The 288,358-nt window shown below is 45.3% G+C and overlaps 1 long non-coding RNA gene and 2 other non-coding genes across 3 annotated transcripts; 2 read left to right on the top strand and 1 right to left on the bottom strand.

Moving 5' to 3' along the window:
- Nucleotides 1–10,784: 10,784 nt before the first annotated feature.
- Nucleotides 10,785–10,856, bottom strand: TRNAG-UCC (transfer RNA glycine (anticodon UCC)). The gene has a single exon. It is a non-coding gene; the product is annotated as a tRNA-Gly (tRNA).
- Nucleotides 10,857–13,841: 2,985 nt separating this feature from the next.
- TRNAE-UUC (transfer RNA glutamic acid (anticodon UUC)) lies at nt 13,842–13,913 on the top strand. Its single transcript has one exon. It is a non-coding gene; the product is annotated as a tRNA-Glu (tRNA).
- A 32,872-nt stretch (nt 13,914–46,785) lies between these two features.
- Nucleotides 46,786–184,570, top strand: LOC137522579 (uncharacterized). The gene is made up of 3 exons (XR_011022343.1): nt 46,786–46,906; nt 131,271–131,323; nt 181,177–184,570. It is a non-coding gene; the product is annotated as an uncharacterized lncRNA (long non-coding RNA).
- The last annotated feature ends 103,788 nt before the right edge of the window (nt 184,571–288,358 follow it).

The following is a 288,358-nucleotide window of genomic DNA, read 5'->3' as shown; positions in this document are numbered from 1 at the left end:
TCACATACACAGACACACTCACATACACACAGCACCCTGACACACACAAACACACTCACATACACACAGACACACTCACATAGACACAGCACACTGACACACACACAGACACACTCACATACACACAGACAGACTCACATACACACTCACATACACACAGCACCCTGACACACACACACAGACACACTCACAGACACCCTCACATAGACACAGCACTTTGACACACACAGACACACTCACATACACACAGATACACTCACTCACATACACACTCACATACACAGACACACTCACATACACACAGCACCCTGACACACACAAACACACTCACATACACACAGACACACTCACATAGACACAGCACCCTGACACACACAGACACACTCACATACACAGACACACTCACATAGACGCAGTACCCTGACACACACAGACACACTCACATACACACAGACACACTCACATACACACAGATACACTCACATACACACTCACATACACAGACACACTCACATACACACAGCACAGTGACACACACAGACACACTCACATACATACAGAGAGACACTCACATACACACAGACACACTCGCATACACACATACACACTCACATAGACGCAGTACCCTGACACACACAGACACACTCACAGACACACAGACACACAGCACCCTGACACACACAAAAACACTCACATACACACAGACACACTCACATAGACACATCACTCTGACACACACACACAGACACACTCACAGACACACTCACATAGACACAGCACTTTGACACGCACAGACACACTCACATACACACAGATACACTCACTCACATACACACTCACATACACAGACACACTCACATACACACAGCACCCTGACACACACAAACACACTCACATACACACAGACACACTCACATACACACTCACATACACACAGCACCCTGACACACACACACAGACACACTCACAGACACCCTCACATAGACACAGCACTTTGACACACACAGACACACTCACATACACACAGATACACTCACTCACATACACACTTACATACACAGACACACTCACATACACACAGCACCCTGACACACACAAACACACTCACATACACACAGACACACTCACAGACACACTCACATAGACACAGCACCCTGACACACACAGACACACTCACATACACACAGACACACTCACATACACACTCACATACACACAGCACCCTGACACACACACACACAGACACACTCACAGACACCCTCACATAGACACAGCACCCTGACACACACAGACACACTCACATACACACAGATACACTCATTTACATACACACTCACATACACAGGCACACTCACATACACACAGCACCCTGACACACACAAACACACACACAGACACACTCACATACACACAGCACCCTGACACACACAGACACACTCACATACACACAGACACACTCACATACACACTCACATACACACAGCACCCTGACACACACACACAGACATACACACAGACACACTCACAGACGCACTCACATAGACACAGAACCCTGACACACACAGACACACTCACATACACACAGATACACTCACTCACATACACACTCACATACACAGACACACTCACATACACACTGCACCCTGACACACACAGACACACTCACATACACACAGACACACTCACATAGACACAGCACCCTGACACACACAGACACACTCACATACACACAGACACACTCACACAGCACCCTGACACACACACACAGACATACACACAGACACACTCACAGACGCACTCACATAGACACAGCACCCTGACACACACAAACACACTCACATACACGCAGATACACTCACTCACATACACAGACACACTCACATACACACTGCACCCTGACACACACAGACACCACACTTTCTCACAACTCACAGCAGTGTGACAGCAGGACATAGTAAGAAAGTATGCCCCCAGGTCCTAGTGCCCTCTGCCGCACAAAAAGCAACAGCCTGCGGAAAATATTTTTTATCGCGTCTGCCCGCTCCTTGCTGCATATGGGCGGGCAGTGGGCTCCAGAGCCGCGCGCCCCCTCTCAGGCTTCTTCCTCTCCGGGCCCTCCTGCACTTGCCAGCCTTGCAGGTGCGGTAGTTCCGCCCCTGAAGTGCACTAGTCATGATCCATAGTTACTCTACCTTTGTTGAGCCCTTCACTTAGCTTGGGCTTTGCTTGGCCACCAAATAATACATTACAATCCTAAATACTTGGGACTGCAAATGGTAATCCACCCTGCTTCTGTTTGGATCCACGGGATGTTTCTGTCTCAGTGTGTTACCAGGTTTGTAAAAGACAGAGATTTGATGTTCTCCTAAATGTCTCTGACATGCTAGCTTTGAACTGTATGCTTTGTGATATCTGACTGTCTCATATGTTCTTTGATCCAGTGTTTCCTTTTACCATTATTTTTCTTTTTGTTTATTTTGTTGTTGTTTTTTTGTTGTTTTTTTTTGCAAAGGCCCAGTCTGAGAAGCCACAATTACTCTCAAATACGTGCATCCGATTACTCATGAATGTCTAGGCTGTCTATACTCCAGAGTATTAGCAACAGATTAAAGCATGCAATTCAGTTCCATACAAAAGAGACCTTAAAGAGACTCTGTAACAAATTTTTCAGCCTTAGTTCTTCTATCCTATAAGTTCCTATGCCTGTTCTAATCTGCTCTGGCGTACTGCAGTCTTTCCTAACTGCACTGTCTCTGTAATAAATCAATGTATCTTTCCTCTGTCCTGTTTGTCGGGCTAAAAGGCTTGATTGTGTGGAATGTGCAGGGCTGCTTGTGATTGGTAGAAGCGATACACACCCTCTGCAGGCCCCCTGCACACTCTGAATGACTCACACACTATGCTTAGCTGAGCCTATTAGAAGCTGGTTAGTTTGTTTGTAAACACTGCGTAAAACTGTTAAATACAAGCCAGGATTGCAGCAGAGAGTGGCAGAAACAGCACAGAGGGGCACAGGAGAAAATAATGAATAGAATGGTATGCTTTTTATTGTAAGAATATTAGAGTACAGATTCTCTTTAATATAGCAGAATTGTGCACTACACAAAAAGTGTAGTGCAATCAATAATGCATTACATGAGGGAACATTAGACATTGCTTTCTATACAATGCATGATGTATTTGCAAATAGCAGACTTGCACTGCAGCACAATGCATGGAGAGTGAATTAGCCCTTAATAACTGCACTGGATATTTTCGGATGCTAGCATAAAGGAAAAAGTTTATTTTTAAAAAAAATTGCAAAATTACTTCTTGCTCATGAAGTCATTGTTAGCATTGCTGTTTTGATTCCTCGTGAAATTCTCCATGAATATCAACTGTTAGGTTTTGAAACTGTCAAACCAAACAATGATGTGTCCATGGAAATTCAGAGTGCTATTCCATACAGCAGAAGAATGGCAGATCACTTAGTCCAATTAATAACTAGCATGTGGGAAACACAAGAAGCAGAACAATAAAACACGCAGTAATATGTAAAAGTACCTTGTATTAACTGTTGCAGACTGCCCCACGCCAATTGGCGTGAACGCGGCGGCTTCCCCAGGACTGCCTAACACCAATTAGATTAAAGCCCTGGGGGCGGAGATTTCAGGGAATCCCGATTGAGTGACGGACTTTCACTCCGTCATCAGTCTCGCAGCAGCGATCGCCGCTGGGAGACTGTTATACGGCGAAACCACTATCTATTTACATTGTACAGCGCTGCAATTTACGGCAGCGCTGTACTGGGAAGAGCCGTGTCACTTGGCTGTCCCCCGGAGAAGCACAAGAGCGATCGGCTCTCATAAGCTGATGTCTATGACAGCCGACCGCTGTCATTGGCTGGCGGGTGGAGGGAGGACTGGGAAAAAAATAAAAATAAAATAGACAAATTTATTAAAAAGAAACAAATAATAAAAAAAAATAAACAAACAGGACAGCAGTGATCAGAACCCACCAACAGAAAGCTCTGTTGGTGGGTAGAAAAGTTGGGGGGGGGGGGGGTGGAATCACTTGTGTGCTTATGGCTCTGCAGCGAGTCCTTAAAGCTGCAGTGGCCTGAATTGCAAAAAATAGCCTGGTCACTAGGGGAGTGTAAGCCTATGGTCCTGAACACCCCACGTACCAGGAAGAGATGCCTGGATAGTGCTGATGCTGCCCTGCTGCCCCAAGCACTGGGGGGAGATGCCTGGATCATGCTGATGCTGCCCAAGTACCAGGGGGGAGATGCATGGATTGCGCTGCTTCTGGATAGGTGCCTGGACATCTGGATAGGTGAGATAATCACCCTGTAATGTTTAGTTAGTGTTACTGGTGGGGTAAGTAAGGGTTAGTGCAGTGTAGTAACTGGTGGGGGCATCAGGGGTTAGTATATTGTGGTGTAGCTCAATGTTACTGGCGAGGCATCAGGGGTTAGTGTAGGCTACTTAGTCTAGATAGTGGTCGCAGCAAGGGTTAGTGTAGCTGGGCAGTGAAGCTTAGACAGAGACAGCTTGGGGAAAAAATGTCTACAAGATGCCCCTGCACTATAGATGCATCAGGTTTAAAAAATATTTTTTTCCTGGTTTTTGTCCTCTAAACCTGGGTGCGTCTTATAGTCCGAAAAATACGGTAGTCCTTCTGAAGTCGTCACGGCTTGTACAATCCAGACTCTACCAACCTCACAGGTTCTCCCAGTTCTGATCTGGCAACTGTATTCCTCCACCACCACTCAGTGTGCAGAAATCTGTGTCACAGGATCCCTTCTTCACACTCAGCAATCAACATGTAGGCCAGTCTGATGGATTTAGGCCTGAAAATCATTTCCACACCAGCCACTCCCCAGCTCCCAGAAGCCTCTGCTCTCTCCCTTTCTCTTTCAGAATTCTCTGCTGTCTTATGCCCTCCAAAGTCAGTAGTATATAACATAATAACAGCACATTATATGGTGCTACATTTGTTTTGTCAAAATGGCTATGTGTAGATATGCATTGGCTCACTGTTTACATAGGTGCTCAAGCTCAAACTCAAACATCCACTTTTAGTATGGTACTGAAATTAAACTGTGCACCATCAGGGCTCACCCATGCCTGTAGATGTGCAGAGCCAACAATGCTCTGTTTTGCTGGCAGTGTTGTGTGTAGAGATGGCCCGAACCGTTCGCCGGAGAACGGCTCCTGGAGAACTTCCGTGGTTCGCGATTGCGTAGAACCGCAAACTTTTTCAGAAGTTCGGTTCGCCCCCATAGTGCATCATGAGGGTCAACTTTGATCCTCTACATGACAGTCAGCAGGCACATTGTAAACAATTAGGCTACACTCCCTCCTGGATCCCCTACCCCCCTTATAAAAGGCAGGCAGAGTCAGGCATTGGACTCACTCGTGTGCCTACAGTAATTAGAGAAGGGATAGCTGCTGCAGACTCTCATAGGGAAATCTTAGTTAGGCTCTTGTAGGCGTGTTAGCTTGCTCCTTGCTGACTCTTATTTCTGAAAAAAGCACCCCTCAACAGCTCTTTTGAGAGCTAATCTTGTTCTTGTGATCTATTTTTTGTGTGTGTGTGTGTCCCACTGACACTTGTGTTGCATAGACAGCCTTGGTAATTCCTACTGTGTGTGCCACTGCCAGGCCCAGCACATTCAGTGACTACCTGTGTGTGTGACAGGTGCACATTGTAATACCCATCACTGCATATACCTACTACCTGTTGTTCACTTCAGTGCACCCACCTACCTACGTGAGCGCACGCAGTGTCACTGTGCCTGTTCGGTACCTGTCTGTGTGTGACAGGTGCACATTATAATACCCATCACTGCATACTACCTGACATTCACTGTTGTTCTATCATTGAGCTACCACAGCCCGGTGACCATATGGTCTTGAAAACCGCCACGGTTGATACAGTATATACACATGCAAGATGTTTTAAAGCACTGGGCTTGAAAACCGCCACGGCCTGCACTCTGGCCATGGTGCGCACCAGTCCAGCACGGCCGTCACTACACAAACAGCTGTTTGCGGTGCGTTACACAGTGAGTTTGGTGTGTCAGTGTGAAGCAGTACTCTAATTACACTCCCTGATTGATGTATACACATGCAAGATGTTTGAAAGCACTTTAGGCCTGCAATTTAGCATTCAATGTGATTTCTGCCCTTAAAACGCTGCTTTGCGTCAAATTCAGATTTCCCCCCGGGACTTTTGGCATCTATCCCACTCCGCCATGCCCCCCTCCAGGTGTTAGACCCCTTGAAACATCTTTTCCATCACTTTTCTGGCCAGCATAAGTGTGTATAGTTTTCAAAGTTCGTGCGAACTGGACTTTTGCGGAAGTTCGCAAACCAAAAATCTGAGGTTTGGGCCATCTCTAGTTGTGTGCATCCACTGCATCCGCTGGGTTCAAGGCGGTTTGAAATTAGTTTCTTTTAGATTTTATGAATTGACAATGAAATGGTAAGCACCCTACAACCAAGCAGCACCTGACTTAGGTAGGGCTGCAGGGACTGGCTTATCAGTCAATTAAAAGCACACACTGTATAAGTGCACTCCATCAAAAACATGGCAGTAACTGAAAACAAACCTCGTTATCTCTTATATAAAACATCTTGGCCCATATGCAATTCACTTTTTCACCTGAGTTTTCATCTAGGAGATAATTTTTCATCTTTGATTTAAAGTAACTTTCCAGCACTATCCAACTAAAAAATGGCCAAAAAGTAGATTAAAAAGTACTATCAAAATTATTTTAAGCATTTTCTTGCTTTCTGGTGGCTTAAAATGCATTTTATTGACAAGTTTAAAAATATCACCAAGGAGAAAACTCAGGAGAAAAGGTTAATTGCATATGGGCCCTTGAGAGCTAGCTTATTTTAAGATGTGACTGCTGTTGGTGCCCCAAGTGGTAGAGGTGGAATGCTTCACCACCTGCAGCTGTATCCCCCAAAGGCCTAGGGCAACCTCCAGGTAAGCTGGCTCCTAGGATACTTGTTCCTAAATTTGGCTAATTTGAGAGACAATTTATAATCCTGAGCCGCTTCCATGCTGTAGAAACTGGTATGATAATTCTAAAGCCACCCACACATATTAGATGAAATCTGCCCGAGGTAAGCATCAACAATTCAGATATAGGCAGTCACTCCTAACCCCTTCCAGATCTTCTGTCCCTCAGTTGTCTGTGTTGGATCTTTACAGTCACTTTGTAATTTCCCGAGCAAGGGCTAAGCACCTAAATGTGATTTTCCAAAGCACAAAAAAGATGAAATGTTGTTATGGTGACACCTCCATTTTTATGTCACTATTTATATGTCATAGGGGACCTGTAGATGACTTATTTGCTCAGTTCAAATGACTGGACTATTGAACTTAAGGCATCTTGCAGACTGCCTATAGAGACAATGATGAAAATCCCATCAAACACATTCAAATGTGTTTATTTTGCTGAATGAAGCTATTTCAAAGTGCTGCTGTTGAGAAAGATTGGAATAACTTTCCGTAATATTCTTAAGATGTGAGAATACTTGAACAGTGGAACACAGGAAGATGTGACAGCTGCCACCATCATCTCAGCAGATTGCAGTGTACTTTTTGTCTTATCTTCTATTGTTTTGTTTCTTTATTCTTGGTATGTTTTCTTGTGTCTCAACTCACATTTTGTGCTTCCCAAGTATGATTAGTCTTCTATTTTCGGTTCTCAAATATTTGATTGCTACTTTGCATTTATTATTACAGATATTTTGTACTGCTTTATTCTTTTTTATCTTTTATGAATGGATTGTCCCACTTTTAGGCAGTATTGAGTGGTCTTTCCTTTTTGTCTAAAAGTAAATCTGATCTTTATATACTGTATTTGCACAATTGTTGTTCTCTGAGGACACGATTTGAATCCTTTCAGTGTGCGTATCCTAATTTCCTTCTCACCCCTATCGATGGTAAAAGTCATTGATGGGGTGGCTCTTCAGCCTCAGGCTCCTGAACAGGGATGCTTATCCGGATCCGGGTACCCGGGTAAACCCGGATATCCGACCATTTTTCCGCTATCCGGTCGGATCCGAATTCCGGATACCTGGGGCTGGATCCGGATAACTCTATGCGGGTATCTGGCCGCATAATCCAGATGCCCGCGGATATCCGAAGGATATCCGGATCCGGGTACTGTAACAAGGGAGATGATGGCATTGAGCCAATCAGAGGGCTCCCAGCCAATTAGAGGGCTCCCAGCAGAAACCCTAGCAACCAATCACAGAGGGGAACTCTGGCCAGCCCCACCTGATCTCATTGAGCCAATCAGAGGCCTCCCAGCCTAAGCCCTGGCACCCAATCACAGAAGGGAACTCTGGCCAGCCCCCCTGTGTAATAAGGTGGGCTGGCATGATGAGACAGATCGTCCTTGCTTGTGTGGCTGGCTGGTCACTGACAGACTTGCTCCAGTGCTGTTGGCTTAGCAAGTGCTGCCTGTATACAGCGATAAACCTAAAGCTTTGAGTGCTAAACACCTTCACTACACTATTGTTCTATTATTTTTTTAGCTAGCTAGTGTAATTGTTTGATTTCATTCACTCAGTTAGGTTAGGTCCTGTCTGTGTCTGTGTGTGCTGTGCAGGCCAGCAGGACAGTATAGGTTAGGGAATAGGGTTACTGTGTTATTGTATTATATAGTTAGTTAGTACTGCAGTTAGTTGTTAGAGAGAGTAGTACTGTGTTAGCTTACTATAGATTACTGCAGTGCTGCTGTGCTGAGCATTGTCAGTGTGACAGTTAGACAGATAGTGTGCACTGTCTGTCCTCTACTCTGCGGTCTGTCACTCCGTGCTGATTTGATTTAAAGTCCAACCCCGATTTCATCAAAGTAAAAGTACCCCACATCATCTGGTGACATCATCATCACGTATAAGGTGTACTATGTCTGCTGGCACCTGCAGCCGGGGAGGGGCAGCAAGGGCAAGAGGACAGGGAGCAACATTATGGCCACCCTCAGAAGGTCTGCCGTGTCAGTGTCGACCCCAGCGGGCAGCCTACCCTCAGTCAGCGAGCTTTTCAATCCAGGCGCCACGATTGAACTCGGGGCTGTTAGCCGCAAGGAGTTTGAGGAGGATGTTCTGGGTTTTGAGGGGGGGGGGGTATGATGTTGATGATGGGATGAAGGACCGTGACTGCCATCCACAGGATGGGGGTGTCAGCTTTGACTCTGAGGAGGAGGATGCGTCGGTGGGTTTGGCAAGGAGGATCAGCATTGCAGACAGTGGCTGTGGAATGCAGGACCCACCACATCCTTCTGCCGCTACCACCAGCCGCACCACACAACCCCCAACCGCCACAGGGAGAATAGCCGCAGCATCCCACTCAGGCCGCAGGGGAATTTTCACCTCCCCAATCTGGCGGTTTTTCACTCTGCCCTCATTGGACAGCAAGTTTGCCATATGCAATGTGTGCAAACTACAGATGAGCAGAGGTTGTGACCCCTACAAGTATAGCACCTCCAGCTTCATCACCGATCTGGCCAAAAAACATGTTGTTGAGCATGAGGAGTTCAAGAGGCTGAAGCAAGCTGGCGCTGGCTCCCACTGCCACGGTGCCACAGGCCACTGCTGCTGATACCACCACCTATATTCAACCCAAAACACAACTGCGGTGTCATTTTTTGGAGGCGTCTGGGCTGAAAACTGTCATGTCACAGTTGTGCGATTGGACTTTGGACACAATGTGGGCTGCACGGCCGCTGTCTGGAACCTAGTCCTGATGTTAATTGACAGCTTTTTTTTTTTTCATTTTATGTCCACCAAATAATAAATTAGTGTTTCCCTTTAAAAAAAACATGATGCTACATGCATCATGTACCCTAAAACCCCTTTTTAAAGCTATTTAAAGGGCACTTCAGTTTTTTCTATCCGGATACCCGAATAGGTACCCGTGGGTATTTTGGTCGGATATCCGAATTCACTCGGATATCCGCAAGGTCGGATCCGGATATCCGACTCGGATCCGGGTATCTGGGTACCCGGATCCGGGCGGGTTTTAAAAAGTACTACCCGAGCAACCCTGCTCCTGAACAGAGAGCTCTGATGTTGTTCATGGGATCTGTTGGAGCCTGTCTCCCATAGTCACTTTGGCATTCATATTCCCCATCCTGTCTAGGTGGTCCTTTAATCTCATAACTTCTCCAACCTCTTATACTGTTTCCTGCTGTTGCCAACACTTGGCACTTCAACATCTATCACCACTTGCTGTTGCAGGTACTCAGTGGGGTAGCTAAGGAGCTGTGGGCCCCGATGCAAGTTTTACATTGAGCCCCACAAGCACTCTATACATAGAGTCGGACCCCCCTCACCTGGGAGCCCCCTTCCGCGCTCCACCTCCAGCTCATTTCTTTTTAAATCAATCCAGCAGCGAGCGGTGAGCGGGGAACTCACTCACTTCCTTGAAGTACCCAAGGAAACATTGCAGGAAGTGACGAGGCGAGTGGGGATGGTCACCGCTTTCCGCGGAATTGTATTTTCCGCAATTTCGGCCGGAAATTGGTCTTTCTGTTACGTTTGGTCTGAGCGGAATTGCTTTTTCAATCCGGCAGAATACCAAAATTGCCTGTGAAATTCCGCCAGTATCCGTTGATGGTTTTAAACTGAAAATTCAGTTCAAAGGCATCAAGTCCTAGAGAGTAGAGATGATCTCCGTTCCGGCTGAAAAATCAATCAATCTCTCTCGTGGGGGGATGCCCTAACTGTTCATGGATCTTGTCTTCCAGGGATTTGTAGGCTGTCATAAGCAAGCTCACATGCATTGGCCAGGAATCGAACCCAGGTCAACTGCTTGGAAGGCAGCTATACTCACCACTATACCACCAACGCTACATGCTGAAGCCAGCCTAGCATGTACCATTGCGATATACCCAAGAGAAAAATGAGCTTGCTTATTTGCCTAATTTGCTAGATGAAAGCAGTGGGACACATGGTGATACTGCTTACAGGCTTAAATTCAAGACTTTAGAAAGATCATGTGCCCCCCTGGATGATGCTGGTGTAACACACACAGCAAAGGACAGCAATTTGAAGTCTGGAAGATTCCAGGGCAAGGGTGGGAAGGATGAAAAGCTAGGTGGCCATGCAACCCTTCCTGCTAACCTAAAGCTTACTTGTGTCTTACAACACATTGGCTTAAGACTTTACCAAATCCAATGCTCCAATATGGGGAAGCTTCTCTGTTTGCGTTTTTTTTGGTTTTTTTTAAGTGTGGTGTCACAGTTCACCCATCTCTTCAACTACAAGAAAGGCCCAGGAGTAGTCTTAGCTACCCTAATATCTATGTTACGGCAGGCCCCTTATTACACTTTCTCTTACAGTGCTATGGAAACCGTTTTGCCCATGCGATAAAGCGAGGTGCAAAAATGAAATCATAAAAAACACAGTATTACTCCTGCGCACTCAAAAACAATTTAATACCATCAATTAAATAACAATAAAAATCATACCACACACGAGTAGCTCCACTAAAATCACAACCACACTGTCACTCACATCCAGACAAATCTGCAGGTATGCAGAGATCTTACACACCTCTCACACTGAAAAGTCCTGCAGGATCCTGCTAATTAGCCTGATGGTTCAGAGCAGCAGTTTGAGGATGCAAAAATATGTGAGCAAACACTTCAGTGGCAGATTAAGGATCCAATAAAAAATTCCAATAAAAAGTTCCACAATAAAACAATATATTCTCCGGATCAATGCCAGTGGTATATATTATCCTCTTAGTGATGTAAAGCATAACACAGCATTGCAATAAGGCTGCATACTCACGACTCCTGTTATGAGTAGTGGTAATGATTTTTATCAGACTTTGGCAGCTTCTAATGAGTCCTGTTACTTGGTAGGTATATCCAGTATAGCTGAACAGTCCGTTAAAGGAGGAGTCGGACTTGCACTCCTGGGAATGAGCAGCTGCGGCCGTCAGCTCTCACTCTATGACAGGATCTGGATGTTATATTCAGCGGACACTGTAACCAGCCCCGTAGTCCAGAAGTGATGGTATCGTGACGTCACATACACTGTATCTAATCACGCTGACATGTTTCGAGAGGATTCGCCTCTCTTCCTCAGAGCATCGTGATTGGCTATACTGATCTGTTCTTATGCTGTCTGCTAGGGGCTGGTGACTCCTCCCTCCTCCATTCAATTCAGCATTAATTAACATTAATTAAAAGCAAAAAGTTCAATATCCTGGTTTAACCCCTTTGGTGCAAGGGAATTTAATGTAAAGATCCAATAAGACTCTCTGCGAGACATTTCTTTAATATAATCTTCACCTCTCCAGTTGTGCGGCACATGTTCAATTGCATAAAACTTGATCAAGTTCAAACGTCCACTTTTGCATTCCCTGCAGTGTTTGCTTAATGGATATTTGTCACTTCCTTTGCTCATATTTTTTGTATGCTCAGAAATTCTTTCACATAGCATTCGCTTTGTTCTACCCAAATACTGTTTCAAACATCCACATTCCACAACATATATTACTCCTCTACTATTGCAATTCATGTTTCCTCTAATTTCATATGTCTCTCCTGTCACTGTTGATCTAAAAGTAGTGATTGGTAATATTTTCTGAGTACTCCTGCATGGCACACAAAATGAGCACCTTTTAAACCTGCCATCTTTTCCCAGGGGGGCATTTTTAATAGGAATCGTGAGGGCTATAATACTCTTAAAGGGAAGGTTCAGGGAGGGTGCCTAAAAAATAAAAATCAATTTCCACTTACCTGGGGCTTCCTCCAGTCCGTGGCAGGCAAGAGGTGCCCTCGCTGCCGCTCCGCAGGCTCCCGGTGGTCTCCGGTGGCCGACCCGACCTGGCCAGGCCGGCTGCCAGGTCGGGCTCTTCTGCGCTCCAAGGCCCGGCACTTCTGCGTCCCATGCCGGCGCGCTGACGTCATCGGACGTCCGCCGGGCTGTACTGCGCAGGCGCAGTAGTTCCTGCACAGTACAGCCCGGCGGACTCCTGATGACGTCAGCGCGCCGGCATGTGACAGAGAAGTGCCGGGCCTTGGAGCGCAGAACAGCCCGACCTGGCAGCCGGCCTGGCCAGGTCGGGTCGGCCACCGGAGACCACCGGGAGCCTGCCGAGCGGCGGCGAGGGCACCTCCTGCCTGCCACGGGCTGGAGGAAGCCCCAGGTAAGTGGAAATTGATTTTTATTTTTAGGCACCCTCCCTGAACCTTCCCTTTAAGATTCGGGGCTTTCTTAAAAATAACTTTTGGTTTCTCAGGCAGTATGGCAGTTAAAGTTTTGTCATTCTGTAAGACATGCCAATATTTATTTATTATTCTCCTCACATTGCTTGCCTGTTGTGTATATTGCAAACTTATGCAAACTGGAAAATCTGCAGATTCTTTTACTCTTGGTTCCAGCAGCTAGGCTCTATTCATTTCCCCCACTTCATCCCTTATCTTTTCAAGCTCTTCTTTATTATAATTCCTCTCAAGGAAATCATGCCTAGCAGAGGATGGATTCAATGCATCGACCTCTGGGTTATGGGCCCAGCACACTTCTGCTGCACCACTCTGCTTACGTTTGTAGTTAACCTTAAAGGGTTAACCTACAAGGGTTAAAAAGAAGGGTACAACATTAGTTGAACTAGTTAAACTACTATCTATGTTACAGTGAGACCCTAATGACACTATCTCTTAAGGGGCTATGGCCACCGATTGGCCCATGTGGTAAAGCAAGGTGTAAAAACCAAAGTACACCTAGCAGAGGATGGTTTCGATCCATCGACCTTTGGGTTGTGGGCTCATTTTTCTCTTGAGTATATCACAATGGTACACGCTAGGCTGGCTTCAGCATGTAGCATTGGTGGTATAGTGGTGAGCATAGCTGCCTTTCAAGCAGTTGACCTGGGTTCGATTCCTGGCCTATGCATGTGAGCATGCTTTTGACAGCCTAAAAATCCCTGGAAGACAAGATCCATGAACAGTTAGGGCATTCCCCCTCCTGAGAGAGAGAGAGATTAATTCTGCGGAATTTGGAAACATTCCGACGGTATGTAGCAGTTATGGAATTTTGCGTCTGCAGAATTCTGCAATTCCGGCGGAATGGAAATTGCACTTTCCGATCATCCCTAGCGGCCAGCGGTGAAATGCAAGGAGCAAGGTGCCCGCTGCTCCCCTTCCTGGCTGCTTCCCCTCCTTTGAGGGGAGGAGCAGGCAGTAGGCAATCTAGATCTCTCTCTGTTTCTGTGACTGTGTAGAGGGAGATCCATTTTTGCATTGTCTGCCACTACTCCTCCATGTATCCGGGCTCTGTGAAGTTCCATCCGACAAGTCCGGACTTTCCGTTCAGTTTTTTAAAACAGATCCCCCAGATCGCCCACAGATCCGTTTTTTGAATTGTGTGAAAACTGCTACTATTTTTAACATTGGAATCCATGGCTACGGTTTTGATCTGGGTCCAAAACCGGAGCCACAGCCACTGATACGTTTTTACAACCAGTGTGAACCGGCCCTTAATGTTGTATCTCTCTGAGGAGAGGTTCAAGAGGGTTTCTTGCCTTTGCCCCAGAACATACAGGTAGGTTGACTAACTTTCCCTAAAGCGCCCTTAGAGTGAAGCAATAATGTTGGAAATTGGAATGTGAGCTCTGTTGAGAGACATTTAGTCATGTAAATTTTAATGTGCTCTATGGAAGATGTGCCAGTGCTATATAAACATATACCAATAATAATGTGTCAGACAATTACAGCTACACCAGACAGCTATTTAGTTTAATGACTGATTCCCTTTATATGATCTTTAAATCCAAAACTCAATGGGGATATTTATTAGTTGTACTATACAGGAGGAAATGTAAAACAGCAGCTGCTGGGACAGCTTAAAGAGAATCTGTATTGTTAAAATTGCACAAAAGTAAACATACCAGTGCGTTAGGGGACATCTCCTATTACCCTCTGTCACAATTTCGCCGCTCCTCGCCGCCTTAAAAGTGGTTAAAAACAGTTTTAAAAAGTTTGTTTATAAACAAGCAAAATGGCCACCAAAACAGGAAGTAGGTTGATGTACAGTATGTCCACACATAGAAAATACATCCATACACAAGCAGGCTGTATACAGCCATCCTTTTGAATCTCAAGAGATCATTTGTGTGTTTCTTTCCCCCTGCAGCTATCTTCCACTGAAGTGTCAGGCTATTTCTTCCTGCAGAGTGCAGACAGCTGTACCTGTATGTAATTCCTCATTATGTGAAAGCCCTGCCAGCTCAGAGGAGGATTTATCCAGCTTGTAAAAGATAATAGAACAGAGAGAAGCTGCACTAATCTAAATATCACACAGGCAGTGTGCAGAGAGGGGCCTGGATGGGGGAGTTCATAGCAGAACCACAACACTGAAGAACTTGGCAGCCTTCCAGACACAGGCCTGACAAGTCTGACAAGAGAGAGATAAGTTGATTTATTACAGAGATGGTGATAGTAGAACGTGCTGCAGTAAGCCAGAACACATTAGAATAGCTTTTGGAACTTGTAGGATGATAAAAAACAGGATGCAATTTTTGTTACGGAGTCTCTTTAAGAGACAAACTTACCATAAAACTACAGCTTGATTCATAGATGTCCTCCTCTGCTGCTCAGAAATAGAACTGGGGGGATTTAACAAGATCCTGCAAAGTAGCTTTGTCATTTATTCAACATCACAGTGCAGTTTGATAATAAATCTCCTACTTTATCAGTGATAGCTTGGCACTACAATGACAGATATTGTGAAACCTTTCTTTCTTTAATATAATTAGAGATGGCCCAAACGGTTGGGCCGCAAACTTATTTGCACGAACTTCGGTGGTTCGCATTCACGGTGAACCTCAAACTATATGCGAGTTCGACCCGCCCCCTATACTACATCATTAGGGTCAACTTCGACCCTCTACATCACAGTCAGCAGACACAGGGTAGCCAATCAGGTTACACTCCCTCCCAGGCAGTGTCAGCCTTTTCACTCACTCGTGTGCAGGGCCGGATTTGTACTTTTTACCGCCCAAGGCCAACTATACCATCTTTATGGTTGCTATCTCTGTGTGCCCCAATGAGAATTCTCCTTACTTTCCATCATTGGTGTCACAGACAATAAATATTTTAGTAATACGTGTATAGATTAGTTATGTTTTCTTTAAGAACTTTTATGTTATGTTTGCCATCTCATTAATGATGGACCCATTGTGTCACCATGAGAGTTAGACTGATGTGTACCTGCAGGATAGAGCTTACAGGTCTTGCAGGGACGACACAAGTACAGGACAGACTCGCAGGGCCGTGCCGAGGCATAGGCTGGAGAGGCTCCAGCCTCAGGGCGCAGTGTAGGAGGGGGCGCACAATTCATTCAGTTGTAATTCCTAATTGTGTATGAAGCAGAAAGAAATAAGAAAAGGGGATACATAGCAGTGACTGCAAGCCAGATAACTAGAGATTATGGTCTTAGGGGAGTTGGGGGCCCTGGGGCACCTCCTAGTCTAATAGCAATCAGTGTGTGATGGCTGGGGTGGGAGGGATGTAGGGGCGCACTTTGATGTCTCAGCCTTGGGTGCTGGAGGACCTTGTCCCGGCTCTGTTCAAAGGATAAAGCTGTCTTTGTAGATAGAGATGGCTACATAAAACAGCTTTACTGCACCTCACTGAGCCGCCCCTAAATTTCTGGTGCCCTAGGCCATGGCCTATGTGGCCTTGCCAGAAATCCGGCCCTGCTCGTGTGGCTGCAGTAATTAGAACAGGGAGAGAACCTGCTGACATAGGGAAATCTTAGTTAGGCTCTTGTGTTTGGCTTGTTAGGTTGCTCCTTCTTGCTGATACTTATTGCTAAAAAGCACTCCTCATCCTCAACAGCTCTTTTGAGAGCTAATGTTGTTCTTGTGATCTATTTTTGTGTGTGTGTGTGTCCCACAGGCACTTGTGTTGCATATACAGCCCTGTCAGTCAGTCACAGCTGCTGGACCTTGGCCCCTTGGAAATTCCTACTGTGAGACTGCCAGGCCCAGCACATTCAGTGACTACCTATGTGTGTGACAGCTGCACATTTGTAATACCAATCACTGCATACCCACCTGTTCAGCGCACCTACCTACCTACGTGAGTGCACACAGTGTTATATACCAGTCGGTCACTGCACCTGTTCATGGTACCTGTGTGTGTGACAGCTGCACATTTGTAATACCAATCACTGCATACTGACCTGTTCAGTGCACCTACCTACGTGAACGCACGGAGTGTTATATACCAGTCAGTCACTGCACCTGTTCACGGTACCTGTGTGTGTGTGACAGCTGCACATTTGTAATACCAATTACTGCATACCCACCTGTTCAATTGCACCTACCTACCTACGTGAGCGCTGCAGTGTTATGTACCAGCCAGTCGCTGCACCTTTTCATGGTACCTGTGTGTGTGACAGCTGCACATTTATAATACCAATCACTGCATACCTACCTGTTCAGTGCACCTATCTACGTGAGCACAGTGTTATATACCACCAGTCACTGCACTTGTTCACGGTACCTGTGTGAATGACAGCTGCACATTGTATTGATACCAGTCACTGCATACCTGTGTGACTGCACATTATATTAGTCAAGTCAATGCATACCTTTCACTTCATCCCCCCAATATGGGCAAAACAGGCAGAGGCAGGCCACCCGGCAGGTCTGTTCGAGGTCGTGCTGTTGTGATTTCGTGCGGCCCTGGACCCAAGTACAGTGTTCAGAAGGCGCATGCCATCAAACCCTAAGATTGTCAGGACGTAGTTGACTATTTAACACAGAACACGTCATCTTCCTCAGCTTCCGCACGGAACCATGACATATCTTCCTCCTCCTGTTCTGATTCTGGCACCCCACTTAACACTCAGTCGGCTGCCACCACCAAAGTGCCATCACCCCAGGGCTCAGTGGTGTGGAAATTTTTGTGTGTGTCTGCCTCAGATGAGAGCAACGCCATCTGTACTTTCTGCCACCAAAAATTGAGCCGTGGAAAGACCAAGACACGCGTCGGGACAACTTCCTTACGAAGGCACATGATGACAAAGCACAAACTGCAATGGGATGACCACCTGAGGAAAAGCAGCACACAAAAGCAAAGCCACACACTGCAGTGAAAGATACCAGGCCGCAATTATTTCTCAAAAAAGGTGATACCCAAATTGTACCGTGATGTTGAAAGGCAAGTGGTGTCTTCTCTGGCACACAGCATTGGGTCAAGGGTCCATCTGACCATGTGGTCTGCAAAGCATCGTCAGGCCTGCCCGAAGACTGAGTCAGTCCTCACACACAGCATCTCTGCAAGCACGCTGTGTGACTGCCTGCCCCAAGACTAAATCGCTCCCCACTAGAGATGTCGCGAACCTCCAATTTTCGGTTTGCGTACACCGTTCGCGAACTTCCGCGGAAGGTTCGGTTCGCGTAAAAGTACGTGAACCGCAATAGACTTCAATGGGGAGGCGAACTTTGCAAAATAGAAAAAATTATGCTGGCCACAAAAGTGATAGAAAGTATGTTTCAAGGGGTCTAACACCTGGAGGGGGCATGGCGGAGTGGAATACATGCCCAAAGTCCCGGGGAAAAATCTGGATTTTACGCAAAGCAGCGTTTTAACCTCCTTGGCGGTAACCCCAGCACACTGATCGCCGCCGCCCCGCGCACGATCGCCGCTATCCGTCGCTCCACACGCCCCCCCCCCCCCCCCAGACCCCGTGCGCTGCCTGGCCAATCAGTGCCCGGCAGCGCCGAGGGGTGGCCCGGGACTCCCAATGACGTCCCGACGTCAGTGACGTCAGTGACGTCATCCCGCCCCGTCGCCATGGCGACGGGGGAAGCCCTCCAGGAAATCCCGTTCTTTGAACGGGATTTCCTGATCGGAGATCGCCGAAGGCGATCGAAGAGGGCGGGGGGATGCCGCTGAGCAGCGGCTATCATGTAGCGAGCCCTGGGCTCGCTACATGATATAGGAAAAAAAATTTTTTTTTAAAACTGCTGCGCTCCCTCCTGGCGGATTTTTTTATACCGCCAGGAGGGTTAAAGGCAGAAATCACATTGAATGCTAAATTGCAGGCCTAAAGTGCTTTCAAACATCTTGCATGCATTTGAATTGTTAAACATCTTGCATGCATCAATCAGGGAGTGTAGTTAAAGTACTGCTTCACACTGACACACCAAACTCACTGTGTAACGCATTGCAAACAGCTGTTTGCGTAGTGATGGCCGTGCTGGACTGGTGCGCAACATGGCCAGAGTGCAGGCCGTGGCAGTTTTCCAGCCCATATGGTCGCCGGGCTGTAGTAGCTCAATGATAGAACAACAGTGACTGTCAAGCTGATCAAATTTGTTCTGTCCACAATGAAGCAACGACCTTATTATCTTCTTGTATGTAGGTAGGCATAGGTAGGAGTTCCAGTATAGGTAGGTAGGCATAGGTAGATGTCCCAGTAGTTAGCTAGGCATAGGTAGGAGACCCAGTATAGGCAGGTAGGCATAGGTAAGAGTCCCAGTATAGGTAGGTAGGCATCGGTAGGTGCCTCAGTAGTAAGCTAGGCATAGGTAGGAGACCCAGTATAGGTAGGTAGGCATAGGTAGGAGTCCCAGTATAGTTAGGTAGGTGCCTCAGTAGTTAGCTAGGCATAGGTAGGAGACCCAGTATAGGTAGGTAAGCATAGGTAGGAGTCCCAGTATAGGTAGGTAGGCATAGATAGGTGCCTCAGTAGTTAGCTAGGCATAGGCACGAGACCCAGTATAGGTAGGTAAGCATAGGTAGGAGTCCCAGTATAGGTAGGTAGGTGCCTCAGTAGTTAGCTAGGCATAGGTAGGAGACCCAGTATAGGTAGGTAGGTGCCTCAGTAGTTAGCTAGGCATAGGTAGGAGACCCAGTATAGGTAGGTAAGCATAGGTAGGTGTCCCAGCAGTTAGCTAGGCATAGGTAGGAGTTCCAGTATAGGTAGGTAGGCATCGGTAGGTGCCTCAGTAGTTAGCTAGGCATAGGTAGGAGACCCAGTATAGGTAGGTAGGCATAGGTAGGAGTCCCAGTATAGGTAGGTAGGTGCCTCAGTAGTTAGCTAGGCATAGGTAGGAGACCCAGCATAGGTAGGTAAGCATAGGTAGGAGTCCCAGTATAGGTAGGTAGGCATAGATAGGTGCCTCAGTAGTTAGCTAGGCATAGGCACGAGACCCAGTATAGGTAGGTAAGCATAGGTAGGAGTCCCAGTATAGGTAGGTAGGTGCCTCAGTAGTTAGCTAGGCATAGGTAGGAGACCCAGTATAGGTAGGTAGGTGCCTCAGTAGTTAGCTAGGCATAGGTAGGAGACCCAGTATAGGTAGGTAAGCATAGGTAGGTGTCCCAGCAGTTAGCTAGGCATAGGTAGGAGTTCCAGTATAGGTAGGTAGGCATCGGTAGGTGCCTCAGTAGTTAGCTAGGCATAGGTAGGAGACCCAGTATAGGTAGGTAGGCATAGGTAGGTGTCCCAGTAGTTAGCTAGGCATAGGTAGGAGACCAAGTATAGGTAGGTAGGCATAGGTAGGAGTCCCAGTATAGGTAGGTAGGTGCCTCAGTAGTTAGCTAGGCATAGGTAGGAGACCCAGTATGGGTAGGTAAGCATAGGTAGGAGTCCCAGTATAGGTAGGTAGGCATAGATAGGTGCCTCAGTAGTTAGCTAGGCATAGGCACGAGACCCAGTATAGGTAGGTAAGCATAGGTAGGAGTCCCAGTATAGGTAGGTAGGTGCCTCAGTAGTTAGCTAGGCATAGGTAGGAGACCCAGTATAGGTAGGTAGGTGCCTCAGTAGTTAGCTAGGCATAGGTAGGAGACCCAGTATAGGTAGGTAAGCATAGGTAGGTGTCCCAGCAGTTAGCTAGGCATAGGTAGGAGTTCCAGTATAGGTAGGTAGGCATAGGTACGTCCCCTAGTATAGGTAGGTAGGTGTCCCCGTATAGGTAAGTAGGTGTCCCAGTAGTTAGGTAGGCATAGGTAGGTGTCCCAGTATAGATAGTTAGGCAGGACCTGGCTGGCACAGTAATAACAATTACCAAGGTCCAGCTGCAACAGATAGGGCTGTATAATGTCAGTGTCAGTGAGCAACACACAAAAAATAAGCACATCAGGAAAACATTAGAGCTCTCAAAAGAGCTGTTGAGGGGTGCTATTTTAGCAATAACAATCAGCCAGGAGCAAGCCAAGAACCTAACTAATCTTTCTCTAGGAGAAAAAATCTGCAGCAGCTCTCCCTAGCCTGTCTATTTGCAGCAGGCACACGAGTGAGTGTCATGGCCAGTGAGCCTGCCTTATGAAAGGGGGGTGGGGCTCCAGGGCTTAGTGTAGCCTGAATGGCTACAATGTGCCTGCTGACTGTGATGCAGAGGGTCAAAATTGACCCTCGTAGTGCATTATGGGGCGAAACGAACTTCCGCAAAAGTTTGCATGGTCCAGGCAAACGCGAACCCCCAAAGTTCGCCTGGAACCGTTCGCAGGCGAACCGTTCACGACATCTCTACTCCCCACACAGCATCTCTGCCTGCAGGCCGCTTGACTGCCTTCTCCACCACCACCAACAGGGTCCAGGACTCCAGTCGGATTCCTGAATTTTTAAGGTGTTAGCAGCGGCCGCTCTAATAATTTTTCTGGTGCGTGTACATGCCTGCCTAACTTTTCTGGCTGCACTGCAGCTGCAACAACAAAACAAAAGGCATGTACATGTGTCAATTCCCCTTCGTGATCATTATCTTGCCGCGGTAAAGGGGCTTGCGTATCACAGTGAAGCAATGACCGCGGCTATATGAGTGTCTCGGGGGGGGGGGGGGGGGGAGCACACCCAAGATAATAAGGATGTTGCTTCATTGTGGACTGACCAAATTCGATCAGCTGGACAGTCACTGTTCTGTCATTGAGCTACCTCAGCCCGGCGACCATATGGGCTGGAAAGCCGCCATCACCTGCACTCCCGTCATGGTGCGCACCAGCCCAGGACGGCCGTCACTACACAAACAGCTGTGTGCGGTGTGTTACACAGTGAGTTTGGTCTGCAAGTGTGAAGCAGTACACTAATTACACTACCGGATTGATGTATACACATGCAAGATGTTTTAAAGCACTTTAGGCCTCCAATTTAGCATGCAATGTGGTTTCTGCTCTTAAAACACTGCTGTGCGTCAAATCCATTTTTTTCCACGCGACTTTTGGCGTGTATCCCACTCCCCCATGCAAGAACTCAGATGTTAGACCCCTTGAAATCTCTTTTCCATCACTTTTGTGGCCAGCATAAATGTTTCTAGTTTTCAAAGTTCGCCTCCCCATTGAAGTCTATTGTGGTTCGAAAAGTATGCGCGAACCAAACTTTTTGCGGAGGTTCGCGTTCGAGTTTTGCGAACCTAAAATCGGAGGTTCGAGCCATCTCTAAATATAATACCAAGTATTTGTCTTTGCTTTTTTTTTTTCTTTAATAGAATCTGAATCACACACCTGAAACAAGCATGTGGTTAGTGTAGTGGGAATGTCTTGTAGTGTCCTGTAGTTAGAGCACATGATCTGCATACTAGGTGTAAAGATACCCATACACTGGCAGGGTGACTTACACTTACAACGCTAAATAGCGTTATAAGTGTTAAAAAATGCAGGGGGGCTAGTGTTAGGCAGCGGGGTCGGAGGGGGAGAGTGTTAGGCAGCGGGACACTGGTGTTAGGCAGCGGGACACTGGTGTTAGGCAGCGGGACACTGGAGAGAGTAGGATTAGGTGGCGGGAGGATGTGTGCATAGGCATACATTACCTTGTCCCGGCCGGCGATCGCTCCTTCACTTCTTCAGTTAGTTTACTGCAGTCCTGCATCCAGCCAATCCCCATGCGGGCACTGAAGCAGTAACCAGAATGAAACAGGACTGATGGGAGGAAATCAATCAGACACCGACACAGTAATTTAGCAAAAGAAAATTAGTTTTATTAATACAAAAACAAACAATGAAGTTGGTAAATGTAAATGGAATCTCAACCAATGAAAAATACCAGAGTGTTTACAACACCATTCAGTTAGACACCTGGGGCCATATGCAATTCACTTTTTCACCTGAGTTTTCTCCTAGGAGATAAGTTTTCATCTTTGATTTAAAATAACTTTCCAGCACTTTTCAACTGAAAAATACCAAAAAGTGGGTGAAAAAGTACTATCAAAATTAGTTTGAGTATCTTCTTGCTTTCTGGTAGCTTAAAAGGCATTTTATTGACAAATTTAAAATTATCACCTAGGAGAACACTCAGGTGAAATAGTGAATTGCATATGGGCCTTGGTTCTTTATAATAGGCAACTCTGGCTGTCCCAGGAAGAGATCCCCAACTCAATCATCCCAACACACCGGCACCTTTTCGGTAAGTATCTATAACTGGACAATTCTATAGTATATACATATAGATATATATATGACCTAGATTACCCTCTAATCAAATATTATTACTTGCTGTGACTATATATTTTAAGCCTCACTACAGAGAGTCAATTTCCTAGAAAACATTCACGGAAACCCCATCTGACACTTTAATTTTGGAACCCTAATATTTTCTTTGCTGATCAGCAAAACTCTATAATGGTCCACCTCCCTAGTGACTAAAGTATATTCCCATATTAACCTAGTGGGGTGTTTCCCCTTTTAATTCATACTTGGCCACTGACAAAGGTCCGAACGTGGCGTAAATAGACTCCTCAAATAAATAACTGGTTAGGTGTTTTCACAGATTAGCCAATTAATAGATTAATGAATTCATATATTAGACAAGAAAAAAATATTAATAAATATCCACAAATTAATAAATTAGTGTATTAATAAATAAATAGTGTAATTAATAAATTAGGAAGTTGCTAAAGTAAGAAATAGAAAGAATTACGGTTATAAATAGATAAATTAGTTAATAGATAGAATAGGAAAAAGTTAATAAATAAATAAATTATCTCTGTCTTCCTTTTAAAATAATTAACAGTTATGTTTTCATTTTTCTTTAGGTGAATTCTTCCAACCAAAATCCCTGAGGATGAGGAAGACAAGAAAAAAAAACAAAAAACAAAAAATTGGCAAAAATGAAAAATGAGTTCGACTGGTGAGCAAAATAAAAACAAAAATAGTTTATTTTCTAAACAACAAAGAAAAACTTCCTTGGTTCACTCATGAATTTTCCTCTTTCACAGGGTGATCCAGATACCACCAGCACAGTCTTTCAAAAGGTAATTAACCAATAACTTCCATTTAAACTGGTAATTCCCTTGTATTAATCTTCTTCTTTTCTTTCAGGCTTCTGGAGCATCTGCAGCACCAACCGAACTCTAGGTAAGCATCCTTTCCTCCCAAAACAACTCCCGGCCTCTAATAAATAAGCAGTTCATGTCTTAATCATATCTTAATATCTGTATAAATTAGGCGGCAGAGGCCTTACAGTATATATGAATATCAGGACACAGCATTCAGGGTATTATCTCTCAAGTGACCATACAGGATGGCTTTAGCAGGCGGTAAGTACAGTCCATATGCTTAAAGGGAACCTGTACTAAGTAAAATTATTTTAAATAAACATATGAGGTAACTTCAAAGGAACATTACATAGTTAGCTTACCATCAGTTCCTTTCAGAAGCACACCATTTTCTTCTGACAATGATCCCTTCCAGTTCTGACAACATTTTGTCAGACTCCTCACACAGCGCAACAAGCTGCTTTTCACCAATGATGACCTCTTCACCTCGTTCGCTCTCCTTTTGCTTCTCCTCCTACTCTGACAGCATGCTGTAAGTGTAAACATACAGTACACACATGCTGCTCCTCTAATCTCTGCGCCTGATGCAAATGTTTCACCTTGCTTCATGAGAGAGCTGGCCCTGACAGTGATAGAGCAGCAACTCAGTAAAGTTGCGTACTCACTGCCCAATGGCTCCTGCGACGTCCTCTTGATGACAGTCGTCAGAGACACCGTCTCCTGTCGGCGGGTTAAAGCACGAGTTCACGCGATGTACACGGTGGCGCGAGCAAGACTTCAGCAATCATGGTACTTTACGCAGGGTCGCCAGGGATCTTAAAGATCCGATCCGTCGTGTCGATCCGTCGTCATCGGCGTGACGCTAGGTGACATTTGCAATTGTGCGCTAGAGATGGCGTGAACGGTTCGCGGGCGAACTTCCGTGGTTCGCGATCGCAGAGAACCGCAAACTTTTTCGGAGTTCGGTCCGCCCCGATACTACATCAACTTTGACCCTCTACAGCACATCACAGTCAGCAGGCACATTGTAGCCAATCAGGCTACACTCCCTCCTGGAGCCCCACCCCCCCTTATAAAAGGCAGGCAGTGTCAGGCATTGGACTCACTCGTGGTGCCTGCTGTAATTAGAGAAGGGAGAGCTGCTGCAGAGAGAGCTATAGGGAAAGCTTAGTTAGCCTTTTGTAGACTTGTTAGCTTGCTCCTTGCTGATTCTTATTGCTAAAAACGCACCCCTCAACAGCTCTTTTGAGAGCTAATCTTGTTCTTGTAATCTTTTTTTTTTTGTGTGTGGCCCAATTGCATTATATACAACCCTGTCAGTCAGTCGCAGTTGGCCTTTGGCCCCTTGGTGGTAATTCCTATTGTACCACTGCCAGGCCCAGCACATTCAGTGACTACCTGTGTGTGTGAAAGGCAGCTGCACATTTGTAATCCCAATCACTGCACCTGTTCACTGTTCAGTGCACCTACCTACCTACCTACGTAAGCGCACGCATTGTTAATACCACCAGTCATTACACCTGTCCACGGTACCTGTGTGTGTGTGTGACAGCTGCACATTTTTAATCCCAATTTCTGCACCTGTTCACTGTTCAGTGCACCTATCTTCCTACCTACCTACGTGAGCGCACGCATTGTTAATACCACCAGTCATTGCACCTGTTCACGGTACCTGTGTGTGTGTGTGTGTGTGTGTGTGTGTGTGTATGTGTGTGTGTGAGAGAGCTGCACATTTGTAAACCCAATCACTGCACCTGTTCACTGTTCAGTGCACCTACCGACCTACCTACCTACCAACATGAGGGCACGCATTGTTAATACCACCAGTCATTGCACCTGTCCACAGTACCTGTGTGTGTGTGTGCGTGACAGCTGCACATTTGTAATCCCAATCACTGCACCTGTTCACTGTTCAGTGCACCTACCTACCTACCTACCTATGTGAGCACACGCATTGTTAATACCACCAGTCATTGCACCTGTTTACGGTACCTGTGTGTGTGTGTGACAGCTGCACAATTGTAATCCCAATCACTGCATCTGTTCACTGTTCAGTGCACTTACCTACCTACGTGAGTGCACGCATTGTTAATACCACCAGTCATTGCACCTGTTTACGGTACCTGTGTGTGTGCGTGACAGCTGCACCTTTGTAATCCCAATCACTGCACCTGTTCACTGTTCAGTGCACCTACCTACCTACGTGAGCGCATGCATTGTTAATACCACCAGTCATTGCATCTGTTCATGGTACCTGTGTGTGTGACAGCTGCACATTTGTAATCCCAATCACTGCACACTGCACCATATGGACAAAACAACAGGCAGAGGCAGACCCAGAGGCAGGCCACTTGGCAGGCCTGTTCGAGGTCGTGCTGACGTGATTTCATGCGGCCCTAGACCAAAGTACAGTGCTCAGAAGAAGGCACGTGCCATCAACTCCCAAAATTGTCAGGACGTGGTTGACTATTTAACACAGAACACCTCATCTTCCACAGCCACCAGCGCTACTCCAAGTACCACATCCGCTACATTTGACACTTTGCAGGAATTATTTGGTGGGGAAATCACTGATTCACAGCCATTATTGTTACAACAAGATTAAGGCGCTAAGCAAGTTACACCACCTCATATGTCTGAGTTAGGCGACACTATGGACGTAACGTGTGAGGAGGAGGAGGATGAAGTACCTGCTGTTGGTGCAGTTTTGGAGGTGTTTGATACAAGCGAAGCTGGGGAGGATGATTATGATGATACAGATGCCACATGGGTTACCAATAGAGGAGATGAACAGGGGAACAGTTCAGAGGGGGAGTCAGAGAGGAGTAGGAGGAGACGAGTTGATGAAAGAAGCAGGGGGAGCTCATCATCAGAAACAGCTGGCGGCAGTGTCCGGCATCATGTATCCCCAACAGCCAGCCAACATGCCCTTCAATATCAGCTGCTGACGCTATCATAGTGCCCACACCCCAGGGTGGCTCAGCGGTGAGGACATTTTTTAATGTGTATGCCAAAGATCAGAGCAATGCCATCTGTACTCTCTACCACCAAAAACTGAGCCGTGGAAAGGCCAACACCTACGCAGGGACAACTGCCTTACGAAGGCACATGCAAAAAAGGCACAAACTGCAATGGGAAGACCACCTGAGCAAAAGCAGCACACAAAAGCAAAGCCACTCTCCTTCTCCTCTTCCTCCTTCAGGTGCATCATCCTCAGCCACTTTCTCCCTTGCACCTTCACAATCACAGCCAACCTCCTCCACTCTACCTCTCACCTTGAACGGCTCCTGCTCCTCTGCCCACAGCAGCAGCCAGGTGTCCGTGAGGGAAATCTTTGAGCAGAAGAAGTCAATGTCTGCCTGTCACCCCTTGCCCGGCGTCTGACAGCTGGCTTGGCGGAACTGTTATCCCACCAGCTGTTACCATACCAACTGGTGGACTTTGAGGCCTTCTGTAAAATTATTTCTCAAAAACGGTGATACCCAAACTGTAGCGGGAAGTAGAAAGGCAAGTGGTGTAATCTCTGGCACACAGCGTTGGGTCAAGGGTCTATATGACCACGGATGCCTGGTCTGCCAAGCACGGTCAGGGCAGGTACATTACTTACACAGCCCATTGGGTCAACCTGGTGACAGATTGCAAGTAGGGAGTGCGTGGCTGTGCAGCGGACCAACTTGTGACACCTCCACGGCTTGCAGGCAGGCCAACTGCTACCTCCTCTCCTTTTCCTCCTACTCCTCTTGCTACATCCTATTTGCTGTCGTCGTCCTCCTCCTCCTCCTTCACTGAGTGGCAGCACAACTCTACTGGTGCTGTGAACTCCTCTCCAGCTACACAGCCCCAGCTCCCCAGAGCCTACACTGCATGGGAGATACGACGGTGTCACGCCATTTTAGACATGTCTTGCCTCAAAGCGGAGAGTCACACTGGAGCAGCTCTCCTGGCTGCTCTTAACAAAGAGGTGGAGCAATGGCTGACCCCGCACCAGCTGGAGATCAGCAACGTGGTGTGTGACAACGGCAGAAATCTCCTTTCCGCGTTGAATTTGGGAAAGCTGACACATGTACCCTGCATGGCACATGTGCTGAATCTGGTCGTGCAAAGATTTGGCTCAAAGTACCCAGGCTTAGAGGACGTCCTGAAGCAGGCCAGGAAGTTGTGTGTGCATTTCAGGCGCTCTTACACGGCCATGGCACGGTTTGTGGACATTCAGCGGAGAAACAACTTGCCGGTGAGAAGCCTGATTTGCGATAGCCCGACTCGCTGGAATTCCACCCTGCTCATGTTCTCTCGCCTGCTAGACCAGGAGAAAGCCTTCACCAAGTACTTGTATAATTACAGTAGAAGGACACAATCTGGGAAGATGGGGATGTTGTGGCCCAACAACTGGACACTAATGCGAAATGCATGCAGGACCATGAAGCCGTTTGAGGAGGTGACCAACCTGGTGAGTCGCGCTGAAGGCACCATCAGCGACTTGATCCCCTACGCTTACTTCCTGGAGCGTGCCGTGCGCCGAGTGGTGGATGAAGCTGTGGAGGAGCGTGAACAGGAACAGTTACGGCAGGAGGAGTCGTGGGAGCGATTTTCATGCGAACCAGATTTTTTCTCGACACCTGTGGCAGCACAGAGGGCAGGGACGGATCTAGACCAAGTAGCACCTGGGGCAAGGTCAAGTTTTGGCGCCTAAAGGTCAGGTTTTGGCGCCTAAACTGCCATTCATTTTGCCGCCTTTTTAAGAATTCAACAAACTGCACCTGGGGCAAGAGACCCGCCTGCCCCCCCCCCCCCCCTAGATCCGTCCCTGACAGAGGGGGGGAGGAGGAGGAAGAAGGGAGAAGGTACGATAGTGTCACGCCATCTTCTTAGACATGTCTTGCCTCAAAGTGGAGAGTAACACTGGACCAGCTCTCTTGGCTGCTCTGCACAAACAGGTGGATCAGTGGCTGACCCCACACCAACTGGAGATTGGCAACATGGTGTTTGACAACGGCAACAATCTTATTTTGGCTTTGAATTTGGGAAAGTTGACACATGTACCCTACATGGCACATGTGCTCAATCTCGTAATCCAGAGATTTGTGTGTAAGTACCCAGGTATACAGGACGTCCTAAAGCAGGCCAGGAAGTTGTGTGGGCATTTCAGGCGGTCTTACACGGCCAAGACACGCTTGGCCCATATTCAGCGAAGAAACAACTTGCCGGTGAGGCACTTGATTTGCAATAGCCCGACTCGCTGGAATTCGACCCTCCTGATGTTCGACCGCCTGCTACAACAGGAGAAAGTCATCAAACAGTATCTCTACAACTACAGTCAAAGGACACAGTCTGGGGAGATGGGGATGTTCTGGCCGAAGTACTGGACACTCATGCAAAATGCCTGCAGGCTCATGCGGCCGTTTGAGGAGGTGACAAACATGGTGAGTCGCAGTGAAGGCGCCATCAGCGACTTGATCCCTTATGCCTTCTTCCTGGAGAGTGCCGTGCAAAAAGTGGTGGATCAAGCTGTGGATGAGCGTGAACAGGAACAGTTACAGGAGGAAGCGTTGTGGGATCAATTCCCTTCAGAGCCAGATGTTTCCTCAACACCTGCGGCAGCACAGAGGGGGGAGGAGGAGGAAGAGTCGTGTGGGGAAGAGGAGTCAGATGATGAGGAAGGTGTTTTTTTTTTTAGGAGGAGGAGACAGCAGAAGAACAACCGCAGCAGGTGTCACAGGGGGCTTGTGCTGCTCAACGCTCTCGTGGTATTTTTCGTGGCTGGGGGGAGGAGGAGAACTTACCTGACATCACTGAGGTAAAGCAAGAGGAGATGGATAGTACGTCTGGATCCAGTGATTTGTGCAGATGGCATCTTTCATGCTGTCCAGCCGGTTGAGGGACCCCCGTATAAAAAAACTCAAGGGGGATGAGCTGTACTGGGTGGCCACACTACTAGACCCTCGGTATAGGCACAAAGTGGCGGATATGTTACCAACTCACCTGAAGGCAGAAAGGCTGCACATGCAGAACAAGCTGGCAACTATGCTTTACAGTGTGTTTAAGGGTGATGTCACAGCACAACGGAAGAAAGGTACCACTGCCAGTAAACCTTCTCCTCCCAAGTCCACACAGGCAAGGACAGGACGCTCTAGTGATCTCATGGTGATGTCGGACATGCAGACATTCTTTAGTCCAATGCCTCGCCTTAGACCTTCCGGATCCACCCTCCACCAACGCCTCGCCCGGCAGGTAGCCGACTACCTGGCCTTAAGTGTGGAAGTAGACACTGTGAGCATGAACCCCTGGACTACTGGGTGCGCAGGCTTGACCTGTGGCTAGAGCTGTCACAATTTGCCATCCAACTTCTGTCTGGCCCTGCCTCAAGCGTCCTGTCAGAAAGGACCTTCAGCACAGCTGGAGACATTGTCACTGAGAAGAGAAGTCGCCTAGGTCACAAAAGTGTTCAGTACCTCACCTTTATCAAAATGAATGAGGCATGGATCCTGGAGGGTTACTGCCCGCCCGAAGACTGAGTCAGTCCCTACACACAGCATCTCTGCCTGCACGCCATGTGACTGGCTGCCTGCCCCAAGACTAAGTCGGTTCCCACACAGCATCTCTGCCTGCAGGCTTCTTGGCTGCCACCACCAACAGGGTCCACCAGGACTCCAGGCAGATTCCTGAATTTTTAAGGCAGCTGGTAGCAGCGGCCGATATAATAATTTTTCTGGTGCGTGTACATGCCTGCCTAATTTTTCTGGCTGCACTGCAGCTGCAACAACAAAACAAAAGGCATGTACATGTGTCAATTCCCCTTCGTGATCGTTACTTTGCCGCGGCGAAGGGGCTTCCGTATCACAATGAAGCAATGACCACCGGCTATATGAGTGTGTTGGGGTTGGGGGTCACACCTGACCCAAGAAAATAAATAATAAGGTCGTTGCTTCGTTGTGGACAGACCAAATTCGATCATCTGGACACTCAGTCACTGTTGTTCTGTCATTCAGCTACCTCAGCATGACTATATGGGCTTGAAAACCGTTATCGCCTGCAATCTGGCCATGGTGCGCACCAGTCCAGCACGGCAGTCACTACACAAACAGCTGTTTGCGGTGCGTTACACAATGAGTTTGGTGTGTCAGTGTGAAGCAGTACACTAATTACACTCCCTGATTGATGTATACACGTGCAAGATGTTTTAAGGCACTTTAGGCCTCCAATTTAGCAATAAAATGTGATTTCTGCCCTTAAAACGCTGATGTGCGTCAAATCCTGATTTTTTTCCGGGGAAGTTTGGTGTGTATCCCACTCCGCCATGCCACCTCCAGGTGTTAGACCCCTTGAAACATCTTTTCCATCACTTTTGTGGCCAGCATAAATGTTTCTAGTTTTCAAAGTTCACCTCCCCATTGAAGTCTATTGCGGTTCACGGAAGTTGGCATGTTTGTGAACTTTTGCGGAAGTTCGCGGTGTGCGAACCGAAAATTGGAGGTTCGGGCCATCTCTATCCGCGCCTGTACCCGGCCACCTCATGACGTTGTTTGACAATCACCAGTCGTTGGGAAAATGTCGGGAAAATCGCCAGGTGGGTACGAGGCTTAAGAGAGACTTGAAGCTGCGTAAAATGTAAAAGTCCATACCCACGGCAATATTTTTTTTTAGGGATTTTGGCTGACCATTGTTTTCTCACAATATTGCATAACCATCATTTAATGAAAATCCGGTAAATGATGGTTAAAGACAGCCAACATACCACGATGGTTGTTAGTTTTGACAGATCATATTGCAAATGATTGTTCAGATTTTCGTTAAAGTCAGTGGACTTTAACGAAAATGTTCACATTTGTTTAAACGATTGTTTGCTTCCCATAATTTGTTTTCTGTGATCTGCAATGCTGGTGATTCGTCTTTTGGTGGGTACTTAGCTTAAAGAGGAACTGTGACCAAGAATTTAAATTAATTTAAGAAGTCTTTAGCTTTTCTCCCATAGATCATCAGGGGGATAGTATAGCTGAAATTGTGGTGAAACCCTTCCTAGAGTGTGATGTCAGGGCGTAAGTCCTGACAGTTTCCTGTTTGTGAGCCTTGTTGCATTGTGGAAAATAAGCAACCAGCATCTCCCTCATATGCATATGTATATCTATAAAAAAAAAAAAACCTTTTAGCCTATTGCAATGTTAGTAGGTGGCAGTTGGTACTGTGTTGTTTTTTCATGCCTGACAGTAGTAAGGATGATTATGTGCAGGCCGCTTGTGGATCAAACAATATGAACAAATTGCATGGCGAATATCAATAATTTATTGATCTCTCTTCTATTTCTTAACTTTTCACTTTGCAATGTATTGATTTATTTTTTTTACCTTGTCGCTTAAGTTTCTCTTTAAGTCTATGCTTCTGCAAGTTGCTGCTGATGTGGCACAGTAAATTAGCAGCTGCATTGATTAACATTTGCAGCTGGAGGTCTGTAGATGTCTCAAGGCTACATTCTACCCATGTGTCATAGCTCTTATCATGCAAGCTGTGAATATGTGCAGCTTTGCTAGCAAACTATCAAAGGCAGCTAAAGAGGAAGTCAGATATGTGTTGGAATGTATTACTCCCACTTCGCCAGCCTCCTTCTGTATGTATCTCTCCTTAAGGGCCCCTCACAACTACCACATATGTCCAACAAGGCTATCAAAGCTTCTTTTATATGACCCAGTTATGAAAATGATGTTATTTGCTCAGGTGTAATTCCAAACAGGATGTTTCCTTTTTACATTTGAGAAGTGCAGCCCATGTATATTTAAACTTATGGGGAAGCATATGATCAGTCTGATTAGGTGAAAGATTTGTAAGGCCCTGCTTCGCTCTCACTGCAGCCAGGTCCTCCTTCCTCACCTGTCTACAAAGCTATAAAGAGTGTGTATGTCATGCTTGGTTCAAGAATTGTCAGTCAATGATATTTTAGGGCTCTTCGGTGTGCTGTGATCACAATTTTCATTTGTTTTTGAGTGCAAGGTTTCACCACAATTACAGTTGTGATCGGCGGGCGTGATTATGATTCCCGACATGTTATGTTTTTCAGGAAGTATTTATTATGGGAGACAGCATAGCAAATCCCATAGCACTGCTGCTTGATAGAGGGAGGAATTGACAGTATATCCCCATTGTATACTAGAGCTTGTCAATGAGATAGCAAATAATTCTGGCTTGCGTGTAAATTTCACACAAATTCTATGCAGCTTAAAGTCAGACCAATCAGAATACTGTCCTGTTGATTTTGATTGGTCCAAGTTCAAACTGTGTGCAATGGGCATTAAATTCACATACAAGCTAGAATTATTTGCATCTCATTGACCAGCCCTGTGTAGACACCTGTTCCAGTGGCAGCTGTCAAACATGGGATTCCTATGGCATTCCTGCATTTTGGGAAGATACCTTTTTTTCCCCCTCAGGAGAGAAGCAGCAGCCTGCTATATGTCACAGCTGCTTTACTAGAAAAATGTATTCAATGCCCCAAAATACACTACTTTCCATACAGTATGTGTATATAACATTTTTTTTTCTATATGACCAGCCAGTCAGGCCCCGTTCACACTGACAATCGCAAGTGATAAATGTAAAAAATCACTGTACATTTTTGTGATTTTTGAGTGATGGCGATTTGCTTTTTAAATACACTGCATTTGCAATCACTCTAAAATCATTAAAAAAATGCTGCATGTAGCGTGTGTACAGTGGCCGACGATTGATATTGCTTGAGCATCGGGAGTCGTTAAGGATCCATTCTTTAACGACCCCTGATGTATGAGCATTACCAATCGCAATGATATCTTCACTCCTCGGAAACTCATTAAAGCCACTCTGACGTCCACCGATCGTTTCCCCTCAGCCACCCTCCATAGCCATAGAACACTCCAACACATCGCTAGCATCAAGGGGAACTGAAGAGAGAGGTATATGGAGGCTGCCATGTTTATTTCCTTTTAAGCAATACCAGTTGCCTGGCAGTCCTGCTGATCCTCTGCCTCTAATACTATTAGCCATAGCCCCTGAACAAGCATGCAGCAGATCAGGTGTTGCAGACTTTAAAGTCAGATTGTAACGATTGTTGTCAGCAAGGACAGATTTTCTGATTATTGGTGATCTGCAGTATCACCAATAATACAGATGATATACCTGATTATATGGTGATCTGCAGAATCACCAATAATGCAAGTATAGCAAGACACAGGACAACCAGGTGTGAGATAAGTGTTTGGTGCAACAGTAAATATAGATAGAGATACCCACTTTCCCAGAGGAGCTGGTAACGAGGGGTATCTCTACAGAACACTGGAATCAGTACTCCAGCAGGCTGGAGACTCAGATGAAGTAGTGATCGGTTCACCCGAGGAGCGGATGATGTACAGTAGACAGAAGCTGCCTATCACCCGAGGAGCGGGTGATTCAGACTGTACTATAGCTGTCAACCTGAGGAGCAGGTGATTAAGACTGTACTGCAGCTATCAACCTGAGGAGCAGGTGATTAGGACTGTACTGCAGCTATCAACCTGAGGAGCAGGTGATTACTAAACTGAGAGTCCTTCACGAGCACTAAGCTCACTGGTGAGGGCAGGAGAGTCAGACAAGCAGGATCGGCAACAAACGGACAGATACGGTACAAAGACAGAAGACAGAATCAGAGTAAGGTACAAGCTAAATCGGCAACAAGATCAGATAGGCATAGACACAGAATCAATAGGCAGAAGAGTAGTCAAGGTAAGCAGAGGGTCATAAAAAATAATACAATTCAATCAGTACTTTAAGCTATCAACAGAATCTGGCTAAGTGTGGATCCCCAGGTCCTGCTGGTCCTAGCACACTTTGGGATCTGACTATATCATCCAGATACACTAGCACAAACTTTCCCAGAACTTCCCTAAAGACTTAATTGATCAACTCTTGGAAGACGGCAGGGGATAACAATTCTTTACTGTGATCTTATTTAACCCCCGATAGTCAATACAAGGTCGAAGCCCACCGTCCTTTTTCAGTACAAAAAAGAACCCAGCCCCTGCTGGTGACCGGGAAGGACGGATAAAACCCTTGGCCAAGTTTTCCTTATTCCTGCATCGCCAACTTCTCTGGCCCCGACAGATTATAAAGATGACCTCTAGGGGGCATACAACCCGATCTCAACTCTATGGGACAGTCGAAGCTCCGGTGTGGTGGCAGTTTCTCTGCTGATTTGGGACAAAACACGTCAGAAAATTCTGCACTGGCACCCCTTTCAGCTGAACTTTGGTGGCAACAAACAGCAACTTTCTCCAAACAATGATGATGACAATGGGCTGACCAGCTCTGTAGCTGACCTGAAGCCCAGTCGATCTGAGGGGAGTGTAGTTGCAACCAGGGCATACCGAGGATTATGGTAGAGGTTGTCATCTGCAGGACAAAAAACTGTAGTTTCTCCTTATATAGAACCCCTATTTCACACAACAACAAGGGAGTCCGGGAAAAAGGCTTTCTACACTGTAACGGAGAGTCATCTACCGCTGTGATCAGAATCTGACGGTCTAATGGGAGTAAGGGAATCCCCAATTTTTTGACAAAGTCATAATCTATAAAATTGGCTGCGGAACCTGAGTCTACGAATGCCTCTGTGGGCATGGCCCGACCCTCCCAGGTAATGGAGCAAGGGAGGAGCAAGCGGTTATTATTTAGAGGTACCAGCGGCTCGCCTAGGGCATTACCTCTGACTACACCTCGGCGGCAGCGTTTCCCGACTTTTTAGGACAATTCTGGACAATGTGACCCTTCTCAGCACAATATAGACAGAGTCTTTCTGACCTTCTGCGATTCTTTTCCACTTGCGTTAACCTAGAATGACCGACTTGCATCGGTTCGTCCTGTGGTGACGAGGGTGGAGGAGAGGCGTAGGAAATAGATCTTACAGCGTTGTTTCCACGGGTTAGTTTTTGATAGCGAAGACGGCGATCAACCCGCACTGCTAATGAAATTGCCTCGTCTAGGGATTTAGGCTCAGGATGCCCTAACCTCAGATCGGAAACTGCATCGGACAATCCTGACAGGAAACAGTCTAATAACGCATAAGTTCCCCATCTAGCTGATACAGCCCACCTCCTAAACTCTGCGGCATAAACATCCACCGGATTACGACCCTGCCTGAGAGTCTTTAATTTCCTCTCAGCCGTGATAGCAATATCCGGATCATCGTAAATAACGGCCATGGCTTTAAAAAACTCCTGAACTGAGGATATAGCCTCATGCTCTGCGTGCAGACTATATGCCCATGTTTGTGAATCTCCTGACAAAAGGGTCTTTATAAACGTTACCCTCTGGTTCTCAGATCCTGACAGATTAGGCCTCAACTCAAAATAGGATAGCACACGATTTCTAAAATTCTGAAAGTCAGATCTATGTCCAAAAAACTTTTCGGGTACGGACATGCGCTGGTCCATGACTGAAGGGGATTGCACTGCATCAGTAGTCATTTGAAGTATCTGAACTGTCCCAGACAGTTGAGTGATCTGAATCTGTTGGGTATTGATCACCCCGGCAAGATTGTTTACCGCGGTGGTCAGGGCTTCAACGTGACTATGCAGTGCATCCATAATGTTTGGTCTGCTGTTCTGTAACGATTGGTGTCAGCAAGGACAGATTTTCTGATTATTGGTGATCTGCAGTATCACCAATAATACAGATGCTACACCTGATTATATGGTGATCTGCAGAATCATCAATAATGCGAGTATAGCAAGACACAGGACAACCAGGTGTGAGATAAGTGTTTGGTGCAACAGTAAATATAGATAGAGATACCCACTTTTCCAGAGGAGCTGGTAACGAGGGGTATCTCTACAGAACACTGGAATCAGTACTCCAGCAGGCTGGAGACTCAGATGAAGTAGTGATCGGTTCACCCGAGGCGCGGATGATGCACAGTAGACAGAAGGTACCTATCACCCGAGGAGCGGGTGATTCAGACTGTACTATAGCTGTCAACCTGAGGAGCAGGTGATTAAGACTGTACTGCAGCTATCAACCTGAGGAGCAGGTGATTAAGACTGTACTGCAGCTATCAACCTGAGGAGCAGGTGATTAAGACTGTACTGCAGCCATCAACCTGAGGAGCAGGTGATTACTAAACTGAGAGTCCCTCACCAGCACTAAGCTCACTGGTGAGGGCAGGAGAGTCAGACAAGCAGGATCGGCAACACACGGACAGATACGGTACAGAGACAGAAGACAGAATCAGAGTAAGGTACAAGCTGAGTCGGCAACAAGATCAGATAGGCATAGACACAGAATCAATAGGCAGAAGTGTAGTCAAGGCAAGCAGAGGGTCATAACAAATAATACAATTCAATTAGTACTTTAAGCTATCAACAGAATCTGGCTAAGTGTGGATCCCCAGCTCCTGCTGGTTCTAGCACACTTTGTCTGCTGTTGCAAATGCTACGTATTAGCACTCAGACCTTAGTCAGATCCCAAAGAGCAACTGACAGGCAGGTCCTATATATACTAAGAGCGCTCCGCAGCGCCGCCCCAGTCACTTAGTCAATCTGGAACACTGACTGGCTGATGAGCTGACTCCCCTTCAACTTGCATAAAGGTCCTGTCGCCTGGCGCGCGTGCGCGTAGCCCTCAGTCTATGTGCAACCGAGGGAACAGGCAAAACTCCAACATGTAACTGCACAGTGGAGGCCGCCGGCTGAGACGCGGATACAGCCGCCATGCCGCTCACCACGGTGGCGGCCTCTCCGCTATCTATTACACAGATCTGACAAGACTAGCTGCATGCTTGTTTCTAATGTTATTCAGATACTACTGCAGAGAAATAGACCAGCAGGGCTGCCAGGCAACTGGTATTGATTAAAAGGAAATAAATCTGGCAGCGTCCGTATACCTCTTACTTCAGTTCCCCTTTCAAGGCTGTGGATAAGTCTGTATAGCATTATTTTCTGAACTGTCACTCGAGGGATCGTTTCCTGATCACAGATGGACAACCATTCTCACATGTGTGTGTTCTTGGCTTAGTAGCTATACTGACATTTAGTTAAAGAGGCACTGTAATGACATATAGTAAAATGCAGTAAATTATATAGGACACCAACTTTTACAGTAATTGTCCTGGTTCCAGCATCAGAAACACTCCCTATATCCACTGTATATAATGCTGTATATTAGTATGTAGCCCTACCCGGTGATGTACTTAGCCTAGGCTGTTTAGCTATGCAGAACTCACCCCCCCCCCTTTCCCCAGCCTCCTGGAAGAACTGGTATATTTTCTACTGGGTTTAGATCTCTCAATAAACAAACACTCCGCAGAGGTTACCTGGCTGGACTAAATATGTTGCCATCTATGATATATTTCAGAATGTAAAATAGGGAGAGGAAACATTTTACAATGGGCAAACACTGGCTAAATAATTTATAATTTAATATAGTAAAAATAAATAAATAATGTATTCATGAAATTATGTTCATTAATGTTTCTCTTTAACATCCTGATAGACGTTTGGTTTTTTTGCCAACCCGAGCAAATTGTTTGCCATTTATCTAGTTTCTTGTATATGCTGACAGTCATACATTCCATTTCACAGATGTCTCTCCCCCCACTATTAACCATTCATGGACTGACAGCACTGTTCCCCAACCCCAACATTTGGGGATTAGTAGCAGAGCTGCGCTTAGTGAACATCTTATTTCTCTCTTCCTTTATTTAACAACCTCCTCATATCTCCTCCGCACAAACATCTAGTCCAAAGGTAGTACCAGCCCAGGCAATGTCTGAGGTATTTTTATACATACATCTCCAAAATGCAGCAACACCTGCGTGTTCCCAGGAGATTTGCTATAAAGAAACTTCTCTTTTCTGTTCACATCTCCAGAATTCAATATTTTCCTTATTCAATCCTTTCATCTGTGCATCACATTTTGGTGTCAAATAACATCTGGATATGACTTTATATCACTTAAAAAGGCACCATAGTGTCATATACTGTAGAGTGCAGTAAATTAAACAGGAAACCCACTTTTATGTTAATTTTCCTGTTTTCATAATCAGAAACACCTCCTATATTTCCCCCCCCCCTCCCCCCCCACACACACACACCTACACTTCTGCCCCAGAGCATTCTGCAAGACCAAGTGTATTTTGAATTGGCTTCAGAACTCTCAGTAAATAAACCTTCCGCAGAGATTCACCCAACAGGACTAAAGATTTGAATTTCATAATAGAAATTAGGGAGAGAAAGGGTGAGAAAAGATTGTATTCATTTATAAATTTAAATAATTTATGGTTTGATATTGTAATAAAAATCAGCATTTTTATTAATTATGTTATTTTCGCTATAGTTGCTCTGTAATATTTTGGCAAATACTAACTTCACCTTCTTCTTTTTTTTTTTTTTTTTAGTCTCTCAGCATCTGCTAAGCAAATCATTTTCTCCCAGGATGCACAGCAAGATCCAGCAGCCAATGAGAATAGATCCCACCACAGGCAGATATAATTGAGGGCAGAGGGAGGGTTTTTTTTTTTCACGCCATCTTGCATTCTCTATGTGATAGCAGGTAGAGAGACAGATAGGGAAAGAAGTGTATGCGTGTTGTACCAAGGTAGAACTGCAATCTATAGGGTGTATTGTAGAAGTGTGTGTAGTTATATTACTTACACAAGCTTGTTAGCTATCCAAAATGTATCACCAGCTACTTAAAAAAACAATCAGGTATAAGATTTATTCAGTGCAAATTTACATAAGTTAAAACTGTGTGGACAGCAAGTTACTTGTAGTCCTCCAGAGTCCAGCTTGTTTGTTGCTACATGTACAGCACCTAGTACTGAGCAAAGAACTGTCAGCTACAGCATTTCTTCAGTGCTCTGTAACTTAAAGGAATACTGTAAAATGACAATGTACAAATAATGTCTAAGTAGCTGTGTAAACATTTTTTCATGTTAAATATCAGAGGCAAAAGCTTTAATTAACTGTGTGTAGGGTATAGCTCTATTGGGACAATTCATTCGCATAGGGGTATCTGTTTCAATGCACAGCCAGTGTTGTTTTTTGCATATCAGACTACAGAGTATTTTTCCCTGAAAGCCAAAACAAATATATGAAAAGCTGTGCAGTCACAGACAATTACACGTTTAAAACAAGTTACATTTCCTCTGCTCTCTTGCAAACGGCTCAGAAACATGCAGCTTCTTCTGAGTGCTCTCTGACACACAGTTACACAGAGTTATCTACACAGTGAGGGAAACTCCCCTCCCTTTATTAACTCTCCCATCAGAAATGAGCAGACAGTGCTGTCAGTTCAGAGTGAAAGGAATTTGTTACAGTAAACAAAAGAGATAAGCAAATTAAATGTATACATCATTATTTATCAGCACTTCAGCAACTCTCTCAAACTCAGGTTAAAGAACAAGCGACACCCATGCTAACCTAAAAATAAAAAACACATATATAAGTGGATAAATACTACTTCTACTTACATAACAGATGTATTGGGCTATCCATGTAATGATTCCTGCGAATTTTATAAAGGAAAAGCAGAAAATCCTCTTCTAGGCAGTGGCCATCTTGCCAAGCTAATGCTGGCATCATATCCTCCCTGACTCTTGTTTTCCCCCTCCCTTCTCTTGCTCATTGTGTATTCATTAGCTGCCCTCCTCCCAGAGTCTTCAGACATTCCGACTGAGGTGTATACTAACAACTGCACTGTCTATTTTTTTATTTACACATCCAATCACTGAGTCACCTCAGCCTTATCTTGTAAACACAAGTAATCAGAGGGTGTTTCTGATAAGCAGCTAGATAGGGAAATAAATGGAAGATGAGGAATATATTATAGATAAAAATAACTCCCAGCATTAAACTCTTTGGCACTGTTTGGCACTAGGGCCAGTGCTCCTAAAGTATGTGATAACTACAAACCATAACAGCAGAAAAAGTTTTGCAAGTTTTGAATGCAGGATTAGCATTTTTATCACTTAAAACACTCAGACCAGTTGCTGTTGAAATTTGATTTTTATGGTGACAATACCGCTTTAAAAAACACGTTAATCGATAGTATCCCTTTAAGTAGTAGTGTGTGATCCACTAGGTAGGTACTGTACTATTTCTGTAAAGTCACATTGTTCCTGAAAGTACGACCGAGGTGACATGTGACATAATGAGATGGACATGTGTATGTACAGTGCAAAGCACATAAATGACTATTGCTGTGTTCTTTTTTTTCCTTTTTATGTCTGAAAAAGTTAAAAATCAGGTATACAAGTGATAGTTTCTGTCTGGGTTGGGACCGGGTCGGACTACAGTGTGACACTCACGGATAAGTAATTACATCTATCAAACACTTTGCTGTCAGTAAATGGCTTCTGATAGCAGGAAAGAGATAAAAAGTGTCAATAGTTCATAGATTTGCGCTCTGGCATACTTCAGTAAATTCTGTATGGCATTGGTAATATCTACATATTGTCAGTATTCTCTACTTGTCTTTGGTAATATGTGCTTTACCTTGCATGGTTCTTTTTCATAAGAAATGGGGCGTAGCTTGGGAGTGTGGCCTGAGCTGGGGGTGGAGTTTAGGGCGCCAGAACCTCTGTGCCTATAGGCTCCCGAGTTGTAAATCCGGCCCTGGCAGTGCATGATGAAGCAGTTTCCAGTGGGAGGAGTGGTAAGCAGGAGAACACTGCTCTCATCCAAAAAAAATCTGGCACTTCATATCTCTTGGCGACACATTGGGAGGCTGTACACATGCCTCATTTGAAAACTCTAATCCTTTAGCATGTATGTACAAGGACAAGTCTGATGTAACATAATGGCAAATCTAGACATTATGAAAACCACTTCAAAAGCAAGAAATTCAGCTCAGAACTTTTTCCAGGGTCTTCAAAGTTCCCTCTATATAATATTCCCCTGACTGAAACCTGCCATCGTTCTGTTTCAAATATTACCTTTTTGGAAAAATCTCAACTAGCTTCTTCATATATCTCTGGGGTTGGTAGTTAAAGTGAATTTCCCCACCAAGAACCCAGACAGCAGTAAAATCCTAAAAGTTCTTTATACATTTTCCACATGAACCTAAAACAAACTGACCTGAGATGCTGCACTCCATCTTCAAAAGTTTGGGAGACACAGAAGAACTCTGGTGGCACTCTGTAGATTACAATTACTGTATTCACCATGATTTTATTCTTAACTACTTTTTCCACGGATACAGTATATCTACATCATCTATAACTTCATCTAAACCACGAGGATGAAGATATACTGTGGGTTGCAAAAGTATTTGGCCCCCTTGAAGTTTTCCACATTTTGTCATATTACTGCCACAAACATGCATCAATTTTATTGGAATTCCACATGAAAGACCAGCACAAAGTGGTGTACACATGAGAAGTGGAACGAAAATCATACATGATTCCAAACATTTTTTACAAATAAATAACTGCAAAGTGGTGTGTGCATAATTATTCAGCCCCCTTTGATCAGCGTGCAGGCAGTTGCCTATAGACATTGCCTGATGAGTGCTAATAACTAAATAGAGTGCACCTGTGTGTAATCTAATGTCAGTACAAATACAGCTGCTCTGTGAGGGCCTCAGAGGTTGTCTAAGAGAATATTGGGAGCAACAACACCGTGAAGTCCAAAGAACACACAAGACAGGTCAGGGATCAAGTTATTCAGAAATTTAAAGCAGGCTTAGGCTACAAAAAGATTTTCAAAGCCTTGAACATCCCACGGAGCACTGTTCAAGCGATCATTCAGAAATGGAAGGAGTATGGCACAACTGTAAACCTACCAAGACAAGGCCATCCACCTAAACTCACAGGCCGAACAAGGACAGCGCTGATCATAAATACAGTCAAGAGGCCCATGGTGACTCTGGACGACCTGAAGAGATCTACAGCTCAGGTGGGAGACTCTGTCCATAGAACAACTATTAACTAGCAAACTTGGAAGAAAAACTTTTGGAGTCTGCAAAAGACTTGAGACTGGGGCGGAGGTTCACCTTCCAGCAAGACAATGACCCTAGACATAAAGCCAGGGAAACAATGGAATGGTTTAAAACAAAACATATCTATGTGTTAGAATGGCCCAGTCAAAGTCCAGATCTAAATCCAATCGAGAATCTGTGGCAAGATCTGAAAACTGCTGTTCACAAACGCTGTCCATCTAATCTGACTGAGCTAGAGCTGTTTTGCAAAGAAGAATGGGCAAGGATTTTAGTCTCTAGATGTGCAAAGCTGGTAGAGACATACCCTAAAAGACTGGCAGCTGTAATTGCAGCAAAAGGTGGTTCTACAAAGTATTGACTTAGGGGGCCAAATAATTACGCACACCCCACTTTGCAGTTATTTATTTGTAAAAAATGTTTGGAATGATGTATGATTTTCGATCCACTTCTCACATGTACACCACTTTGTATTGGTCTTCCACGTGGAATTCCAATAAAATTGATGCATGTTTGTGGCAGTAATGTGACAAAATGTGGAAAACTTCAAGGTGGCCGAATACTTTTACAACCCACTGTATGGTATCCCCCTTACAGCACAGCTGTGCACAATCAGGTGCTCTCCTGTGAACGCCCTGGGACTTTCAGCTGCATTACTTATTAGTAAAAGGGAACATTTTCCCTTTCAAACTGTTAGAGACCTTCCCATGGATGAATGATCACTGCAGTAGCCAACTGCAGTGATCGTTCATCTCTTCCCCTCCCTGTCCAGATCGTTAAAAAACTCAACTGCAAGGAGCCTTTGTCACCTTGCCTGGTTCCTGCGATCATCCTGCAGCCGGACCCTCCCTTTACCACTCTGCACTCAACCCTGTGATGCCGAATATCTGGGTCCTGGCTTGATGACGTCATCAAGCCTGGACCCAGATGTTCGGCATCACAGGGCTGAGTGCAGAGCAGTGAACAGAGGCTCCGATTGCAGGATGATTGCAGCAACCAGGCAAGGTGAGGCTCCTTGCAGGGGCATATTTTAGCAATCTGGGCACAGAGGGGCCTGCATGGTGATGGGGGGGGGACATCTGGCTTTACATACTGGGGGGTGAGGGGACATGGGGGAGTGGAACGTCACTGGGGGATAGCTGTTAAACTGGGGGGGTCCAAGAATGGGGGCTCATCCTGGGGACTATGGAGTAGTCCTGGGGGCAAATCTGGTTTTAATAAGAAAGAGCTAATACTGGGGACACATCTGGCTATAATGAGGGTCATTAATCTTAGGGGAGCATCTGTCTATCTATACTGGGGGGTGGCAAATACAGCTGACACATCTGGCTATTCTGGTGGGTTGATATTGGGACCACATCTGGCTATACTGGGGGGACTGATACTGGGGACACATCTGGCTATCTATACTTGGGGAACGCTATACTGGTGGCATGGTTTTTTATCTACTGTAGCACATTTATTTTTAAACTGGAATTGGTAAAAAATTAGAAATAATGCAGTCTCTCAATTTTTTTTCCTCTTTTTCCCATTAAAATGCATAGAAAACAACATTTTTCTTGGGACAAAATATCCCCCAATGAAAGTTTAGTTTGTCTTGATAAAAACAATATATACTGTAGATCATTTAGGTGTTGTGAGCAGGGCTAAAGTTATTGCTGATTAACCACTTCGGAATCCCAACGGAATACCAACAAATCGCCGCACATGCCCGTCGCAAGCAACTGCCGTCACTGCCGCAAGTCGGGATCCAGGGCCACCCACTCTGGCATCTCTATGACGGCAGAATTCCTGTAAGTCGGTTAGGAGCCGTTTTCATTGGCTCCTGACCCTGTCTTCAATGTAAGCCAATGGGAGCGACTTACATTGAAAGACAGGGCTAGGAGCCAATGAAATCGGCTCCTGAACCGCTCACATGGCTCTGTCATCATAGAGACAGGCAGAACCAGTGAGCTATGGCGACAAACGGCGGGGATTAAGTGGCAAGATCGGCGGGAGCGACGGAAACGGCAGATGCATGCAGCGGCGGCTGATTGAAATCTACACCTTGCCAGCCAGGTGACCACCAAAACAGGGCGTAGATTTAAATTTAGCTGGGTCCTTAAGTAGTTAAATAGGGACATAGCTAACACGTCAAAACTGCTCTGGCCCATAAGGGGAAAACAAGGTCTGGGTGCAAATTGGTTAATTACTAGTAAACTGCTTCAGATGGGATTGGAGACGTTATTTTTTTTAGGACTTCTGGTTAAATGTCTTTAGCATTCTCTCCTTCAGTAATAGAATCCACAGTGTTAAGTTGTGAACACAAGGCTGCAAACTCCAGGAGCAATTTACCATGCCTGCAGCTCACAAAAGGAAAAAGAAGGGATGAGCAGACAGTAACGTTCCTGAATATATATGGGTCAAAGCTTCTCTTTGCTCTTACAAGTCTCAACAAATAACCTCACAAAGCCTTCAGTCAAACAGGTGTCAATAAACCTTGGGCCTCCTTTCCACTCACAGCCTTGCTGCAGTTGCAAAACGACTGCAATCTCTGGAAAAGACTGCAGTTAATATTGTTTCCTGAGCCGTAAATCACCAGTCAGACAATTACTGTGACTATTTTACTGAGAAGGGAAGCAGGTTTATATAGGGAAACGCTTTTACTACACAGAAAACTGTAATGAAGTTACTAAACGGCGGCTGTAGAAAATACATCTGCTTTTATGTTAGATACTTAGGCCTGAGACCCACTAGCGATAGCAAATTGCAAATGCTAAGCGTTTGCAACTTGTTAATCATCTTCAATGTGATTTTCGTTGCCATTTGAAGAAATGCGATTATTGTCCTGCTGATGGGCCTGTACACACTAAAAATCGTCAATGGCAAACGCACTGCGATTGTGTTCTTTAATCTAAATTCTACTTTCCATTTTTGTGCATTTGTGATGCATTTGCGATTTTGCTGAGGCTATCTTTTCCTGGTTTCCTTATTGTTCACCTAAAAAACACAACAAAAATTGCATGCACTGCGTTCTTCCTGCGTTTAAAAAACGCTGTAGGCACGGTGATTTTCTAAAATCGCATCGCACCACTGTGTAGAGCACCTCATGATTTGCTTTATTTTCATGAAAGCTTTGCAATTGAAAAACCTAGCCAGTGTGTACAGGTCCTTACCTTCAATCGCAATCACTTTGAAAATGATGCAGGTAGTGTTTTAGGGATTTCGTGTAATCACCCTCATAAGGTTCCACTGTCCTGGCACTTTGCAAATCACCAGCGATTATCGCATGCTAGTGGGTTCCGGCCCTTGGTAAAGAGCTGTCCAGTCCACTCCTGCCAGAGTTTAACCTGTATTCCCCCCAGACAGACACAAATTCAACTGTGATTTTTGCAAGTGGGATTTCTACATTGAGAAAATTCCTTCAGTCATTCTTCAACACATAGAGAAAAAAAAAAAACTCAAATAGGAGGATCCCCTGAGGCACAGAGTTTTTAACTTCACCAATCCTGCTGGCCTGATGTCTGCATCTGCAGCCAATGTTCTAGCATAGAGTGTGTCATGTGCTAAAATCCACCCCTCCTTTCCCTCTGCTGCCTTTTCAGAAGACAGAAAAAAAAAATCTCCAGTTCATGTAAGGTCTACAGCTCTGAGAGATGCACAGTCTCCGTCTCCTGCAGACCTTGGTGTTTTCATCTGCCTCTCTATGTCTGAAAAACAGGAATGTCTGTGCCATGCTACCTGGATGGAAGCCCTGCCACCTCCTGTAAGTGCACCCTTTATTATATACCTTATATCAGTAACAGGAAAGCGATAAAGGCTAGATTTATTGGCTTATTAGAATCTGATCTCAGGTTAAGCGCAGTTAGCTAAAAACACACCATTGTGCCAACTCATCTTATGTACAAGAGGACAATGTCAATGAATCCGTATGGAATGATTAGCGTATTAACCTCTTAGCTGCCAAGCTGACCTGTTATACATTAAAGAAAATAAACTCTCACCAGCATAATCAAAAAGCTTCATTTTTCATATATGATGATGTGATGTGAATATACTGGGGGTGCGTAAATGAGGAGTAGGAATATTGCTGAAGCTGTAATCAGTCAATGGATGAAATTACTCACTGGTGTTGCCTTTTTTTTCCATATGCTTGCTTAGAATGACAAAGAGTATTTCTGTCTGATCTGCTATATCTGCATGTCTTCATGTTTAGCTTAATCACTTCCATGAGGTTTGTTGAAACGTGAATAATCTGTTGTGTCTCCTGGTCTCTCTGTTCACGTAAAATACTTTCCACATTTTTTACAGCCAAACAGAATTGCTCATTTTCTACTCTGAGCTAAGCAGCAGCATAGCCGCTCACAGTGTACATTACAACAGCTCTTAATGAATGAAGTTGCAAATACACCAGTGGGCTGTGAGCGTAGCACAGGGCAGGACTGGGATCTGCCCTAGTGCTGGTCACACATGTGTACATTTCAATGCAATCTCCTTAAACTATTGACTTGAAAACAATCGCAACAGCATCTAAAATGATTGAATGCTTTAAAATAATCTGTTCAGTTTGATTCGATTTAATGCATCCCATTTGATAAAAAGATCCCAGTTGTTCATTAGTTCTTAATTTGTCAGTTTTATTTTTTCAGTATTTTTCCAAAGATAAGATCCTTTTCAGATGTGGATGTGAAATGCCACTGATCACAAATGAAATGTATGTGGTTATCATAAGAAGCACTATTGTCTAGACTCAGCTTGCAGTCCTGGGTCCCTGGTTTGAATCGCAGCCAGGGCACTATCTGCACGGAGTTTGTATGTTCTCCATGTGTCTGCATGTGTTTCCTCCGGGCACTCTGGTTTTCTCTCACATCTCAAAAACATACAGATAATTTTATTGGCTTCCCCTTAAATTTGCCCTAGACTAGGATACATACATTAGAGTGTAAGCCCCTCTGTTGGACAGTTTAATGTCAAGACAAAGATGTTGGTGCTATATAAATACTAAATAATAATAATAAAATGTTATTTTTATGTGGAAGACCTGAATCTGCATATCTAGAACCAGTTTTGTTACTAGTGCAGCAGTTATTATAGACACTAAGCGTATTACTAAAACTTTCTTTATATAAGATTTATGTACCTCCTTTCTTCTTGGTAAGTAACTGTTATTATAGGCCTCTGTTACAAGTCAGAACAGTTAAATTGTAATTTTTTTTACTTCAGAAATCTAATAGGTAGTAGTAATCGTATTAGTCAAGAAAACTTAAAAAGAAAAATGTCCCTACACCTAATGGGTACCTGAAGAGCAACTGGTGACAGTTTCTAGCTTTAATGACTGGGGCCAAGGTCAATGATGAGCTGAGCATAGGTGATTTTTAATAACTTTTTTTCAATATGAGGATTACACTGTTTTACATTATAAATGGAAATCACTTCCTCAGAGGTAAATGACTAAAAATAAACTTTACGACTGTTGCTTCCCTATAGCAATAACAAGGCATAAATAAGATAACCTCACTGGGGCATACGCCACATTACATATGTGGAGCAAACCTATTCAAAACATTATGAAATGCAGGGAGTGGCTATATTGAGCAATAGTTGAAATAATCATATAGAAAGAATGTATTATTAAAAGCAGACTTATTGCCTGCATGGTGTAGTATGTTCATATTGTGCTTTATGATGTCAAGCTTGCATGCAATGTGTATGTTGTGTAATTTCATATATAGTGTTCACATCATGCACTTGAAAACACACAGCTGTGTATATATATATATATATATATATATACATATTGCACACACCTCTACATCTGGGCTTGCGGACTAGAGAATATTGCTATATTACTGTTTATGCAGTGCCAGCAAGGGGAGAGGATACTTCCATCCATATAGTCTAGCTCCCTCCTCTTTTTCTTTGTCTGTTTAGTGTTACCGTCTGCCATCCCCCACCCCCCTTCCATCACCCAGAATGTTGGAGACACCTGAATGCCGACAGAGTGATCCGCAGAGGTTCAGACTGTCTGGAATTCAGCCATGCACCCAGACTTCATGTTCAGCCATAAAGCAGACAGCACTTTGTATACTGCTGGCTGTGAATCAGTTCAAGCTCATTACATGCGAAAATGAGTTGGCGATTTATTTGATTAATCTTAATAGATTTATATTTCCCAGATGTTTGAGTAACTGCAAGCATGTAATAGTTTTCAGACTGATGTGCATTTTCTGTGCCAGCCCATTGTGTCTGCTAAGCCAGCATCACTTGTTGTCAACTTTTGTTCTTTATGATGCTTTTGTGACTTTGTGATGCAGGTAGCTGTACGCAACGTCGCTAGGCTATTAACTTAAGAGACTTTCCAATATTCCTTTTCACTACTATAAACCACTATAAAAACATTATAACTAAGATATATATTTGTTCTTTATTGCATATTTAGTTGTAGTTTTGCCTTCCATAAAGAAGTCCCAAGAAATAAGATTCTAGCAGCTGCTAACTGGAAGCCTTTACTGTGTCAGGATGAATGCGCAATCCTTTCATCCCTTGTCTTTTGTAAGTTCCCCCCTTTATCGGATGATTACATCCACTGCGTTATAAAGAACCTCTGAAAATTATAGATGCTTGAGGATAGCACAACAAGTCAAACTAGAGCCAGATGACATTTTCTCAGTGCTGTGATCTCATTACCCTATGCCTGCTAGGTGGAATATAGAATCCAGACAGACAAGGAGAGGATTTTACAGAAGAGAATATCAATGATGAAAGAAGAAAGTACAGAGCTCCCAGTGTTCCAACAATGCATAACTGTTACCCGGAATGAGGCCTTCATGCTGCTGCTGACCTATTTTTTTTTATATGTTCAGTAGTTCCTCTCTTCCGAAATGTCATCAATATGCCGTTGTTTGCAAATAAGGCTAATGGTAGGACAGCAATGTGGCCAACAGGGCATCCAGACCAAAATCAGAACTGATATTTATTTTTTTAGAAACTTCCCCAAAACCTCAAAGTCTATACTATAGAGTTTCATATTAAATTGGAATTCTCAATATCAAATGCTTCTGACTATAATCTAAACAGCATGCTTGAATTTCTCACCCATTACTATAATATACAGTAAGTTAAGACTATACCATGAAATGCTGATATTACTCATTGCATACCTTTCCTAAACTATAAAGCTGTTCTTGTTTATCACCAATTGTGTAGAACAATGGTTCCCTGCAGTGCCAATGGAAAGCACTTGAATTATCATAACACATAAGTGTCTGGCTCAACATGTGTTGAGCTCTGTATTTATAGTTTTCTGTGGTAATTTTTGTTCGGTTTGTCCCTTGGGAATATATAGAGTTGAAATCAAAATTCCTTACTTTGAAGAACATCCAGTCGGGTAATATTTGTCCATAGAATCATTACTAAACAGTTGAGCATTCAATGTAAGAACCCAAGTTAACGGATTCTTTCCACACAAATGTACTAAGGATTTTTCATTAGTTTGCATATATGCTTTATGCTTGATGGCATTGGCTATCCGTACTGAGAGCAGATGATGAGTAAACCCATTCTGAGACGAGTGACCATCACCCAGAGCATTAGCAACCACTTACCGCTGCATTAAAGCTCTGAAAATTTTCATTCAATAGGCGGGAAAGTCTTTATCATAAGAATTGGCATAAAAATTAGGTCAACCTTTCTGAACGTGGCTTTTGATTTAGAGAAATGAAATTCAGGGTGACGTACTAGCCAGGAGAAATACACTCATGCCTTGTGGACTTGCCTGTCTTCATGGACACCTCAAGAAATATAAGACATTCTCTTAGCTTGTTTCTCCAATGACCATGATAAATAGTCCAGTAATCTGTCCAAACTGCATCACTAAGTTTCTCTTGTAAAACAATCTTCCAAAAATAATTCACGAAATAATATTTGCTTGTACCTCAAGTATATTTCAAATGAATCATGACGTCATTCAGTCACACAGAGAGCGGCCCCAGTTCTACCTGTCAGACAACAGAGCTCAATTTTATGCATCTAATGAAGCAGCTACTGTATATTCCTGCGTATAAGACTACTTTTTAACCCTTGAAAATCTTCTGAAAAGTTGGGGGTCGTCTTATACGCTGGGTGTCATTGATGCCAGGTGATACGCCCTATCCTGTTACCGCCTCTCAGATCTCCCTGCTGAGGGAGCGCAATCTATTCTTCCATACCGCTCTGATAAACAGGTAGATAAGGAGAGCTGACCAGTCTACTTAAGGAGAGTTGACCAATGCAACAAGTCAATTGACTATATACTGTTATATACTGGGTAACATATACAGTACAGCACCAGTATCTGTTCATACACAGCACCAGTATACGATTTTTTTATTTTTATTTTAATTCGGTGTGTGTTGGAAGAGGGGTAGTCTTATATGGCGAGTATATCCCAAACTCTATATTTTAACTGGAAAAGTTGGGGAGTCGTCTTATACACCCAGTCATCTTATACGCTGGAATATACGGTATTTGTCTTTCATAGGTCATAGAGAAAGAAATATCTCCTCACTAATGGAGCACTGCAGTGCAGACTAGCGTATGTCACCAAAAGGGTTATATATTGACAGTGCTACGGACTCACTACCATTGTCACCAATGTCTGAATGATCTGTATGTGCTACTGTAAGTACAATTTATTTGCAACATAGTTCATGTTTTTTGGGACTCCATTATCTCTCTTTTGATTTGGCTTAAAAAGTCTAAGCAAGGTAATCTTAGTCTGTCTCTGGATGACGTACAATCTAACAAACAGAGTTGGGATCCCCTATAGAAAATATGTTTTAAAAAAAAAAGCTGGATTTGTGAAATGATTTTACCACCAGATACAGCAAGAATAAAAATCTAGTGGTTATCTTAAATAATAGTTTTAATGGAGTCTCTTAGTGGAACCCAATAGTATTACTGATTATAGATTTTCAGGCAAATGCTAATCTGCCATTAAAGACCTGCATAGTGTACACATGCCCTATGATCAGATTGCTGTGAAGAAATAAGTGTAAAGGTGGCCATACACTTCTAGATTTGCAGCAGATTTGACCATCAGATAGATGTCTGTCAGATGCCTGTCAAGTCGACTCTGACAGGAATCTATCTGATGTGTGCCACACACTATGAACAGATTTTCAGTAGGTTTCATTCTGAAATCTATTGGAAATCGATCTAAATGCATTATTGGACCATTAGATCCAATGCAACTCTATAGGCCATCAATCTGCTGCCAGCAGTAGATCGACCTAGATTTTCCATCCTGTCAGATTGATCAAATTGATCGAAATCAATTGAAATTGGCCGCAAAACAATCAATGGATAGATTTGATAGAATCGATTTCCGGTCGATGGCTGAAATTGACCAGTGTGTGGGCCCCTTTACAACTAATTACTTCCTCACTTGACAAGCCCTCATACATAAGGCTCCTGACATGCTCAAGATTGGAAATACCCCACTTTGTGTCTACTCCTGTCATTCTTAGTTCTGTGCTGTGATTGGTTCCTTCCACACAGTACCTGACCGGAACTTGAGTTCACTTGTACAACACCTGAGTGGTAACCTCCCTGTGAAGTCCCAAGCCCCACCCTGCTCATAGAACTGATGCAAATCACTTCTGCTGAGTATGAGGAGAACACATTGCTGTGGAGGGCTACACTCACACTCCAGATGTTCAGGTGATTTGTAAAAACTCTTTAACTATTACTGTATGCTTGGAGAGGACATGGTATGTGAAGAAGTGTTCAGAAGAGTGGACTTGGAGTTCACATCAGACTAGAATACTCAATAAATATCAAGGTTTAAAATAGAAGTGTCTAGGGATGTAGGCTGTATGTACTGGCGGTCTTTCTATGCTAAGTTGTCTGGTTTAACTGCAGTATACCTTTTTCCACTTCTACTTTCACACTGTCTTGTTTGCCATCACTATAATCCAATTCTGGGAACCTATCCCTCAAGATGTCTTTTCCAATTCCATCCCTCGTATCTCTCTATGATGAGCTTGTTTTCTTGCTTAGCCAGAAATATGCATGCCAATTCCATTTCAATATTCAAACTTCAAGTCTGAAAATTAAGCTAACCTTCACAAACCTGGTTAGCATTAGTGTTATGTGTCTATGCCCAATTCAATTTTTGCCTTTCATTACTGTTTCCAACCAATCAAATTGTATTTTACTTTTCAAATGGTATTCATGTGTTACAGGCTAAATGTTTTACAAAATACAGTATAGATCCCTTTGCTGATGTTCATACAGTTGAGTAATAAGCATTGCTGAACATCTTGGTGTGGCCTTAATTACCATAACTGCATGGGGTTGTATGTCCAGATGTTTTTTGCAATGCCCCAGTGATGTTAGCAGGCACTATAGACTTCGGTGGGACAAGAAGCAGCAGACTTTGCTAACTGATGTGCATAATTTGACATCACTTACACAGTTGGACTTGAATTTAACAATTTATTATTAGGATTTAGAAAACAATTGTTAACAGGAAGTAAGAAAGAACTAAACTTTAAAGGATTTTGCAGTACAAAGTAGACTAACTAGATTGAATTTAGATTGAATTTCTGTTCTCTATAGCGCCACCTAAAGCCTGGAGGGAGCATTGATGCTTGGTGCAAACATGAAATTAAATAATTTGTCCCTGATGCTTGCAGGTGCAGACGAGGTGGGGGGCAGGTACTGGGGGTTGAATCTTGAAATATAAATTGGGGTTGAATCTTTAAGAATTTTGACTTTTATTTTCTAACTCATCGAGTAAATTAAAATTCTGGATATCTTCAGAACAGGAAGTGAGTGGAATGTACCTTAGTAGGAGGTATAGCCAACAATAAAACCTGACAGAGGTGCAAACTCTGCTTTGCTCTATTTAGAATGTTAATACAACGCAAAAATTATTTTTAAAAAAAACAACTTCCTGCAAAATGTCCAGTGTGGTATACAGCTACCCCGGACAGCCAATCAGATTACGGTTTTATCTGCTTTGTGCAGTCAGAATAATCAATGAATTTTATTTTATTATCCATCATTGTTTCCTTTATTAATGATAAAATGGTTAATTTTACCATGTACATACCATGTATTTGTTTAATGGTCACCATCATGGAATATAGCATACTGTGTATAACATAACATATGATTGTATTCACTCTCTATAGACTACTATACAGTAGTGTTGTATCGGTAGAATTTGTCTCAGTGAGAACACTGTATGGGTATATTATGCACATCTTAAGCTGGCTGGCCATACACTTATAGATTTTCCCCCAATGTTCCAAAGCAATCGATTCCTTTCTAAAAGCAATTGATTCAGAAGAAATTGATTCCTACCATCCATTGTGCATCAATTTTCAATAGATTCCAGCAGGAAATCTATTGAAAATCGATTGAACTGCTGAGTTACACTGTTCGATGCAGTGGAAAGCTATAGGCCATCGATCTGCCAATGCTCTTGCCCCGCCTCCTCTCTGCAAGGAATTGAATGAGAAAATTGATGAGTGTATGGGCACTTTAAGTCTCAAGGAACTGACAGCACAGGCCTGGGTAATTTGTGTATCTTATCCAGCTCCTTCCAAACGCCTTCATTTAATGGTTTTGTGAATTTTCATGTATAAACTTTTTCTCATATTTGAACTTTTCCTTTTAAATATTTGATATTAAAATGTTTGGCTGCAATTTATGTGGGTATTTAGATGGATGTATTAACATCTTTTGTTTTTTGTCTATAGGCATATGGTATTACCTTCATGGTAAACCTAGGGCAGCGTGTACACATCACAGATAGTATTTCTAAGAGCCATGTACCAAAATGATAGGCTGAGAGAAATGGAGAAATACCTGTTAAACAGAACAGGTACACTTTAAAGCTAAACTAGGGCACTGGAACCAAAGGTTCTTCAAATTAGTGCTTAACCTCCTGAGCGATAATCCCGAGCTGAGCTCGGGGTATGTCGCGCAGGAGGATTTCTCAGGCCCCGCTGGGCCGATTTGCATAATTTTTTTTTTGTTACACGCAGCTAGCACTTTGCTAGCTGCGTGTAACTTCCGATCGCCGCCGCTCGCCGCCGATCCGCCGCTACCCGCCGTTCCGCGCAGCCCCCCCCCCTCCCCAACCCCTTGCGCAGCCTGGCCAATCAGTGCCAGGCAGCGCTGAGGGGTGGATCGGAACTCCCTATGACGTCACGACGTCCATGACGTCGGTGACGTCATCCCGCCCCGTCGCCATGGCGACCAGGGAAGCCCAGCAGGAAATCCCGTTCTGAACGGGATTTCCTGCTTACTCTGATCGCCGAAGGCGATCGGAGTGGGTGGGGGGATGCCGCTGCGCTGCGGCTATCATGTAGCGAGCCCTGGGCTCGCTACATGATTTAAAAAATAAAAAAAATTAAAAAATAGTGCTGCGCCACCTCTTGGGCGATATAATTGTATCGCCCAGAGGGTTAAGATAAAAATAGCTCTGCTGTTTGTGGATTTTTGTACAATTTTAACCCAGTTGAGTCTCTTGAAGTATATCCTTAAAAGGGTAGTTCCTCTTTTGTTGGGTAATAACTCAGTTTGGCTCTATATATGGCAAGGATTGTGGGTAACATTGTTTTAGCTTAATTACTTTGGGCATATACAATCTGTCCATTTTGTAGCATATCAGTCAATACTCTATACTGGAAGAAAGCAAAGATTGCCAATAAGAGGCAAACGATCACAACCTGCATGCAAATATTATTCAAAATATATACAGCTTGGAATGGGGCCAATCAAATTCGCCATGCAGTGTCCAATTTTACAATTTGTGTTAAAGCAAATCTGAAGTGAAAATAAACTTATGAGATAATGAATTGTATGTGTAGACATGGAGAGAGAGGACAGAGCCAGCACTGCAGTTAGGGTTCTTTAATTGGTAAAAGTTAAGCACTCACAGTTGTATGGTAGCCAGGTGTCAGAGCAGGTTGAGTGGGCGCCAGGTCTGAGGTTCCCTGCGGACGACCGTTTCGCGCTGCACGCGCTTGTTCACCGCTGTGGGAAGGTTGGGGGCGGGCTGCCTCAACGCGGGTTACATACCCGCGCCACGGCGGCACTTCCGCCTTCATCTGCTAGCCACGCCCCCATTACTGTGTCATGCCATGACGCTCACTCGTCCTGCGGACAGGACGGAAAGCGTCCATGTTCCCCAGCAACAGAGTGTACGCCCACAGGCACGCCCAGCCGCGTCACCCGGTGTCCAGCCAACCAGTCCCGGGATGCGCATAGATGGCTGCCGTTGGTAAACAACAGAACATGTGCGCGTAGTGTAAAGTGCGTACTGTATTAGAGGCACATATATGAACAAAGTGGCGCGAGGCTGGAAAGGCACGGGCAGCGGAGACAGGGGCAGGAGCGCCTGCAAGCGCAACACGGAGTGTCTGGGTGAGAGAGCATAACATAAAAACAAATACCAAAAGGTATATGTACAGTAAGGAACAGGCCCTTAAAGAGAGGAGAGAGAGAGGCGAAAAGGGAGGCAGAGCAGTATAGCAAACCGCTAACCAATCGTTGAGGGAGGAAGAACGTGCAAAGAGGGAAGGGAAAGAAAAGGGGAGAAGAGGAAGGAGCCAGCAAAATATGGTAGAGGGCAGAACCAAGGGACAGGATTCCGCAGGTGTATCGAAGTCAGGGCACAAGTGGAGATCAGAGACAAGAATTCATTTTAAGTCATTTCTCCAGGAAGCACGCCAACTCATTTTTATCGTTCAGTCCAAGAGGGCCAAGGGCATTGGTTTGTATAATCCACCGAGCTTCATGTTGTAGTAGGGTTCGCTCCCTGTCCCCTCCTCGGTGTGTAAAGGATATACTTTCTAGGGCAAAGAACCTGAGGCAATGGGCGTTCCTCCCATGGTACTGGGCCATATGAGTTACTAATCTAGTAGATTTGTCCTTGGATTTGAGTGAACGGAAATGTTCCTTTATCCTTGTCTGCATTTCCCGAGTGGTTTGGCCGATATAGTATCTATTGCAGGGGCACAACAGGCAATACACTACAAATTTGGTCCTACATGACAGAACATCTTTAATTTTTATCGGGGTCCCTCCTAACATCGGTATTTCATGTTTCAGGATTTGATCACAAATGCCACACGTCCCACAACGATAATTGCCTGGCCGTTTAAGGGTGTTCAGCCAATTACTCGAGTTGGGTTTCCTGTACTCACTGCTGGTCAGCATATCGCCCAAAGTGGGGGCCTTTCTGAACGTTACCAGAGGGGGTGCGCTGGTTACCCCTGTCAAGTACGGATCTCCCTGTAGGACGTGCCAGTTTTTACAAATAATTCCTTTGATAGTTGTTGCCATTGGTGAATAATCAAAGGCAAACACTTGTCTGGTGTTGGTGTTAGGACCCTCTTTTTGTGCAGAGTGTTGGCGTCGTCTCCTGATCAAGTCACTTCTGGGTTTAGAGAGGGCCCTATTGCTCGCCTCTTCCAACAATTTCGGGTCATAGCCTCTGTGCTGTAGACGTGCCTTGAGCTCCTCTGCCTGTTTCAGATATTGGGAGACTTCACTGTTGTTTCTGCGGAGACGCAAAAATTGTCCGTAGGGTATAGACTTCATCACCCAGGGGGGATGAAAGCTCTTTCTGTGCAGAATTGAGTTGGTAGCTGTGCTTTTTCGATAGCCTCTAGTTATCAATCTATCATTCTGAACCACAAGTTCCAGGTCAAGGAAGCTAATACGGCATGGATGTATTTCCGCCGTAAACTTCATGTTGATCTGGTTGTCGTTCAGATAGTCGACAAAGAGGGAGAAGTCCTGCTCAGTACTTGACCAGAACACCAGGACGTCGTCCACGTACCTCGACCATCTCCGCAGACACCCACGGTACGGATTGGCATCGCCATGCACGCAAATCTCCTCCCAGCGAGCCAGGAAGAGATTCGCGTATGTGCAAGCCACCGCCGTTCCCATGGCGGTGCCTGACACCTGCTTGTACCACTTCTCTCTAAATAGGAAGGAGTTGTGGGTAAGCACGAATCGCAGGCAGTCGCAGATGTAGTCGCAATGTCCATCCGAACGTGTACCACGCTTGAGGAATGACTCGACCGCCGCGATACCGTCCTCATGTGGTATCCTGCTGTACAGGCTGACCACATCAATCGTGGCCAGCCTGTCGCCCGCGCACCAGTCGAGGTCATCGATCCCGTCGAGTACGTCGATCGTGTCGGCGAGGTGCGACGGCACCATCGACAGCAGCGGCCTGAGGAGATGGTCGAGGTATTTTGACAGTCTCTCGGTAATCGACCCGATACCGGAGACGATCGGACGTCCCGGTGGTCTGGTCCTGGATTTGTGTATTTTTGGTAACATGTACCATACTGGAAATCTCGGGTGCTCCGGTAATAGCTGTTCCCCCATTTTCTTGGTTAGGAAACCTGCCTCTACCCCCCTGCGGAGTAGGGATCGCAGAGCAGATACATATCTCCACGTCGGATTACTGTCCAGTGGTTGGTATACTGTTACATCCAGGAGTTGGCTCATTGCCTCCTCTTCGTACTGTGTTCTAGTCATGAGAACAAGGTTACCCCCCTTATCTGCCTGCTTGAGGATCAAGTCTTCCCTTGCTCTCAGCCATTTCAAGGCAGAAAGTTCTCCTTGAGTGAGATTACTGGCCTCCTCTTGATAGACCAAAGATTTGGTTTCTTTCAGGACAATTCTGTAGAAGCTATCAATGCTAGAGCCTGGAGTGGTTGGGAAGGGTGCGATAGATCTACAGGGTCTAAAGGGCACATGGTCATCTGGTGGGGGGATAGGATCTATAATTGGGTTCTCATTTTCCTCTAATAGGTCCAATAAGGTCCTAAGAGTGCAGTCCTCAGCATTTGGGATATCCCTCTCACAACTGGGAGCAATGAAGCCCAGTGGGCCAATTCTCGTCTTGATGCTGTCCTGAAGGCTTTCTTTACGTGTGAAAAAGTGCCTGATGTTCAGCTGTCTCACTCCCTTATATAGATCAATCTCAAATTGGACAGGGTCAAACTTTCTGGTGAGTGAGAAGTTTAATCCTTTTTGTAGCAAACTCATGCAATCTTCCGTGACTTCAATACCCGCAATGTTGACTATTTCCACTCCTAGGGCATCCTTTATTCCTGTGTCCTCTGCCTCTTGCCCCTGCGTCTCGCCCTCCAGGAGCGACCATCCCTCCAGGAGACTTGTTTCTGGGGTCTTCCTGTGATGTTTCCGCCCTCCCCTACGCGGTCTGCGTCTAAAGGGACCGATACACATGACTGTGCGTTTTCTCCAAAGGTTTGTACGACCCCAGATGTGGATGGTTTGCTTGGTTTAGGTGTAGGCTTGATGGGCTTTTTCTTATTGCTGTCGTCACCACTGGTGTCGGAGGCAGAGTCGGTGGTCCAGTAACCCTTGGGCTTCCTGTTTTTGCGCGACTGCCCTATATTGCGTGTGGTGTTCCACGTAAAGATTTTTCCAGTCGCGAAGTCACTCTTGTCCCTAAGCAATTTGCGTAGCTTTCTCTCCTTAATCTCGTTCTGCACCGGTACCAGCTTATCGCTGATCGTTTTCAAACTTTTCTGCAGATCGTCAGGAGGTAGTATAGATCCGAGCTGTGCTTTGATATTTGCAATCTCCTCGGTTACTGAGTTATGCTCTCTTTCTGTCCTGGCTAGGACGATAGCTTGGAGCCTTCTGGCGTGATTGACATGTTCCTCCTCCCACTCCTCCACAAATTGCCTGTCCTCCCTGTACTCCGAGGGTTCTCGGTAGTGCCTGAATCCTCGGGCTGCGATCTTGTCGTCTTCGTATCTCTGCAGTGTGGCTGCCGTCCAAAAAAGTTTCACCTCTCTCTCTCTCTCCCTCCAGAGCTTCAGCTCCAGAACCCTGGCGCCCACTGATTTGTTATGGGAGGTAGTGGCAGAACTAAGGTTGGAGAAAAAGCCTTCCAAGTCTGCTCTCCCTTCTGCTATGACATCTAAGCCTTCAGCCCCAGAGGCCGCCGTTTCTGGACTCGCCTCTTCTGTAAGCATCACGGGGGTGCTCGGAGTAGATACAATGTCGATGCAAGCAAGGAAAGAAAAGTTCCAGCACTCAGCGGGAGATGCAACAGGAGGCCGGGCTGGGCTATACTATAAGACAGACTGTGTGGGTGAAGGTCCCTCTAAACTGCGTGCTCCGGCAGAAAAAAAGCAATGAACTTGTAAACATGGAGAGAGAGGACAGAGCCAGCACTGCAGTTAGGGTTCTTTAATTGGTAAAAGTTAAGCACTCACAGTTGTATGGTAGCCAGGTGTCAGAGCAGGTTGAGTGGGCGCCAGGTCTGAGGTTCCCTGCGGACGACCGTTTCGCGCTGCACGCGCTTGTTCACCGCTGTGGGAAGGTTGGGGGCGGGCTGCCTCAACGCGGGTTACATACCCGCGCCACGGCGGCACTTCCGCCTTCATCTGCTAGCCACGCCCCCATTACTGTGTCATGCCATGACGCTCACTCGTCCTGCGGACAGGACGGAAAGCGTCCATGTTCCCCAGCAACAGAGTGTACGCCCACAGGCACGCCCAGCCGCGTCACCCGGTGTCCAGCCAACCAGTCCCGGGATGCGCATAGATGGCTGCCGTTGGTAAACAACAGAACATGTGCGCGTAGTGTAAAGTGCGTACTGTATTAGAGGCACATATATGAACAAAGTGGCGCGAGGCTGGAAAGGCACGGGCAGCGGAGACAGGGGCAGGAGCGCCTGCAAGCGCAACACGGAGTGTCTGGGTGAGAGAGCATAACATAAAAACAAATACCAAAAGGTATATGTACAGTAAGGAACAGGCCCTTAAAGAGAGGAGAGAGAGAGGCGAAAAGGGAGGCAGAGCAGTATAGCAAACCGCTAACCAATCGTTGAGGGAGGAAGAACGTGCAAAGAGGGAAGGGAAAGAAAAGGGGAGAAGAGGAAGGAGCCAGCAAAATATGGTAGAGGGCAGAACCAAGGGACAGGATTCCGCAGGTGTATCGAAGTCAGGGCACAAGTGGAGATCAGAGACAAGAATTCATTTTAAGTCATTTCTCCAGGAAGCACGCCAACTCATTTTTATCGTTCAGTCCAAGAGGGCCAAGGGCATTGGTTTGTATAATCCACCGAGCTTCATGTTGTAGTAGGGTTCGCTCCCTGTCCCCTCCTCGGTGTGTAAAGGATATACTTTCTAGGGCAAAGAACCTGAGGCAATGGGCGTTCCTCCCATGGTACTGGGCCATATGAGTTACTAATCTAGTAGATTTGTCCTTGGATTTGAGTGAACGGAAATGTTCCTTTATCCTTGTCTGCATTTCCCGAGTGGTTTGGCCGATATAGTATCTATTGCAGGGGCACAACAGGCAATACACTACAAATTTGGTCCTACATGACAGAACATCTTTAATTTTTATCGGGGTCCCTCCTAACATCGGTATTTCATGTTTCAGGATTTGATCACAAATGCCACACGTCCCACAACGATAATTGCCTGGCCGTTTAAGGGTGTTCAGCCAATTACTCGAGTTGGGTTTCCTGTACTCACTGCTGGTCAGCATATCGCCCAAAGTGGGGGCCTTTCTGAACGTTACCAGAGGGGGTGCGCTGGTTACCCCTGTCAAGTACGGATCTCCCTGTAGGACGTGCCAGTTTTTACAAATAATTCCTTTGATAGTTGTTGCCATTGGTGAATAATCAAAGGCAAACACTTGTCTGGTGTTGGTGTTAGGACCCTCTTTTTGTGCAGAGTGTTGGCGTCGTCTCCTGATCAAGTCACTTCTGGGTTTAGAGAGGGCCCTATTGCTCGCCTCTTCCAACAATTTCGGGTCATAGCCTCTGTGCTGTAGACGTGCCTTGAGCTCCTCTGCCTGTTTCAGATATTGGGAGACTTCACTGTTGTTTCTGCGGAGACGCAAAAATTGTCCGTAGGGTATAGACTTCATCACCCAGGGGGGATGAAAGCTCTTTCTGTGCAGAATTGAGTTGGTAGCTGTGCTTTTTCGATAGCCTCTAGTTATCAATCTATCATTCTGAACCACAAGTTCCAGGTCAAGGAAGCTAATACGGCATGGATGTATTTCCGCCGTAAACTTCATGTTGATCTGGTTGTCGTTCAGATAGTCGACAAAGAGGGAGAAGTCCTGCTCAGTACTTGACCAGAACACCAGGACGTCGTCCACGTACCTCGACCATCTCCGCAGACACCCACGGTACGGATTGGCATCGCCATGCACGCAAATCTCCTCCCAGCGAGCCAGGAAGAGATTCGCGTATGTGCAAGCCACCGCCGTTCCCATGGCGGTGCCTGACACCTGCTGGTACCACTTCTCTCTAAATAGGAAGGAGTTGTGGGTAAGCACGAATCGCAGGCAGTCGCAGATGTAGTCGCAATGTCCATCCGAACGTGTACCACGCTTGAGGAATGACTCGACCGCCGCGATACCGTCCTCATGTGGTATCCTGCTGTACAGGCTGACCACATCAATCGTGGCCAGCCTGTCGCCCGCGCACCAGTCGAGGTCATCGATCCCGTCGAGTACGTCGATCGTGTCGGCGAGGTGCTTCCTGGAGAAATGACTTAAAATGAATTCTTGTCTCTGATCTCCACTTGTGCCCTGACTTCGATACACCTGCGGAATCCTGTCCCTTGGTTCTGCCCTCTACCATATTTTGCTGGCTCCTTCCTCTTCTCCCCTTTTCTTTCCCTTCCCTCTTTGCACGTTCTTCCTCCCTCAACGATTGGTTAGCGGTTTGCTATACTGCTCTGCCTCCCTTTTCGCCTCTCTCTCTCCTCTCTTTAAGGGCCTGTTCCTTACTGTACATATACCTTTTGGTATTTGTTTTTATGTTATGCTCTCTCACCCAGACACTCCGTGTTGCGCTTGCAGGCGCTCCTGCCCCTGTCTCCGCTGCCCGTGCCTTTCCAGCCTCGCGCCACTTTGTTCATATATGTGCCTCTAATACAGTACGCACTTTACACTACGCGCACATGTTCTGTTGTTTACCAACGGCAGCCATCTATGCGCATCCCGGGACTGGTTGGCTGGACACCGGGTGACGCGGCTGGGCGTGCCTGTGGGCGTACACTCTGTTGCTGGGGAACATGGACGCTTTCCGTCCTGTCCGCAGGACGAGTGAGCGTCATGGCATGACACAGTAATGGGGGCGTGGCTAGCAGATGAAGGCGGAAGTGCCGCCGTGGCGCGGGTATGTAACCCGCGTTGAGGCAGCCCGCCCCCAACCTTCCCACAGCGGTGAACAAGCGCGTGCAGCGCGAAACGGTCGTCCGCAGGGAACCTCAGACCTGGCGCCCACTCAACCTGCTCTGACACCTGGCTACCATACAACTGTGAGTGCTTAACTTTTACCAATTAAAGAACCCTAACTGCAGTGCTGGCTCTGTCCTCTCTCTCCATGTTTACAAGTTCATTGCTTTTTTTCTGCCGGAGCACGCAGTTTAGAGGGACCTTCACCCACACAGTCTGTCTTATAGTATAGCCCAGCCCGGCCTCCTGTTGCATCTCCCGCTGAGTGCTGGAACTTTTCTTTCCTTGCTTGCATCGACATTGTATCTACTCCGAGCACCCCCGTGATGCTTACAGAAGAGGCGAGTCCAGAAACGGCGGCCTCTGGGGCTGAAGGCTTAGATGTCATAGCAGAAGGGAGAGCAGACTTGGAAGGCTTTTTCTCCAACCTTAGTTCTGCCACTACCTCCCATAACAAATCAGTGGGCGCCAGGGTTCTGGAGCTGAAGCTCTGGAGGGAGAGAGAGAGAGAGGTGAAACTTTTTTGGACGGCAGCCACACTGCAGAGATACGAAGACGACAAGATCGCAGCCCGAGGATTCAGGCACTACCGAGAACCCTCGGAGTACAGGGAGGACAGGCAATTTGTGGAGGAGTGGGAGGAGGAACATGTCAATCACGCCAGAAGGCTCCAAGCTATCGTCCTAGCCAGGACAGAAAGAGAGCATAACTCAGTAACCGAGGAGATTGCAAATATCAAAGCACAGCTCGGATCTATACTACCTCCTGACGATCTGCAGAAAAGTTTGAAAACGATCAGCGATAAGCTGGTACCGGTGCAGAACGAGATTAAGGAGAGAAAGCTACGCAAATTGCTTAGGGACAAGAGTGACTTCGCGACTGGAAAAATCTTTACGTGGAACACCACACGCAATATAGGGCAGTCGCGCAAAAACAGGAAGCCCAAGGGTTACTGGACCACCGACTCTGCCTCCGACACCAGTGGTGACGACAGCAATAAGAAAAAGCCCATCAAGCCTACACCTAAACCAAGCAAACCATCCACATCTGGGGTCGTACAAACCTTTGGAGAAAACGCACAGTCATGTGTATCGGTCCCTTTAGACGCAGACCGCGTAGGGGAGGGCGGAAACATCACAGGAAGACCCCAGAAACAAGTCTCCTGGAGGGATGGTCGCTCCTGGAGGGCGAGACGCAGGGGCAAGAGGCAGAGGACACAGGAATAAAGGATGCCCTAGGACTGGAAATAGTCAACATTGCGGGTATTGAAGTCACGGAAGATTGCATGAGTTTGCTACAAAAAGGATTAAACTTCTCACTCACCAGAAAGTTTGACCCTGTCCAATTTGAGATTGATCTATATAAGGGAGTGAGACAGCTGAACATCAGGCACTTTTTCACACGTAAAGAAAGCCTTCAGGACAGCATCAAGACGAGAATTGGCCCACTGGGCTTCATTGCTCCCAGTTGTGAGAGGGATATCCCAAATGCTGAGGACTGCACTCTTAGGACCTTATTGGACCTATTAGAGGAAAATGAGAACCCAATTATAGATCCTATCCCCCCACCAGATGACCATGTGCCCTTTAGACCCTGTAGATCTATCGCACCCTTCCCAACCACTCCAGGCTCTAGCATTGATAGCTTCTACAGAATTGTCCTGAAAGAAACCAAATCTTTGGTCTATCAAGAGGAGGCCAGTAATCTCACTCAAGGAGAACTTTCTGCCTTGAAATGGCTGAGAGCAAGGGAAGACTTGATCCTCAAGCAGGCAGATAAGGGGGGTAACCTTGTTCTCATGACTAGAACACAGTACGAAGAGGAGGCAATGAGCCAACTCCTGGATGTAACAGTATACCAACCACTGGACAGTAATCCGACGTGGAGATATGTATCTGCTCTGCGATCCCTACTCCGCAGGGGGGTAGAGGCAGGTTTCCTAACCAAGAAAATGGGGGAACAGCTATTACCGGAGCACCCGAGATTTCCAGTATGGTACATGTTACCAAAAATACACAAATCCAGGACCAGACCACCGGGACGTCCGATCGTCTCCGGTATCGGGTCGATTACCGAGAGACTGTCAAAATACCTCGACCATCTCCTCAGGCCGCTGCTGTCGATGGTGCCGTCGCACCTCGCCGACACGATCGACGTACTCGACGGGATCGATGACCTCGACTGGTGCGCGGGCGACAGGCTGGCCACGATTGATGTGGTCAGCCTGTACAGCAGGATACCACATGAGGACGGTATCGCGGCGGTCGAGTCATTCCTCAAGCGTGGTACACGTTCGGATGGACATTGCGACTACATCTGCGACTGCCTGCGATTCGTGCTTACCCACAACTCCTTCCTATTTAGAGAGAAGTGGTACCAGCAGGTGTCAGGCACCGCCATGGGAACGGCGGTGGCTTGCACATACGCGAATCTCTTCCTGGCTCGCTGGGAGGAGATTTGCGTGCATGGCGATGCCAATCCGTACCGTGGGTGTCTGCGGAGATGGTCGAGGTACGTGGACGACGTCCTGGTGTTCTGGTCAAGTACTGAGCAGGACTTCTCCCTCTTTGTCGACTATCTGAACGACAACCAGATCAACATGAAGTTTACGGCGGAAATACATCCATGCCGTATTAGCTTCCTTGACCTGGAACTTGTGGTTCAGAATGATAGATTGATAACTAGAGGCTATCGAAAAAGCACAGCTACCAACTCAATTCTGCACAGAAAGAGCTTTCATCCCCCCTGGGTGATGAAGTCTATACCCTACGGACAATTTTTGCGTCTCCGCAGAAACAACAGTGAAGTCTCCCAATATCTGAAACAGGCAGAGGAGCTCAAGGCACGTCTACAGCACAGAGGCTATGACCCGAAATTGTTGGAAGAGGCGAGCAATAGGGCCCTCTCTAAACCCAGAAGTGACTTGATCAGGAGACGACGCCAACACTCTGCACAAAAAGAGGGTCCTAACACCAACACCAGACAAGTGTTTGCCTTTGATTATTCACCAATGGCAACAACTATCAAAGGAATTATTTGTAAAAACTGGCACGTCCTACAGGGAGATCCGTACTTGACAGGGGTAACCAGCGCACCCCCTCTGGTAACGTTCAGAAAGGCCCCCACTTTGGGCGATATGCTGACCAGCAGTGAGTACAGGAAACCCAACTCGAGTAATTGGCTGAACACCCTTAAACGGCCAGGCAATTATCGTTGTGGGACGTGTGGCATTTGTGATCAAATCCTGAAACATGAAATACCGATGTTAGGAGGGACCCCGATAAAAATTAAAGATGTTCTGTCATGTAGGACCAAATTTGTAGTGTATTGCCTGTTGTGCCCCTGCAATAGATACTATATCGGCCAAACCACTCGGGAAATGCAGACAAGGATAAAGGAACATTTCCGTTCACTCAAATCCAAGGACAAATCTACTAGATTAGTAACTCATATGGCCCAGTACCATGGGAGGAACGCCCATTGCCTCAGGTTCTTTGCCCTAGAAAGTATATCCTTTACACACCGAGGAGGGGACAGGGAGCGAACCCTACTACAACATGAAGCTCGGTGGATTATACAAACCAATGCCCTTGGCCCTCTTGGACTGAACGATAAAAATGAGTTGGCGTGCTTCCTGGAGAAATGACTTAAAATGAATTCTTGTCTCTGATCTCCACTTGTGCCCTGACTTCGATACACCTGCGGAATCCTGTCCCTTGGTTCTGCCCTCTACCATATTTTGCTGGCTCCTTCCTCTTCTCCCCTTTTCTTTCCCTTCCCTCTTTGCACGTTCTTCCTCCCTCAACGATTGGTTAGCGGTTTGCTATACTGCTCTGCCTCCCTTTTCGCCTCTCTCTCTCCTCTCTTTAAGGGCCTGTTCCTTACTGTACATATACCTTTTGGTATTTGTTTTTATGTTATGCTCTCTCACCCAGACACTCCGTGTTGCGCTTGCAGGCGCTCCTGCCCCTGTCTCCGCTGCCCGTGCCTTTCCAGCCTCGCGCCACTTTGTTCATATATGTGCCTCTAATACAGTACGCACTTTACACTACGCGCACATGTTCTGTTGTTTACCAACGGCAGCCATCTATGCGCATCCCGGGACTGGTTGGCTGGACACCGGGTGACGCGGCTGGGCGTGCCTGTGGGCGTACACTCTGTTGCTGGGGAACATGGACGCTTTCCGTCCTGTCCGCAGGACGAGTGAGCGTCATGGCATGACACAGTAATGGGGGCGTGGCTAGCAGATGAAGGCGGAAGTGCCGCCGTGGCGCGGGTATGTAACCCGCGTTGAGGCAGCCCGCCCCCAACCTTCCCACAGCGGTGAACAAGCGCGTGCAGCGCGAAACGGTCGTCCGCAGGGAACCTCAGACCTGGCGCCCACTCAACCTGCTCTGACACCTGGCTACCATACAACTGTGAGTGCTTAACTTTTACCAATTAAAGAACCCTAACTGCAGTGCTGGCTCTGTCCTCTCTCTCCATGTTTACAAGTTCATTGCTTTTTTTCTGCCGGAGCACGCAGTTTAGAGGGACCTTCACCCACACAGTCTGTCTTATAGTATAGCCCAGCCCGGCCTCCTGTTGCATCTCCCGCTGAGTGCTGGAACTTTTCTTTCCTTGCTTGCATCGAAATTGTATGTGTAGTACAGCTAAGAAATAGAACATTGGTAGCAAAGAATAGAGTCTCATATGGTTTTCCAGTATACGAAGAGTTAAAAAAAAGTCAGCTGTTATCTATGTAAAAGAGCTTCTCTGAGCTATTTGAATCACTGGGTCAAATGCAGTCCTGTTTTCTGAAGGACTTAAACAGCCAAGAAATTGGGAGAGACAGCTTGAGATAAGATTTTGCTGCAGGAATGTTAAATGGGTCATTATTCTGCTTTTTTTTACAGCTTAATATACAGAGTGTGCTTTAAAACTGCAACTGTGACAATATGATGCAATGTTATATAAAAATACTGAAAATAAAAATACGAGACTCTATTCTTTGCTACTAATGTTCTATTCATTATTCGTACTACACATACAATTAATTATATCATACGTTTTTTTCGCTTCAGATTTGCTTTAAATTTGTCAGAAGCATTTGCATCTCATTGCCCATCTGTGGTAGAAAGGAATATCAAAGTATGCTGCAAATTCATGGATTAGTGCAGGTGTTGAAAATGAGTGAGAAAGCCTCTTGCTCTGTGCAGCTATATACACCAATCTAGGTGCAGAGCTTTTGGAATAAAGTAGTGAGGTGTACTAGTTTATATATGTTAAGTAATAAGAGGAGCTAAAAACATGAACTTGATTCAGATCGCTAAGCAGTCCGGGATTGAGAGAATAATAGAGAACTTGTTCCTTTGCTGTATTACATGAATGAAATGAGTTTGGTAAAGTTTATTTCCAAATGGCCATAAAAGATTAAAAGGAAGTCTTTCTGCTGGCTCAGCAGTGTTGCTCCACGCTGTCTGTGTGAGGGAGACGTTTGCTCTTTTATTCGCAACCACTCGTTTTTTTCTTTGTGTGCCTGTCTTGTGTGAGAGGAAACAAAGATTTTGGAGTCTCCTTGAAGGATAAGTGCTAACATTTTTTTCCGTAGCAGACTGTTTTATTTCATAAGGTGTTCTCAGTGCACATTTGTCCTCCTCTCTTATTGCCCACAATGGCAGCTTCTGTCATTTTTTTCTCATTGCTTTGATAGGCAACCTTGTTAAGGCCTAAGTTCAGGAACAGTGTTATAGGCATTTAAATAGCAGCTGTAGTGAATATGCCATCATGAATAACATTTTTGTTTACAATTTTCATTATAGATTATTCACTTAATGTTAGCCCATTGTAAAATCTTTCCTCTCCCTGATTTACATTCTGAAAATGTTCACATCTTTAGTCCAGTTAGGTGATTTGTGTGGAAGGTTCCTTACTGAGAGTTCTATGGACAGAGGGAGGTATTGCTTGCGTGGCAGTTGGAAAAAGCCGTTATTTCCCCACAATGCAATGAGGTTCACAGACAGCAAACTGTCAGGACCTTGGTCATGACATCACACCTATGGGAGTGGTTTCATCACAATATCAGCCATTTAGACCCCCTGATGATCTATTTGAGAAAAGGTAAAGATTTCTCATGGAAAAAGAGGTATTAGCCACTGATTGGAATAGAGTACAATCCTTTGTTAAAGTTCCTCTTTTATATAACAATGTTTTACATAAATGATGCATAGAAAGTTTAGCAAAAAATTGCAATTTTGCAAAATACATTAGGAAGATACCCTCTGAATGAATTCTCAGATTTTTCCTTTCTTTAGAAATTACCAGTTGCCTGTTCACTTCCTCCAGCCCCCCCCCCCCCCCGCCCTTTCCTTTCAGTCTGTCTGAAGCCCTGATAGGCTGTGAATAAGCAGGGAGGCGTGGCTTCACTTGACAGCACAATCACAGTACTGGGGTTTCTGTTTGCACCAGCAGTGATTTCGAGGAAAGTACATCCATTCATTTTAATCTCTCAGTGATTATATAACCTCCTCTGAGTTTTCATCTACAGTAATATCCCAAACTGCCATACTCTTTATTGCACTGTCCAGAAACCTGGCTTTCCGGTACATGCTCCCCCCATCTCCCATAGGCATCTGCTACAGGAGAGGATAAGTGACTGTCCAGACCATTCTATCACCCCCTTCCATAAATCACTGTCAGGCAATGGATGTTGCTTCATTGACTTGAGAAGCAGCACCTCACCTCTGGAAGAGAAGAGGAGACCCAGGAAAAGCCAGGTGAACATTAAAATGAAAGTGTTTACAAGTACTTATTATTAATTACAAATAGTACTACTATGTATGAGGACTTGTTCTAGGAGATCCGCTCTGTAGTTGAGTTCAAAGCAGGCACCCAAATACACAAGACATTAAAAGTGAGGTGGCATATTTGTCAGTAGATATGTAGATCAGCAGTACACTGATGAGTCATCATTGCCCTCTCTCCTCCTGTAAGAAAACTCCCCATGTAAGACTGATACTACAGCACAATTCTGTGCCTTTCCTTCTCTGGCCTCACAGTTAGTGTTGTAGGCAATATAGGTGTATACCAGCTGTGTGTATATAAACAGGCCTTTTTTACATACATACATCCGAATCAAATGGTATTCCTTTACTATAACTATTTACATATTAGATTTCTGCAAAGTGTCACAAAGTCACTGAAAAATTATGACAAACCAGTGGATTCATGATCATTAGTTGATCATTGTGGGCTTAGTACCAGGTTGTGGTTACATCACTTTTAAAATCTCAGTCAGCGTGGTAAAGTCAGCTGTCAGCATGCTTCTTGCTTGCCATTCTGTGCTGCCTCTTCTCAGCAACTCTGACTGCAGAGGGGGGATCAGTATGGTGATATTGTCTTGCTGAATGGCCAAGGGTTTGTTAAATTGGAAATGGGCGGTCGCGGGGAGTACATAATTATAGTGTCTGCAGAGATATTCAGATGGATGGACATGAGAATCTCTGTCCTGCACAATCACAGGCTCAGCCATAGATTACCGGCATCCAGGGGATTTTACACAGCAGGGTGCCCCAGTAAACTCAAATACAATCAATATATAAAAAGCCAGAAGCCTAGGGAGGGAGGTGGGCTGTGTCCCTGTCTGTATTTCCAAGCTGAACGGTTCAGTTTGCCTTTAATCTACCCTTGTAGTGTGGCCATTTTATCAGGAAGGAATACATATTCAGGACGTTTGATGGATTGTCTGCAATATATAAAACCATTCTTTCTGCCTGACTGGAAAACAATACAACACGATCTCTGTCCACTAAAAACAGCTGGAGGGTGCTCCTCCTTAGTGTTCAGACTAGATCACTGTATGTGCAAGCCATCTGTCATCCAGCCTGTCCAATAGTACAGGTTGTCGTTTTTGACCTACTTATGTAATAACTTTTCACAGACAGACTAGTAACTTGTGAACACAGCTATTGCTTGTAGAACTGCTAATATTAATTGGGCAAGTGAGACATTATCTATGTATCTACGCCCCAATTATGCCTTCTTCACACATTCTGCCTGTAATCTGTCTTCTATGCATTCTGCATTATTTTAATAGAAAAATTCAAATCTTCCCACCCTCAAAACACATACACAAGCAATGTTCTGTTTGCCTTCTTAAAACAGAAGGTATTTGCAATAATTCAGCTCTAAGTGTGCAACTGAGGCTTCCCATGATGCATCACTCCTGAATACGCAAATCATCTCTTTATGCCCTTGACGCCAGTATGCACAACCAGAACCGTTGGGGTATAGCAAGCCTGTAGCTTATACATTTTACAGAGCCGCATCAATCCAACATGCAGACAGCCTGTTTTGGACTTTGTGGTCCTCAGTGCATGGCAAGGATTGATGTGGCTCTATGGAATAGGGCCTGGATCAGTGCTACAATGTACTTGTAATGATCCGCTCAGCTGCCTGCACAGGCAGGCACCTTTTTGACCACTGTTCAGGTCTGCATTCTGCAGGTCTCTGGAAAAGAGACCTTTTGTCAGTTTTGCAGCTTGCTGCTGCTGAGGAATTTGCATACGTTTGTCATGGAAATTGCCTAGCCACATCCTTTGTAGGCTGGCTCTATATATACTATGTGATTCCACAGTACTTCGCTGGTCATAAGGGTTTGTCCTGTGAAACACTCCTGGAGTGTCAGCCATCCTTATTGTTTAAAGATTAGCTTCGAGTAATTCCTGGGACTGCACTAGGCATCCTTGCTAGAGCAATCAGGATTGTATTATTTGTATTGCCTGTTCTGTCTGTCTGTGGGGTGCTAACCAGAGCAGCGGTTGTTACTGGTAGGCCCTTCTGTTCATCTGTCTGTTGTACTTGGATCGCACTTGCTCTGGCGGAAAGAGCAGTGGATCCAGCTCGCTCTGTTTCTATACTTGGATCACACTCGCTCTGGCGGAAAGAGCAGTGGATCCTGCTAAGCTCTCTTGCTATGCTCAGATCGCACTAGCCTCTAGCGGTAGTGGCTGTGGATCCTTCTGATCTGCTTCTTGGAGTATAGCTGGAGCAGCGGTTGCTACCAGCTATCTCATCACCCTGTTTCGATACTTTGATCGCACTCGCTCTGGCGGTAAGAGCAGTGGATCCTGCTAGCTCTGTTACTTTACCTGGATCTCACTCGCTCTGGCGGAAAGAGCAGTGGATCTTTCCTATCCTGTTTCCTGTTCACCTGTCTGTCTTGTCTGAGACGAACGCTTGCTGTAGCCTCGGTGAGGTAACCGTTAAGCAAGCGCTCGCGTTCTCTGTTTCATGTTTGGGTGGTGGGGGTTAGTTAGGCGTGCTTGTCTCTGTTGTGCTTAACACGTGGAGACCGCGCAGTAAACGCGTTCGCTGTTGCGAATGAGTGCGGTATTCGTGTTTAGTTAGCGTTTGTTATTTTCCTTATCTTCTCATTGTATGGTTTGCTGTGCCTTTGCTACTCTCGTCCCCTGTCTTGTTTAAACCTTGTGTCACCTCTGGCAATCGCCTCTCTTGCGATTGCGTTCCTACTTTGTTTCTGCTGTTGTGTGTGCACCGTCGCGGGTTGGCGACTAGATTGGTGCACATACATACATTCTGTCCCTGTGCTCATTCTCATTCGCAATCGCTTTCCTTGCGATTGCGTTCTCACTTGGTTTCCTCTGTTGTGTGTCCACCGTCGCAGGTTGGCGGCTAGATTGGTGGACATACATACATTGCTCATCTGTGCTTATTCGGTCTTGTGTCGCTGTTAGCAATCGCCATCTCTTGCGATTGCCTTCTCACTTGATCTTCATGGTTGTGTGTTCATCGTCGCAGGGTGGCGACTAGATTGGTGGACACACATACCCTCTGTCGTTTTGATCTCTCTCTTTCAGGGTTATCTTGCCCTGCGTTTCTTCCCTTCGTACAATTTCTGTCTGGCGTCAGTGGCAGGGCAGAGGAGCTGTTCCTCTGCACTCCACAGCTCCATCTGCTGACAGGAATCTCCCTCTACAGGTGCGTTGCACTTTTTGCTGGGTTCCCTCAAATTATACGCTTGTGGAGGATTTCTGCAGTGTCAACACACGTCCTGTGCGCTGACCACGGAGAGAATTCCACAATCGTTACAGTACTGTTCCACATTGTACAATTCTACAACGTACTTTTGTACACAAAAAGAGGGGTTCACCTGACACTCAGCAAACAGGGGTTAAGTAATCCACTGCACCTTTAATTCAGCACTCAATCACATACTCTGTCTTGACAGCACTGATGGCTTAAGGGTTCAGCATAAAGCGTGCAATCGGTGATTGGCAGGAAACACACTGACACTTATTGATACAAAAAGGCAGTCTGTGCACCACTTCTATGGTTGCTTTATTCCCTATATTGACTACATACAAATGTAAACATGTCCAAATAGTGACAATACAATAAGATAAGCCAAACCTTAGTCTGGAGTTCGTGCTGGGACAGATAAGGGATGGTGACCAGGGGGTGATGGGACAGCACTCTTATCTGTCCCAGCACGAACTCTAGACTAAGGTTTGGCTTATCTTATTGTATTGTTACTATCTGGACATGTCTACATCTGTATGTGGTTAATATAGGGAATAAAGCAACCATAGAAGTGGTGCACGGACTGCCGTTTTGTACCTACAATGTACTTTGACCAGTCACTTCAGCCTATTGGCCATGTCATAAGAAGGCAGTGGGACATCCGCTGGAGGGGAGAATTGTACAGTCATGATCTTTCAGTCTTGCCTAGTGGAGGTTCCTAGCCATAGGGCACATAGCAGCAGCAGGGCCGGATTTACCATAAGTCACTGTATGGATGTGCCTATAGGTCCCTGATGATGGAAAGGCAGCTCACCCCCTCCCCCCCGAGTTACCTATGATGGGCAACAGAACTAAGAAAGAAATGACAGCTGGCCCAGCCAGCACACTTGTGCTGCGCTTCGGGTGTTTGTAGGTTCATGGAGGGCGAGGTCTAGGGTGCCAGGACATCTGTGCTTATAGGCTCCTGTGTTGTAAATCCGGGCCTGTATAGCAGTCAGCCTAGTGTTTTAGGTAACATTCTGTATTTGAAGCAGTGAGGTGAGGTTAGTGGAATGGAGGGTAGTCTGTTACACCTGTCCTCTGCTACACATTCCAGGCCAGCTCACACAGAAGCACATTAATTATGTGCTGGCTCTGCTGAAGACACGTGTCTCCGTACCTACATCTGTTTCTTTCCCTCCACACAGACTGTGAGCCAGTGACTGAGCTGAACAGCTGCTGCAGACCGGCCAGGACAATTCCCAGGACGCACGCTGCTCAGGGAATGCTCACAGATTCTCTCTCAGTCTACTCGGCTCCTCCTCCTACCAGAGAATCCTCACTGGTGATTGGCTGTCAGTGTCTGGCCAGCCAATCCAAGAAGAGAGGAGCGAGATCTGTCTGCATGGTTATTCAGCAAGGAGCATGGGCTAATTTTTCCAGCAGATAAATGGGCCCCCCACCTGGAGGGGGCATGGCGGAGTGGCATAGAACGTGATTGCGTGGCATCCGGTGGGCAAGCTCTGAACGTGAACTAGTCCTATGACTAGGTCCTCTTTCACACTTTCGTCATTGTTTGTAAGTGTTATTTATAAATATCTGCAAATTAAATCTCTTAATGATCTGCATGCAATTTATTTTCAAACTGGTTATTCTAAATAGAAGATGAAAAATGATCTCTTAGGAGAAAACTTAGGAGAAAAGGTTAATTGCTTATGGGACAGTGTGCTTTTCTAGGCACTATATAAAATATTGGTGCTTTTTATGTATTAGTGCAAATATTACTAACAATACTGATCCATAGTTATCCAATGAACCCCTTTAGGCCGCGTTACGTACGAAAAGGGCGTCGGGAAAAAAGGGCGCGTGGTATAAACGATAAATGGAAAATATCGTTTATAGAAATATTGTGTAGAATTTCGTTTATAAATAGTGTTTTAAGAATTTATAAATCACTAAATAATGTGTATGAGATCGGCAATTCTTAAAACGTTAATCTTCCCTATTTGTAAAGTGAAACTTATACTTACGTTTATTAAAAACCCTCCCTGTACCTATCCCTAACCCCTAGACCCCCTGTTGGTGCCTAAACCTAAGACCCCCCTGTTGGTGCCTAAACCTAAGACCCCCCAGTTGGTGCCTAAATCTAAGACCCCCCAGTTGGTGCCTAAACCTAAGACCCCCCTGTTGGTGCCTAAACCTAAGACCCCCCTGTTGGTGCCTAAACCTAAGACCCCCCTGTTGGTGCCTAAACCTAAGACCCCCCAGTTGGTGCCTAAACCTAAGACCCCCCAGTTGGTGCCTAAACCTAAGACCCCCCTGTTGGTGCCTAAACCTAAGACCCCCCAGTTGGTGCCTAAACCTAAGACCCCCCTGTTGGTGCCTAAACCTAAAACCCCCTATGGATAATAATGTTTTACAGACATTAATAAATAAAAAATGTAAAGAAAAAAATGTAAATTATTTTTTGGGGTGGATAATAATGTTTTAGAAATGTTTTAGAAATAGTGATTTAGTATCTTCATAAACGTTATTCGTCACGGGCTCATTTTGTAAACTTAAATCATCACAAACATAGTTATAAATCCTTAAAAATCTCCGGGCGCCGTTATAAATCCTTAAAAATCTCCGGCGCCTTTTTTTCCCTGTTCAGCGCCCATTAAACGATATTTATAATGGAAGTGAATGGGGCGCCCTTTTTGTCCACTTGTCTCATGCGCCCAAATCTACTGCTTCCCTTTAGGCCTGCTATGGATTCCTTTTCTCTTTTCAGATAATTATTTTTGCACAGTTGTTTATTAGCGATATCAGTTTTTGTTGGAAATGACGTCTTCAGGAAGCCTCATATCTCATTCATATCGGCCTCAATGACATCTTTCTTCTAAACTTATTATACATTCAGGAACATGAAATCAGCTACACATTTTCAATTCTAATTGGACTTGTGTGGATGGGATGAGAAGGAAAATAAGTGAGCTCTTTGTCTCCATCAATCTTTCCTTTGTTTTTCTTTTCGGTTGTGCTCATACTTAATGCAAATCATTGGGGAATTAGAACGCTCAAATAAAACCAAAACATTTTGAATCAAACATGATAAAGGACAATTCACAAAACACATTTTGAATATTTTAGTGCTAAAAAGGCCACTGGACAATGGGCCACTGTAAACCAATGAAAAAGCTATTTCATAGCTGACAGCAGGATTACCGTTCATATCGTTTGTGGATGTATATGAACTAGAAGAGAAAGACTTCTCATCGCGCAATATAAGAGTGGCAACTGGAAATTTCAGAAAATAGTTATGTTTTTATTTAAGCTGTCACATCATTTTGTCTGCTTAACATTCAGAGTTTGTTAATTAATGGACAAACAGGATGAAAAGGCACCCAAATAATAATAAAATTAATTAAAATCTATAAATAAGGTTTGAGATGGCTTACCTCAATGAAGACAAAGTCATATATAAATGAAGTAGTAGCAGTAGAGTGCTGTACCGTGTTAGCCATCAGTAAAAGCAAGAAGTTTTGAATCAGGATGATACCATTTATTGGCTAACTTAAAATAATAAGAGTAAGCATAAGAATAAGAGCAAGCCTGCTGTGAGAAAGCGTAGAGGAGCCGCCGCCATGAGCCAGTGGCAGGCGGCTCCTTCCGCGCATAAAGTACCTGCACACGGAGAGGCAGCCGCCTCCTCTCGGTATGAGGCGGCTGTCTCCGTGCAGGGCTCAGCGGAGCGCGGAGAAACCGCTGCGTTGGACGCGGCGGTAAGCACATAACCCGCTGCGGAGACACTGCAGAGCGGGGCTGCTGTGGCTGGGACTCGTAGTCCCTCTAGTGTTAGAGTGACGCGCGCGCGCGCACTCAGGCAGGGATTTTATGGCAGCCAGAAAGGAGTCAGCTGACCAGGCTGGTCAGCTGACTCTGGCTCCACTCATCATTGGCCCAGCACTTAGGGAGGTGCTGGGGGGATACCTGTGTATATATACCACAGGTTGTTCACTTGCCTATTGTCTGGCGTTGCGATCACATATGTGGGAGCACCCAGATCCGTAGTCAGATCCGCAAGTGTGCCGGGACCAGCTGGAGCTGTAATCCTACACTTAGCTAGATTCTGTTGATAGCTAAAGTACTAGTTTGATTGTGATTATCTGTTATGACTTTTTGCCTGCCTGACTATCCTCCTGAACTCTGACTTTGTACCTCAATATTTCTGATTCTCTGTTGCCAAACCCCGGCTCGTCCTTAGACTCTGTTTCTGCCTCCTGATCTTGTACCTCGATATTTCTGATACCCTGTGGCCGAACCCTGCCTGTACCTAGACTCCGCCTCTGCCTTCTGAATCTGTACTTCATCTGTCCGTGTGTGTACGACCTAGCTTGTCCGACCTCGAGAACCGACCTTACCCTTGGAGGCGGTTCCTCGTCCTGTCAGTGACATCTCCTCCTGAGTGTCACTTTCAGACAATCCTTCCTACTGTCAGTCTGACTCCTCCCGTCTTGGAGAGCTCAGGTCTGCGGAAGGAATCTGTGCAGTACTCCTTGCTGCACTGAGGCCTAGGCCTCTAAGTGTTACTGTTACACTAAACACTACACTCTACTCAGGTGAACAGAGGTTAGCTAGTATATCGGATTATCGGTGATACTGCAGATCACTTATAATCTGGTATACATCTGTATTCCCAGTGATACTGCAGATCACCGGTAATCAGATCCTCTCTCCGCTTCACCGATCGTTACAGAACGCCAGACCAATTAACAGATGGACGCACGCGCTGACCCTCTGACTGTGCTTGCCACTTCGGTGGATACTATCCATCAAGCACTGGGCCAGCACAAAGCTTTAATTGATGCCCTAACAGGCTCTGTGCAAACCCTTCAGACGTCAGTTGATTCGGTGCGATCCCCTCGTAGTGATGACATACATATGCCCGTACCAGACAAATTTTCCGGCCACAAGTCTGACTTCCGGAATTTTAAGAGTAGAGTGTTGTCATATTTCGAATTGAGACCCCGATCCTCGGGGACTGAGACCCAACGGGTCGTTTTTATTAAAACCTTGTTAACTGGTGATTCCCAGTCCTGGGCGTACAACCTGCCTCCCACAGATACAGCTCTGACCTTGGTAGAGGAATTTTTTAAGGCCATGGCAGTGATATACGACGACCCTGACCTTGCGGCAACCTCTGAGTGGAAGCTCAAACTTTTGCGGCAAGGCAGAGGCTCGGTCGAGGATTACGCGGCAGAATTTCGTAGGTGGTCAGTTACCGCCAGATTTGACACCTATGCCCTGATGGATTACTTCCTGTCTGGGTTGTCGGAGGAGGTCTCCGACCTAATGCTAACCTTACCCGAGCCCCAGACAGTCGATGAGGCCATCTCATCGGCAATTCGAGTCGACCGTCGGCTACGCCATCAGAGGCAGACTCGGGGCAGTCACCGTGTCAGGGTGACATCTTATGCGGCATCATCCGCTGCACCCTCAGTAACGACATCTCCGCCTGTCTCTTCCTTTCCGGCCTTACCTCCACCCGAGCCAATGCAGATTGGTCGATCAAAACTGACCCAGGTGGAGCGAAGGCGGAGAATAGCTGAACAATTGTGCCTGTACTGTGCAGAAGCGGGGCATAGAGTGTGAAACTGCCCTAACAAGCCGGGAAACGAGTCTGCCTAGGAGTAGTGGGGGGTGACACCCTAGGCACACCTTTCTCACCCCAAAAAGAGAAAAAATTGCTTCTCCCCTGTACGATTACATGGGAGAATAAGTCTGTAGCCACTAAGGCTTTTATTGATTCTGGCTCAGCGGCTAATTTTATGAACCTTGAATTTGCTCAGGAGTTGGGTATTCCCCTCACTCCAGTAAGTCCCCCCATTCAGGTCACAGCAGTAGACGATTCACCTCTCCAACGGGATCGTCCCCTGTCACAGACTCCGCAGGTGAAAGTCACGTTAGGGGTACTGCATGGGGAACAACTACAGTTTTTTGTATTGTGTATGTCAACCTCCACTATCATGGACTTGTAACCATGCCGTGGTTACAAGTCCATTCTTCACACATAGACTGGGCTACGGGTCAGGTAACCAGATGGTCCGATCATTGTCACCAACAGTGTTTAGGGAAGGTGACATTGGGTCGGACCAAGATTTGTGTGGAGGGGGTTCCCAAAGAGTATTCTGAGTTCTCCGATGTATTTTGTCCTAAATCTGCTGATCAATTACCTCCTCATCGCCCCTTCGATTGCCCCATTGATCTCCGTGCTGGTTGTATGCCTCCTAGGGGTCACCTGTACAACTTGTCCGGTCCAGAGAAGATGGCTATGCAGGAATACATTCGTGATAACTTGGCCAAGGGGTTCATCCGGCCCTCCCGGTCGCCGGCTGGGGCCGGTTTCTTTTTCGTTAAGAAGAAAGACGGGGGTCTCCGACCTTGTATTGATTATCGGGGCCTCAATAAAATCACGGTAAAAAATCGCTATCCGTTACCCTTGATAGATGATCTATTTACGCAGGTCACAGCCGCAAAAATCTTCTCTAAGTTGGATCTGAGGGGGGCATACAATCTAATCCGCATTAGAGAGGGCGATGAGTGGAAGACGGCCTTCAACACACCCGACGGGCATTACGAGTACCTAGTGATGCCCTTCGGGTTGTGCAATGCGCCAGCCGTCTTCCAAGAATTAATCAATGAGGTATTCCGGGAGGTATTGGGTAGATTCGTGTTGGTATACCTTGATGATATACTAATCTATTCCAATAACCTCTCCGAGCACAGGGTCCACGTGAAGTTTGTTTTGAACAAATTAAGACAAAATAGGCTCTATGCTAAGGTGGAAAAGTGTATTTTCGAGGTGACCACTGTCACGTTCCTAGGGTACGTAATTTCCACCTCGGGCCTTTCAATGGATCCTGTCAAGGTCACAGCTGTGTTGGAGTGGCCACAGCCGGTGGGGTTAAAAGCCCTACAAAGATTTTTAGGTTTTGCGAACTATTACAGGAGGTTCATTAAGGAGTACTCTACGTTAGTTGCCCTCCTTACCAGTCTGACGAAAAAAGGGGCGGATACCAACCACTGGTCCCCTGAAGCCATGGCAGCATTTTCTCGTCTTAAGAAATTATTTTGCTCAGCACCAATTTTGAGGCATGTGGACACGTCTTTTCCCTTTATCGTGGAGGTTGATGCCTCAGAAGTTGGGGTGGGGGCTTTGTTGTCTCAACGATCAGGCTTGCAGGGCAGATTACACCCGTGCGCTTACTTTTCCCTTAGATTCTCACCTGCAGAAAGAAATTACGATATAGATAACCGGGAACTTCTGGCCATTAAATTGGTGTTTGAGGAATGGCGCCACTGGTTAGAGGGGGCAGAACACACGATCACAGTTTACACCGAACACAAGAACTTGGAATACATCGAGGGGGCGAAGAGGCTAAGTCCCCGTCAGGCCCGATGGTCTTTATTTTTTACAAGGTTTAGGTTTATAATCACGTACACCCCAGGCAGCAAAAACATCAAGGCAGATGCCCTCTCCAGGTGTTTTGAAACAGAAACAGCACAGCCACCCGCTCCTGAGTCCATCATCCCGCGGGAACTAGGAACTGGCCGAGTTGTTCATCATTCACGTCTTCCGGCTGCATGGCATTCCGGAAGACATTGTGTCGGATAGGGGAGTCCAATTTGTGTCTGGATTCTGGAGGGCATTTTGCCACCAAATGGGCATGAAATTGTCTTTTTCGTCTGGCTACCACCCACAGACCAATGGGCAGACGGAACGTATCAACCAGTCTTTGGAGCAATTCCTAAGATGTTACGTTGCGGAGGCACAGAGTGACTGGGTAAAATTTTTGCCCTTCGCGGAATTCGCACAAAATAATTTAAAGAATTCCTCATCTGGGTTCTCGCCATTCCAGATTGTGACAGGGAGGTCACCCAAATTCTCCCCTTTTCCAGTTGTCTCTTCTCCATTTCCTGCACTGGAGGATTGGCAGAGGTCACTCAGGGACAATTGGGGAATTGTTAAGGGGAATTTGCAGAAGGCGTTCCAGAGTCAGAAGGGTCAAGCAGACAAGAGACGATCCGTGGAATGGAAGTTTCAGCCAGGGGATTTAGTCTGGGTGTCCACACGTCACTTGACCCTGAAGCAGCCTTCTGCCAAACTGGGTCCCAGGTTTGTGGGTCCATTCCCAGTGACCAAAAGAGTCAATAACGTGACTTACGCCATTGATCTTCCTGCCAGCATGCGGGGCGTAAGGTCGTTTCATGTGTCCCTACTCAAACCTGCGGTCCAGGTGGGTCCCACTCCTCCTCCTCCTGTGTTGGTAGATGATCAACCTGAATACGAGGTGGAAAAGATTTTAGATTCACGCATTGTGCAAAACTCGGTACAATATCTGGTACATTGGAAAGGGTATGGCATTGAGGAGAGACAATGGGTACCAGGGACTCGAATGCATGCCGATGAATTAAAGAGGGAGTTTCACACTTTGCACCCAGGAAAACCTGGAGGGAGCTGTCCGGAGTCCACTCCTTGGGGGGGGGGGGTACTGTGAGAAAGCGTAGAGGAGCCACCGCCATGAGCCAGCGGCAGGCGGCTCCTTCCACGCATAGTGAGCCTGCACACGGAGAGGCAGCCGCCTCCTCTCGGTATGAGGCGGCTGTCTCCGTGCAGGGCTCAGCGCATACCCCCGCTGCGGAGACACCGCAGAGCGGGGCTGCTGTGGCTGGGAATCGTAGTCCCTCTAGTGTTAGAGTGACGTGCGCGCACTCAGGCAGGGATTTTATGGCAGCCAGAAAGGAGTCAGCTGACCAGGCTGGTCAGCTGACTCTGGCTCCACTCATCATTGGCCCAGCACTTAGGGAGGTGCTGGGGGGATACCTGTGAATATATACCACAGGTTGTTCACTTGCCTATTGTCTGGCGTTGCGATCACATATGTGGGAGCACCCAGATCCGTAGTCAGATCCGCAAGTGTGCCGGGACCAGCTGGAGCTGTAATCCTACACTTAGCTAGATTCTGTTGATAGCTAAAGTACTAGTTTGATTGTGATTATCTGTTATGACTTTTTGCCTGCCTGACTATCCTCCTGAACTCTGACCTTGTACCTCGATATTTCTGATACTCTGTTGCCAAACCCCGGCTCGTCCTTAGACTCTGTTTCTGCCTCCTGATCTTGTACCTCGATATTTCTGATACCCTGTTGCCGAACCCTGCCTGTACCTAGACTCCGCCTCTGCCTTCTGAATCTGTACTTCATCTGTCCGTGTGTGTACGACCTGGCTTGTCCGACCTCGAGAACCGACCTTACCCTTGGAGGCGGTTCCTCGTCCTGTCAGTGACATCTCCTCCTGAGTGTCACTTTCAGACAATCCTTCCTACTGTCAGTCTGACTCCTCCCGTCTTGGAGAGCTCAGGTCTGCGGAAGGAATCTGTGCAGTACTCCTTGCTGCACTGAGGCCTAGGCCTCTAAGTGTTACTGTTACACTAAACACTACACTCTACTCAGGTGAACAGAGGTTAGCTAGTATATCGGATTATCGGTGATACTGCAGATCACTTATAATCTGGTATACATCTGTATTCCCAGTGATACTGCAGATCACCGGTAATCAGATCCTCTCTGCGCTTCACCGATCGTTACACCTGCTTACTCTTATTCTTTTAAGTTAGCCAATAAATGGTATCACCCTGATTCAAAACTTCTTGCTTATATATAAATGAATAATCTTTAATAGCACCGGCAACGCGTTTTGTGGGTCTCCACCCACTTCCTCAAGCCAAATCAAGTGTCACGCTATGTTCAGAGCCAGGAATAGAGCACCTTTCACATTTGTTGATACATGGAGTTGTTTTACATAGTTGTTTTTATATAGGTGTTTTACAAAGCTGTTATTATATTTTTGTGAACTTGTGGCTCTATGTAGGACATTGAAGTGCTGAGAGCCGTCAGTGGAAGATACCGAGGTGCCTGGTTTTCTGAGGCCTGTTAAAAGCTACAGAACTAAAAGCCACAGAACTTTTTTTGCACATCTTTCCACATTCTACACACTACCCACCATTAGCACTAGTCCCCAAAACTAACAAGCAGGTAATCTGGGGAAGGACACTTATAGACAGCACAGGATAAAAACAAATGAAATATAAAAGATTCTTGGTCTAAGTTTGAATAACTTAACACCACAGCACTATCCCAAAAGGCAGGGTCCCACCTGTTAAAGCAAACTGGAGGCTGGGGTGATCTCTCCTGGGGAAACAATTGGTTGATTTACTAAATATGTTAAAGTGAAAATGTGGTGATTCAAAGGTGAAAAATCTAGATACTTCCCTAAGAAATCGGAAGCCTCTGGTTTCTCCTATATCCTCCTGGAGAGCACAATTGCTGCCCGGAACCCTCCTGAACATTGCGACCACGCTCCTCTTCATGCACGAGCATTGCCATGCTGCACCTGCGCAAGTATGGCTGAGCCTGCACAATTGCGCAGCACAGTAATACAGTACTTGTGCATGAAGAGGAGGGCAGACACGTACCAAAAATTTGGCAATCCACGCGTTGCAATGGTGGGGGCCAGGAGGGCGTGGGCAGCTTCTGCAGGATCTAGAGGCTTCCCTCTTCTTTGGTAAGTATCTAGTTTTTTTTATTATATTTCCCTCGGGAACACTTTAAATAGAACACAAAGAAAAAATTGGGACAACCCTTCTCCCCCATCCATGATATTGTGAGGTGTTGTCACGTCATACATACACACCCAACTGGGGGATATAAAAAAATCATTAACTGTCACCATTATCAATAGGGATATAGGTGGCTGGGCTGGATATCAAGCAGGTTTGGTGTGGGCAGATTGTAGTTTGCCTTATTATTTATCCTCATACATTCATGAATCCCCAACATCTTCTGAAGAACTTTACTGAGTACATAGTCATGTCTCAAATTGTCCTTCAGAAGGACTCACAATCTAATATCTTCCATAGTCATAGTCTAATGTTATGGATTGACTGCAGGAAAGCCATGCAAACACAGAGAGAACTGTGGTGTAGATAAGGAGCTTTGGGCCCCAGTGTAAGTTTTACATTCCCCCCCCCCCCCCCCCCCCAGCATTTTATACATAAAAATTTGAATGGCACGATAAAACATGCCAAGGACATCCACACGATGAGAGGTGTAAGCAGAGGAGAGGAACTGTTTGTTAATAATTACTACTCATTTAAAGCATAAATAGAAGTGACCATTAGTAGCACAGGGCCATTGTTTGCAGAGCTAATACTGTGATTGAGGGAGAACCCCTCTGTATTTCCTATTGCTACACTATTGAGGGAGAACATAAACCCTCCATATAGATAGAAAGCTAGCTGACATTTGGATCTGCGATCTGAAGTTGTACCACTAAAAAAAGAGCATGCTATCCTCTATGCTTTAGTGATGAAGGCTATGATTGTTTTGTTTCCCTTCGTAACTACTTATCTCTGTGAAACCTGATTCTCTGCATTATTTAATCTGAAATCAAATTGGAGAAACCACCTTGATGAGTAGGTAGCATGCAAATAACATTGTCAGTAACTGTACCATGATTACATGTTTTGATTGCACAAAAAGAGAGTCGAAAAAAAACTTACTAATTGTAGTTAGCTTGAGAATGTGTAATGTTCGATTTCTACATGAACACGCTTAACAGCTTTAAGATTTTCTTTTAGCTGTTTTAGTACTAGCATATATAAACTAAAACAAAATTAAACAATATGGGTACCTTATGTTTGGAGTTAAGGCATACCTGGGATACTATTTGGGTCAAAAATATAGTAAAAGCCAGCTACTGTACTGACATCATTTGAAGTCATCCTGGAACCTAATGTAACAAGTTATGATCATTTTGACAAGGTTGCCATTTTGGGATAGGGACATGCTGAACCTTCCATTTAAAGTATGTAAGTAAAAAAAGAAGCCCTACTGTATTAAATATATTAATGGCCATCTCTCCTTTTGTGCAAATGTATTCTGATTACCTATCTCTGTGATAATGGGCACTGAAACAAAAACAAAATTCAAGTTTTGTGAATTCCAGAAGTAGCATATATCACTGGAGCAGTGGTTGAGGACGAATCCCACAGTGGGAAATCTCCAAATATGGTGATCAATGTCAGAAGCAAGATTTTGAAGAGATTTTCTCCTGTCATGCCTCCATGAGAGGAAGAGAGGCAAAGTGTACACATTTTATATATTCTGGATTTTTTTAAAGGGGGAGGCTCCTAATCTACAACTACAATCTGAAATATAGAAGTCTTGTAGTAGTCGGGTAGTCTTGCCATTGTGAAAATTTGCAATGGCATTTTGTGAAACGGATAGCACTATTTTTTTCATAATGAAATTGCTTTAAGAAAAAGTGGCATTACAACCATCTGTTGTCAGTTACGCCATATACATAAGAGTGGCCAGATTCCCATTGGTGGGAGTACCTGCACATTTTTATGTGAGGGGATAAATGTGGATAAAAAGGGTAGATTCATGAAGTAAAAAGCTTCCACATTTAATAAGAAGTGCATGAACGGAAAACAAATGTTATATAAAGTGCCATTTACACATATTACAGATATTTCACGTACAGTCCTAATTTGTTGATATGATTATATTGTTTTAGAATATATAAAAATAGAACATTATTATACCATTACTGTATAGCTCTCTCTATAAACATGTGAGATGCCACACTAATTATATGCCATCAATGAGACAAACTAAGTAAAGAATAACATGCAGTATATACATACTAGTATAAATATGAATGCTTTTCATGAGCCAAGTGTAATATTATCCCTCCTTCACAGTGTGACATAGCCCTTTGACATGGCCATTGATCTCTATGTGATAATTTACTACCAGTCTAGAGTATGTGGTGTGCAATGCTAAACAGAATTCCTCAGAGAAAAGTGAGCCTTATGTGCACTAGTAAATGGGTTGAATTTCACAATTACAGGTTAATCTATCTGCTTACAGAGACTCTGTAACAAAATTTTCAGCCTTATTTCTTCTATCCTATAAGTTCCTATACATGTTCTAATGTGGTCTGGATTACTGCAGTCTTTTCTAGTTGAACAGTGGCTGTATTATCTCTGTTATATAATCTAATCTTCTTTTCTCTGACGGCTTTGTCAGGCTCAGGCACTCAGGCAGGAATGTGCTACTCTGATTGTGATAGGATAGAAGCCATACACACCCTCTCCAGGCCCCCTGCAGGCTCTGTATGAGTCACAGACTTAGCTCCTCTCAGCCTATCACATGCCATGTCTTTTGTTTGTAAACACTGCCTAAAACTGTCAAATACAAGCCAGGATTGCAGCAGGGAGTGGCCAAAACAGCACAGAGGGGCCCCGGAGAACATAATAAATAGAATGGTATGCTTTTTATTGTAAGAATTTTAGAGTACAGATTCTCTTTAAAGATAGTACCGTCAAGTGACATCAGAGGTGAGTCAAATAGCCTGATTACATTTGCACACATTTTTGTGTTTTCACGAAAGTCAAAATGCATAGAAATCCATAGAATGGGTTGCTTAGGATGATAATAGACTATCTTAGGGCTTGTAACTGAAACAAAAGCCTTTCAGCTATCTTGAATGTAAAGGTAGGTACACAGGCTAGATGACACTAGGCCGATGTGGGTGTTAAGGACTGAGAATCTAGCATGTGTACAGAAGGACCACCCCTACCCATCCCCACCTTACCTAAAGATCTGGCATGGTTCTCTAGTGACAAGGAAACTCTATCAACCAGCTTGGGCAATGTCCTCTTATTCTCCTCTGTCATAGTTTGTACTTTTATGTAAGCTGATTTTACCCACTATTAAATGTTCAGCACTGTGTTGGTTGGAATGTTATAAATAAGTGGTAATAATGTTAATAAATAGAAAGGTAGAATGGCAGATTAAGCAACTTTGTAAATAAAATGTATTGCCTATTCTTCATTATGCCTGTAAAGGGTCTTGACTTTCCCACTGTGCCCTATGAAGAATGATCAGACATAGTTTGCTACATCAAAGGAACACAGGAATGATGCAGTGCTGTGCTTTTGTGAGCACTTCATAGCTAAACGTAGTCAGTTCTAGACTGCCCCCCATGGAATACAAAAAAAGGTGATGGTTTCCAGTAGGGAGATATGAATACTTCAACAGCTTCTATACACTTAAAGCAAATTAAGTGATAAGATAAGAACTATTTATGAACTGAACTATTTCTAAGCCCTATCTTACACTATCCAATTTCCTACAAAGTTGGAGTTACGCTTTAAAAAGTGAATAGCAAGACACAGTCCTTCTTTAAGAAGGTAATAGCTTGGAGCTAAAGTAGAGCTTAATAATTCAAAGTTCTTAAAGATACATTTTCCTTGGGAAGTACATCCAATTTAGAGGCCAAGAAGGTACAACAAGGCTGATTACCTTTCTCTAATGCGGAAGTTCTCACATCACTGCTGGAATTCAGCTTTTGATGAATTGCTTTATTTGCAACATGCACTTGTTTTCAGACCCCTGTACAAAGAAATATTTTTATAGCTTGCATCTGAACTACTGGACAAAATAAATATAGTAATTATTTTCTACATTCGCTAATGCTTTACTAGTCCTTTGTAGGCCCTTAGGGGCAGAGCTTACTCTCATCTGCATAAAAGCTCTCTGCTTAGCTTATGTCAGATAAATCACTTGAAAAGTGCATGTCTAGAAGCTGCAGACATCCTGCAGGCGAGGCCGAATTTATCATTTCTGTGCCCCGAGGCCAAGTATGTTGTTGCTCCCCTTTCATGTGCAGAAGCACCGCTACCATTCCATGTGCAGCCCCCTCTTTTATGTGTACCAACCCTGTACTGTAGCCCCTCTCTTTCATGAACAGTTCACTTGGCATTGGTTTCCCTTGTGTTGCTCCCCATTTTCAGCCTCCTCTTTCATATGTAGCAATCCCTCTTTCATGTTCAGGTGCCCCATTGGGCTGCTGCCACCCAAGGCTCAGGCCCTCGTGGCCTTTTCAGAAATCAGGACATGCTTGCAGAACAGACTTCCAAAGCTGGAAGCTGCACTCTTCTCAGAAAGTTCAGCCCATGCCCTGCTCCCACGTACAGTTTGAACAGAATGGGGATGCTTAGCGCTTGTACCCGCTATACACATTCTTTAGTGTATGCTTTTTCCATTTCATTTTCCTATTGAAGGCCCATGTTGTGCTTCTAGGTTATGCTTTCCATTCATGCTAAATCCACAAATGCACTGCACCTTTCTTTTTGGTGCTTTCAATATAGCTATGTGTATCGTTATGTGTTCTTCTGCAATTTAATAACCCATAATCTCTTGTAAATTCCTTTGAAGTACCTCAAAACTGTACAAAAACACAAACGCAAAACAATACACATAAATGCATAGAGAATGCATGACAAACCACACTGAAACCCATTGCAGTTTTCTGTAAAAAAAAAATAAAAAAAACTCTTTATACATGTGTGTTGATTTGATATTCCTTACCTGTTCACCAACCAGAACATTGATTGGAACTATACATTTTTAAAGGACCACTGTCACGAAAAAGTAGGCAGTTAAAATCTGACCGAACCGAGGTTTTGGGACAGTCTATTTCCTCATGGGGGATTCTCAGGGTTTTCTTGGTTTTCAACAGCATTTCCTGAACAGCAGTTGCAAAGTATAACTAACAAAATAGTGTGCAAGTGAGTAGGGAGGCTGGCTGGTATTTTACTATTTTGGCAGTTAAACTGCTGTTCAGGAAATGCTGTTGAAAACAAAGAAAACCCTGGAAATCCCCCATGAAGAGATGGACTGATCCAAAACTTGTCAGTTCTGTCCGATTTTAACGGCCTACTCTTTTTGCGATAGTGGTCCTTTAAGATCTTGCCCTTGAGTTGCATTCTCTATAGGCCTTGCCCTTATTTTTTTTAAATCACTTTTGTTTTGTTTTCTTTTTAGCTACAAGCATGTTGTTTCCTACAAGGAGGTATTCCAGCACTCTGTTTGCTAAACTATCAAATGGTATATTTAGCTTTGTGGCTGCAGTAGGACTTAAAGACTATTTGGCTTGTAAGGAAGTAATTTTATCCAGAAAGTATTATCACGAGAATGGTAAATGTCATTTAACCGACAGCTGAGCAGTGTTCAGCCAGTATCTGTCGCACTGGGGTTATTTAAGGCGAAACATATTTCCTTCTACTTCTTGCGCTTTTTGGTTTCATATCTCAACCACAGTAAAGTGTGTGTGGATCTCTTGTCCACATGTAACTTTTCATCATGGGAGGCCGTGCATGTGTTGGCCAGATTTCCTTCTTTACATCACATATTTCATTGTTGTCTTTTTATAGCACAGACTGCAAACTTTACAGTATTTACATTGTATCACAGATGTCCTATAACAAAGCACATCAGTTTCACTCAGTGTAATGTTTTGTGTCTGCTCTTTAATTTTAAACATTGTTGTTGAGGTTTGGAGTACAGCAGGTAGTGAAAAAAGCTGAGTGTGATCATCCTCTGTCTGGAATATAGTGTGATTAAATTCTGGGATGATTCATAACCACTGAAATTTACCAGTGGACATAAGTGAATTAACGGTTTTTTAACTTTTACTGTTTTCATAAAAGATGGAAAGTTTGCACAAAAATGTATTTTGACTTTTTGGGCAGGCAAAATTGGGAGAGTGAAAATCTCTAAACCAGGACAAACAAAGTAGCCTCCAGCGTAACTCAATCAGCGATCTAAATTTCAATAATGCTGACAGTCCTTTAGACTCTATACATCACTTAAGTTGAACCTTTTGACAATGTGAAGTGCCTTGCTTAAAAGAAGTTTCAGACAAACTGAGAATGAGTTACAAAGTACGGTAATCTCTCAAATCTAGGAAGTCTAGCTAACTGCCGTGAGAGCCACCATGTCCATATCAAGAAAAAAGCATGATATTTTGGGCTATGACCCTTTTTCAACCTTATGCAGCTAATGTAGTACTACATTAGCTGCATAAGCTTGAAAAGGTGCACTTAGCCTGAAACAGCAGGCTGTTGCTGATACAGCTTTTTTTGTACGGGCCTTTATGTTTGTAATAAAAAATTGCCACTTTAACAGTGGTGCACACCATTTTGAACTGTGCATTGTTATAGTGTGGGGATACTTTCAAGTCCTTGGTAACTTGTGATGGGGGAAGCATAGATTTAGCTCTTCACTAGGGAGTACAGAAGGAGAATGTATGGTCATCAGTTCACTAAATAAATCTAAACCATAGATGGATTATATAATAGGAACAAAGTATTAAGCACAAGCACAACTCTACATTTGAAATTCAGATTTTTTTTAGTGCCTTAAAAGTCTTGATTTGAATTTTTTTGAGCTGTGGTATTGGCATCCAACGTAGCTGACTAAACCAATCCCGTAGAGAGTAGTGGGACAAAATTTCACTACAGTGATGCCATATTATGATCTTCTGTTAGAGGATGCTTTTGATTGCAGATGTTGCTGCTAAAGAAGTTTCCCTAACTTGGTTTGGAGATCAAATTGTTAAGTGATAGAAATAGGCAAATATGTTGAACTAGGGGAAATTAGCAAGGGGGAACATCTCTTTTCTCAAAGATAGATAGATAGGTAGATAGATAGATAGATATATAGATAGATAGGTAGATAGATAGATAGATACATAGATAGATACATAGATAGATCTTAGTATCTCTGTTCAGAGTTCTTTTTTTAAATCTTACACATTGATAAAGCATCAACGCTTGGACAGTTTCCATTCGGTTTGAGATCTAAGCTCTACTAATAAATGGTAAACTAAGGTCATACTGAGGTCAAAGTGATGTCTAATTGAGGACAGACTGATCAACTGATGGTGAGCTGATGTCTAACTGAACTTGAACTCATCTTAAACTGAAGACTTGAAGTCAAAACTCCACTTGCACTGGCCTGTAACCTGAGATGATCTATAGTGAGATCAATAGACATTTCTGTTTTGTCAGTCAAATTTGCACTTCCTCTAATTGTGCTAATGTGCTCTATGCCTAGGCCAAAGCAGGAAATGCAAGTTCAAGAGTAATGTTATGAAAGCATCAACTCCCCCATCTCTGTCAATTGTTCAGTCAACAGAATTTGAATCTGTCTGTCCCTCAGGATCACTACCCACTGTAGCTATAGGGAGAAAACTCAGCAAAATACAGATGCATTTATTCATTTATTTTATTATGCATTACAATGATCATTTTAGTTTCATTGACCCATTTATAGACTATATGCTCATATAATTAAAGCGGACCTGAACCCAGAACTTCTCTAAAAGATATTCAGCTGCATAATAACCTTTAAACAAAAACATGTTTTTATTACAACTGATACAAATCCTCCAATAAATCTGCAGTGTGTCTTCTTCCTGCTTTCATGGAAGCAGACATAGGGTTAACAACCTGTGTTGCCGAGGCAGCCAGCTGAGATATCAAATTACACTTGCAATTAATCTCAGATGAGGGGGAAATGGACAGGCTAAACTCTCTAAAAACATACAGGTGGCATTTCTATATATTTTCCTTCTGTCCTGTGCAAGAATTCAGGTCCACTTTAACTAGCATGTGTTACCATATTATATTTTTTAACAAAGCACCAACATATTACACAGTGCTATACAATAACTAGTATGCACTAAATCACAGGTGAAGAAGAAACAGAGTCTTGTTGGAGCTTACAGTCAATGAAGCAGTGACAAATAATGTACAAAGGTAGAGAATAGAACTCCACTTAAAGAACATTTAGTAGTTGTGCTCTTGTTCTATAGGTTCCTGCAGTGAGAGAGGGGTATGGAGGCTGCCTTCTGTATTCCCTTTCAAAGAATGCCAGTTGCTTGGTTATCTTACTGATGCTTTTGGCTGCAGTAGTGTCTGATCCATACGCTTGAAACAAGCATGCAGCTAATATGGTCAGACTTTAATGAGAGCACCTGATGTTCATACTTGTTCTGGATCTGTGGCTGAAAATATAAGAGGCACAGAATCGGCAGGGCATCCTAGTAATTGGCATGGTTTAAAAGGAAATAAACCTGGCTTCCTTAAAATCGATCTCATTGCCGGGTTACTTTAAGCTTGGTACCCAGGGACAACCCTCTCTCTAAGCACACCAACCTTCTTTCTTATAGTACCACACAGCAGCAATTTGGCATCATGAATACAAGCTAGTAACGTACAGCTTTTCAAATCACTGTAATAAACTGCATTGTCAACAGTAAAAGGAATAATCTGACTCATATGAAGTAGCTCACTAGATTCAGCATTTGGATTTGGTTAAGAACAGCGAGACACAGGATCAGAAGAGACAATGCTTTCCATTATTCTGCAGAACTACAATTGCCAGTCAGGGAGAGCCACCATTACATCAGCCGTCCTTGTTTGCATGTATTCAATTCACACTTTTATCATACTAAATCAGTTTGCTTGCCTTGCATACTATTCTGCATTGTACTAAGGATGGTGATCATATTTTCCACCGTAAAATGCTTTTCTGGGGTTTCTTTCTCTGCCCAGCAATGGTCAAAGTGATAAAACTTCTCCAGGATCAGCTCATATATAATTTTTAAAACATGAATAAGGAAAATAGGAGCAGAGATGTGTAAGTGTGAATAAGCTTATTCTCAGTGTCTTAGATGCAGGGAGGAGTCTTTGAGCTCATATAAACTGCAAAGGGCAGGTAAAACTTTATATAAATGTTGTTCCTGCTCAATAATGATTAACCGCAGTTAATTGAAATCTACACCCTGTTTGTGGCTGCTGATTCCTGCCAGCTGTAGATTTCAATTCACGCTACCGGTGATTGTGCAGCTCACTCATTGCCACAGGCCCTTGCTCTGCCGTCACTATGACGGCAGAGCTCTGTGAGCCGGTCAGCAGCTGACTTCATAGTCAACCTCATAAGGTAGCTCCTCACAAGATAACATAACACTTTGTCATAGCATAAGTAATAATATAGTGGGCATGTAGCTCTACCCTATAAAGTCACACTCACTACAATCTCCAAAGGGAATTGGAAGTAAGTGAGTGCAAAGTGCCTGATGGATGCACAGTGCATGGGTTTCCTGAGAGAACAAGAGGTTCAGGAGACTCCTTTACTGGTTCATTACACTTTCAGGGAATCGTTCATATCCGGCTGGTGAAGGAATGCTTAGTGTTCACTCAATGGCACAGAATTTACTAAGATCAGTCAGATATAATGCAGTTAAGATAGTGAGCCATTTTGAGGGACAAATAGCTAAGTGTAAAAACTTCCAGTCTGTATAAATGTGCAAAGTAGATCAATACATTAGATATTCCACAATACTTCTGGACAGTTTACTTTTACATCTGTCTGTAGTTTATTTCTGCAGAGCTTGCTGGAAGGTCAACCTAGTTTAGGTCTATAAATAGAGGATGACTATTAGAAACATATGTCCAGAAATGATAATACTCTTCTCCAGTATATGATGGAGAAAGAAGTTAGGTTTTCTTCCAATAATGGAAATGCACCTTTATTATTGATCAAGCCTTGTTATTTATGATATAATATTTATGATGTCAATAATTCCTGGATGAAATTATGTAATAATAATTTTAAGTGTAATTGCAATCAAAATTAGCTTTATCATTTCATATTCAGTGTGGATAATGTAGGGATCAATAGGACACATTTTTAATTATGTGTAACCTTTAAAGCACACCTGAACTGAGAGGGTTAGGCTCGGTTCACATTAGCTTTTGCCAATGGAACCAGCCGTACAGTTCCGTTGTCCGTTCCGCTGAACGGATAACAAAATGCAGCAGGACCCAATTTTCCAGACCGTTTTGCTCAGCGGAACGGGAACGGAAGGTTTTGCAGCTGCATAGGAACAAATAGAAAACTGACAGTTTACAGCACACTGGCTGTAAAAACAGACAGTTTTTACCTGATCCTGATGGCCGGATCCGTACGGCCGGCTCCGCAAAAAATGTAGATGTGAACCGGGCCTAAGGGTTGGTTCACACAATTGTCTGCAGAGCTTTTGCTCAGAACGATTCAAATGCTGGTTTTTAAACGCCAGCGTTTAACCACTAGCTTTTGAAGGCTTTTGGAAAGCTTTCAAAGCTAGCGGTTTAAGTCCCTGCACTGATTTCCTCGCATTTATCGCCTCTGAAAGCTGCATGTTTCTTTAGAGACGAGATGTGTTTCCGACTGACGTCTGACTGGATTAGTCACATGCTTGTTTACCATAAGTAACGAGATGTGTTTCTGACTGACGTCTGACTGGATTAGTCACATGCTTGTTTACCATAAGTTGTATGATTCAGACACTACTGCAGCCAAAGAGATCAGCAGAACTGCCAGACAGCTGGTATAGGAACTAAATATGGCAGCCTACATATTCCATATAGTAATTTAAATAGAATTCCCCTCCCTTCCTGATATTAGAGAACTAGTTGGCAGTGAAAGAAATGTTCTGTAAAAATGAAAGAAATATACTGTTGGTATACAGAAACACAGTCAGCATTAAAAACTTCACAATTGTCACCTGGGGTACTAAAATAAAGTGTTTTCTTCTTCTGTTTTGTTGTGTTCATTGGAGAGACTCTATGCCAATTGACTCCGTAACTGTGACCACATAAGCCATAAACTTAATGTAAATGAAAACCTTTTCACAACTGAAACAAAGTGAAGTTCTACTTTTTCTTAAAAATGTGCCTTAAACATGCATTTGTGCTGCACAATGTTTTTGTAATTTGATGTTATCTGTATAATGTTACATTTCCATCACACTGAATTGTCAAAGCTGACGTTGCACATTTTCAAGCCAGGAATTAGTGTTTGATTTGCAGTAGTTTAACCTTCCCAGGTGTTTACCGCCTCATGCATTAGCTGCTCAGAGCAGGGACAGTTGTTGGTTATTTTCCACACATTCCCTGACACTGGCAGCAGGATTTACTCTCCCAGTCTGGAGTAGCTGTGAACGTTTAGGCAATTAAAAACATACTGGTAAGCAAGTTGCTTTAATGTTTACCATTGATCCTAGCAACATGTAGAGCTGAATTGAAGAGTATTCTTTTTTTTCCAAACAAAAAAAATAGTCACTTAAAAGCTCTGCCTGGTGTAGTGTTGATCGAACAGTGCTCGGCACTGTTCGTTATTCCCCGAACATTCGCCTGTTCGGGTTCGGGTCGAGCACAGCCGAGCACCGCATGGTGCTCAGCCGCGCTGTTCGGTCTCCTCCCCTTGCTTATTGGTGCCTTGCAGGCAGCCAATAAGCGGCAACGATGCTTTTTCCACAGCTATGGTTACACAGCCTAGCTGGTTGTGACCATAGCTGTGATTGGCCCAGCGGGTCACGTGGTTGGGTATATAAATACCCGAACGCGCGGCTGGCTCTGCCATTCGCATTGGAGTTTAGCTTGGGGTAGGTAGGAGAGCTAGCAGTTAGGTGCCAGCACTGGCAGCCAGGCCAGCCACAGTGCCCCAGCCTCACCACCACTGCAAGCAGCAGCCACAGTGCCCCTGCCTCACCCACTGCCAGCAGCAGCCACAGAGCCCCTGCCTCACCACTGCCAGCAGCAGCCACAGAGTCCCTGCCTCACCACTGCCAGCGGCCCAGCAGCAGCCACAAAGCCCCTGCCTCAACCACTGCCAGCAGCAGCCACAGAGCCCCTGCCTCACTACTGTCAGCAGCAGCCACAGAGCCCCTGCCTCACCACTGCCAGGCATTGGCATTTGGCAGCAGCCACAGTGCCCCAGCCTCACCACTGGCAGCAGCCACAGTGCCCCTGCTTCACCACTGTCAGCAGCAGCCACAGAGCCCCTGCCTCACCACTGCCAGTGGCCCAGCAGCAGCCACAGAGCCCCTGCCTCACCACTGCCTGGCATTGGCATTTGGCAGCAGCCACAGTGCCCCAGCCTCACCACTGGCAGCAGTGCCCCTGCCTCACCACTGCCAGCCCACTGCCAGCAGCCACTGTGCTTTCAGTACTTTCAGTGCCAGCTGGGAACAGTTGTGCCCATAAAAAACACAGTTTATTGCATTTTAGAGCCTAAGATCTATGTGTATTTCCAACCCATTTTTCATAAGTTTCCTTCATTTTGCACGTTTTTTTTAGGCCTGCAAAGCAGGCATGCTTGGGTCCCCATTGACTTCAATTAGGTTTGGTGTTCGGCCGAATATCCCGAACATCTGGACCATGTTTGGCTGAGCCGACCCGAGCCCGAATAACTGGGTGTTCGACTTCGATCAACACTAGTCTGGTGTTTCAAATTACTTAATGTTGCATCTAGCAGTAATATTCAGTAACCTGCTGGAAGGTCAAGGATTTACTGTTTATATTGTTCCAAACCTCTCTACTAAAATCAGTGGACAATGTATAAAATGGACAAACATTTGAATTTTATTTTGAAAAAATGTGTATGTTTACCTTTTCAGTATAATTGACTACATACCTTTACTTTGTCTTTGTACAGTTCCATTGTTCAAATAGTCGCACTTCCTGTCTGTAGACTTGTACCCAACAGTCTACAGGCAGGAAATGGGAATATCTAAGGAATGGGACATCAAAGAAAAAAAGTAAAGGTGTCTATGTTAGCTTATTATGCTTCAGAAGAGAACACAGAAATACCTTTAATAAAATAGACACACTTATTTTTTATACAACAAACATAAATGCTGCCTTATATGCTGCCTTCTGGCACAAACTCCCCTTTTTTTTTATCAAACTTTATACACTGTCAATGTAAAAGTTAGCTGCTCTGTTGTGCTCTCTTGCATTTGTAGTCTGGTGCTTTCCTAACAAGCTGATTGACTGAGTAGCTTATATGGTGATTTAGAAGCTGTCATCAATCAGACAGATGAGCCGAAGCAGTTGATATGCAGGTATTCAGTGCTTCATGGAGAAAAATGAAACCATTCATTAATTTTCCACTGAATTCATATACGTCAAGCAGTCAATTTGTAAGGAGCGAGGAGTACAAACATTTCAGATTTGTGCTTGGGACCCCTGTCCTTTCTCCCAGAAGGGTTAAGTGTAGGACTGGTGCATTATGGGTAGCCCCCTGGTGAAAGAAGGGATAGACAAGGAATAAGGTAACACCCTGCAGGGTTTCTGTCTGGCAAAGAAAGGCCTGTTTATTCTATGTTTTAATGCCTAGGCTTGACCTGTGACCTTCTTGTCTTTGTGCAGCCAGGTGCAGGTTTCAGCAGAGGTTCATGCACTGTTAACTGCGTAGTTTCCAGAACACTCTTCACTGTCTGAAATACGCTGGTGTTTTGCAGTTATTGAATTTCATACTTGGAGGATTGTCTTTCTGTGCAAAATATCACTTGTTTCCCTGTATCATACATCTGCATATTCCATTTTCATGTTACATTATGGACCCGATTCACAAAGCGGTGCTAACAGTTAGCACGCTGGTGAAAAGCCCTTTATCATGCCTAAACTCAGTTTAGGCATGATAAGTTTAGGCATAATAAGTTTAGGTGTGATAAGTTTAAGCGTGATAAGTTTAAGCGCCAACTGGGTTAGCACCGCAGTGCACAGCTGATCAAAAGTTTTGCACTAGCAAAGTCTGGTGCACTTCACATAAAGTTTAATGGCGCTGCTTTGCGTGCGGGACTTTGCAAGCAATCTAAACTTATCTAAACTTATCATGCCTAAACTTATCACGCCTAAACTGGCTTTTCACCAGCGTGGTGCAATGGTTATCATGCCTAAAGTCTCTAACTGGGTTAGCACCGCTTTGTGAATCGAGCCCCATGTCTTTATATTAGGAAAAACTATTGCATTGTTTATGTGTCATGAAACTGCTGCACAGGCAGATTATACAACAATGTACTGTATCAGATTCTAAAAGAGAAAAATGACCTGAGATATATACATATGGATTATTCATAGTACAGCAGCAATATTCACAGAAAGCTCAATGTCTATAGACATTACAAAGTAAGAAAACAAACATGGTCTATATAATAATACAGGCAATGGTAAACACTGATAATATTGAAATTGATATTCCCACAGCCCTTGTGTAAAAATGTATCATTCCTCAGATTAAAACGTCCTATGCTCTCTGTCACTTTTATTCAGCTATTATTCACATCTGACTGAGAATTAAAATTCATAAGGAATCTGGATGATGTAAAGAAAAACAGCACAATATTTTTCTTTAATATCTTTCAGTATTTTTCTTTGGGGTCTACAGTGGCGTAGCAATATGGGGAGCAAAGGTTGCGACCGAACTGGGGCCCCTGGACCAGGGGGGCCCATTAGGGGCCCTCCTTCATCCATCTTATTAGCTTTACATTGGTGCCGTGCTAGTAATGAACAACTCTATGGGCCTGATTCACAAAGCGGTGCTAACAGTTAGCACGCTGGTGAAAAGCCCTTTATCATGCCTAAACTCAGTTTAGGCATGATAAGTTTAGGTGTGATAAGTTTAAGCACCAACTGGGTTAGCACCGCAGTGCACAGCTGATCAAAAGTTTTGCGCTAGCAAAGTCTAGTGCACTTTGCATAGAGTTTAATGGTGCTGCTTTGCGTGCGGGACTTTGTGCGCGATCTAAACTTATCTAAACTTATCATGCCTAAACTTATCATGCCTAAACTTATCACGCCTAAACTTATCACGCCTAAACTGGCTTTTCACCAGCGTGGTGCAATGGTTATCATGCCTAAAGTCTCTAACTGGGTTAGCACCGCTTTGTGAATATATATATATAATATATATATATAATATATATATATATCAGCCAGTCGTCAGAATAATTATTTCTGCAGAAATATCCGCTTTCTGCTGAGCAGTGAGCATCATGTTTATGGCCACTTGCACTTAAGTCTGCAGTTATCATATGTATGAGAGGCGATCAGCCCGTTCAACACTTTATAGATTGGCGAGTAGCGTTTGCCAAGTCGAGAGCACTATTGGCATCTATGGTTAACAGGGATGATTGCATCTATGGTGAGCAGGGATGATTGTTTCAAACAATTTGTTCATCGTCAGTTTGTGGGCAATTGCCAAATGTAAAAATGGAGATACACTGCAACAATACAGTACAAGTCAATTGCGACCATTTTTGTTGGTGCACAGATGTTCACTAAATACAATCGAGTAAATGGAGCTGCAGATTGCCGTTTTAGGGTACTTAAAGCACGTGATAAAAGCATTTTTAAAAAATAATGGATTGACTCTTTATTAAAAAAAAAGCAATAGTGAAGCAAATAAAGAAATGGCAATCTACAACAGAGATATAAATATTGCAGTAACTTCAAGCTGCATGCTGAAATCTTATCATTCCCAGGGACATTTTGCTGACATTTCCCTCCCAATCTGTTTTCAGTGCTTCTAAACTGCCCCAAATGAACACAAAAAAGTCCTGTGCTTGCGATTTTGGGAATCACAAACGCTCCAGTGGAAGTTGGCACATCTGTTAACATTAGCTGAGCGTTTTTGGAAATCGCTAGTGTTTTCAAGTGCTCCCTAAATGCTCAGAACAGCGCTGTTATGGGTTCCAGCCCTCAGGGAGGCATAAGAACCCACTGGGCTAATTAACTCCCTCATTTCTGCACAAAAATGTCTCACATTTCAGTGGAGTTATCTCAGAAGCAGACAACTAATTATATATATGAGATGCAGCATTTGGGAAATGTCTTACCAGCCAGACGACTTGTCCAGCCAGTCATGTGATTCAGATGCTAATAGCACAGCCTGTGACTCTTGTTGTGTTGCCTTCTCTGTCTCACCATTATCCTATAAGTGCTAACATAGTGCACATGACTGTACAGGAAATGAGGGCTGTGTTTTACTAACTTTAGGTGAATACGCAGCGTTGCAATCATTTTTAAATTGTTATTACCGTAAACATTTTTTATTTACAATATATAAATGTATGTATTGTAAATTTGTATTGGCTGTATATCTCGATGCATGTAATCATTGTTCATTGAAATCATTGTATTTACTAATAGGGGCGATATTTATATTTGCAGGCAGTGTGGGTAACTTTTTGCTGGAAGTTTTGCAAACTACCTAACACCTCTTAAAGGGGCACTACAGGGAAAAACTGTAAAATGTAAACTATGTGCAAACATACAAATAAGAAGTACATTTTTTTCCAGAGTAAAATGAGCCATAAATTACTTTTCTCCTATGTTGCCGTCACTTACAGTAGGTAGTAGAAATCTGACAGAAGCGACAGGTTTTTGACTAGTCCATCTCTTTATAGGGGATTCCCAGGGATATATTTATTTTCAAAAGCACATAGTGAATGGCAGTTGCTCTGTCCAACTGCCAAAAAACTGGGCCAGCATCATTGTTTAAATCCTTTTTCGGGAATATCTTCATAAAGAATAAAAGCCTTGCTAAGAATCCCCTATGAAGAGATGGACTAGTCCAAAACCTGTCACTTCTGTCAGATTTCTACTGCCTACTGTAAGTAACAGCATTATAGGAGAAAAGTAATTTATGGCTCATTTTACTCTGGAAAAAATGTACTTCTTATTTGTATATGTTTGCACATATTTCAAATTTTACAGTTTTTCGCTGTAGTGCACCTTTAAGGAGTTTGCGTAACTGACGTTATACACTGCATGCAGGGTAATGGGTGGTGTGCAAATAGAGTAATGTTTATCATAGCAGCAGTGCGCACATTTTATGTATAACGTGTGTTGTGTGTATAACGTACAGTACATAGCTTGGTAATATTTACATGCGGTTTCTGTGCCCATAATTTTACTAGGCATTATAATAGAATATACCCCGTTGTTTCTTACAACTGATTGTAGTTCAAATTAATATAAGACTATTAGGGAAAGTAGGACAGTTTAACTATGTATTAGTATCTCACTCAAGTTCAGCCTTATTTTTTATTATACTAATTTAATAATTAGTAATGTAAAATCTAATTGTTCTCAAATGCCCCTAAATACCTGTATATTTCTGAAAATCACAATGGGCATGTGACTACTGCTGCAAGCTTTTTCCTTAATGACTAGCAGGCTCTCATTTGTAGAGTTTGGAAGCCTGCCATTCAAACTCTGCTGCCAGGAAATTGCTGACCACCCTACACCTTTCCTTTGATTGGATTGGAAATGAGCGGCATCTCAACCTTGTCCCCCTCCTGTACTGTTACTGAGAGGAGTGGAGTGCTGCATATAGAGGTGATCATTATTAATGTAGTACCAATGAAGAGTGAATGGAGTAGCTGAATGAGGTCCACTGGTGAGCCCCTCTTTTCCAAGGGCTTTGGTGTGGTCACAACTTCTGCATATTCTATTACTACACCATTGATCATAATTTAAAGAGAACCTGAGTCGAAGCTCAAATTCAGAAACAAATACAACCAAGTCCCCATTATCCGGAACTCAGGCAACCGGAGGTCTCAACTAATTAGCATACCTGAGTAGGATAACAGGGCTCAGCTTTTGGGGATTTTTGGAGCAGTAGGAACTACTCACCGACATCTGGGCACCGCCTTCTATGCATTCTGCAGCTCCCAGCGGCTCTCCAATGTCTATCCACAGCTCCCGGAGCCGTACACTGAGGACACTGGAAAGACACTGGGAGGTGCAGAACGTGTAGAAGATGGAGCCTGGATGACTGTAAGTAGCTCAAGCAAAAAGCAAGCACATGTATCCAGCATCAGGCAATCCCCATTTGTGCCAGATACTGGGGGTTTAACTGGATCCTAATGAGGCTTCCCTGTCCTGCACCATTCGCCGGGACCCTCCTGCTGAACGGTGCCGCAAGCCTATGCTGGCTGGCATGTGGGCATGCATACTCGTGCAGGCACAATGTGGCCACATGTGTGCTTGAAGAGGAGCGTAGACCCATCCAGATTACTGACAATCCCTTGTTGGGGATTTTTGGAAGGTCCCCACTTGGCGACAGGGGACCAGAAGGTCCAGAAGCCTTCCTCTTCTTAGATAAGTATTTGATTTTGTACCCTAGCTTTGGCTCCGGTACACTTTAACCACTTAAGCCCAACTGAATGATCATTCTCGTCCAGTTGGGATGCGCGCACTCCTGCGTGCGCTCCCGTGTGCTCTCCTGCTGCCGGCCATTAGCCCAGCGAACAATAAATGAGATTATAGATCCAATTCACTGATCGAAGCCCCTGGCAGAAAAACCGACAGCCTCTTAACAGAAGCTGCTGTTTTTCTGATTCACAAAAAGTTTCCCTTCCTCCTAATGCATCCTGGAAGCCTGATCGTACGCTTCCAGGACTTTTTGACTGTGGTCATCTTGTGGCCAAATAGTACAACTATACCCAAATCTATTTTTTGTTAAAAAATGCATTATTTTACATTTAAAATTAGCTGTTTACCTCTGACACCACAAATTACTCAAATAAGATTTTTAATAATTAAAAAAAAATTACAATAAAAAAAACAAACATACATAAATAGTTACCTAAGGGTCTGAACTTTTTAAATAAGCATGTCAAAGGAGTATATTAATATAATTTTTAAATTATGGGCTTGTTGTAAATAGTTATGGACGCAAATTGAAAAAATGCACCTTTATTTCCAACTAAAATATTGGCGCCATAAATTGTGATAGGGACATAATTTAAATGGTGTAATAATTGGGACAAATGAGCAAATAAAATACATGGGTTTTAATCACGGTAGCATGTGTTAATTTCAAACTATAATGGCCAAAAACTGAGAAATAATGATTTTTTCCATATCTTTCTTAATAATGCTGTTAAAATGGATTTAGAATAAAATAATTCTTAGCAAGATGTATCACCCAAAGAAAGCCTAATTGGTGGCGGAAATAAACAAAATGTAGACCAATTCATTGTGATGAGTAGTGATAAAGTTATTGGCAAATAAATGGAAGGTGAAAGTTGCTCAGATGCAAAAAATAAACAACCCTTTCGGGCTTAAGTGGTTAAATGACCGATGGAGGGGGAGGGTACATTCATTTCATAAAATGCTAGACTGAACTTGGGCTTTCAAAATGATAAATAACTACTGCATGCGTGCAGGAATAAGGGATTATCTAATAACTAAAGAAAGAGCTGTAAGCTAAAGCAACAAATCACAGAGAAGCTGGGGTACTGTGTGTTCCTGTACTTTATAGCCATTAATATCATGTTATCGTAGGAAGCCCGTAAACTGATCGAATGTTTATATTATTAACTGTGCAGACATGCATAAGAGTCCTCTTGTGTTGTGTGTATGTGCTCACTGACATATACATGAATTTGTTGGAGTTAAATAAATACATATGTATTAGCTGCCTTTTGTAGACTAACCGGAGGTCTGTGAATGGCTACAGAAATAGTAAGTGTACCTTCTTGTGGAAATGCTTACACTGCAAATTATTGTTGGCAATTAGAGGTTTGCAAGCACAGTAGGCTGCTGATAGATAAGCATCTGTTTGACGCCAGACAGTTGTAGTAGTAATGAGCCCGCTGGAAAACAAAAGTTCCCTGTCCATAAGTGGCAGAAGAGCTTTTCATCTGCAGGAATCATAAAACTTCCACAGTGTTTTTTCCCCTTTAATCATAATCATATTATAAATACATAAATCAAGCAACCATAATATGAATAATAAAAATACATAGAAGGTTGTGTTTTGCTTTACAGAAAAAATAGCATGATCTTTAGATCATATGTAGATTTATAGCAGATTTTTATTATGTCTGAATTGTGAGAAATACTAAACTTACACAGTAACAGTGATGGGATGGGTTCTCTAGCATTTGTAAAAAACAAAAAGGAAATCGAGAGCCCGCTATAGTGTAGAATATGAAGCTCAGATTAGGTAAAACAAAAGTTGATATAAAGTGATAGATGGTCAGAATGCCAATTTCTGATTCCGCGGTAAATCCGCATTCCGTCATGTACCGATTACCGATTCCGCCTTCCGCTACCAATTTCCGCATTCTAATGCGGAATTTCCGCCGGAAATCGCGGAAATTCCGCCCGACTTTAACATCGATTTTCTCAAAAACTATAAGGTCTTTTTGAAAACTTTTTTTGCATCTTGTTCAGAAGATTCTGTTTAATAAACCCTAAAAATTTGGTGTTTCTAGGACTTACGGTGGCTTTGCTATTAACTGCTAAAGTCGGCAGATTTTTACTGTAATATAAAATGCAGAAAATAGGCAGATGCAGATTTTCTGCATTTTACATTACAGTAAAAATCCACCGACTTTAATGGTTAATAACAAAGCCCCCTTAAGTCCTAGAAACACCAAATTTTCAGGGTTTATTAAACCGAATCTTGTGAACAAGATGCAAAAAAAGTTTTCAAAAAGACCTTATAGTTTTTGAGAAAATCGATGTTAAAGTCGGGTGGAATTTCCGCGATTTCCGGCGGAAATTTCCGCGATATCCGGCGGAAATCCGCCTACGGCACTTACATTACCGATTTCCGCATTCCGATGCGGAAATGCAATTTCCGATCGGAATTTCGGAAATTGCATTTCCGCGGAATCCGAATGAGCATCCCTACTCACAAGGAAGGGTTATCACTAAGGCAACCACTGTAAAGGCAGCTAGAGAGACTCAACCCGACCACATTCGTGTTAAAAAGTCACTCTCTGTAGATCAGAAGAGAGGGGGTAACACCCCTCCACCAAGGGTGAAGAAACTTGCAAATAACAGAATGAAACAAAGGCGCCAGGAAGAATATAATACACAAAAACAGTTTAAATATATATGAGAGGTAGCGGTGGAATTACTTCCTCATTAAAGACTCAAATTGTCTGTTTCAGGCAAAAAGTTTATTGTGAAGCATTGCGAAGTATACAAAAATGTTTTAGTTTGCATCAGACACCTTGAGGCTTCAATGGGAATGTAAGTCTACCACTACATCCCATTTTTGAATTGTTTTTAGTTTAGTTTATTCTTCATGGTGCTTCAGTTTCATTCTACTATTTGCAGGGTTCTCTAGCATGCAAGACAACCACGATGAAATGTGGTGCCCATTCCAGTGTACGTTTTTTTGTCCACTTTCTAACACTCATAGTTCCTTTCTTAGTCCTTGCACACACAAGTCAGTATCCTCTTCTAGTTGATGAATGAACCAATTGAAATGATTGGATAATTTTATGCAGTGTTATCAAACTTCCTGCTAATTATCGATTGGTTCTGCACAGATCCTGGACATTGTACAGAACTGATGCATATTATGGTGGGCTATGTGAGAGGGATATGGATCCGGCCCATTATGTGGCTGGGGCGTGCTTGGTCAAGGCACAGCTGGTCATATGAGTAAGGCATGGCCGGGCCACTAATGTCTGTCTGATTTTAGGTTAGGACATGACTTCATCGGTCAAGTGAAAGTGCATTGCAGGAGATGTCGTTTGTAGGCAATATGCCTTTTAAATAAGCATCAGTATGTGAATTTAATGCTCTTGTGGGCCTCATAAAATGGTAAGGTGGGCCACATTGCACCAATGTGCCTTGAGTTTGACACCTGCGGTTTATAAAAAGATGCACTAGCCTTTGATTTCTTACAGGAAGGTGTCATAACTTCTCATGAGTTTCAAGAAGGTGGTATCATTTCTAAAATTTTACAGAAAGGCACCTTGACCACACTGACATTGACTTATCAGCGCTGCGTAATAAGTTGTTGCTTTATAAATACAATAAATAAATAAATAAATAAAATAAATTAGCCAGAAGTTTACTATTTTTCTTTTAAGTTAGTCAATACATGGTAGTGTTGGGCGAACACCTAGATGTTCGGGTTCGCGAACGTTCACCGAACATCGCCGTGATGTTCGGGTGTTCACGCCGAACTCCGAACATAATGGAAGTCAATGGGGACCCAAACTTTCGTGCTTTGTAAAGCTTCCTTACATGCTACATACCCCAAATTTGCAGGGTATGTGCACCTTGGGAGTGGGTACAAGAGGAAAAAAAATATTTGAAAAAGAGCTTATAGTTTTTGAGAAAATTGATTGTAAAGTTTCAAAGGAAAAACTGTCTTTTAAATGTGGAAAATGTCATGTTTCTTTGCACAGGTAACATGCTTTTTGTCGCCATGCAGTCATAAATGTAATACAGAGAAGAGGTTCCAGGAAAAGGGACCGGTAACGCTAACCCAGCAGCAGCAGCAGCAGCACACGTGATGGAACAGGAGGAAGCGCAGGAGGAGAAGGCCACGCTTTTTGAGACACAGCATCCCAGGCCTTGCATGAGGACAAATAGCGTGCGGATATAGCAATGCTTTTTGCCGCCATGCAGTCATAAATGTAATAAAGATGAGAGGTTCAATAAACAGGGACCGGAAACGCTAACCCAGCAGCAGCAGCAGCAGCACACGTGATGGAACAGGAGGAGGCGCAGGAGGAGAAGGCCACGCTTTTTGAGACACAGCATCCCAGGTCTTGCATGAGGACAAATAGCGTGCGGATATAGCAATGCTTTTTGCCGCCATGCAGTCATAAATGTAATACAGATGAGAGGTTCAATAAACAGGGACCGGAAACGCTAACCCAGCAGCAGCAGCAGTAGCACACGTGATGGAACAGGAGGAGGCGCAGGAGGAGAAGGCCACGCTTTTTGAGACACAGCATCCCAGGCCTTGCATGAGGACAAATAGCGTGCGGATATAGCAATGCTTTTTGCCGCCATGCAGTCATAAATGTAATAAAGATGAGAGGTTCAATAAACAGGGACCGGAAACGCTAACCCAGCAGCAGCAGCAGCACACGTGATGGAACAGGAGGAGGCGCAGGAGGAGAAGGCCACGCTTTTTGAGACACAGCATCCCAGGCCTTGCATGAGGACAAATAGCGTGCGGATATAGCAATGCTTTTTGCCGCCATGCAGTCATAAATGTAATAAAGATGAGAGGTTCAATAAACAGGGACCGGAAACGCTAACCCAGCAGCAGCAGCAGCAGCACACGTGATGGAACAGGAGGAGGCGCAGGAGGAGAAGGCCACGCTTTTTGAGACACAGCATCCCAGGTCTTGCATGAGGACAAATAGCGTGCGGATATAGCAATGCTTTTTGCCGCCATGCAGTCATAAATGTAATACAGATGAGAGGTTCAATAAACAGGGACCGGAAACGCTAACCCAGCAGCAGCAGCAGTAGCACACGTGATGGAACAGGAGGAGGCGCAGGAGGAGAAGGCCACGCTTTTTGAGACACAGCATCCCAGGCCTTGCATGAGGACAAATAGCGTGCGGATATAGCAATGCTTTTTGCCGCCATGCAGTCATAAATGTAATAAAGATGAGAGGTTCAATAAACAGGGACCGGAAACGCTAACCCAGCAGCAGCAGCAGCAGCACACGTGATGGAACAGGAGGAGGCGCAGGAGGAGAAGGCCACGCTTTTTGAGACACAGCATCCCAGGCCTTGCATGAGGACAAATAGCGTGCGGATATAGAAATGCTTTTTGCCGCCATGCAGTCATAAATGTAATACAGATGAGAGGTTCAATAAACAGGGACCGGAAACGCTAACCCATCACAGATGGTCATTGTTCATGTTACTTGGTTGGGGTCCAGGAGTGTTGCGTAGTCGTTTCCAATCCAGGATTGATTCATTTTAATTTGAGTCAGACGGTCTGCATTTTCTGTGGAGAGGCAGAAACGCCGATCTGTGACGATGCCTCCGGCAGCACTGAAACAGCGTTCCGACATAACGCTGGCTCCCGGGCAAGCCAGCACCTCTATTGCGTACATTGCCAGTTCGTGCCAGGTGTCTAGCTTCGATACCCAATAGTTGAAGGGTGCAGATGGATTGTTCAACACAGCTACGCCATTTGACATGTAGTCCTTGACCATCTTCTCCAGGCGATCGGTGTTGGAGGTGGATCTGCATGCTTGCTGTTCTGTGGGCTGCTGCTGCATGGGTGTCAGAAAATTTTCTCACTCCAAGGACACTGCCGATACCATTCCCTTTTGGGCACTAGCTGCGGCTTGTGTTGTTTGCTGCCCTCCTGGTCGTCCTGGGTTTGCGGAAGTCAGTCTGTCTGCGTACAACTGGCTAGAGGAGGGGGAGGATGTCAATCTCCTCTCTAAAGTCTCCACAAGGGCCTGCTGGTATTCTTCCATTTTGACCTGTCTGACTCTTTCTTCAAGCAGTTTTGGAACATTGTGTTTGTACCGTGGATCCAGAAGGGTATAAACCCAGTAATTGGTGTCGTCCAGAATGGCACAATACCTGGGTCGCGTTCAATGCAGTCTAGCATGAATTGAACCATGTGTGCCAGAGTCCTGCCAGAATCCTCATCATCCTCTTGTGAGCGTTGTGATAGTTGTTGTGATGCATCATAGTCGTCACCTTCTTCCTGGTCTGCTTCTGCTGACCATTCGCGCTGAATTGTGGAAGTCCAACGTGCACCGCTCTGGCCCTCGTCAGTGGTGGCAGGAAATTCCTGCTCCAACTCCAGCTGTTCCTCCTCCTCTTCTTCGTCATAGCTGCTGGGGCCAGCGTTTCCTGAGGCGGATGGCCTGATGTTGGTACCATCACGCTGATCGTTTTCTCCTTCAGATTCCCCCAGTTGCATCATGACAGCTGTTTCCTTGATTTTCAACATTGACCTTTTCAGTAAACACAGCAGTGGTATGGTAATGCTGACTGAAGAGTTGTCACTGCTCACAAGCAACGTGGATTGCTCAAAATTTTGGAGGACTTGGCAGAGGTCCAACATGTTGGCCCAATCGGATCCACAGAAGCTTGGCAGCTGACGGATGCGCCTCGGTACTGCGCCGTCATGTACTGGACCACTGCATTCTTCTGCTCGCAAAAGCGGGCTAGCATGTGCAGCGTAGAATTCCAGCGCGTAGGGACATCACACAGCAAGCGATGGTGGGGGAGATTGAAGCGCTCCTGCATCTTGGCGAGTGCCCCCGAAGCAGTACTGGAATTTCTGCAATGTTTGGCCACTCATCGCACCTTCAACAGAAGATCGGCCAGGCCTGGGTATGTCCTCAGGAACCGCTGAACTACTAGGTTCATCACGTGCGCCAGGCAAGGGATGTGTGTCAGCTTAGCCAACCTTAAAGTGCGAATGAGATTACTCCCATTATCACACACAACCATGCCCGGTTTCAGGTCCAGCGGTGCCAGCCACAAATCCGTCTGTTCCTTTATTCCCCTCCAAATTTCCTCCCCTGTGTGCTGCTTATCCCCAAGGCAGATCAGCTTCAGCAACTCTTGCTGACGCATGCCAACAGCTGTGCTGCACTGCTTCCACGATCCTACTGCTGCTGGGTTAGCGTTTCCGGATGAGGTACAGCTTTGAGATGCGTTGGAGGAGAAGGGGTCAGAGAGGTAGGTGCTGCTGTTGTTATCCAGTGGGAGGGACGGCGGTGCAGCTGTTTGCAGCGTGGGCAACACCCGCGCCGTAGCAGGTGAGGAATCGCTGCCAGGCTTCACAAGGTTCACCCAGTGCGCGGTAAGGGAGATGTATCGACCCTGGCCGAACGCACTCGTCCAGGTGTCAGTGGTGAGGTGAACCTTGCAGGCAACGGCATTCTTCAAGCTTCGGGTTATTTTGCTGACCACGTGCTCATGCAACTCAGGCACTGCAGAGCGCGCAAAGTGGTAGCGGCTGGGAACCACGTAACGTGGGATGGCCACTGACATCATGCCCTTGAAGCTGTTTGTCTCCACCACTCGATATGGCAGCATTTCGCAGGCCAGAAGCTTGGCTATGCTGGCTGTTACTGCCACGGCCCGGGGGTCATTTGCTGGCAATTTCCTCTTGCGATCAAACATCTCCGAGACAGACAACTGAATCGTAGGGCTGCACACTGAAGGGCTGTTGGTTGTTGTGTTTGATGAACACTGGGAAACCTCAAGAGCACTACTCCGGAAAGTGACAGTGTCAGCGTCTGATGTTTGTGAATGTTGTGAACCACGCAATGGCTGGGCTACTGCTGCTGCTGAGGCGGGTCTGGTGGTGAGTCTGGTGACCCCAAGGGAGGCAGTGTTGCTGGTACCCTGTCCTGCCGCGTTTGCCCACAGAGTGGGATGTTTTGGTAGCATGTGGCGGCTCATGCTGGTGGTGGAGAGGTTGTTAATACTTTTCCCCCTGCTCAGGCGGGTCTTGCACACCTTGCAAATCGCCATAGTACCATCCTCAGTGCAGTCTTCAAAGAAAGCCCAGACTTTGGAGCACCTGCCTTGCTGGCGATTTCTGTTTGTGCCTCTTTTGCCTCTCACTTGAACTTCCACGCTTGTGGTGCCTGAAATTGCGCGCCGCCTACCTTGTGGCACAAGGCGAACTCGTGCAGCAGTGGGTTCTTCAACAGACTCATCTGTGCTGCTGCTACGACGGCGATGTTCTCGTTCACAAACAAAATCTGGGTCTCTGTCCACATTGTCCATACCCTCCTCTTCCATCTCCTGAAACTCGTCATATGTCATTGTGGGGGGCCGCCGCCGTGGAGTAGAGCTCCCCAGAACAACCTCTGCGCAGCTCACTCCAACGTCGTCTTCCAGATCTTGTCGGCCGACCTCCTGCAATTGCAACCCCTCCTGCCCAACTTGCTCTGGGATTTGGGTTTCCGAGTCCTCCTCGGACTCGCCTTGTATTTCAGTGCGCGGTGCATTTCCCACAGTTAATGGTTGTGAATCCGGGCACAACATTTCTGGCTGTTCCTCCATTGACCTTTGAAAGGTGGAAGTTTGTTGGGCTGGGAATAGCTCCTGCGAATACCCCATTGTGTCCTGAGGTAATTCATCGGACTGGTTATCTGGCAGTTGTGTGCGTGGTGTCGCTGCCGGTTGTGTCAGCTTTGTGCCCACTGGCTCCTTGTAACTGGCTGAGGACTCGGACCTCGTGCGTGATGTGCTGGTGCTGCTTAACCCACTGCTGGACGCTTGAGAGGTCATCCAAGTAATTATCTGGTCCTGTTCTTTTGGATTTGTGAGGGTTGTTGTCCTGGACAACATGGGCGGTATTGAGTGGGTTTTCTTGGGTGCTCCCCTGTGGCCTGTACGTGAACCGTCAAGGGAAACACCTCTTCCCTTGCCCCTCCCTCTTTCACCGGATTTCTTCCTCATTTCACTTATCCTTAAAGTACACGCTGACTGGCAGCAGTACAGTGGCAGTACAGAAATGCTATACAGTGGTGGGTGAGCGGTGTACCACTATTCCCAGCAGCGACACAGAGCACAATGCTATACAGTGGCGGGTGAGCGGTGTACCACTATTCCCAGCAGCGACACAGAGCACAATGCTATACAGTGGCGGGTGAGCGGTGTACTACTATTCCCAGCAGACACAGAGTGGCAGTAAACACAATGCTATATAGTGTGGCTGAGCGAGGTACACAGAGTGGCAGTAAACACAATGCTATATAGTGTGGCTGAGCGAGCGGTGTACTACTATTCCCAGCAGACACAAAGTGGCAGTAAACACAATGCTATATAGTGTGGCTGAGCGAGGTACACAGAGTGGCAGTAAACAGAATGCTATATAGTGTGGCTGAGCGAGCGGTGTACTACTATTCCCAGCAGACACAGAGTGGCAGTAAACAGAATGCTATATAGTGTGGCTGAGCGAGGTACACAGAGTGGCAGTAAACAGAATGCTATATAGTGTGGCTGAGCGAGCGGTGTACTACTATTCCCAGCAGCGACACAATGACTGCGGGGACCCTGGCTAGCGTGGCTGGAGCGCGAACTACCCTGCCTGCCTACCCAAAGCTAAACCCACAGACAAATGGCGGAGATATGACGTGGTTCGGGTATTTATTTACCCGAACCACGTGACAGTTCGGCCAATCACAGCGCTAGCCGAACGTTCGGGGAACGTTCGGCCATGCGCTCTTAGTTCGGCCATGTGGCCGAACTCGAACATCAGCCGAACAGGGTGATGTTCTGCAGAACCCGAACAGTGGCGAACACTGTTCGCCCAACACTAATACGTGGTATCATCCTAAGTTTACAACTTACTGCTGTTGCAGAAAGGTGCAGTGACCAAGGATATGTTACTGGAAGGTTTGGTAACCGGGGGTTTTGGTTACAGGAAAATGGAGTGACTTGCCGATGTGTTACAGGAAGGTGCAGTGAATGCTGATGTGTTACAAAAAGTTGCAGTGACTATTGATGTTTTACAGAAAGGTGCAGTGACTAATGAAGCTTTACAGAAAGGTGCAGTGACTACTGAAGCTTTACAGAAAGGTTCAGTGACTGCTGATGTGTTGCAGGAAAGTACATTGAGTGCCGATGTTACAGAAAGGTGCAGTGACTACTGATGTTTTACAATAAGGTTTAGTGACTGCTGATGTGTTGAAGGAAAGTACAGTGAATGCTGATGTGTTACAGAAAGTTGCAGTGACTATTTGATATTTTACAGAAAGGTGCAGTGGTTGCTGATGTTTTACAGTAAGGTGTGGTGACTGCTGATGGTTTACAGGAAGGTGCAGTAACTGCTGATGTGTTGACCAAGCAGAAGGTGACAAATCCAACACCTTAATAGCAGACTTGTTTCAGGTTTGGTAGATCATTTAAAATATTCCCAGTGAAGATGTTGTCAGATCTCTAGAGATCTTAAGGTAAATCAGGCCCGATATTTCATACCAGGGCTTTTGGATTTGCTGCTAAGGATCCACATTGGTCCATTTGTCTGGACTGATGGGAAACTTCAGTGGGAAATTGAAACGTGCACAGCTGAACTTTGGTTAGTTGGCAGCAGGGATAAGTGCTGAGATTGTACAATGGATTGGTATTACTCCAATTTGATTAAGAATATTTCAGATAAAGAAAAGAAGAAGAAAAAAAAATATTTGGAAAATAGGCATGGATTACAATTACAAAAATTTCATTTTATAAAAACAGTTTTAACTCCAAGTTTTTTGGTCTTTTTTTAATTAACCACTTCTGGGATGGGTCATCTCTGGCCCCTTGAAGACCAGAGCCATCCATGCCCTTTTTAAACCATTTGATCGCTGTGATTGGCTCACAGCAATCATGGGGTCAGGAGCCAGTAAAATATTCGGAAGCTCTGCTTTCACGCTTAGCGGAAGCATCAATGCGAACAGTGGCGGGAATGGCGAGAGTGAGTGATGCGCAATGGAGGTGAGTGAAATGTACACCCTGGCAGGAATAAGCAGCCTCAAACAGGGCGTAGATTTCAATCACTGCCATCTGGAAGTAGTTAAACTGTTTTTCATGTTATGAGCTTTTTTCTTTTTACCTGCTACCCTCATACCCCTTTTAGTTGTGATGGTAGAGTAGCGTTTCTCGTCTTCAACAGTAACATAAGGGTGTCTTATAAAGCCCCTCCCCCCTTCCAATGTACCCCTTCAATATCAAAAGTTATCTGGGTTGGTATTGGTCGGCCTCACAGTCACTAGTCTCCCCTTCCTAGGCTGGCTTCCTAACCTACATGTTGGATTAAAGGGTTATTAGCACTAGTAAAAAGGCCCGCCCATTAAAAAACGGGCACTAGGTCACAGCCGCTACTCCCCCCCCGCCCCCCCCACAATGTGCGCCTGCTTGATCGTTCCCCACCACTTCTGAGGTATATGCACACAGGGAGGGGCTTGCTTGGCAGTTGGAAAAAGCTGTTATTTCCCACAAAGCAAAGAAAACCTCTGTGAACCAAAGACAGCAAACTGTCAGGTCCGGCCCTGTGTCCTAACTGCCCTGGCTGCGCACATGCTCAGTACAAAAAAGCCAGGGACACACACCATTCAGTTGATGACGCAGGGACACTTGCATCTTATTGTATATGACTAGTGACCTTAGCCCGTTTAAAAACTGTCTACGCGCTTGCCGCACACCTGGCCGCCCGCTCACATGCCTGCCTGGCTCCGTCCCTGTCAATCCTGCCTGTGTGAGGCTAGGTCTGTGCTGCACACATGCGCAGTAGCAAAAAGCATGGACCCAGCTACACAGAGACAACTGTCCCTGCTGTGCGCAGGGACAGTTGCCTATAGACCTAAGTCTACTATTTATACACTGCACTTACACAACTGTATGTGCATACATGTGAAATAAGAGATTCTGTTTGCAAGCATCACATTACATGGCTACGACTTATTGTTTTCATGAATTATGCAGACTCTGCAATACCTAGTAAAAAGCAGAGGTGTGCATATGCTTATTCCATTCTCTGTTCAGTCCAGTGGAGCTTCTAATATGCAGAGAGCTGGGAGAAGCCATGTTCTCTGTACATCACAAGCCAGTCTGTGTGCAAATAAAACCCATCTGGTTATTGCAATCGTGTGGCCTAATAAATCAGGATCACTGTACAGCTACTACATAGTGCATATGCCTTTCTTACTAGCAAGTACATATCTTTTGTTAAGTGGCAGCCAACGCCACAATATTTCTGCATGAGTATCCATTATAATTTCTGAAAATGACAAATGAATCAAATATTGCCCACTGAGGTGAAAGATTCAGTCAGCGCTTCCCCCATCAATGGTTCCTGTGACTGCGCAGCTGATCATGTGAATCAAATTAGAGCCACAGCAAACAGGAAGTGATGCCTGAAAATAATATGCAGTTATTGTGCGGCCCCATTCACACTTACAAAACGCAAAAGCAGGAGTGAGTTTTCTGCGATTTCACATGGAAAAATCACTGAACACTGCGGCGATTTTGCCGCGATCGCGTTTAGCGCTTTTATAGCACTGAAACGCGATCGACAGGAAATCGCCTGAAAATGGTGCAGGTTACGCGTTTGCGTTTTTGCCCTTTTTTTGGGCGATTTGCAGCGATTAGCGCAAATCGCCCAAGTAAGAACGGGCCCATAGGGTTTCATTATGCTAGCGCTTTAAAAAAACGAAATCGGGGCAAAATGCTCTAGTGTGAATGGGGCCTCAATGAGGTAATTCACCTGTGAGATCAAAATGTAATTAAAACATATAGGACATGTACATTATCACCTAACAACAAGGAAACACCCAGGTCAATCTGTCAAAAGCTCTAGATAAGGCAGTATTGCGCTTATCTATTTTACTGAGCTATCATTTGCCAGAAAAGTCACATTTTCCCTGGCAGACTAGAGGAATGAATGTTCTTATATAGTGGAAGCGTAGTTGTTAAGTTTCCCTTAGGGATAGATGGTTTAAAGTTGACAAGTCAGACTGATGTCTTCTGGGCTGCATGTGTTTTCCTTTAGGCCTGTAATTGTTCAGGCATTTCAGTCAAACAAACAAGTGCACAGGTCATTAAGATTCTGCTGTCCTTCGTTTTTTTATCAGTTGCTGAATAAATCAGGATTTCATTTTGCACGAAGCATTAATCTAATATTAAAATTATTTTGGAGCATGCTTCCTGTGGAGAGATGTATTTCTTAGCAGCAGTAATGCGGCCATTATTAGTGCCTATTCCACTAGTAAGCGCGATCACAAGCTGTTTTTTTCTACACGCCAGAAATGAAATGCACTTGCACTGAGAATCGCACAGGTCAGCGATTGTGTTCAGGCAAAAAAAAAAAAAGTGCGCTATTGGAAAATCACGAATTACGTGTAAATCACAGTGCTACTGCGATTGTCAAAACGGCTGTGTCACCGACTAACCGTGAGAAAATGCAAATACAATCACTTGTGATCGTTGATTGTGTTTCACATTTCCAATTTAGATTTCATGTCTAGGGACCGCACAGAGCAAAAGTCTGTCTATTCAGGTGACTACAGCTGTTACCCTAAGCTGACAATGTTTGTCGATGGCCCTTGTTCAACTCACATTTTCTCCTAGGAGATCATTTTTAATCATCTGTTTCAAATATATTTTCAAGCACTCTGCAATTGAAAAGTACTAAAGTAGTTAGAGTAGGTGAAAAAGTACAAAAAAAGTATCAAAATTATTCTGAGTATTTGAGTATTTTCTTGCTTGCTGGTAGCCTAAAAGCCATTTTATTGATCACATGTGAAAATATCACCTTGGAGAAAACGAAAGTGAAAAAGTGATTTGAATAAGGGTTGTAATGTGTATGCGCTAGTAATTAAAGAGATGTGATGTAACTGATGGTCTCTATATGAGTACTGTACCTGACACTGTTCATCCAAGCCAAAGTAGGAGCACAAGGGTTCTCTAGCCCTGCATAGACAATGACATTCCGTTTTATTTTCATAAATGTTAATCTTTGATTAGCTGATGTCAAATGAATCACTTATGAGTCAAGTGCTCCATAATCATAATCCATAATCAGGCACTTCTAGCAGCACAGACTAGCAGAAATCCAGGCTGTGATCTGAGACAGCTGTATCTGTGCTTCAGTCCCTATGCAGTCTACACAGTATGACTACGGTAGGTTCAACAAAGCAGCAGCCAATTAGGTCACATCACCACATTTTTAAAAAAGGAATTTCAGCTGTAGAAGCCTGGGTTTACAAACGAGTGTGACATTTGTCACTTTAAGTACTATGCTGCAAAATTATGTCTTTGTAATTGTGCGTATATTATGTATACAGTGTTACATATAGATGGCAACAAGGAACTGTGCTTTGCCGCGCACATTGCCTTTAAACACCAATTTACAAATCCATTGCAATGTGCAGGATTAGGTGGGAACTTAGCCTAAAGTTACCCATACACTATGCAATATTTTTGCCCAATTAGACATTAGATTAGACAAAAACATCTAATTGGGCAGAAATTGTGATTAACCATGGTTGTCCAGTGATCGACCCGCAAGCAGCATTCCATGATCAGGATAGGTGTTTTTTGCCATGATCAACTGGCAATCTTAGTCATAATGCCGATCATGGGTCGATTGGTGATGCAGTTGAATAGTGTATCGGTAGCTTTAGGCTACTTACACACCAGGACGTTGCGTTTAGGGGACGTTATAGGGCACATAACGTGCCCCTAATGCAACGCCTGGTGGTGTTGGAGCAGTACGCTACCAAGAGCCGTGTTACAAGCAGCTCTTGGTGCGTGTGCTCTGTCGGAGGCGCTGCGGAGACCACGTGAGCGGAGCTCTCCGCATCACGTGTTCCCGCCAGCCAATCAGCGACCGCTCCTAAGAGTAAACGCTGCAAGTGCAGTGAATGCCAAGTAGCCATGTGCCTGGCTACGTAGAGGCCTCTCCCCGCCTCCTCTCCGACCCTAAAATAAAAAAAAACACCCGTACTGAGCATGTGGAAACAGTCTAATGCGGCTTAGCCGCATATAAAGTACTGCATGCAGTACGTTGTCTTGACGTGAAGCGTTACTGTGTAACGCAACGTGGGCACTGTGAACAGCCCATTGATTTTTCATTGCTGTGCGGTGGGGTGCGTTACAGGCTGCTCTATCGTGCGCCTGTAACGTCCCACTGTGAAAGCAGCCTTAGGCTCCATCAGAATTTTTAACTGGCCCTTTGTCACATTCTGGCTAAAGTAATTGCTAATCTACATAAGAAATATTTAGGTTTAACCACTTAAGGACTGCAGTCCTAAAATCCCTTCACGACCAAACACTTTTTTTCCATTCAGACCACTGCAGCTTTAACAGTTTATTGCTTGGTCATACAACCTACCACCTAAATGAATGTTACCTCCTTTTCTTGTCACTAATACAGTTTTCCTTTGGTGCTATTTGATTGCTGCTGTGATTTTTAATTTTTATTATATTCATCAAAAAAGACATGAATTTTGTCGAAAAAATAATTTTTTTAACTTTCTGTGCTGACATTTTTCAAATAAAGTAAAATTTCTATATACATTTTTGTCAACATTTATTGTGCTACATGTTTTTGATAAAAAAAAATCCAATAAGTGTATATTTATTGGTTTGGGTAAAAGTAATGGTGTTTACAAACTATGGTGAAAAAAGTGAATTTTCCCATTTTGAAGCATCTCTGACTTTTCTGAGCACCTGTCATGTTTTATGAGGTGCTAGAATTCCAGGATTGTATAAATACCCCCCCCCCCCCCCCCCCCAAATTACCCCATTTTGGAAAGAAGACCTCCCAAAGTATTCACTAAGAGGCATGGTGAGTTCATAGAAGATTTTATTTTTTGTCACAACTTAGCGGAAAACGACACTTTGTGACAAAAAAAAAACAACTAAGAAAAAGTTTCAATTTCTGCTAACTTGTGACAAAAAAAAAATGAAAATCTGCCACGGACTCACCATGCCCCTCTCTGAATACTTTGGGGTGTCTACTTTCCAAAATGGGGTCATTTGTGGGGTGTGTTTATTTTCCTGGTATTTTGGGGGTGCTAAATTGTAAGCACCCCTGTAAAGCCTAAAGGTGCTCATAGGACTTTGGGCCCCTTAGCGCACCTAGGCTGCAAAAAAGTGTCACACATGTGGTATCGCCATACTCAAGAGAAATAGTATAATGTGTTTTGGGGTGTATTTTAACTCATACCCATGCTGGGTGGGAGAAATATCTCTGTAAATGACAATTTTTTTATTTTTTTACACTCAATTGTCCATTTACAGAGATATTTCTCCCACCCAGAATGGGTATGTGTAAAAATACACCCCAAAACACATTATACTACTTCTCATGAGTACGGCAATACCACATGTGTGATACTTTTTTGCAGCCTTGGTGTGCTAAGGGGCCCAAAGTCCTATGAGTACCTTTAGGATTTTACAGGTCATTTTGAGGCATTTGATTTCCAAACTACTCCTCACGGTTTAGGGCCCCTAAAATGCCAGGGCAGTTTAGGAACCCCACAAGTGACCCCATTTTAGAAAGACAACACCTCAAGGTATTCTGTTAGGAGTATGGTGAGTTCATAGAAGATTTTATTTTTTGTCACAAGTTTGTGAAAAAAAACTATAAAAAATTAATTTCCGCTAAGTGTCATTTTCCACTAACTTGTGACAAAAAATCAAATCTTCTATGAACTCATCATACACCTAATGGAATACCTTGGGGTGTCTTCTTTCTAAAATGTGGTCACTTGTGGGGTTCCTATACTGCCCTGGCATTTTAGGGGCCCAAAACCGTGAGGCGTAGTCTGGAAACCAAATGCCTCAAAATGCCTGTTCAGGGGTATAAGCATCTGCAAATTTTGATGACAGGTTGTCTATGAGGGGCCGAATTTTGGGAAACCTGTCATAAGCAGGGTGGCCTTTTAGATGACAGATTGTATTGGCACTGAAGTGCAGGAAGCGCAGGATGTTCTCAAATCGTGACCTGAACATGGCAGCAGAGAACATGGGCATGTGGTGTATTGGGTGCATAGACCAATAAGACCGCAATACATTCTTTTTGACTAGACCCATGTTAAGGAGAAGGCCCCAAAAAATGTTACGTTCGGACACTTGGAGTGGTTTCCACTGAAAAGGCTGGGCATGGTAGCTTCTTGGATTGGCGGTTGCGTATTGTGTGGCATAACGGTTGGTCTTGGCCACAATTAAGTCGTAGAGACCAGCAGTGATCAGAAAAAAAAATTCTGTCACTGCGGTGGGGCGGGTGAGGGTTTGGCCGGGTGATCAGAAGCCAGCAGGGGGCAGATTAGGGCCTGATCTGATGGATAGGAGTGCTAGGGGGTGACAGGTGGTGACAGGAGGTGATTGATGGGTGTCTCAGGCGGTGATTAGAGGGGAGAATAGATGCAATCCATGCACTGGGGTGGTGATCGGAAGGGGGTTTGAGGGGGATCTGAGGGTTTGGCCGAGTGATCAGGAGCCCACACAGGGCAAATTAGGGCCTGATCTGATGGGTAGGTGTTCTAGGGGGTGACAGGTGGTGACAGGAGGTGATTGAAGTGTGTCTCAAGGTGTGATTAGAGGGGGGAATAGATGAAAGCAATGCACTGGTGAGGTGATCAGGGAGGTCTGATGGCGATCTGACGGTGTGGGCGGGTAATTGGGTACCCACAAGGGGCAGATTAGGGTCTGATCTGATGGGTAGCAGTGACAGGTGGTGACAGGGGGTGACGGAGTGATTGATAGGTGATCAGGGTGTGATTAGAGGGGAGAATAGATGTAAGCAATGCACTGGTGAGGTGATCAGGGGGGTCTGAGGGCGATCTGAGGGAGTGGGCGGGTAATTAGGTGCCCGCAAGGTACAGATTAGGGTCTGATCTGATGGGTAGTAGTGACAGGGGGTGATTGAAGGGTGATCAGTGGGTGATTAGAGGGGAAAACAGATGTAAACAATGCACTTGGGAGGTGTTCTGAGGGCGGGTCTGTGGGCGATCTGAGGGTGTGGGCGGGTGTTCAGGTGCCCACAAGGGGCAGATTAGGGTCTGATCTGATGGTGACAGGTGGTGACAGGGGGTGATTGATGGGTGATTGACAGGCGATTGACAGGTGATCAGTGGGTGATTACAGGGGAGAATAGATGTATACAGTACACAGGGGGGGGGGGGGGGGGTCTGCAGAGGATCTGAGGGAGTGGGGGGGGGGTGATCAGGGGCCCCCAGGGGGGCAGTTTAGGACCTAATCTAAAAAATAGCGGTGACAGATAGTGACAGGGGGTGATTGATGGGTGATTAGGGGGGTGATTAAGTGCAAACAGGGGTCTGAGGGGATGCTGTGGGCGATCAGGGGGCAGGGGGGGCGGGATCAATGTTCTGTTGTGCTTACTAGGGGGGCTGCCTCCTGCCCTGGTGGTCCCTCGATCACTGGGACCACCAGGGCAGGAGGCAGCCTGTATAATACACCTTGTATACATTACAAAGTGTATTATACACTTTGCATGCGGCAGATCAGGAGTTAACAACCCGCCGGCACTTCTAAATAGCCGGCGGGTTGATGTCACGGGTGGGGGGAGCCTAATGCCAGTGGATGCGCGCGATCCCCGGCTAATTAGTCCCCAGGTGCCGCCGCCGATCGGCGTTAGGCGGTCCTGGGAGTGCCACTTTGTCAACGCCCATCCGTAGTGGGCGGTCGTCAAGTGGTTAAAGAATAAGTGTGCAAGATCCTCTGGCCACTTATGACGACGGAACGCCGGGGCCCCGATGAGGTGCAAGCCTCTGGGTCTCGGCAACTCACTGACGTCACTGGAGCGCAGGGCACTCAGCTCCCATTGGATAAGCGGCGGACGTGTTCTCAGTATGCGCTCCCCTGCTGTAAACAATAATCACATGTGCTCACTGCGTGTCAGCTGATTTGCTGACACGCTGCTATGGGATTGGGTACTTTGGATTCCTTTGCCTTCTGATTGATTAGTCCTTGTATAAATGAATGGTGAGCGCCCTCAGTTATCACCCGTGATAGCCTATGCTGGGCTTGTTCTGGGCTGGGCTGTATCCTGACCAAGCTTATTTCTAGATTGATTTTCTGTTACCATTGCTTGTTCCTGACCACGCTTTCTGATTGGATCACCTGTTACCGATTCTGTTTGTACCTGGACTTCCCTGATTGCCGCCTGGATCGACCTCGGACTGGATAAGAATTTGCATGAACGCTGCCTGCCCTGACATCTGGCTAGTACTGACCACGTTATCTCTAAGCACCTGATCTGCACACCATTACTCCTGCTTGCAGCCATCTGATTCTCATCTGGATAGTCTCATCCATCAGGCCTCAAGTGACTATAGCATTGGGATACTGTGCTTTGTATTATCACTATTGGTTCTGTTTGGTGGATACTATTTGTATGCTACATCTACCACCAGGGTTATTGTAGTTTTGTACTAGGTAGGAGTTTGTGCAGATGTTACAGGCTGGGCTATAGGTCAATCATATGGGCATACAGTCTGACCTATAGTCATTGACCAGACAAGTTTGACAAAGTGAATGTACAGTATAAAAGTCATGTGTCCCTTTGCCTTAGCCTGCACTGTAAGAGTCATTTTGATCTGGCATATGGCACTGTAATAGGATACTAGAAGGACTGAAGAAGAGAGGCTGTGGTAAATAATGGCAATATTGAGTTACAGTTCAATGTGCTAGTGTTATGGTGGCCTTACACTGCAACTATGTCATGCACATTGCACATACTGACTATAGGCTGCCCAAGGTTAAACTGTCTGAAGATCATGCTGGGCAGTGGGCAAATAGATAAGAGATCCTTACAAGAAAATGTTGACATCTAAAAAGTGGGATTGCCCATTTAATTAATTGAAGAATTAAAAAACAGCACTGAAACGTTTAGCTTGCAATGTTAAATCTGGCGTTTACATTTATTTATATTGGGAGATTAATGAATTATTGAGTAATCTTGATTTCATAGGTGCTTGTATCATTGCCTACATAAAATAGATTATTACATTTATCTGCGTCTGCATTTAAGGGGTAATGCTTAATTTAGAAAGAGGATGTTCACTGATTGTGCTTATAGTACTTATGTGTGTCCTCTCATAAACTATGAGCTGAGAACAGATAACTTGCTGCTAATCTTTCGCTCTCACATGTTTTCTGTAAGATCCTGCATACTTTTCTTGCTCCTTGACCTTTGCCTTAATAGTGAATGACTGTAGTTCCTTATTAGGACAATGACATTATGAGAGGACAGGAAATCAAGACCTATAATCCCTTGCATCCTTTTCCTCTTAGTATAGAGATGCTTTCCATAAGATCCTGCTGAATACAGTGCTGCGGATGCTTACTATGTGAGATGTGCAGAGAAACACAGTGAAGCAAAGGTGTGCTCCCTCTGAGCATCCAGACGTAAACGGGAGATTATGAAACAGTATAATTGGAATTGATCACATCCAGCATTTGTAATTGTTCAGACTTTCTTTGAAGTTGAATTTTCCACTTAGGTGTCTTAGCGGCATTAACACAGCAATCTGGCACAGCTTTCTATTTAAAAATGTGTGAAGTAGCACTTTCCAATTATAGTATATTTATTTTACATTGACTGTGTCACTTGCACAATATAAGTAGTGTTTGTGTTGTATGTCAACTGGTGCAGGGAACCCCTTACTAGTTCATAATGCAGCCTCTAATGTCACACTGCATCCTCTTATTGCTGGCTACCTCTTATAATGGCAAGTTCTGCCCTGTAGAGCAAATTCCCTGATCTGTAAGTGGGTGAAGTGACCTCAGTGCCAATTCTCTCATGAAGCAAGGTGAAACATTTGCATCAGGCACAGAGATTTCAGGGGCAGCATGTTTGTACTGTGTGTACCTTCCTGAGGAGGAATGGAGTGGCTGAGGGTGAGCAGTTTGTTTGTCACAAACTCACAGCCAGCCAGCGTGCTATTGTATTGAGCTGCAGCATGTCATGTGAGAACATTAAAGGAGAGCTGTAGTGAGAGGTATATGGAGGCTGTCATATTGATATTCTTTTAAGCAATACCAGTTGCCTGGCAGCCCTGCTGACCATCTGCCTCTAATAATTTCAGCCATAGACTCTGAACAAGCATGCAGCACAACAGGTGTTTCTGACATTATTGTCAGATCTCACAGATTAGCTGCCTGCTTGTTTCTGGTGTTATTCAGACACTTTTGCAGCCAAACAGGCTAGCAGGGCTGCCAGGCAACGGGTATTGTTTAAGAGGAAATAATTGTGGCAGCCTCCATAGTATTCTCACTTCAGTTGTCCTTTAAATGAAACAGAGTAAATTGTCTGGTGCTGCGCAATCATTGCTAATCGGGGGGGGGGGGGGGGGGAGCCATCCTCAAAAGTTTGCCTCAGGCAGCAAAAAGTCTAGAGCCAGCCCTGAGTGACCTTGATACGCATGGCAAGTAACAACAATAACAATAACAACAATAACAATACTATTTATATAGCGCTTTTCTCCCTGGGGACTCAAAGCGCTGTGACCCTGCATTATGCAGTCTCAAAGGCTAGGGAAAGGAGGTGCATTTTTAGCCGTTTTTTAAAGCTGTCCAGAGAGGGAGCCTCTCGTACTGATTGCGGAAGTGAGTTCCATAGAGTAGGGGCTGCGTAGGAAAAGGCCCGAGCACCAAATGTTAAGTGTATCCTGGGAATAATCAGCTTCATCTTGTTGGCAGAGCGGAGGGTGCGTGGAGGGGCATAAAGTTCCAACAGATCCACTATGTATTTGGGTCCCATGTGGTTTAGAGCCTTGAATGTCAGCAGGCAGATCTTAAAATTGATTCTCCATTTTACTGGCAACCAGTGAAGAGTTTGCAGTACTGGGGTGATGTGTGAGCTGCGGGGGGCATTGGCTAGGATTCTGGCTGCAGCATTCTGTACTAGCTGTAAGGGGCGCAGAACCTTTTCTGTAGATCCGATGAACAGGGTGTTGCAGTAGTCTAGGCGGGAGGATACAAATGCATGAACCAGGGAAGTAGGTCTTCAGCTGGGATAAGGTGTTTGATTTTCGCTATATTTCTTAGATGGAAGAAGGAAGACTTGACGACAGCTGATATCTGCTGTTTGAGTTTTAGATTTCCATCCAGGATCACCCCAAGGTTTCGCACAGAGTCTTTATACTGTACAGTATCTCCCCCAATTGCTAGTTTGAGGTGGTGAGCGTTTTGAACTTTATCCATCATGTGTGGACCACCTACCACCAACACCTCTGTTTTGTCAGAGTTCAGCCTCAGCCAGCTGGTGTTCATCCAATTTTGTAAATCCACTAGACACGCATTTATGGATGCTGATGGGTCTTGGGTGCCAGGCTTGAAGGACAGATACAGTTGTGTGTCCTCTGCATAACAATGGTATCCTAGGCCATAGTTCTGGATTATTTTGCCCAGTGGGAGCATGTAGACTGCAAAGAGTAATGGTGATAGTACAGAACCCTGTGGAACTCCATAGGGAAGTGGCACTGGATTAGAGTAGTGTGTGCCCAGACATACTTGCTGTGTCCTGCCAGATAGGAAGGTCTGAAACCAGCTAAGAACAGTACCCCTTAGGCCACAGTAATTCTTCAGTCGCTGGATTAGTATTTCATGATCCACAGTATCAAATGCTGCAGACAAGTCAAGAAGAATCAAAATTGAGCAATCACCCTTGTCCCTTGCAGTAAGTAGATCATTCATTACTCGGACTAATGCCCTTTCAGTGCTGTGCCTTTTCCTGAATCCTGACTGAAAAGTATCAAAGATGTTATTATCTGTAAGCCTGGCTTCCAACTGGTTGGCGACTACTTTCTCGATAACTTTTGATAGGAATGGTAAGTTCGCCACAGGTCTGTAGTTGGTTACAGAATCAGGATCTAGTGATGGTTTCTTCAAGAGGGGTTTTATGATCGCTTTCTTTAGTTCTTCTGGGAAAAGTCCACTTTGCAAGGAGCACTGAGTGATTTTGTGAAGTGCTGGCCTGATCAGCTCTGGGCACTGCATTAAGGATCCAGTTGGGCCAGGATCCAGGTCGCAGGTAGTGGGGCGGAGACTTTGAATGAGAATTCCAAAATCTTCTTCACTCAGAGTGTCAAAGACTTGCCATGGTGGTACGGTAGTAGGCAGATGCAAAGTCCAGTGGTCAATTGATGTTGGTGTAATGCTGGCACGGATAGTAGACACCTTGTTTGTGAAGAAGGCAGAGAATTCTTCACACCTTTCCCTGGAGAATGTGGTTGGGGCTTTTAGGCAGGAAGGATTGCAGAGTGATTCCACTGTGTGATAGAGTTGACCAGCTCTGTAAGTAAGTAAGTAAGAAGGTGACCAGATAACTTTAAATCTTTATTGCTGTATAATAGTCAAACTATCCAAGATTTAGAGGCAACAGAGTACCTCTTTCTTAAAATGGTATGAAACTCAGCATTTCTTCTTTACTCTAAAAGATTCTTTACAGCATAAAAACTACTACCAGAAAAAAAATGGTAGCAGAACAGCATTCAAACAGTTAACCACAGCACTTTCTTCTTAAGTGGGAAGTTTATATCCGAACTAGCCCAAAGTTGAGGAAGTGATTACATGATGTTGCCTTATCAAGCCACTATTAGTAAACATTCCTAGCACTGCTTCAGCTGAACACAGGCAAAAGTGAAACAGAAAATAAATTCTCACTGGATACATTATTATATACAGTATAAATACAGCATTTTTATAATAAATTGCAATGGCAGCTTTCAGAGCAAGCAAACTGTACTTTGGGGACTTGTAATTTGTAAACCAGCTACAATACTTGTGCACAAAAGCAAACATGATAATGGTATGGGTAATAAAAAGGATGAAAACCTGTTATTATTGAATGTTATGCCAGAGTTTAATCCCGCTTTAGGGAGAACAATGCAAGGAAATGTCCTCTTTAGGGAAATAGTCAGGTTGTGTACATAAACTTACTTGGTGTGCTGACCCTCCTACTTTCTACTTATCATGGTTCATCCATTGACCATGATCTGAGCAACAATTCATTATATGGGCGTAACCATATGGAGTGCATCATCTCTACCCTTTATACTTATGTTATTTACCTTGATACACATGGTAGCGGAAATTGCATAAAAGAAACTATGATTATTTTTTTAAAGCAGACCTGAACTCAGAACTTCATCTCTGCTCTAAAGGACAAGCGACAGCATAATAACCTTTAGGCCTCTTTCCCACCAGGACGTTGCGTTTTAGGGGACGTTATAGGTCGTAAACCGTGCCCCTAACGCAACGCCTGGTGGTGTTGTAGGAAGACGCTACCAAGAGCCACGTTATGCAGCTCTTGGTGCGCCTTTTTTATGCTATGGGATGCAGAGACCATGTGATCCGCATCACGTGGTCCCGCCGGCTAATCGCAGCACAGAGCGGCCGCTCCAGGAGGTAAACACTGCATGTCACTGAGTGCAGCAAATATTAATTAGCCATGTGGCTGGCCGCGGAGGAGGGGAGACCTCCTCCTCCAACATTACTGAGCATGTGCAAGCAGTCTAACGCGTCTTAGCTGCGTATAAAGCACAGCATGCAGCACTTTGCTTGAACGTGCTGCGTTACAATGTTATGCAACGTGGGCACTGTGAACAGCACATTGATTTTTCATTGCTGTGCGGTGGGCTGCATTACAGGCTGCACTAACGTGCGCCTGTAGCGTCTTACTGTGAAAGCAGCCTTAGAGAAAAACATTTCTTTATTACAGCTGATACAAATCTTGCAATAAATCTGCAGTTTGTCTACTTCCTACTTTCATGGAAGCAAACCTATTGTTAACATCCTGTGTTTACAAATGAGCTCGCTGCCATGGCAGTCAGCTGACACATCTGAGGGATCAAATTACAACTTGGGCTTCTAAATACATACATGGTGCATTTCTTTATGTTTTTCTTCTGTCTTGTGCAAGAGTTCAGGTCCACTTGAACTGTCTGTTGTGCACAAAAAGCATTTAGAAGAAGTGCATCATCAGAGCCCACTGCTGCACAGCCCTTAAAGCAATACTGAAGTGAACCTGTCAGCAAAATGTAAATACTCACTAAAGAAGAGGAAAGGGATCGCATAGAGCAGGGGTCTCAAACTCGCGGCCCGCGGGCCATTTGCGGTCCTCGATACAATATTTTGTGTCCCTCGCTGGCAAAAGCTTCCTTATAGTTCGCTTCAGTGCTCCCAAGTAATCCGCCGCATCCCCGCCGCTAAACGAGGGCTGCAAGGGCCCCCAAATTGCCCGGGGGGCAATCCGCTGGCATTTCCTGGAAGGGGCAGAGCTTTAAGCTTTAGCTCTGCCCCTCCTGACGTCAATCGCCGCACGGATCGCCACCTCTCCCTGCCCCTCTCTGTGAAGGAAGGGTGAGAGGGGCGGGCAGAGGCGGCGATGCGCCGCGATTGTGAAATTCCTTATGCGGCCCAGCCTCATCCTGACTTTGCCTCCTGCGGCCCCCATGTAAATTGAGTTTGAGACCCCTGCCATAGAGCCTTCTCAGTCTTATCTTTGTGCCCTCGGCCCCTGCTGTCCCCTCGTGGAAGTCCGCGTCTTTAGGACTCCTTGGAATGCTTCCAAAGATGGGCGGATCCATACTCGTGCATGTGAAGTATGGTCCGCTTGTCTTTGGAATTACTCAGGGAGATAAGTACTTCTAAAGCCTGCATGAGGACTCCTGTAGGCGTATTTGACCAGTTGGTCAAGTACCTTTCACAGGGAGACAAGGGTGGACCGAGGGTACGAAGAGAGGTTTGGGCAGACTTTATGCGATACAGAGCCTTCTCTCTCCATAGGTGAGTATCTTATGAGAGTGTGCCCATCAGACAGTGCGCACATCAGACAGTGCTGTCAAGGGCTGCCTGAAGTCCCTGATGTGTGTCGCTGAAATCTGCTCAGCAGTGCATCCGTGATGTCAATTGTCCAATGTTCTCCATAAAGCTCTATAGAAAATGTGCCAGCAGTCTATGAATGCTAAATTACAATAATGTTGACTGTGTATATTAACGCAGTGATGACCTCAGCAGAAGGCTCTTACTTCCCTACATAATCTGCATAAGTCCACTGCTTTTTAAAGCAAATAAATACGGTATTTAGAACTGTGCTTATATGGCACTGTCAAAACAGGCAGCAGCAATGGATATGTTGCACAGTTTTACTGACATTTATTCTTAAATGCAAGTTGTCGCTCCGTTAAGCACCGCCATTCACAGACAGACCACAGGCAAGAATCAGCAATAAAGGATGATAGTACACAGGGATCAATATCATCATGGTTAATGGCCCATTGGCAGCAACAGAAAAAAGCAGCAGCAGTACAATCTGCTGATAGTTACTTGTACTTTTGACCTAAAAAGTGATCTTATTGAATGATCGCATTGAGAATTGGAAGTGAATTCTTCTGCAGACTAATTGGAAACAAGCAACAGACAATTGTTTATGTCAGCTGTTGGGTGATCAGGTGTGCCAGTGAATATGGATTCATTTGTGCTTATGTTGTGCTATGTGCAAGTACTAATAACAATGGATGTACTGCGACAGGGACAGGAATCCATGGGGACATTCTTTGCATCAAAAGTCAGTGTACATATATGTATATTGATTTGGAATGCACATCCGACTGATTCCCGTTTGGGTAATTGGAAGAACTGATTTCCCGATTGGCTGGGAGCAGGTCTGCCCTTGTGCACTAGCCCTTGGTTGGGAACCCACGGATGAAGGCACAAATTCACATGCTAACAGATTATCCACCAGCAGAATACAGCTCCAGCCCCCTGTGTTCCTTTCTGGGTTATCCATCCTTATACCCTAACGCTATCAGTCCTTTGAAGACATTATGCTTCTCAGCAAGTTGCTAATTAGGGCCAAGCACTGGGCCTTTGCAATAGCACACATCCAAAAGCGGCGTCGGGAAAAAATGGCGCATGGTGAAGGTGATGTAAAACGCTATTTACCGTTCTGAAGTACTAACACTAGATGGTGTTATTTTATATATTGGTCAGTAAGAATACATAAGAATTCTCAGTGCTTGTAACATGGCATGGTGATAGCTTAGTGATAAGTCACCAGTTTTCAAAGTTAATTTTGCAGGTTCGAATTTGCTTAACAGCACTTTTTTTTTCTTTCTTAATTTGATAAACTATCAAACTGCTATTTATGGAGTGATAAAAGATAAGTTTAAAAATACTTTTATGAAGTAAAAGTTTTGCGCTCTAAGTATCCCAACTGCATAACAAAGGCAAAGTTAAAAACTAAGTGGTTCAATAGTGGAAACATAGATTAAGGATCAAAGACAAGGAGTCAGTAGCTGCAAATTGACAAAAAATAGCAGTAGTGATTAGACAAAGAGAGGACTCGTTGACTAATCACTACTGCTATTTTTCGTCAGTTTGCAATGCAGCTACTGATTCCTCGTCTCTGATGCTTAATCTGCGTTCCCACTACTGAACCACTTCGTTTTTAACTTTGCATATGTTATGCAGTTGGGATATTTACAGCACAAAACTTCATAAAAGTATTTTTAAACTTATCTTTTTAGTACTGGATAGACAGCCATGCATCTAGGTCAATAACTAATAATTTAAACAAAAAAGCATTGACTGTATTTGAACCTGAACAAAAAAAAACTATCACAGTCTGGTGCACTACCACTATGCTATAGTATTTCTCTATGCTAATCCCATTTCCCAGCACCATAATTTTCTCATCCAGCCTTGCAAAGGCCATGTGTCACGATGTTGCAATTTGAGGACGCTAAATAGCGTTTTGGATGTCGGCGCCATAATGTTCAGGCGGAGCTGTGCGCCATTTTTTCCTGCTCCCTTTGCAATATACTTGCAATAATGGTTGCTTCACCAAATGTTCTGCAGCTAAAACATATTGTCATGGGACTGAAGCAGGGTGACTAATGTATTTCACAACAGGTTTTATGGATGGGGCTGCTGAGTCTGTTGTTTTGCTCAGTGTCATCCTGCTGTTCACTGAGAGTGACAATACACAGACGGAGCTTCCTGAGAAGACAGCAGTCTATGTGGTGGATTCACGAAGAGTCAGTAAAATTGCTATGCACTTTCTGCACTCAGAAATGTCACCAGTAGCTACACCAGTAGAGTAACGTGCATTGTGCAATTAGTGCAAACTTCAGTACCTAGGTACGTGTTCCTACGGTAACAAGCTTGCATACGGGTGGCACAATGGCATAGTGGTTGACGCTCTCTCCTTGCAGCGCTAGGTACTCAGTTCGAATCCAAGCCAGGGCCCTATCTGGAAGGAGTTTGTATGTTATCGCCATGTCTGTGTGGGTTCCATCTGGGTACTCCAGTTTCCTGCTGCATCCCCAAAACATACAGATAAGTTAACTGGCTCCCCCCCCCCCTCCTAAAAGGGGCTTCAACTAAAATACATACACTACACAATACATATGTTGACTATGGCAGGGATTAGATTGTGTGCCCCTCTGAGGGACAGTTAAGTGACAAGACAATATACTCTGTACAGTGCTGCGAAAAATGTCGGTGCTATATAAATACTAAATAATACTAATAATATTGTGCATTGCTACAGTGATCCACATACTGCAATTTGCACTCATTGTACGAGACAATCTAATGGTATACGTACAGGTAAAATTGTGTGCACAGCAATTTAACTGACTCTAAGTAAATCAACCCTTCTGCAAGTCTGTGCTGCAGAAAATGATTAGTAAAGGGCTTTTTGACCAAGTCCAAAGTGATTCATTTCACATCATCATATAATCGAGGCACTTATACAGAGATAAATACAGTACCTACAAAGGATATCATAAAGTGTGTACATAGAACTAAATAATGACCATTTAAAGTGCGTGTTTTAACTAAAGCTTGTTTTTAAAGGTAACATCCGGCTCCACCTCCTGATGAAATTCAGCTCATGGTACCCTGCTGAGGTGAGAAATGCATATTATCAAAATTCTATATTTTTAAATGGCCTGAAAATGCTATTGTAGCCTGAAAGCATACTAGCCTACAAGCTGTTATCTATAAGTATTCTACTTTGCAGATTACTCATTATGAGATACAGGTTTTAGAAAACATCATGTAAAGGAAACCTGAGATGACCCCTATGCCAGCATTTATACTTACCTGGGCCTTCCTCTAGCCCCATGTCCTCTGTTGCCTTGCTCGCCATCCTCCCTGCCCACTCAATTTGTTAATTTTTTTTTACTGCAGTTGGCACCATCAAACTGCCTCAAACTGCCAAGATATTTGGACTGCCTCATGTCTTTTATAGCAGGATTGCATGCACAAACACCACCAAGATATACTGGAGAAGGCTACTATTGGAAGGAAACTAGTGAGGAGATATATGGAGGAAAACGATTCTGGAGAGATTCGTATGTTAGTGTTAAGAGGCTGAAGTCCTCTGGGTAATTTGCTGCCAGTTAGGAGCATGGCAAAGAGGGGCAGTAGTTGAGGAGCAGGAAATAGGTGGATGAGTAAGGCCGGATTTATACTTGTTCTGCCCCTAGGCCGACTTCCTCTTTGTTCCCTATTCATGTACAACAGCGTCCTTCCCAGTCCATGTGCAGTTCCCTCTTCTGAGTATAACATCCATATACAGTAGTCCCTTTCTTTCATGTACAACAGCATCTCTTTCCTTCCATAAGTTGTTCACCATTTGCAGCCTCTGCTTTCAAATTGCAGGTTCCTCGTCTATATTTAGGAATTAATTTTCCACGTCCAGCTGCCCCCTTGGGCAGCACCCACCCAAGACCCAGGTCTTTAAGGCTTTTCCAGAAATCCAGCTCCATGGATGTGTTAAGCAGCAGAGTTTATGGATTGTAGAGATGGTAGTGTTTTTGGTTGGTAGGAGCCAAATGGTGTTACAGCTATAAAGACAGGATATGCACTAGCGTTGTAGTGGTGTCCTGAGTAAGGAAAGCTGGATGTATATATATATTTGAGTTGACAGGACCTGGATAGAGAGTAGGTGAATATCTGGAGTAAATGAGAAAGCAGAATCAGAATTTATCCCTATGTAGCCATCATGCTTTACAGTCAGCAAAAAGAGAAATGATATAAAGCAATACACAGTTTGTGCAGCCTGTATGCATTTTCCATTTCTGAAATGGCTGAGATCTGGGAATGGCTTAAGTAAGTGGTAAAGTTAGAAACTAATAAATATTTCCCTTGGAAAATGGACACTGACCATTAAAATGGAACTCTGTAGAGACAGTGTTCTTTCCAATAACTAACATTTGAATCGCTAAATCCAGCGCCAGCTGTGGGTGAAAAGTGGGTCACAGTGCGAGCAGGAGCTGAGCCCCCATCCTCATTATTCATTGCATATGTGGCCGCCCCAGAGCGGTTACATTAATCCACCACATTACAGTATTTCACATCCTTCCTGTCCTGAACTGCCCCATCTGTGGCATTTTCCTAAGCATTCATTCCGGGATGACCCAGCAGCATTTCATTCTGTTTGCTAAAAGTGAAAAATCCCTCTTTGTCCCTTTGCACTCTTGTTTGGAAATTGACCCTTCACATTCCAGATAAGCTCTTGGTTATGATTGCTGAGAGTACCATAGTAAAGATAAAAACTGTACAGTCACACTTAATGACAGAATAATACTGCTGATGTCCTGTGGTTTCTCTATACATCTATTTTATGTTACACATGACTACTAAATGGGGAGCAGGACATTGTTTAATTCCAGAGTACAACATATACTGCTTTCGTCTGGGCCTCTTCTGTTGAATAATTCCGATAAACATGGGTGTTAATTCGCAAAACACTTCCCATGAGTTATCGCACCTTGGTCCCTATTCAATAACGTTTCTTCTGAGTTTTAATTTTTTATCTTATATCAAACTTGTTTTTAGTATTTTCTTTCTTGAAGGCTGTCTACAAGGTTTTTAATTAATAAGGTGTTTTCACATCTCGTATGAGAAAACTCATTAGAACAGTTAGCTGAATAGGGTCCCTTATCTTTCTTTTTCCACCTAATTTGTATAAAAACTTCTGACGACCCAACAAGCAAAAGAATACTTTTCGTTCTTTTTTAATAAGATAAGGTAAGAAAAAGATGAGAAAATATAATTCATGAGCTTTGTTTTATAAATCTTACCCATAGTTCAGTGCGACACTTTTTCTTTTGTTATTTAGTGGTATTAAAATAATTGTTTTGTTTTGGTAAGCAGCTACAAGTTCCTAAAAGCTCTCTGCAAGCTCAAATTGTACATTTCTGCAACCTTGGAAACAGTACACAGGGGTTCAAATGGACCAGAAACACTCCGCATAAGTAATTAACTGCACAAAGCAGGAACCCAATAACTGCTTTTGTGCATATAGACTAATCATGTGAGTGACAGAGGGCTATGACGCCCCAATCTGCAATCTTTTGTTAGGTACAAATGTTTTGAATGCACATAAAAATAATGTAAGAAAACTGGAATCATTTTGCTGTTAATTTCTGCAATGAATCCGGCTGAACTGAAAAGACTATTTTTTTATCAATAAAAGTAGAATTTCCCTTTTAGAAACTGCACTGTGAGTTCATCAGCTCATACAAATTTCTATTGATTTTTTTTTAAACAGTGCCGCATGGCCATTTATACTAAACACTTCTACAATAGATTCACACTCCAGTTTGGGGTCTCAATTAGGGAAATATTACAAACATATTTATTTTGATCATTAAATGAATATGTCCATAATATAGATCAGTTTCTGGTAATTAATAAATATGTACTCCTTTATTAAACCCATTGTTTACTGATTCTTTCACGGGTTATCTCAAACACCTTTGTCACATGTACATTTAGTAGCAGCACATCTTATTTGTCTAGAAAAGTGACCCAAATATTCCATTATCCCAGAAGAGCAGAACGGAAGCCAAGTAAAGAAAGCAGCCCACCTCATAGCAAAGTCACAGCAGTAACAGTGACAGTGACTAAAGCCTTATCTTTTCAAACAATTCTTTTTTTTTAAGAAAAGCGGGGGAAGGTTATATATACATGTTATATTAAGAACATGATAGCTGCACTTGCTATATGGGAAACATGATTGTTGCAAGTGATAGGGGGACATCATAATAAAACTCTAGTTTTACATATTATATGATGGGTGCATTATAGTTGCACTTGTAATAGGGAGTGTTTTAGGGTATCAGGGCTGCACTTATTATATGGTTGGCAAGATGGCAGTATTTATTAGGGCTCGTTCAGACTATACGCGCTCCCGTGCGCGTTTTGGCAGCGCGGATAGTGTGTGACACGCAAGAACGGTAGAAGGGCACAGACAGCCTTTCTACCGTTCTCATCATATGCACGATTGCGCTATCACGTGCTGCATGCATTTTTGGGAATCGCAGCGCAGATCCCATTCAGCGCATAATAACACGTTGCGTTCCGATCGCACAGCCATCTGCGCTAAATAATGTGAACAAGGCCTTATGGGAAGCAGGGCCGGGCTGAGGCAGAGGCAGGGTGCAGTGTAGAAGGGGGCGCACAACTCACTCAGCTATCATTCCCCTACTGTGTTTGAGGCAGAGAGAAATAAAACAAGGGGATACATGGCAGTGTCTGCAAGCCAGATAACTAGAGATTAAGGAGTTTGGGGCGGGGGGGGGGGAGGCGCCTGGGGAGCCTTTTAGTCTAATAGCAATCAGTGTGTGATGGCTGGGGTGGGAGGGAAGGTGGGGTGCACTTTGGTGTCTCGGCCTTGTATGTTGGAGGACCTTGTCCATGCTCTGATGGAGCATGTGATGGTGATAATTGTTAAGTGGGATACTAAGTAAGAGGCATTAGTACACTAGGACTATTAAGGGGATGAGGCTGGGTGCTCTGACTTCACTGGGGCCATTACAGGTAGGAAGCTTATTGTACCAAGCTAGTGGTGTAAGTGAGGTTATTGGTTTGATTGTACCATCTGGGAGAACTTGGAGGGCAGCATTACAATATCTTCATTGGGAGCCATGGAAGATCGGTCCCTGAACAGCTGTAAGGTCAACAGCACGTCACCACATTTTGTGCGTTGCAGTGCGATGGGGTGGAGGGAATCACACCGCACTGGCCAGGTGTAAAACCAGCCCCAAAAGTTTTCTATTGGTAAGATTTGAAAATATCTCCCTGGAGATAATTCAGGAGTTAATGAGATATTGGTGAATATGTTTAAACTTGTATCTAGGCCAGGCATGGGCAAAATTGGCCCTCCAGCTGTTGAGGAACTACAAGTCCCACAATGCATTGCAGGAGTATGACAGCCACAGTCATGATTTATAAAGGCAAATGCATTATGGGATTTGTAGTTCCTTAACAACTGGAGGGCCAAGTTTGCCCATGTCTAATATAGGCAATATATGATACTATGAACTTTTTTTTTTTTGTGCATGTGAGAAACTGAAAAAAAAATCTAACTTTTGTCAGTTATTTTTTTTAGAAAAGTAAGTATACATTTGAATGTGATTTTTTTTTCTTTTTTGGGGGGGAACAAAAGAATGCTGTGTCTCCGAGAAAGCAGTGCAGCTGTTGTGTTAATATGTAAAGCAGTTACAAGGTTATAAGCAGTTGACTGCAATTACTGGAGAATAACAAAGTTTGCAGTAGTCATTGAGCTGTAAAATACCTGCAGTCTTGAATAAGCAACTAAAAATAATAATTCAGTTTGTCTTATCCATGATTTACAAGTTTCTAAAGCTCAGCGGTTCGAGTGATGAATTGAGTCTGACAAGCAGCGGTACCCTGGAACCCATCAGAGGCAGCCCCTGATGTTTACATACAAATTCACAATATAACGTGTTATCATTTTACTGTGAAAAATGTGTGCACATTCCTAATATACATTATCATTTATTTATGGTGTAAGATAAATGTTTTGCGTAAAATAGACTATCTTCAATTACACAACAAATCTTCCTATCTGTATATATTGTTATTAGATCTCTTGGCATGTGTACAGGAGGCAGCATGTGATTGACTGAGGCAGGGAGCACACTTCATTTTGGCGTATAGCGGGAAAGGTCCTATGCCATATCACATACAATGTAAATGTAACGAAAAATCCGCAATGCCGGATGGATTGCGGAAATATGGTGGTATCCAGTCCGGCAAGCGGACCTTCCAACACGGGATGCGGAAATTCGGCCGCATCCGCTGCGCAAACTCGTCCGAGCACTCTGCTCCAAACGCACCAGCATGCTGCTCACCAGGGCTCTGCCATCTTGCCTCTAGGGGGCGTGCGCGCATGACAGACACGCCTTTATACTCTTAGAAAGCGTGTCAGCTGACCTGGAGGTCAGCTGACATTTTAGCCTGCTCTGATTGGTTGCTGCCTGGGGTGGAGACTTCTCTCCCAGGCAGTATATAAGAAAGTGCTTTTCAGTCACACTTCATCTGTGTTTGCGATACCCTGTACTCAGACCTAGTCAGCGTTGTCTCTGATATTGTGTTATATATTGGTTTATCGCCAATATATACACATATCATACTGTTTGATTTATCGTGTATGATTCTGTGCCTGTCTTGACTACTCTTCTGCTTCCTGATTCTGTACTTCGCCAGCCCGTACCGTTATCAACTATTGGCTTGGTTTCCAACTATTTTCTTGTCTCACGTTTCTGTACTGCTGCCGCCTGATCTGTTGCCGAACCTCATTTTGTCTGACCTTTCTCCCTTCAGTGGAACGTCTCCCACTGTAGGGTTCTATTAGAGGCTTGCCTCTTTGAGACGACCGTCACTAGCAAACCCTTGCTGCTAGAGGCCCAAGAATCCTCCACTCCGTCCTTTGGATGCTCTCACACACGGGGTTTCCATTCAGAGGTAACCACACCTCTGTGGAATTAGTGTGGTGGATATTTCCACAGACTTGAATTTACGCTGTATATTATTATTGTTGTCTGCTGTTCCAGCTTGCTGGAGGTGGTATCTCTGTGCCCTATAGATATACTCTATTGTACCAAGCACCCTCTTGCATACGATTGTATCGTGTCACGCTATACTTGCATTATTGGTGATTCTGCAGATCACCATATAATCAGGTATAGCATCTGTATTATTGGTGATACTGCAGATCAGCATTAATCAGAATATCTGTGCTTGCTGACACCAATCGTTACAGTAAATCTATGGTCTGCACAAAAATTGCATTGGCGTGCAATTCACAATGCAGTTTCATGTTAGTTTTTCTAAGTATGGTGTGCCTTCTTAAAACAGAAGGAATTATGATAATTTAGCTTAAAGTGAACATTTAAGATTACCCACAATGCACTGTTACGGAATATGCAAATAATCTCTTTATGCCCTAGAAGCCAAGCTTGCATCCAGAACCGCTGGTGTCTAGCACGCCTATAGCTTTAAATTTTATAGAGCCATACCAACCCCACATGCAGACAGCCTGTTTCGGACTTTTGGTCCTCTTCAGTGCATGACAAGGATTGATATGGTTCTATGTGATAGGGCTTGGACCAGTACACAGTAACCAAGCAGCTCGTGGTGACCCAAAACCCCAAGGAAGGTATAGGAGACTTAAATAGACCGAAAAGCCCTCCTTTTTAAAACCGTACAGCAAATTATTTTTTCCCACATCAGGCATTTTTGCCTGTGCTTTTGTAAAAACAGATAAGTTATGAAGTAATGTCATTTTTCTCTCTTGTTAAAAGGCAAATAGTACAAATGCAAATGCATGGGAAATGCATGGAAGACATGAGAAAAGCTCAAATTCAAAAGTGCAAACGTAGAGAACAATGCATGCAAATCAATGCGTGGTTTTCTGCACAGACCAGTGTCCTCCCAGCCTCAGTCTCAGTCATATGCATGGGTTACATTTGCAGCATCCCAATGAGAGGTATCACTGAGTCCATGTTAGGGCCAGTGCACACCAAAAACCGCTAGTGAATCCACAAACACTAGCGGTTTTTGAAGAGGTTTTTCAGAGCAATTCTAGGCATGTTTAGAGAGATTTTCTAAACATGCCTAGGGTTTTTTGGAGCGTTTTTGTGTAGCAACTTTTATATGTTGTTACAGTAAACCTGTAACTGAACAGCTTCTGTAACAAAAACGCTTGAAAAACTGCTCTGATCTAATGTTTTTTAGAGCGGTTTTACACTTTCCTATACTTAAAGTGGTCTAACACCCAGCATTTCAACTTTGCTTTAAAAGATTGCTTACAGCTTATAAACTATTATGCCAGATTTTTTTTTTTAGCAGAAATTCACTGAATGGATTAAACATGACATTTTAGTGCTGCATTTAGCTAGAAATCCTCCGTGCTTGCTTGTTTAGTTACAAATGTATCTATCTACAATGTAACAAACAAACACTGCTCTGAGAGAACAAAGAGGGCTTACCCGGCAGGCTTTTCAAAGGTCTATTTGTATTCCAAATAAAGATACATTTGTAACTAAAGATAATGCGGATTCCTAGTTAAATCCAACACTAAAATGTCATGTTTAACCCATTCAGTGAATTTCTGCTTAAAAAGAAATCTGGCATAATAGTTTGTAAGCTGTAAGCAATCTTTTAAAGCAAAGTTGTAATGCTGGGTGTTAAACCGCTTTAACATTGAAGCAGAAACGCCTCAGAAATCAGCAAAAATGCTGCAGGACCTGACTTTGCGTTTGGGCAAAAAATGAACCGCTCTGGTGTGCACCATCCCATTGAAATACATTAGCCAAGCAGTTTTCACCCCGCAAGTGTTTTAAAAAACGCTCAGAACCACTCTTGGGTCACGGTTTAGTGAATCAAGCCCTTGGTGTCCACCAGCCCCTGCTCATCTTTGCAAGCTTTGCCAAGAATTCTGCTAGAATGCTATACAAGGAGGAAGAGTATTTAACGGCAGCTTTCCTGCCTTACATCAAAGGGCCCTGAGCTCTGATCCTTGCAAGAACACCAGTCCGCATGGAATTTGGATGTTTTTCTCCATGTACGTATGGATTTCTCCAACCCAAAAATATGCATGTTCTTGTTCAGTGGGTTAAACCCAATTCTAGACCTTTATTTTGTGTATGCATCACTGTGTGTTTTAGATTGAGTGGATCAGACTTTAATAGAATGTATTAATGGTAGTATGCTTTGGAGCTATATAAATGAAATACATTTGTAAATAATAGTGTTAGTGATAAATATGCAATTTTCGGTGTGACACTGACCACAACCGCAGATAACATCAACGGAAAAAGACTTTCCGTGGGGCTATTCAAATTCAGCAGCTGTTCTCAAGACTAATTAGCCCTGTGCAAAGTTTTGTTTCTTATGGTGCAAATTCTGGTTCTGGTCAAATCAAAGACTGCATATTAAACCAATTTAGAGCTCATAACTATTGATTAACACTGTGCAGTATAGAAAGTCAGGTTACTTGTGATAGAGGAAATTTAAACTAATAGGATTATTACTACTTCCATTCCTGCCCTCTTTCTGAAAAATAGCTTTTATGCTTTTGGCTTCAGTAGTGTTTAGCAACATACCTGCCATAAGCCAGTGTAATCAGATATGCACACTCTCTATGGGTCATTGATTCAGAAATTATTAAAGGCAAAGTGTCAGTTCAACAAAAAAGCAAGCAGCATTTTTAAGGAAGTCTGCAATAGCTCACTGTCTGTTTCACTCTTGCTTCAGGTTTCCTCTACATTCACATGCTTAACCAGCTGAGCGGTCTGGACGAGCTCAGCTCGTCCAACACCGCCAGCGGCTGCCGCTCAGGCCCTGCTGGGCCGATTTGAATGAAATAAAAAGCAGCACACGCAGCCGGCACTTTGCCAGCCGCGTGTGCTGCCTGATCGCCGCCGCTCTGCGGCGATTCGCCGCGAGCAGCGGCGAAAGAGGGTCCCCCCAGCCGCCTGAGCCCAGCGTAGCCGGAACAAAAAGTTCCGGCCAGCGCTAAGGGCTGGATCGGAGGCGGCTGACGTCAGGACGTCGGCTGACGTCGATGACGTCACTCCGCTCGTCGCTATGGCGACGATATAAGCAAAACAAGGAAGGCCGCTCATTGCGGCCTTCCTTGTTTATTCTGGGCGCCGGAGGCGATCGGAAGATCGCCTCCGGAGCGCCCTCTAGTGGGCTTTCATGCAGCCAACTTTCAGTTGGCTGCATGAAATAGTTTTTTTTTTATTTAAAAAAAACCCTCCCGCAGCCACCCTGGCGATTTAATCAGAACGCCAGGGTGGTTAAAACGGATATGAAACCATATGCAGCAGATGTAGTACATCGTGTGCGACTCCTTTGTGGAATGATCACAATGCCCAAGCATTGCATGAGATATTGCACAATGAGTGACAAGACAGGCACTTGCTCCTCTCTAATTTTATGTATGAGAAGATGGGGCTTCCTCTGACATCTTCACGTGACATGACTCAGGTTTTGTCATTGGGCAGTGTTTTACAGTGTCTTTTCTCTTTCGCTTGTATCAAGCTCCTTGATCAGACTTACTACTTAATGGCTTCTCTTTGCTGCAGATGTTGAGGAGCATTGCTGGCATCAAGTTCCTTGATCAGGCTTATTACTTAGTGGCTGCCCTGTGCTGCAGATGTTAAGGAGCAGTACTCTACTGGTTTATTGGTTGTGTTTTTACTTTACATGACATTGGGCATCCTGTTCATGTTATTATTATTTAGTATGTATATAGCACTGACATCTTCTGCAGCGCTGTACCAAGTATATAGTCTTGTCACTTAACTGTCCTCACAGGGACTCATAATCTAATCCCTACCAAATGTCTTATATTTTCCACTAGATCCACCTCTAGTACCTGTTGCAGATTGCTAGAGTTTTGAAACCTTTGGTGATCATTGATTAATCGTTCTTAGGCGTCTGTACGTGCGTCCAAGCTCCGCCCTACGTGTTTCGTCATGGGGCGTGACTCATCAGGGGCTGATGAGTCACGCCCCGTGACGAAACACGTAGGGAGGAGCTTGGACGCACGTACAGACGCCTAAGAAACGAGGCTCTACACTACACCCGGCCAGCGGACGCGCTGATGTTGCAGGTGCCGTATTTTAATGTGATACGCTATATCTCAAGAGTTTACATGGTAAGCAGATTGTTGTAGCAGGGTTTTTTACATGCAATAAACGGGATTATGCTATGTTACCTTTTATACTGGCTCTAGGATCTCATGTTTGATGGCAATGGCTGCCGGTGACTGTGTTCATTAGCAAGAAGACTGAGGGTGAGCAGCTAATTCATAGGGAGAGTTGGTGGTATCTTTGGTGCGTTCGGGGCTTATTCACTGCTCGTGGTAGTGCGTGATATGACACTGAAGGTGAAGTGGTCCCTACGTTACACCCTATGTTCCCCTCTCTGTTTTTCTTCCCTATATATGCCTGCTGGATTTATGAGATATACAAGCGCAGCAGTATTGGAACGATTAAAAGTGTGGAACGCCTATACAGAGGACACTGCTTGCAGCCTGGACTGTATTCAAGTACCCTTTTTTAGCACCTTGCGCAGCATTATTTGAATTTAACTGGTGATCATTGATTGGTGGATAGCCTTGACATGAGGATACACTGTTGAAGGGCAGTAAATGTAAGTGTCTGTGTGTATGTGCACTTCTTAGGCTCGATTCACAAAGCGATGCTAACCCAGTAAAAGACTTTGGGCTCGATTCACAAAGCGGTGCTTACCCAGTTAGAGACTTTAGGCGTGATGACCATTGCACCACGCTGGTGAAAAGCCAGTTTAGGCGTGATAAGTTTAGGCGTGATAAGTTAAGATAAGTTTAGATCGTGTGCAAAGCAGCACCATTAAACTCTATGCGAAGTGCACCAGACTTTGCTAGCGCAAAAGTTTTGATCAGCTGTGCACTGCGATGCTAACCCAGTTGGTGCTTAAACTTATCACGCCTAAACTGAGTTTAGGCGTGATAAGGGGCTTTTCACCAGGGTGCTAACTGTTAGCACCGCTTTGTGAATCAAGCTTCTTGTCTTGAGAAAGGACATATCATTGTCCAAAACAGGAGGCTACATGCTATATTAGATATGCTATAATTACATATCTACGGACCTCATACCTGTAATCCATAGAGCAGCCTTGCTGTTATTGCTAATACTGCTTTATCTGGTGTTTGCTAGACTTTAAACTGGATCAACAAGGGAAACCATGGTTTTTTAACACTTTTGATTTGTAATGAATTATAGCATGATGTTGTATCAAAAATTGCACGTTTAAAGTGACTAAAGGTACATACACACTTACAGTGGTGTGAAAAACTATTTGCCCCCTTCCAGATTTCTTATTCTTTTGCATGTTTGTCACACTTAAATGTTTCTGCTCATCAAAAACCGTTAACTATTAGTCAAAGATAACCTAATTGAACACAAAATGCAGTTTTAAATGATGGTTTTTATTATTTAGTGAGAAAAAAAACCTCAAAACCTACATGGCCCTGTGTGAAAAAGAAATTGCCCCCTGAACCTAATAACTGGTTGGGCCACCCTTAGCAGCAATAACTGCAATCAAGCGTTTGCAATAACTTGCAACGAGTCTTTTACAGCGCTCTGGAGGAATTTTGGCCCACTCATCTTTGCAGAATTGTTGTAATTCAGCTTTATTTGAGGGTTTTTTAGCATGAACTGCCTTTTTAAGGTCATGCCACAACATCTCAATAGGATTCAAGTCAGGACTTTGACTAGGCCACTCCAAAGTCTTCATTTTGTTTTTCTTCAGCCATTTAGAGGTGGATTTGCTGGTGTGTTTTAGGTCATTGTCCTGCTGCAGACCCCCGAGATCGCTTCAGCTTGAGTTGACGAACAGATGGCCGGACATTCTCCTTCAGGATTTTTTGGTAGACAGTAGAATTCATGGTTCCATCTATCACAGCAAGCCTTCCAGGTCCTGAAGCAGCAAAACAACCCCAAACCATCACATTACCACCACCATGTTTTACTGTTGGCATGATGTTCTTTTGCTGAAATGCTGTGTTACATCTACGCCAGGTGTAACGGGACACACACCTTCCAAAAAGTTCAACTTTTGTCTTGTCGGTCCACAAGGTATTTTCCCAAAAGTCCTGGCAATCATTGAGATTTTTTTTAGCAAAATTGAGACGAGCCTTAATGTTCTTTTTGCTTAAAAGTGGTTTGCGCCTTGGATATCTGCCATGCAGGCCGTTTTTGCCCAGTCTCTTTCTTATGGTGGAGTCGTGAACACTGACCTTAATTGAGGCAAATGAGGCCTGCAGTTCTTTAGATGTTGTCCTGGGGTCTTTTGTGGCCTCTTGGATGAGATTTCTCTGCGCTCTTAGGGTAATTTTGGTCGGCCGGCCACTCCTGGGAAGGTTCATCACTGTTCCATGTTTTTGCCATTTGTGGATAATGGCTCTCACAGTGGGTCGCTGGAGTCCAAAAACTTTAGAAATAGCTTTATAACCTTTACCAGACTGATAGATCTCAATTACAGTACTTTTGTTCCCATTTGTTCCTGAATTTCTTTGTATCTTGGCATGATGTCTAGCTTTTGAGGTGCTTTTGGTCTACTTCTCTGTGTCAGATAGCTCCTATTTAAGTGATTTCTTGATTGAAACAGGTGTGGCAGTAATCAGGCCTGGGGGTGACTACAGAAATTGAACTCAGGTGTGATAAACCACAGTTTAAGTTATTATTTAACAAGGGGGGCAACCACTTTTTCACACAGGGCCATGTCGATTTGGAGGGTTTTTTTCTCACTAAATAATAAAAACCATAATTTAAAACTGCATTTTGTGTTCAATTAGGTTATCTTTGACTAATAGTTAACGGTTTTTGATGAGCAGAAACATTTAAGTGTGACAAACATGCAAAAGAATAAGAAATCAGGAAGGGGGCAAATAGTTTTTCACACCACTGTATATAAAAGTCGGCCAAAACAACCAATAATGGCGTTGCTTGAGTATCCGACATGTTGTATCCTTAACGACCCCGATACCTGATCAGCCCTGATCATTGTTTATCTCATTCCCCCGCCTGCTGAAAGATGCTCTGGTTATCCCTCCACACCCCCTCTATAGCAACAATATACATCGATAGCCTGAAGCCTAGTGATCTGTACAGCATTGGGCCCAGAATTGTCATCTGAGGGACTGTTCCCATTTATCGTATCTGTGAACGTAGCTTACAACAGTGAAATACTTTAACCCCAATAATAATTAATAAGTAGTTAAATAAAGGGCATGTCAAACTAAATTGATAAATACATTGCGTATGTGTGTATTGTGAATGAAAGTTATAATCAAAATTGATAGTGATATTTTAGTAATACATCTCTAAAACAACCACACAGGGAAACAATAACAAGCTATGTAAAAAATAACATAAAACACACTGATGACTTGTGGAAAACAGTTGTAGCTTCTCTGTCTGGACATAGATTACCTGAATACATCAAATTGCAGAGCTACAAAAACTAGTATCAGTTGATACTAGAAATATATTCACTCACTATTCACTGGATGCATTATTATGCATTGTAAGTCCAAAGAACAACTTCCTCAGAGGATCTGCAAACTGTAAGTCAGTGTTGTCTTATAAATCCAAGGCTCTATCTCCCCCAGCTTAGAGCTAAGGGGTGAGTCTGTACATAATACCAAAACTGGTCTTCAAATAGAACAAGTTTAGTGTGGAAGAGATATCACTGCAGTATAAAAGGGAACACCCAAATCTGCTCAAATCTTTCGAACTACTGAAAGCCTGGACGTGTACTTTTCACAGTAATCAACCTTCAATTACATAGTTGTATTATCTCATGCTGTGTTTCAGTTACCTGTTTCTAATAGTTACAGGATTATAATTTGATATAGAAAAACAAGTAATGATTGAAATCCTGGCAGAGCCACTGTTATTTTTTTTTCTAGAAATTGTTTAAGTCCTACCTCAAGGACATTTTTTATGTAATTTTGGAGCAGTGTATTTTAGTTTTTTAAAGAGGAGCTGTTAGGTATAAGGTCTCAGAGAAAATAAACACATATATCAGTAGCTAAAGATTGGCTGTACTTACATTACATATGCATTTCACTGTCCACGTTTGGATTTCACAGAATTTGTATATAGTATATGCAGAGATAGATGCTCCTGACAGCTCATGGCAGGCTCCATGTTTTTCTGTCAAATGTGTCGTCATGTCCTGCCTGCTTCCTGATCACAGATAAGCTGGTACTTGAACAACACAGTGTGCAGTGAATATTAATGAGCCATGTGGCTAGGAACAATAGCTGACTCCTGCAGTGTACTCTGCCCTGAGATTTATCAGTGCTACGCGCTGGACTGATTAGAAGCTGCTGTAACGTCTCATTAGCAGCCGAGGGGAGGGCCCCAGAATGCTTTGCAGTTTAGTATGCGGCTTGCGTCCTTATGGGTCTATAACAGCCTTTAAGATAAGCACACATCAAAGGTAACTGAGATTTTTATCTTCACTAATGGCTTTTGGGCTTCCTTCTAAACTGTTTAACACAGAAGAATAGAGGTTTAAATTAGCTTCTGCAGCCTGACAGTTACTCTTTAAAGCATATGAAAATGTTATCAAAAATAGTTTTCATCCAGTGACATGGGCAGTGTGGACAAGAAAGTGACTTCTTCAATGAAGACCTGTCTCCCTACTGACTGACAGGCTCCTCCCCTTTGCTAGTTATGTAATTGGAGGCTGGGCTCAGACTGAGGGAAGAGGTAAACAGTAAATCCAAGTCTGCTGCAAGAAGCTCGGGAACAATCAAGTGCTTCGCCAAGTAGTTGCATTTTTTATTGCAAATTATACTTAAAAAAAATAAAAATAAAGCATGACCGCATTAAAAATATAAAATGCTGCATTGATACAAGTGTTCACTGAATTTTCCTTGATTCTTTTGCTGGAATGAATTTTGTATGTCATGAGATGCTGATCCTGTAGTAGATTGCAGGCTGGGACATTTGACTTTACCAGGCACATGATTTTTTGGGGTCAGGGACTCTCTGCAGAAAAGTCATGGGATGAATAGTAACTCTCAGCAGTGGAAGCTCCCATATTCCTATATGATATATTCACTATAACTAAACATTCCTAGGAAGCCTTTTTATTGTGTTTTTCCCATGATGAGTCTGCAGGTTAATACAAAGAAACATTCACAAGACCAAGTTCTTCCTATAATAATAGTAATCCACAGCCCCTATGACTAGCACTACATGGCCAACGATGGTTTTCTGTGATGTTATGCCTTGTATCTGCCTTGCTTTCTGTAATGTATACTATTGAAATCTATAGCTGCGCTGTGAGTGCCATCATTAAAGCTTTTGTGCCTGACCTCTTCTAACTATTGTCTGAATTTCACACTTTCCTCCTTCTGTTCTGCCCGTCAACATACTGCGTTAATTCCAAGGTTCGTCATAATCCACTCATTTAAAAAAAAAAACAGAAAATATTCAAGCCGCTTCGTTAACGATTGAAATCCTTCCTTCCTTTGATATATTGTGGAAAGTGGTTTTCTGATGTTCCCGACACGCTGTACGAAAGCCTTCAATAATGAACTGATCTTATCACCCTGTCAGACTGGCCTGTCTGTGCAGCAAGCGTCTCTCCTCCATCCCTGATCCTCTTCCCAATTAATCCCATACGTCCCTCTCAGAACATTATCTGACTGCTTGCAGCGAGGAAACCGGTTTTATCTCATGAATGCAGTTCTTCATAATATATTCACTGGGAAAAAAAGAGGCATGTGGAATTTTCAAGAGGAGGTGCTTTGTTCATTAAAAAATGCCTTGTATGAATAGTCTGTGGAAGAAAACAAGAAATACTGTTAACAGTTTTGTAATGTTTAGGCATCTGCATTGAGAACTGCTCTATGAAAATTTATAAATTAGTTCTGACAAGGACTATTCATCCATGTGGTTCCATATAGAATAACATAACTCGGAATTTCTGCAGACTCTTGCGCGGGTGTATGTTATTATTCCATGCGAATAGTGCTGCAGACATGCAAGGAGCCCTGCCACTTCTATTCAGTGATGTCATGACCAAATTCCTCTAGCCAAGGTTTGCTATTGTACTGTAAGTAGAAAAAGTACTTACAGAAAACAGAGAAAAAGAATTGTTGTTGTAGGCAATACCTTTTATTAACTTACAATATTTTCTCAGACGCAAGCTTTCAACTACATTAATTTCTCTTCCTCAGGGTTGATGTTAACGCATTTTACTTGCATCGGGCTTCCTTTTTTACCATATATATCACACATACCTGTAATACACAAGGCCATTTCAAATAAATAAAGATCAACTTTACTTTATATAACATAATTAATAAAATAGCTTATGTATGCAATATTTATTTATAAATAATTTAGCTCAACACTTGCCCATTGAAAAATCTTACCTTACACTTAATTACATTTTTAAATGTATCATTTTTACTGCTGGCAAGGTGAATAAATGTAGTAACAATAAATGATTGTTGTTTTTTCTGCTGTGTGTAGTGAGAACGAGCATCACATGATCTCCCAGAGTTCTCTGGGGGAGAAGGTTACATGACATCATAGTCTAGACTAAGCACAACTGGGATGGTGGGGTTACATACTTATATACAATAATATATAGGAGAAAAAATGTTTCTCAGGCTGAAACCAGTATAATTAAGGTAAAATGAAAAATGGGTATGGTAAATAATATAGTTCTTTTGTACTATGTGTCATCAGGGTTCCTCCTGAAAACTATTCTGTTGACTTTAAGGCCTCTTTCAGAAATTATTGAGCTGAATTTAGAATTCCTAGACTGCTATTTCCGGTTTTAGCAATGAGGGAACCCTAACCACACTATAGAAGTATAAAGGTTATATAAGGTGGGTCTACTGTAAAAAATATGTATCTTAAAGCGGAATGAAACCCAGCATTTCTACTTTGCTCTAATAGATTATTTACAGCATATTATATACAACCAGCATTTCTAAATGAATAATAATACTTATGCACAAAAGCAAATATGCTAACCGTATGGCATAAAAAAAGAAGAAAAACATGTTTTTATTGAATATTATGTCATGGTTTTATACCGCTTTAAGTGATACCTGAAGCTTTGTTTTGTTCCAGTGAACCTATACGGACTACTGACTTCAGCTATAGAGAACCAGAGACAGTAAGAATTTATGCAGGGGGGCTAAAAAGAACCTAACATATAGCTGCTGAAAAATCACTGCAAAGTATTTCTTTTTTAAAACAAATATAAATTGTAGGTTACTGCTTCCATGTAGTCAAATAGCAGTGCCCAGGATAGTGGCAGGCGCTCTATACAAGAATTGATATATTATGGGCATCACTTTTCAGCTCTTATCAATGAATACCTGCAAATGCCTGATTTTTGTTATAAAAGTGTGCAGTATTGCTGATACTAGGATGACATCATGGGCAGTCACTACTTTGGGTTTTTATTAAATCTCTGCAGCATTGCACAAGAGAACTTCATGAATAGCTTTTAACATTTCCTATCGGTTTTATACATAAGCAATTGTATTACTGTTTAGTCATGCAAAACATCATGTTAAAGGGTAGATAATAAACTTTGCTAATTTATTTATTATACTTTTTGCAATGCTAATGTATATTTGGTGATATTTGATTTTAAAGTTTGTATCTATACATTCTCTGTTCAGTTTGGACTTTTCAGTTTCAGGTGACAGTAGCATGTCTGTACAGGTCCTGTCCTCTGCACTCGACCATCTCAGAGGAATAACAACTGATCATACTGGACTAAATGGTTAGCACTCTTGCTTTGCAACAGCCCTTGTTTTGGCTCCAAGCCAGAACCTTGCCTACATGGAGTTTGTATGGTCTTCCTGTATATGCATAGGTTTCCTCTCTGACCCCAAAAAACATACTAGCAGGTTTACTGGCATCATCCCTAATACTGCCCCTAAAATGTATGCAGGTACACTTGATTGACTTGAATGTAAGCTGCTATAAGGGACAGTTATCTTTAAGTGTGTGTGTGTGTGTGTGTGTGTGTGTGTGTGTGTGTGTGTGTGTGTGTGTGTGTGTGTGTGTGTGTGTGTGTGTGTGTGTGTGTGTGTGTGTGTGTGTGTGTGTGTGTGTGTGCGCGCGCGCGTGTGTGTACAGTAGAGTTCCGGTTATGCGGAACTCAACTAACCAGCAGTCTCAACCAACCAGCACAAGTCGCTAGCAGTACTCACAGTGGTGGGTATGTAAATCTCATTCTGTTCAGTAAGCCAGCACTTATTGAGTAAGGATTCCTGGGGCTAGACTCCCTAACACTGCTCCTGCACTGAGCGTGCCTTGGTGGCTGCAGCTCAAGCACTTGGACTCCGCCAGGAGAAAAGTGCAATATAAATGTTATTTGTCTTGTCTGGTTGGGGCTGACTACTAAGGCCCCGTTCACACTTGCGTTTTGGCAAGTAAACGGACCGGATCCTGATCGGATCCTGATCGGATCCTGACCTGATCCTGATCAGAACTGTACAGTTCCGATCCGGATCCGGTCCGTTTGTATCAGGCATGCATCAGGCTGCCATCCGGATCCGTGGGCAAAAAATAGCGAAATTAAAAAAAAAAAATGTTGGGGTCAGCAGAAGGTGCACCTGGTGCACCTGTAGAATCAGGTTCCTCCGCTGTAGGCCTCACCTCCACCTTCGACATTCTGCCAAACAGCTCCAGCACGTCTGTCACTACTGCTCCACTCCAGACATGCTTGGCCCATGTGTCCCCATCCGAAATGGCCGCTTGGATACGCATAGGAAGTGGGGTAGAATGTCAGGTTGTTGTAGGCAGTGTGTTCTGTGCCTTCCGTTCCCCATTGGTTTCTGTGTTCCTGATGGCGCTGTCAGGCTCAGGTCCAGCTCCGGTCCGGGTGCGTGGGCCGGAGAGCCGGACTCAAAAAATAGCGCATGTTGGAAGAGAGTCCGGAGTCCGGATCCGATCCGGCTCCGTACTGTACGGAACGGACACGTGTAAACGTCCACATAGCCTTTACATTGCTATGCGGAACGTACGTTCCGTTTGTACAGTATGCGGTCCGGATCAGATCCGGAAAATCCGGATAGCGAACGCTAATGTGAACCGGGCCTTAGGCTGTTTGTGGGCTCTGCTGTGCTTAAAGACTGTGTTCCTTAGCTCCCCCAAGGTTAACATACTTTTAATTGCTGTATTTTACCTGCTGTATTAATACGTTTAAAGAGAAAACGTGACCAAGGATTGAACTTCATCCCAGTCAGTAGCTGATACCCCCTTTCCCATGAGAAATCTTTACTTTTTCTCAAGAAGATCATCGGGGGACTCTGTATTGCTGGTATTGTGTTGAAACCCCTCCCACAGTATGATGTCAGGACCATGGTGCTGACATCACACTGTGGGAGCCTTGTTGAATTGTGGGAAATAACAACTGTTTCCAACTGCCAAAAAAGCAAGCAGCAGCTACTTCACCTGCCAGCAGTAAAAATGTCACCATTTGATACATGTCAGAATGTAAATCAGGGAGAGGAAAGACTTTACAATGGGCAAACATTGACTAATTCATTTATACATAATTATTGTAGAAATTAAGCACTTTTGTTCATTACGTTATTTTCACTGGAGTTTCTTTTTAATGCATTTCATGTACTGTATTAGCAAGGCCTATTACTTTCATTGAGTCTCAAGCAACCAGGAAGTACACTTATCTGGCATCAGCTGATCCCCGCTGGTGGTGGATAATTAAGACTCTACTGTATATCTGTACACAGCTACAAGGTGGCAATTCAGAGGTTGATTTGTTAACGAGTGATTTAAAACAGATTACTTGAACAATCCCCTAAAGTCAAATGCTTCCACATACAGCATTGTAATTTCCATCACATGCATATGAAATCAATCAGATTAGCTACCCCACATTCTACTGCTGTGCCTAGTGCTGTACAGAACAGTAGATTTGGAGGAAACCTATCTGAAAACCTTTTAGACGCTAGCAATCAATCTTTGGGCCGGTGGAGAATTGTGGGCAGAGTCTAAATGATCAAAGCTGCCAAAAATCAATAATTTCCATTGAACTGTGCATGGTGAGAATGACTGAAAGAATAGGAATTGCAGTATGAGCCACCAGTAGATTGTCTTGGGTTCCATAATACCCAGAGAGCCTGAGCTGACCATACACTTGTACTGAGATAACAGAGCAGACAGGCACAACACCCGCTACCTAGCACTGACTTTGATGTAAGAAGCATCTATTGCTGACTCACATCACTGTATCTAATATTTGGAACATTGTGTTTTAACATCAAATTGACAAAATTGCTTAATCTGAGAAGATGAAATTCTTTTTGAAACCTAACACTGTTTAATAATATAATTTATATGATGTTCATTTAAAGTGGAATCTCTAGAAACCAAAAAAAAGTTTGTCTTAGCCCCCTTTTCCAGTTAGGACCTGAATTTTTAATGAAAAAAGCATTCTAAAAACATGTAGTACAATTTGATGCATTATTCAGGAATTTTTGCACGAAAAAGGAGGCGTTTTCACGTGCAAATTCACGTTTGCGTGCAAGAAAACGTTACGCACGCTATAACGCTAGCGCACCCGTGATAAGAGTTATCACGGCTTTGTGAATCAAGCCCTATGTGATGACAGCATTGTACCCCAGAGGACTCTGGGAGACCATATTTTTTTTTTTTGCTCACTTAGCAACAAATAATCATTCCGCAGTAATGCACCTTGCCAAATGTAAAAATCTGTGAGAAACGTAAGATTACATTTATCACAGATTTTACAATGGGAAAACATTGACTAAATAATGTATACAGTAATACTGTAAAAAATAAGCAATTGTACTCCTTACGTTATATTCTGTAATAAAGTTCCTCTTTAAACAACAAGAGTCTTAAAACACATTATTTAGTGGCCTCAAGCATTATTTGGGTGACCACTGCAGGTTCCTTCTCCCCTACACTTTGTTCTTCCCAACACCAGGGGGCCATGTGCAATTGCAAATCACTTTTTTACCTGAGTTTTCTCCTAGGAGATAATTTTTCATCTTCTACTTAAAATAAGTTTCCAGCACTTTTCAACTGAAAAACTTTCAAAAGTAAATGAAAAAGTACTATCAAAATTATTGTGAGCATTTTCTTGCATTCTGGTGGCTTAAAGGCATTTTATTAACACATTTTAAAAATATCACCTAGGAGATAACTCAGGTGAAAAAAAATGAATTGCATATGGGCCCAGGTCTTGAAGTGTAACTGTCAGGCATAAAATCAAAAAACAGTTCTTTATTTTTATCTGGTAAATAAGGATGATAACCAGGCAATCCATGTAATAAGGATGCTAATCAGGCAATTCAAAAGTTAAAAATCACTCTTATTTTTCTTCTCCATAAAATAGAATTCCCTAGCTTCCCTGGCTCTTATTTGGTACATCTGCCGCACAAAGGAAGTTTCAGGGCTTGCTGGGTTTTCTTTTTTTCTTCTTTACTTTCCCCTCAGACATAGGTAATGCATCCTGTTTGGCTGAAGCCTCTTCTCCCCCCCCCCCCCCCCACACACACACCTCTGTTCCTTTCTGATTGGCCAAGGGCGGGCAATGTATACATGATCCGGCAGAGGAGAGTAAGGGAGTAAATTACATCAAAATTGGCTTCAAAATAGACACAGTTAAGATGGAAAATTCTCTTTTTTTACTATAGAAAAATAACTAAAATCAAAATGTGGACGTGCAATACATATTTTATGTAAGTAGAACAAGTATTTATCTACTTATATACGGTATGTGTTTTTTTTCTGAGACAGTATGGCTGACAGCTCCTCTTTAATGTAAAGTGGCACCACTCTGTAGTTCTGATATCTATCCCCAGGGCTTAAATGCTTCTCATGGTACACTTCCTTTAGAGACAGAAGATTATTAAAGCAAAATTACAGTCTGACATAATATTCAATATTGTTTTGGCCATTTATTTATCCAGTCTGCTTTTAGTCCAAAAATATATCACCTAAATAAGAATAACAAATATTCCCAATATTACTGTGCAGCAAATGTTGGTAGCTGCCATTGCATGGGTATGCTATTTCCAGTTCAAGAGTTTCCAAAAGTCCATTTCCAGACATCTTTAAGTGCCCTATAGGCTTCAGAAACAAGAAAGGGTGTGTGAACTTTGCCATTAAAAAAACAGTTGTGTCTAGTTTATCCATAAAATAGGAACTAAAAACAGTATTATTATCATTATAATTTATATAGTTCCTCATTCTTTATAGAGTAAATTGAATAATTTATGTCACTTAGGCGTTGCTCATGCTATAAAGTGCAGGAAACTGATATAAAAATGCAAACATGTTTGTATATGTTTTATGTTTTCACACATTATTCACTGTTCCACAGTGCATTGCAATGCACCTTCATATGTGCTTAGTATGTATTTTAAAGACAAAGAAGCCTTTTACTCACAAAGTACTATTGAATTGTTTTTTATGTGCAGTAAAACCAACACAACTGTACAGTGTATGCAGTCAGGCGCGTAGACTTTTATAAGCATGGGTTGCACATGAAACATGTATACTGTTGTGTAGTAACATGTCACACAACAACTCATAGTACAAGAGTGATCTGTAATTGGAAAGTAAATGGACTTTCATATTTCCTTGTAGATCATGCACTTATGTGGTCTACATTGTAGATACGGTGCATAAACCCTAACTGCCCTTCAAAGGAGCACCCACATTTTAATGTCCTTGCAACTGCCTAGGGTTGATTATTTGGTGAAAACTCAATTAGCCTACAAGTATATTCCTAAAATATCATTGTTCTCTGGCAGTAATGCAGTACAGAAGCAAGGGTTATTTGAGAATTTTTGTATTGGTAGGGCAAATCAATCAGCTTCTGTGAAAACTTGACCTTTCCTCCTAGCTATTCACTTAACCCTAACTTCAGCCCTAACAAAAATCTTTATGCATCCACTTTCCTTGGTTGTTCTAATCTTAATATAGCTTCTAATTTTAACCCCTTCATTACTTGATATCTAACCTTACCTATCAACTTTCCTGAAACCCAAATGTTTACCCACCAATCTATTAAGCCTGTCTTCTCCTGTTATTATCTATCAGCCCTAAATGATAAACCTAGCATGTTGGTAACCTACACCCAAGAGACCCTAAAACCCTATCAGTTACGACCCCAAATTTAGTCTTCTCAGACCTTGGTAGCCCTCAATAGTTTTGATGCTTATGTAACAGCATGAAGACCACCAATAAGTCAAGTATCTAATGTGGCCCAGTGACAAAATTACCCTCCCTAGCGTTCTGGACGAGCTAGGCTCGTCCAGAGACGCCGGAGGCCACCGCTCAGGTCCTGCTGGGCCGATTTGAATAATTTTTTTTTTGAAACACGCAGCTAGCAAGTGTTTCTCCAATTGCCGCCGATCCACCGCTACCCGCGGCGTAATAGGGCCCCCCCCTCAGACCTCGTGCGCTGCCTGGCCAATCAGTGCCAGGCAGTGCTGAGGGGTGGATCAGGACTCCCTATGACGTCACAACGTCGATGATGTCGATGACATCATTCCGTTTGTCGCCATGGCGATGGGGAAAGCCCTCAAGGAAGTCCATTCAGAACGGGATTTCCTGACGGGCACAGGCGCCGGCGGCGATCGGAAGGGTGGGTGGGAATCGGAAGGGAGGGGGGTATCATGTAGCTAGCGCTAGGCTAGCTACATGATTAAAAAAAAATTAGGTGTAAAAACCTATGCGCATAATCAAACCGCCCAGCAGGTTACACAGACAATATCTATCAACTGTATTACCTCAAGTATACAGGTATCTGAGACGCTAAATAAGTTATATGTTGTTTGGGAAGTAGCATATTTACCTGAAACAGAGCTTAGCTGTACAGAGGTAGAGATTATGTACTTCTGACTGGCTTCTGCCATTGCTGGGCTGTAGGAGGCTGAGTACTTTCCCCAACTCTCTGCAAACAGCAATGCTGGAAAAAAAAACTAATACATGGGAAATGATTGTGGTGGTGTGTCTCTTTTCTTTCTATGTCAAGACAGCTAAAGGGTGGATAAAACATGAAGAGGGGTCAGTGACTCTCTGCTGACCTCTGCAGGCTGTTGTTTGAGTAGCCATTATTACATAATTTCTATGGATAGAAGGTGGTACAGTAAATGACTGCATGTTTTGCATGATGGCTACAAGGGCTATGCACTTATATAATCTCCTCAGAGAATGACATGGAAAAGGTTAAATAACTGGTCTGTTAAAATCATTAGAGATTCCAAAATACATTTCTGTGGGAAACAGGAATTTTAACATTTACTTTTTCTTAGGAAACAGAAAAAAAAATTCTCGTCGGTCTCTAAAATGTAACACAAAGAGCCTATTTACAGATTCTTAAAATATACACCCAGGCTGCTGACCCGGTAGGGGAGCTTCCCCTGTAGCTAGATTTTTGCGCAAGCTCAAACAGGGCCGGGCACAGTTGTGAGAAATGACTTGTGCCCATTCGTGCACAGAAATAACATATAAAATATAAGCTGAAACCACATAATCGTTTTGTGCAGCTGACATGGCACTTTTGAAGATAAAGCTGACATCCATTGCTTTCATTGAGGAAGGCCAGGAACATATTATCCTTGGGACTCTTTGGTTATTTAATTACATCTGTAATATATGTGATTTAATTTCATTCTCTGAAAATATAGTTTATGTATTGGTTTCAGGGCGCCAGCACATCAGAAAGCTTAGGATAATTGCTAAATGATATGACTGGGCAAATCTTTTTAAAAATACTACAATTCAATAGGATGTGTGATGTACATGCTCAAATGTAATAATGATAAGTCTGCCTGCTCTTACTTCTGAAGATTTGATTTTCTCAACAAGTATATTTAATTTATATCCCGGAACACGGCGTGCGCAGCATGTACTACTCACTACAGTGTGGCGTGCACGCTGGGATACTGGAGCGAGGGAAACAAGTGTGTGCCTGTATGGTGACATCACTGAGCGGAGCCACAATGGTGCAGAATGGACATACTGTGCATGCGCGGCGCAGTATGTCTAGGTCATAGGTTATGTTAGTCGCCTGGGTCAGCCTGACATAATGAGGCTTGAAGCTTGACAATGGCGAGTGATGAAGGGGAAGGGCAGGCGCAGTAAGTATCTACTACTATCACTCCACACATGACATATGGCCATTTAACCAGAGTCCTTCAGCTCTGGTATCCTTTAACTTATCTGATTATGTGCTTACATCTTCAGAAAGTCATTCTGAAACTTCTTAGATTATGCTTCGACTTCCGTTTGAATCAATCAATCAATCAAATTAAAATCTACTGGTATGGCCAGCTTTACTTAAAAGGTCATCTCAGACTGAAGGCACTGAAGAGTTCCCCTCTGATGTTATCACCAGAAAGGTCTTCAAACATTTATGCCAGTGGCTATGTTGTCCAATCAAATGGAGATCAGATTTAAAGGAAACCAGAGATGAACACGTTGGCACAAAATAGATATATCCCCCAATAGATGTTACAAAATAAATAGTATACCTGGTATTTTCGCCGCTCTGGTGTGCTGTTTTGTGTTTTTTTACTAAAACTCCACACAAAACACAGTTCATCAGAAAAGCATATTATTTAGTGGGATGTATGCAAAAACCTCTTTTGACTAACAAATATAGGTTATAAAAAAGAAAAAAAAAAAAGGTTTTCAATATACCCTTACAGTAGCAGCTCCTCCCATCTCATCACAACTTTCTGTGATGCTGCAAGTATACAGAAAGGGGGAAGCTGAGCCAGAAGGGGGCATGCTTGGGCTTGAAAAGACAATAGAGAAGACAGACTCGGCTATAATGATTCCTGAACAAAGTCAGACTGAATGCTCAGTCGGGGATTTTATCAGGGCTGATAACAAGCAGGATGAGCAGCGAAGGATGAAACAGAGAGCAGGGTAGGTGTTTTCTCTAATGATTCCACAGATATATATGGTAAATACATGAGGGTGCTTCGTCTCTGGTCCACTTTAAAGACATACAGTGGCAAATAAAGGACACAGTGCTGCTCACTGGGGGCTCCCTATTGGTTTAGCTCATCAGCCAATGATAATCTGTCCTTTTCACCTCCTCCTGGGCAACAGTGGTGGGTAAGAGTCCCTTGTCCATGATATGGATAAGGGTTCTGTAGAGGAGGAGAGGCTTTGACACCTCTCTCTTAGAGTGCTCCCCATATCGTGTACCATGTGGGCTAGTATGGTTAGTATGGTGAAGCCGCATGCAGGCTGACTCAACATTTCTGGCTATACCAGCCTGCATGGATGAAAAGGGATTAAAAAAATATAAAGGTGGGGCATGCATTTCAAAAAAGCAACTATATAAGATAAGGGAAAAATAACATAGCCCCCCCCCCCCCTCCTTTTTCAAAATTTTAATTAGCTCCTCCTCATCTATGGAGGCTGGTATAGGCAGGGTGGCTCAGCCAACCTCCGTGGGGCTCTGTCATGCTATCCATAGCAGCTGACATTTTGCATTAAACATATTTTGATCCCCCTGGATCATGGTATATATCTCAGGCTACTGGTTCAGTCATCTCAAGTGCAAGGGGCTTGTTGGAAGGCTTTACTACAGCCCACTCTCACATAAGGGATAAACCCTTCAACATACTGCTCACACTGCTAAAGTCTAAGTCAATTTGTTAGGGAACCGGAGTGGCAAGAGAAAACCTAAGCAAACGCACATAAAAACTGTTGCATGTTAATATATTAATATGTTATTGTATATTGAACAATATTTGTATGTAAACTATAGTAATATGTTATTATATATTGAACTATGTTATTACGGTCAGTTATTGATTAAACCCACATGCATAGGCCTCATTAGCTTTTATTTAATTAAATTGCATTAATGTAAATAATGTCTATACATCTTGTGTGCTATATTGGCAATAGATTGAATTATCATAACACCGATTTGTCCACAGTTGTCAGTGACAAGATCATCCATGGCATTTGCTTTATAAAGTTTTGCCATTTTTGTTTAGAAGTTGTATGAATAAGTATAATGCGTTTTCTATTATTGGGCTTAAGTGCTCTGCAAGGAATACATTTTGTATGTTTTTACCTTATACAAACCTTTCATTGGGCACAAAGCCAAAACAAGGCTGAACAGACTCCTTTCTTACTCTGCGCAACATAAATAGCTCATACCTAACCCCATAACCACAACACTTTGGAGCCAAAATCAACTCTGCCTTTTTAACTTATATAACTTATATGCAATGTGTGTGCGCGTGTCCAGCTGGCATAAGCCTGAAAGTGAAGAGTAGTCACTATAAGTTGAAATTTGCTACATTTTTTAAACTGCAATTTAAAGGGCTAGAAACATAAATTGTAATATTAGCTTTATTACAAAAGCCATTCTGCTTTGTGCAGAAAGATGGGCCTTTTAATTTTAGTCAACTTTAGGATACTCCTCAATCTGCAAAAAATAAAAACTTACTTCTGTAAGGGCTGGTTCACACGGACGTCTGCGCGGCGTCGCGTTTGATTAGGTGCGGCGGCTGCGCGGTCAGGCTTTCAGCAGCCTTCGTGTCGCGTTCGGATGCGGGCGCGTTTTTTCTTCCCCTAGGGGGACATTACCCGTCGCGGTTGGCCGCCCCTGGAAGCTACATGTAGCTTCCGGGGCACCTCGAACGCAAGTGAAAATCGGGACCCGAACACCGCATTCGTGTAAGCACGTGCAAAAGCTCGGTGCAAACCCTCCCATTCACTTGAACGGGAGCGTTTAACGCAGCGTTCCGAACGCCCGCGGTAAACGCTCCGCAACCGTCCGTCTGAACCAGCCCTATTTAACCTCAGCTTCTTATCCCATTGCGATCTACAAGGACTGCCTATAATAAGGGTGCTTATTTATTAGCTACTATCATGAGCTAGGTCTATTCAGATTAGTCTGGATGCACTGCTGGGTTTGGAAAAAAAAAAAAAAAGGATAAAGTGTTTTTTTTAAATGCATGGATATCAGGTCTGTATTAATGTACATCACTGCAGAAGATGTCGGCCCTATAAAAATACTAAAAAAATAATATATTCTGGTTCCTGGAGTAAGTGACTGAGTTGTCCTTGTTACAATCAACACCTGGAATACCTTACCTGATTTAAGAAAGACACCTGTTTCAGTGATGTAACATGTACTGAAATGCACATGGAATATAGAGGGGGAGGGGGTACATAAATAAATAGAACTACAACAAGTAAAAGTCCAGTTGCAATGTACTTATTTGTCTTTGATTAAATCTTGCCTGGGATGAATGGACATTTTCATGTATAGAAGAGAGAATTTTATTTGGATATAAATCATAGTATTAGCAGTTTCCTGTTCTGTCTAGGACAGGGGTCCCCATACTTTTTTGGTCAAGGGCCGGGTCAACATACTTCAGACTGCTGGGGGGGCCAGAGTATACAAGAAATGATGTAGAAAAACAAAACATTCAGCCTAGGTATTGTAGACAGTGCCTTTTAACATGGGCAACCCTCATGTCTCCCATTTAACCAGAGCAGATGTTATGCCCCCAACTCAGCAAGTACAGATATTATGCCATCAACACAGCATGTGCAGTCAGTATGCCCCCAACACAGCATGTGGAGATAATATGCCCCCAACACAGAATGTGCAGATAGTATGCCCTCCAGCACAGAATGTGCAGATAGTATGCCCTCCAACACAGCATGTGGAGATAGTATGCCCCCAACACAGCATGTGCAGACAGTATCCCCCCCAGCACAGCATGTGGAGATAGTAAGCCCCCAACACAGCATGTGCAGATAGTATGCCCTCCAACACAAAATGTGCAGATAGTATACCCTCCAACACAGCATGTGCAGACAGTATCCCCCCCAGCACAGCATGTGGAGATAGTAAGCCCCCAACACAGAATGTGCAAATAGTATGCCCTCCAACACAGAATGTGCAAGTAGTATGCCCTCCAACACAGCATGTGCAGACAGTATCCCCCCCCCCCCGCCCAACACAGCATGTGCAGATGGTATGCCCTCCAACACAGAATGTGCAGATAGTATGCCCTCCAACACAGCATGCGCAGACAGTATTACCCCCAGCACAGCATGTGCAGATAGTATGCCCCCAACACAGCATGTGCAGATAGTATACCCCCTCAGCACAGCATGTGCAGATAGTATGCCCCAAACACAGCATGTGCAGATAGTATGCCCCCAACACTGCATGTGCAGATAGTATGCCCCCAACACAGCATGTGCAGATAGTACACCCCCCAGCACAGCATGTGCAGATAGTATGCCCCCAACACAGCATGTGCAGATAATATGCCCCCAACACAGCATGTGCAGATAGTATACCCCCCAGCACAGCATGTGCAGATAGTGTGCCCCCAACACAGCATGTGCAGATAATATGCCCCCAACACTACATGTGCAGATAGTATGCACTCCACCACAGCACGTGCAGATAGTATGCCCTCCAACATAGCATGTGCAGCTATTATGCCACCAATACAGTGCAGATATCATGACCCTAACCTAGCAAGTTATATGTGAGCCATAATGTCACCCAATGGCCTGCAGAAGCCTGCAGCACAACCTAGAAGCCAGCAAATGACTGCTTTCTGGCTTCCATGTGGAAGTTTGGTGCCAGAACTGCTATTCTATATGCGGGCCACCAATGTTTAAAGATGCAGCAGACCACATCTATAAGTAATACATTTTGTGTGTGTGGGGCTGGTAAAAAAGCCTCAGGGGCCCGCATTCGGTCCGCCGGCCTTAGTTTGAGGACCACTGGTCTAGGAGGATTGCCTTACACTATTTATAAAAAAAAATAACAGCCCCCAATGCGTGGGATCCCATGAGTGAGCTCAGAGTGAAACGCGCTGGAACAATTGCTCCTAAACTGTGTGCACCTGCTTTTATCTAAATGAAACTTCAACAAGCAGAAGCTGTACAGTGTGATCTTTTTATTCATGTCCATTGAATTTAGGTAGCCAGCCCTCAATCTATGTACCTGTTTTGGTAGTTACAGGATTCAGGGAAATAGTCTGCTGAACGGCATTCCTACTTTGTGGTTGAAGAGGAGAGCAGTCATTTTGCCATCTTGGATGCTGTATATACAAATTAAAGCGAAACTGTGACCAAGGATTGAACTTCATCCCAATCAGTTGCTGATACCTCCTTTCCAATGAGAAATCTTCTCCTTTACTCAAATGGATCTTCAGGGGACTCTATATGGCTAATATTGTGTTGAAACCCCTCCCACAGTGTGATGTCAGGACATGGTGCTGACATCATACTGTGGGAGCCTTGTTGCATTGTGGGAAATAACAGCTGTTTCCAACTGCCAAAAAAGCAAGCAGCAGCTACTTCCACTGACATCACCTGCCAGCATTAAAAATGTCACCATATGAGAAATGTCAGTATGTAAATCAGGGAGAGGAAAGATTTTACAATGGGCAAACACTGACTAAATCATTTATACATAATTATTGTAAAAAATAAGCACTTATCTTCATTACATAATTTTCACTGGAGTTCCTCTTTAAACAAAGGGAACTTTAGAAATATAGAGTTCTTTATCTTTACATAAAAGGGATCACTGGTAGCTCTTCATTGTAAAATTATACGATGGGATATGGTTTAACCTAATCTCCACTGGTGGAGAGTAGTGTATGTAAGATGTCAGAGACTGGGAGAAGGTCAGGTAACTGTAAAAATTAAGGGTATTATTCCTAAAGCGGAATATAACCCTGCATTTCAACTTTGCCCTAAAACATTATTTACAGTATATTACATGCAACCAACATTTTTTTTTTTTTACTAGACCAGCATTGGAAGGGTTACACAGTTCTTTAAAGTTCCTGGACATTTCTGCAGACGCATCCGAAACTGACATAGATACATTTTGTTTACATAAATGTATCTAAGTGTTGAATGTGACTCATCTCTCTGACTGAGAAGGAGTTGGAGGACAGCCAACGAGTGTGTAACATTTCTCAATAGATACATATAACTAAATAGAATGTAACAATCTGAACTTCTGCAGATCTCTCCACGGAACTTTAAACCTCTGTGTTTAACCCTTCCAATGCTGGTCTAGTTAAAAAAAAATGCTTTTTGCATATAATATGCTGTAAATAATGTTTTAGAGCAAAGTTGAAATGCAGGGTTATATTCCGCTTTAAGAAAACATAATTTGCAACTGACTATACGATGGATACAACTATAACATTCAGTGAACTAATCTGTAACTTTAAAGGGGCTGCTGTGGACTTTTGCTGTTGATGAGAGCAAACTTATAATCATGTAAACTTATATAAACTTCATAATCATGTAGATGGAGGACACAGTTTTCTTCATTCTTGATGGAGGCTGCGAGGCATGGTTACTAAAAGGCCTGGTACAGTGTGATAATAGGCAGACCAAGGAAAAAAAATCCCTATCATACATGTGGATATTTCTTGACTAATATACACACACTCATTGACTAAACATAAACAGGATGTTTTCAATGATAACCTTTTCAAGGGGAGCTTTCTTGAAAATTGATGGCAACTGCATGCTTTACATAGACATAGGTATTAAAATATAGTAACTTTTTAGCTCAATGTTAGCTAGAAGATTATCTGTAACAACATGTCCCCTTCTCTATACACAATGACATATTCTGCATATATGGAGTATGGTTCATAAACCTTCTGACAGTTATAATGTTTTGTGGGCCTATGGCCAACTATGGCCTTCTACTGTCCTCAGCTGCCCTGCTGGTAGACATCTGTCTGATAATCTAGTTTGGAATGCAGCTGTTTATATGGAGTCCATATGTGTTCTTTTCACACGGTTCATGGCATGTTAGCCGTTGCTCTAAATCTACTGAGCTGAAGAGCAGATGTTTCCTGCCTAACGTCATAGCATATTGCATATAGATGTAAAATCTCCTGCCTGGATTCATTGCACAGATAATAATCAAGTGCACACAGGTGGTGTTCCAAAACAGACAATGTGTAAGTATATTTAGTTCTTCAGAACCACCTGTGTACATGAGTGCTGAGATATTTTATATATTCAAATTGTATATAGTAGACTTTGTGAAAATTGTTATAAAGTGTTTCTGTAAAAGTACCAATCATGACTGATAAGTGACTTGGATGATGACACATAATTAATGATACACATATATTGCTAGAGTCTACAGTCTTTTCCACCTCTGTGGTTGTATGATGGGATAGGGGCTTATAAGATAGAATTTACAGACTGTTTTAGTGACTTATTTATTTGATTGTTCAGTATGTTGTTTGAAGATGTGATTAAGCATTGATTATATTACAATAATAATATGTCCATACATGTTTTAAAGTAAATGCAGTGAATGGCACATGAATGTTTGCAATACTTTTAATTACTATGTTTATTTATTTACTTTTCACAAACGGTAAGATCTGGCAGTGTACTGTAAGACACTGTATTGAAGACCCGAGGAAGCGGGCAGGTCCCGCAAAACATGTTGTCTTTTCCTGTGTTCGATAAAATGATTATCTTTAAAACTTCCACCGTGGTAAGATTGTTTCATTACCCAAGTTTACCCACTGCAAACTACATTGGGGCACCTTCTCTCATTCTGTGTGCACTTCCACAAGGTTGTTTAGTAACAAGGAAGTATATTTTATGCTGTTTTTAGAACTCTCAGTAAATAAACATTTCACAGATGTCACCTGACAGGACTGAAGGTGTTGCCACCTGTGATCAATTTCAGAATGTAAATCAGGGTGAAAGATTTTACAATGGGCAAACGCTATCAAAATTATTTATAAATTAACATTGAAGAAAAATAGCAATTATATTCAATACCTTACCTAATTACCTAACATTTTACATAATTTGCATAACTCATCTAAAGCATTCAACACCCTTGCTGCTTGTGTAATAGAAACATAGTTGTTGTATATATAATGCAATTTACTCAAATTACATAATGCCACATCATTTGTGTAAAACCTGAAAAGCTTTAGGAGTGTTGCCTGTACATCTAATGTGTATGAAAGTTTAGTAAATACACCCCACTGTGTCTTAACAAAAAGACCTGGTAATTAATATGGAACTCAGGGCCAGTCTGTGCAATTCAGGAGCCATTCCCATTGCTAATAAACCGAAAAACTGGAATGTTGGACATCAGCTGTTATGTTTAAGACTACTTGGCTCCTAGTATTTGTCTAAACCTGCACAAGTCTATGCATATTCCTACAGAGGTGACTAAGATGTAACCCTGTTGCCCTATAGAGCTAATGTCCTTGGTTCAGTTCCTGCCAGAAATGCCTTCTTCATGAAGCATGTATGCGCCTCTCGTGTTTAATTAAAAGTGCAAGCAGCTCGATCTAGCATGGAAGAAAATCCTGGTAGCTGTGCAGTGCAGGTGAGCTGCATCACTCAGCAAGAGGCAACATGAGTAAAGACCACAGAAAGATTATCTTGTCATATTCAAATCCCATACAATACATTTCAGGTTAGATACAAGTCCTGCTATGACTAAAGTGAAACACCACATTCTTTAAAAATCACTTTAAACATATCTGCTCCAAATCATTTTCTATAGTTGTAATGCTCTTAAAAAAGTTTAATTTTAATTCCATCCGCATTCAGCTACAAAATTGCAAGACTGCGGAAAGTTCATAAAACGGGAAAAAGCTCCCCAATGTAGCAATGGGTAAGGAAAGACTATTACCTCAGGTGGGAGGTTTAAAGATAATCATTTTATTGGACAAAGGAAAAGACAATGATTTTTGTGGGACCTGTCTGCTTCCTCAGGTCTACAGCACAGTGTCTTATGCAGCTGCACACACGGACTGGGAGCGCATATTAAATATGAAGTTTTGCTTAGTGCAGTGCCATGAAATATGTTGGAGCTTTATAAATCAATACTAATATTAATTATAATTGCAAGCCAAGAATCTAAACTCTTGACTTACTATATACTGTATTACTATGGATAGAGGCGCCCCACAACCTGCTGTTATAAGCCTGTGCTGCTGTGACCAGGATAGATCCAATTTCCTTATGATAGCCAGTCATTCAATGGCACAGCGCCAGGGACTCAGATGGTTATAAGCAGTCCAATCCACCTCCAGGGATAACTCTCGCAATCTGCACTCCTCCTATGTGTCTCAATGCACGGAAACAGAGAAGCACAGGAACAGTTGATACCAGCTTAAATAGACCCTACTTGGTCAGTGGCCTTAAGAATAATTCCACTTACAATCCGCCACACACGAATCATCATGAAATTGAGACTTTTAATAAATTGATCAATAAGGATATACTCAACATGAGGTCCAAGAGGTTAAAAACCAAACCAACATCCAAGAGGCCATTAAGAAATTAACAGAGAGAAAGGAAATAGTAATCAAGCCGGCAGACAAAGGGGGTGGGGTAGTTATTTTATCCAAACCTCAATACCAAGAGATGCTTGATGATATTTTAAAGGATGAGGCTACCTATCATAGGCTGAGACGAGATCCCGGCCCAGAATATATGAAGGAGCTAACAGAGCTTATCCAAAAAGGTAAAAACAATGGGATATTACTGGAAAAGGAAGCTAATTATCTGATTCCCTCTCACTATAGAACCCCAGTAATATATGCTCTCCCTAAGATACATAAAAATATCACCCACCCCCCGGATAGACCCATAGTTAGTGGGATTGGTTCTATAACGGCTAGATTGGGAGAATTCTTGGATTGTTTTCTCCAACCATTTGTCACAAGGGTTCCCTCATATCTGAAGGATTCGAAAGAACTAATCAAGCTTTTTGAGAATGTTGAACTCAAACAAGGAACTTTTCTAGTGACGGCGGATGTGACATCACTATATACTGTCATAAATCAAGAGAGAGGCTGTGAGTCTGTGAAATATTTTTTGGAGGACTCTGGGAATTTTAATGGGGCCCAACTAGAGTTCCTGATGGAAAGTCTAAAATTTGCCATGAGTAAAAATTACTTCTGGTATCAAAATCAATTCTTTGTGCAGAAGATTGGTGTAGCAATGGGGGCTAAATATGCCCCCAGTCTAGCAAACTTATATGTGGCGAAGTGGGAGGAGAACTATATAGACATGAATAGACACACTGCACTACGATTCTGGAAAAGGTATATCGATGACGTGGTCTTTTTGTGGGAGGGTGATGAAGCATCCTTGCTGTTGTTTATTGATTATATTAACAATAATAATGAGAATTTAAAATTTACGTGTAATTATAGTATAAATCAAATAGAGTACTTAGATTTAATCATCTCTAACGATAATGGTAATGTGAGGACCCACACATTCTTCAAGCCCACTGATCGCAATAGTTACATCCCCAAGGACAGCTGTCATCATGAGTCATGGTTAAAGTCAGTACCCAAGAGTGAACTCCTTAGAGTGTACAGGAATTGCACTAATTCTGAGGACTTCCGGAAAGAAGCGGACATATTAACAGATAGATTTGTGGAAAAGGGATATACAAAGGAGGAGATTGATCAAATTAGATTAGAAATCGAGAAGAAAGATAGAAAGGAGATCATTCATAAACAGCCAATGGAGAGAGATAATGAGAGAAAGGTCTCCATGATAACAGATTATAGTATACAACATCGGGAAGTGAAAAGGATTCTAAAGAGACACTGGCATGTGCTGATGGCAGATCCTGAAATGGCTGATATTTTACCAGAAAATCCTAGTGTCACATATAGAAGAGCTCCGAATCTGAAAGACATTATTACTAAAAGTGCAATAGATATACCCACACGGGCCTCAGGACGTCTTGTGGATTTTACTGGATTTTATAAATGTGGCAGTTGTTATGCATGTAGACATTGTACTACGGTTGCAAGAAAAACTACCTCTTTTTACAATAATACGAGTGGGGAAAAGTTTGAGATAAGGTCTTTTCTGAACTGCGAATCCAAGATGGTGGTGTATCTCCTTGAGTGCCCTTGTGGCTTACAGTACGTTGGCTTGACCACGAGGGCACTCAGGGAGAGATTGTATGAACATGTTAACAACATCAGGAATGGTTATATGGACCACTCAGTTTCATTGCACTTTAAGGAACACCACAATTGCAACCCTAGAGGTCTGAAATATTCGGCCATAGATCAGATCACCAGAAACTGGAGGGGTAATAATCAGGATAGGGACCTAGCAAGATCAGAGATGAATTGGATCATAAAATTGAATTGCATGTCTCCGATTGGTCTTAACATAGATTTTAACCTTAATTGTTTTTTAGCTAACTCATGAATTTTATTGAAAATACGTGTGCATTCTGGAAGGTAGGACGTCTTTGTTATTTACAATTTTAATGTATACCATAGTATCAGTGTATATTGGGCGTAATTATTGTATTTTGTGTATGCTTATGGAGGTTTTATCCCTATTTTTTCATCTAGGTGAACATCAGTAGTAATATATGGGGAGATAGAAATAGAATTCACAATCTGTGACTGTGAACTTTTTCCGGATTAGGTGCAATACTATGAATGGACATTAGATGGTGCTATAATAGAAATGGAAGACGGACACTTGTTCTTTGATTTTAATGCTGCTTTGTTTTAGGATATACCTTATGTTATGTTTTATTAATAGGATCCAGTGATTGTAACTGCTGGTATTCTATGTATGTTATAATGTATTTTAAATATGGAGCAATGATTGGGATGCCGCTGCTGTCAAAAGTAAGGATGCACGCATACATGCTAAAGACGTGCATATCCTTATGTTTATACGACGGGTTTTATCTGTACATAGTTTTTCGCATAAAAATACTGCTAATTTGCATATAAATTTATGGCTATGCGACATTTCCACATGGAAATACTGGTGTGGAACGCATTTGCCATGCGACTTTTCCGCATAGAACCACTGGTGGAACGCATACGCGTTCCAATGACGTGAACCGGATCCAGTATGGCCGCCGACCGGAAGTACTCTCTAGAGCGTTCGGCACTCCGACAGGTGACAGCAGCCGCTCCTAGGAAAGGTAACTATGTTACTATCTATATATATGTGCCCTAGCCTGCTCGCTCTCGTATCCCCTGATGAGGGCGGAAGGCCGAAACTAGTCGGGACGAGAGCGGGCTGGACACTGCTGATCGCATTCCTAACTAATTCTGAGTACCACAAGGGTGGGAAGCGAACTATCCAGAGAGGGTCCTATATTGGCATGGGACCCTCCTGATGTAAGTTATATGTTATCTCTATTGGTGTGCCTTGCATGGTGTAATAAAAAGTTGATTTATCCACTGAGGGACATCTCTTCTGCTTCTCTGTTTCCGTGCATTGAGACACATAGGAGGAGTGCAGATTGCGAGAGTTATCCCTGGAGGTGGATTGGACTGCTTATAACCATCTGAGTCCCTGGCGCTGTGCCATTGAATGACTTACTATATACTGTACAGACTAGGGGACTGTTACAGTGGTTTGCAAAAGTATTCGGCCCCCTTGAAGTTTTCCACATTTTGTCATATTACTGCCACAAACATGAATCAATTTTATTGGAATTCCACATGAAAGACCAACACAAAGTGGTGTACACGTGAGAAGTGGAACGATAATCATACATGATTCCAAACATTTTTTACAAATAAATAACTGCAAAGTGGGGTGTGTGTAATTATTCAGCCCCCTTTGGCCTGAGTACAGTCAGTTGCTATAGACATTACCTGATAAGTGCTAATGACTAAATAGAGTGCATCTGTGTAGAGATGGCCCGAATGGTTCGTGAATGGTTCCCAGTGAACTTCCATAGTTCGCGATCGTGCAGAACCGGGAACTTTTGCGGAAGTTCGGTTCACCCCCATAGTGCATCATGAGGGTCAACTTTGACCCTCTACATAACAGTTAGCAGGCACATTGTAGCCAATTAGGCTACACTCCCTCCTGGAACCCCACCCCCCTTATAAAAGGCAGGCAGCGTCAGGCATTGGACTGACTCGTGTGCCTGCAGAAATTACAGAAGGGATAGCTGCTGCAGACTCTCATAGGGAAAGCTTAGTTAGGCTCTTGTTGGCTTGTTAGCTTGCTCCTGGCTCATTGTTGTTGCTAAAAAAGCACCCCTCAACAGCTCTTTTGAGAGCTAATCTTGTTCTTGTGATCTATTTTTTTTTGTGTGTGTGTGGCCCACTTGCATTATATACAGCCCTGTCAGTCAGTGTCACTGTGCCTGTCCGGTACCTGTCTGTGTGTGACAGGTGCACATGTAATACCCATCACTGCATATACCTACCACCTGTTCACTTCAGTGCACCCACCCACCTACGTGACCGCACGCAGTGTCACTGTGCCTGTCCGGTGCCTGTCTGTGTGTGACAGATGCACATTGTAATACCCATCCATCACTGCATATACCTACCTGTTGTTCAGTGCACCCACCTACCTACGTGAGCACACGCAGTGTGATATACCACTCCGTGCATACCTTTTAACTGCACCTGTGTGACTGACTGCACATTGTATTAGTCAAGTCAGTGCATACCTTTCACTTAATCCCCCCCAATATGGACAAAACAAAAGGCAGAGACAGGCCACCTGGCAGGTCCGTTCGAGGTCGCGCTGTCGTGATTTCCTGCGGCCCTCGACCAAAGTACAGTGTTCACAGAACACCTCATCTTTCTCAGCTTCCGCACGGAAGCGTGACATATCTTCCTCCTCCTGCTCTGATTCTGACACCCCACTTAACACTCAGTCGGCTGCCACCACCAAAGTGCCATCACCCCAGGGCTCAGCGGTGTGGAAATGTTTTTATGTGTCTGCCTCAGATGAGAGCAATGCCATCTGTACTCTCTCTGCCACCGAAAATTGAGCCGTGGAAAGACCAAGACCGTCCCGTAGGGACAACTACCTTACGAAGGCACATAATTACAAAGCACAAACTGCAATGGGCCGCTATACTACTTTTTCTGGTGCGTGTACATGTCTGCCTAATTTTTCTGGCTACACTGCAGCTGCAACAACAAAACAAAAGGCATGTACGAAAGCCCATTCCCCTTCGTGATCATTACCTTGCCGCGGTGAAGTGGCTTGCATATCACAATGAAGCAATGACCGATGGCTATATGAGTGTCTCGGGGGGGGGGGGGGGGTCACACCCAAGATAATAAGGTCGTTGCTTCATTGTGGACAGACCAAATTTGATCAGCTGGACAGTCACTGTTGTTCTATCATTGAGCTACCACAGCCCGGTGACCATATGGGCTTGAAAACCACCGTGGCCTGCACTCTCGCCATGGTGCGCACCAGTCCAGCACGGCCGTCACTACACAAACAGCTGTTTGCGGTGCGTTACACAGTGAGTTTGGTGTGTCAGTGTGAAGCAGTACTCTAATTACACTCCCTGATTGATGTATACACATGCAAGATGTTTTAAAGCACTTTAGGCCTGCAATTTAGCATTCAATGTGATTTCTACCCTTAAAATGCTGCTTTGCGGCAAATCCAGATTTTTTCCCCAGGACGTTTGGCGTCTATCCCACTCCGTCTTGCCCCCCTCCAGGTGTTAGACCCCTTGAAACATCTTCTATTTCTAGTTTTCAAAGTTCGCTTTCCCATTGAAATCTATTGCGGTCCGCGAAAGTTTGAGCGAACTGAACTTTCGCGGAAGTTCACAAACCGAAAATCAGAGGTTTGGGCCATCTCTACACCTGTGTGTAATCTAATGTCAGTACAAATACAGCTGCTCTGTGACGGCCTCAGAGGTTGTCTAAGAGAATATTGGGAGCAACAACCCCATGAAGTCCAAAGAACACTTCAGACAGGTCAGGGATAAAGTTATTGAGAAATTTAAAGCAGGCTTAGGCTACAAAAAGATTTCCAAAGCCTTGAACATCCCACGGAGCACTGTTCAAGCTATCATTCAGAAATAGAATGAGTATGGCACAACTGTAAACCTACCAAGACAAGGCCATCCCCCTAAACTAACAGGCCAAACAAGGAGAGCGCTGATCAGAAATGCAGTCAAGAGGCCCATGGTGGACTCTGGACGAGCTGCAGAGATCAACAGCTCAGGTGGGGGAATCTGTCCATAGGACAACTATTAGTCGTGCACTGCACAAAGTTGGCGTTTATGGAAGAACGGCAAGAAGAAATCCATTGTTAACAGAAAAGCATAAGAAGTCCCTTTTGCAGTTTGCCACAAGCCATGTGGGGGACACAGCAAACATGTGGAAGAAGGTGCTGTGGTCAGATGAGACCAAAATGGAACTTTTTGGCCAAAATGCAAAATGCTATGTGTGGCGGAAAACTAACACTGCACATCACTCTGAACACACCATCCCCACTATCAATTATGGTGGTGGCAGCATCATGCTCTGGGGGTGCTTCTCTTCAGCAGGCACAGGGAAGCTGGGCAGAGTTGATGGGAAGATGGATGGAGCCAAATACAGGGCAATCTTGGAAGAAAACCTCTTGGAGTCTGCAAAAGACTTGAGACTGGGGCGGGGTTCACCTTCCAGCAGGACAACGACCCTAAACATAAAGCCAGGACAACAATGGAATGGTTTAAAACAAAACATATCCATGTGTTAAAATGGCCCAGTCAAAGTCCAGATCTAAATCCAATCGAAAATCTGTGGCAAGATCTGAAAACTGCTGTTCACAAATGCTGTCCATCTAATCTGACTGAGCTGGAGCTGTTTTGCAAAGAAGAATGGGCAAGGATTTTAGTCTCTAGATGTGCAAAGCTGGTAGAGACATACCCTAAAAGACTGGCAGCTGTAATTGCAGCAAAAGGTGGTTCTACAATGTATTGACTCAGGGGGCTGAATAATTACGCACACCACACTTTGCAGTTATTTTTTTTTTAAATGCTTGGAATCATGTATGATTTTCGTTCCACTTCTCACGTGTACACCACTTTGCATTGGCCTTTCATGTGGAATTCCAATTAAATTGATTCATGTTTGTGGCAGTAATATGACAAAATGTGGAAAACTTTAAGGGGGCCGAATACTTTTGCAAACCACTGTATACAAACAACCTTCACACAAGCCTCTGTCAGGGCCCTACCCCCAGTGTTTCCAGCTTGATAATGCAATCTCACTCTCTGATGCTGGGCATACACGGTGAGATAATGCGCCGGAATCGAGCCAGCGGCTCGATGTCGGCGCGTCACCGCTCGTCTGCGCGTGCGCGCGGATCGATCGATTCCACGGGGATCGAGCACGGTATCAATCCACTACGGTGATCGGACACGTCGGATATTATCAATCGAGCCATCATCGGCTCGATTGATAAGAACTATCATGCCGTGTATGCCCAGCATGACACCCCTCTTGCGGACTAACAGACTTTATTTTGAACAAAGACACTGAACTACTGTTATCAAAGGCATTTGCCTGATCTTGTTTTGTTGTGAGTTCCTTGTTTGTCCTACCTTGTGTGTTAACCCATTTATCTATTATGCAGTGCTGCATAATATGTTGTCACTTTATAAATACAATAAATAATAATAATACCTGGACTAAACTTTACTCTTACCATGGTTTCATTAAGAACCCCAATGGTGCTTTACATAATAACATTCAAGGAAGCTAAAATAAGTTTTGCCATTAATCCTTGAAATGCTTGGAATTAAACTGAAGGGGCTGCAATTTTCAGAGAAATTACATTTTAGTTTAAGCAGACTTGTTTAATCTGTAATGTATAATTTGTTTCATGTGACACGTCCAAAATAACATGAAAGGGTTTTTGCATGCTACAGGATTACTTGCATTCTCCCAATGTCAGTATAGGGTCCTCCTATATGGTCCTGTCCTGTACAATAAAACATATTGGTAAGGTGAACTGCTTGGCTCTAGTTTGTGTCTCTATATCTTCTGTAGGAGGCATATGATTGCAATCTCCTCCAGGGCAAAGACTGATCTTATTTTTGTAAAGAGCTGCAGATTATTTCAACACTATATGAATGAATAAAGTAAAGGAATTCATTGTTTTCATATTTAAGTTATGCGTGTTTGTCTTTTGGTAGAAAGATGTCCTTATACTGAAAGGCATCAGCAAATTTAGGTCAGAGAAGAGAATTGCTGTGGAAACATCGCTTTTCTGCTCCAGTTCCTTCACTGGGCCAATGCGTGTAGCTAACGCCGTCACTTAAATTATGTCCTTTCCATCAGCACTGGTACACAGGCCACTAGAGACAGGCCGTAGAGATAGCAAAAGTCCCCGCGGGTAAGTATGGGGGAGGGGGCGCGCTTAGTCACCTCCTCATCCTGACAATGCGCATTAAGACTGCCGCATCCGAAAAGAGAAATCTCATGTATGTTTTCACCCCATCGCTTACGGCAAACAAAGCGCTTGGTTATTTATAGCCAGAGCTGTTCTCGACTTAGCCATCGTTTTGCCTCCAGCAGAGGAAATGTGCTTAACTACATTAGAATATTGTAAATTTTAGTATATGCATGTATATAGACACGTACCTCAGTTTTTAATATGCTTTTTTATCTAAGGCAAAGGTGGACATTCCCAGTGAGTAACCAACAATGTAGATACACTTACTGTTACCCTGCAGTAAGCTTGAGCAATATAAATTGATTAAGTGCATGATCAGAGAATACCTACAGCAAAAGCAACCTACCTTAGTACTTGAGTAGTACTAGAGATTGGAGAATGTGCATCAAGACAAAGTGGAAGTAGGCACAGGTCCTTTACTGATTAATTAAGCTATCCATCATATTAAAGAACCAATAGATAGACTTCCTACTTCCTTACACTTGGGAACTTTTTACTACCACTCTTAGAAATGGTACTAATGTGCATACATTTCTCTAGGGTGTGACTCTGGAACAAGAAATAATTTTGTCATGCTCTTGTCACTGATTATATACTTTATGACCATACACTCAATTTATGTTACTCAGGTTTACTACAGGATCATTTAAGGGCCTTTAAATGAGAAAAGTTATAGCACATTGTATGTCCTGTGGGACACAGTAGATGTAGCTTATCGTACTCTAAAAAGAACTTTGAGATCAATGTATACAGTATTGGTTCTACCTCAGTATCACATGAGATCAAATACATTACATTACCATTTACTTGTGAGTTGGGATTGAGTCATATTGCTTGTTCACCAGAAACATATCATTGGTTCCAGTCTGTCTATCACAGTGGTCATGAGGTTTCAGAATACACTTTGTGCTGTTTTATCAACAATATTATTATTCATACATTGTTTCATTATCAAACATCTAAATAATAGGCATGAACAGAAAATAGAAAATGTGGCCTAAACAGCACAAATATATATTGATAAAATCATTACATAGAAACTGAAAAGATGCTCAGAGTAATTTCCCTCTTGGTACATGCTATTATTCATGAGAGGTTCTGCCTTTTAGATTGTTATATTACAGTACAATACCTAGGCATTGTTATTAGATGCGAGGGGTTACATTTTTAACGTGTTTGTATGTTTTCATGAATACAGAAACGCAATGCTTTAATATAGAGTGACCAGACGTCCTGGATTGCCCGGGACGCGTCCCGGATTCGGGGTCCGCTGTCCCAGGCTGCATGAGGTCCCGGGAAACGTCCCGCTTTCAGCAGCGGGACGTCCCGGCCTCGGGACTCTGGTCACTCTATTCTCATGAACTGGCAGCGGCCAGTTCATTGCCCGCAGCCTCGCTCCAGCCTCCTTCTTCCGGTGTCTGTTTCGACACCGGCAGGCGAGCAGGGCTACGGCAAGATGGCTACCGAAGCCCTGTACTGGAGACTATTTGTGTCTCCAGTACAGGGCTTCGGGCGCCATCTTGCCGTAGCCCTGTCAGCGCGGGAGACGAGCAGGAGGAAGGTGGTCCCGGGAGCAGCGCGCCAGAGGCCGGAGACTTCTGCCAGGTGAGTAAATGCTTTCTTTTCCAGGTGAAATTTGCTCCCATTACGTTTCTTTTCTGGTGAAATGTTTGCCCGCATTGCGTTTCTTTTCTGGTGAAATGTTTCCCGCATTGCGTTTCTTTTCTAGTGAAATGTTTGCCCGCATTGCGTTTCTTTTCTGGTGAAATGTTTGCCCGCATTGCGTTTCTTTTCTGGTGAAATGTTTGCCCGCATTGCGTTTCTTTTCTGGTGAAATGTTTGCCCGCATTGCATTTCTTTTCTGGTGAAATGTTTTCCCGCATTGCGTTTCTTTTCTGGTGAAATGTTTGCCCGCATTGCGTTTCTTTTATGGTGAAATGTTTGCCCGCATTGCGTTTCTTTTATGGTGAAATGTTTGCCTGCATTGTGTTTACTTTCTAGTGAAATGTTTGCCCACATTGCGTTTATTTTGTACTGACATGTTGCCCGCATTGCATTTATTTTATACTGGCATGTTGCCCGCATTGCGTTTATTTTGTGCTGACATGTTGCCCATTGCGTTTATTTTCTGGTGTCCGGGGTAACTGTTACTGCATTTATTATTTAATGGTCATAGATGGCTATGTTTGCTGCTTTGTGGTTACGGTATACTATTAGCATCACACAGTTTCTGCACACCCATGATGCAAAGTCTCGTTTGTCCACATCATGGCGTAAACACTGCTTTCTTATGCCTCGCTGTTACATCATTACGTTAGCTCCGCCCATACAATGTCATTTTCTGCCGCGGCGCGCTGCGCACGCCACAGCCCCCCCCCCCCCCCGTTCTTCATCGCTGCGCGCTCCTTAGTCCTCCCCACTTTTCGCCACGGCGCGCCGCCCCCCCCTCCCCGCGCCCCCCCTCCCTGTCCCAGGTTGGACCCACAAAAATCTGGTCACTCTATTTAATATGCATGCACAAATATATATGATAAAATTACATATTAAACATTAAATAAGTGTAAAAATGCCCTTTGGTCTGTATGCTGTTGCATGTATGTTGTCTTCAGTAATCATGGATGCAGAGTAACTAGAACTAGATTTATTTGCAGGATTCAGCAGATCTCTACTCTACATTAAGCAGAACTTTCCTCCATATCCCCAGCATGCATAAACAGGAACCAACAACACACAGCAGAATAGAGCCTCTTGTCAGGAATGGCAATAACACAGTGCCATCTACAGGCCAGATGTATGAACACCACAATTAACACCATAAAGAACTTAGGCCAGGGATTGGAACCTACAGCAAAAGGATGAAAGTAGGCAACACCAAAGAACCATAATGACTGTTCTTATCTTCTTTGTCTGACCATTACTGAATTTTCAACATAAATTAAGATAGAGGTGGACTAGCTTGGTGTTAAAAAGGTTTCTTTAGTCTAAAGTGGAACTCCAGTAAAAAAATGGGAAAATACTAGAACCACTGCTGCAGATATATCAAGGCCAATACAAAACTAATAAAAAGATATAAAACCCAATGCAATTGCGCCAAATACAACCAATCAGCTTTCAGTTGTTAAATGGAGCAAGGATTCTGATTGATTGCTCTGGGCAATGACTGCGGTTTTGCTCTAGATTTCATTACACTTGTCATGATATAGTATATGGAGACCACCGTCTGACTTTCATTGTTCCCTGAATTCTGGTTGCAGAGACTTCTTGTGACAATGACAGACTCACAGAGAAAAGAATATGAGGTGACATTTCCCAATGAGGACATTAAAGGAAAACTTAAGTCAAATAAAAAAAATGACATTTACTCACCTGGGGCATCCCTCAGCACCCCGAAGCTGGATGGTGCCCTCGCAGCCCCGCTCCGATCGTCCTGTCCCCGCCGGCGGCTACTTCCGGTTCGGCGACAGCCGCCGACAGGCTGGGAACGCGGCTGATTTTCCGCGTTCCCAGCCGCTGCTATCACCCTCTATGCTGCTATAGCGTATATATAGACGCTATAGCAGCATAGAGGGTGATAGCAGCGGCTGGGAACGCGGAAAATCAGCCGCGTTCCCAGCCTGTCGGCGGCTGTCGCCGAACCGGAAGTAGCCGCCGGCGGGGACAGGACGATCGGAGCGGGGCTGCGAGGGCACCATCCAGCTTCGGGGTGCTGAGGGATGCCCCAGGTGAGTAAATGTCATTTTTTTTTTTTGACTTAAGTTTTCCTTTAAGCGGGAATACAAAACTTCAGAGGTTCTGATCGTTTACAACTTTAACTAAAACTATAGTAAAAAGACACAATGGCAGGAGTTATACTTTAGTGCTCATACAACCATTTCTTCTTTCTAAGCACACATAAGACTGATTGTGTTCTGTGATAGTAGATCATATGCATAGTAATTAGTCACTGCACTCATTCTTACTCTGCATTCTAGTTTGTTTCTTTTTTTTTCTGAAAATAATTATGTCTCATGGTTGATTATCAAAGGAGTAGTCTTTACAAAAGGCATTTTTATGCATGCTCTTCATTGATTATAGGAATTGTAATTAAAGTAAATGTATAATACATTTTAGTATGTTTGTTTAATAAAACCATTTCTTGTGTTTAACACTGAAAAGAAAAATATATATTTTACTTAGAAACATAGGAAAAATATTACACATAGACCCACGTTTTGTTTTTTCTTATTATCTGTATGAACCTCCACCAGGTAATGTCATGCTATCAGTGTTGGACTGTTGCTATGTACCCACCAACAGATGTGGCCAGATGGATCGGGGATCTCCACCTACGAAAGATAATTTCGCCGATCCATCTGGCCAAATCCGTCGTTTGCAGTGTCAGGAGGGATCCCAGTAAAATTCACGCAAGTCAATATGGATCAGAACGATCCTCAAAGACGTAAGGTGGTGTGCGTTATTTAACATTGTGTAACTAATTTTCGTTAAATGAATCATCGAAAAATCATTTGTCACGCAAAATAATGCGTGAAAATCGCTAAAGTGGTTATGGGCCTTTACTCTTCAGTACTTTCTCACTTCTGCTTCCCCTCCACATTGATCCTCTTAATTATATAGAGGCCTAATGCAGAAAACATTTGATGCTGTGGACAGGCACTCTCCCCCCTCCCCCCGCCTCCCCCTCTACTTGTATTGAATGTGCAGAACAGCACTGGGCTTAAAGAGAAACCTTGACCAAGGATTGAACTTTATCCCAATCAGCAGCTGATACACCCTTTCCCATGAAATGTTTTTTTCATTTTCTCAAATGGATCATCAGGGGCCTCTGTATGGCTGATATTGTGGTCGAACCCCTCCCACAGTGTGATGTTAGGACCATGGTGCTGACATCACACTGTGGGAGCCTGGTGGCATTGTGGAAAATAACAGCTGTTTCCAACCGCCAAAAAGCAAGCAGCAGCTACCTCCACTGAAATCACCTGCCAGCAGTAAAAATGTCACCATATGATAAATGTGAGAATGTAAATCCGGGAGAGAAAAGATTTTACAATGGGCAAACACTAACTAAATCATTTATACATAATGTTACGTTCACTGGCATTCCTCTTAAACCTTAGCCACCAGATGTGCCAAGTATCATGTGAAAGGGCCCTTCTTGTTGCAGTAAACTAATCTCTAACATTACAAGATGAACTGTTGAGTTCAAGGGTAAGGGTTCAATATACGGTACCCTGCAGAGGCTTATATCAGGGGTGTGCCCAAAACTGTGGGGGTGGAGGGTTCCCAAGCTTGCAAGGGTACTGAGGATTCTGGGACTTTTTTGTTATCCCAGGACCTAACTGAAGCTTAGCTGTGGGGTTACAATCACTATATACTGCAATTGTTATCTGTTAGGTAAATATGGCTGTATAGCACCAACATACAATCAGCTGTTTCATGTGGTTATGGATCCCCATCCATGCTAGTGTAAGCAGTTTTCATGTCTTCAACTGCGAGCCAGGCAATGGTTTACACCCAGACTAATTGTAAGTGGCAGCCGTTTAGATGGAAGTAATAAGTATAATTTAGGGCTTATCTCAAGAAATATCATGTTCTGTTTGTGTAAAGAAATGTGTAGGTAGCATTTTCTCCTCTTGACTTTCACCAGAAAATGTATATTACGCTTTCAATTTGGGATTCAGGCCAGTGTTAATCCCTGCCATGATTTAGAGCTAAAATCATGGTTTTAATCTAGGGATTAATGCAATAAATTCTCCTTCTGGAAAAGGGTTTTATATTATAGTTTATGGAGATGAAGGAAAGTATATTTCTAAGTATTTTACTGCAAGAGAGTGTTTAAAGTATAATTGTTCTTGCTTTTCAAATTCCATCTGTATATCTGTCTCTCTTATCTGTGTATTACTCTCATCTGTGCTTAAATCCCACTAAAATGGCTATAGTCTGCCTGTGTTTGTAGGAAAATTCCACTTTCAGCCATCAGGGAAAAAATATTACTTTAAAATTCATATTTATTTTGATGGTAAAGCAAATAAAAAATAAAACAAGGTTTAAAAGAAAAATTCTGAAACCTCCCACACAGAGATGACAAGTCTCTCAATCCCCACACATAAACAGGGATAGGGCTTTTTCTGTTGACCCCTGTTACGTGTTGGCCCTCCTCTGCTGTACCGCAGGGCATTATGACAGCAAAGTGTTAAGCTCTCAAATTTTATAGCTAAGAGATACTGGGTTTCTAATATAAAGGCCACTGTCTGGAGTTTGTGTGTTTTCTATGGGTTTGCAAGGATTTTATTCTAGCTTCCACTTACTGTAGATCATCAAATATAAGCCGACCTTGCATATAAGTTGACCACAATATTTAACTCTCTTAAGCTGGATGTTTTTTTAGATACTCAAATATAAGTCTGTTCCGCAAAATCTGCTCCTGATTGCAAAGCCTAAATAACCCTCCTAAGATATTCTTCTCACAGGCAGAGGACAAGTTGTGAAAAGTGGAACAAATCAAACTGACAACAAAGTATATGTTGTTCATAGCAGCCAGACTCCTTCATCCACTACCCAGTGTTGTTCATTTTTAATTACAGTTTACTGAAGCTGGCTGCAATGCATCACTGCTGTGCTGTAACCTGTGATAAAATATGTGCAATCTCTTTCTCCCCCTCCCTGAAGTCCAAAGCTGTGACCTACTCTGACCCACTCCTATCAATCACTCAATCACATTGTAAAAGGTAGGAAGCTTCTCACTGTCTCCCTCCTCACTGTGATACAATGCAGAGCCCGCAATCAAAGTTTCATCCCTCAACATCCCCACTGCCAAGTTCTGCATCCTCTCCTCTCAGGTTCTCACTCACACTATTCTGCATACATCAGCGTACTTCTGGCTCCTGATGTCCCCATAGTTATATTACTCAGACAAGTGTGAGGGAGGGAGAGAGATGGCAGGCTCTGCATTGTATCACAAAGGGGGGAAGAGTGTGAGATGCAGACTACCTCTGATACCAACTATTACTCTCTACTGATAGTTTGGTATCTGAGGCAAGGAACGTGATTGGATATGATGAATTCAGAGAGATGACGTAACAAGTAGTGACAGATGTATCCACATAGCCAACAAAGATTGACTGCTATCTGTAAGCTGCATAAGCCAGTCTGGACTTTTACGGAGCATTATGCAAATTATCGGAAAAAGAGAGCCACATATCTGGTTAGCCTGCAAAGATAGCTATGAGGCTATGATGCAGTTTTGTTATTTTCTTTGATTGATGTTGCTCTTTCTTGTCTAGCATTGAAAGCTCTTTTGCATCTTGCATATACAGTATATACCCCTGACGAAGCCCCTATATTTACGAGGTGAAACATGTTGGGTTGTGGTGAGGTGTCCAATATTTTATCTGGATAAGAGGGAAAACCCTTAGTATATGCAAGCAAATACGGTTGTTCAAATGGTCTAGAGAATAGATAAGCTCTTTCCCAGTGCTTGTAAAACTGTTATAATACTAGATTTATAGGCAAAAAATGAATATACATAGTAAAAGTATTACTCTTGTGTTCAGTATTTTTTTAAAAAAAACAGAATTTCTTCAGTTCTGCGGGATTTCTTTGTTAACAAAAAAAAATGTTTTCTTTTTCTCTTTTTTTTTCAGCACATCCTTCTTGATAGTCTGCCAGCTGTTCTCCAAGCACACTGATTAGTCTTTCATCTGCAATTACCTCAGCTGACTACAGGGTATCAATTAAATAAATCTCTCGGCAAGTCCAGAAAGGGGTTAATTCTGGAGCTCTGGAGCACAAAGGATGCACAAGGAATACTTCTGATGAAACTACATGTTTGGATCATAATAACAGCTTACATGAGTCATCCAAGTTAAAAACGGCAGCCTGCTTTTATCAGCATGCTATTCAAGCGTAGCAGTAACACACTTCTCTAGGACTGTCTTGATGAACATTCAACGCTGTCGGTGAGTTTGGTTGTAGAAGGCAAACCATCGATCGTTGACTGTACATCACGATAAGACCACTGTCTACGGAACCTCACATATTCCTTGTCACTAATTCCTTCCAACCATTCCTAGGAGCTGCAAAGCCAACAAGAATTTTATCATTTCTGTATTTGCGAGTTTGGAAATTTCGTACCATGGCTATAATCCAAGTACAGATAATCCACTTGCATTGTTTGTTAGGTGCTACAATTTGATTAATATTATGCTTTCATGGATGTGCAATCTACCCTTCATTTAATGACGTTTCATCTGAACCATGGTCTATTCTAAAACTTGTTTACAGAATTATTTTATGTCAATTATGTAAATTTACCTTATTGTTTTATGACATTAAAACGAGGATTTGTCTGAGTACTGAACTGATAATGCAATTTCTGTTTACCAAGAAAAATTATGTATGCAATGTGTAGGTTTTTTTGTCTCTCTTTGATATAGTTTTTTATTGTTAAGGGATCTTTTTCACTAGGGGCAAGTTGCAGTGTTTACCCGCATGCAAATTTGGATGGGGTAGAGCAGCGATGCTCATGTGGGGAGAAAAAAGGATGGTCAACAGCAAAAATCTCATCATACATTCAAATCCCTGTGACCGTGCCTGGCACAGCTAGAGGGATTCGGATGCATTCTCACATCAGAACAAGTGCCGAAATGCGTCTCGAAGATGCAGGCTAGCTCAAGTGAAAATAAACTCTTAGGCTTGAATGCTTCACTTAACGATGTTCAGCCATCTTTATTTCATGAGACGCGTACCCTCGTATGCGTCATCACGTAGAGGACGTGAGGTCAGAGAAAGGGCGGAAGTACCACAAGGGTACTACCGCTGAACCGCCCGCGGCCCGGCCTCAATGCGTCCTACTCGGACTCCTCCTCCTCACTCACACCACTGCCAGGCCAGCCAGCCACTGCAGCAGCCACCACCGGTACTATTTAACTTTACGCAAACTTTTTTATGGGGAAGCGGGCAGAGGGGGGAGCGCTAGCGGAGGGGGTGGGGGGAATTTCTGACCCCCCCGGGATCGGGGCATGCTCCCCCCTTATGCCTGCGACCCCATAGGGGGGCCGTATTCGGCCGAACAGGGCCCTGTTCGGCCGAGCAGGGGCCCTGTTCGGCCGGGCATTGAGCAGTTCGGGCGAACCCAAACTAAAAGGCCGAACACCATCAGGTGTTTGGCCGAACTCGAACATCACCCGAACAGTGTGATGTTCTGCAGAACCCGAACAGTGGCGAACACTGTTCGCCCAACACTAGATATATGGTCACAGTGATAGGAGGTGAAGGTTAATATCTCCAGAAAGGCCACAGACAGTAATATATTCTGGTGGAATAGAAAGAGTTGGTTCAGCTTTCAGTTGTTGTCCCTTACTTAGTCTTCTGGTCAACACCTCCACCTCTGGGGTCACATTAGGGCCATGAGTGTCAGTGGAAATGTTCCATATTGAAGACACAGACAGCAGCTAAAATCTGACTAACACTTTCTGATTACATTCACATTGTATTGGTTAGAATTTTTCTTTAACATTTTGTACAGCTTCCATGCCATGTTATCAATCATGTAGTGATCCATTTAATTCTCCTTAGGTTCTTGCTTTGCTATGTTACTATTCAAGAGGAGACCTTTATGAAGAAATTACATGAAAGGTCACATTTAACATTCATTGCTGTCGGTGGGTTGAATTAAGAGAGCAAACTCACTGAACAATGAATGCAACTGTGTCCCTAATTTGTACATGAGAAGGACATCACACGCTTTGGGATATATTAGGACTGTTTCATATCCAACAGGACTGTATCATAGCCATGGCCAACCGCAGATTGACATTGGGACTCACAGGATATAATGAGATTCTAAGACTGGTGCTCAGCACATCTGGATAAGGAGACAACATGCAAGATGAACTGTTTTTATGCATGCTTTATGTTAAATCGAGACCTGAAGGCCAATGTCATATGAGTGACAGAACACCAGCAATAAATCACTGCTCCAATTGCTTATTCATCTATAGTTTTCTAATGCAAATGCCTTTCTATACAAAGACTGCTTTAAATCACTCTATTAAGTGCGATCTCAGACTGAATCACCTTGCAATTACTATAGGACATAGAAAAGCACTGAAAAGAGGGTTTCCCCCCTCACATCCTGGCCAGACAATCCTTTCTCTCTCCCCCCCCCCCCCCCCCCCCGTAGTAGTTAGCTGTTACGACCCCCTTCCTCCCTCTTGTGCAGAGTAAAGCACAGGGAGCAATGTTATATTTACCTAGTCTGTGCTGCATCTGGTCTCTTCTTTCTCCCAGGACCTGCATGCTCTATGCTGCCACCCTGAGGCTCCTGATAATGTGACATGCATCGGGAGCCTCAGGATGTCAGCATGCAGAACACGGATGCCAGGAGGAAAACTGATGCAGCATGTGCTAAGTAAACATAACAGCACTCCTTGTGCTTTACACTGCACAAGAGGGGAAAGGAGGAGTGGACATCTATAACCCCGCACCCCCACGGGGGCAATAGTTGTGCAGCAGTGAATTGTGCATGACATTCCATTACTCATATTACATTGGTTTCAGCATCATTCACAACTGTACCACGATGTCCATTCATACCTTTGAGCATTCGAATCTATGCAAATGTGTCAAAGTGAAATGACTTTAAAGTAAGCCTTTAGCAGATTAAACAACATAAAGCAAGTGGCTGCCTAATTTACAGCCTTATAGACCTGCTTGTTTCACTTTTCCTCTAAACATGGCTTTGGTGAGCACCCATCTGTGTGTATTTCTGGATAGCTGAGTCACAGACCTGCAACCTTGACCCATCTGGAGCTAGCCATACCCGGCCATATGGGGCAAGGGGTTCTGCATGGAGTCAGATACAACTGTACTTTAAAGATCCATTGGAGATCTGTTTAGGGGAATGAGTGACACAGGCTGCATTGTAATTCTGTGCCATTATGCAGCCCTATACAATGTGCCTCCATTGTATCCCTTTTTGTACATTTAATATTATAAAAGGAGAAGACCATGACATTAAATAATAAGATATTTCAAGGATTTGTCTTTTTGTGTGTGTGTGAATACACCAGTCATTGTCATAGAAGTCTGATCTTGAACAGAGAGTTCCAGTCCGTGTTTCCAGTTTGTTTGTGATTTGCTGACTGTATTGGATGTATTACAGTTCTGATATAGCTGCTTCATGTAGTTACCAAGGGTTGTCCTCAGAAATGTTCCTGAAATGGACAAGCATTCTTGATACAGAAGCTACGTCTTGCTGATTCTAGAGACACAAATCTGAAGCTTAACCACTTGCCGACCGCGCACTCATAACGCGCGTCGGCAAAGTGGTAGCTGCAGGACCAGCGACGCACATCTGCGTCGCCGGCTGCAGGCTAATTAATCAGGATACAGCCGCTCGCGCGAGCAGCTGCTTCCTGTCAATTCACGGCGGGAGGCTCAGTGAATAGCCTGCGGGCCGCCGATCGTGGCTCGCAGGCTAAATGTAAATACATTTGTACAACGCTGCTAACAGTAGCAGCGTTGTACCAGATCAGCGATCCCCGGCCAATCAGCGGCCGGGGATCGCTGTCACATGACAGGCAGGAGCCTGTTAGAGGCTGCACAGGACAGTTCCAATCCTGTGCAGCCTCCGATCTCCGAAGAAGGGAGGGAGGAGAGGGGGAATCCTGCGGTGGAGGGGGCTTTGAGGTGCCCCCCCCCGCCAGCCACACGCAGGCAGGAGCGATCAGACCCCCCCAGCACATCATCCCCCTAGTTGGGAAAAAGGGGGGCGATCTGGTCGCTCTGCCTAATGTTTGATCTGTGCTGGGGGCTGTAGAGCCCACCCAGCACAGATCTTAGTAATCAGTGCTGGTCCTTAAGGGCGCTGGGGGTAAAGGCTGGGTACTCAAGTGGTTAAAAGCCACACAATCTTTATTAAATCGTTATTAACCTCCTTGCCGGTCTAATTCCCTCCGGCAAGGAGGCAGCACAGACATTTTTTTTTTCCAAATCATGTAGCGAGCCCAGGGCTTGCTACATGATAGCTGCTGAGCGGCGGCATCCCCCCACCCACTCCGATCGCCTCCGGCGATCAGAGTAAGCAGGAAATCCCGTTCAGAACGGGATTTCCTGCAGGGCTTCCCCGGTCGCCATGGCGACGGGGCGGGATGACGTCATGGACATCGGGACGTCATAGGGAATCCCGATCCACCCCTCAGCGCTGCCTGGCACTGATTGGCCAGGCTGCGCAGGGGTGGGGGGTGGCTCGGCGCGGCGGGTAGCGGCGAATCGGTGGGTGCGGCGGCGATAAGTACCACACGCAGCTAGCAAAGTGCTAGCTGCGTGTAGGGAAACAAATTATGCAAATCGGCCCAGCGGGGCCTGAGAAATCTTCCTGCGCAGGTTACCCCGAGCTGAGCTCGGGATAACCGGCAAGGAGGTTAAAGTGGTATGAAACTCCAACATAACATTCGATGAAAATGTGTTTTCCTACTTTTTATAACTCATACAATTATCATATTTGCTTTTGTGCATAAGTAATCCAATTGTGCATAAGTTTCCAAAGTGTAGTTTATTGTACCCTGAAAGCTGGCATTGCATTTTATTCAAACTGCTTTTTATTATATATTAACATCTTCTAATGAGTTTTTCTGAACTGTGTGTGTGTGTCTGAAGCACAGAGAGCTCCTTTTCACTTGTTAGACTGTGTTATAACAACATTGGAATGTAAACAAAGATACTGTTATCTACAGTTTGGATGCAGATTGAAGCTGAATAGCAGGACAAAGTACTTTTGTTTAACCATTTCAGTGATGTTCTGCTAGAAAAAAATTCAAAGAGCAAAGTAGAAATGCTGGCTTTCAGACCACTTTAACCACCCTGGCGTTCTATTAAGATCGCCAGGGCGGCTGCGGGAGGGTTTTTTTTAAATAAAAAAAAAACTATTTCATGCAGCCAACTGAAAGTTGGCTGCATGAAAGCCCACTAGATGGTGCTCCGAAGGCGTTCTTCCGATCGCCTCCGGCAGCCAGAAGTAACACGGAAGGCCGCAATGAGCAGCCTTCCGTGTTTGGCTTCTCCTGTCGCCATGGCGATGAGCGGAGTGACGTCATGGACGTCAGCCGACGTCCTGACGTCAGCCACCTCCGATCCAGCCCTTAGCGCTGGCCGGAACTATTTGTTCCGGCTGCGCAGGGCTCAGGCGGCTGGGGGGACCCTCTTTCGCCGCTGCTCGCGGCGGATCGCCGCAGAGCGGCGGCGATCGGGCAGCACACGCGGCTGGCAAAGTGCCGGCTGCGTGTGCTGCACTTTATTTGAGCAAAATCGGCCCAGCAGGGCCTGAGCGGCAGCCATCGGCGGTGATGGACGAGCTGAGCTCGTCCATACCGCTAAGATGGTAACATTATTGTTTTATATTTTTTGAACGTGTTACTTCTAAATATTCTGAAAAAGTTTTTACTATGTATTTATATTGCACTGACACATCAATGCTGCTGCCGGGGATGCTACACATGGTCAAGGAGAAGCAAATCATTTTGACTTGCCTGCTGATTTTATGCAATTTGTATGCAGCTTGAGATTCCTGCTCACTTCCTGCTACAAATGATTGGTACAGTTTGACCAAAGCATTGTAATAAAATCTGCATGATAGTCAAAATTATTTGCATCTCATTGACCCTCCTCAAAAAATAGGGGCACTTTGTGTGTGAGCTAATAGTATACATGGGCTGAATAAAACATAATGGCCCGTATGCAATTCACATTTTCTGCCAATTTTTTCTCCTATGTAATATTTTTTCATCTTCTCAAAAATAACTTTTCAGCACTTCACAATTGGAAAAAGTACCAAAAGTAGTAGAAAAAGTAATATCACGATTATTTTGTGTGTCTCATTGCTTGCTGTGGGTTTAAAAGGCATTTCACTGCTAAAGTCTGAAAATATCAACTAAGGAAAAAAAATGTCTAAGTTTTCTCCTAGGAGATCATTTTTCAAGTTCTTTTTAAAATAACTTTTGAACTCTGCAATTGAAAAAGTAGCTACAAAAGTACTGTCAAAATTATTCTGAGCATTTTCTTGCTTGCCGGTGGCTTAAAAAGCATTTTATTTATAATGTAAAAATATCACCTAGGAGAAAACTTAGGAGAAAAAGTAAATTAGATTGGGCCCAAAGTTAATTACTGTATTTTTTGGACTTTAAGACTCACTTTTTTACCCCCAAAAGTGGGGGGAAAAAGTCACTGCGTCTTATAGTCCAAATGCAGGGAGTTCCTGACTTGTGAACGCCTGCCAATACGAACCTCCAACCCGCCACAATGTCGGAGACTCCCTGTACTGTGCCCATGCAGAGGAGGACACAGGGGGACAAACGGAGGACACGGGGGACACAAAGGGGCATAAAGGAGGACACATGGGGGACACAGGAGGACACAAGGAGGACAGAGGGAGACACGAGGTGCAAGGGGGCAGGAGGTACAAAGGGGGCATAATCCACAAGATGCCCCTTCATCATGGATGCACCAGGTTTAGTATTTTTTTCCCCCTGGTTTTTGTCCTTAAAACCTAGGTGCATCTTATGGTCAGGAGCGTCCTATAGACCAAAAAATACGGTAAATCTATAGAAATCTGTTGTAATAAACACTGATGTATTTTCCTTTTATGCATTCAGCTTACAAACAGCGATAATGTTATGTTATCAAGTGAATCAGCTACTCCACCAGGATTATCACAGTGCTAGCACTACGTCATGGCTGACTTATACAAAAACAGTCTTGCTGAAATCTTTTAAAGGGGGTCGTTTATGTTATAACGTTACCTGCATTCAAAAACACCAATATTTGCTGATAGCAGAAGTCACTGTTAGGCCTTTGCACAACACTGTTTCACATATCCAATTCAACTACATCTTACTGCACATCATCATCATCTACTTAGAGCATATTAGGATCTCCATATAGTGCTTAACCTCTCAGATGATCTATCTCCTGTAATGAGCATTTCACATATAGCTGGATAGCTGCTCCTAGCATACCACGGGGCATTCACATGAAGTCTGACAGTGGCACAGAAAAGAGGGACTCAGTATTTATGATGAGGTCATGAACCGCTACATATTTTACCCATTCAGCTTTGTCTGTGTATTGTCTCTATTAAAGTAACACTGAAGCAGAAAAAAAACCTCATGATATAATGAATTGGTTGAGTAGTACGGATAATTAATAGAACATTAGTAGCAAAGAAAATAGTGCTATAGTTTTATTTTCAGGTATATAGCTTTTTTTATAACATTGCATCATTCTTTAATAATTGCAGTTTCCACGATACACTCAGCATTTTAGATGATTTCACAGAGCAGATTTTTGTCCCTTTGAAGCTTTCTCTGCGGAAAAAAACTTAAACAAAGAAGAAAGAATGAAAAACAGTTGAGATAAGAGCTTTAAAATACAGTGCTGTCCAAGAAAGTTGCAGAGTTCACAGAAGCTCCTTTGCATAGATAACAACTGAAGTTTCTTAACTCTTCCTGAACTGGAAACAATATGAGACCCATATCTCTGCTGATAATTAGGGATGTAGGCGAACGCCTATGGGCCACTGCTACTTCCGGGTCGCTATGACTCAGAGTAGTACGGCTGTGCTGGGCCGGCAGTGCGTGTCTTTGATCGCGCGCCTGTTGCCGGCTACACTCATGACAACACACACATGCGCAGAAAGTGCCCGGCAACAGGCGCGCGATCAAGGACGCTCACCGCCGGCCCAGCGCAACCGTACTACTCCGGGTCATAGAGACCCGGAAGTAGTACAGGGTGAGGTGTTCGCTGGCAAACGGTTCCTGAACCATTCGCCGATATCTCTACTGCTAATGTTTTATTTCTTAGCAGTACTACACATACAAATCATTATATCATAATTTTATTTTCACTTCAGATTCTCTTTAACCTCTTGACGACCAGCTAACGCCGATTGGCGTAAACTGGTCGTCTGCGGGTTACCATGGAAACGGCCGCTCGATCGAGCGGCCTTTCCATGTCAGTTCACGGAGGGTGTCTCCGTGAACAGCCGGAGAGCCGCCGATGGCGGCTCGCCGGCAAAATGTAAACAGGCGGGGAAGAAATCCCCGCTGTTTACATCATACGGCGCTGCAGCGCAGCAGCGCCGTAAGGCAGATCGGCGATCCCCGGCCTCTGATTGGCCGGGGATCGCCGGCATATGATAGGCTGAAGCCTATCCTTCAATGCGCAGGACGGAAATCCGTCCTGCGCAGCACACAGGGGAAGGGAGAGGGAGGGAGCGGGCGAGAGGGCGGAAAGCGCTGCGGAGGGGGGCTTTGAAGAGCCCCCCCCCGCTAAGCAACTGCAGCCGGCAGCGATCAGACCCCCCCAGCAGGACATCCCCCTAGTGGGGAAAAAAGGGGGGTAGTCTGATCGCCCTGCTGCACTCCTGATTGGTGCTGCGGGCTGTAGAGCCCACGCAGCACCGATCAGTGTAAAATCCCCTGGTCGGCAAGTGGTTAAACAGACTCCTTTTGCAACTTGAATTCCCAAAAGCTATTTTACTTTCTATTTAAAATATATATACTGTAGTAAGTCCAGCCTCAGAGCTTCTACCTCTACCAGGTAGGATTTAAATATGTACTCATGCATGAAGTTTGCTACCACAAAATGCACACACGTCAAGGGCTCTTTTCCACTAGCAATCACCTAATGCAAATGTAAGCGATTGAGATTTTTCATCAATTGTGTTTGCGCATTTATCTTTAAACATTGAAGCGCAATCACACTTAAAGAGAATCTGTATTGTTAAAATCGCACAAAAGTAAACATACCAGTGCGCAAAAGGTGGATCAGCGCAACACCAGGCCGCCTCCGAATGGCCTCCAATCAGAGGTGCGCTGAGCCCCCCCAGAAACTACAAACGCACCTTGAACCCAAACAGAAGCTCTGCATATACACCATAAGAGCTTCTGTTTGGGTTCAAGGTGCGTTTGTAGTTTCTGGGGGGGCTCAGCGCACCTCTGATTGCAGGCCATTCGGAGGCGGCCTGGTGTTGCGCTGATCCACCTTTTGCGCAATTTTCAATTTTCGATTTTATTTGATTAGCCGCACCCAGGCTATGCATATACATAGGTTAGGAATTAGTTAGTGTTAGGCCCCTCCCATGGAGGATCGACTTCTTCGCAGTGGGAGATATGAGTACTTAATAGGTTGCATGCAAGCTGTTACAGGAAACTAACATCCTCCTCCAGTGGTAGACAGGTCATGTGTATGCTCGGTGTGTATTATATCCCACAAGTGGGGCTTGCACTCTTTTGCAGGTAGGCACTTGCCTGTTTTTAAGTAGCGCTTGCTATAAACATACCAGTGCGTTAGGGGACATCTCCTATTCCCCTCTGTCACAATTCTCCGCTCCCCGCCGCATTAAAAGTAGTCAAAAACCGTTTTTAAAAGTTTATTTATAAACAAACAAAATGGCCACCAAAACAGGAAGTAGGTTGATGTACAGTATGTCCACACATAGAAAATACATCCATACACAAGCAGGCTGTATACAGCCTTACTTTTAAATCTCAAAAGTTCATTTGTGTGTTTACCTTCCTCCCCCTGCAGCTCTCATGCACTAAACGTTTCTTCCTGCAGACAGCTCTGCCCGTCTGTAATTCCTCAGTATGTGTCAGCCAGCTCCTTTCACAGCCTAACAGGAGGATTTTTATCCAGCTCTCTTCTCTTACTGATAAGAAAGCAGAGACGCTGCTGGCTTATGTAAATAACACACACACTGGAGTGTGCATAGAGGGGCCTGAAAAGAAGTGTGCATAACAGATCAGCACTGAAGAGTTGGCAGCCTTCCAGACACAGGGCGACAAGTCCGACAGGGGAAAGATACATTGATTTATTACAGAGACGGTGATAGAAAGTGCTGCAGTAAGCCAGAGCACATTAGAATAGGTTTAGGAACTTGTAGGATGGTAGAAAACAGGATGAAATTTTTGTTACAGAGTCTCTTTAAAACTGCTCCAAAAAGTGCTGTTCTGTGCCTTAACCTTTTCGGGACCGGCCACCTACCCCCCCTTAAGGACCAGGCATTTTGCGCGGGAAGGGGGTGCGCGCGTTTGGGGGGGTCAGGCGGCCGGATCCCGTCTGTGGCTGCCTGGCATTGTGTCCCCCCTTGGTGGCCTGGGCCCCCCCTTCTGCCAGCAGCCTTCACTTACCTTCCAGGCTCCAGTGATGAGCCGCACGGGACCCTCTTCTCCGGCCGGCATCTCCGTTCTGTCTGACGAGCAGTTCCGGGTCGCGGCTTGATGACGTCATCAAGCCGGGACCCGGCGCTGACGTCAGATGAAGCGGAGATGCCGGCCAGAGCGGAGGGGGAACGGCAGGGAGGTGAGTGGATCCTCTTCTTTCCCCCCCTGCCGCCGCAGCTGTCAAACAGATCACTACGATCATACGGCGATCGTAGTGATCGTGTGATCAGCAGCCATACGCGATGGCTGCTGATCACTCGGGGGAGATGTCGGCTGTCATATGACAGCTTAATCTCCCCCTCCGGGTGCGCACGATCGCGTCGGGAGCGGAAATTGCAGGCCGGCGTAGATTCTACGCCGCATCAGGCTAGAGCAGCCACAAGTGCGGCATAGAATCTACTGCACGTGGTCCCGAAAAGGTTAAAGAGAACCCGAGGTGGGATTAAATTATGTTACTGGGGCACAGAGGCTGGTTGTGCACACTAAGACCAGCCTCTGTTGCCCCATGGTGTGCCTCCATGTCCCCCCTGCATGCCGCTATAGCCCCCGCAGTGCTGGCGACACGCAGCGCATCGCCAGCACAATGTTTACCTATGCGCTGTCAGTCAGCGCCGCTCCCCCGCCTCCTCCGCATCGGCGCTACCCGCCCGCGTCACTTCCCTTCTATCAGCGGGAGGGAAGGGACATGGGCGGGTAGCGCCGATGCGGAGGAGGCGGGGGAGCGGCGCTGACTGACAGCGCTTAGGTAAACATTGTGCTGGCGACACGCTGCGTGTCGCCAGCACTGCGGGGGCTATAGCGGCGCGCAGGGGGAACATGGAGGCACACCATGGGGCAACGGAGGCTGGTCTTAGTGTGCACAACCAGCCTCTGTGCCCCAGTAACATAATTTAATCCCACCTCGGGTTCTCTTTAAGTCAAATCTCAGTTGTATTCGTAGCTTAGCATGTGTGTGATGATGTAATCACATCATCCTTGCCCTGTGCAGTCTGAAAGCCACTATCAGATGCATTGCATCGTGGGAGGCTCATTTTTTTTAGCAGTTTTCAAGTAATATTAACATTTTAATATTTACATCTGTTTATATGTTGTTCTTTTATTTTTATTACAATACTATGAGGTTAATATATACCCTAAATTTTAACCCTGAAAATGTGGGTTTCTGCTGTAATTTGTATTTGCATTTCTTTTCTCATACTGTTAGATCTAACAATCTCTGTTTTTTGATGGCTACAATGTGCCTGCTGACTGTGATGTAGAGGGTCAAAGTTGACCCTAATGATGCACTATGGGGGCGAATCAAACTTCCGCGAGCGAACGCAAACCACCGAAGTTCGCCGGCGAACCGTTCGGGCCATCACCAGCAGCCAGACAGGGAACATCGCGCAATAGCACGGTGTTCCTTAAAAAGGCTGTTTTTTTTACGCACTGCATTGCTGACGCTGGTTTCCAGTGTGAAGTATCATCACGTCACCCCTCCTAATATGCAGAGTATCACAGCAGAACGTTCAATAGAGGTTGCCATGGCACTCCTGTGCTTTCAGTAACCAACTAATTTCTTCAATCATCACCAACTCTTAAATGTCTTCTGTCTCTCTTTGGTCTCAGCTGTTTTATCTTTCGTATTCGCTCTATGGTTGAAGCCCCCATCCTCCCTGTTATCCCAATCTATATTGCCAGTAAATTTGGTATGGGTGATTAGGACGAGAGCAAGGCTGGAGGCCAGGGCCGGGCCGAGGCAGAGGCTGAAGAGGCTCCAGCCTCAGGGCGCAGTGTAGGAGGGGGTGCACAATTCATTCAGCTGTCATTCCCAATTGTATTTGAAGCACAAAGAAATAAGAAAAGGACATACATAGCAGTGACTGCAAGCCAGATAACTAGAGATTAAGGTGTTGGGGGCCCTGGGGCGCCTCTTAGTCTAATAGCAATCAGTGTGTGACGGCTGGGGTGGGAGGGATGGAGGGGCGGACTTTGCTGTCTCAGCCTTGGGTGCTGAAGGACCTTGTCCCGGCTCTGCTGGAGGCTACACAGTGTAGCCCCAACCTGGAGGAGCCTGGAGAAGTTGGAAGACATTCTGGAGGCAGCAGTAGAAGAGAGGAGCACAGCAAATGGAGTGCAGGACAAGTAAACTATAGCAACCTCCCTCCTGGATGCTCTACTGAGATCACTCCTTATATTAGGTACGGAGAATAAGTGGCTGTATGGAGGGACCACCAATGGGTGTTGATGAACTTATGAATATGCTCTGCTGCACACTGTACTTAGTAATGGGAACATCAACTGCAGATTAGTGAGTAAGAAGGGCCACTCTCCACTGTGTATGCGCTGTATTGACCTGAATATAAACAGAGATTGGGTATGAGTCGTCTTACTTTGGTCCACACATCTTAGTTTACATTTGAGTATAGACAATATGTGTTAATTCTTCATTTCAATCTGGAACTTTCAAGCTGATTGGCTGTTTCTTAGTCAGGCTGTGAACTGTGTGATTTTCTGTAGCAATGAGATCAATCCATCCATCACTAGCAATAATCAAGGGCTGCAAGATTTAACAATTAAACAGTAATGAGCACTTGGCAGTGATATTTGTCTGCACTAGTGTCAGTAACTCAGTTTTACATGAAAATGGGCATACAGTTATTTCACAAAATAGAATCAGGGTCCAGAGCTGTGCAAATCAGGTTTACATTTACAGCCCAACCAACATTAAGAAGAAGAGACGGATATCAGACTTTGCAAGTGCCACTGACATGAAAACCCCTCTCTAGAATAAAATCATGAATGATGTGGAAAACATAATTTGTGTGGGCTGTTATTACTGCTGTTGTGTTACCATGTGCTAAAATTGCCCTCCTTATCCTGACAAAAAGAGGTGGAAGAGGGAAAACTTTCCATAACAGACAAAAAACCTTTGCAGAGAGTAGAGATTGGAGCACCTGACTATATATATATATATATATATATATATATATATATATATATATATATATATATATATATATATATATATATATATATATATATATATATATTCTTAATGTGATTTCTTATCTTTTGGGCCAAAGGGGTTCATAGTGAATCCATGGAAGTGCCAGAGGTAGGGCCTATTTCCACTGCTTCAGAATTCACATTGTTTCCCCTCAAGTGATTTGAGCAGGGAAACGCTGCCTATTCCGCCATTAGCCTTGCCGTCCATCGCATGCCTTTGTTATTTGGACGGCATGATGCATTTTACTGCAGCATACACCCAAATCCCTATAACCGTGTGTGGCACAACTACAGGGATTTGGATGGATACTCGCATCACTGCAAGAGCCAGCGTGCATCCTGCAAGTAATGATAACCTTGTTATACCCTATATACTTTAATATAATCCGACTGTAAGGCTTGGTGGTGTATTCTCCACAGTCAGCATGCAACGCATGAGCTGGCGTGGAGGAGGTACACACACCAGCACAAGGAAACAGGCTATCCCTAGTATAGTGGAGGGGAGGACTGACTCCAATAGGAGATTGTGGCACACAGAGCCGGTGCAGATCTGACAGCCACAAACAATGCTTTCGTTATAACGTCTCAGCGCAAAGTAGCGCTGAGCGCATAAACCAGAACTGAGGAGATCAGGACAGGTAGACAGAATGAACGCTTGCTAGCTAGCGGCTACTTAGCGACAGCAAGCGTCCAAAACAAGACAGACTGGAATGAGGCAGCCAATGCGATTGCAGCGATGGCGTGCCTCACAAAGACAGGACAGGATAGTCAGGAAATAGCAGGATCAAGATAGATGAACGTAACACAGACAAATATACAATAAGTATGTTTTCCTAGCGTATTACAATTACAGCTATCAATGAAACTATTTGTAACGTCTGACTAACATATGTATATATCGGCAATGAACCGATATATGACATAAGCAGGAACGCTGACTAGGACTGGAGTAATACAGGGAACAGGACTCAGAAGGATTCGCTATCTCTTCGCAGAGATGAACGCAATCCACAAACAGTAACAGAACAGGATTCAGAAGGATTCGTTATCTCTTCGCAGAGATGAACGCAATCCACAAACAGTAACAGAACAGGATTCAGAAGGATTCGTTATCTCTTCGCAGAGATGAACGCAATCCACAAACGGTAACAGGACAGGATTCAGAAGGATTCGTTATCTCCTCGCAGAGATGAACGCAATCCAAAAACGGTAACAGAACAGGATTCAGAAGGATTCGTTATCTCTTCGCAGAGATGAACGCAATCCACAAACAGAACCAGGAGCAGGGTAACTACCTCAGCACGGGTGGTCACGGTACGCGCAACCTACCAAAACGTGCTGGAAAGCTGACTAACTGCACACAGGATATAAACAGTTCATGTACGTATACATCAGCGACACTGATGTATCAACGTAACACAAATACAAGGAAAATAATAAACGTGCTGGTATGCATATATATTGGCAATGAACCAATATATGATGCAAAGACCAGCAAAGTATCTTTAGAACAAGAAACACGATCGAGGGCTGAAGCGACAGCAAGACAGGCTTAAACTGAAGCTATGAAAACCCAAGGAAACCCTGCAGGAAGCAGATCTTTATACTGAGGTCATCCAATGGGAGCAGACATGCAGATTCCCACACAGGTGAATGATAATCAGTCACAAGCTGACAGCAGGGAAAGACAGACAAAGCTATGCAGCTTGCATGGAAAGACATCAGAACTGCCTGAGCTGCAGCACTACTACTTCCAGCAACACCTGCTGCAGCAGCGATCATTACAGTACCCCCGCCCTTAAAAGCGGATTCCAGACGCTTTTCAAAACTGAAATTCCCAACAAAACAGTCTGACTGATAATTCATGATGACCGGGACAGCCCGGCAAGACCGAATTCCAGAATCAGTCCCCACAAGACTGGACCCATCAGAACCAGAACCTACAGAACCATGCCCATCAGTACTACAAGCCCCAGTGTGACACCCATCAGAACCATGATTTCCAGAAGAAAGCCCTCCGAAACTCTCTGAGCGATACCCACCGCCTTCCAGGAACCATTCAGAAACGCCAAAGCCTTTGCAATGCCCACCGGGACTGTCTTTACCAACACAAAACCCACTGTTGAACCAGTCCAAGGCACCAGGACAAGTTTTCTCAGAGACCTCCCAGAACACCTTGAAGCTCCAAAGAGATCCCCATAGGTCAGAACGCCCCTTAGGCTCACATGGAGAACTATCAAGAACCCCTATGGAACCTAGGGCAATTCCCGAGTCAGGGCCACAAGGACAAACATCAAGATCAGGGCTTTCAGGGACCAGAACCATCTCTGGGCATGCAGGCAGACTGGCAACATCAGAACATGTTCCCACTAAGGAAGCATCAGAGCACGCTAACACCTTAGACACACTTGGGCATTCTGGCACACAAAGAACATCTGGGCACACTGGCACAAGAGAAACCTCTGGGCATGTCAAGGAACTGTGAGCCTCAGGGTCAGCCAAGACAGGACCAAAACCAGGACTGGCCAAAAAAAAATCATCATGACTAGACTTCGCAACTACTGGACTTTTACACGAGAATGCAGGATCAGACTTAGATGTCGCTGATTCCAGCAAAGTCAGTAACAAATCAGATTCAGGGGCACTAACAAGACAGGACAAATCTTCTGATGTATGCACTGAACCAGATAGGGACTCCACAACTACCTCTGGACTGGACAGAGACTCATCTAATACACTGGATTGGAGCTCATGAGGCGCTGCAGAACAAGTCAGTATTGCAGCAGCCCCCACTGGACTAGGCAAAACTGAGGAATTCCCTGGACAGGAAGGGGACTCTGGAACCTCTGCCACAGCGGCCAGAGAACCAGAATCTTTCAGGATACAGGGCTGGGTTTCAGGAACACTCATCAGACCGGACTGAAATTCTGAGATTTCTATTATTTTGACCAGAGAATCAGAATTATCCATGTTACAGGGCAAGACTTCTGAAACATTCAGAGGACAGGGCTGGAGTTCCTCGGCTGTTACAACACTGGAGAGGGACTCAACAACATTGGTTAAATCAGACTGTATACAGGGCAAGGTATCTAACACACTTGCTGACGAGGACAGTATTTCAATGGCTTCTGCTTTGCTGGGCAGAAATTCATCAAGTTTTATTAGAGCAGACTGTAATTCCAAAACAGCTGCTAGACAAGTGAATATTACTGCAACACCAACTGAGGTAAGCAGTGCCTCAGACTCCTCTGCTAGAGGGTTTGAAGTATCCAAAGTACTGGGTGAAGCATAAGACTCTGCGACCACAGCTTCACTGGACAGGATCACTGAACAGTCCATATTGCAGGGCAAAACCATGGAAGCACCTGCTGGACAGCATAATGATTCTGTGACCTGAGTTTCATTTGAGAGATCTACTGCACAATTCATGGTACAGGGCAAATTTACTGGAACATTTTCTGAACAAGGTAATAATTCTGCGATTTCAGGTTCACATAGCAGAGGCTCTGAGCTATTCACGAAACTAGAGTGAGGTGTAGAAACAGGAAGATCAAGACACAATGTTTGCGCATCTGAATCACCATTCATTTGTAAAATTGGAAAATTCAGATGCTGGGGTTCTGAGGTTTCTAGACAGGATTGCTGGGACTCGGAAACTGATGTAGTGCATCTATTGGCATCTGCTGGATCAGACAGGAGTTGAACTTTATTAACACAGGTAATTTCTGCAGAAGTGTTTGCAGAGGCAGGCAAGATTTTTCTGGTGTCTGTTTCACTGAACAAAGAGTCATGAGTACTGGCTAGGCTGGACTCGGAAGTCAGCAGGACCTCTGGATTCTCTGCTGAAAAAATTGCGCAGGGCAAGGTTAAGAATGTATCAGTGGCTTCTGTTTTACTGGTAAGTAACACTGAGTTATCCATGGTACAGGGTGGAATTGCAGGAACTTCAATTTCACACAAAAAGAGCTCCGAATCACCTGCTGAATCAGCCAAAGGTGCTGAAGCAGGCGGGTCAGAACGCCAAATTTGCGAATTCGGAGTCACATAAAAATCATCCAAAATCAGTTCCCACACATCAATCAATGGAGCCACAAAGTCATACCCACACATACCAGTTTTTATTAGGTTATAGGCAGACTTAATGCATGCATTCAATACTAATTCACTTTTTGCACTGTAAAATTGACAAAATGAACTTGAATCATTCTTCCATTCATTGACCAGAGCTTCCATCTCTCCTTTCTCAAATGGAGGATTCCAAGCATACTTAACAGGCAGATCATGGTTTGCAGATATGATTGTAGCAGGGACATATATTGGGTTAATTAGCAGGTGATTGGCAGATTCCTTATTCCTAAGAATCTCCAATACCTGTAGTAAGTGCTGAACTGTAGTGTATGCAAACTTTCCTTGCTTCACAAATAAGTTGATTTGTTCAATACTCTGTAATATCTCCTCATAATCATACTCAGATAATTCTTTTAAACAAAAATCTTTATTTTCCCTAGCCAGGGAGGAAAGTTCATTAGTAGTTTCATAAGTCCATTTAACTCCCCTGAAAGACAATTGCATTTCATTATCTGTTAATGGCAGAATCTCATTATAGGTCTCAGTCGCTAAGGTTAACGACTCTGCAGATCGGACACGTTTCTTAGAACGTTTGCGTTTTGCCTTAGACCCTGCTGTTTTTGGTGATTTATTCAAGGCTGCAGGAAAATTATCAGTAACACTTTCTGCTTGCTGAACATTTTTGCAAGCAATTGAAGGAGTAGCTGATTGGCCTGCTGCCAGGAGTTCATTAAGAGGAAAAGGCAATGGATCTATGCGCAACCAGTTATGGATCACAAACGCTAGAAATTCCAGCGGTCTCTCTTTCAAATCGGAATGATTGAGAACATCAAATGCCCACTGGAATAATTCCCCTTTAAACAAAATATAACTTAGTTGGAGTGCCCAGGTTGAAACAGGAGTCGCTTGGAGATCAGGATTGGCCAGGAACCTGGCACATTCAGAGAAAAACTCATTTTCTGTTTCAGAGCTAAGTTCTTCAAATTTCTTAAAGGAACAGGAACCATAATTAACAGTGTCATACTTTCTGCGAATCCCCCCCACAATGGGGATTGGTAATGGGGTTTTCATAATGTAAGGCTTGGTGGTGTATTCTCCACAGTCAGCATGCAACGCATGAGCTGGCGTGGAGGAGGTACACACACCAGCACAAGGAAACAGGCTATCCCTAGTATAGTGGAGGGGAGGACTGACTCCAATAGGAGATTGTGGCACACAGAGCCGGTGCAGATCTGACAGCCACAAACAATGCTTTCGTTATAACGTCTCAGCGCAAAGTAGCGCTGAGCGCATAAACCAGAACTGAGGAGATCAGGACAGGTAGACAGAATGAACGCTTGCTAGCTAGCGGCTACTTAGCGACAGCAAGCGTCCAAAACAAGACAGACTGGAATGAGGCAGCCAATGCGATTGCAGCGATGGCGTGCCTCACAAAGACAGGACAGGATAGTCAGGAAATAGCAGGATCAAGATAGATGAACGTAACACAGACAAATATACAATAAGTATGTTTTCCTAGCGTATTACAATTACAGCTATCAATGAAACTATTTGTAACGTCTGACTAACATATGTATATATCGGCAATGAACCGATATATGACATAAGCAGGAACGCTGACTAGGACTGGAGTAATACAGGGAACAGGACTCAGAAGGATTCGCTATCTCTTCGCAGAGATGAACGCAATCCACAAACAGTAACAGAACAGGATTCAGAAGGATTCGTTATCTCTTCGCAGAGATGAACGCAATCCACAAACAGTAACAGAACAGGATTCAGAAGGATTCGTTATCTCTTCGCAGAGATGAACGCAATCCACAAACGGTAACAGGACAGGATTCAGAAGGATTCGTTATCTCCTCGCAGAGATGAACGCAATCCACAAACGGTAACAGAACAGGATTCAGAAGGATTCGTTATCTCTTCGCAGAGATGAACGCAATCCACAAACAGAACCAGGAGCAGGGTAACTACCTCAGCACGGGTGGTCACGGTACGCGCAACCTACCAAAACGTGCTGGAAAGCTGACTAACTGCACACAGGATATAAACAGTTCGTGTACGTATACATCAGCGACACTGATGTATCAACGTAACACAAATACAAGGAAAATAATAAACGTGCTGGTATGCATATATATTGGCAATGAACCAATATATGATGCAAAGACCAGCAAAGTATCTTTAGAACAAGAAACACGATCGAGGGATGAAGCGACAGCAAGACAGGCTTAAACTGAAGCTATGAAAACCCAAGGAAACCCTGCAGGAAGCAGATCTTTATACTGAGGTCATCCAATGGGAGCAGACATGCAGATTCCCACACAGGTGAATGATAATCAGTCACAAGCTGACAGCAGGGAAAGACAGACAAAGCTATGCAGCTTGCATGGAAAGACATCAGAACTGCCTGAGCTGCAGCACTACTACTTCCAGCAACACCTGCTGCAGCAGCGATCATTACACCGACTTTTTGAGACCAAAAAAATGGTCCAAAAGCAGGGGTCTCAGCTTATACTTGTGTTAATGGTAGTTGCTTACCACCCTCCCCCCGGGGGGTCCAGAGTGTACCAGCCACCGCAATATGAGTAATAAAGCTGAGTGGTAATGGCTGTATCCCTCTGAACCCTTGGACTTAGGAGATTAACGGGTGTTAGATGGCTGTGTGCCGCTATGCTGCCCCCTGCCAGTGTGAAGCAGAAAGTGCCCCCCCCCCGGCATAAGCAGAGGCTGGTTCCTTCCACAATGATTCCTCTGTAGCTTATAAAGCGGCGTATCTTCGCTATGACACCTTCTAGTGGCTGTCATCACATGCGCCACTACTGAAAGAGCAGCACAGAGTGGTAAGCATAGGAACAAGCAGCATAGTCTAGATGGACGCTCCTCGCCGCCCTAGCATCCATCTAGACTCTGAGTAATGTGCTGTTTTCTGTATACAGCACATAGGACACTATGTTTAAATGAAGGAGCCTGTTTAGTTACCAGGGAACTAGCATAATGATACGTTTCTGAGGAGGCGTGACACACACAGGTGAGGCCACTAACGATCTCTGTCAGTGTATTTAAACAGCTACTTGTGGCAAGCACTTCAGCTCTGATCTGGGCTGCTGTTGCTGTGGGTGTAGGTGGTGGGGGGCTGTTTATTATTTCTCCTATATTATGTGTATTTTCCTGACAAAGCTCCAGTAATGGAGTGAAACTAGCACTAGTCGACCTGCACTATCACTGTGTATATATATATATAGCACTCTCTAGTAACCTGTGATGATTTGCTCAGCTGCCTGTGCAGGCAGCCAGCCTTTTGACCATTGTGTAGGTTTGCATGCTGCAGGACTCTGGAAAGAAGAGCTTCTGTCAGTTTTGCAGCTTGTGCTTGCAGATGAATTTGCATACGTTGTCATGCAAATTGCCTGGCCACATTCATTGGAGGCGTGTACTATAAGTACTATGTCTTTCCCACAATGCTTCGCTGTTCATAAGGATTTTGTCCTGTGTAACACTCCTGCCGGGAGTGTCAGCCATGCTCTTTGTTTGAAGTTCAGCTTAGAGTAATTCCTGAATCTGCGCTAGGCAGGTTTTCCCTAGTGCAGTTAGGATTGTATTATCTGTTTGTATGTTCTGTTGCCATTGTCCTGTCCCAACGGTGGTCGAGAGGAAATGGTTCTGATCTCTGTTCTTGGAGTATAGCTGGTGCAGCGGTTGCTACCAGCTATCTCTTCTGTTCTGTCTCCTGGGATCGCGCTAGCTACTTTTTGCCTGCGCTGGGGATCCTTCTGTTCTGCAATTCTGTCTCCTGGGATCGCGCTAGCCACTTTTCGCTAGCGCTGGGGATCCTCCTGTTCTGTCTCCTGGGATCGCGCTAGCCACTTTTCGCTAGCGCTGGTGATCCTTCTGTTCTGTCTCCTGGGATCGCGCTAGCCACTTTTCGCTAGCGCTGGGGATCCTATCTCTCGCTTGTCCCTGTTTTCGTGTGTCTGTCTTGTCTGCTACGCTTGCTGGAGGCTCGGTGAGGTAACCGTTAAGCAAGCGTACGCGTCCTCTGTTTCATGTTTGTCTGTCAATGGTTAGTTAGGCGTGCTTGTCTCTATTGTGCTTATCACGTGGAGACCACGCATAACCGCGTGCACTGTTGCGAATGAGTGCGGTGTCCGCGGTTAGCTAGCGTTTGTTATTTTCCTTTTTATTCTCATTGTATTATATGCTGTGCCTTTGCTAACCTCGTATTCTGTTCTGATCTGCCTTGTGTCATGTCTGGCGATCGCACCTCTCGCGATCGCGTTCCTATTTCATATCTGCTGTTGTGTGTGCGCGGTCGTGGGGTGGCGGCTAGATTGGCGCACACACATACAATCTGTCCCTTTGCTCGTTCTCATTCGCAATCGCCTCTCTTGCGATTGCGTTCTGCGCTTCGTACAAATTCCTGTCTGGCATTTGTGGAGGTACAGAGGATTGGTTCCTCTGCACTCCCCAGCGCCATCTCCTGACAGGAATTTTCCCTCTACGGGTGCGTAGCACCTTTTGCTGGGTGCCTGCAAATATACGCTTGTGGAGGATTTCCACCGTATCAGCGCATGCGTTGTGCGCTGATCACGGAGAAAGTTCCACAATCGTTACATAACCCCAGCAACTTAGTTACCTTCTGTGAAGGCTGTTGGCATTACTACTATGTAGATTATGTGACAATTGATCACTAATACTTTCTGTGAATCTTCGTAGTTGTACATAACCATTCTACAGCCTACCAACATGTATATTTAGATGTAGGCCTGTTTGGTGGGAATAGCTACACCTTGAGTCTGGTATCGCATACTTGCCAGTGTGAACCAGACAGCAAGGGGGATCAGCAAAGACCTCTCACAAACTGAGCATACACATGAAAATCATTGATTGGTCATCGTTGAAAACAACTACCTTCTCCTCTCGCAGTAGTGATAGGATTTTTTCCATTAGATCATTTATAAATTGCAATACCCCAGGGCTGATCTATACCTGCAAATGCAGATGTGACATGGTGTATGTGGGTCTAACTACTAGGCCCCTAAAAAAAGTGTCCTCGAACATATCTGGGACATAAAACATAAAAATGACACATCAGTAGCCCGACACATGAACACTGTTCACGCATCCAAACCATTTGAAATCAGTTTCTGGGGCATCCAACAGTGGAAATTGGGTGCGAGAGGAGGAGGGAATTTGAATAAGAAGCTACACCAATTAGAGGCTTTTTTCCTGATAAAGCTCCAGTAATGGAGTGAAACTAGCACTAGTCGACCTGCACTATCACTGTATATATATATATATATATATATATATATATATATATATATATATAGCACTCTCTTGTAACACCAGCAACTTAGTTACCTTCTGTGGAGGCTGTTGGCATTACTACTATGTAGATTATGTGACAATTGATCACTAATACTTTCTGTGAATCTTCGTAGTTGTACATAACCATTCTACAGCCTACCAACATGTATATTTAGATGTAGGCCTGTTTGGTGGGAATAGCTACACCTTGAGTCTGGTATCGCATACTTGCCAGTGTGAACCAGACAGCAAGGGGGATCAGCAAAGACCTCTCACAAACTGAGCATACACATGAAAATCATTGATTGGTCATCGTTGAATGTGGTTAACTAACCAGCCTCGCTAGACAAGTTATGCAACTGACCATATCCACACCAAAAACCTCTGACCTCTCTTTGTTTTTGCATGTTTCATTTTTTTACCTGAATACCACTTGGCCACCCACAGTCGTATAAATAATGACAGGGTGATTGGGAGTGACAAACCCTTGTCACTATTAGTAAATATCGGGTGTGGTCCTAACGGACAAAGTGTATGAATTTCCTTACCTGTACTACACTCGGTTTTAGTGTGTTTTTTTATTTATTGCTATTAGGTGTACCGAGCACCATTTTGAAAGTGCCTGAGAGGGTATGGCATACTTATCCTCAGACCTCCCCTCAGTTGACGCTCTCACGAAAGAAGTGAGAGAGATTTTTCATACACAGTCAGAGATCGCACAGAGTGAAAAATTGGGCGGTTCTGACAATGATATTGAACCAGCCTTTAGGGACTTCTTTAAGACATATAAAGACTATCTGAGATCCTCATGGGAAGTAGCCACCTTCAATATGTATTTGAAAGAACACATAACAGTAAGGGGGCTTCGTAATTTGACCAACCCAAATTCACACACAGATGATGTGGACTTTATGGAAGGGTGGGAAAAATGTCTGCATGTTTCATTTTTTTACCTGTATACCACTCACCCACCCACAGTCGTATAAATAACGACAGGGTGAACGGGAGTGACAAACCCTTGTCACTATTAGTACATATCGGGTCAGGTCCTAACGGACAAAGTGTATGAATTTCATTACCTGTACTACACTTGGTTTTAGGGTGTTTTAACACAGCAGCAGTGCCATCACTTTTTTTTATGTCAGATAGCAATAAAAAAATAAAAAAAAACCTTGCAGGGATGATGATGGCGATATAACACACTAGTGCACAGTAAATGCAGTGACACTGTATACTGGTGGTGCCTGGTGTGGTGTATGTAAGCTACCACATCACAGACAGTAACAACAAAAATACAACAATCCTTATAAGGATTTTTATATATATATATATATATATATATATATATATATATATATATATATATATAATTCAAACCACACTGGTCCTTTCTATCCTGGTTCATTATCCTTCATATTAACATTTTGAAATTAGTAATATATCAATTTAAAGGATGGGAATAAAGTTTAGAGTCAATCAAACACAGTTTTAGTAGAGAAATATATATATTTACATAGGAAGAGGGACAAAGTCCTGAAAGAGGGACAAATGAGGAGGAAAGAGGGACAGAGCTCCCAAAGAGGGACTGTCCCTCCGAAAGAGGGACAGTTGGGAGCTATGTTTATAGTTTGCATTACTTGTGAACGGATGAGCATTCTGCCATCACTATACATATACTACCTGTATTATTATTAATCATCTTGTATGTAGATAGTGCTTTTTGCATATTAACCTGAAGATTGAACTTGATTAAGGTATATTTTCCTAAAAAGGATTCGATCGAGCCTCCAAAGATGTGTGTACAGATTGTTTTAACTTGTATTGAAAATGTAGTATATAATTGCCTTGTTACTTTCTGACACGGCTATATTCTTTTTATGATGTAATTGTGGATGATAAATAACCCAAAACGGAAGCAGCCTAGGGTAAAAGCATAGAAGCACCTGTGTTTATCAAAGTAAATTATTTCTGTAAAAGATTGCCCTTGGGAAATTCAGGTGGTCAGCATAAACTCTTTAAAATATGTAACATTTTATATTTCCGGATTTTAATTTATCTTGCATTTATCTGTATTGAAAGTGAAGTAGAATAAGCCATATCTACACATGTTTTGAGATGAAGAACACATTTTGTAGCATTGTGTGCAAAACATGAAATACTGTATATGAAGCTTACTCTATTGTGAATTGGTTGGAAAAGCGTTGATATAAGCTGACTGACCAACAAGTGCCATTCACTGGAGTTACCTTGCGAGGGCTGCACTAGGGAGTTGTAATAATCGTATAACTGTCTGCATTAGAATGTTTAATACTTTATTTAGAGCACAGTCCTGGCTTGCCAGAAGAGGTCCTTTGAATTTGACATCACTGGATCCATCCTCACCTGCTCACAACATGTTTCTTCATCCTTATGCAAAAGGTTCTGAACACTGTAGAGATGCCATCTGCTCAGGTGAGAGAGACGGCATGCAGACAGAAGCCAGAAAGAATGTATTTCACCTAGTTACAAAATGTTGTCAATTTAGAGGAAAAAAAAAACATTCATTACTGTCTGAAATCATCTCCCAGACAACACAGCTTGTTGCTCTCTCGCCCACCAGACACTGATTAGCGATAAAATCACTAGCAGTCCATTGATGTTTGGAAAGTACAGTAAAAAAAATGAACGATGCAATACCTTTCCTTCTGTAAAGCACATCGCTACATCTCTACCACAAGCATATTACCAAGTACACGTAAATATTCAGAATACAAGACATTTTAGGAAATATTAGCCAACATTTTCCTGCATTTATCACAATGTTCATTAAAACTTGATGCAAAATGTGCATTTATAAATGTCCTATTTGTGCACTAATTGTACAAATAGGATGTTTAATAAATGTGCATTCTTAAATGCGCGCACACTGCAGGAGCACGCATGTGCACGCTCACTTGGTGTGTCTGTTGTAACCCACAGTTGATGGCATTAAGTGGTTAAACTCCATAGTGCTGTCTTGCAAAACATCAATGACAGGCTCTGTCTGATTGAGGATGGATGGGAGAGGGCTGCAGGGGAAAATACTTAGCTGTCCTGACGCCTTCAGGGCAGAGGTGATGCTCCGCCCCCCTCCTCAGCAGTGCCATGTCTCCAAAGACTGCCAAAGGTCTTCAGAAACCTCCGCATGCATGGCTGCGGCCTGCCCCAAGCTCAGAAGCCACCAATCAGGTCACGACTGATGAGGTGGGGGTGGGCTGATTCCACGCAGGTGTGTGTGCACAGAGCCTTGTCAGCGATTTCGTTATTATTATTTATTGTATTTATGAAGCACCAACATATTACGTAGCACTGCACAATAGATAAAAGGGTTAACACACAAGGTAGGACATACAAGTAGCTCAGAACAAAACAAGATCATGCAAATGTCTTTGATAACAGTAGTTCAGTGTAATTTGTCTAACTTTCGAGACTGTTCTAGTCCACAAGAGGGGGAACAGACAGTAAGACTGCACAATCAAGCTGGAAACTCTAGGGAGAAGGGCCCTGCTAGAGGCAATGGGAAACTGTTAGCAGAGGAGTACTGAAGGGGTCAGTACTTAGTCCAATTCTTTTCTATTTATTTATTAATGATTTAGTAAATGGAATACAGAGTAGTGTAGCCATCTTTGCAGATAAAACAAACTTGTGCAGAATTGCCAAGACTATGATGGGTAGCGACATATTACAACAGGATCTTGACAATATGGCCATATGGGCAGGCACATAGCAGATGAAATTTGATAAATGTAAAGTCATGCACCCTGGATGTACCAATGGTAGAGCACTTTATAAAAAAAATGGCATACAGCTGGGAACATCAAGCTTGCAGAAGGACTTGGGAATACTGGTTGATAATAAGTAAAGTAAGCATGTACAATGCCAAGCAACGGTAGCTAAAGCAAATAAAATTCTAGTATACATAAAACAGGAAATAAAATCTCTAGATGCTAAGATACTACTCCATCTGTATCACTTGTGAGGCCACATCTGGAGTATGGGATACAGTTTTGGTCACTGCTCTGTAGAAATGACATCGACTTTCTTAAATGGGTACACAGATGGGCAACTAAATTAATCAGAGGGATGAAAAAGCTCACTTACCAAGAAAAGCTGAGCAAACTGTGCTTATTTAGCTTGGAAAAAAGGCAATACAGAGGACAACACAAAAGCTTGGCAGATGTGCTTTTTGTCCCTAGGGTTGTACAATGGACAAGGGGACATGATCTGCGTATGCAAGAAAAAAATTTTCCCCATCTATTTAGAAAGAAGTCCTTCACAGTAGGAGTGGTTAAATGTGGAATACTTTATCTCAGGAAGTATTTATGGCAAACTCTATACCTGCATTTAAAGAGGGCTTGGGTGCTTTCCTTGCATTTGCATTTGAAGGGCATCCACGGCTATAATTACTAGGTAATTCCCAGGAGAGTTGATCCAGGGATTTATCTGACTGCCATCTGGAGTTGGAAATGAATTTTTCCCTTTTAAGGCTAATAGGCCCAGGCCTTTTAAAGTGGACCCAAATACAAGATTTCAGAAATAAAATCTATTTTCTAAATGATAATAATAAATTGCAGCCTTTTTTCAGCTGCATGATGACAAACATAAAATATTTTACATTTATTGGAGAAACCCCTCCCCTTCCTTTCATATTGGCTATTTTTCTGGCAAACGTGAAGTAGATGGTGTCCAGCAAAGGAGGAATTGCTAATGGCTGCCACCTGTATAACCCAAGTAATGAAAAGAGAAGGGTAAAAAGCATGCACTGAAATGCTCATAGGCTTGAAGGAGTGTTTATTTATCTTTGTATGTGTCAGAGTGGTGCAACTAAATATTTTGAATTAAAAAAAATGTTTGGTTTGGGTCGCTTTAAGGTTTTTGTCTTCCCCTGGATCAACTGGCCTCTGTGTGGTTTTAGGATGGTGTTTTGTTTTGATTCTTCCACTTTTTGGTTGAACTTGATGGACGGATGTCTTTTTTCAACCAAACTAACTATGTTACTATGTGAAGTGAGCAGAAAAAAAGTTAGATACTCACTTATGAAGAGCAAATGCTCTGAATCTCATAGAGCCTTCCCTGTCCTCTCTCTGTGCCCTCCATCCACTGCTGTCCCCCGTTAAATATCTGTGCCATTGAGTGTCCTTGGAAGGTGGATCTGTATTGCGCATGCAGGAGTGCACTCTCTATTGGGGCTCTGGAAAGTTCCAAACACTGTAAAGCTGCAACTCACTGCTGGAGAAACTGGAATTTTGACACTCTGGCCCATATGCAAATATTTTTTCCCCTGAGTTTTGTCCTAGGTAATATTTTCAAACTTGTTAATAAAACGCCTTTTTGGTACATTTTTAATTGCAAAGTGCTGAAAACGTATTCAAATAGAAGATGACAAATTATCTCCTATTAGAAAGTTAATTGCATATGGTCCTCAATATTTGTTTTATGCTACTTCATCCAATTTTGGTCATTTCCTCTTCTACCAAGAGCCACTGAGTTATATCTGCCTGCAAGCCAAAGGGTCCAGAAGCAAGTAGAGGAAGATCTGCATATCAGGAAGTGACACCTAAACAAGCTATCCCTAATCCAAAGATACTCAGTCAAATAGCCTCAGTCCGACTTTAACTGTGAGTACTGGCCACTGTATTCTACCAAGATGGTTGAACTCGATGGACTTTTTTCAACCAAAATAACTATGTAACTATGTAAGAATTATTTTATTTGCGGCAAAATAAATCTGTTTTCCCTTGGTAAGTTTTCTGCCTGTCTTATGGTTATGCTAAATCATTCTTAAATTAGGAATGGAAATATACATAACCGGAATACTTATTAAAAACTGACAGCTGTTGCAAACACTAAAGGGTTATCTCTACCTCTGCTGCCAGGCAGCAGAGGGATCTCTACCTCTGCTGCCTGCTTTATACCGGTATTTCCTGTCAAACAGTCAGGAAATACCGGTGGCGTAGCAATAGGGTATGCAGAGGTAGCAACCATAGCGGGGGCCCTGGACCATGGTAATGATCACCTCTATCTCTGCTTTGATTAGTGTAACCATTCATAGACTGTTCTCCTGCTTAGCTTAAACTTCTCAGACATTGTAGCCATCCTTGGTAGGTCTTGGTGCTCCATATCAATTGTAATGTATAGAGCACTTGAGGGGGCCCAGTGTTAAACTCGCATTGGGGCCCATAGCTAGTAAGCAATGTGTACCTGTGTCTGTTCCAAATCAGTTGTATTGATGAATCATTAGTGTGCCATCTCCGTTCTTTGTTCATATTCAGTGCATCACAGGAGTGGTGTACCTGCTGGAGCCTGGCACCGGTGAACTGGTCCTGAAGGAAGAGGCCAGTGTGGTGGAGTGAGTGTGATTCTGTTCTGAGTCTCCTAAGCTATGCGACTACCATTGGTTTTGCAAAGAACTACTGAGAGACTCAAAGCAAGAATTCCCAGTAAAGACAGTTGCAGCTATGAAATCAAAGTTATCTGCAGATTTATATTTGAGAAAAGCTAACTAATATTGTTAATTTGCAACTGCGCTCTTGAGTTCAGGTATAATTTATACATTTACCTTTCCTGCAGGAAACACAGGGGAATACATAAAATAAATATTGTTAGAGTAACACATACTATGAAAGTAGTGTAACATGTGTTACCCTAACAACGCTCACATTACCTAGGTAACATGGGTCGCGCTAAATGCGCAATATACAATACCTTGTCACTGTACGTAACAGCAAAGTTGCAGTTTGTTCTCTGCTCATGAAAACTTTACCGAAGTTTTGTTCATATGAGTCCCACTGTGTCTGGAACTCAACTGTAAAGGGTAAAATCAGTCAAAGTAGATCTTCTGAATGGCTGATCCTGACCTTCAGAATAGATCAGCTGCCCAGTCTTTGCATTCTGATTTTGTTACTGGCATGTGTGAGTATCAGTTAAGGTAGCCATACATCTAGCAATTTTGCATTGAGCGACTAAGCGATCGACTTGAAAGCTGATCAACTATTGACCCACACACTACAATATCCTGTGTGATTCCCCTTCACTAATCGATGTGAACAATGTTGTGCCTCCACACTCTGAATCCAAAAATCAATTATTTGTCGAAATCATGTGAACAGAAGCTGATTCTTGTACCAATCGACCGATATCTTCCAAAATGATCAAATCAGTTGGTTGATTGAGCTGCCATCGCTAGATGTATAAGCACCTTTATAGTTCATTATGATTTAGCTGCAGATAGATAGATAGATAATATTAGATAGATAGATAATATTTTTTTTTACAGTGTTAAGGGACAAGAATCTTAGCATATGGAATGCAGACTCTCTGTGGAAAGCTGATGCAGAGCTGAATCTAGTAATATGGTACAGCTATTGACTGCACTGTCAGTAAATCCTGTTTGATGCTGGCGGCAGAAAGAGAAATTCAGATGACTTGATCTGATATGAAGGACTCAAATTCCTCTGTAGAGGAATGAGGCTAAATGTGTCCCCAATCTCTGCATTTATTTATTCAAAGAGAGAATTAATTTATGTAAAGTACATAGTGGAGGAGAAGCTCCAGACAGCATGGAAATGAGATGTCAGGATTTAATCTCATAAAGAAGAAATGGGACGGATTATAAGCTTTAGCACCGCAATAATGTGTCCCACTTAGTAAAAATACATTTTCAATAGGGAGAGAGATTGAGCAGGCAGCATGCGATGGGGAAATAGAGCCAGGACTTTAGTGTACTAATGGGAATGGCAGGTTTGCACAGTCAGCAACTTCTGCAGCCAGTGTTCTCCAAAGCTGTAAAACATTAAATGTCTCCAATCCACTGCACCTGACTTGAGACTATAAGTGGCACATATGGCGAGAAATGGAGGGTGAAAGCTTTTGGTCTCAAGTGACTTTTTGCAATGTGGGAATGTAAAAAGGATCATTTCCGTGGCTTGTGGTGTCTAATGATGCAAAGTGCTGTAGTATTTGTGCAGGCGGCAGAAAGCTCTACTTCATTATCAGAAGCCAAATGAGGCAATCACTCCTTCCAAAACTCTGCAGTGTGCTGCAGTCATTGGCTGGGGAAAGTGCTTGCTGTCATGAGGCTACCAACATTCTGGCTGGCTCTCTTCAACTGAGACGCATAACAGAATGCTACATACTGAGCTACAACACACAACATTGCTCATCACAACACTACAAGACACCTATTGATGTTAACATGAATCTGCGAAAGGTGCACAGATGAAAATATAAAACATGATTAGCATTTTGCTTTGGGCATTGGGATGAAGTGCAGTTATTTATTTATAGGCCAATGTACAGTAATGGCATATTAAACCAGTCAGTGAAGGTAAGGTAACAATGATGTAGAGTTAAAGAGAGAACTAATACTTTGTATAGATGTTTTCTGGGGTATAATAGCATCTGTAAAAATACAGCACCCTCAGCGTCCTGCACTAAGAAGAAAGGTGCTGCTCATGGTGCAAACATTTATAATAATCAGGGATTTCTGGAAAGGCCACAAAGGCTATGGCCTTGGGTCTTGGGTGCTGAAAAAGCAGAAGGGCAGAAAGGCAGCAGGACTTGGGGAGAGATAAGAGGCTGCATGTCAAATTAAAATATCTCTCCTGCTCCGAGGCTTGCCTGCTTTTCTGCACACACAGCCTGAATTCCAGAGCTCTGTGCATCTTCCTTACTGGTGTGTGATGAGACAGTGCTATCTCATGAATCTCCTGATGAACCAGGAACATACAAGCTTCACTTTAGTGCCAGAGTTGTGGAGAAGAATTTTTGGTCCAGTAAGGTTTACATTCCGGGGAATATCAGCTTCACTATACGACTCAAGCTGAGCTGAACAGAATAGCTGGTCAGACTCTGTTAATAACTTGAGCCATTTCTTCATTTCACAACCCCCCTGGAACCCCCCCTCCCCCTCCCCCCTAAATCTTAAATAGAAAGAGATAAGTTTTTTTTCTCTAGAGAAATTGATGGCAGCCCTTTCTAAGCTAAACCTTAACCCCTTGTTGGCTCAGGTAGAAGTACCATGAGGTACAGACTAACCAGCAAGCTCATGGTGACCCAGATCTCATTGGAGCGTGGAAGGGACTACAATGGTCCTAAAAGCCCCCTTACTAAGATGTTAAGAAAAACAAAAGTTTGCTTTCTTAAAATTTTTCTTAAAAAGTTGAAGTACCATGTTAACCATTTGTGAAAAAAAAAATCAGTAAAAGAATCAATCAGTAAAATAATTGTTGTCTTTTGATAGCTGAGCAACAGGTATCTCACTGATTACAGGAGAACAGAGAGGGAGATGAACGATGCTCTGTAACGATGCTCTGTTATTACACTATTTATACCTGGTACTACTTATACCTGGTACTACTGTAACCCGATTAGTCTCTGTGTTCAGCCCCGACTGAGAGGAATCCACCATACACTGACTTAAATACGAATATCAAGAATTTATTTGTGGCCTAACAATGGTAAACTGGTAACTTTTCAACCAGTAATAACTCTCAACACAAATATATATCCTTTTCACAATACAAGTCAGATAAATCTTCTCCTGTTCACAGCCGGTGCACCGGTAAAAGCTGCGGAATAAAATTTAGGTTACTTATACACTTCTTACAAACAACAGATTTACCTTTTCTCACAATCATCAACCACTACACAATACAATTTTTGTTCATCACAGTACCATATGCTGATATATAGGGGGCTTGAGTAAGAACAGGTCTACTGAGCATTTCAAGTTCTATACAGTCCCTGTCCCTTGTGACCAAGTCCAAGCTGAGCAGCAGCGTTAGAGGTTCTCTTCTGTTATGGCACTGAAACACTTTCACTTTCTTTTGTTGGTTTATGGCACCAAAATGATGTACACCTTTTTGGCTCAGAGGATTTCTCAGACTCTCCTTCTCTATACTGTGGTCCCCAAATAAAATAATAAAAAACCAAAATAAAAATAAATGGATAAGGGATTAAAGAAATAAAAATAAATAACAGTAAACAAAGAAAACAAATGCACCCAACTATAGCACCAATATCTCTCTGTAGCAAGATCACTCAGACAGGGAGCCCTTTAGGTAGTGAGTGACAGGGAGCCCTTAGGTAGTGAGTGACAGGGACCCCGTTCAGGTAGTGAGTGACAGGAAACCCCGTTTAGGTAGTGAGTGACAGGGACCCCGTTTAGGTAGTGAGTGACAGGGACCCCTTTAGGTAGTGAGTGACAGGGAGCCCTTTAGGTAGTGAGTGACAGGGAGCCCTTGAGGTAGTGAGAGACAGGGAGCCCTTTAGGTAGTGAGTGACAGGGAGCCCTTTAGGTAGTGAGTGACAAGGACCCCTTTAGGTAGTGATTGAGGGGGACCCCTTTAGGTAGTGAGTGACAGGGACCCCCTTTAGGTAGTGAGTGACAGGGAGCCCTTTAGGTAGTGATTGACAGGGACCCCTTTAGGTAATGAGTGACAGGGACCCCTTTAGGCAGTGAGTGACAGGAACCCCTTTTAGGCAGTGAGTGACAGGGACCCCTGTAGGTAGTGAGTGACAGGGAACCCTTTAGGCAGTGAGTGACAGGGACCCCTTTAGGCAGTGAGTGACAGTGACCCATTTAGGCGGTGAGTGACAGGGACCCCCTTTAGGCAGTGAGTGTCAGGGACCCCTTTAGGCAGTGAGTGACAGGGACCCCCTTTAGGCAGTGAGTGACAGGGACCCCTTTAGGTAGTGAGTGACAGGGACCCCTTTAGGCAGTGACAGGGAGCCCTTTAGGTAGTGAGCTACAGGGACCCCTTTAGGCAGTGACAGGGAGCCCTTTAGGCAGTGAGTGACAGGGACCCCTTTAGGCAGTGAGTGACAGGGAGCCCTTTAGGCAGTGAGTGACAGTGACCTATTTAGGCAGTGAGTGACAGGGACCCCTTTAGGTAGTGAGTGACAGGGACCCCTTTAGGTAGTGAGTGACAGGGACCCCTTTAGGCAGTGACGGGGAGCCCTTTAGGCAGTGAGTGACAGGGACGCCTTTAGGCAGTGAGTGACAGGGACGCCTTTAGGCAGTGAGTGACAGGGACCCCTTTAGGCAGTGAGTGACAGGGACCTCCTTTAGGCAGTGAGTGACAGGGACCCCTGTAGGTAGTGAGTGACAGGGAGCCCTTTAGTCAGTGAGTGACAGGGACCCCATTAGGCAGTGAGTGACAGGGACCCCTTTAGGCAGTGAGTGACAGGGACCCCCTTTAGGCAGTGAGTGACAGGGACCCCTTTAGGCAGTGAGTGACAGGGACCCCTTTAGGTAGTGAGTGACAGGGACCCCTTTAGGCAGTGAGTGACAGGGACCCCTTTAGGTAGTGAGTGACAGGGACCCCTTTAGGCAGTAAGTGACAGGGACCCCTTTAGGCAATGAGTGACAGGGACCCCTTTAGGTAGTGAGTGACAGGGACCCTCTTTAGGCAGTGAGTGACAGGGACCACTTTAGGTAGTGAGTGACAGGGACCCCTTTAGGTAGTGAGTGACAGGGACCACTTTAGGCAGTGACAGGGAGCCCTTTAGGCAGTGAGTGACAGGGACCCGTTTAGGCAGTGAGTGACAGGGCCCCCCTTTAGGCAGTGAGTGACAGGGACCCCTTTAGGCAGTGAGTGACAGGGAGCCCTTTAGGCAGTGAGTGACAGTGATCCCTTTAGGTAGTAAGTGACAGGGACCCCTTTAGGCAGTGAGTGACAGGGACACCTTTAGGTAGTGAGTGACAGGGACCCCTTTAGGCAGTGACAGGGAGCCCTTTAGGCAGTGAGTGACAGGGACCCCTTTAGGCAGTGAGTGACAGGGAGCCCTTTAGGCAGTGAGTGACAGTGACCCCTTTAGGCAGTGAGTGACAGGGACCCCTTTAGGTAGTGAGTGACAGGGACCCTCTTTAGGCAGTGAGTGACAGGGACCACTTTAGGTAGTGAGTGACAGGGACCCCTTTAGGTAGTGAGTGAAAGGGACCCCTTTAGGTAGTGAGTGACAGGGAGCCCTTTAGGTAGTGAGTGACAGGGACCCCTTTAGGCAGTGAGTGACAGGGACCCCCTTTAGACAGTGAGTGACAGGGACCCCCCCTCTAGCCGCCACTGCCACTCCCCCCTCACCTTGCAGCGGCGTCAGTCAGACCTCAGGATCAGCGGGCGACCCGACCAGTAAGAGCGGGCGCCGGACGCACCCGCTCTATATGCGGAAGTGATGTCACTTCCGCATATCAGTGCGGTGTGCTAGGTCCTAGCGCCCGCACTGTTGGTCGCCACCTGATCGAGGTCTGACGTGCTAGAGGGGGGCAGGGAGCGGCGGCTAGAGGGGGGGAGCGGTGGGCAGAGGGGGTTAACAGGCGGCCGGGCGGCGCCTGACGGACACAGGCGCCTGGGTGCAATGCACCCGCAGCACCCGCCCAGGCACGGCCCTGACTTAGGAACAGTCTTTGTTTCTTTAGGCAATACAGTGTTATATTGCAGAAATGAACTGTTTATCATCACAACGTTGTGACAATCCAGCTCCCCGATCCCGTTGAATCTGCTCCCGTTAGCGTACGCAGGAAGTACGGTGAGCAGACGTACAACAAAGACCGGTTGCTGGATCATCAGAGGGAGAAGGTTAATGCGACAGAGCGTGCCAATCCCGTCTAATCTGCTCCCGTTAGCATACGCAGGAAGTACGGTGAACAGACTGACAATAAAGATTGATCGCGCAACTGCCGATGTAATGGGACAATCACTCACCAATCCCGTATTACTAGGCCACTGTTGCCAGGCAGGTCTCATGCACTAGAGACTGCTGGAGGCAAATTCACTGTGTGTGTAGTAAATGGTTAAGATTGGTTGGAGGTGCCCATACATGTACAATCCCGATTGTATATACAATCGGTAAACTAAAAATATCGATTTTGAGCTGGGAATCGGGTAAATCACTGCCACCACTCTTTGTTTGCCAGGAGCGAAGAGACCCCAATGCTATCATAATATGGTAGCCAGCACAATCACGTTGGACATGCTCCAGTCACCATTCAGGGAATAGTCACTTCCGAAGGCTTAAAGACTGTGAGCAATGTGACATTTAAAAAAAGGTTACTGGGTCCATATATGATGCAATCTCGATTGTATGTCCAATCGAGAAACTAAAGTTATCGATTTCGCACAGGAAATCGGGTACTAGCTAATCCTAGAAGGAAGAAACGGTTATTTACAACCTAGCTAGCAAATCAACAATTTATAAGCAAATAAAAAAAACAATGCGGTAGTATGACTGACTCTTCAGAGGGCAGATTCATTATAGCAGCAATCAGATGACCAGAACAGGCACAAGACTGAACGATAAAATCGTTAGTTTTATTCTAGAACTACATACACATACAGCATACTTTAGCCCACAGGTAGATATACCTGTCCGGCAGAACAGATTGGTTTGATAGAAAGAGAATAGAGATGAAAAGAAACAGAATGTCTTAATATACAGTTCAAATACTGTTATTGGTAGTCCATGTGGCAATCGCAAGTCTTTGGCGGAAAGTCCAAGATGGCAGTTGCCATACGGCCAGAGGCCTTTGTGAGAAATAATAAGATGGAGATTTTGAGCCAGTGTCCCGCTGGCTGCCCGGATGTTGTTAGGCCAAGATTTCGGATGATGGACGCTGGACCTTTATGTCTTGGGAGTTTTGTTCCTCACTGTAGGTGGGGGGAGTTATGACATGTACAAGTCCAGCCTTGTGCAATTTGAATAAGGCAGTGCCCCCTTAGGCAGGGAGAGATTTTGGGCCAATTCATGTTTTGCCCGCTCTCTGCGTGCCCGTAGGTAACATCAAGAACCCAAATAAATATTTATAATCAGCGTAAGTGTGTGAATCTGCTAATACCAAACACGAGGAGTCTGGATGGCTAATAGCACTGTCCTCCCTTTTCACCTTACTGGCACTGTAATGATTGTGGAATTCTCTCCGTGGTCAGCGCACCGGACGCGCACTGACACTGCGGAAATCCTCCACAGGCGTATAATTTGAGAGAACCCAGCAAAAGGTGCAACGCACCTGTAGAGGGGAATTCCTGTCGGCAGATGGAGCTGTGGAGTGCAGAGGAACAGATCCTCTGCCCTGCCACAAACGCCAGACAGGAATTGTACGAAGGGAAGAAAAGCAGGGCAAGATAGCCCTAAAAGAGAGAGTAAAGCGACAGAGGGTATGTGTGTCCACCAATCTAGTCGCCACCCAGCGACGAAGAACACACTACCATAAAGAGCAGGCGAGAAGGCAATCGCAGGAGATGGCAATTGCTAACAGCAACACAAGACAGAATAAGCACAGAGGAGGAATGTATGCGTGTGCACCAATCTAGTCGCCAACCTGCGACGGTGGACACACAACCGAGGAAACCAAGTGAGAACGCAATCGCAAGAGAAGCGATTGCGAATGAGAAAGAGCAAAGGGACAGAATGTATGTGTGTGCCCCAATCTAGTCGCCAACCCGCGACGGTGCACACACAACAGCAGATACGAAGTAGAAACGCAATCGCGAGAGAGGCGATTGCCAGAGGTGACACAAGGCTAAAGCAAGACAGGGTACAAGAGTAGCAAAGGCACAGTAAACCATACAATGAGAAGATAAGGCAAACAACAAACGCTAACTAAACGCAAACAACGCACTCATTCGCAACAGCGAACGCGTTTACTGCGCGATCTCCGCACGTTAAGCGCAACAGAGACAAGCACGCCTAACTAACCACCGACAGACAAACACGAAACAGAGGACGCAAGCGCTTGCTTAACGGTTACCTCACCGAGCCTCCAGCAAGCGTTCGTATCAGACAAGACAGATAAACAAAAACAGGAATAAGTGAGAGATACGATCCACCGCTCTTCCGCCAGAGCGAGTGCGATCTAGATAGGGAAACGGAATTAGCAGGATCCACTGCTCTTTCCGCCAGAGCGAGTGCGATCCAAGTAAAGCAACAGAGCTAGCAGGATCCACTGCTCTTTCCGCCAGAGCAAGTGCGATCCAAGTAAAGCAGCAGAGCTTAGCAAGATCCACTGCTCTTTCCGCCAGAGCAAGTGCGATCCAAGTAAAGCAACAGAGCTAGCAGGATCCACTGCTCTTTCCGCCAGAGCAAGTGCGATCCAAGTAAAGCAACAGAGCTTAGCAAGATCCACTGCTCTTTCCGCCAGAGCGAGTGTGATCCAAGTATAGAAACAGAGTTTGCAGATCAGAAGGATCCACAGCCGCTACCGCTAGAGGCTAGTGCGAACCAAACACGACAGACAGATGAGGTAGCTGACAGCAACCGCTGCTCCAGCTTACACTCCAGAACAAAGATCAGAAGGATCCACAGCCACTACCGCTAGAGGCTAGTGCGATCCAAGCAAGACAGACAGATGAACAGAAGGGGCTACCAGTAACAACCGCTTCTCTGGTTAGCACCCCACCGACAGACAGAACAGGCAATACAAATATACAACCTGCCTGAACTAGAGGGGTGTCTAATACAGCCCCCAGAATTACTCTAAGATAGCTAACAATCCAACAGGGAAGGCTGACACTCCAGGAGTGAATTTACAAACCGATTATGACCAGCAAAGCCTTCTGGTCAGCAGAAGGCTTATATACTGCCAGCCCTCAAAGGAGACAGCTGGGTAATTTGCATGCAAAGCAACTCTGAAAGTTGCAAGATGAAGCCAGGTCTCTTTTCCAGAGACCTACATCTCTCAGACATAAGGAATGGTCAAACAGCTGGCTGCCTGTGCAGCCAGCTGAGCGGATCATTACACACTGGTTCCGAAAGATCCAGAGGGCTGAAAATCTCTCAGAACCAGTGTCACAGCTCGCTGCTGTCTCTCCCCACCTGCCTGCACCTGTCACCCTCACCTAGCCTGACACCCAGTGCACCCATGGTGAGAGTGACAGGTGAGGAGGTGGGGAGAGACAGCAGGAGCCGGCAGCTAGTCCAAAAGGAAGCATTCTCTGCTATGTGGGAGGGAGACGTCGGAGATCTTCGATCAACTTAAATGAAGATTGCAACATAAGAGGATACAGTTCGTTGGATCGTAGGAAAACTTTTTTAAAGGTACAGGTAAGTATTTATGGTTAATTTAGAATAATAAAATACTTTTCTCGTGGTTGTGTTTTTATTTCATTTAACCCTTTGTGGAAATGGGTAAAGGGTACTTTGTACCCCTATACTCATTTCTCCTGGGAGGGGGGTGGGCATCTGGGGTCCCCTTCTTAAAAGGGACTCCCAGATGCCACCATGAACCCCCCCCCCCCCCCCAGGGAGTCGTCTCCCTTACCTCCTCCTGGGGCACTGGAGGTGGGGAAGAGCCCCTTGTCCATGGATTGGACAAGGGCTCCGGGGGGGAGAGGAGGGGAAGGCTTGGCTGCCCCTCCCCCCCCAGAGCCCCCCCATACCATGGAAAATGCGGGCTGGTATAGCTCAGGGTGCGAAGCCCCAGTCGGCCGGGGCTCCACATTCTGGCTATCCCAGCCTGCATGGGGCACAAGGGGTTACAGAGGCTCGAGAGGGGGGACCCCACGTCATTTTTTTTTCATTTATTTCGCACACTCAGCACATAAAAATAATAAAAATATATATATATATATATATATATATATATATATATATATTTATATATATATATATATATATATATACATATATATATATACACATATATTTATATATATATACACATATATATATATATTTTTTTTTTTTAAAGGACTTACGAGGCCACAAGTATGAAAAAGTTAAATACCATTTCATAATCCAGATCCATGAAGGACGCCATCTGCGCCCCCCGTTCAATCCGCCATGGCACCCGCAGTAATACCGGCCCCGGTCGGGTCCCGACCCCTCCAAACGGGTTGGGTTCTCAATCCCCCCTCAATATGACCGCCACAGATTGCTGCATAGATGCGATTGCGGCAGCACAGCTCTAGGTCCTCCTCCCGATGCGTCCGATGTATGCACGCATATTGATGACGCGGCAGGAGGAGGCCCTAGAGCTGCGCAGGTGCAATCGCGTCTGTGCGGACTGCGCAGCTGCGGCAATCTGTGGCGGCCATATTGAGTGGGGAATGAGAACCCGTCCTGTTCGGAGGGGTCGGGAGTCGGGACCCGACCGGGGCCGGTATTACTGCGGGAGCCATGGGGGAATGAACGGGAGGGCGTGGATGGCGTCCTCCATAGATCTGGATTATGAAAAGGTATTTAACTTTTTTCACATTTGTGGCCTTGGAAGTCCTTTAAATATTGTTTCCTGCTATCTTTTTAACATATCCTTCAAATTTGGTGTTGCTAGGATGTAAGGGGCATTTGCTATTAACTGCTAAAGTCGGCGGGTGATGATAACCAACCAGAATTATAGGGGTGCAAAAGTGCTGAATTCTGCCATAGGCTTCCATTAGGCTCCCTATTTCACTTTAAAAAATCTCAAATCTTTTCAAAGGGCAATTGCTCAGCAGTGGCAAATTTTCTAGCATTGTAGGAACTGTTAGGGGGATCATAACTGGTGAGTTTCGGGCCCCTAGGCCGAAGAGGTCATATCCTAGGGTCACAAAAACCTGTTTATTTGGGCAATTTCAATGGTAGTGATTCTGACGTACATAAATCGCAGCCATGGCCGTTAGCAACGTCTGAATTTCCCGAAATGTCTCATGCAGGTAGAAGACATATTGTTAGACTTGGATTCCAAAGATGGGGTCCCTACATCTCTGCAAACCAGAGTTACAGGGGTGCAAAAGTAGTAAAATCCCCCATAGGCTTTCATTGGCTCCCTATTTTCCAAAATACACTTTCCAAAATCTCACATCTTTTCAAAGGGCAATGGCTCAGCAGTACCAAATTTTCTAGTATTGTAGGGACTCTTAGGGGGATCATGACTGGTGAGTTTTGCCACTGCTGAGCCATTGCCCTTTGAAATGGTGTGAGATTTTGGAACGGTAAATAGGAGGCCCAATGAAAGCCTATGGTGGATTTTACTACTTTTGCACCCCTGTAACTATGGTTTGCAGAGATGTAGGGACCCCATCTTTGGAATCCAAGTCTAACAATATGTCTTCTACCTGCATGAGACATTTCGTGAAATTCAGGGTGCACTGGGTGCCAGCCTAGGTGGGGGTTGACAGGTGCAGGCAGGTGGGGAGAGACAGCAGCGGGAGCCAGCAGCTTCACGTCCTTCTGAGGACGCATTCTCTGCTATACTAACTACTCCTGAATGAGCCGGATCTTTTTAATGAATCGGTTATTTTTTTATGAATCAACTCTTTTTTTTTTTACTTTAAAATCGATTTTCTCAAAAACTATAAGGTCTTTTTGAAAAAAAAAACGTTCCTCTTGTTCCCACTGTTCTTCTTAACATTCCCATTAATTTTGGTGTTGCTAGCTCTTAAAGGGGCTTTGCAATTAACCATTAAAGTCGGCGGGGGTATATTTTCCCACGGTCAGAAGGAGAATTTACATTGAAACTTTAACATTGATTTTCTGAAAAACTATAAGGTCTTTTTGAAAAAAAATGTTTTCCTCTTATCCCCACTGTTCTCCTTAACATTTTCTGCAAGTTTGGTGTTTCTAGCTTTTAAAGCGGCTTTGCTATTAACTGCTAAAGTCGGCGGGCGCTTAATTTTCCCACGGTCAGAAGGAGTTACTTTAAAATTGATTTTCTCAAAAAAAAATTCCCCTCTTGTAGTCTGTGACAGTGGTGCTCAGCAGAGCTCGAATATTCGAGTAGCTCGAATATTCAAGCTCTTTTTCAGCTATTCGAGCTCGGTATTCGAGCTCCGAATAGCTGGAGCTATTCGAATGGGCTATTCGAGTGATCTCGAATAGCCCATTCACTATTCGCGCTATTCGAGCTAACAGCGCTATTCGAGCTCGAATACCGAGCTCGAATAGCGTCATAGCCCAGATTGATGTCCTTAGAGCCAATCAGAGGGCTCCCAGGCCCTCTGACGGCAGCCAATCACAGAGGGGGACCCTGGCCAGCCCCTACCCTATAAATAGCGGCCGCCATGTTCCGTTTCTCCGTCCTTGCCTGACTTTGCACAGAGAGAGATCTGCTCCTTTGTGCGTTGTTGGCTTAGCAAGAGCTTTATTGTGGTCATTTACCTAGCGTTTTTGCTCACATACACCTCCTATATACACCTATATTGTTGTTAGTTAGATAGATATTGTATTTTAGTTAGTAGCTTTTGTGTTACATAGAGAGAGACAGCTGCTGCAGGCTTACAGCTTTAGGCCTCAGGGCCTGCCTGTGTGGGCAGCTGTTCTCTCCTGTCCTCTGTTTATTTCTCATCTATACCAGTATTTCTGCTGTCCTTTACTACTGATTGATTGTATTTTGTATTGTAGTTATATACTGTAACTGTACTAGGACACTCACTGTCACTGTTCATAGGCTACTAGCTCCTGCGTGTGCGTGCACTCACTGTCTGTGTACTGTAGTGTACTGTACACACACTCTATTTCCTTCTGAATAGTTATATACTGTAACTGTACTAGGACACTCACTGTCACTGTTCATAGGCTACTAGCTCCTGCGTGTGCGTGCACTCACTGTCTGTGTACTGTAGTGTACTGTACACACACTCTATTTCCTTCTGAATAGTTATATACTGTAACTGTACTAGGACACTCACTGTCACTGTTCATAGGCTAGCTCCTGCGTGTGCGTGCACTCACTGTCTGTGTACTGTACACACACTCTATTTCCTTCTGAATAGTTATATACTGTAACTGTACTAGGACACTCTCTGTCACTGTTCATAGGCTAGCTCCTGCGTGTGCGTACACTCACTGTCTGTGTACTGTACACACACTTTATTTCCTTCTGAATAGTTATATACTGTAACTGTACTAGGACACTCACTGTCACTGTTCATAGGCTAGCTCCTGCGTGTGCGTGCACTCACTGTCTGTGTACTGTACACACGCTCTATTTCCTTCTGAATAGTTATATACTGTAACCGTACTAGGACACTCACTGTCACTGTTCATAGGCTACTAGCTCCTGCGTGTGCATGCACTCACTGTCTGTGTACTGTAGTGTACACACACTCTATTTCCTTCTGAATAGTTATATACTGTAACTGTACTAGGACACTCACTGTCACTGTTCATAGGCTACTAGCTCCTGCGTGTGCGTGCACTCACTGTCTGTGTACTGTACACACACTCTATTTTCTTCTGAATAGTTATATACTGTAACTGTACTAGGACACTCACTGTCACTGTTCATAGGCTAGCTCCTGCGTGTGCGTGCACTCACTGTCTGTGTACTGTAGTGTACACACACTCTATTTCCTTCTGAATAGTTATATACTGTAACTGTACTAGGACACTCACTGTCACTGTTCATAGGCTAGCTCCTGCGTGTGCGTGCACTCACTGTCTGTGTACTGTACACACACTTTATTTCCTTCTGAATAGTTATATACTGTAACTGTACTAGGACACTCACTGTCACTGTTCATAGGCTAGCTCCTGCGTGTGCGTGCACTCACTGTCTGTGTACTGTACACACACTCTATTTCCTTCTGATTACTGATTGATTATTGTAATTTCTAGTTGTACTTACTGTTACTACTTACTGTACTAGTAGGGACACTCAGTCACTGTTCATAGGCTAGCTCCTGCGTGTGCGTGCACTCACTCACTGTCTGTGTACACACACTCTATTTCCTTGTGATTATTACTACTGATTATTTTAACTTCTAGTTGTACTTCCTGACTGTTACTACTTACTTACTGTACTAGACACTCACTCAGTCACTGTTCATAGGCCAGCTCCTGCGCGTGTTTGCGCGTGCGTGCACTCACTGTCTGTAGTGTACACACACTCTATTTCCTTGTAATTACTACTGATTATTGTAACTTCTAGTTGTACTTCCTGACTGTTACTACTTACTTACTGTACTAGATACTCACTCAGTCACCTCGCCCACCAACCCACTCCATTAAAGTACCCCACTTTTCACCCGCGCTTTTAAAAAACGTTTGTGTTTACGCCCAAAACATCTAAGATGTCTGGAAGTGGCAGCCAGCGCGGTTTGGGCAAGGGGAAGGGCAGCAAGGGAATCAGGAGGAGAGGGAGCAGCATTGTGGCAAGCCGCGGCCGCGCCACCATGCACAGTTCCGCAGCAGCAGCAGCAGCGTCAGTGGCTAACATTCCTCCTATAGCCACTGGCCGTGGACGCCTTGGGTGCCGCCCAGCAGGAGCATCTGCAACTCACGCTGCAGAGACACAGCAGCAGCAGCGTGTTGCACCTGCTCCGATTTTCCTCCAGCCGGGTCGGAAACGTCCCATTGAGGAAAAGGATGCAGACACTGTGGTCCAACTGATGACGGAGGATGAGCAGCCCGCCATCAGCTCTGCATCCGAGGCCTCCACCCTCACCACCACCACCACCACCACCCCTGTTCGCAGCAGCCGCCCAGCAGGGCCTGGGGAGGAGGCCAGTTCACCGTCACTCGCCGACCTGTCATTCAGCAGTCTTTTGACCCCAGGCATCATGAGTAAATTGTCTGCTGTTGTTGGCGATCTTGAGGAGGAGATGCTGATGGGCACTTTGGGGGAGGAGGGATTGGACAGCAAGACTGTGGCGACAGTCAAGCAGCCCATTCATGCATCAGGAGAGGAGTTTGGGGGGTCATCATCCCAGCAGGACATGTTTCAGGAGGGGGAGGATGATGATGACACGGTGACAGACAGAGACTGGGTGCCACCAGCTCCAGGGGATGTCGTCCTCAGCAGCTCTGAGGAGGAGGAGGAGGATGCGCTTGTGGGCCTTGCAAGGAGGCGCATCATTGCAAGCATTGGCAGCAGTAGGCAGGTCCCCCAGCCTGCTGGTGTCTCAGGCTCAGCAGCAGCAGCAGCAGCATCTGCCAGTACCACCACCAGCCGCACCCAACCCCCCCCCCCCCCCCAACCACCACAGGGAGACAGGCAGCAGCGGTTCCATGCCGTAGGGGGTTGTTTTTGTCACCAATCTGGCGCTTTTTCACCATCCTCACAGTGTACAGCAAGTACGCCACTTGCAACCACTGTCAGCGGAAGTTGAGCAGAGGTGCAGACCCCTTAAAGTTCAGCGCCAGCTCGCTCATCAACCACCTTGCTGCGAAACATTTCCACCAGCATGAGGAGTTCCAGAGGCTGAAGGCATCTGGTGCTGGCAGTGGCACCACACCCATCACTGCACAGCCTTCAGCAGCAGCAGCAGCAACAGCAGCCACCCGCCCTCCTGCTCCTCCAGCAGCACCAGCAGGAGTGCGGAAACGCACTGCTCCTCCCCCCTCTGCAACTCCTGCCGCCGACACTGAGGCCTGTTCTGGCAGCCAGTCCTCAGTGGCCTCCTCTGCTGTCTCCGCTGATTCCCGTGCCAGCAAAAAGCGACGCCAGAGCCTTTTGAGCGAGTCCTTCCAGGGGGTGGTTAGGGCTCTGCCTCCCAGCAGCCGTCGCGTGCGGCAGCTGAACGGCTTGCTGGCACGGGCCATGTGCTCCCAACTCCTGCCATACACGCTCGTGCAGGAGGGGAGCGACATGCGTGCGCTGCTTGCTTGTGCAGCCCCAGACTGGCAGCTCCCCAGCAGACACTTCTTCGCCCGCAAGGCCATTCCTGCACTGCACCGCTTTGTGATGGCCAATGTGGAGCGAGGGCAGGAGCACGCGGTTGGTGAAAGGGTCCACGTCACCATGGACTCCTGGAGCAGCCGCTTCGGGACAGGCCGCTACCTGTCCTTCACTGTCCACTGGGTCAGCTTGGTGGAAGGGGGTGAGGATGGGAGAGCAGCAGCGGGCACAGCAGCAGCAGCAACACTGTGGGTGGTGCCACCCCGCAGGGTCGGGGGAACTGCAGCAGGTTCCTCCGATCCTCTGCCATCCTCCGGCACACCTGGCCAAACCCCCCGCCTCAGCAGCAGCGTGAAGGCCCGCCACTGCCAAGCGCTGCTGCAGTTGGTCAGCCTTGGGAAGACCAAGCTGACGGCAACCCATGTGTTGGCCAAACTCCAGGAGCAGGAGATGATTTGGCTGACCCCCAGAGGCCTCAGAGTCGGAGAGGTGGTGGCCGACAATGGGGCCAATCTGGTTGCCGCAATAGACAGGGGAAACCTGACCCACATCCCCTGTCTTGCCCACGTGCTGAACCTGGTGGTGCAGAAGTTCTTGCGCACCTACCAGGGGATGGGCGAACTGCTGGAAACGGCAAGGAACGTTGTGCGTTACTTCCGGCGCTCGGCTGCAGCCTGTGCGAGCCTGGAAGACGTTCAAAAGGAGCTGGAGCTGCCACGCCATCGGCTGATCCTTGACGTTCCGACTCGCTGGAACTCCACCCTGGCGATGTTGGAGCGTCTGGTTGAACAGAAGCACGCTGTCAACCAGTACCTTGCCCTGGCCACTGTTTCCGCTGCTCAGAGAAGGGATAAGACCAGCAACATCCCGTCCATCGTCCCCGATAATGACTGGAGGCACATGCAGCAGGTGTGCTTAGTGCTGGCTCCCTTTCTGCAGGCCACTAACATGGTGAGCAGGGACCATGCTATGGTCTGCGAGTGGGTGCCCCTGGTTTGTCTGCTGAACAGGGCCCTCGATGCTTTGCTGGAACAGGGAGCGGCAGCCTTGGACCAGCAGGAGCGGCAAGCAGCTGCACAGTCCACCTCTGAGGGGGAGGAGGAGGAGGACTTGGTGGAGGTCCCTGACCTTGCTGCTGATGAGGGGGATCAGCACAGCGCAGCTGAGTTGGTGCGGGGGTGGAGAGAGGATGAGGCGGCAGAGGAGGAGGATGAGGACAGCACTGCCGCCGATGTGCCAGCAGACGTGGCCCGCCTCTTCCCAATGGCAGCGCACATGCTGACGTGCCTGCGCAGGGACCCCAGGGTCATCCAGATGAAGCAGAGGGAGGACATCTGGATCAGCATGATGTTGGACCCGCGCCTCAAGGGGAAGTTGAGCCAGTTCCTGCCGCCTGCAGGAGGAGACCCAGCGCAACAAATAAGGAGCTTGCAGCAGGCCCTTGTTGAGCGCTTGGAGGAAGCCTTCCCCCAGCCTTCCACCCCCACTGTCCAGCCAGCACAGAGGCAGCAGCAGGTGCCTGCATCCAGCAGCAAGCGCCCCACAGACCTGCTGTCTCTCAGCCACGAGCTCTACAGGACTGTAGAGGCTCTGGCAGCAGTGACTAGAGAGGAGGTGCATGCAGCAGCATCCTCCTCCGGTCACAGCCAGCGCCTGACCCGCATGGTGGCTGACTACATGGGGTCCTACAGCGGGCTTGACAGCGATGCCCCTGTTGATCCTATGGAGTATTGGGTCAAGCGCCTGGAGATCTGGAGCGAGCTGGCACAGTACGCCCTGGAAGTGCTGTCCTGCCCCCCTTCCAGCGTGCTGTCCGAGCGCTGCTTCAGTGCAGCTGGTGGCGTGGTCACCGAGAAACGCTCACGTCTGTCTCACAAGTCTGTGGACAGACTGACGTTTCTCAAGATGAACCAGGCGTGGGTGGAAGGCGAGTTCCTGGCCCCTGTTGTCGGCGAGAGGGGGACATGAACTGGCTGCCGGAACTTAGAACCATCGTTAATGTGCCTTACCACCCTTTACCACCTCCTGGCTCCTGCTCACTAAGCCAGCCTGGTTCACTTTGACTATTACGTCACCTGCAGCCACACATTTTACAACTACAGTGGGCTGCTGTGTACTGCCCTTCTGCTGTCTGTCTGTGTTTCCCACTGCCAGGGTACACAGAATTACCTTCTGCTGCCACTCTGCCACCAGCTATTACGTCAATTAATAGCTATATATCTGTGTAATTGGTTGTAAAACCAAAACTACAAAACCATTAAAAAAAAAAAAGGTTTAATTTTTCAGAGGTGCCCGGGTTGAAAACTGTGTTGTCCCAGTTGTGTATTGGACACGATGTGGGCTGCACGACCGCTGTCTGGGACCTCCTGTTGTGTTTATTTACAGCCCTGGTATCACCCGCTAGGTACCAGGGCTATTATGTCACGCTGCCTGCCTGCTGCCACACTCACACTACTCCTCCATTCCTCCTGGTGCTGCTGCTGTCGGTCTGTGTTTCCCACTGCCAGGGTACACAGAATTACATTCTGCTGACACTCTGCCACCAGCTATTACGTCAAACAATAGCTATATATCTGTGTAATTGGTTGTAAAACCAAAACTACAAAACCATTAAAAAAAAAAAAGGTTTAATTTTTCAGAGGTGCCCGGGTTGAAAACTGTGTTGTCCCAGTTGTGTATTGCACACGATGTGGGCCGCACGACCGCTGTCTGGGACCTCCTACCTGCTGTGTTTATTTACAGCCCTGGTATCTCCCGCTAGGTACCAGGGCTATTATGTCACGCTGCCTGCCTGCTGCCACACTCACACTACTCCTCCATTCCTCCTGGTGCTGCTGCTGTCGGTCTGTGTTTCCCACTGCCAGGGTACACAGAATTACCTTCTGCTGCCACTCTGCCACCAGCTATTACGTCAAACAATAGCTATATATCTGTGTAATTGGTTGTAAAACCAAAACTACAAAACCATTAAAAAAAAAAAAGGTTTAATTTTTCAGAGGTGCCCGGGTTGAAAACTGTGTTGTCCCAGTTGTGTATTGGACATGATGTGGGCTGCACGACCGCTGTCTGGGACCTCCTGTTGTGTTTATTTACAGCCCTGGTATCACCCGCTAGGTACCAGGGCTATTATGTCACGCTGCTTGCCTGCTGCCACACTCACACTACTCCTCCATTCCTCCTGCTGCTGCTGCTGTCGGTCTGTGTTTCCCACTGCCAGGGTACACAGAATTACCTTCTGCTGCCACTCTGCCACCAGCTATTACGTCAAACAATAGCTATATATCTGTGTAATTGGTTGTAAAACTAAAACTACAAAACCATTAAAAAAAAAAAAGGTTTAATTTTTCAGAGGTGCCCGGGTTGAAAACTGTGTTGTCCCAGTTGTGTATTGGACACGATGTGGGCTGCACGACCGCTGTCTGGGACCTCCTGCCTGCTGTGTTTATTTACAGCTCTGGTATCACCCGCTAGGTACCAGGGCTATTATGTCACGCTGCCTGCCTGCTGCCACACTCACACTACTCCTCCATTCCTCCTGCTGCTGCTGCTGTCTGTCTGTGTTTCCCACTGCCAGGGTACACAGAATTACATTCTGCTGCCACTCTGCCACCAGCTATTACGTCAAACAATAGCTATATATCTGTGTAATTGGTTGTAAAACCAAAACTACAAAACCATTAAAAAAAAAAAGGTTTAATTTTTCAGAGGTGCCCGGGTTGAAAACTGTGTTGTCCCAGTTGTGTATTGGACACGATGTGGGCTGCACGACCGCTGTCTGGGACCTCCTGCCTGCTGTGTTTATTTACAGCCCTGGTATCACCGCTAGGTACCAGGGCTATTATGTCACGCTGCCTGCCTCATTGACTGCCTGCTGCCACACACTCATCCTCCTCCTCCTGCTGCTGAATTTACCTCCTGCTGTCTGTGTGTTTCCACTGCCAGGGAGCACATACAATGGCGCTTCCAACATGCGTGCGCCACCAGCTATTTGTTACGCTCAAAAATAGCTGCATTTCTTTAAAAAAAAAATTGAAAAGAGAAATAAGTGAAGAAGAAGAAGACGATATAGAAAAAGAAGGAGAAGAAGAAGAAGGAGAAGAAGAAGAAGAAGAATAAGAAGATGAAGAAGAAGGAGAAGAAGAAGAAGAAGAAGAAGAAGAAGAAGAAGAAGAAGATGAAGAAGAAGAAGATGAAGATGAAGGAGAAGAAGATGAAGAAGAAGAAGATGAAGAAGAAGAAGATGAAGAAGAAGAAGAAGAAGAAGAAGAAGAAGAAGAAGAAGAAGAAGAAGAAGAAGAAGAAGAAGAAGAAGAAGAAGAAGAAGAAGAAGAAGAAGAAGAAGAAGAAGAAGAAGAAGATGATGAAGAAGAAGAAGATGAAGAAGAAGAAGAAGATGAAGAAGATGAAGAAGATGAAGAAGAAGAAGATGAAGAAGAAGAAGAAGAAGATGATGATGAAGAAGATGAAGAAGATGAAGAAGAAGAAGATGAAGAAGAAGAAGAAGAAGAAGAAGACAATATAGAAGAAGAAGAAGAAGATATAGAAGAAGAAGATATAGAAGAAGAAGAAGAAGATATAGAAGATAAAGAAGAAGAAGAAGAAGTATATACAGTACTGAACAAAATTCTGGACACAACTTCTCTTTCCACCATTTTTTTTTAAAGGAACATCCCCACATAATCACTTGCTGTTGTTACATGGAAAAAAAGATGTTTCTTGCATCATTCACCCTCAAAACAAGTGTTGGAAACTATTTAAGGCCAATTCGAATAGTCAGCTCGAATAATGAGCTCGAATACCGACTCGAATAGTGAGCTCGAAGTCCGAGGTCGAATCGAATAGTAAAAATTATTCGACTCGAATATTCGACTGACCTCGAATAATTTACTATTCGAATTCGACCAAACTCGAATTTTAAAATGGGGTATTTGAGCACCACTGGTCTGTGAGAAAACGCGGAAAAGCCGCCGCGGGTGCTCAGAGCAAGGCGGCTGATTCCGCGTCTAACGCGGCGGTTTGCACGCATAAGCCTACATCTGTCAGTATGGTTGAACGCGGAGAAACCACCGCATGCTCTGATAGCGGTGCGGCTGGTTCCGTGTCCAGCACAGCGGATGCATTACAACACATGTCTGGTGTGGCTGGGACTGATAGTCCACACAGGTTCAGAAGGAACGCTGAGAGGCAGAGCTTTTAAGCCGGTCAGCTGACAATTCTATCAGTTCCCATTGGTCCAGCACTTAGGGGAGGTGCTGGAGAGCGCTTTAGTATATATACTGGGTGCTGGTCATTTCTCTGGTGTCTGCCGTTGCGATCACTACGTGGTAGCACTCAGACCTTTTTGTCAGTATCTGTGTTATTATTCAGACTAGTTCCAGGGTGTTGATGACTACGGAGCTCACACCCAAGACTAGGAATACTGTGTATTATCTGTGTTATCATTCAGACTAGTTCCAGGGTGTCGATGACTACGGAGCTCACACCCAAGACTAGGAATTAGCTTAACCATCCTGTTATACTTCAGACTAGCTCCAGGGTGTTGATGATCAAGGAGCTCACACCTAAAGACTAGACATTGTTGATTATTTGTTATGACCTTCTGCTTTCCTGACCTCTCTTCTGATCTCTGATTTGGTACTTCGCTATATCCTATACTCCGTTTCCAAACCTTGCTTGCCTTAGGATTCTGAATCAGTCTCTTCCTCTGTTTCTGATCTGTCTGTTGCTGACCTGGCTTGTCCGACCTCGAGAACTATCTCTTCTGTTTAGAGATAGTTCACAGATCTGTCAGTGACACTCCACCATTGGTGTCACTCACACTCTGGTCCTTCCCATTCTCAGCCTGACTCCTCCCCTTTGGGAGCCTCAGGCTATTGGAAGGAGCCTGTTCTTTGGGCAGTATCCCTCACTGCCTTGCACCCTCTATACGGGTGCTCTCCTCAAAGTATTACTGTTGCACCAAACACTCATATTACTCAGGTGTCCAGAGGTTAGTGATATATCTGATTATCGGTGATACTGCAGATCATCAATAACCAGGTATATATCTGTATTCTTGGTGATACTGCAGATCACCAATAATCAGACCCTCTCTGTGTTACACCGATTGTTACAGAACGGCAGACCAAATGCAAATGGACGCACTCACCGGCCGTCTGGGCACACTTACCACTTCGGTGGATAACATCAACCAAGTGCTGGGTAGTCACCGGGCATTAATTGACGCTTTGTCTGGGTCTATACAAACCCTCCAGATGGCTGTGGATGAAGTGCGATCTCCTCCTAGCACAGACATACGTATGCCTGTACCTGAGAAATTTTCCGGTCACAGATCTGACTTCCAAAATTTTAGGAGTAGAGTGTTATCATACTTTGAGTTGAGACCTAATTCTTCAGGAACTATGGCCCAAAGGGTTACATTTATTAAAACTTTGTTATCAGGTGATTCTCAGACCTGGGTGTACAGTCTGCCTGACGGAGACTTGGCCCTAACCTCTGCAGAGGAATTTATTAAAGCCATGGCTATAATTTACGATGATCCAGACATTACCTCGACTTCTGAGCGGAAGCTCAAACAGTTACGTCAAGGCAAGAGTTCGGTGGAAGATTGTGCTGCTGAATTTAGGAAGTGGTCAGTATCAGCCAGGTGGGACACCTTTGCCCTTGTAGATTGTTTCTTATCAGGGTTGTCAGATGAGGTTTCCGATCTTATGTTAAGTCAGCTGAACCTAAGTCCATCGATGAGGCCATTTCATCGGCCATCAGGATAGATTGCCGGCTGCGCTATCAGAGGCAGACCCGGTGTTATACTCACCAAGCTCCGGTCAGGCCTGTTGCTAATCGGGCTTCTGCTTGCGCACGCGCGCGTAGGAAAGGTGGCTATTTGACCTGTCTGTATCAGGGGGTAACACCGTACGGCGTGACGCGTACGTACTCTCGCGCACATCTGGCCGCATCTACACGTGCGCGGGACATTGCGACCCATACTACGCATGCGCGTTCCGATAAGGTTGCTTGCACGCATGTGCGTACGCATGCGCGTAGTAAGACGTACCGTTGTACGCATGCGCGATGCGAATCAATTGGCGCCAAAGGCCCTATTTAAACCCCATCTGTTTGACAGTTCAGTGCTGTCTGTTTGTGCAGCTTGTGGTACCTGTTACTCTGTTCGTGTGGACTACTGATTGACTTCCTGTTACTGAACCTTGGCTTTCCCTGACTACGATTGAACTCCGCCTGTCCTGACTCCTTGGCTTGTTACCCGTGTTGCTTGAACTCTGCCGGCCTCGACCTTTGCTTGTTTCTCGCTCCTGATTGTACTCCGCCTGCCCTGATCCCGGACCGTCTGACTACTCTTCTGCCTGCTGACTCTGCACCTCGCATCGGTTACTTGCTCTACAACGCAGTATCATCTGTTCTCTGAGTCACTGTTGAATCTTCTTAAGCACAACCTGGTGGGCACTAGGCAGCTAAGCTCCACTACCCCCTCCTGGGGTTGTGGACCTGCTTCCCCCTCAAGGGGTCGTGGGTGAAGACCCGTGGTCACTTAGACTCTGTGCTTAAAAGGTTCTGCTCTCAGTGGCAAAGTCAACAGCCTCCAGTAACCGCATCGTTAACAGAACAGACAGCCATCATGGATACTGCCGGAGCACATTCCGACATGGACACTCTATGCAAGATGGTCTCTGAACTCAGTATATCCGTCCGGACTATACAAAACAACTTTGTGCAACTCCAGTCTCAAGTTCAAAACTTGCCAGTCTCGGGCCCATCTGTTCCTGCAACCAATGTCACGGTGACGTCACCCATCCCAGAGCCTAAGGTTCCGCTTCCAGACCGTTTCTCTGGCGACCGAAGCAAGTTCCGGACCTTCAAAGGAGCTTGTCTGTTACTCTTCAGTTTACAGCCCAGAACTTACGCCAGTGAACAAGCTAAAGTGGGTACTGTAATTTCACTCCTACAGGACGAACCGCAGGCTTGGGCTCTACAACTCAGGGAGCAGGATCATCCAGCATTAATCTCAGTTACTGCTCTTTTTGAAGCCTTAGCAGAACTCTATGACGACCCAGCTCGTACAGCTTCAGCTGAATCTGCTCTTCAGTCTCTTCGCCAAGGTCGCAGACCAGTTGAGGAATACATCTCTGATTTCCGCCGTTGGAGCGGAGACACGGAATGGAATGACGCTGCTTTGAAATTTCAATTTCGTTTGGGTCTATCAGATCAGTTAAAGGATGAACTGGCCAGAGTTGGCATTCCGGCAACCTTAAAGGAACTCATACAGTTGTCTACTCAGATTGACAGGCGTCTACGGGAACGGAGACTTGAGAGAGCAGGAGCTCCCCGTACTGCCTGGAACTTCCCGTCAAGTAATCTTCCTCCTGCTCCTTTGCCTCCTCCAAGTGTTCCTACTCCAGCGAGCTCTGAGGCACCTGAACCCATGCAAATAGGCTTAACCAGGGCTCCTTTAACCGCAGAAGAACGACAACGCCGTAGACAGGCCAATCTGTGCATGTACTGTGGCGCATCCGGCCATTTCCGCAATAACTGTCCCATCAGACCCAGTGGTAAGCTTGATTCCGACGTCTTACAAGATCAACCTCCATCATCATCATCATCCGCTCATATATCTCTGTCTTTGTCCCTGCAGGGTCCAAACGGAACAACCTACACTAAAGCCATCATCGACTCTGGAGCCTGCTCCTGTTTTATGGACTTTCAGCTCGTGAAACAACTTGCACTACCCGTTCGCCAAAAGAACTGTCCACTTCCTATACAACTTGCCGATGGTACACCTCTCAGTACGGGTCCTATCACCTCCGAGACCTATCCTGTCTTGGTTACCATTGCTGAAGACCATCAAGAATACTTAACTTTCGATTTGATAACTTCTCCTTTGTTTCCTGTTATCCTGGGAATCCCTTGGCTTCAGTCTCACAATCCTCTGATTAATTGGAGTTTAGGAACTGTCATCTTCCCGTCTACTTACTGTAAACAATTCTGCTTAACCAGGGTTGGGCAACTCCTGAACATTAGTCCTGCTTCTGAATCACTATTGCCTATGCCATATCAGGACTTCAGAGATGTGTTCGATAAGAAAGCTGCAGATACCTTGCCTCCTCATCGCATCTATGACTGCCCTATTGAATTCCATCCTGGTGCTGAGATCCCGTTTGGCAGAGTATTCCCTCTTTCTGAACCTGAGTCTGAGGAGTTAAAACAATACATTGAAGAAAACTTGGCAAAAGGGTTTATTCGTCATTCTACTTCCCCCGCCGGGGCTGGAATCTTCTTTGTGGAAAAGAAGGATGGTACTCTTCGACCATGTGTGGACTATCGGGAGCTCAATAAGATCACGAACAAGAATCGCTACCCACTGCCATTAGTACCCGATCTATTTCAGAGGTTACGCTCTGCCAAGATATTCACCAAACTTGATCTTCGGGGCGCCTACAATCTGATACGTATACGTGAAGGCGATAAGTGGAAGACCGCGTTCAGATCTCGATATGGACATTTTTAATATTTAGTGATGCCCTTTGGCCTTTGCAATGCTCCTGCTACCTTCCAGCATTTTGTAAATGATATTTTTCGGGACTTTATAGACATATTAATGGCCGTGTACTTGGATGATATCCTGATCTTTTCTTCATCCCTAGAGGAACATCGAGTTCATGTAAGTAAGGTATTATACCACCTTCGAGTCCACAACCTCTATGCAAAATTGGAAAAGTGTTCTTTCGAACAAACCAACGTTCAATTCCTTGGATTACAAATCTCTGCAGAAGGTATTAAGATGGATTCTCAGAAGGTCTCTGCTATTTTAGACTGGCCAGCTCCTAGTGACAGAAAAGGGGTACAACGCTTCATAGGTTTTGCCAATTTTTATAGACGCTTTATAAAGAACTTTTCCACAGTGGTAGCTCCTATTACTCAACTCACCAAGGCTCATCAAAGATTTAGCTGGACATCAGAGGCTCAAGCAGCGTTCGATAAACTTAAACAACTATTCACGTCAGCACCTATCCTCAAGCATGCAGACCCATCACAACCTTTCATCCTAGAAGTGGATGCATCAGAAGTAGCAGTGGGAGCTATCCTCTCTCAACGTTTTGGCCCTAAGAACTTATTGCATCCTGTAGCCTTTTTCTCTCGCAAGCTGAACGCCTCGGAGAGGAATTACGATATCGCGGACCGAGAGCTGTTAGCCATAAAGGCTTCTTTTGAAGAGTGGAGGTACTTGCTAGAGGGAGCACAACATTCGATAATTGTATTCACGGATCACAAGAATCTAGAGTACCTGAAGAATGCTAAACGCCTACGACCTAGACAGGCCCGCTGGTCGTTATTCTTTTCCCGATTTGACTTCCATGTTATGTATAGACCAGGGAGTAAGAAAAGCAAACCAGATGCGTTATCACGGATGTTTCCTGAAAGGCCTGATGAAGAGATGACACCAGATACTATATTATCCCATAAGAATTTTCTCTTGCTCCAACCTGACCTGCTTAACCAAGTGAAACAAGCTTCTTCTTCTTTACCAGAAGAGGTTACCAAGGACCTGCGACTTCAAGACGGGTTCCTATTTCACAATGACAAGCTATTCATACCTCCTGACCTCAGGGAGTCTGTTTTACAACTTTGCCATGACAACAAACTTGCAGGTCATTTCGGCACTGTCAAGACTCAAGAATTACTTCAACGTAATTTTTTTTGGCCTGAACTTGTCAAGGATTGCAAGAACTTTGTCACTGCATGCGGGGTCTGTGCTCGCTCCAAATCTCCACGTCATCGTCCGTGGGGCCTGTTAACTCCACTTCCGGTTCCTTCACGACCTTGGGATATGTTATCTATGGACTTTATCACTGATCTGCCATCTTCAAATGGATATACTACAATTCTGGTTGTCATTGACCGGTTTACCAAGATGGCTCATTTCGTCCCTCTGAAGTCGATACCCTCTGCTGCTGGTACTGCTGAAGCCTTCCTTAATCAGGTAGTGAAACTCCATGGATTGCCATCTGATATAGTCTCTGACAGAGGCGTACAATTTACATCAAAATTCTGGAAAGAACTCTGTAATCAACTTAATATATCAGTATCATTATCCTCAGGTTATCATCCACAGTCCAATGGACAAACAGAAAGAACAAATCAAACCCTGGAACAATACTTAAGGTGTTTCTCTTCCATATTGCAAGAGGATTGGTCCACTTTGTTGCCTACTGCCGAATTTGCATACAACAACTCTGTTCATTCTGCCACCCATCAGACACCATTTTTTGCCAATTACGCATTCCATCCAGCTCTACTTCCCTCTCTCAGAAATGATTCACAGGTACCCGAAGTACAGCATCGTATGACCTTTCTCGTGGAGAACTTTAAAACACTCCAGAATCAATTAAGACAAGCCCAAGCCAGGACCAAGGTTCAAGCAGATAATAAGAGAACAGAGGCACCTGATTTCCAGGTAGGAGATTCTGTATGGCTTTCTACTAATAACTTGAAACTAGTGTTGGGCGAACAGTGTTCGCCACTGTTCGGGTTCTGCAGAACATCACCCTGTTCGGGTGATGTTCGAGTTCGGCCGAACACCTGATGGTGTTCGGCCAAACCGTTCAGCCACATGGCCGAACTAAGAGCGCATGGCCGAACGTTCCACGAACGTTCGGCTAGCGCTGTGATTGGCCGAACGGGTCACGTGGTTCGGACCCGAACGCGCTCTGATTGGCCGAACGGTCACGTGGTTCGGGTAAATAAATACCCGAACCACGTCATATCTCCGCCATTTGTCTGTGGGTTTAGCTTTGGGTAGGCAGGCAGGGTAGTTCGCTCTCCAGCCACGCTAGCCAGGGTCCCCCCCAGTCATTGTGTGTCGCTGCTGGGAACAGTAGTACACCGCTCGCTCAGCCACACTATATATAGCATTGGTTACTGCCACTGTGTACCTCGCTCAACCACACTATATATAGCATTGTGTTTACTGCCACTCTGTGTACACGGCTCAGCCAGACTATATAGCATTGTGTGTACTGCCACTGTGTACCTCGCTCAGCCACGCTATATATAGCATTGTGTGTACTGCCACTCTGTGTACACCGCTCAGCCAGACTATATAGCATTGTGTGTACTGCCACTGTGTACCTCGCTCAGCCACGCTATATATAGCATTGTGTTTACTGCCACTCTGTGTACACCGCTCAGCCAGACTATATAGCATTGTGTGTACTGCCACTGTGTACCTCGCTCAGCCACGCTATATATAGCATTGCGTTTACTGCCACTCTGTGTACACCGCTCAGCCAGACTATATAGCATTGTGTGTACTGCCACTGTGTACCTCGCTCAGCCACGCTATATATAGCATTGTGTTTACTGCCACTCTGTGTACACCGCTCAGCCAGACTATATAGCATTGTGTGTACTGCCACTCTGTGTACACGGCACAGCCAGACTATATAGCATTGTGTTTACTGCCACTTTGTGTACACCGTTCAGCCAGACTATATAGCATTGTGTGTACTGCCACTCTGTGTACACGGCTCAGCCAGACTATATAGCATTGTGTGTACTGCCACTGTGTACCTCGCTCAGCCACGCTATATATAGCATTGTGTTTACTGCCACTCTGTGTACACGGCTCAGCCAGACTATATAGCATTGTGTGTACTGCCACTGTGTACCTCGCTCAGCCACGCAATATATAGCATTGTGTTTACTGCCACTCTGTGTACACCGCTCAGCCAGACTATATAGCATTGTGTGTACTGCCACTGTGTACCTCGCTCAGCCACGCTATATATAGCATTGTGTTTACTGCCACTCTGTGTACACCGCTCAGCCAGACTATATAGCATTGTGTGTACTGCCACTGTGTACCTCGCTCAGCCACGCTATATATAGCATTGTGTTTACTGCCACTTTGTGTACACCGCTCAGCCAGACTATATAGCATTGTGTGTACTGCCACTCTGTGTACACCGCTCAGCCAGACTATATAGCATTGTGTGTACTGCCACTCTGTGTACACCGCTCAGCCAGACTATATAGCATTGTGTTTACTGCCACTCTGTGTACACCACTCAGCCAGACTATATAGCATTGTGTGTACTGCCACTCTGTGTACACCGCTCAGCCAGACTATATAGCATTGTTTACTGCCACTCTGTGTACACCGCTCAGCCAGACTATATAGCATTGTGTGTACTGCCACTCTGTGTACACCGCTCAGCCAGACTATATAGCATTGTTTACTGCCACTCTGTGTACACGGCTCAGCCAGACTATATAGCATTGTTTACTGCCACTCTGTGTACACCGCTCAGCCAGACTATATAGCATTGTGTGTACTGCCACTCTGTGTACACCGCTCAGCCAGACTATATAGCATTGCGTACTCTGCCAGTCAGTGTGGATATTGCTGGGATCAGTAATACTCCACTCACCGCCAACCACTATATGAGTTCACCATGAGTTCCTCAGAGACCTCCGCTGTGAGCAGCACTCCCAACAACAGCAACAGCCAACGCCCCACGCAAGCTATAACTTCCACCCCAGCAGCCAGTGGTCAGCAGCAGCCCTCCCCGGAGGAGAACGTTGTGTCCATCGGTCCGTCGCCAGAGCGATTAATGAGGGCTGCCATTGAGGAGATGATGGGGCCTGATGTGGAGGAGGAGGTCTGGCTCAGGCCAGCATCCCAAGTTAATGTTGAGGACGATGAGGGGTCTGTGTCTGGGGATTTTGGGGTGGCAGAGGTGGTGGGTGGGTCAGACTCAGGAGAAGAGTTGTATGATGAGGATGATAATCGGGACCATCTGTATGTGCCTCAGAGTCCGACCCCGGAAAACATGTTGTATCGTGTGTTTAGGTACTAAAACCTGCGTTCCCACTTCCCAGTACTGCCCGCAGTGCCCGGGTCCACGGATCCATAAAATTTTTTGGGCAGCACTATCAAACTGTGGTACTATGAGTGAGTTGCCATGGTCCTTCTGTGCTGCCTGTCACACTCACCGTCTGTCTGCAGATGGATTGTTCAACACAGCTACGCCATCTGACATGTAGTCCTGGACCTTGACCATCTTCTCCAGGCGATTGGTGTTGGAGGACGTGGAACTGCCCGATTGCTGTTCTGTGGGCTGCTGCATGGGTGTCAGAAAATGTTCCCACTCCAAGGACACTGCCAATACCATTCCCTTTTGGGCACTAGCAGCAGCTTGTGTTCTTTGCTGCCCTCCTGGTCCTCCTGGGTTTGCTGAAGTCAGTCTGTCGGCGTACAACTGGCTAGAGAAGGAGGAGGATGTCAATCTCCTCTCTAAAGTCTCCATCCTCAAGGGCCTGCTGGAATTGTTCCATTTTTGACCTGTCTGACACTTTCTTCAATCAGTTTTTTAACATTGTGTTTGTATAAACTGGGTATAAACCCAGTAATTGGTGTTGTCCAGATTCCAGAATAATGAATAATAATGAATAGTGAATAATGCGCGGGCCACGTTCAATGCAGTCTAGCATGAATTGAGCCATGTGTGCCAGAGAGTCCTGCCAGACTCCTCTGTCTTCATGTTCTTGTGAGCGTTGTGATTGTTGTGATGCACCATATTCATCACCAGCATCACTTTCTTCCTCTTCTGCTGTCCATTCCCGCTAAATTGTGGAAGTCCAACGTGCACCGCTCTGTCCCTCAGCAGTGGGGGCATCCAATTCCTGCTCCAACTCCAGCTGTTCCTCGTCCTGTTCTTTGTCATAGCTGGGACCAGCGTTTCCTGAGGCAGGTTGCCTGATGTTGGTATCATCACGCTGATCGTTTTCATCTTCAGAATCCCCCACTTGCATCATGCCAGCGGTTTTCCATCTTTAACATTGATTTCTTCAGTAAACACAGCAGTGGTATTGTAATGCTGACTGTAGAGTTGTCACTGCTCAGTCACGCAACGTGGATTGCTCAAAATTTTGGAGGACTTGGCAGAGATCCAACATGGTGGCCCAATCAGATCCACAGAAGCTTGGTAGCTAGCTAGCTGCTGAAATGCGCCTCGGCACTGCGCAAAAGCGTGCTAGCATGTGAAGCGTAGAATTCCAGCGCGCAGGGAGGGACATCACCCAGCGAGCGATGGTGCGCTAGCATCTCTTGGTGAGTCCTTCAGAAGCGGTACTGGACTTTTAACAATGTTTGTTTTTTTTTCCTTCAACAGATCTGCCACGTTGGAGTGAGGAGGACGCCGCCGACCCCGACACCAAGCTGAACCCCGGCGAACTCCAAGCAGAGGATCTTCAGGAACCCTCAAGGCTTTGAGCAAGCTGAGGAGGATCAGCAGTCCCGACGAGACCTCTCCTCATATGCGACTGAGTGCAGTGGAGCTCCCCAGAACAACCTCTCAGTTGTCACTTTGTCACTGGTCACTTTGTCACTTTGTCATTTTGTCACTTTGTCACTTGTCACTTTGTCACTTGTCACTTGTCACTTTGTCACTTGTCACTTTGTCATTTTGTCACTTTGTCACGTGTCACTTTGTCACTTGTCACTTGTCACTTTGTCACTTGTCACTTGTCACTTTTTTCATTTTGTCACTTTGTCATTTTGTCACTTTGTCACTTTGTCACTGGTCACTTTGTCACTTTTCACTTTGTCACTTGTCACTTGATCACTTGTCACTTGGTCACTTGGTCACTTGTCCAGATGATCTCGGTACACCTCCTGCGATTCAAATTCCTGCACACATTGCTTTGGGATTTGGGTGTGATGAATGATGCATCTAACTGGCCACCGGAGGCAATTAAGGCCTTCAAAACATTGAAAGCAGCTTTCTGTTCCGCCCCCATTTTGCGTCATGTTGAGTTGTTGATGTCATGTTCATCCTCGGCCTCGCCTTGCATTTCAGTGCGAGGTGCATTTTCCACAGAAAAAGGTTGTGAATCCGGGCACAACATTTGTGGCTGTTCCATTGACCTTTCACAGGTAGAAGATTGTGGGGGTGGGAATAGCTCCTCCGAATAGCCCATTGTGTCCTGAAAACTACTCATTGCATTGCTTTGCGCACACATTTTTTTGTCCTCATGCAAGGCCTGAGTTGCACCTGAAAGCGTGGCCTTCTCCTCCTGCGCCTCCTCCTGTTCCATCACGTCTGCTGCTGCTGGGTTAGCGTTGACGCCCGGTCCCTGTTTATTGAACCTCTTATCTTTATTACATTTATGACTGCATGGCGGTAAAAAGCATGCTATCCGCACGCTTCTTGTCCTCATGCAAGGCCTGGGTTGTTGTGTCTCAAAAAGCATGGCCTTCTCCTCCTGCGCCTGCTCCTGTTCCATCACGTGTGCTGCTGCTGCTGTTGGGTTAGCGTTACCGGTACCTTTTCCTGGAACCTCTTCTCTGTATTACATTTATGACTGCATGGCGACAAAAACCTTGTTACCTGTGCAAAGAAACATGACATTTTCCACATTTAAAAGACAGTTTTTCCTTTGAAACTTTACAATCAATTTTCTCAAAAACTATAAGCTCTTTTTCAAATATTTTTTTTCCTCTTGTACCCACTCCCAAGGTGCACATACCCTGCTAATTTGGGGTATGTAGCATGTAAGGAAGCTTTACAAAGCACGAAAGTTCGGGTCCCCATTGACTTCCATTATGTTCAGAGTTCGGCGCGAACACCCGAACATCGCGGCGATGTTTGGCGAACGTTCGCGAACCCGAACATCTAGGTGTTCGCCCAACACTACTTGAAACTAAAATGTCCATCCAGAAAGTTGGGACCTAGATATGTTGGTCCTTTCCAGATTGAAAAGAGAATCAATCCTGTTGCCTTCAAGTTAAAGTTGCCTGCCTCCATGAAGATTCATCCAGTGTTTCATGTTTCTTGTTTCAAGCAAGTTATTCCAGATCCATTTCAGAGGAATTCGGTACCATCACCTTCTCCTGTGTTGGTTGATAATTGTGAAGAGTTTGAGGTAGAAAGAATTCTAGATTCCAGGTTGAAGAAGAAATCATTGTATTACCTCATTAAATGGAAGGGTTATGGGATAGAGGAAAATTCATGGAAGCTAGCTAGTAATGTGCATGCACCTAGGTTGGATAGGATATTCCATCATAAACATCCTGGCAAACCTGGTCCTGAAGGCATCCAGAGGATGCCATTGGGGGGGGGGCAATGTTATACTCACCAAGCTCCGGTCAGGCCTGTTGCTAATCGGGCTTCTGCTCGCGCACGCGCGCGTAGGAAAGGTGGCTATTTGACCTGTCTGTATCAGGGGGTAACACCGTACGGCGTGACGCGTACGTACTCTCGCGCAGGCGCATATCTGGCCGCATCTACGCGTGCGCGGGACATTCCGACCCATACTACGCATGCGCGTTACGATGAGGTTGCTTGCACGCATGTGCGTACGCATGCGCGTAGTAAGACGTACCGTTGTACGCATGCGCGATGCTAATCAATTGGCGCCAAAGGCCCTATTTAAACCCCATCTGTTTGACAGTTCAGTGCTGTCTGTTTGTGCAGCTTGTGGTACCTGTTACTCTGTTCGTGTGGACTACTGATTGACTTCCTGTTACTGAACCTTGGCTTTCCCTGACTACGATTGAACTCCGCCTGTCCTGACTCCTTGGCTTGTTACCCGTGTTGCTTGAACTCTGCCGGCCTCGACCTTTGCTTGTTTCTCGCTCCTGATTGTACTCCGCCTGCCCTGATCCCGGACCGTCTGACTACTCTTCTGCCTGCTGACTCTGCACCTCGCATCGGTTACTTGCTCTACAACGCAGTATCATCTGTTCTCTGAGTCACTGTTGAATCTTCTTAAGCGCAACCTGGTGGGCACTAGGCAGCTAAGCTCCACTACCCCCTCCTGGGGTTGTGGTCCTGCTTCCCCCTCAAGGGGTCGTGGGTGAAGACCCGTGGTCACTTAGACTCTGTGCTTAAAAGGTTCTGCTCTCAGTGGCAAAGTCAACAGCCTCCAGTAACCGCATCGTTAACACCCGGGGTAGTAGCCATGTGAGAATGGTATCCCACGCTGCACCCTCTGAGACTCCACCTCCTCCCGTCTCGCCCCCACCTGAGCCAATGCAGATTGGTCGGTCAAAATTGTCTCAAGTGGAGCGGAGACGGAGGATATCAGAGCAGCTTTGTCTTTATTGTGCAGAGGGGGGTCATGGAATACAGAATTGCCCTAAGAAATCGGGAAATGCTGCTGCTTTAGGTGTAGTTGGGGGTAGTAGCCTAGGCGTGCAATTTTTACCCCTAGATGATAAACGTTTGCTTCTTCCTTGTACTATTTTGTGGGAGGATAAGTCTGAGGTCACTGAAGCCTTCATTGACTCAGGCTCAGCGGCTAATTTTATGGATTATGAATTTGCAAAAAAATTGGGTATTCCGCTCACCCCGGTAAAACCACCGATTCAAGATACGGCAGTGGATGATTCCCCTCTGCAGGGTAACAGTCCTCTGTCACAGATTCCAGAGGTGGGAGTCACTATAGGGGTGCTGCATAGGGAGAATTTGCATTTTTTTGTGTTACACATGACAACCTCCACGATCATTCTTGGCATGCCTTGGTTACAACTTCACTCCCCTCAGATTAATTGGGCCACTGGTCAGCTAACGAGCTGGTCGTCCCATTGCTTTCATCATTGTTTAGCAAAGGTAACCTTGGGCCAGACCAAGATTCACATGGAGGGAGTGCCGGATCAGTGTTCTGATTTTTCAGACGTGTTTTGTCCTAAATCAGCCGATAAACTTCCTTCACATCGCCCTTTCGATTGTCCCATCGATCTCCAGTCTGGTTGTATGCCCCCTAGAGGTCATCTCTACAATTTGTCTGGGCTGGAAAAGTTGGCCATGCAGGAGTACATCCGTGAAAATTTAGCTAAAGGGTTCATTCGCTCTTCCCGGTCACCTGCTGGAGCAGGCTTCTTTTTTGTAAAGAAAAAAGACGGAGGCCTACGGCCATGCATTGATTATCGGGGTCTGAATAAAATCACAGTAAAGAATCGCTATCCTTTACCTTTGATAGACGATTTATTTACTCAGATCACCAATGCTAAGACTTTCTCAAAATTGGATTTGCGGGGTGCATACAACCTGGTGCGGATCAGAGAGGGCGATGAGTGGAAGACGGCCTTTAACACAACCGATGGGCATTACGAGTACCTGGTGATGCCCTTCGGGTTGTTGTACGCTCCGGCCGTCTTTCAGGAACTCATTAATGAGGTGTTCAGGGAGGTTTTGGGTAAATTTGTCCTGGTATATCTGGATGATATACTAATCTTCTCAGATAACCTCTCAGAGCACAGGGCTCATGTCAGATTTGTGCTGCACAAGCTAAGACAGAACATGCTTTATGCTAAATTGGAGAAATGCATTTTTGAGGTAACATCTGTCGCCTTTCTAGGGTACATAATTTCTACCTCGGGCCTTTCTATGGACCCTGCCAAAGTCTCTGCTGTCCTGGAGTGGCCTCAGCCAGTGGGACTGAAGGCTCTCCAGAGGTTCTTAGGGTTCGCTAATTACTATAGAAGGTTCATAAAGGGGGACTCCACAGTCATTGCACCCCTCACCAGTCTCACAAAGAAAGGGGCAGATACCAACCACTGGTCCCCTAAAGCTTTGGCTGCTTTCTCCACTCTGAAAGAACTGTTTTGTACTGCACCCATTTTGAGACACGTTGACACATCCTATCCCTTTATCGCAGAGGTGGATGCCTCAGAGGTCGGGGTGGGGGCTGTGCTGTCTCAGCGTTCTGGGTTGCAGGGAAGATTACACCCATGTGCCCATTTTTCTCATAGGTTTTCACCAGCAGAGAAAAACTACGATATAGGCAACAGGGAGCTCCTAGCCATTAAATTGGCCTGTGAAGAATGGCGTCATTGGCTAGAAGGAGCAGAACATACGATTACAGTTTACACTGATCACAAAAATTTTGAATACATTGAGGGGGCTAAGAGATTGCTGGCAGCATCTGGCTGAGGTGGGTGGCAGCATATGGCTGCTTGCTGAGGTTGGTGGGGTGGCAGCATTTGGCTGGGGTGGGTTTGGGATGATGATAGCATCTGGCTGCATGGCGGGGTGAGTGGGTGGCAGAATCTGGCTGTGGTCGGTGGCAGTATCTGGCTGCTTGCTGGGCTTGGTGGGGTAGCAGCATCTGGCTGGAGTGGGTGGGTTTTGGGTGATGGCAGCATCTGGCTGTATGCTGGGGTGGATGGCTGGCAGAATCTGGCTGAGGTGGATGGATGGCAGAATCTGGCTGGGGTGGATGGATGGCAGAATCTGGCTTGGGTGGATGGATGGATGGCAGAATCTGGCTGGGGTGGATGGATGGATGGCAGAATCTGGCTGGGGTGGATGGATGGATGGATGGCAGAATCTGGCCGGGGTGGATGGATGGATGGCAGAATCTGGCTGGGGTGGATGGATGGATGGATGGCAGAATCTGGTTGGGTGGATGGATGGCAGAATCTGGCTGGGGTGGATGGATGGATGGCAGAATCTGGTTGGGATGGATGGCAGAATCTGGCTGCCTGGGATGAATGGATGGCAGAATCTGGCTGGGGTGGGCAGATGGATGGCAGAATCTGGCTGGGGTGGATGGATGGATGGATGGATGGATGGATGGATGGATGGCAGAATCTGGCTGGGGTGGATGGATGGCAGAATCTGGCTGGGGTGGATGGATGGATGGCAGAATCTGGCTGCCTGGGATGGATGGCAGAATCTGGCTGGGGTGGATGGATGGATGGATGGATGGATGGATGGATGGATGGATGGCAGAATCTGGCTGCCTGGGGTGGATGGATGGATAGCAGAATCTGGCTGCGGTGGATGGATGGATGGCAGAATCTGGCTGCCTGGGGTGGATAGATGGCAGAATCTGGCTGGGATGGATGGAGGAATGGCAGAATCTGGCTGCCTGGGATGGATGGATGGCAGAATCTGGCTGGGGTGGATGGATGGATGGATGGATGACAGAATCTGGCTGCCTGGAGTGGATGGATGGCAGAATCTGGCTGGGGTGGATGGATGGATGGCAGAATCTGGCTGCCTGGGGTGGATGGATGGCAGAATCTGGCTGGGGTGGATGGATGGATGGATGGATGACAGAATCTGGCTGCCTGGGGTGGATGGATGGCAGAATCTGGCTGGGGTGGATGGATGGATGTCAGAATCTGGCTGCCTGGGGTGGATGGGTGGCAGTATCTGGCTGGGGTGGGTGGAAAGTACGGTGACCATACGTCCCGCTTTACCCGGGACGCGTCCCGCCTTCATGGGGGCGCTGTCCCAGGCTGCATGAGGTCCCGGGAAACGTCCCGCTTTTAGCAGCGGGACGTCCCGACTCTGGCCACCGTACAATGAACTAGCCGCAGTGTCTACTAGACGCTGCGCTAGTTCATTCCCCGCAGCCCCGATCCAGCCTGCATTGTCCTCCTCCGGCAGGCACAGGCAGAGCAGGGCTACGGGAAGATGGCGTCCGGAGGCGGAGCCCTGTACTGGAGACTATTTGTGTCTCCAGTACAGGGCTCCGCCTCCGGACGCCATCTTGCCGTAGCCCTGCTCTGCCTGTGAGAGGCTGAGCGGGAGATTGAAGATCATCCAGGCCAGGGGGAGCTGCACACACCAGAGGCACCAGAGGCCGGCTGCGTGAGGGGACGTCTTCTGCCAGGTGAGTAAATGCTTTTTCTTGCAGGTGAAGTGTTTTCCCAAATTGTGTTCATTTTGTACTGACATGTTTGCCCGCAGTGCGTTCATTTTGTATTGACATGTTGCCCGCTGTGCGTTTATTTTGTACGGACATGTTTGCCCAAATTGTGTTCATTTTGTACTGACATGTTTGCCCAAATTGTGTTCATTTTGTACTGACATGTTTGCCCGCAGTGCGTTTATCTTGTACTGACATGTTTGCCCGCAGTGCGTTTATCTTGTACTGACATGTATGCCCGCAGTGCGTTTATCTTGTACTGACATGTTTGCCCGCAGTGCGTTTATCTTGTACTGACATGTTTGCCCGCAGTGCATTTATCTTGTACTGACATGATTGCCCGCAGTGCGTTTATCTTGTACTGACATGTTTGCCCGCAGTGCGTTTATTTTGTGCTGAAATGTTGCCCCCATTGCGTTTATTTTGTGCTGACATGTTTGCCCCCATTGCGTTTATTTTGTGCTGACATGTTTGCCCCCATTGCGTTTATTTTGTACTGACATGTTTGCCCCCATTGCGTTTATTTTGTGCTGAAATGTTGCCCGCAATGCGTTTATTTTGTGCTGAAATGTTGCCCGCAATGCGTTTATTTTGTGCTGACATGTTGCCCATTGCGTTTATTTTGTGGTGTCTGGGGTAACTGTTGCTGCATTTATTATTTAATGGTCATAGTTGGCTGTGTTTGCTGCTTTGGGGTTATGGCATACTATTAAATAGCATCACACAGTTTCCGCACACCTATGATGTGAATCCACGTTTGACCACATCACGGCGTAAACACTGCTTTCTTGTGCCTCGCTGTTGCATCATTACATTAGCTCCGCCCATAGAATGTCATGGCCACGCCCATTTTTTCGCGCGCGCTGCAGACACCACATTTTTCGGCGCGGGCAGCCGCCCCCCCCCCCGCCCCCAATTCCCCCCGTCCCAGGTTGAGCCTACAAAAATCTGGTCACTCTATGGAAAGGGGCTGGCAGGTGGCAGCATCTGGCTGGGGTGGCTGGGTGGCAGTATCTGGCTGGGCTGGGTACTCACAGTGTTCCAGTTCCAGTACTCATTTCCCCACCACGTGTAGCACAGAAGTTCAGTCAGTGACCAGCAGATCTGCATCTCTCCCCTTCCTGCAGCCAGGGCCGGCCTTTGCTATGAGCGACCTGTGCGGTCGCTCAGAGCGCCGTGCTCTCAAGGGCGCATGTGCCCTGTCGCCCCTTGCCGCCCCTCGCCGCCCCGCTGTCTCCCGGTGTCCTCTCAGTCTATATTTAGAGCAGGACTACAAGAAAATGGCCGCCGATGTCCAAAAATGCAGACAAACGGCGGCCATTTTCTTGTAGCCTGCTCTAACTACAGATGGAGCGGAGGCGGGGAGAGAAGAGTGACGTCGGCGCTGGAGCTGGATGTCAGGTGAGTTGGTCTCTGCCACATAAAGAGGGGGCATACTGGGGCAAGCTACCTACGCTGGGGCAAGCTACCTACACTGGGGGCATACTGGGGCAAGCCACCTATCCTGGGGGCAAGCCACCTACCCTGGGGGCATACTGGGGCAAGCTACCTACGCTGGGGCAAGCTACCTACACTGGGGGCATACTGGGGCAAGCTACCTACGCTGGGGGCAAGCTACCTACGCTGGGGGCATACTGGGGCAAGCTACCTACATTGGGGGCATACTCGGGCAAGCTACCTACGCTGGGGGCAAGCTACCTACACTTGGGGCATACTGGGGCAAGCTACCTACGCTGGGGGCAAGCTACCTACACTGGGGGCATACTGGGGCAAGCTACCTACGCTGGGGGCAAGCTACCTACGCTGGGGGCATACTAGGGCAAGCTACCTACGCTGGGGGCAAGCTACCTACGCTGGGGGCATACTGGGGCAAGCTACCTACGCTGGGGGCATACTGGGGCAAGCTACCTACGCTGGGGCAAGCTACCTACACTGGGGGCATACTGGGGCAAGCTACCTACGCTGGGGGCAAGCTACCTACGCTGGGGGCATACTGGGGCAAGCTACCTACGCTGGGGGCAAGCTACCTACACTGGGGGCATACTGGGGCAAGCTACCTACGCTGGGGGCAAGCTACCTACACTGGGGACATACTGGGGCAAGCTACCTACGCTGGGGGCAAGCTACCTACACTGGGGGCATACTGGGGAAAGCTACCTACGCTGGGGCAAGCTACCTATGCTGGGGGCATACTGGGGCAAGCTACCTAAGCTGGGGGCATACTGCGGCAAGCTACCTTCGCTGGGGGCATACTGGGGCAAGCTACCTATGCTGGGGGCAAGCTACCTACGCTGGGGGCAAGCTACCTACGCTGGGGGCAAGCTACCTACGCTGGGGGCATACTGGGGAAGCTACCTACGTTGGGGGCAAGCTACCTACGCTGGGGGCAAGCTACCTACGCTGGGGGCAAACTACCTACACTGCTGGGGGCAAACTACCTACACTGCTGGGGGCAAACTACCTACACTGCTGGGGGCAAACTACCTACACTGGGGGCATACTGGGGCAAACTACCTACACTGGGGGGCAACCATGCTACTACACTGGGGGAAACTGTACTAGCTACACTGAGGGCAGCTATGCTACCTATATGGGGCAACTATACTACCTACACTGGGGGCATACTGGGGCAAGCTACCTACACTGGGGGCAAGCTACCTACGCTGGGGGCATACTGGGGCAAGCTACCTATGCTGGGGGCATACTGGGGCAAGCTACCTACGCTGGGGCAAGCTACCTACACTGGGGGCATACTGGGGCAAGCTACCTACGCTGGGGGCAAGCTACCTACGCTGGGGGCATACTGGGGCAAGCTACCTACGCTGGGGGCAAGCTACCTACACTGGGGGCATACTGGGGCAAGCTACCTACGCTGGGGGCAAGCTACCTACACTGGGGGCATACTGGGGCAAGCTACCTACGCTGGGGGCAAGCTACCTACACTGGGGGCATACTGGGGCAAGCTACCTACGCTGGGGGCAAGCTACCTACGCTGGGGGCATACTGGGGCAAGCTACCTAAGCTGGGGGCATACTGGGGCAAGCTACCTTCGCTGGGGGCATACTGGGGCAAGCTACCTACGCTGGGGGCAAGCTACCTACGCTGGGGGCATACTGGGGCAAGCTACCTACGCTGGGGGCAAGCTACCTACGCTGGGGGCAAGCTACCTACGCAGGGGGCAAACTACCTACACTGCTGGGGCAAACTACCTACACTGCTGGGGGCAAACTACCTACACTGCTGGGGGCAAACTACCTACACTGGGGGCATACTGGGGCAAACTACCTACACTGGGGGGCAACCATGCTACTACACTGGGGGAAACTGTACTAGCTACACTGAGGGCAGCTATGCTACCTATATGGGGCAACTATACTACCTACACTGGGGGCAACTATGCTACCTATATGGGGACAACTATGCTACTTATGGGGGGGGGCAACAAAATCTGGTTTCGCTCAGGGCGCTGTGAAACTTAAGGCCGGCCCTGCCTGCAGCTACTCTGTAATCCACCGGCTAGGTCTGTTCAGAGAAGCAGGAAGACCAGCCAGGCGATTAGCAGCTATGGAGGGGTAGAGATGCTGATCTGCCTGCCTGTCACTGACTTTCTGTGTTCTTGTGGTTGGGAAACGACTGCTGGAATGTGACTGTCCCCAGCAGCTGAGGAGAGAGAGAGAGTGGGCAATACTGAGCTGCAGCATTTCACAGCCTAGAAGGCCCTGAGCAGCCATCACTGATCTTCTGTGCTCAGGCAAAGGTGATGGCTGCAAGACCTGAGGTACTACCGTCACACACAGATACAGCTCAGCTGAAGGGGAGGGAAGCTGTAATGCTCCGTGCCCTGCCCTCTTTATTTACACAGCGTGAGTGGAGGGCTGAAGGAAGCATTGATTCACAGCACAGGGAGGAGGGAGAGGGAACTGCGCCCCCCTAGTAGCTGGAAGGAGGCGGCGCCCAGGGCATTAGCCACGCCTGCACATCTGTAGATACGCCTCTGCATGGACCCACTTGTCCATGGATTTTGTGGGTGAGCTCCCGAGGTCTGAAGGCATGTCGGTCATTTGGGTGGTAGTCGACAGATTCAGTAAAATGGCCCATTTCGTGCCCCTGAAAGGACTCCCCTCGGCCCAGGAGTTGGCCGATCTTTTCATCATGCACATTTTCCGGCTACATGGCATCCCGGAAAATACAGTGTCAGATCGGGGAGTCCAATTTGTTTCTAAATTTTGGAGGGCATTTTGTCATCAATTGGGCACAGACCAATGGTCAGACCGAGAGAATTAATCAGTCACTGGAACAGTTTCTAAGGTGTTATGTCGCAGATGCGCAAAATGATTGGGTCAAGTTCTTGCCGTTTGCAGAATTTGCACACAATAATTTAAAGAGCTCTTACTCTGGATTCTCTCTAGTGTTGGGCGAACAGTGTTCGCCACTGTTCGGGTTCTGCAGAACATCACCCTGTTCGGGTGATGTTCGAGTTCGGCCGAACACCTGATGGTGTTCGGCCAAACTGTTCGGCCATATGGCCGAACTAAGAGCGCATGGCCGAACGTTCCCCGAACGTTCGGCTAGCGCTGTGATTGGCCGAACGGGTCACGTGGTTCGGACCCGAACGCACTCTGATTGGCCGAACGGGTCACGTGGTTCGGGTAAATAAATACCCGATCCACGTCATTTCTTCGCCATTTGTCTGTGGGTTTAGCTTTGGGTAGGCAGGCAGGGTAGTTCTCTCTCCAGCCAGGCTAGCCAGGGTCCCCCGGTCATTGTGTCGCTGGTCGGAATAGTAGTACACCGCTCAGCCACACTATATAGCATTGTGTTTACTGCCACTCTGTGTCTCTCTGCTGGGAACAGTAGTACACCGCTCACCCTGTATAGCATTGTGCTCTGTGTCGCTGCTGGGAATAGTAGTACACCACTCACCCACACTATATAGCATTGTGTTTACTGCCACTCTGTGTCTCTGCTGGGAACAGTAGTACACCGCTCACCCTGTATAGCATTGTGCTCTGTGTCGCTGCTGGGAATAGTAGTACACCACTCACCCACACTATATAGCATTGTGTTTACTGCCACTCTGTGTCTCTGCTGGGAACAGTAGTACACCGCTCACCCTGTATAGCATTGTGCTCTGTGTCGCTGCTGGGAATAGTAGTACACCGCTCAGCCACACTATATAGCATTGTGTTTACTGCCACTCTGTGTCGCTGCTGGGAACAGTAGTACATCGCTCACCCACCACTGTATAGCATTGTGTTTACTGCCACTCTGTGTCTCTGCTGGGAACAGTAGTACACCGCTCACCCACCACTGTATAGCATTGTGCTCTGTGTCGCTGCTGGGAACAGTAGTACACCGCTCAGCCACACTATATAGCATTGTGTTTACTGCCACTCTGTGTCTCTGCTGGGAACAGTAGTACACCGCTCACCCTGTATAGCATTGTGCTCTGTGTCGCTGCTGGGAATAGTAGTACACCGCTCAGCCACACTATATAGCATTGTGTTTACTGCCACTCTGTGTCGCTGCTGGGAACAGTAGTACATCGCTCACCCACCACTGTATAGCATTGTGTTTACTGCCACTCTGTGTCTCTGCTGGGAACAGTAGTACACCGCTCACCCACCACTGTATAGCATTGTGCTCTGTGTCGCTGCTGGGAACAGTAGTACACCGCTCAGCCACACTATATAGCATTGTGTTTACTGCCACCATATGTCTCTGCTGGGAACAGTAGTACACCGCTCACCCACCACTGTATAGCATTGTGCTCTGTGTCGCTGCTGGGAATAGTAGTACACCGCTCACCCACCACTGTATAGCATTGTGCTCTGTGTCGCTGCTGGGAATAGTAGTACACCGCTCACCTGCCACTGTATAGCATTTCTGTACTGCCACTGTACTGCTGCCAGTCAGCGTGTACTTTAAGGATAAGTGAAAAGAAGAAGAAATCCTGTGAAAGAGGGAGGGGCAAGGGAAGAGGTGTTCCCCCTGATGGTTCACGTACAGGCCACAGTGGAGCACCGAAGAAAACCCACTCAATACCGCCCATGTTGTCCAGGAAATCAACCCTCACAAATCCAAAAGAACAGGACCAGATAATTAATTGGATGACCTCTCAAGCGTCCAGCAGTGGGTTAAGCAGCACCAGCACATCACGCACGAGGTCCGAGTCCTCAGCCAGTTACAAGGAGCCAGTGGGCACAAAGCAGACACAACCGGCTGCGACACCACGCACACAACTGCCAAATAACCAGTCCGAAGAATTTCCTCAGGACACAATTGGGTATTCGCAGGAGCTATTCCCAGCCCAACAAACTTCCACCTTTCAAAGGTCAATGGAACTGCCAGAAATTTTGTGCCCGGATTCACAACCATTGACTGTGGGAAATGCACCGCGCACTGAAATGCAAGGCAAGTCCGAGGAGGACTCGGAAACCCAAATCCCAGAGCAAGTTGGGCAGGAGGGGTTTCAATTGCAGGAGGTCGGCCGAGAAGATCTTGAAGACGACGTTGGAGTGTGCTGCGCAGAGGTTGTTGTGGGGAGCTCTACTCCACGGCGGCGGCCCACAATCACATATGACGAGTTTGAGGAGATGGAAGAGGAGGAGGGTATGGACAATGTTGACAGAGACCCAGATTCTGTATGTGAAGGAGAACATCGCCGTCGTAGCAGCAGCACAGATGAGTCTGTTGAAGAACCCACTGCTGCACGAGTTCGACTTGTGCCACAAGGTTGGCAGCGCGAAATTTCAGGCACCGCAAGCGTGGAAGTTCAAGTGAGACAAAAAAGAGGCGCAAACAGAAATCGCCAGCAAGGCAGGTGCTCCAAAGTCTGGCCTTTCTTTGAAGTCTGCAGTGAGGATGGTACCATGGTGATTTGCAAGGTGTGCAAGACCCGCCTGAGCAGGGGGAAACATATTAACAACCTCTCCACCACCAGCATGACCCGCCACATGGTATCCAAACATCCCACTCTGTGGCCGCCAGGACAGGGTACCAGCAGCAACACTGCCTCTCTTGGGGTCACCAGACTCACCACCAGACCCTCCTCAACAGCAGCAGTAGCCCAGCCATTGCGTGGTTCACAACAACATTCACAAACATCAGACGACGCTGACACTGTCACTTTCCGGAATAGTGCTCTTGAGGTCTCCCAGTCATCAAACACAACAACCAACAGCCGTTCAGTGTGCAGCCCTACGGTTCAGTTGTCTGTCTCGGAGATGCTTGAGCGCAAGAGGAAATTGCCAGCAAATGACCCCCGGGCCGTGGCAGTAACAGCCAGCATAGCCAAGCTTCTGGCCTGCGAAATGCTGCCATATCGAGTGGTGGAGACAAACAGCTTCAAGGGCATGATGTCAGTGGCCATCCCACGTTACGTGGTTCCCAGCCGCTACCACTTTGCGCGCTCTGCAGTGCCTGAGTTGCATGAGCACGTGGTCAGCAAAATAACCCGAAGCTTGAAGAATGCCATTGCCTGCAAGGTTCACCTCACCACTGACACCTGGACGAGTGCGTTCGGCCAGGGTCGATACATCTCCCTTACCGCGCACTGGGTGAACCTTGTGGAGCCTGGCAGCGATTCCTCACCTGCTACGGCGCGGGTGTTGCCCACGCCGCAAACAACTGCACCGCCGTCCCTCCCACTGGATAACAACAGCAGCACCTACCTCTCTGACTCCTTCTCCTCCAACGCATCTCAAAGCTGTACCTCATCCGGAAACACTAACCCGGCAGCAGTAGGATCGTGGAAGCAGTGCAGCACAGCTGTTGGCATGCGTCAGCAAGCGTTGCTGAAGCTGATCTGCCTTGGGGATAAGCAGCACACAGGGGAGGAAATTTGGAGGGGAATAAAGGAACAGACGGATTTGTGGCTGGCACCGCTGGACCTGAAACCGGGCATGGTTGTGTGTGATAATGGGAGTAATCTCATTCGCGCTTTAAGGTTGGCTAAGCTGACACACATCCCTTGCCTGGCACACGTGATGAACCTAGTAGTTCAGCGGTTCCTGAGGACATACCCAGGCGTGGCCGATCTTCTGTTGAAGGTGTGACGAGTGGCCAAACATTGTAGAAATTCCAGTACTGCTTCGGGGGCACTCGCCAAGATGCAGGAGCGCTTCAATCTCCCCCACTATCGCTTGCTGTGTGATGTCCCTACGCGCTGGAATTCTACGCTGCACATGCTAGCCCGCTTTTGCGAGCAGAAGAGTGCAGTGGTCCAGTACATGACGGCGCAGTACCGAGGCGCATCCGGACAGCTGCCAAGCTTCTGTGGATCCGATTGGGCCAACATGTTGGACCTCTGCCAAGTCCTCCAAAATTTTGAGCAATCCACGTTGCTTGTGAGCAGTGACAACTCTTCAGTCAGCATTACCATACCACTGCTGTGTTTACTGAAGAAGTCAATGTTGAAAATCAAGGAAACAGCTGTCATGATGCAACTGGGGGAATCGGAAGGAGAAAACGATCAGCGTGATGGTACCAACATCAGGCCATCCGCCTCAGGAAACGCTGGCCCCAGCAGCTATGACGAAGAAGAGGAGGAGGAACAGCTGGAGTTGGAGCAGGAATTTCATGCCACCACTGACGAGGGCCAGAGCGGTGCACGTTGGACTTCCACAATTCAGCGTGAATGGTCAGCAGAAGCAGACCAGGAAGAAGGTGACGACTATGATGCATCACAACAACTATCACAACGCTCACAAGAGGATGATGAGGATTCTGGCAGGACTCTGGCACACATGGCTTAATTCATGCTAGACTGCATTGAACGCGACCCACGCATTCTGGACAACACCAATTACTGGGTTTATACCCTTCTGGATCCACGGTACAAACACAATGTTCCAAAACTGCTTGAAGAAAGAGTCAGACAGGTCAAAATGGAAGAATACCAGCAGGCCCTTGTGGAGACTTTAAAGAGGAGATTGACATCCCCCCCCCTCCTCTAGCCAGTTGTACGCCGACAGACTGACTTCCGCAAACCCAGGACGACCAGGAGGGCAGCAAACACAAGCCGCAGCTAGTGCCCAAAAGGGAATGGTATCGGCAGTGTCCTTGGAGTGGGAAAATTTCCTAACACCCATGCAGCAGCCCACAGAACAGCAAGCGTGCAGATCCACCTCCAACACCGATCGCCTGGAGAAGATGGTCAAGGACTACATGTCAGATGGCGTAGCTGTGTTGAACAATCCATCTGCACCCTTCAACTATTGGGTATCGAAGCTAGACACCTGGCACGAACTGGCAATGTACGCAATAGAGGTGCTGGCTTGCCCGGCAGCCAGCGTTATGTCGGGACGCTGTTTTAGTGCTGCCGGAGGCATCGTCACAGATCGGCGTATCTGCCTCTCCACAGAAAATGCAGACCGTCTGACTCAAATTAAAATGAATCAATCCTGGATTGGAAACGACTATGCAACACTCCTGGACCCCAACCAAGTAACATGAACAATGACCATCTGTGATGGGTTAGCGTTGCCGGTCCCTGTTTATTGAACCTCTTATCTTTATTACATTTATGACTGCATGGCGGCAAAATGCATGCTAGCCACACGCTTCTTGTCCTTATGCAAGGCCTGGGTTGTTGTGTCTGAAAGCGTGGCCTTCTCCTCCTGCGCCTCCTCCTGTTCCATCACGTGTGCTGCTGCTGGGTTAGCGTTTACGGTCCCTGTTTATGGAACCTCTTATCTTTATTACATTTATGACTGCATGGCGGCAAAATGCATGCTATCCGCACGCTTCTTGTCCTCATGCAAGGCCTGGGTTGTTGTGTCTGAAAGCGTGGCCTTCTCCTCCTGCGCCTCCTCCTGTTCCATCACGTGTGCTGCTGCTGGGTTAGCGTTTCCGGTCCCTGTTTATGGAACCTTTTATCTTTATTACATTTATGACTGCATGGCGGCAAAATGCATGCTATCCGCACGCTTCTTGTCCTCATGCAAGGCCTGGGTTGTTGTGTCTGAAAGCGTGGCCTTCTCCTCCTGCGCCTCCTCCTGTTCCATCACGTGTGCTGCTGCTGGGTTAGCGTTGCCGGTCCCTGTTTATGGAACCTCTTATCTTTATTACATTTATGATTGCATGGCGGCAAAATGCATGCTATCCGCACGCTTCTTGTCCTCATGCAAGGCCTGGGTTGTTGTGTCTGAAAGCGTGGCCTTCTCCTCCTGCGCCTCCTCCTGTTCCATCACGTGTGCTGCTGCTGGGTTAGCGTTGCCGGTCCCTGTTTATGGAACCTCTTATCTTTATTACATTTATGACTGCATGGCGGCAAAATGCATTCTATCCGCACACTTCTTGTCCTCATGCAAGGCCTGGGTTGTTGTGTCTCAAAGCGTGGCCTTCTCCTCCTGCGCCTCCTCCTGTTCCATCACGTGTGCTGCTGCTGGGTTAGCGTTTCGGGTCCCTGTTTATGGAACCTCTTATCTTTATTACATTTATGACTGCATGGCGGCAAAATGCATGCTATCCGCACGCTTCTTGTCCTCATGCAAGGCCTGGGTTGTTGTGTCTCAAAGCGTGGCCTTCTCCTCCTGCGCCTCCTCCTGTTCCATCACGTGTGCTGCTGCTGGGTTAGCGTTTCCGGTCCCTGTTTATGGAACCTCTTATCTTTATTACATTTATGACTGCATGGCGGCAAAATGCATGCTATCCGCACGCTTCTTGTCCTCATGCAAGGCCTGGGTTGTTGTGTCTGAAAGCGTGGCCTTCTCCTCCTGCGCCTCCTCCTGTTCCATCACGTGTGCTGCTGCTGGGTTAGCGTTGCCAGTCCCTGTTTATGGAACCTCTTATCTTTATTACATTTATGACTGCATGGCGGCAAAAAGCATGCTACCTGTGCAAAGAAAACAGACATTTCCCGCATTTTAAAGACAGTTTTCCCTTTGAAACTTTAAAATCGATTTTCTCAAAAACTATAAGCTCTTTTTGCTAATTTTTTTGTCCTCTTGTACCCACTGCCAAGGTGCACATACCCTGTAAATTTGGGGTATGTAGCATGTAAGGAGGCTTTACAAAGCACGAAAGTTCGGGTCCCCATTGACTTCCATTATGTTCGGAGTTCGGCGCGAACACCCGAACATCGCGGCCATGTTCGGCGAACGTTCGCGAACCCGAACATCCAGGTGTTCGCCCAACACTAATTCTCTCCATTTCAGGTGGTAACTGAAAAGTTGCCTAAGTTCTCCCCACTGCCAGTAGCTTCCACTCCGTTTGCAGCTTTGGAGGCTTGGCAAAAGTCATTTAGGAACATTTGAGGGATCGTGAAAAAGAATCTAGAGAAGGCCTTTCAGAGTCAGAAAGGTCAAGCTGACAAGAAACGTTCCATAGAGTGGAAGTTCCGGCCAGGAGACTTGGTCTGGGTGTCCACTCGTCATTTGACTTTAAAACAGCCTTCGCCCAAGTTAGGGCCCAGATTTGTGGGCCCTTTCCCAGTAACCAGGAAAATCAACAATGTTACTTATGCCATTGATCTTCCCGCCAGCATGCGTGGTGTAAGATCGTTCCATGTATCCCTGCTTAAGCCAGCAGTGCATGTAGGTTCCACTCCTCCCCCCCCTGTGATGGTGGATGACCAACCTGAGTATGAAGTGGAAAAGATTTTAGACTCACGTATTGTACAGAACTCAGTACAGTATTTAGTTCACTGGAAGGGTTATGGTATTGAGGAAAGAACATGGGTACCTGATTGCCGCATGCATGCGGATGAATTAAAGAAGGAGTTCCACGCCCTACATCCTGAGAAGCCGGGTAGGAGCTGTCCGGAGTCCACTCCTCAGGAAGGGGGGGGGGGGTACTGTGAGAAAATGGGGAAAAGCCGGCGCGGGTGCTCAGAGCAAGGCGGCTGATTCCGCATCTAACGCGGTGGTTTGCACGCATAAGCCTACATCTGTCAGTATGGCTGAACGCAGAGAAACCGCCGCATGCTCTGATAGCGGTGCGGCTGGTTCCGTGTCCAGCACAGCGGATGCATTACAACATGTCTGGTGTGGCTGGGACTGATAGTCCACACAGGTTCAGAAAGACGCAAGTGCGCGCTGAGAGGCAGAGCTTTTATGACAGCCAGAAGGGTGTCAGCTGACCAAGCCGGTCAGCTGACAATTCTATCAGTTCCCATTGGTCCAGCACTTAGGGGAGGTGCTGGAGAGCGCTTTAGTATATATACTGGGTGCTGGTCATCTCTCTGGTGTCTGCCGTTGCGATCACTATGTGGTAGCACTCAGACCTTTTTGTCAGTATCTGTGTTATTATTCAGACTAGTTCCAGGGTGTTGATGACTACGGAGCTCACACCCAAGACTAGGAATACTGTGTATTATCTGTGTTATCATTCAGACTAGTTCCAGGGTGTCGATGACTACGGAGCTCACACCCAAGACTAGGAATTAGCTTAACCATCCTGTTATACTTCAGACTAGCTCCAGGGTGTTGATGATCAAGGAGCTCACACCTAAAGACTAGACATTGTTGATTATTTGTTATGACCTTCTGCTTTCCTGACCTCTCTTCTGATCTCTGATTTGGTACTTCGCTATATCTGATACTCCGTTGCCAAACCTTGCTTGCCTTAGGATTCTGAATCAGTCTCTTCCTCTGTTTCTGATCTGTCTGTCTGTTGCCGACCTGGCTTGTCCGACCTCGAGAACTATCTCCGCTGTTTAGAGATAGTTCACAGATCTGTCAGTGACACTCCACCATTGGTGTCACTCACACTCTGGTCCTTCCCATTCTCAGCCTGACTCCTCCACTTTGGGAGCCTCAGGCTATTGGAAGGAGCCTGTTCTTTGGGCAGTATCCCTTACTGCCTTGCACCCTCTATACAGGTGCTCTCCTCAAAGTATTACTGTTGCACCAAACACTCATATTACTCAGGTGTCCAGAGGTTAGTGATATATCTGATTATCGGTGATACTGCAGATCATCAATAATCAGGTATATATCTGTATTCTTGGTGATACTGCAGATCATCAATAATCAGACCCTCTCTGTGTTACACCGATCGTTACATAGTCACTGAAAGATCTCAGGTGTTAGACACCTTGAAACATCTTTTCCATCACTTTTCTGGCCAGCAGAAATGTTTCTAGTTTTTAAAGTTCGCCTCCCCATTGAAGTCTATTGCGGTTCGCGGAAGTTCCTGCGAACCGAACCTTCCGCGGCAGTTTGCGAACAGGGTTTGCGAACCTTAAATCGGAGGTTCGGCCCAATACTGGGCACATATACCCCTGGCTACATATACTGGGCACATATACCCCTGGCTACATATACTGGGCACATATACCCCTGACTATATATACTGGGCACATATACCCCTGGCTACATATACTGGGCACGTATACCCCTGGCTACATATACTGGGCACATATACCCCTGACTATATATACTGGGCACATATTATACCTCTGGCTACATATACTGGGCACATATACCCCTGACTATATATACTGGGCACATATTAAACCCCTGGCTACATATACTGGGCACATATTAAACCCCTGGCTACATATACTGGGCACATATACCCCTGGCTACATATACTGGGCATATATACCCCTGGCTACATATACCCCTGGCTACATATACTGGGCACATATAACCCTGACTACATATACTGGGCACATATACACCTGGCTACATATACTGGGCACATATACACCTGGCTACATATACTGGGCACATATACCCCTGGCTACATATACTGGGCATATATACCCCTGGCTACATATACTGGGCACATATACCCCTGGCTACATATACTGGGCACATATTATACCCCTGGCTACATATACTAGGCATATATACCCCTGGCTACATATACCCCTGGCTACATATACTGGGCACATATAACCCTGACTACATATACTGGGCACATATACCCCTGGCTACATATACTGGGCACATATAACCCTGACTACATATACTGGGCACATATACCCCTGGCTACATATACTGGGCACATATACCCCTGGCTACATATACTGGTCATATATACCCCTGGCTACATATCCCCCTGACTACATATACTGGGCACGTATACCCCTGGCTACATATACTGGGCATATATACCCCTGGCTACATATACCCCTGGCTACATATACTGGGCACATATAACCCTGACTACATATACTGGGCACATATACACACCTGGCTACATATACTGGGCACATATACCCCTGACTATATATATTGGGCACATATTATACCCCTGGCTACATATACTGGGCACATATACCCCTGGCTAGATATACTGGGCATATATTCCCCTGGCTACATATACTGGGCACATATACCCCTGGCTACATATACTGGGAGCATCTTATACCCCTGACTACATATACTAGGCACATATAAACCTGGCTACATATACTGGGCACATATACCCCTGACTATATATACTGGGCACATATACCCCTGGCTACATATACTGGGCACTTACACCCCTGGCTACATATACTGGGCATATATACCCCTGGCTACATATGCTGGGCACATATACCCCTGGCTACATATACTGGGCGCATATTATACCCCTGGCTACATATACTGGGCATATATACCCCTGGCTACAAATACCCCTGGCTACATATACTGGGCACATATAACCCTGACTACATATACTGGGCACATATACACCTGGCTACATATACTGGGCACATATACACCTGGCTACATATACTGAGCACATATACCCCTGACTATATATACTGGGGACATATACCCCTGACTACATATACTGCGGACATATACCCCTGACTACATATACTGAGAACATATACACCTGCCTACATATACTGGGCATATATACCCCTGCCTACATATACTGTGCACATATACCCCTGACTACATATACTGGGCACATATACCCCTGGCTAAATATACTGGGCACATATACCTCTGGCTACATATACTGGGGACATATACCCCTGCCTACATATACTGGGCACATATACCCCTGGCTACCTGTTCTGTGGACATCTCTACCACTGGCTACCTGTTCTGGGGACATCTATACCACTGGCCACCTATTCTGGGGACATCTATACTGCTGGCCACCTATTCTGGGGACACCTATAGACCTGGGGCTACCTATTTTTGGGGAACCACTGCTGTCAGATTGAGTGTATTTTGGGGAACTGCTGCCAGGTGAGAGGTGTCTACCATATTAAGACTGCATATTATGACTGCTGAATTTGTCTTGTTGGGGGCCTCATGGTTACTGAATTTGTCTTGTTGGGGGCCTCATGATTTGTTGGGGGCCTCAAGATCGCTAAATTTGTCTTGTTGGGGGCCTCATGATTGCTGAATTTGTCTTGTTGGAGGCCTCATGATTGCTAAATTTGTCTTGTTGGGGGCCTCATGATTGCTGAGTTGGTCATGTTGGGGGCCTCATATTTGCTCATGATTGCTGAATTTGTCTTAATGGGGAAGGGGGGGGGGCCTCATGATTGCTAAATTTGTCTTGAAACTGTGAAGAAACGCGGAAAAGCCGCCACTTCTCATGGTGAGGCGGCTGTTTCCACATCCAGCATGGCGTCACAACGCGGAAAAACCGCCGCATGCCGCATAGGCAGAGCGATGGAATCCGCATTGGAAGCGGCGGAATCCGCATTGGAGGCGGCAGACTTGCCGCATGGCAGTGTCCCTGACAAGGGGGGTGAGCGTGGGGAAGCCGCCGCTGGTGTAGTGAGCGGTGCGGCGGCTCCCATGCTCAGTTTGCTGGATACATTGCAAGACAGTACTGGTGTGGCTGGGACTGATAGTCCACCAAGATTCAGAATGACGCGCGTGCGCGCAGAGAGGCAGAGATTATATGGCAGCCAGAAGAAGGTCAGCTGACCAAGCTGGTCAGCTGACAATTCTGTGTCCTCCCATTGGTCCAGCACTTAGGGAGGTGCTGGAGAGTGTCTGTGTATATATACTGCTGGCTGTTCAGTTGCTGGTTGTCTGGCGTTGCGTCGTGATAGCACTCAGACCTGTCTGTATCTGTGTTCTAGCATAGTTTCCAAAGGTGTTGACGGCTACGGATCTCACACCTTAGCGTTAGGAAATTATATTGTATTATCTGTTATGACTTTCTGCTTGCCTGACTACTCTTGTGCACTCTGATCCTGTACCTTGATATTTCTGATACTCTGTTGCCGAACCCCGGCTCGCTCTAAGACTCTGCATCCGCCTCCTGTTTCTGTACCTCGATATATCTGATACCCTGTTGCCGTTCCCTGCCTGTACTTTAGACTCCGCTTCTGCCTTCTGAATCTGTACCTGATCTGTCCGTGTGTTTACGACCTGGCTTGTCCGACCTCGAGAACCGACCTTACTGTTAGAGGCGGTTCCCAGTCCTGATAGTGACACTCCCTCTTGAGTGTCCCTCTCGTTGTTCCTTCCCTCAGCCTGACTCCTCCCTCCGGGAGAGTCCAGAAGGGATTGTGCAGTACTCCTTACTGCTCTGAGGCCCAGTCCTCTCATTATTACTGTTTGCACCAAACACTCTACTCAGGTGTCCAGAGGTTAGTTTGTATATCGGATTATCGGTGATACTGCAGATCATCTATAACCTGGTATATATCTGTATTCCCAGTGATACTGCAGATCACCTGTAATCAGATCCTCTCTGTGTTACACCGATCGTTATAGAACGCCAGACCAAAAAACAGATGGATGCACGCGCTGACCCTCTGGGTGTGCTTGCCACTTCGGTGGATAACATCCATCAAGCACTGGGCCAGCACAAAGCATTAATTGATGCCCTATCAGGCTCTGTGCGAACCCTCCAGACGTCAGTTGATGAGGTGCGATCCCCTCCTAGTGATGATATACGTATGCCCGTACCTAATAAATTTTCCGGCCACAAGTCTGACTTCCGGAATTTTAGTAGAGTTTTATCATATTTCGAATTGAGACCCCGATCCTCGGGGACTGAGACCCAACGGGTCATATTTATTAAAACCTTGCTATCTGGTGACTCCCAGACCTGGGCGTACAATTTGCCTGCCGGTGACTTAGCCCTTACCTCGGTGGAGGAATTCTTTAAAGCCATGGCAATAATTTACGACGATCCGGACCTTGCCTCGACTTTTGCGTCAAGGCAAAGGTCCGGTCGAAGATTATGCGGCTGAATTTGTAGAGTTGAGCTGAAATTTTCGTAATTTCGCATTACTAAAATTACGCATGCGAAATTTGCGATTACGATGCGAAATTACAGTAGCGTAATTGCCATTAAAATCGTAATTGAAAATACCGTAAGCGTAATTTTCAACGCGTAATTTCGTGTTTCGTTCATGCCGTAATTTCGCATTAAACGCTACCGTAATTTCGCGTTAAACCGTAACGCTCCGTATAATATAAAAATGCCGCCGACTTTAAGGGTTAATAGCAAAGCCCCCTTAAATGCTAAGAGCCTCAAATTTGGAGAATATATTAAGGAGATCAGGAGGAATAAGAGGAAAATTTTTTTTTTCAAAAAGACCTTATAGTTTTTGAGAAAATCGATGTTAAAGTTTCAAAGGAAAAATGTAAACATTTAAAAACCCGCCGACTTTAACGGTTAATAGCAAAGCCTGCTTAAAGTTTAGGAACACCAAATTCCCAGGGTATATTAAGGGGATCAGTGGGAATAAGAGGAATTTTTTTTTTCAAAAAGACCTTATAGTTTTTGAGAAAATCGATTTTTAAGTTTCAAGGGCGAAAATGTCTTTTAAATGCGGAAAATGTCCGTTTTTTTTGCACAGGTAACAATAGTGTATTATTTTCATAGATTCCCCCAAGTGGGAAGAGTTTTACTTACTTCGTTCTGAGTGTGGGAAATATTAAAAAAAAACGACGTGGGGTCCCCCCTCCCAGACCTCTTTAACCCCTTGTCCCCCATGCAGGCTGGGATAGCCAGAATGCGGAGCACCGGCCGCGTGGGGCTCCGCACCCTGACTATACCAGCCCGCATGGTCCATGGATTGGGGGGTCTCGGAAGGGGAGGGGCAGCCAAGCTTTCCCCTCCCCCTCCGAGCCCTTGTCCAATCCAAGGACAAGGGGCTCTTCTCCACCTCCGATGGGCGGTGGAGGTGGAGGCCGCGATTTCCTGGGGGGGAGGTTCATGGTGGAATCTGGAAGTCCCCTTTAAAAAGGGGTCCCCCAGATGCCCACCCCCCCTCCCAGGAGAAATGAGTATAGAGGTACTTGTACCCCTTACCCATTTCCTTTAAGAGTTAAAAGTAAATAAACACACAAACACTTAGAAAAAGTATTTTAATTGAACAAAAAACATAACCACGAAAAAAGTCCTTTAATATTCTTAATTAACCATTAATACTTACCTGTCCCTTTAAATAAATGATCCCTCGAAATAGCCTCGGAAATGTTCTATCAGTTACAATGTAACAAAGTTATTACAATGTAACAACTTTGTTACATTGTAACTACGCCGCACCCGACGTCACTCGCCACCGCCGCCGCCGCGTCTGCGCTGCACACATTCCCGACAGAGCTCTGAGCTATATAGCTCAGAGCTCTGAGAAGCATCTTTGTATTTTGGCTCCAAGGAGCCCCATTGGTCCTTAGCAGACCAATGGGGTTCCTTCAAATCAAAAGGAACCCCATTGGTCTGCTAAGGACCAATGGGGCTCCTTGGAGCCAAAATACAAAGATGCTTCTCAGAGCTCTGAGCTATATAGCTCAGAGCTCTGTCGGGAATGTGTGCAGCGCAGACGCGGCGGCAGCAGCGGTGGTAAGTGACGTCGGGTGCGGCTTAGTTACAATGTAACAAAGTTGTTACATTGTAATAACTTTGTTACATTGTAACTGATAGAACATTTCCGAGGCTATTTCGAGGGATCATTTATTTAAAGGGACAGGTAAGTATTAATGGTTAATTAAGAATATTAAAGGACTTTTTTCGTGGTTATATTTTTTGTTCAATTAAAATACTTTTTCTAAGTGTTTGTGTGTTTATTTACTTTTAACTCTTAAAGGAAATGGGTAAGGGGTACAAGTACCTCTATACTCATTTCTCCTGGGAGGGGGGGTGGGCATCTGGGGGACCCCTTTTTAAAGGGGACTCCCAGATTCCACCATGAACCTCCCCCCCAGGAAATCACGGCCTCCACCTCCACCGCCCATCGGAGGTGGAGAAGAGCCCCTTGTCCTTGGATTGGACAAGGGCTCGGAGGGGGAGGGGAAAGCTTGGCTGCCCCTCCCCTTCCGAGACCCCCCAATCCATGGACCATGCGGGCTGGTATAGTCAGGGTGCGGAGCCCCACGCGGCCGGTGCTCCGCATTCTGGCTATCCCAGCCTGCATGGGGGACAAGGGGTTAAAGAGGTCTGGGAGGGGGGACCCCACGTCGTTTTTTTTTAATATTTCCCACACTCAGAACGAAGTAAGTAAAACTCTTCCCACTTGGGGGAATCTATGAAAATAATACACTATTGTTACCTGTGCAAAAAAAACTGACATTTTTTGCATTTAAAAGACATTTTCGCCCTTGAAACTTAAAAATCGATTTTCTCAAAAACTATAAGGTCTTTTTGAAAAAAATGTTTTTCCTCTTATTCCCACTGATCCCCTTAATATACCCTGGGAATTTGGTGTTCCTAAACTTTAAGCAGGCTTTGCTATTAACCGTTAAAGTCGGCGGGTTTTTAAATGTTTACATTTTTCCTTTGAAACTTTAACATCGATTTTCTCAAAAACTATAAGGTCTTTTTGAAAAAAACATTTTTCTTCTTATTCCTCCTGATCTCCTTAATATATTCTCCAAATTTGAGGCTCTTAGCATTTAAGGGGGCTTTGCTATTAACCCTTAAAGTCGGCGGCTACCTAACATTGATACATGCGTCAACTTTTCCGCTTCGGGAGCATGATCATACGCATTAATTTCGTAATACCCGTTGCAATGCGAAAATTACGCTTTCGCGAAATTTCGCGAAATCCTTGTTCGTTACGATTATGTACTTACGGCCATAAACGTAATTACACTAATTACGCGAAATTTCGCGAAATCGTAATTACTCCATTACGCTCATCTCTAAAGGTGGTCAGTTACAGCTAGTTGGGACACCTATGCCCTGTTGGATTGCTTCTTGTCAGGCCTATCTGATGAGGTCTCCGATCTGATGCTGAGTCAGCCCAAGCCCAGAACGATTGATGAGGCCATTTCATCGGCCATTCGCATTGATCGCAGGTTGCGTTATCAGAGACAGACCAGGGGCAGCCATCGTGTCAGGGTGACATCTTACACTGCACCTCCCGTGACTTCCTCGCCTCCTGTCTCATCCTCTCCGGTCTTGCCTCCACCAGAGCCAATGCAGATTGGTCGGTCAAAACTGACCCAGGTGGAGCGAAGACGGAGAATAACTGAGCAACTATGTCTGTATTGTGCGGAAGGGGGGCATAGAGTACGAAACTGTCCCAATAAGCCGGGAAACGCTGCCGCCTAGGAGTTGTAAAAAGTAACACCCTAGGCGCCCAACTCATACCCCTGAAAGAAAAACGGTTGCTTCTTCCCTGTACGATTACATGGGGAGACAAGTCTGAAGCCACTGAGGCCTTTATTGATTCAGGCTCAGCGGCTAATTTTATGAATTACGAGTTGGCAGAGAAGTTGGGTATTCCACTTACCCCAGTAAAACCACCTATCCAGGTTACGGCAGTGGACGAGTCCCCGCTGCAAAGGGATCGTCCTCTGTCTCAGACACCAGAGGTGGAGGTCACTATTGGGGTACTGCATGGGGAAAGACTGAGTTTTTTTGTGTTACACATGGCCACCTCCACAATTGTCTTAGGCATGCCCTGGTTACATCTCCACTCACCACAGATCGATTGGGCTGCGGGGAAATTAACTAGTTGGTCAGATTTCTGTTCTCAGCAGTGTTTAGGGAAAGTGACATTGGGTCAGACCAAGATTCATGTGGAAGGAGCTCCCGAGCAATACTCTGAATATTCTGATGTATTTTGTCCCAAGGCTGCTGATAAGTTACCTCCTCATCGCCCTTTCGATTGCCCCATCGATCTTCGTTCTGGTTGTATGCCCCCTAGAGGTCATCTATACAATTTGTCTGGTCCAGAAAAAGTGGCTATGCAGGAGTACATCCGTGACAATTTAGCCAAGGGGTTCATTCGCCCTTCTCGGTCGCCTGCAGGGGCCGGTTTCTTTTTTGTTAAGAAAAAAGACAAAGGTCTTCGACCTTGCATCGATTACCATGGTCTAAATAAAATCACTGTGAAGAATCGATATCCGTTACCCTTGATAGACGATTTATTCACGCAGGTCACGAGCGCTAAGATCTTCTCGAAGTTGGATCTGAGGGGTGCATACAACCTGGTCCGCATTAGAAGGGGCGATGAATGGAAGACGGCCTTTAACACACCCAGGGCCGGATTATCCTACTAATCATTCCAAGCACCTGATTGGGGCCCTGTCAGAGTCTATGGGGCCCCATCAGAATGTAATCCTGCCCTGGTACACTAGCTGCTGGCTCCTAATACCAGCAAGGCTCCTGTGGTCCTGCAGCTGGTGGTGGGAAGTGCATTGGATAACGGAGCTGCTTGTTTTTTTTAACTTCTAAAGTTGTGCTCCCCCCCTTTAGTTATTGGATTAGCCCTTAGATGCCGCTGAGCTGTTGCTGTGTGTTGCCAGGCAACAGCAGGAAGCCGTGTTCTGCTCTAACGGAAGCAGCCCTGGCTTGGCTTCCTGCAAGATTGCGTTGCCTGTCTCTGCTATGGCTGTTTCCCCCAAACTACGGTATATGTCCTCTCCTCCCATCACAGGCATATGAGCTGCCTTTAGCAGGAATCAGGAGAGGAGAGCAGGCAGCAGGCTTTCTATTCACTCCAGCGTCTTTTCAGAGGGCTGTCTCGGACACTGTCTCATGTTACTCCTCCCTGCACGAGCCTCCTCTCCAGTCCTAGGCAGCTAGCTGGCAGGGATCTCCCAGTCATCATCTGCAAAGATGGTAAGGACAGCAGATTTCTCTACCCCTGCCTAAGTTATGACTTTTAATATGGCTTGATTATTTCACAAAGCTTTTCTCTTGACTCACTCTGTGCGTTGTGTTGTGAAATGCTGTGTGTTGTGCTGTGTCAGGCAGTGTCTGTGTGTTGTGCTGTGTCTGTGTTGTGGTGTGTCAGGCAGCGTCTGTGTGTTGTGCTGTGTCTGTGTGTTGTGGTGTGTCAGGCAGTGTCTGTGTGTTGTGGTGTGTCTGTGTGTTGTGGTGTGTCAGGCAGTGTCTGTGTGTTGTGGTGTGTCTGTGTGTTGTGCTGTGTCAGGCAGTGTCTGTGTGTTGTGGTGTGTCAGGCAGTGTCTGTGTGTTGTGGTGTGTCTGTGTGTTGTGGTGTGTCAGGCAGTGTCTGTGTGTTGTGGTGTGTCTGTGTGTTGTGCTGTGTCAGGCAGTGTCTGTGTGTTGTGCTGTGTCAGGCAGTGTCTGTGTGTTGTGTCAGGCAGTGTCTGTGTGTTGTGTTGTGTCAGGCAGTGTCTGTGTGTTGTGCTGTGTCAGGCAGTGTCTGTGTGTTGTGCTGTGTCAGGCAGTGTCTGTGTGTTGTGGTGTGTCAGGCAGTGTCTGTGTGTTGTGCTGTGTGTTGTGGTGTGTCAGGCAGTGTCTGTGTGTTGTGGTGTGTGTTGTGGTGTGTCAGGCAGTGTCTGTGTGTTGTGGTGTGTGTTGTGGTGTGTCAGGCAGTGTCTGTGTGTTGTGGTGTGTCTGTGTGTTGTGGTGTGTCAGGCAGTGTCTGTGTTTTGTGGTGTGACTGTGTGTTGTGCTGTGTCAGGTAGTGTCTGTGTGTTGTGCTGTGTCAGGCAGTGTCTGTGTGTTGTGGTGTGTCTGTGTTGTGCTGTGTCAGGCAGTGTCTGTGTGTTGTGCTGTGTCAGGCAGTGTCTGTGTGTTGTGCTGTGTCAAGGCAGTGTCTGTGTGTTGTGCTGTGTCAGGCAGTGTCTGTGTGTTGTGTTGTGCTGTGTCAGGCAGTGTCTGTGTGTTGTGGTGTGTCTGTGTGTTGTGGTGTGTCAGGCAGTGTCTGTGTGTGTTGTGCTGTGTCAGGCAGTGTCTGTGTGTGTTGTGCTGTGTCAGGCAGTGTCTGTGTGTTGTGGTGTGTCGGGCAGTGTCTGTGTGTTGTGGTGTGTCAGGCAGTGTCTGTGTGTGTTGTGCTGTGTCAGGCAGTGTCTGTGTGTGTTGTGCTGTGTCAGGCAGTGTTTGTGTGTTGTGGTGTGTCTGTGTGTTGTGGTGTGTCAGGCAGTGTCTGTGTGTTTTGGTGTGTCTGTGTGTTGTGCTGTGTCAGGCAGTGTCTGTGTGTTGTGCTGTGTCAGGCAGTGTTTGTGTCTTGTACTGTGTCAGGCAGTGTCTGTGTGTTGTGCTGTGTCTGTGTGTTGTAGTATGTCAGGCAGTGTCTGTGTGTTGTAGTGTGTCAGGCAGTGTCTGTGTGTTTTGTGAGGGAGAGTGATGAGGTGAATAGAGGGGACACGGGGGCTACGAGGTGACACAGGGACTACAGTGTGGACACGGGGAACAGAATAGCACAGGTGGAACAGAGTGGCACAAGGGGATGCAGAGGGGGAACAGAGTGGACACGGGAACAAAAGGTGGCACAGGGGTAACATAAGGTAGCTTGAGAGAAGGGGGGCCCAGATCTGCCATTTTGCTTAGGGCCCCATTTGGCCTTAATCCGGCTCTGAACACACCCGACGGGCATTACGAGTACTTAGTGATGCCCTTCGGGTTGTGTAATACGCCGGCCGTCTTCCAGGAATTTATCAATGAGGTATTCAGAGAGGTGTTGGGGAGATTTGTTCTGGTATACCTCGATGATATACTAATCTACTCTAACAACCTCTCTGAACACAGGATCCATGTTATATTTGTGCTGAGCAAGCTGAGACAGAATATGCTTTATGCCAGGTTGGAGAAGTGTATTTTTGAGGTGACATCCGTCACGTTTTTGGGGTATGTGATTTCTACCTCAGGTCTGTCAATGGATCCTGCTAAAGTCACAGCTGTCCTGGAATGCCCGCAGCCAGTGGGGCTGAAGGCCCTCCAGAGATTTTTGGGTTTTGCGAATTACTATAGAAGGTTCATAAAGGGGTACTCTAAGATCATCGCACCCCTTACCAGTCTCACAAAAAAGGGGGCAGATACCAACCACTGGTCCCCTGAGGCTGTCGCAGCCTTCTCCAATCTAAAGAAGTTGTTTTGCTCAGCACCCATTTTGAGACACGTGGATACTTCTTACCCCTTTATTGTAGAGGTTGATGCCTTAGAGGTTGGGGTGGGGGCTGTATTGTCTCAACGTTCAGGGTTACAGGGCAGATTGCACCCATGTGCCTATTTTTCCTGCAGGTTCTCACCAGCAGAAAGGAACTACGATATAGGCAACCGGGAACTTCTGGCCATTAAGTTGGCTTTTGAAGAATGGCGTCATTGGTTAGAAGGAGCAGAACATACAATCACGGTTTACACGGACCACAAAAATTTGGAATATATCGAGGGAGCTAAGAGATTAAGTCCCCGTCAGGCCCGATGGTCTTTATTTTTTACGAGGTTCAGATTTATAATCACGTACACTCCAGGCAGCAAAAACATTAAGGCAGACGCCCTGTCCAGATGTTTTGAGCCGGAGACAGCACAAGCCCCTGCCCCTGAGTCCATCGTCCCGCAGAGGTTAGTGTTAGCAGCAACAGAGACCTGGGAAGATTGGACGGAGGTCTTAAGTCCCTTTCAGCAGGATGTTCCTGAGGGAAAACCTGAGGGGGTTATGTTTATTCCTCTGCCATTCCGTCTTCAGATCCTGCAGATGTTTCACGCCCATAAGAATGCTGGTCACCCTGGAGCTTCCAGAACACAGGATCTGGTTGCCAGGTGTGCTTGGTGGCCTTCCTTGGCAACAGAATGTAGGCAGTATGTCAGGGAATGTGCGGTATGTGCTAAAAGTAAGGCCTCCCGGCTGGCACCTTTGGAAAGGTTACAGCCTTTGCCCACCCCGAGTGAGCCATGGACCCACCTGTCCATGGATTTTGTGGGGGAACTTCCCAGGTCTGAAGGCATGTCGGTCATTTGGGTGGTGGTCGACCGCTTTAGAAAAATGGCCCATTTTGTGCCCCTAAAAGGACTCCCCTCGGCTCAGGAACTGGACGATTTGTTCATCATCCACATTTTCCGGTTGCATGGCATTCCGGAAAACATCGTGTCAGATCGGGGAGTCCAATTTGTGTCTGGATTCTGGAGGGCATTTTGTCATCAAATGGGCATGGAGCTGTCATTTTCGTCGGGCTACCACCCACAGACGAATGGTCAAACGGAGAGGGTCAATCAGTCTTTGGAACAGTTTTTGAGGTGCTATGTTGCTGAGGCGCAGAACGATTGGGTCAAGTTTTTGCCATTCGCAGAATTTGCGCACAATAACTTGAAAAGTTCCTTCTCGGGATTCTCTCCGTTTCAGGTGGTGACCGGGAGGTTGCCTAAGTTCTCTCCTTTGCCAGTGGCCTCCACTCCGTTTCCAGCACTGGAGGTCTGGCAGAGGTCACTCAGGGACAATTGGGGAATTGTTAAGAATAATTTGGAGAAGGCGTTTCAAAATCAGAAAGGTCAAGCTGACAAGAAAGGTTCCTTGGAATGGAAGTTTCAGCCAGGGGACTTAGTCTGGGTGTCCACACGTCACTTGACCCTGAAGCAGCCATCAGCCAAACTGGGCCCCAGGTTTGTAGGTCTGTTTTCTGTGACTAAGAAAATCAACAACGTCACTTATGCCATAGATCTTCCGGCCAGCATGCGGGGCGTAAGATCTTTTCACGTGTCCCTACTTAAGCCGGCAGTTCATGTGGGTCCCAATCCTCCTCCTCCTGTGATGGTGGATGACCGACCTGAGTACGAAGTAGAGAAAATTTTAGACTCACGCATTGTACAAAACTCAGTACAATATCTGGTGCATTGGAAAGGGTATGGCATTGAGGAAAGGTCATGGGTACCTGGGAGTCGCATGCATGCGGATGAATTAAGAAAGGAGTTTTATGCCGTACATCCCGAGAAACCGGGTAGGAGCTGTCCGGAGTCCACTCCTAAGGGGGGGGGGGGTGCTGTGAAGAAACGCGTCAAAGCCGCCGCTTCTCATGGTGAGGCGGCTGTTTCCGCGTCCAGCATAGCGTCACAACGCGGAAAAACCACCGCATGCCGCATAGGCAGAGCGGTGGAATCCACATTGGGAGCAGCGGAATCCGCATTGGAGGCGGCGGACTTGCCGCATGGCAGTGTCCCTGACAAGGGGGGTGAGCGTGGGGAAGCCGCCGCTGGTGTAGTGAGCGGCGCAGCGGCTCCCACGCTCGGTTCGCTGGATACATTGCAAGACAGTACTGGTGTGGCTGGGACTGATAGTCCACCAAGATTCAGAATGACGCGCGTGCGCGCAGAGAGGCAGAGATTATACGGCAGCCAGAAGAAGGTCAGCTGACAATTCTGTGTCCTCCCATTAGGTCAGCACTTAGGGAGGTTCTGGAGAGTGTCTGTGTATATATACTGCTGGCTGTTCAGTTGCTGGTTGTCTGGCGTTGCGAACACTTCGTGGTAGCACTCAGACCTGTCTGTATCTGTGTTCTAGCATAGTTTCCAAAGGTGTTGACGGCTACGGATCTCACACCTTAGCGTTAGGAAATTATATTGTATTATCTGTTATGACTTTCTGCTTGCCTGACTACTCTTGTGCACTCTGATCCTGTACCTTGATATTTCTGATACTCTGTTGCCGAACCCCGGCTCGCTCTAAGACTCTGCATCCGCCTCCTGTTTCTGTACCTCGATATATCTGATACCCTGTTGCCGTTCCCTGCCTGTACTTTAGACTCCGCTTCTGCCTTCTGAATCTGTACCTGATCTGTCCGTGTGTTTACGACCTGGCTTGTCCGACCTCGAGAACCGACCTTACTGTTAGAGGCGGTTCCCAGTCCTGATAGTGACACTCCCTCTTGAGTGTCCCTCTCGTTCTGTTGTTCCTTCCCTCAGCCTGACTCCTCCCTCCGGGAGAGTCCAGAAGGGATTGTGCAGTACTCCTTACTGCTCTGAGGCCCAGTCCTCTCATTATTACTGTTTGCACCAAACACTCTACTCAGGTGTCCAGAGGTTAGTTTGTATATCGGATTATCGGTGATACTGCAGATCATCTATAACCTGGTATATATCTGTATTCCCAGTGATACTGCAGATCACCGGTAATCAGATCCTCTCTGTGTTACACCGATCGTTACAGGAACATGCTGGAAGGTACATACTGAGGGAGGGTGGGTGAGCGTGAGCCTGCTAACCTCCATGTACATTTGGCTCCACCCATAACCACGCCCACATTTATTATTTGGCCACACCCCTTTTTTGGTGCGGTGCAGCCTTCACCTCAGGGGCGCATTGATAGTCTTTGTCCCCGGGCGCTGAAAGCCTTAGCTACGCCTCTGATCTCCGTCACTTCTGACTATGCTCTCTCTCTCTCCTTTGTGGCCAGTTAGCTGCTGCCAGGCCCCCACTCTGCTTTATGGGGTGGCTGCTACGGCTGCTCTGTTGTGGCCCTCTGTTCCCCTCGCTTACCGCCATCTGACTGAACTGCGCGCTGTGAGGAAAACTGGGTATAACCAGTCTCCTCAGCCTATGTCTCGCACCACTCTGCCTACTGCGCCTGCTCTGTCCCCTGCACCCTGCTCGTGCGCTTTCTGAAAGGTTCCCCGCTCTGCTGAATCTCAAGGTGAATTTTAGCCTATCATGCTAATTAAAGATGTCGCGAACCTCCGATTTTCGGTTCGCGAACCCAGTTCGCGAACCTTCGCGGAAGGTTCGGTTCTCGGAAAAGTTTGCGAACCGCAATAGACTTCAATGGGGATGCGAACTTTGAAAAATAGAAAAAATTATGCTGGCCACAAAAGTGATGGAAAAGATGTTTCAAGGGGTCTAACACCTGGAGGGGGGCATAACGGAGTGGGATACATGCCCAAAGTCCCGGGGAAAAAATTGGATGTGACGCAAAGCAGCGTTTTAAGGGCAGAAATCACATTGAATGCTAAATTGCAGGCCTAAAGTGCTTTCAAACATCTTGCACGTGTATACATCAATCAGGGAGTGTAATTAGAGTTCTGCTTCACACTGACGCACCAAACTCACTGTGTAACGCACCGCAAACAGCTGTTTGTGTAGTGATGGCCATGCTGGACTGGTGCGCACCGTGGCGAGAGTGTAGGCCGTGGCGGTTTTCAAGCCCACATGGTGGCAGGGCTGTGGTAGCTCAATGATAGAACAACAGTGACTGTCCAGCTGATCAAATTTGGTCTGACCACAATGAAGCAACGACCTTATTATCTTTTGTGTCCCACCCCCACCCGAGACTTTCAAATAGCCGGCGGTCATTGCTTCATTGTGATACGCAAGCCCCTTCACCGCGTCAAGGTAATGATCTTGAAGGGGGATGGGCACATGTACATGCCTTTTGTTTTTTTGTTGCAGCCGCCCGCAGTGCAGCCAGAAAAATTAGGCAGGCATGTACACGCACCAAAAAAATTAGTGTAGCGGCCGCTGCTAGCAGCGGCCTTAAAAATTCAGGAATCCGCCTGAATTAAAAATTCAGGAGTCCTAGACCCTGTTGGTGGTGGCGGAGAAGGCAAGCGGTCTGCAGGCAGAGATGCTGTGTGTGGGGACTGACTTAGTCTTCGGTCATGCAGTAGCCCTCCGTGATCCATTCCTCATTCATTTTGATAAAGGTCAGGTACTGAACACTGTCGTGACTTAGGCGACTTCTCTTCTCAGTGACTATGCCTCCAGCTGCACTGAAGGTCCTTTCTGACAGGACGCTTGCGGCAGGGCAAGAGAGAAGTTGTATGGCAAATTGGGACAGCTCTGGCCACAGGTCAAGCCTGCGCAACCAGTAGTCCAAGGGTTCATCGTCGCTTTGCGCAGTGTCTACATCCACACTCAAGGCCAGGTAGTCGGCTACCTGCCGGTCCAGGCATTGGTGGAGGGTGGATCCGGAAGGACTATGGCGAGGAGTTGGACTAAAGAATGTCCGCATGTCCGACATTACCCTGAAATTGCTGGAGCATCCTGTCCTTGCCTGCGTGGACTTGGGAGGAGGAGGGTTACTGCCAGTGGTACCTTGATTGCGTTGTGCAGCCATATCACCCTTAAACGCATTGTAAAGCATCATCGACAGCTTGTTCTGCAAGTGCTGTATTCTTTCCGCCTTCTGTTGAGTTGGTAACAGGTCCGCCACTTTGTGCCTATACCGAGGGTCTAGTAGCGTGGCCACCCAGTACAGGTCATTCGCCTTGAGTTTTTTGATACGGGGGGCCCTCAACAGGCTGGACAACATGAAAGAGGCCATCTGCACAAAGCTGGATGCAGACGTACTCTCCATCTCCTCTTGCTCTTCCTCAGTGATGGGACGCAACTCCTCTTCCTCCCCCCGGCCTCCAACAATACCACGGGAACGTGGAGCAGCAGAAGCCCCCTGTGACGGCTGCCGTGGTTGTTCTTCTTCCGCCGCCTCTTTCTCCTCCACAGAAACACCTTCCTCATCACCATCATCAGAGTCTGACTCCTCTCCTTCCGCACACGACTCCTCTTCTTCCTCCTCCTCCTCCTCCCCCCTCTGTGCTGCCGCAGGTGTTGTGGAAACATCGGGTTCAGATGTAAATCGCTCCCACGACTCCTGCTGCCGTAACTGTTCTCGTTCACGCTCCTCCACAGCTGTATCCACCACTCTACGCACGGCACGCTTCAGGAAGTAGGCGTAGGGGATCAAGTCGCTGATGGTGCCCTCAGTGTGACTCACCAGTTTGGTCACCTCCTCAAAGGGCTCCATGACCCTGCATGCATTTCGCATCAGTGTCCAGTTGTTGGGCCACAACATCCCCATCCTCCCAGATTGTGTCCTTGTACTGTAATTATACAGGTACTGGGTGACGGCTTTCTCCTGGTCTAGCAGGCGAGAGAACATCAGCAGGGTGGAATTCCAGCGAGTTGGGCTATCGCAAAGCAGGCATCTCACCGGCAAGTTGGTTATACGCTGAATGTCCGCAAAGCGTGCCATGGCCTTGTAAGAGCGCCTGAAATGCCCACACAACTTCCTGGCCTGCTTCAGGACGTCCTCTAAGTCTGGGTACTTGGACACAAATCTTTGCACGACCAGATTCAGCACATGTGCCATGAAGGGTATGTGTGTCAGCTTTCCCAAATTAAACGCAGAAATGAGATTGCTGCCGTTGTCACACACCACATTGCCGATCTCAAGCTTGTGCGGGGTCAGCCATTGCTCCACCTGTTTGTTAAGAGCAGCCAGGAGAGCTGCTCCAGTGTGACTTTCCGTTTTCAGGCAAGACATGTCTAACACTGCGTGACACCGTCGTACCTGGCATGCAGCATAGGCCCTGGAGTGCGGGGGCTGTGTAGCTGGAGAGGAGATCGCTGCACCAGCCAAGGAGAAGGAGGAGGAGGATGACGACAGCGAAGAGGTGGTAGCAGGCGGAGAGAAGGTGACTGGAGGCCTGCCTGTCAGCCATGGAGGTGTGACAAGTCAGTCCGCTGCGCAGCTACGTACTCCCTGCTTGCTGCCATCGGTCACCAGGTTGACCCAATGGGCTGTGTATGTAATGTAGCGGCCCTGCCCGTGCTTGGCAGACCAGGCATCCGTGGTCAGGTGGACCCTTGACCCAATGCTCTTCAAAATAGATGACACCTCTTGCCTCTCAACTGCACGGTACAGTTTGGGTATGGCCTTTTGTGAAAAATAATTGCGGCCTGGTATCTTCCACTGCGGTGTACCAATGGCCACAAACTTACGGAAAGCCTCCGACTCCACCAGCTTGTATGGTAATAGCTGGCGAGCTAATAGTTCCGCCACGCCAGCTGTCAGACGCCGGGCAAGAGGGTGACTGGCAGACATTTGCTTCTTACACTCAAATACGTCCTTCACGGACAGCTGGGTACTGCTGTGGGCAGAGGAGAAGGAACCGCTCAAGGGAAGAGGCGGTGTGGAGGAGGGTGGCTGTGAAGGTGCAAGGGAGAAAGCGGATGAAGACGATGCACCTGAAGGAGGAAGAGGAGAAGGAGGATGGCTTGTCTTTTGGGTGCTGCTTTTCCTCAGGTGTTCTTGCCATAGCTGTTTGTGCCTTCTCTCCAGGTGCCTTCGTAAGGCACTTGTCCCTACGTGAGAGTTGGCCTTTCCACAGCTCAATTTTTGCTGGCAGAGACAACAGATGGCTTTGCTCCGATCTGAGACACACATGTTCAAAAATTTCCAAACCGCTGAGCCCCCCTGGAGTGATGGCGCTATGGTGGCATCAGCAGCTGACGTTGAAGGGCATGTTGGCTGGCTGTCCATAGCTGGCGATACATGACACCGGACACTGCCCCCAGCTGTTTCTGAGGACGAGCTCCCTCTGCTTCTATCATGGAGTCGTCTCCTCCTACTCCTCTCTGACTCCCCCTCTGAACTGTCCCCCTGGTCATCTCCTCTACCGGGAACATATGTGGCATCCGTATAATCGTCATCATAATCCTCCTGCCCAGCTTCGCTTTCCACAGACACCTCCTCAACTGCACCAACTTCAGGTGGTTCATCATCCCCCTCCTCACACGTTACGTCCATACTATCGCCACCTAACTCAGACGTATGAGGTGGTGTACCTGCGCCTTCTTCTTGTTGTTGCAGTAGTGGCTGTGAATCAGTGATTTCACCACCACCAAATAACTTCTGCGAAGTGTCAAATGCAGCGGATGTGGTGCTTGTACTAGCGCTTGTGGCACTGGCTGTGGGAGATTAGGTCTTCTGTGTTAAATACTCAACCACGTCCTTACAATTTTGGGAAGTGATGGCACGTGCCTTCTTCTGAGCAGTGTATTTTGGGACAGGTCCGCATGAAATCACAGCAACACCACCTCGCACAGACCGGCCGGTGCCTGGTGGCCTTCCTCTGGGTCCTCCTCTACCTATTCCTCTACCTGGTTTGTCCATTTTGTTCATCTCGGGGGGATGCTAGGTATATGCAGTGAGCTGGGTTCACTCAACACAACAGGTAGTTATATGCAGTGAGGTGGGTTTACTGAACAGTAAAGGTAGTTAGATGCAGTGAGCTGGGTTCACTGAACAGTAAAGGTACTTAGATGCAGTGAGGTGGGTTCACTCAACACAACAGGAAGTTAGATGCAGTGAGGTGGGTTCACTCAACACAACAGGTAGTTAGATGCAGTGAGGTGGGTTCACTGAACAGTAAAGGTACTTAGATGCAGTGAGGTGGGTTCACTCAACACAACAGGTAGTTAGATGCAGTGAGGTGGGTTCACTGAACAGTAAAAGTACTTAGATGCAGTGAGGTGGGTTCACTCAACACAACAGGTAGTTAGATGCAGTGAGCTGGGTTCACTGAACAGTAAAGGTACTTAGATGCAGTGAGGTGGGTTCACTCAACACAACAGGTAGTTAGATACAGTGAGCTGGGTTCACTGAACAGTAAAGGTACTTAGATGCAGTGAGGTGGGTTCACTCAACACAACGGGTAGTTAGATGCAGTGAGCTAGGTTCACTGAACAGTAAAGGTACTTAGATGCAGTGAGCTGGGTTCACTCAACACAACAGGTACTTAGATGCAGCGAGGTGGGTTCACTGAACAGTAAAAGTACTTAGATGCAGTGAGGTGGGTTCACTCAACACAACAGGTAGTTAGATGCAGTGAGGTGGGTTCACTGAACAGTAAAGGTACTTAGATGCAGTGAGGTGGGTTCACTCAACACAAGAGGTAGTTAGATGCAGTGAGGTGGGTTCACTCAACACAACAGGTAGTTAGATGCAGTGAGGCGGGTTCACTGAACAGTAAAGGTACTTAGATGCAGTGAGGTGGGTTCACTCAACACAACGGGTAGTTAGATGCAGTGAGCTAGGTTCACTGAACAGTAAAGGTACTTAGATGCAGTGAGCTGGGTTCACTCAACACAACAGGTACTTAGATGCAGCGAGGTGGGTTCACTGAACAGTAAAAGTACTTAGATGCAGTGAGGTGGGTTCACTCAACACAACAGGTAGTTAGATGCAGTGAGCTTGGTTCACTGAACAGTAAAGGTACTTAGATGCAGTGAGGTGGGTACACTCAACACAACAGGTACTTAGATGCAGTGAGGTGGGTTCACTGAACAGGAAAGGTACTTAGATGCAGTGAGGAGGGTTCACTCAACACAACAGGTAGTTAGATGCAGTTAGGTTGGTTCACTGAACAGTAAAGGTACTTAGATGCAGTGAGGTGGGTTCACTCAACACAACAGGTAGTTAGATGCAGTGAGCTGGGTTCACTGAACAGTAAAGGTACTTAGATGCAGTGAGGTGGTTTCACTCAACACAACAGGTAGTTAGATGCAGTGAGCTGGGTTCACTCAACACAACAGGTACTTAGATGCAGTGAGGTGGGTTCACTCAACACAACAGGTAGTTAGATGTAGTGAGGTGGGTTCACTCAACACAACAGCTAGGTATATGCAGTGAGGTGGGTTCACTGAACACAACAGGTAGTTAGATACAGTGAGCTGGGTTTACTCAACACAAAGCTAGGTATATGCAGTGATGAGGTGGGTTACGTAAACACAACAGGTACTGGGTATATGCAGTACTGGGTAGTACAATGTGCAGCTCCCTGTCACACACACAGGTAGGCCAATGAATGTGCTGGGCTGCTGGCAGTGGCACACACACTATCAATTAGCAAGGCTGTGCATGCAACAAAAGTGTCAGTTTGACACACAGAAAAAAAAAAGTACAGGATGAGCTCTGAAAAGAGCTGTTGATCAGTGCTATAAAAGCAATAATAATCAGCCAGGAGCAAGCTAAGCAGCCAAGAACCTAACTAATCTGTCCCTAGAAGAACAAGTCTGCAGCAGCTGTCCCTAGTCTGTCTCTAGCAGGCACACGAGTGAGGCTAATGGCCGGCGAGCCTGCCTTATATAAGGGGGGGTGGGGCTCCAGGGCTTAGTGTAGCCTGAATGGCCACAATGTGCCTGCTGACTGTGATGCAGAGGGTCAAAGTTGACCCTCATAGTGCATTATAGGGCGATTCGAACTTCCGCAAAAGTTCGCTTGGTCCAGGCGAACGCGAACCCCCAAAGTTCGCCTGGAACCGTTCGCCGGCAAACCGTTCGCTACTTCTCTAATGCTAATATTACATTACACATATCAAATACATTCCCTCATCACACTCCATTTCTTAAAGTGCTACACTAATTATACCTGGTACAAACCATTAGATAGACAGATTGAATAGATTATTTCTGACAGGTGCAATCTGATTTATGATCATTTTTCTGATCGACTATGTATAAAAGTGATCAAAATAATCGATTTAAGCCACCCAGCTGATGGGAAATTGCATGGTGTGTACCAGACATTAGGGAATCACTGCTCTGACAGGAAATACAATAATATTTCAGCTGAGAAAAGACATAAACAAATATACATGAGTCACTAAAACAGGCATTTTCTTATGCAAACCAGTGATCCCTACTCAGGGAGTTGCACAGAATGCAATGGGGTGAGTGAGCGGGTGGTTGGTGGCAGCGGGACTTAGGAACTGGAAAGTACAAATCCGGCCCTTATAATAATAATAATATTCTTTACATGTAATATAATGTATATGGACACCGTTTGCTATAAGGAGTAAAGGTGCGTACATACATTAATTTACTGTCCCCCACAGGGATCAGGACTTGACCCCCCGGGTAACAGTTCGCGGATGAGTTCTGTACAGACACTAGTCTAGAGAATAGCAACATGTTTTGTTAATTTGGAGGGGGGTGGATGGATAATTGCCTAGTAAGGTAAGGAGCAGAACGGGCTCAACTGTGCATGGCCGAGATGATCCAGCACTTGGATCTCTCAGCGATGTATCGGGGCATACAGTATGTACACAAGGCACTTGTCTAGTTCAAGAAAACTTCATAATAGTGGCTGGATAGTGTAGGAGTGGCTGGATAGGTGTAATGGTTAAGGGCTCTGTCTCTGACATGGGAGACCAGGGTTCGAATCTTGGCTCTGCCTATTCAGTAAGCCAGCATCTATTCAGCAGGAGACCTTAGGCAAGTCTCCCTAACACTGCTACTGCCTATAGAGCGTGTCCTTGTGGCTGCAGCTCTGGCGCTTTGAGTCCGCCAGGAGAAAAGCGCTATATAAGTCTTTGTCATAGACCAATGACTGTTCCCTGTTCGTGACAATTTGATCTCAACCACTAGTTTGTAAGAAATAGGAGACTCAGTGGAAATCACTATCCATGCCACCAACCAAATAGGTTTAGGCTTCTTTCACATAACATGACGCTTGCAGGAGCCGATTTTCTGCAAGCGTTAAGATCTGCGGCGTGGACGTCAGGATGTTGCGGTGAGATGCTGATTAGCGGCGGTAGTTATAATTCACCTGATGGGAAAACGACGGCTTCGGACGATTAAAAGCTCCCAGGTGCATTCAACTGCAACGCACCAAAACACAGCGTCGGATGTGAAAGGTAAAATGAAAGTCTATGGACTTTCATTTTACCTTGGTTAATCAAAACGCAGAAAATTAGCTCTGGTGTAAAAGAGCCCTTAGTAAAGTTGCATGAGTGGAGAAGGTAGACAAAGCTAATGTTGTGACCAAAACCCAGTGGCTGAAGGCTACGGATGAGGGTACAGCAGAGCAATTTTAGTGTTTATTTAATATTTCACAATGATTTACACAATGAAGAGTCTGTTAGTGGTAAAAACTGTGGCTTATCATCTAAAGTATGTCCTGGAATCCCTTTACCCTCATACAAACTAATGGCCAAGCTGCAAGTACCAATTATAGATAGAAGGAGGGTGGAGAGAAGCAGGAGACAAAGAAAGCAATAGGCCAAAAAATGAAGCATGGCAAATTCAGCAGCATAGGCAGAAAATTATTAACCACTTCAGCCCACAGGTGTTTTCACCTTCAGGGCAGACGCAATTTTCCCCTGTCAGCGCTCCTCCCATTCATTTGCCAATAACCTTATCACTACTCATCACACGTAAATGTTCTATATCTTGTTTTTTCACCACAAATGAAGCTTTTTGGGAGCGATAATTGTTTTTAGTAATTACTTTATTTTCTATGCATTTTGAAGGCAAATACATACACAAAAAAGAAAAAAATACACTATTTCTCCAGTTCCACCCCCTTTAGTTCTAAAATAAGCAATGCTACTATAAATAAAACCCACCCATTATATTTGCCCATTAGTCCCGGCTATCACAACATTTAAATTATGTTCTTAGTACGATGGCGTCAATTCACCAGAGGTTACAGACCTATTTATTACATGGTCGGTAATTTACCTCATGTGATATCTCAAAATAGCAATGCTCCAGAAATATAGGCTGAAATACCGACAGATCGAAATTCGTGCGAAAATGGGGCGAAATTTGTGCGGTAATTGTGCAATAAATAGGCAATAGTTATTCGTTATTTTTTCTCAAAATCACAATTCACCAGGGAAAAAAGGGGGTGTGACCATTCGTTATTTCACCCATTCACTTAATATTGTAAATGCTTAACCATTTCAGCCGCCCAGACGTGAAGCTCACGTCCGGGCAGCTGCTCAGCTGCGCTCTCCTGCTCCTGCGTGCAATCGCGGGCGCGCTCCCGTGTCTCTGCGGTGTCCCCCGGTAGCCCTGGGATCAGTGAAAGGGAACATGGTTCCCGATCACCGATCCCTTTCTCCCGCAGAAAAACCGAAGCGCTCACCCGTGAGGCTTCGGCTCATCTGCCCGGACAAATTTCCGCATCCCCCTTGTACTTCCGCTTAGCGAGAAGTACAAGGAGGGAAACCAAAAATGAAGGTGGCCATCTTGTGGCCAAATAGTAAAACTACATCTACACATTTTTCACATTACAGTTTACACATATAGCAACATTAAAAAATAACTGTTTATGTCCCACACCAAAATATTCCCCAAATAAATTTTTTAATAGAAAAAAAAAGAAATTACAATAAAAAAAAGACATAAATAGTTACTTATGGGTCTGAACTTTTTAAATATGCATTTTAAGGGGGTATACTACAAACATTTTTTAAATTATAAGCTTGTAAATAGTGATGGGCGCAAAACGGAAACAATGCACCTTTATTTCCAAATAAAATATTGGCACCATACATAATGATAGGGACAAAATTTAAATGGTATAATAACCGAGACATACGGGCAAATAAAATACATAGGTTTTAATTATGGTAGCATGGATTATTTTAAAGCTATAATGGCCGAAAACTGAGAAATAATGAATTTTTTCCATTTTTTCCTTATTAATCCTGTTAAAATGCATTTACAGTAAAGTGGCTCTTAGCAATATGTACCACCCACAGAAAGCCCAATTAGTGGCGGAAAAAACAAGATATAGATCAATAAATTGTGATAAGTAGTGATAAAGTTATTAGCGAATGAATGGGAGGTGAAAATTGCTCCGATGCATAAGGTGAAAAATCCCTGCGGGCTGAAATAGTTAATATTGCTTAATATGCAGAATGGAGGGAGGGATTTGTAATGGAAAGAGATGGCTGAAAAACAGGGAGGGAAACCCTCTGCGGTCACGTGCTGGTAATAACCTCCTCCTCTTACGCACAATCCTTTACTTTCAGCATCCAGAGCCGGAAAGTATCGCATGCAAATCATTAACACTGCATAACTACCGACCGGTTTTCGCTCGGTTTTCGCATCCATATTGCTCCATTATCGCTCCATTATCGCCTGCTACCGAACACTCCTCTAACTATCCTCGCTCAGTGGTGAATTGCAATTTTTTTTTTAAATACCGCATGAGGTAAAATACCGACCTTTTATCACTTACTAACTCTCCTCTGGTAAATTGAGGCCAATGTATGGTGACAATATATTATTTGGAAATAAAGGTGTATTTTTTCTGTGTGGTTTTTTTTTTGTGTCCCATCAATTGTACGCCCTTATCTACTAAAATTAATATAAATAAATCACTTCCAAAGCCCCCTCCCCCGTCCCCCAGTTACCAAGCAAACAATAAAAAAAAAAAAAAATGAAAAATCCATTAATAGTTGCCTTAGGGACTTATCTTTTTTTTAATATGTATGTCATGAGAGTATTTACTGTTTTTTAATTTTTTTAATACAAAATCTGTGCAGGCTAATTTCACTTTTCGCCACTAGATGGTGATAAACACTCCTTGGTTTACAAGGAAGTGATTTAACATTTATAAAAAAAAAAAAAAAACTTAACATTCTTATGATTGGACATGGCCTCTGATCAGGGTCATGTCCTTTCATCACAGGCATTGCGATTGGTTTAGAGAAGCTTTCTTTCTCTTTCCCAATCGCTGACACGGAAAATCGCCGGGGTGCGAGGGCACAGCCCGCGCACACCGCAGGTACTGCTGTTTGCAAACTGGAAGAGATTTCTCGTCCAGTTTGCCTTTAGCTGCGCCTATCTGGACAAAAATACTCCTCCAGATAGGCTTAAGTGGTTTAGATGAACTGGGGCCCTAGGCAAGATATCAGTTTTTGCCAACCGCTGATGATCACCTGGCTTTTTTAGTAAGATTTGATGGGAGCTAGTGTCCACCAGGCCCCTAGACTCTCTACAGGCCCTAGACAACTGCCTAGGTTTGCCTTGTGGATAATGCGGCTCTGAGCACAGGAGTGCTGATACCTATACAGATGTCATATGGCCAACTGAAAAAACATTTGTTTTGGGTGAATAACGCCTGACACCAGTTGAAATCTTCATAAAAAGCACAGTGGTTTGATCATCAGTCATGCCTGATGGTGAAAACTCAGCAATGTTTTGCTCAGCAACCCCAGCTGTTTGTCATCTCAGCATGAGACTTGCCTTGATATAGTATTTTTGTTTTGCCTTTACAGAATGCACCTAGGTGTAACGCAGGTCACTTACTGGCTGACTGTACAGAAGTAAAGACAAATCATATTATTTCAGAAAAGGAATGACTGAGATTCTGAAATCCACAATCATATGTAACAGTTTCAATCAAATAAAAAAAAAAAACATTAAACAAAGAGATTTACCTCACATAACTAAATCACATTTAAAATACAGATATATATATTTCCACTGCGCTCTCCTCAGTGACCTAAAACAGAAAAAACACACTCCACATCGCGTTATCCGGTTTCCACAATGCAGTCCTAATTACAGCCACCTCTGTGAACAACGTGCCCACTCAAGTGTATCCTCCACCAACATAAAAGGGGCTCACCAGATTTTAGCCACCTCGCTTTTCAGGTGGATCTCAAGCTCAGCACTGTGTGTCACCAGGGTCCTCAGTAACTCACACCCTCCAATTCAGTAGAAAAAATGCATTTATTCTTCATAAATTTTTTTAAAACAAAACAGAATAAAATCCCTCATTGCGCAGCATGTAAGCACAATCAGATTCCACATCTGCGCTTCTCGCGCCAATGGCCTACTTACAGGCTAGAAGAAAGAAGAAAGCTTATCTGGACGGTAATGCTGAAGGTCATCTTGAGCCTGCATGCGGCTTCCCGGCGGCGTCCGCCTCTGCAAAGGTCCCCGTTAATGCCCGGCTCCCCCACGAGTTACTCCAGCGTCCCCGCCACAGACTTCCGTACATGATGACGTCATGCGCACTGGCTCCGCCCTACGCGTTTCGTCTTCCAATCAGACTCATCAGGGGCCCTTGATCCAACCGCACAACTGGGACATGACAGTTTTAAGCCCAGACACCTCCAAAATATGACACCGCAATTGTGTTTTGGGTTGAATATAGGTGGTGGTATCAGCAGCAGTGGCCTGTGGCACCGTGGCGGTGGGAGCCAGCGCCAGCTTGCTTTAGCCTCTTGAACTCCTCATGCTCATCCCTCCTCAAAACCCAGAACATCCTCCTCAAACTCCTTGCGGCTAACAGCCTTGAGTTCAATCCTGGAGCGAAAAGCTCGCTGACTGAGGGTAGGCTGCCCGCTGGGGTCGACACTGACAAGGCAGACCTTCTGAGGGTGGCCGTAATGTTGCTCCCTGTCCTCTTGCCCTTGCTGCCCCTACCCCGGCTGC

This window comes from Hyperolius riggenbachi, chromosome 6, assembly GCF_040937935.1.
Source record: "Hyperolius riggenbachi isolate aHypRig1 chromosome 6, aHypRig1.pri, whole genome shotgun sequence".
In the NCBI taxonomy this organism is placed as follows: Eukaryota; Metazoa; Chordata; class Amphibia; order Anura; family Hyperoliidae; genus Hyperolius; species Hyperolius riggenbachi.
Note: the sequence above shows the minus strand (reverse complement) of the source record. Positions and strands in the feature narration are given on the sequence as shown.